Raw genomic sequence first — 288,358 nt, 5'->3', positions numbered from 1 at the left:
TTACAGTTTTTATGGGGAATGCTTTCAGTTTTTCACCATTTAGAATGATATTGGCCATGGGCTTAGCATAGATGGCCTTTACAATTTTAAGGAACGTTCCCACATTCCCTATTTTTTCTAGTGTTTTGAGCATGAAGGGGTGCTGTATTTTATCAAATGCTTTTTCTGCATCTCTTGAAATAATCATGTGATTCTTGACTTTAAGTCTGTTGATATGGTGAATTACATTTATTGATTTCCTGATGTTGAACCAACCTTGCATCCCTGGATGAAACCCACTTGATCATGGTGCACTATCTTTTTTACATGTTTTTGTATGCGATTTGCTAAAATTTTGTTGAGAATTTTTGCGTCAATGTTCATTAAGGATATTGGTCTAAAATTTACTTTCCTTGATGTGTCTCTGTCTGTTTAGGTATCAGGGTGATATTGACTTCGTAGAATGATTTTGGGAGAGGTTCCTACTCTTCTATTTCATGGAATACTTTGAGAAGTATTGGAATGAACTCTTCTTTAATGGTTTTGTGAACTCGACTGAGAACCCATCTGGTCCTGGACTTTTCTTTGTTGGTAACCTTTTAATGACTTCTTCTATTTCATTACTCGAAATTGTTCTATTAAAATTGTGTATGTCCTCCTCATTCAGTTTAGGCATTTCATATGTCTCTAGAAACCTGTTGTTGTGTTCGAAATTTTCTATTTTTTTAGAGTATAGATTTTCAAAATAGCTTCTAATTATGTTTTGTATTTCAATCGTGTCTGTTGTGATATTTCCTTGTTCATTCTGAATTTTAGTGATTTGGGTTTTCTCTCATCTTCTTTTTGTTAGTGTGGCTGAAGGTTTATCAATTTTGTTTATTTTTTTGAAGAACCAACTATTTATTTTGTCAATTTTTTGTATTGTTTCTTTTGTTTCAATTTCGTTGATTTCAGCTCTGAGTTTAACTATTTCCTGTCTTCTACTACTTTTGATGTTGGTCTGTTCTTTTTCTAGGACTTTGAGCTGTAGTGTTAGGTGGTTTATTTGTTGAGTTTTACTTCTTTTATTGAATGCGCTGCATGAAATATATTTTCCTCTAAGTGTTGCTTTCATAGTGTCCCAGAGATTTTGATATGATGTTTCTTTGTTCTCATTTACCTCTCAGAATTTTTTAATTTCCTTCCTAATATCTTCTGTTATCCATTCATCATATAATAGCATATTGTTTATTCTCCAGGTGTTGGAGTAGTTTCTGGTTTTTACTCTTTCATTTATTTCTAATTTCAATCCATTATGATCTGATAGAATATAAGGTAGTGTCTCTATCTTCTTGTATTTGCTAACATTAGCTTTGTTGATTAATATATGGTCTATTTTAGAGAAGGATCCATGTGCTGCTGAGAAGAAAGTGTATTCACTCTTTGTTGGATGGTATATTCTATAAATGTTTGTTAAGTCTAAACTATTGATTGTGTTATGGAGTTCTATGGTTTCTTTGTTCAATTTTTGTTTGGAGGATCTGTCCAGTGGTGAGAAAGGCGTGTTAAAATCACCTAGTATTATTGTATTGTGGTCTATTTGGTTTATGAGATTGAGAAGGATTTGTTTGACATACATGGGTGAGCCACTGTTTGGGGCATAGATATTTATGATTGTTATGTCTTGCTGATTTATGGTTCCCTTAAGCAGTATGAAATGTCCTTCTTTATCCCTTCTGACTAACTTTGGCTTGAAGTCCACATTATCTGAAATGAGGATGTATACCCCAGCATTTTTGCTGGGTCCATGTTCATGGTATGTTTTATCCCATCCTTTTACCTTTAGTCTATGGGTATCTCTTTCTATGAGATGAGTCTCTTGCAGGCAACATATTGTTGGATCTTTCTTTTTTATCCAATCTGCCAGTCTATGTCTTTTGATTGATGAATTCAGGCCATTAATATTCAGGGTTATTATTGAGATATGATTTGTATTCCCGGTCATTTGACTCATTTTATTCATTTATTTGTTTATTTTTGACACAACTTGGTTCCTCTTTATTTGAGAGTTCCTTTAGGATAGCTCCTCCCTTTGCTGATTTGCTTCTTTGTTTTTCATCTCTTATTCATGGAATATTTTGCTTAGAATGTTCTGTAATGCTGGCTTTCTTTTTGTATATTCTTTTAGCTTTTGTTTATCATGGAAGAATTTTATTTCATTGTCAAATCTGAAGGTAAGTTTTGCTGGGTATAAGATTCTTGGTTGGCATCCATTTTCTTTCAGAACTTGAAAAATGTTGTTCCAGGCCCTTCTAGCTTTTAGGGTCTGGATTGAAAAACCTGCTGATAACTGTATTGGTTTCCCCCAAATGTAATTTGGTTCTTTTCTCTCACAGCCTTTAAAATTCTGTCTTTATTTTGTATGTTAGGTATTTTCATTATAATGTGCCTTGGTGTGGTTCTGCTGTAATTTTGTGTATTTGGAGTCCTATAAGTCTCTTGAACTTGATTTTCCATTTCATTCTTCAGATTTGGGAAATTATCTGATATTATTTCATTGAATAGATTGTTCATTCCTTTGGTTTGTTTCTCTAAGCCTTCCTCAATCCAATAATTCTCAAATTTGGCCTTTTCATGATATCCCTTAGTTCTTGGAGATTCTGTTCATGATTTCTTATCATTTTCTCTGTTTGTTCAACTTTGTTTTCAAGGTTAAATATTTTTTCTTCAATATCTGAGGTTCTGTCTTCCAGGTGTTCTATCCTATTGGTTATGCTTTCTATGGAGTTCTTAATTTGGTTTATTGTTTCCTTCATTTCAAGGATTTCTGTTTGGTTTTTTTTTGCAATATCTCCAACACTTTATTGAAATGATCTTTTTCTTCCTGTATTTGCTCTTTTAACTGTTGATTGGTGCGATCATTCGATGCCTGCATTTGCTCTTTCATCTCATCGTTTGCTTCCCTGATAATTTTAATTATGTACATTCTGTACTCCCTTTCTGTCATTTCTTCTGCCATGCTGTCGTTGGATTTTATTGACGTAACATCTAGATTTGTTTGGGACATTTTCTTCCCTTGTTTTCTCATATGGTTCAAGAATCAGTGGTTCATTAAGATATTGCAAATTTTCTCTATTGACTTATAATGTCCCTGAAGATTGCTAGTATACCCCCTCTTATCCTTCAGTAGCCTGAAGTCTTGGAGGAAGTTGATAATGCGGAGCTCCATGAAGAAGCTGCCTCTCTAGGGTTGGTGACCTTCAGGTGGTGTATATTCCCTGCTAGTGGGCAGAGGTGCCTCCACTTGTTGACCAATGGTCCTCCAATGGGGAACTAGACTGTGGGCTGAGGCAAGGCCTGTCTGTGCCTGTGTCTCTGGTTTTACCGTCCCTGTGGGAAAACCTCCTCCGGCAGGGAAGACTCACTCAGTGGGGAGGTCTCACTGGTCAGTTCCCCTCCTAGAGGTTCCCCTCAATCTACAACTACCGCCTGGGCTGGGCTGTCTCCTCTGCAACGTTCCCAGGGGCCCAGACCTACCTCTTGGGCCTGGGAGCCTCACCCTTCACAGACAATTCTCCTTAGGCTGTCTCTTCTCAGAGAATGTGCCCACAGTCCTGGAAACTTCGCTCTGCCCCTAGGCGTGTCTCTGTGCGGCTCTTCCACCTAGAAGCCACCTAGGTCCTGGGACCCTGCTCTGCACCTAATCACCTGGCTATGCAGCCCCTCCTCTGAGCCAGTACCTGGAGCCCCATACAATAGCTCCGAGACACAGAAACCCACCACCCACCTCTTCCTCCGGACAGCTGTCCGGTGTTCTGACACAGTTACTAGGAGTCCAAGCAACTCACTTCACTTCTCCTGCTCCCGCCAACTGCCCATAGCCCTAGGTAGTCACTCCGAGTCCAAGTGTCCCGCCCTGTTTCTCCTCCTCCTTGGGGTCACCCCCCAGGTGTTCAGGAGCAGTCCCTTGGAGACCAAGCGATCCACCACGCTCCTCCTGCAGGCAGTCCACCAGTGTTCAAGAGTAGTTGCTTTGAATCCAAACAACTCACCACTCGCTTCCTACTCTGGCAACCGCCTGTAGCTCTGATGCAGTCACTCCTAGACCAAGCGACCCGCCACTTTCCTCCTCTTCCTCTGGGCAACCCCCCAGTGTTCAGAAGCAGTCACTCTGAGTCTAAACAGCTCACCACGCACCTCCTCCTCTGGCAACCTCCGGTAGCTGTGATGCAGTCACTCCTAGACCAAGCAACCTGCCACGCTTTTCCTCTTCCTCCCGGCAACTCCCCGGTGTTCAGAAGCGATCACTCTGAGTCCAAACAGCTCACCACACAGCTCCTCCTCAGGCAGCCGCCCAGAGCCCCAGTGGTTGCTCCGAGTCCAAGCGCTGTGCTGAGCCGCCTCCTCTACAATGTTCCCAGTGGTCCGTGTTTACTGCTCCAGCATTGGGAGGGGCATCTCACCGGGCAACTCTACTTCACAAAGTTCCCTGTGTTCCAGGACTACCGACCCATCTGGGATGCCTCCCCAATGGGAGAGACTCACTTGGCAGCTTTGAGTTGGTCCCAAGTCTCTCACTACCTCCTCTTTTGAATCCTGCATCCTGGAGCAACATGAAATGCAGCCACCCTCTAGTCTGCTATCTTGGAACCTCTATTTTGAGTTTTAATAGTAATCTATTATTTGTACTTGGACATGAAACTCAGCATAATTCAACATGTGCATACAGTGTTTTGTGATCAAATCAGGGTAATTTTTATCTTCTCAAATTTTATCATCTTTATGTTTGAAACCTGTAAACTCTCCTCTGGTTATTTTGAAATATAATAGTATATAAGTTTAAAGTTATATAACTTTGAAGTATATAACTGTATCACCCTATTGGGCTATAAAACCTGAGTTATTTTCCCCTCTTAAGATTTTGCCACTCCTTACCCACTGCCTATCTCATTTCCTTTCTTATAGATCTATGAAGATTTTCTGTTTTTAGCTTCTGTGTGATCAACTATTTTAGCTTCAATACATGAGAGACAACATTCAGTATTTGTGGAAAATGAAAACTCTCTATTACTACCAGGATGACACAAACTTTTCACTAAGTATTGATCAGGTAAAGTCAAACAATTTTCTTCTTTCACTCATTCAATGTTTTGGGGTCATCTCTCATGATAATTCCAGAAAAAAGAAAAGAAAGATACAGATCAAATTTTGACATGTGTCCAAACTTTCATGGGTCACATTTGATCACTAGCATACAGTTGTCTTATATTGTGATATTTATGTACAAATAAATGGCATATTCCCATTCTTACAAATTTATTTCATATAAATCAAATGTTTTATGTGTATTTTTACAGTATAAGTTAAGTGGATCCATATTTACATGTAATAAATAACCTTTGAAGATTGTATTAGGCCAAGCACAGTGGCACATGCCTGTAATTATGCTTACTGAGGATTCTGAGACAGCAGGATTAGAAGTTCAAAGCCAGCCTCCATAACTTAGCAAGGCCCTAAGAAATTAAGAGACATGTGACTCAAAATAAAATATAAAATGATCTGGAGATGTGGCTCAGTGGTTGAGAAATCCGGCATCAATACTTGGTACAATAAAAAGGTTTTAAAATTGCCTTTTCTGACCAAAAAGAAAAAAATGTATTTTATGAAACAAAACAAACAGTATTCATTCTATCATATTAATTTTGGAATATACATGACCTGCTTCAATACATTTTAAACATTTGACTCTTACAAAAACAAAGCATTTTAATGCTCATTGAATGATGGGTTTTCATCCCTTGTGTCTGAAGTCCCTTGGATTACATTAAATTCTGTGTGACCAAGGACTCTGCAGTCATACAAACAGGAGTAATGACAAGTGAAAATGTACAGATGCCATGAGTTTGCAATCTTAATCAGGAATTCATGGATTAGTTTGTCCATTGTCTAGAACCACTGGAAAATTATTTTCTGAAAGTAAATTTCTATATTAGTAACAGGAAAAACTTACTCTTTCTTGATAAATCCATGCAAGAAAGGGACATATGTAGTGACATATGTTTCTCTTATGTAGTGACAGGAGAAACCACAGAAAAATACATTCCTAGTCATACTTCTATCTCAAATTTTGAACCACAATCATATCACTAAATAATACACATAAAGTATATATGATTGAAATTATGTAAATAGATCAGAGTATTTTGGAAAAGAAAGGTCTATAATAATTTCCATGCTTATGTATCATTGTTGTTAGAAAGCATCCTAGGGAAGGGAAACCACTCATGAAAATAAACTAAGAGAAATCCTGTGGCACCTCATTTCCCAGCTGTACACCATTGTGATCAAGCCTGGGACACCACAGTCTAGGAGATCAGGGGAGAGAACACAAGTTCTCTGAAAACAGTGGGGTAATTTGAGAATCATTCCTCAAAAAAATGGTCTTAGAAGTGATGCTGCCAGCTTGGTTCCTGGATGCCCTTTTGTACAAGGCACTGATATGGCAGTTATATTACAGGAGAAATGAAGCTTCCCCCAGATTAGATATTCTGTGTGTAAGAACGTAGGAATCACAATGAATCTAGCATGAATTTCTGATACAGGTCACATTTGAAGAACTGACACCTGGTAAGAAGAAAATAAAAATTGAGCACAGAAAAAAGTTGATCACACATGAGAAAAAGAAAGGTAAAAATAAAAAAAATAAAAAAACTTTGGTTTTTTAGAGTTGAGTATAGTGAAGACTGGAGGAACCTCATGGATAAAACTTCCTTTATTATCTGAGTCAAGGAAGCAGTCATGCTAGATATTGTGCCATCCTACCATTGCCAAAATCCTGGGCAACTGTATGATACATGCATTATTATACATATTTCACAAACTAGTGAAAACAGCTCAGGCAGTGGACATGAGCTGCACTTTAGCAGAGAAGTAGGAAGAATTACAGGAGGAGAACACCCCTCTGCAGAACCCACTGCAAATTAGATTTTTAGGACCTCCTGGGTGGGATGATTCCAGGGTGAAAAAGTGAAGGGAGCACACATCTCTTATTTCTCTGCAGTGTGAGCATCATCCTGCCTCTCAGGGATGAGATAACAGACAAATCCTATTATGTATTCATAGTTATCTATGCAGGTACAGCCTCACATGCTTTGGATTGTCATTGCCACACAGCTCAGCTTCACCACTGTTGACAATTCTCCCATTCTCCTCTTCTATTCCCTAAGGTAATGATGGTCAAAGGCGATCTGGGAGGTGAGACTGGTTCTGCTTCAAGCAAGTGTGTGGGACTGAGGTTCATAAAGGGATCACTTTCTACCTTGTAGCACTATTTGTGTTGAAAATCTATGAAGAGTACTAGGGATCAATGGCTGGCACCTCAGAGAAGGCAAAACCAACACCGGCAAATATCAATCCTGCAGGCACATTGACATGAAATACACAAACTCGAGCAGCATGATTAGTAAAACCCTGGACAGTGCTTGGGCAAATGAATGGTAACTATGTGTGAGAAATAGATGTGAGTATTATAATTCACTGTTGTAAACTTTTAGGCTTGTACAATTCAACTCAGGGTTCATGCATAGAGCTATGATATTTATATTACAGCTACTTTAAATTCTTCTTGAGAAAAGCCACTAGAAGAGAAAGTGTTCAGTTTTAAAGTACTTTAGTTGTAGGTAGACACAACATCTAGGCAAGTGCTCTGCCACTGATCCAAACCCCAGGCTGAGAAAGTGTTCTTTTAAAGTAAAGAAACTGGAAGCCTGAGAAATGCTTATTTGCAGAATCCAAACTGTCATTACTAGGAATCTCAAGTAATCCTGACAAAGAATCTGTCTCCTGATAGATGTAGTGATGTAAGATTCAAGTCCTTCTTTCTTTCTCAAGAGGTTTGTATTTCCTGTCATCTTGTTCATTGTGTCTTAGTTTCAAAAAATGAGACAGGTTCCCATTTATCTGATCATGCTAAGAACAAAAAATCAAGTTTGGGAAAAAGCCTGAAAGTTAGGAACAGTGAGCAGAACAGGATGGTATTCAAGTGCTCTACATGTTACTCTAAGAAAACTCAGATTCAGATATTTCCATTGTTATAGATTTGTAAAGGTTACCTTTTTCAGTGACTAAATCTTTAAAGACTAATGAATACAAATATTCTTCCCCAAACTCTCAAAAACGTTATTCTTGGGTGTTTTCAATCAAGGAATGGGAAAGAACCAGCTTGTTCATTTGATTTTTAAAAATATTTAATGTATTCCACACTTTCTTCTCAAAGACATCTCATTTGAAATTTTGTAAGTGAGAGTAAAAGGAAAGTGAGTTTATAATTGGTGAAATTAAATTGGGTACAAAGACTTCATGAGAAAATACAAGTAGTTTATAGCAATGTGTAATTCCCTTCTATGAAATAAGGTTTTTTGTACATAGAATGTCATTTTCTTTTAAAGATTTAAAAACTTATAATTACTCAAACTATAGAAGTTGGTCACATCAATAATAGTTCTAGAGTTTTCAAGATGGTGGACTAGAGGGCGGCTGCATTTCATGTTGCTCCAGGACTCAGGATTCAAAAGAGGAGATAGTGAGTGACTTGGGACCAACTCAAAGTCACCGGGTGAGTTTCTCCCATTGGGGAGGCATCCCGGATGAGGCGGTAGCCCTGGAACGCAGGGAACTTTGTGAAGTAGAGTTGCCTGGTGAGACACCCCTCCCCCCGCTGGGAACCACTGGGCCACTGGGAACTTTGTAGAGGAGGCCGCGCAGCACAGCACTTGGTTTTGGAGCAAACTGCCGGGGCTCAGGCGGCTGCCACAGGAAGAGCTGGGCGGTGAGCTATTTGGATTCAGCAACCTCCTGAACAATGGGGGGGGCTGTCCTGAGGAGGTGGAGGTGCACAGTGAGTTGCTCGGTCTCCAAGCGCCCACACAGAACACCGGGTAGCTGCCTGGAGCAAGAGGCGAGCGGCGGGTCAATGGGGCTTGGAGCATATGTATGAGGCTCCAGGTGGCTGCTCAGAGGGGGGGTCGCATAGCCAGGCGATTAGGTGCAAAGCACGGTCTGGTCTGGGGACCTAGGTGCCCTTTGTTGAAAGAGCTACACAGAGACAAGCTGAGGGGAGGAGCGAAGGTTCCAGGACTGCGGGAAGCTTCTCTAAGGAGGGACAACCTAAGGAGACTCGCCTGCGAAGGGTGAGGCTCCCAGGCCCAGGAGGTAGGTCCGGGCCCCTGGGAATGTTGCCTGGGAAGGCTGCCCTGCCCAGGCGGCAAGATACCCTTCTCCCCGCTGGAGCATTGAACACGGACTTCGGGGAACTTTGCAGAGGAGGCCGCACAGCACAACGCTTGGTTTCATAGCAACCTGCCGGGGCTCCGGTGGCTGCCAGAGGAAGAGCTGGGCGGCGGGTCACTGGGGCTCAGAACATATGTACAAGGCTCCAGGTGGCTGCTCAGAGGAGGGGTCGCATACCCAGGGATTAGGTGCAAAGCACAGTCCGGTCCGGGGACCTAGGCACCTTTTGTTGAAAGAGCTACACAGAGACAAGCTGAGGGGCAGAGCAAAGGTTCCAGGACTGCAGGCAGCTTCTCTGAGGAGGGGCTACCTAAGGAGACTCATCTGCAAAGGGCAGGGCTCCCAGGCCCAGGAGGTAGGTCCGGGCCCCTAGGAATGTTGCCTGGGAAGGCTGCCCTGCCCAGGTGGTAGTTGTAGATTCAGGGGAACCTCTAGGAGGGGAACTGACCAGCGAGACCTCCCCATCGGGTGAGTCTTCCCCACCGGGTGAGGTTTTCCCACAAGGACGGTAAAACCAGAGACACAGGCACAAACAGGCCTTGCCTCAGCCCGCAGCCTAGTTCCACTTTGGATGACCATTGGTCAACAAGTAGAGGCACCTCTGCCCACTAGCAGGGAATATATCCCACCTGAAGACCACCACCCCTAGAGAGGCAGCTTCCTTGGGGAGCACCGCAGTATCAACTTCCTCTAAGACTTCAGGCTACTGAAGGATAAGAGGGGATACACTAGCAATATTCAGGGACATTATTAGTCAATAGAGAAAATCTGCAACATCTCAGCAGTCCACTGATACCTGAACGACATGAGAAAACAAGGGAAGAAAATGCCTCAAACGAATCTGGATGTTACATCAATAAAATCCAATGATGGCATGGCAAAAGAAATGTCAGAAAGGGAGTTCAGAAATGCTTTTCCTTTAATAAAAACCATATAATGGAATGACTCTGAATCCATTTAAATTGTGACTTTAATTACTACCTTAATTCCAGATGACCTAATAGAAAACAGAATTTATTTCTATTAATATTTGATAACTACAGTGGGCTCACTTAGGATAGGTATTCTGGTGGTGATAATAACAGAAATGTAGAGATGCATAGTTACACTGGTGATTCAAAAACAGTCCTAAAATACCACAAAAGATCTTTCAATATATATTTCTAAAATGTTCAAATATTTTGGGAATTTTGTGAGGCAATGCAGGTAGTCATTATTAAAAACAGAATTAGTTTTCCCAAGTCACATGTATGAGTATGCGCATAATGAAAACATAATGGCCACTATTTCTAAAGGTCATATTTTAGAAACATTTTATATTTGGTACTTCATCTTCTTTCACACATAATAATTCCAGAATACAGGTAATATTACTCCCCATATTTTACAGATGAGATGATCAGAATTTAGCATCACAGACTGCTCAAGGTCACACTTGAACTCAGTGGAAGATCACAGATACAAATTCAAACATATCTCTTAGAGTGTGTACTTCTCAATGTTGGTGCAGTCGATGTGTTAAAGTTGTAGGTCTGATAAAAAAATGAGAACAAAACCAGCAGTAAAATAACAAATCTATGTGTAAATCTACTTCACTAAGATTAATTTCTCAAGTAAGTTGGGGATATCCACTATTATGCAGTCTTTCCTGTTGAATTCACCAAAAATTGTTGAGTTTTCAATGTATACCTGGGGGTTAATCAAGAAGGGAAAGATGAAACCAAGTAAGACACTACTAAGAAAATCTCAAGGTGAGATTATAATAAAAAACTATTTTCAATAATGTATGGTAATTCTAAATGTATGCAAAAGCTGATGCACAGTGGGAGCCCAACAATCTTTACATAATCCATATGTGTGGTTGTAATAGAGGAATGGCATCTGGAGGGTACCAGACAGACTTGAGTACTGAAGGGGAAAAAGGGGTTATTGAGGTAAATCCACATTTTTCCTGATAGAAAGAGTTTAGGTCGAGATTGATGAAGGTGATTCTTTTTGAAATAAAGAATTTTTCTTTATTTTCTCCTAAGATATACACTATGTGATTTCTTGCCTGTAAAATGAAAATGACCAACCAACTAAATGATTTTATTAGTATGAGATATGCATTCTTCTCTGAAGTTGGCATTGGGATCTCAGCCAACACCATCCTTCTTCTCTTCCACATCTTCACATTTCTTCTCCAGCACAGGCTCAAGCCCACCAACCTCACACTGGTCTATTGGCCCTAATTCACTTAGGAATGCTGATAATTATGGGGTACACTGTTACAATTATTTATGTTGCTCAGGATTTTGGGGATGACATCAAATGCAAATCACTTATCTACTTGCACAGGTTTTTGAGGGTCTTCTCCATTTGTACCACCTGCCTGCTGAGTGTCCTCCAGGCCATCACCCTCAGTCCCAGAAGCTCCTGCTTGGCAAAGTTCAAATGTAAATCTCCACATCAAAGCATGTGTTCCTTTATGTTTTTGTGGGTCTTCTACATATTGTTAAATGCTCAGTTCTTATTCTCTTCTACTGTCATCCCCAATTTGACCTCACTTGGTCTTGTATTTATTGCTGAAACCTGCAAAATTGTATCAATGAGTTACTTCCTCAGGCATTTATCTTCCATTTTGGGTGTATTCTGGGATGTCTTTCTCATAGGGCTCATGGCCCTCTCAAGTGGTTACATGATAAACCTCCTATGCAGGCATAAGAGGCACTTCCAGCAACTTCACAGCACCAGTCTTTCTCCAAAATCCTCCCCTGTACAGAGGGCCACTAGGACCATCCTGCTGCTCATGAACTGTTTCATGTTCATGTACTGTTTGGACTGCCTTTTCTCCTCCTCAAGATCTATGTGGAATAATGATCCTGTTTGTCATTCAATAAAGTTGATGGTGTCCAATGGCTATGCTACAACTAGTCCTTTACTGCTAATCTGTACTGATAAACAAATTCTTAAATTCTAGAAATCCTTTTTGGGGAAGATAACACATGTTTAACTATTGAGGGATGGGTCAGTTCTTGGAATGTGCTGATACACTGATTTCTGAACAATTAATCATGGCATAGAATATATTATACTTTCTGAATTAAGTGGAGATATGCATGTTTTGTAAAATGTTTACTTTGATTCATATATCAAATATGTCATGGAAATGTCAATCATGTGCCTTTTTGAGACAACACAAGGGCCCAACATATCTGCTTGGTGTCAGAAAGTAATTCCTATGAAGTGTGTCTCACCTTCACAGCCTAGGTTACCATTTATGAACACAATGAGAGTGTACAGCACTTTCTCATAAGTGCTCCAATCAGTTTTATTTTGCACAACTAATTATGTCAATGTTTATTGGTGTTAACTAACACCTGATCTATCATAGTTTTTTTATTGATCTGGTAAAAAAAAATATTGAATGCAAGGACTCAAGTTATCATATGTACACCAGTGCTCATAGTAGCATTAGTAATCATAGCCCATAGTATAAACAACTCAATGTCTAAAAGTATAAAATATATATACCAAATGTGACTTGGACATATCACAAAATGTTATTTAGCTTGAAAAAAAACAGTAAATGACTGAGGGAGTAACTGGTGAACCTTGAAGTCATTATTGCAAGTGAACTGTTAGTCATAAAAGAAAAATTCTGTGGCTAGGTATATGGCTCAAAGCCTGGCATGTGTGAGGCACTGGTTTCCATTATCTGTACCACATAAAGACAAATAAATGAAATAAAGGTATTGTGTCTGTCTAAAAATAAAAATATTTTCTATAAAAAAAAAGAACCAACATTATAAGAATAATGTAGAAGGTGAAACGGAGAGTAGAAATTTATACAGACAGAAAATATAATGGCAGTTACCAGGGCTGAGGAAGGGGGTCAGTGAGGAGTTCTTATATGATAGCTGTACAGGGATAGTTTGGGAAGATGGAGATGGATGGTGATTGCTTTCACAATAGTATGATTCTGCTTACTGCCTCTGATGTGTACTATTAGAAAGAATCAAAATGGTAAATTTTCTGTTATATGCACTTTACCGTAATAAAAAGTGCCCAATGACCTTCATTAAGTTAAGTGAAATACACCAAATACAAAAGGATAAACACTATATTCTCATTCATTTATGGAAAATAATAAGTAAATCTAGTAGAAAAGAATGGAACAGTGGTCACACCAGAGAATGGGAAGAGTAGAGAGAGTTCAGTGAAGGGCACCAAGAACAGAGAGAAGGAATCATTCCTGTATTTCTTAGGTACTATAAGATAACTATTGGTTGAAAGAATATAAACTGTTTATTTATTTATTTTATTTTATTTTTTTAAATTTATTTTTCTTATAAACAAATGGGATACATGGTGTTTCTGTTTGTACATGGAGTAACAGCATACCATTTGCGTAATCATACATTTACATAGGATAATGAGGTTTGATTCATTTTGCTATTTTTTACATCACCCTACACCTCCCACCCCTCTTTTCCCTCTATACAGTCCCTCCTTCCTCCATTCTTGCCACTCCATCCCACATTATGTGTCATCATCTGCTTATCAGTGAGATCAATTGTCCTTTGGTATTTTGAAATTGGCTTATCTCACTTAGCATGATATTCTCCAATTTCATACATTTGCCTGCAAATGCCATAATTTTATTATTCTTTATAGCTGAGTAATATTCCATTGTATATATATATACCACAGTTTCTTTATCCATTCAACAATTGAAGGGCATCTAGCTTGGTTCAACATCTTGGTATGGTGAATTGGGCAGCTATGAACATTGATGTGGCTATATCTCTGTAGTATGCTGATTTTAAGTCCTTTGGGTATATGCCGAGGAGTGCAATAGCTGGGTCAAATGGTGGTTCCATTCCAAGTTTTCTAAGGAATCTCCACTCTGCTTTCCAGAGTGTTTGCACTAATTTGCAGTCCCACCAGCAATGTATGAGTGTACCTTTCCCTCACATCCTCTCTAACACCTATTGTTGCTTGTATTCTTGATAATCGCCATTCTAATTGGGGTGAGATGGAATCTTAGTGTAGGTTTGATTTGCATTCCTCTTATTACTAAAGATGGTGAACATTTTTTCATGTTTGTTGATTGCTCGTAGATCTTCTTATGTGAAGCATCTGTTCATATCCTTGGCCCATTTGTTGACTGGGTTATTTGTATTCTTAGTGTAGAATTGTTTGAGTTCTTTATACATTCTGGAAATCAGTGCTCTATCTGAAGTATGAGTGGCAAAGATATTCTCCCACTCTGTAGGCTCTCTCTTCGCATTGCTGATAGTTTCCTTTGCTGAGAGAAAGATTTTTAGTTTGAATCTGTCCCAGCTATTGATTTTTGCTTTTATTTCTTATGCTATGGGAGTCCTGTTAAGGAAGTCTGATCCTAAGCCAACAAGTTGAAGATTTGGACCTACTTTTTCTTCTATAAGATGCAGGGTCTCTGGTCTGATTTCAAGGTCCTTGATCCATTGTGAGTTGATTTTTGTGCAGGGTGAGAGATAGGGGTTTAATTTCATTCTGTTGCACATGGATTTCCAGTTTTCCCAGCACCATTTGTAGAAGAGGCTATCTCTTCTCCATTGCATATTTTTGGCCCCTTTGTCTAGTATGAGAAAATTGTATTTATCTGGGTTTTTGTCTAAAATGTATTTTAAAATGAAATTCCTGACACATACATGTAAATAACAGTCAAGAAGATGGAAATACTTATTACTGTGATCTCATTACTACAACTTATACACATTCAATGAGTTACCATAATGTACCCCATAAAATGCACATATAAAAATATGTCTTTGAAAAGTTTTCCAGTGACCTTATAAAGAACTGTGAAAATAATCCCTAAAATAAAAAAAAAGTTTACATATCATGATTCTAAACATTCCAATACATAATTTTTAAAGATATTTTAGTGAATTTGGTCCAAATCATTGTTTTTGGAGGGGGACAGGTTTTGAACCCAGCAGTTATTAACTACTGAGCAACAACCCCATCTCTTTTCATTTATTTGAGACTAGGTTTTAATAAGTTGCTTAGCCCCTTGCTTAGTTGTTTGAGACTGAACTCAAACCTCTGATCCTCCTGCCTCAACCTCCCAAGTCACTGTCATTTCAGGTTTAAAACACCTTGCAATCTGTCCAAAGAAGGAGGAAGAGTTCTCATTCTGCATTCAGTTAAGCAACAATCTGTGCTGCTCAGCCATTCAAGGGTATGTTGCTTCATGTATGAACAATCTCTTCATTTTTTGGATAAGTTGTTTAACATGAGTTCAAAATGTCAAATTCAAAGTGTAGAGAAAAACATAAAAAATTACTGTCCTTGATGATTCATGGCATGAAAATCATGGATTTGTAGTATTCTTTTAAGTAGTAAAAGGAAAAATATCAGAGTTGCACTTGTAAATAGGTGACAGCCTTTTATTTCATGGAATACTTCAAAAGATAAAACTTGTGAAATGTTACAATGTCATTTATCTTCTATTCTATTACCTCATAAGATCAGTGGTACTCTCTGCAATTTTGCCTTTAAAATTATGACCTAAACAAGTGAAAATTGAGTAAAGAGGAGGCAACTTGTAGAAAATCTGTACCATGTACAATTTCTCATTGACAAAATCATCAAAATATAAAATGGTTGTTTCTAAATGAACGATCATGTCCAACTAGTAGAAATTATAGAATACTGTGTACCAGGAGTTGCAGAATACACCAGAGGTGGCAGGGAAGAGGAGACACATAAAGTCCCTTCTGAAAACAAGCTCTATAAACAGTATGTAGACCTCTGAAAACATGCTTAACAGCACATGCCACTCGGAAATTAAAGGATTAGAAGATCCTACTTAGCAGTCATAAATGGCACACGCTCACAAAAATCCCAAAAGTAACAAATGCCAGATGGTTCCAGAGCACAGGGAGTCTCCTTCATTGTTCTTTGGATGCCAAATACAATGTTCTGATCAAGGAGCACTGTAGTTTTTATCCTTAATAAATTTACCATATGACCCAGTGATCGCACTTCCAGATTTTACTCAAATTATTTCTAAAGTGAAGCCCACAGAAATGGTGTGTTAGTTAATACTTGGCTTTTGTCCCTGCTGCCAATTTCATAAGAAGGACAGGATTTTCAGAAAAAGGAAAAAGCAGGTATATTGCTTGACTAGCAAAGGATAACTACAGGGAACCCCTGACCCAGAGGCTGTGATTCAGCCCATCAGAAGAAGCAAGGATTTTGTTTTTGTTTGTTTGTTTGTTTTTTAAGAAACTTTTCAAAGACTGTATACAAGGTGTTCCCTGTAGGAGATTGTAATTCACTTGTAACTTTGGGAGGTATCCATCCTTACATCAGTTGGCACCATCACTGAAGTCTGAATCACTTTGTTCCTGTGGTAGGTAGTTGCTCAAGACAGATAACTGGGTGTAGGATAGGGAAAAGAAAACTTATTTCCTGCTCCCAGGTGAAGGATTGAGAGAGGAGAAGAGAAAAAGAAAACACATTCATTTTAAAAGAAGTCTCAGTGGCAGAGCAGCAAGGGCTATATTTAGAGCATGAGGTGGACCACTGTTTCATATGCAAGTGTTAACACCAGCTTTATTCACTAACAATGTAAATTGGAAGGAATAAAGACATTCTTTGGCAAATTAATTGAAAAGCAATTATCATATTTGCAAGAAATTTTCATTCAACAAAAAAGAGTAGCCTATGGATTCCCTCACAAAAAAATTGAAGCTTAAATGCATTTTTCTAAGTGAAAGAACCTGGGATTAAAGGGTAATTATTTAAGTCCATTTTATATGACATTCCTGAGAAGGAGAAAATAAAGACTTGAGATGAGACTAGAGGTTTTTAGGTTTGGGCAAGATGGCAGCCACAAAGAAAGAGTGGATGTGGCCTGGTATCCTGTGCCTGCAGTCCTAGGTACTCAGGAAGCTGAGGCAGGATAACATAAATCCACAAGAGTGAGACCAACCTACATAGCAAGATTTTGTCTCAAAAGAAGATAAAAACAAAGACAATGATAACAACAATAAAAAACACCTAGATAACTTTTAAGGTGAAAGAATTTTTCTGTTCTGTCCTAGGATGAAATAAATGCTGGACAATTTTGAAAACCATGAAATTCATTTTACAAAAGTGTACTCTAATGTGGGTAAGTGAAAAACTTTAAAAAGGAAGTAAACTGAGTAACTGACAAATGGTGTTTCATCTGGAAATTATAAAATTGTAGATAACATCTGTGGCAATGTGTACCAACAGTGTATTCTAATAGGCAAATTAGTTTCTTACAGAGGTATGGATTTAAAATTCATACATTTTTCTTAAATGAAACAAATATACATATGGTAGGTAGTGGATAAATCCAAAACCAAATACGCAAGTGTCTAAATGCCACAATTAGTATACATACAGAAATGGCACCCAGTTCGGTTAAGAGGGTTCAGCGCAGTGGACCCTAGAGCCTGGATCTTGGTTTCTTTTTTTTTTTTTTCAGTACTGGGGATCAAACTCAGGGCCTTGTGCTTGCAAGGCAAGCACTCTACCAGCTGAGCTATCTCCCCAGCCCTGGATCTTGGTTTCTACCTAACAGAACTAGAGAATGGTAGTATGAAGAAGAGGAAGCCTCAGCCCACACTCCACACATAACACTGATGTAATGATTCCCAGACCAAGATATTTTCATGAGAAATCCACAATTAAGTTAAGTTTGAGTATCATGGAAGAACACAAACCAGAGAATATTTGTATTGAAGGGAATGAGAAGGGTAATGTTATTTTAACAGTGAGTCTCATCCCCCACTATAGGGTCATTAGGTACAGTATAGGTCAGTGTACAGTAGGTACACTGTAGGTCAGTGGTACAGTGTTTGTGAGGCCTGGGGTTTGATCCTCAGCACCACCTAAAAGATAAAAGGATTGCATCCACCTGTAACTTAAAAATATTTTTAAAAATTTTTACAAAAGGCAACTTTCTTCCGTTGGATATTTGATGGGCTGACAGATCTGACTCCATAAGAATGTTATAGATCAGACTCTAAGGGAAATAACTAAACAGACTCCATTTTATCCTGAGACTATATGGTATGTATGAAATAATTTTCATCCATGGGAACACCCTGCCTCTGTGCTCTCAGTTACTTAATGTGACATTTTTAACAATACAGAATGACAATTCCTATGTAAAGAAAAATTGCTCTCTTCTGATCCCTATTGCTCCAAAACAATGTACCATGTGAAGAGTGATTGTGTGGATGTTAGTAACCATTCTTTAGTTTGTACCTAAGTGAGGGCCATTTTGATGCACTTCTCCCTCTGTTGATGATCTCATGATGTTAGTTTGTAATTTTGAATCATAGCAACAGACACTTATGATTGTTGTGATTTTTGGTATAAGAACCCCTACAACCCTATGGTCAGGGCTGTTCTCTCAATAGCAATTTTGTTGGACATTGTATGAGACAGTCAGCCAGCTGGCTTCATAAAGACTCAAATTTGGACTTCTCAGTGGTAATTGGTCTGTTCTTAAGTTGTGCCCAATACAGATATTTCACAAAATGCTTTTCTGATATAAGATCACCCTGATATTATGATAAAAAATTTGTTTCAAAATAAATTTTTAAAAAATATTTTAAGATAGGGTTTGGCATGTGGTTCAGTGGTTAAACATCCTTGGGTTCAATTCTTGGTACAAAAAACAAAAGCAAAAAACAAATCATTCAGGTTCCTCACAGTGGTCTCCCAGCATGGGTTCTGCCTCAGCTCTGCCATGTTAAATCTGCCTGTGTGCACTTCAACCTGTGACCTGCAGCTCTGTGTCTAAGTTTCGGTTTTGCATTATCTTAGATTAATTTTATATTTTACTTATAGATTAAAACATGGAAATACAACTTTTAAAATGATGGCATACAGAACTAACACTACCAAGAAACCAAGTGCTGCCTATGCAAACAAACTAGGGAAGGAGCACTTCACACACAGGAGGAGGAGGACCCACAGAGCTACTGAGAAGCCATGGGTGGTGCCAGGAATCCCTCACCAAAGGGGAACTGTGGACTGAGTTTGGGCTAGTTTGACTTAAACTCAGGATAAAAATAAGTGAAATTGTCAATGGGCTTGGGACATGACCCTGATCAAGATTCATGTACAAGGAGAGAAACAAGATATACCCCCTTTGTTTACAATTAAAAAAAAAATCCAGTTCAGGTGGTGGACTAGAGGGAGGCTGTGTTCCTTGTTGCTCCGTAACTCTGGTTTCAAGTGGAGGATATCTGTTTTTTGGTGAGGCAGTTTTTGCTGCTTATCGATCCCCTGCTATTTACCCCATTTGTCTGCTGTAATCACCTGCAGTCTGCCAGCATATCAACGCCTTTTTTGAGTGCAGATTGCTCACTGTCAGGTGCCTATCATCCGCTATTTGCCTACCTCTCACTTGTCCATCACCTGCCTTACACTTATCCATCACCCAACGCATGAGGTTCACCTCCCGATCATTCGACAACAGTCAGCAAACTGATTGCCGACTGCCAGTGGAGCACCAGCTGCCTGCTGTTGCCTGGAGAGTCATTGTTACAGTACCTGCAGGTTTGATTACACGTGGCTGCCACCATTTTGAGACAACAGCCAGGCCCTATAGGACCCCTGGCCAGACTGAATGAGCCCCGTCTCCAGGATCCCTCAGCCTGACTGATCACTCCCTGCCTCCGGGGCCCTCACATTGACTGACTGCTCCCTGCCGCCAGGACCCCCAGAACAACTGTGCCCTATCACCAGGGCCCCAGACCAACTGATTGCACCTGGCCTCCAGGATCCCACAACCACACCAAACACACCAGACCTCCAGGACCCCTGCCTGACCAACCGCACCCCGCCTCCAGGACTTTCAGCTCACCACATCCACACCCTGAGCTGTAGCTCCCCATTTGCCAACATATTTGGAAGCCAGAGCAGCCATCTTGTATAATCCTGGAATCCATAGCTCTCATCTTTACATGGGGAAAATCCCATCCTGAGACACCTGCTGGAGACTTGAATCTCATTGTAAGGTAACCTCTCATGCATCAGGCTACTGAACACTGGGAGGTTTCATTACTATATGACTGTTATAGTGCAGATTTTCTTTTATCTCCTTATTGAAAAATTTTGTTTTTATTTCTTTATTTTTCTTGCTCTCTTTTCCTTCTTTTTACCTGTTCCCTAAGAGTCTCATTCTCCCTTTTTTTGCATGCCAACATCCAATTTCCTTGATTACACTCTCACAATTTCTACTATCTAGAATTTCTGTATATTTTTTCCTTATCCCATTAAGAGCCACATTCTACATACCTCTGCATCCTCTTTGTCCTCCATTTGAAACTGCAGACCTTATTGCAAACCTGTTTATTTTACTGAAGATACTTATTTGATCTCATTCTGTTTATTATGACAATATTGTTATTGTTCTCATAGGGGCTATTTGGTCTAGGATTGCATAGTGTCTGAATTGGGCACTGCTAATATTGATCTCCCCTTAAAGAAAGGGTTTAGGAAACCTATAGGGCCACTATAAGCCTATAGGGGGAAATCTACAATACCCCAGATCTGCACTTCTAGAGGGAAAGATACATGAACAACATGAAAAAACAAGGGAAGAAAATGATCCAAACAAATCTAGATTCTATATTAATAGAATCCAATGACAGTACGTTAGAAGAAATGTCAGAAAAGGACTTTAGATTATACGTGATTAAGATGATTCATGAAGCAAAGGGTGAGATAAGAGAGCAAATGCAGGCAATGAATGATAATACAAATAAGTCGAAAGAGCAACTACAGGAGGCAAAAGATCATTTCAACAAAGAGATAGAGATTCTCAAAAAAAAATGGAAATCCTTGAAATGAGGGAAACAAAAAAACATATAAAAAACTCAATGGAAAGCATCACTAAAACACTAGACCACTTGGAAGACAGAACCTCAGACAATGAAGACAAAATATTTAATCTTCAAAATAAAGTTACCCAAACAGAGAAGATGGTAAGAAATCATGAATAGAATCTCAAAGAATTATGGGACACCATGAAAAGCACAAATTTAAGAATTATTGAGTTTGAGGAAAGCACAGAGATACAAACCAAAGGAATGAACAACCTATTCAGTGAAATAATGCCAGAAAATTTTCCAAACCTGAAGAATGATATGGAAAAATCAAATACAAGAGGCTTACAGAACACCAAATTCACAAAATCACAAAAGATCTACACCAAGGCACATTATAATGAAAATGTCTAACATTCAAAATAAAGATAGTATTTTGAAGGCCACGAGAGAAAAGCATCAGATTACACATAGGGGAAGACCAATACCGATAGCAGCCGACTTCTCAACCCGGACTCTAAAAGCTAGAAAGGCATGGAACAACATATTTCAAGCTCTGAAAGAACATGGTTGCCAACCAAGAATCCTATACCCAGCAAAACTAACCTTCAGATTTGAAGATGAAATAAAATCCTTCCATGATAAACAAAAGTTTAAAAAATTTACAAATAGGAAGCCTGTGCCACAGAATGTTCTCAATGAAATATGCCATGAGGAGAAAATGAAAAACAACAATGTAGGTCAGCAAAGGGAGGAACTACCTTAAAGAAAAACCACTCAAAGGAGAAACCAAGCCAAATTAAAAACCAAATATAAACCCAAATGACTGGGAATACAAATCATATCTCATTAATAACTCTGAAGGTTAATGGCCTAAACTCATCAATCAAAAGGCACAGACTGGCAGAATGGATTAAAAAGAAAGACCCAACAATATGCTGACTGCAAGAGACTCATCTCATAGAATAAGACATCCACAGAGTAAGGTGAAAGGATGGAAAAAAACCTACCATGCACATAGACTCAGTAAAAAAGTGGTGGTTTCCATCCTTATATCAGATAAAGTGGACTTCAAGCCAAGTTAGTCAGAAGGGATAAAGAAGGACATTTCATACTGCTTAAGGGAACCATAAATCAGGAAGACATAACAATAGTAAATATTTATGCCCCATACAGTTGTGCATCCCTCTACATCAAACAAATCCTTCTCAATTTCAGGAATCTAATAGACCACAACACAATAATTCTGGGTGACTTTAATGCACTGCTGTCACCACTAGATAGATATTTGAAGCGAAAACCAACCAAAGAAACCATAGAACTCAACACAATCAATAACGTAGACTTAATAGACATATATAGAATATCCCATCCATCAATGAGCAGATTCAAGTTCTTCTCAGCAGCACATGGAACCTTCTCAAAAATAGACCATGTGTTATGCCACAAAGCAGCCCTTAGGAAATGCAAAAAAAATAGAGATACTGCCTTGTGTTCTCTCAGATCATATTGGACTGAGAGTAGAAATCAATGGCAAAATAAAAAACAGAAATTACTCCAACACCTGGAGACTAAATAATATGCTATTGAATGAAACATGGATAACAAAAAAAATCAGAGAGGAGATAAAAAATTCTTAGAGGTCAATGAGAACGATGACACAACATATCAAAATCTCTGGGACACTATGAAAGTGGTACTAAGAGGAAAATTCATTGCATGGAGTGCATTCCAGAAAAGAATGAAAAGTAAACAACTAAATGGCCTAGCATTATAGCTCAAAAGCCGAGAAAAAGAAGAACAAAAACAGCAAAAGTAGTAGAAGATAGGAAATAATTAAAATCAGAGATGAAATCAATGAAATTGAAACAAAAGAAAAAAATCAAAAAATTGACAAAACGAGAAGTTGGTTCTTTGAAAAAGTAAACAAAATAGACAAACCCTTAGCCACACTAACAAAGAGAAGGAGAGAGAAAACTCAAATTATTAAAATTTGTGATGAAAAAGGAAATATCACAACAGACACCACTGACATACATAACATAATGAAAAGCTACTTTGAAAATGTGTATTTGAGCAAAATAGGAAGGACTGAAGACTTTGACAAATTTCTAGAGACATATGCTCCTCCCAAACTGAACCAGGAGGACATACACAATTTAAACAGATCAATATCAAGCAATGAAATAGAAGAAGCCATTAAAAACCTACCATCCAAAAAGCCAAGGACCAGATGGATTCTCACCAAGTTCTACAAGACATTAAAAGAAGAACTCATTCCAATACTTCTCAAAGTATTCCAGGAAATAGGAAAGGAGGGTACCCTGCTAAACTCATTCTATGAAGCTAATATCACCCTCGTAACCAAACCAGGAAAAGACACATCAAGGAAAGAAAATTTTAGACCAATATCCTTGATGAATATAGATGTAAATATCCTCAACAAAATATTGGCAAACCGTATTCAAAAACATCTTAAGAAAATTGTGCACCACGATCAAGTGGGGTTCATCCCTGGAATGCAAGGATGGTTTAACTTCCATAAATCAATAAACATAATCCATCATGTCAATAGAGTTAAGGATAAGAATCATATGGTTATTTCCATTGATGCCAAAAAAGTGTTTGACAAATTACAACACCACTTCATGCTCAAAACACTAGAAAAATATAGGGATAGCAGGAACATACCTGAACATTGTAAAGGCTATTTATGCTAAGCCCCTGGCCAACACCATTCATAATGGAGAAAAACTGAAACCATTCCATTTAAAAATGGGAACAAGACAGGGATGTCCTCTTTCACCACTTCTATTCAACATTGTCCTCAAAACTCTAGCCAGAGCAATTAGACAGACTAAAGAATTTAAATGGATACAAATAGGAAAAGGGGAACTTAAGCTGTCACTATTTGCTGATGACATGATTCTATATATAGAGGATCCAAAAAACTCCTCCGGAAAACTTCTGGACCTCATCAATAAATTCAGCAAAATAGCAGGCTACAAAATCAATGCACATAAATCAAAAGCATTTTTATATGCAAGTGATGAAACATCTGAAAGGGAAATGAGGAACAACTCCATTTGCAATAGCCTCAAAAAAAATACTTGGGAATCAATCTAACCAAAGAGGTACAAGATCTCTACAATGAAAACTACAAAACACTGAATAAAGAAATTGAGGAAGACCTTAGAAGATGGAAAGATCTCTCATGGTCTTTGATAGGAAGAACTGATATTGTCAAAACGGCCATATTACCAAAAGTGCTATACAGATTCAATGCAATTCCAATTAAAATCCCAATGATGTACCTTACAGAAATAGACAAGCAATCACAAAATTCATCTGGAAGAATAAGAAACCCAGAATAACTAAAGAAATCCTTAGCAGGAAGAATGAAACAGGGGGTATCACAATACCAGAGCTTCAACTATACTACAAAGAAAGAATATCAAAAAAGGCAAGGTATTGCCACCAAAATAGACAGGTAGGTCAATGGTACAGAATAGAGGACACAGACAAAAACCCGAATAAATACAATTTTCTCATACTAGACAAAGGGGCCAAAAATATGCAATGGAGAAGAGATAGCCTCTTCTACAAATGGTGCTGGGAAAACTGGAAATCCATATGCCACAGAATGAAACTAAACCCCTATCTCTCACCCTGCACAAAAATCAACTCACAATGGATCAAGGACCTTGAAATCAGACCAGAGACCCTGCAACTTATAGAAGAAAAAGTAGGTCTAAATCTTCAACTTGTTGGCTTAGGATCAGACTTCCTTAACAGGACTCCCATAGCACAAGAAATAAACACATCAATCAATAACTGGGGTAGATTCAAACTAAGTAACTTTCTCCCAGCAAAGGAAACTCTCAGCAATGCAAAGAGAGAGGCTACAGAGTGGGAGAAAATCTCTGCCACTCATACTTCAGATACAGCCCTCATACTTCAGATAGAGCACTGATTTCCAGTATATATAAAGAACTCAAAAAACTTTACACCAAGAATACAAATAACCCAATCAACAAATGGGCTAAGGATATGAACAGATGCTTCACATAAGAAGATCTACAAGCAAACGACAAACATATGAAAAAATGTTCACCATCTTTAGTAATAAGAGAAATGCAAATAAAAACTACACTAAGATTCCATCTCACCCCAATTAGAATGGCGGCTATCAAGAATACAAGCAACAATAGGTGTTAGAGAGGATGTGAGGGAAAGGTACACTTATACATTGCTGGTGGGGCTGCAAATTAGTGCAGCCACTCTGGAAAGCAGTGTAGAGTTTCCTTAGAAAACTTGGAATGGACCTACCATTTGACCCAGCTATCCCACTCCTCGGCCTATACCTATACCCAAAGGACTTTAAATCAGCATAGTACAGAGATACAGACACATGAATGTTCATAGCTGCTCAATTCACAATAGCTAGATTGTGGAACCAACCTAGATGTCCTTCAATTGATGAATGGATAAAGAAACTGTGATATATATATACACACAATGGAATATTACTCCGCCATGAAGAATGATAAAATTATGGCATTTGCTGGCAAATGGATGAAATTGGAGAATATCATGCTAAGTGAGATAAGCCAATCTCAAAAAAGCAAAGAATGAATGATCTCACTGATAATTGGATGATGACACATAATTGGGGGTGGGAGGGGGGCAAGAATGGAGGAAGGAGGGACTATATAGAGGGAAAAGAGGGGTGGGATGGGTGGGGGAGGAAAAATAACAGAATGAATCAAACATCATTACCCTATATAAATGCATGATTATGCAAATGGTATGCTGTTACTCCATGTACAAACAAAAAAACATGTATCCCATTTGTTTACAATAAAAATAAATTGAAAAAAAACCCTCTCCAGCTGTTTCCAGGGAACTTAGAGAAATTTCTCTCACGATTGCTGTTATCCATCAGAGAAGAAAGTAAAATTAAGAGACCTGTGACATGTCCACTGGGGAAGCCACAGTCATGTATTCTCCAGGGAGACCTTGTCACCTTTCTACAGATATGAAAATTATAGACCTGGAGATATAGGACTTAAAAACATGCTTTCCTTAAAACTTACAACTGATTGATCTCTTCTCAGCAACCTGAAGTCCTCTCCTTTCTGAGACATCTGGGTAAGTGCCTCTGTGTCCTCAGATGCAGAATTAGAGTGCAGATGGGTACTAGAAAGCCTGTGGAAGGAGATAACTTGAGCCTACTAGTGAACTTTCTGGTAGCTACAGAGGAGATATCAGATCCAATAGGTCTGCTTTTCTCAGAGGACTGTGTTCTATATGGTGAAATGAGTATATTTTCTTGTACTTTAATTTACATCCTCATAAAACTAATATTTTTTTTCAAAGGGAATATAAATTAATTTAAATTTCCTTTTAATTTTAATTTAATAACTTCTAGTTAGACAACTTACATGTATTATCTATTCTTGAAACTTTACACATTACTTATTAGGATACATATTATCAGGAAAGTCATATGTTTTAATTGAATATTTTTATTATAATTTTTCTTCTGTCTTCTTCCTAAGGCAAATGAAGCTATTGTTTTTGTTAGGGATATTTATTGTTTGAATAATTGTAAGTTTTTAAACCTTTAGAAAGAAATTATGTTCTATGTTCAAAACTTCATTTCATGGAGGGGAAACTCACACTGGTATAAAATATCTACTTGCATTTTCTCATCAAGTCTTTGCATCCAATTTAATTTCACATATTAGAAATTGCTTTACCCTGTACTATATCACTTGAAAATGTCAAATGAGAGGATCATGATGATAAGGTTTGGAGTAAACATTTTAAAAATATCAAATGAACATGCTAATAGTTTCCCATTCCTGGCTCCAAAACACCCAGGAATATAATTCACAATAGGTTGGAGGAAAATTATATGTGTTCACTACTCCTTTATGTTTTAGTCCTTAAAAAATAACACCATTTTTATTTCTGTCACATGGAAAATGTTTGAATCTGATTTTTTTAGAGGAACATTTACACCAGTCAAACCCCATCCTGCCCTGGTTATAGTACCTATATTTCAGATTTTTCCTCAAACTCAATTTTTCATGTCTTTAGCATGAATAGATAAATGTATCTCATTTTCTTGTCACTAAGACACAAAAGAATACGATGACACAGGAAAGTCAAACCTGCTGACCAGGAAAGAGTCCTTGAATCTTCCATCACTACATTAGTCAGGAAGATAGACTCTCCTGTGGGACTGTTTGGTTTTCCCAGCAATGAGAGCTGAGGCTCTGTGAAGAAGAACCTCTGGGGAATCCTCTTTCTTTATTTTAAAGGAACACTTTCTCTTCTAATAGCTTTTCTCAGAAGAAATTTAAAATAGCAGTACTATGAATATTATAGCTGTGTGAATCCTGAGCTGAACTTCACAACCCTGATAATTTACAACAGCAACTGACAGTTCCCACCTCCATTTCCCTCAAATAGCTGCCATTCATTTGCCAAAAGTTTGTCCAGAGTTTTACTCATCGTATTGCTGGAAATTTTCACTGCAGATGTTCTAACAAGACTGACATCTGCTGGGTGATGGTTTCACCTTCCATGAGGTGCCAGTCATTTCTCATTTTGCACTTCAGAGATTTCCAACACAAGTAGTTCCACAAAGGGAGAAAGTGCTGCCTACATTGACCTCAACCCCAAGTCTGTTTGCTTGAAGGAAGACCTATCTCCCCTGCCAGATTTACTATGTCCATATTTATCTTAGTAAAGAGACGGGAAGGACAGGAGGATTGGCAAGCGTGGTGAAGTGTGATAATGACAGTACAAAGCATGTGAGTCTGTCCATGTGTAGCTCAGTGGTGAGTAATAGGATTTGTCTATCTCATCTCTGAGAGGCAGGATGATACTCACACTGCAAATGAAAGAACAGATGTGTGATCGCCACAGACCCTCAACCTGGAATCTGCCCACCCAGAAGGTCCTAAAAACCCAAACTTGCAGTGCAATCTACAGTACTTCTTTCCTGACCTCCAGCTTATTTCTACTTCCTGAGAAGTTCCTATTAATTTGGGGAAAATGTATGATGATGCATGAATCATGCAGCCACCCATTATATTGGTGATTGCCGGATAGCACACTGTCCAACATGACTGCTTCCTTGATCCAGATTTTAAAGGGAGTCTTCACCATGAGAGTCCCCCAGTATTCATGATGAGCTCTAACAAAGAAAAGTTCTGAAATTTTTGAACATTTCTCTTTTTCAATTGTGATCCGTTGCACTCATTTACTTACTTACGAGATGTGGATTCTTTAAATGAGCCTATTTCAGACATTTTTGTTAGATTCACTTTGATTTACATAACCTCACACACAGAATATCGAGCCTAGGGGAAGCTTGATTTCTCCAGTGCATAAAGGATAATATTAGTGCCTGGTACAAGAGGGCGCACAGGTACCGATTTGGCAGCCTCACTCCTAATGCCCCTATTTGAAGAGTGTTTCCCAGATCACCACATTGATGGAAAAGAGCTTGTGTTCTGTCCCCTGATCTTCTAGATTCTGAAATTCTGGGTGTGAGTGTAATGGACAGCTGGGAAGGGACATGCCACAGGATTTTGCTTAGTTCCTTCATATGAGTTGTTCCCATTCCCCAGGATGCTCTCTAGTAATAATGGTACATCAGCATGGACATTACTATAAAGCAATTTTACAGTACTACGATGATATATTTACATAATCGTAATCATATATCCTAGGTGTGCAGCTTTTACTGACAAGATTGTGTTTTCAAACAGGAGATAGGGTGACTAGAAAACTATTTTTCTGGGCTTTTTCTGGGCACTACATGGAGAAAGTATAGTTGTGCTTAGGACTAAATCAAATTGTGTCCCTTTCTTTAATGTTTACTTCAGGAAAGAATTAAAGTTTTTTCTTTACTAATACAGAAATTTACTTGCAGAAAACAATATTCCATCAGTTTTAAGACCATGAACAAACAAAGCCATGAATTCATAAATATTTTTGCACATTCATGGCATCTGTATGCTCCTACTATTCATTACTCTTGTTTGCAGGACTGCAGATTCTTCCATCACAGTGAACTTATTTTCATCCAAAGGCCATAGGACACAGGTGATTAAAACATTCCATTCAATGAGTGTTTTAAGGCTTTTTATAAGACTCAAATATTTTAAATGAATTAAAACAGATCCTGTATTTCACAGAAATGATAGGATACAATGCAATTTGTATTGTTTTGTTTCATAATACACTTTTTATTGTCCTTGAGAGAAGGCAATTTTAAAACTCTTTTTTTTTGGTACCAGCAATTGAACCCATATTTAGGGTTAAACACTGAACCACATACCCAACTATTTTTTTTTTTTTTGAGGCAGGGTATCACTAAGTTGCTTAGGACCTTGCCAAGTTACTGGGGCTTGGCTTTGAAATTGGAATCCTCCTGTCTCGACACATGTGCCTGACCTAAAACATTTTTTAATATTAATTTTTCACATGATAATATGGATCTATTTAAACTTATACTAAAAAAACACACATAAATATTTGACTTATGTGAAATAATTTTATAATAATGGGAATATGCCATTTATGTTTACATTCATGTCAATATAAGAGAATGAAGTACTAGTAATAAAATGTAATCCATAAAGTCTTGGACACATGGACATTTGATTTATATTTTTCAATCTTTTTTTGTTTCCTGAACTTATCATGGGAAACAATCCCAAAACCCTGAATGAGTGGATGGAGAAGATTGTGGCATTTTACCTGATCATCACTTGGGGAAAGACTGTCCTCTCCTAGTGGTGGTAGAGACTTCATTTTCCACAAATACCACATATTGGCAATCATGCATTGAACCTGAGATATTGATCACACAAAATTAAGAAGATAAAAACTTCCTAGATCTGTGATCAGGAAGAGAATGAGAAAGATTGTGGATAATGTGTGCCAAAGACTGTTACGAGGGGAAAGTACTCAGGAGGTATAGCACAATAGGGAGATTACAATTTATAATTAATATTATAAAACTTAAAACAATCTGAGAAGGGTTTGCAGGCTTCCAACATAAAAAGGATAACATTTAAGAAGATGAAAATTGACCTCATTTGATCACAACACATTGTATACACATGTTGACCTATGAAACTGGGTCTCATATCCAAGTACAAATAGATTACAAATAAAAATTAAAATAAACAAAAATCAACACTTCAGTGTTTTAACCAATAATCTACAGAATGTCAGATTTTTATATGGTATTCCATGTTTATCATGTTTATGAATACTTAAATTTTCTGGTTTCTCTTAGTATCTACTTTTTTGTATCAGGGATTGAACTTAGGGGCACTCTAAGGACATCTCTAGTCCTATTTTGTATTTTATTTAGAGACAGGGTCTCACTGAATTGCTTAGCACCTTCCTGTTGCTGAGACTGAATTTGGAATGGAAAGCCTCCTGTCTCAACCTTCCTAGTCACTGGGATTAGTCATTCACCACTGCATCTGACCTATGTATCTTCACTTGTAGATATACATGTTCTGAAGAGCCATGAAAATATTTACCCTCACATGCATGACTTTCTGATGATTTTTATTTTATAACATATGACTGAAAATGATTTAAAATACATTCCTACTATTTCAGATACTAGAATTAAAGCAAAACTTGCCTTCTATGGGAAATATTCCATTAGTAGATCAACATCAAATTATCTTTATCAAGTTGACACTTTTGCCTTTCAACTTAAAAATTGCTTACTTCCTGGAGATGACAATTGGGACTTTTTTGGAGGTTCATCCTTTAGATATGGATCAAATTCTTATTCTTTAATTAAATCCTTACAATGGGATGACTCACAATATATATTAACTGTAACTTCTATTACCACCCTGATTCCAGATGACTGAGTAGAAATCATTGGAATATGTTCCTACTAATATTTGATAACTGGACTTGGCTTACTAAGAACAGTTATTTTGCTGATAATAATAACATGTACACAAGATTAATAGCTATAGTTGAATTCAAAGAGAATCCTGAAATACCATCAAATAATACAGATAGTGATAAAATGTTCCAAAATTATGGAAATTTTTTGAGTAAACAATAGAGGTAGTTATTATTAAAAGAACTGAATTAATTCTCCCAGGTCACAAGTATGAGAAACTTCATAATTAAAAAATAATGGCCAATATTTTTCAAGGTCATTATATGCTAGAAAAACTTTCATATTTGGTACTTCAACTTCTTGCACACATAATAGCTCTAGAATTCAGGTAATATTACTTCCCATATTTTATAGATGAGATGATCAGGGGTTAGAATCTTATACTGCTTAAGATCACACTTGAACTTAATGGAAGATCACAGGTGCAAATTTAAACCAGGTGTCATAGAGTGTGTAATTCTCAATGATTACTCAGTTGATGTATTAAGGATATTAGATCTTGTAAAAAACCAGATTAAAGATAGCACAGAAATAATATACTCAGGTATAAGACTACTCCATTGAGTTTCCTTTCTTGAGAGAGTTGAAACTTTTCTCTTATGCAATTCTGCCATTTGAATTCCTCAAAAATTATAGAATTTTCAATATATACTTGAGACTTAAGAAGAGAAAGAAGAAAAACAAGTAATGCACTAGTCCAGAAAACCTCACAATGAGATTATAATCTACAATTATTTTCAATAGCATATGGTAATTCTGAATGGACAGGAATCCAATGTACAGTGGGAATCCCACAATTGTGATATAACCCAGACATATTTTGGTGATAATAAGAAAATGCCATCTGGAGGATGTCAGAGACACTTGAGTGCTGAACCATGCAAAGGGTGTATTTGGGTTGATCCACACATTTCCTGATGGTAATAGTATAGGCTAAAATTCATGAAGGTTATACTATTTGAAATAAAGTCTTTTTCTTCATTTTCTCCTAAAATAGACACTATATGATTGTTGCCCAAAAGATGAAAAAGACCAATCAACTGTATAATTATATTAGCATAAGAAATGCATTTTTTGTGAAGTGGACATTGGGATCTTAGCCAACACCATCCTTCTTCTCTTCCACGTCTTCATGTTCCTTCTCCGGCACAAGATCAAGCCCACTGACTTGAACATTGGTCTCTTGACTCTAATTCACCTAGGGTTGCTGATAATTTTGGTGTACATGGCTACAAATAACTTTTTGTCTCTGGACTTTTGGGATGACATCAAATGTAAATCAATCATCTACATGCACAGGTTTTTGAGGGGCTTCTCCATTTGTGCCACCTGCCTGCTGAGTGTCCTTCAGGCCACCACCCTCAGCCCCAGAACCTCCTGCTTGGCAAAGTTTAATCATAAATCTCCACATCAGATTCTGTGTTCCCTTGTTTTCTTGTGGGTCTTCTACATGTCCTTGAGTACTCTCTACTCAATCTCTGCTGCTGCCATCTTCAATGTGACCTCAAATGGCTTTGTATCTATCATTGAAACCTGCAAAATTGTACAAATGAGTTACTTCCTCAGGCATTTATTTTATGCACTGAGTGCATTCTGGGATGTCTTTCTTATAGGACTCATGGCCCTCTCAAGTGTGTATATGGTGGCTCTCTTTGCAGGCATAAGAGGCAATTCCAGTACCTTCCCAGCACCAGACATTCTTCAAGAGCATGCCCTGTACAGAGGGCCACCTCAACCATCCTGCTGCTCATGAGCTTCTTTGTGCTCATGTACTCTTTGGACCCCATCTTCTCCTCCTCAAGAACTATGTGAAAAGATGATCCTGTTTGTTTTTATATCCATATGATGGTGTTCAATGGCTATGCCACAACCAGTCCTTTGCTGCTGATCTGTACTGAAAAATGCATTTTTAGGTTCTTGAAATATTATTGGGTGAGGATAGCACATACTTAACTACTGATGATAGAAAAGTTCTCAATAAGCCAATACACTGGTTTCTGAACTGTGAATCATGGCATAGAATATATTCTGTCTGGAATAAATGAATATGGAGATATCCATGTTTCATTAAATCTGTTATTTTGAGGCATGTGAATAACAAATAGTTTACAAAAATGTCATTACTTTACCTTTCTGATATAACACAAGGGCCCAACCTATCTGCCTGATGTCAGCCAGCAGTTCCTATGAGGTGAGTTTCACCTTAATGGCCTGGGTTAGCCATTATAAATATGTGGAGAGTGTACAGCAATTTTTAATGATGGCATCAATGAGCTGTGTTTTTCCCCAACTAAATATGTCAATATTTATTGCCACAAATTATCACCTGATCCATCAATTTTCCTTTTAATAATCTGTTAAAAAGAACTGAAATGTAAGGACTCAAGTTACCATATATACACCAGTGTTCATGATAGCATTATTAATGAGAGCTCATGTTAGAAACATCTCAAAGTCTAAAAGCATATGAATGTATAAGCAAAATATTGCCTGGGCATACCATGGAATATTATTCAGCCTGGAACAAAAAAATAAATGCCTGAAGGAGTAATTCATAAATTTTGAAGACATTATTACAAGTGACCTGAAAGAAATTATCCAATGTTCTAAGATTCTAATGTATAAGGTGGAAATAAGAGTAGAAACACATACAGACAGAAAATATGTCAGCATGAGCTGAAGTGGTCAGTGAGAAGTTCTTATTGGATAGACACAGTGATAGTTTGGGAAGAAGAAAAAATGCTGGGGATGGATGGTGAATATTTTCACAATAGTATAAATGTGCTTACTGCCTGTGACCTGCACTGTTAGAAACATCAAAATATTCAACCAGAAGAATGGGGCCAAAATTGTAATGAGTTTTACTCCATGTATGTAAAATATGTCAAAATACACCTTAGTGTCAGGTATGTCTAAAAGCAACAAATAAAACAAAGCTGTTGGAATAAAAAGGAGAATCAAAATGATAATTTTTTTGTGTGTTTACCTTACCGTAACAAAAAGTGACCAATGACCTTCTTTATGTGAAATGAAATTTGCCTAAGACTGAAGGACAAGCACTCCATATTCCCATTCATTTGCAGAAAACAGTAAGTAAAACTAGTACAACAGAATGTAATAGTGGCCATCAGAGAATGGGAAGAGCAGGGAGAAGACAGATGGAAAGAATGCAATGAGGGACACCAGGAACAGAGGGGAGGAATCACTTTAGGGACTTCTTTAGCACAGTAGGGTAGCTACAGGTTAAATTGTGTTTCAAAATGAAATTCCCAATACATTAAAAAAATAACAGTTGAAGAAATGAAAACACTTATTACTATGTTCTGATTACTGTAACTTATATAAATGCACTCAGTTTACCATAAGGTACACCATAAAAATGCATATATAAAAATATATCTTTAAAAAGAGTTTCTAGCAACCTTTAAAGATCTGTGAAAAAATTTCTCTAAAATAAGAAGAATTTGACATGTCCTAATTGAAAAGTTGCAAAAATACAATTTTTAGAATTTCCTATCAGTTTTAAGGCATTTCAGTGAATTCAGTTCAAATCATTTTTTTGTTTGTTTGTTTGTTTTGTTCTGTTTGGCCAGGGGGGTGAACCCAGCAGTGATTAACCAGTGAGTCACATCCAAAACACTTTACAATTTTAGTTCGGGGCAGTCTCAATAAGTTGCTTAGGCCCTTGCTAAGTTATTCAAAACTGGCATTAAACTTGCAATCCTCCAGCCTCAACATTCCAAGTACCTTGGATTATAGGTGTTAGACACCTTGCAATTGCAAAGGAGGAGACATTCTTGTTATAGATTCAGTTAAGCAGCAGTTGTTGCTTCTCAGTCTTTCAAGGATATGTTGCCTTAGGTACCAACAGTTTCTGCATTTTCTATGTAATGTGTTTCACATGAGGTCAAAATTTCAATTCAAATTGTAGAGAACATGTGGAAAATTAGTGGCCTTGATAATTCATGCCATGGAAATTATGAATTCATAATATTGTTATAATCAGAAATAGGAAAGTATATTAGAGGTGGTTTTGTAAATAGATGCCAGAACTTTATATCACTGAATATTTCAAATAATAAACTGTGGTAAATGTTGAAATGTCACATATCTTCTATTCTACTGCCTCATAATATCATTGCTCCTATCTGGTAATTTTGCCTTTAAATGTATGACCTGAAAAGCAACTGAAAATTGAGGACTAATTTAGGTAACTTGTAGAAAGGTTGTACATGTATACCTCCTAAATAATGAAATAATCAAAATGCAGAACAGCAGTGCTGTAATTAATTATCATGTCCAACTAGTTCAAATGATGGATTGTTCTACCACGGGAATTGCAAAAAGTGACAAATGGAGGAGAAAAGGAGACCTGAGAACACCCTTCACAAAATAAATTCTCCAGACAACATGAAGACCTCTAAAATGATGCTTCACAGCACATATCATTGGGGAAATAAAATTAAAAGTACCAGAAGATCCTACTAAACATTCATCAATGGCTCAAACTCACACAGAACCCATCAGTGACAAACAGTGGTTTGTGCAGAGCCCAAGAAGTCTCACTGATTGTTGCTGGGATGAAAAATACAGTCTTCCAGGGAAGGAGCACTCTTTTTTTATCCAAAATAAAGTTACCCTTTGATCCAGCAATCACACTTTCAGATTTTGCCCACATTGTAAACTGATACCCACAGAAAAGGTGTATGGTGTATGTTACTGAAGGATCAGTACTTGTCCCTAGTGTCAATTTAATAAGGAGGACATTTTCAAAGTCTTTCAACATATACATATATAAATATGTATATATGTATTATATATATATATGTATATATGTATATATATATTATTTATGAATGATCCTTTATTGTTATTTGTCTCCATTTATGTGTTGCTGAGAATCAAACCCAGTGCCTCTCACATGCTGGGCAAGTCCTCTACCACTGAACCACACCCCAGTCATGAGAACATGGTTTTGAGAAAAAGGAAAAGCAGGTTTATCATTGGTTTACTAACAAAGGAGAAGCAGGTGTTTTTAACATGTTTGCTTCTTTGGTTTTTTGCTTTTTTGGTTTTGTTTGTTTTGGTTTTTGTACTGGCAATTGAACATAGGGAATTGAACACAACCACTGAGCTACATCCTCAGCCCTATTTTGCATTTTTGTTTAGAAATGGGGTCTGAGTTGCTTAGCACCATGCTTTTGCTAAGTCTGGTTTTGAACTCATTACCCTCCTGCCTCAGTTTCCCAAGTCTCTGGGATTACAGGCATGTGTCACTGCACATTGCAGAACAAGGGTTTTTGTAAGAAGTTATTCAAAGACTGCCTTCCAGATACCCCTTGTAAGGAAATTTTGACTCACTTGCTAATTTTGGAAACAGCCATCCATAGATCTTTTAGTGCTATCCCTGAAGTCTGATTTACTTTGTTCCTGTGGTGGGTGTGTGCTCAAAGCTGTCTGGATCCAGGATGGGAAAAGGTAATCTTGATCCCTGCCCACAGTAAAGGAGGTGCAGAGGGAGAAGAGGAAAAAATTGTCCATTTTATAAGAAGCCTCAGTGGCAGAGTGGCATGGGCTATATTCAAAACCTGAGGTGGACCACTGCTACATATGCTAGTGCTGACATCAACTTCATTCACTGACAGTGTATATTGTAAAGAATTCAGACATTCTTCTGGAAATTAATGGAGAAGCAAATGTACTTTTAGGAAAATTCCATTCAACAAAAAAGAGTAGTATATTCATTAGCTCAACAACAAAAATTAAACTAAAATTCATTTTACTAAGTGAAAGAACCCAGGATGCAAGAGATACTTCTTTCATTCCTTTTATGTGACTTTCCTGAGAAGACAATATAGAGTAGATGTGAGACTATTGGTTTTCAGGGTTGGACAGAACAGCAGATCTTGGATAAGAAGTGGATAAGACATGGCATTCTGTGACAGCAGTTCCAGCTGCTCTGGAAGCTGAGGCAGGAGGCATAAGTCCACAAGTGTGAGACCAGATTGGGTCTCTCAGCAAGATTCTTTCTCAAAAACAAACAAAAAACCCAGAAACACCAACAACCAAAAAATATACTGAGGTCACTTTTAATGTAAAGGAACTTTTGTGTACTGTTCTGGCATGACAAATAATGAATGCCTGCCATTTTTCAAAACCATGGAATTCATTGTACAACGACTGATCTCTAATGTGGGGAAATGAAAAAAAAAACTTTAAAAATGAAGTGATCTGAATAACTTTTTTTTTATTTAGCTTTTTTTTATTATTGTAAACAAATGGGATACATGTTGTTTCTCTGTAATTGGCGTAAAGGCATACCATTTGTGTAATAACTTTGACACTTTGACAAATGCCATTTGAATTGGAATAGATAACATATGCAGTAAAGCATACCAACACTGTTCTCTAATAGGTAAGCAAGTTTGTTAGAGAAATATTGATAAGTAATTCATAAACTGCTCTTAGAATGAAAGAAATATGGATAGGGTTAGTAGTGGGCACTGGGTTGTGTGCTGTTGGACAGCAAAGAAACCATCAAGAAAGGAGGTCTAGACAGCTTGTTGCATTGTGTCATGGTCAGACACAGCAACATGGAGTTGCATAGCTTGATAATGATACACATGGAAAAATCCAGAAACAAAGATGAAAGTGCCTAAATGCCATAGTTAGTATATATTCAGATATGACTCACAGTTCCATTAAGATTGTCCAGAGCAGTGACAACTACGGCTTTTATGATCCTGCATTATATGTCTTGAAAATTCTTTTAATGAAATTATATTTCAAGAATATTTTTCTTTTTATTTTCAAAATATTGATACATAGTGCCCTCTTTTCGCAAATATTTTAGCAGCCAGGTATGTGCCTGCCCTACCTATAATCCCAGGTACTTCAGAGGCTATAGCAGGAGAATTTCAAGTTAGAAACCATCATCCCAAATTTTGAGAGAATGCCTGAACTTAAAAAAAAAAATAGATGGGGATTAGCTCAATAGTAGAGTGCTGCTGGGTTCACATCTCTGTACCACTGTGAGTGTGTGTGTTTGTGTAGTAGTAGGTCTCAAGGGACCAGCACCAAGCTAAGCAAGTGTTTTGCCACTGAGCTACATTCTCAGTTCCCCAGGTAGCAATTTTTTTAAAAAATAAATAAAATGAGATTCCAGTTCAAGCCCAGTCAGAGAGCACAAATTAAAAAACTGAAAAAAAAAACAAGAAAAATAACAACAGTTGGTGACAAAGTAAAGAAATTGTCATTCCCATAAATTTCTGCTAGAAATAAAAAATGACATACAGATGTACATAAATTAAAAAATGACATACAGATGTACGGAAAACAGTTTGATGGTTTCTAAAATGTTCAACATAGAATTATCATATGACCCACCAATGATACTCCCAGCTCTATACCCAAATGACCTGAAAACAGACACTCAAACACTTGTATATGAATATTTATAGCAGCATCATTCATACTAGTAAAAAGGTGAGAACAACCCAAAGTCCATCAACAAATGAGTGCATGGACCAAATGTGCTGTGTGTGCACACACAACAGAAAATCAAAGCAATGCTGATACATGCTACAACATAGATAAATCTCAAAAATATTAAACTAAGTAAGCAAGACCAGAATAAAAAAATCATATTTAGTATAATTCTATTCATGTGTAACATTTAGGACATGTAAACTCAGCAACTGAAAGTAAAGTGGTGGTCGACAGGGCCTGAGAGGATGTGGAAGAAAGAGTTTGCTTCATGGATACTTGATTTCCTTTTGTAGTGACTAAAAGATTAGGAAGAAGATAAATTCAATTACACAGCAATATTGTCAGTGTCACTAGATTGTGCATTTTAAATGGTCACTATTATCGGAACGTAACCTAAAAATAATCACAAATATGAGCACACACAACACTGAAATCTACTTAATTGCAAAGGATACCACCTCATCATGGTGAATGACAGAAAGTGGGGAGTTAGAGATTTCCCCCATGTACTCTGAACTCCAGATTCAAACCTTGGCTGGTAACTCTGGCTTCTAGGAGTTTTGAGCCTATTATGTGTTGAGCCTGACTCCATGTTATTTATATATTTAATCCTTACATTTCCACAAGGTTTATACTCTGTGTGCAGGAATCCTGATTTTATTTATTTTTTTACATTTTATTTTGGTACCAGGGATGACCCAGGAGAATATAACCACAGAGACACATCCCAAGCCTTTTTACATTTTTTTTATTTTGAGACAGGATCTGCAAAGTTGCTTAGGGCCTCACTAAGTTGACAAGGCTGGTCTTGAACTTGCAATCCCACTGCCTCAGTCTCCAGGGATTACAGACCTGTGCCAACACAACTGATGAATCTGATTTTATAGATAACTAAATTAAGGCTCAAAGACAGACTGTTCCAAGCTCACTCATCATGCAGTTCAGGGGTATGACTACTCCTTGAATCCCAAATCATTCTTTTATCTATGACAATAATAAGTCTGTTAGTGGTCATGTCTAGGTGGAAGGGGAGGAAAGAAGCAGGAATTTAAAAGGGGTACCAGAACATGTTGGGTGTGATATCAGTGTTCATTGACTTGATTGTGGTGATGGTTTCACAGAGGTAAAAATATATCAAAACACAATGCATTGTTCATTCAATGTGCACACTTTATATTAACTGATTAAAGTTGTTTTCCTAAAATTAATGAATGATCTGAGGAGACAACTCAAACAAGGGAAAAAGAGATAAGAATAAAGCACAGGAAAATATGCTCAACATCATGGATCATAGTGAATCGCAACTAAGGCATCCATAATCATGGCTAGAATCCAAAAATCTGACAATACTAATTGCTGATAGTGGAATAGGAACAACAGGAACACTCACTCTTGGTAGTGGGATCACAAAATTGTGCAGCCCACTTGGGAAGAGCATTTGGAAATTTCTTATTCAGCTGTAGTCTCACCATATATCTACTGACCACATCCTAGTTATTCATGTAATGCATTTGAAAGCTGATCTCCACATTAAATCCTGCATGCAAATATTGATAACTTCTTGGACTGGGGTTTTGGCTCAGTGATAGAGCACTTGCCTAGCAAGCAGGAGGCTTCAATCCCCAGAATCACACACACAATACTCTTTCTAGCTTCTTTACCTATAATTACTGAGAACAGCAAACAATGAAGATATCCCATAATAAGTATTTGCATATTGTTAAACATAAAATAGACTCATCCATAAAATTGAGTGTCCCTCAGCTATAAAACAGTAGTGCCATAACAAACAAGAAACGACAAGGAAGCATCTTAAATGCTTCTTGCTTAGGGAAACTGCTGAGTTGAAATGCCCCATCTGTGTGATTCTCAGTATATGACACCATGGATAAGGGTAAACAAAAGGCAAGAACAAGATTACTGATTGCCAGGGATTTGGATGGAAAAAGAGGATGGAGAAGTATGATTTGGGGGTTTTTGAACACTGAATGTATTCCATATGATACCATAATGGTGACAATTTAAGACTGTGTTTTTTCTCAATACTTTAAACAACAGTGTAGCCAGGCATGGTGGTGCACACCTATAATCCCAGAAGCTTGGGAGGTTGAGAATGAAGATCACAATTTCAACACCAGCCTTGGCAATTTATTGAGGCCCTGAGCAACTAAGTGACACCATGTCTCTGAATTAAAATATAAAAAGGGCTGGGGATGTGACTCAGTGGTTAGGCATCTGATAGATTGATATATATTGCTATAATTATATTACTTTGGTAATTATATCAAATGCATTATAGAAATTCAGGATATAAAAACTAGAGGAAACTGCCTGGGGAGCAGGTATACAGGCTCATTATACAATAAGCTTCATTTTTCTGTATACCTGAAAATGTCCTATAAATCTCTATTAATTATGAAAAACACAACAGGCTTATGATCTTCATTCCTCCACCATACCCTAATATGGGACTGGTCCTTGACAATCAACAAATGTGTCTTTGTACTGAAAATTCATGGCCCACAGAAATCCTGTCTTCATTTGATTCTCTTTCCCTGTGAGGTTTGCTGGTCCTATCCTATCAGTTAGTCCATTTTACAATTTATATTCTCTTTAGAGAACAGTGAACAAAGGACTTCAGAAGGAAACTGGTACATTAGACACATAAGGTGTTCCTCCCACTTTCTGAAGTGTGTTTATTATACTTGTGATTGAAAGGGAAATGATTTTAGATGCTTTAAAATGTCCACCTCACTTCCACCATGTTACATATAAAATGAGAGTACTTTCCATTCCTTTCATAATCAAGGTTTGATGGGAAATGAAGATTACAGAGGTAAAGAGGTGTGCTGAAACACATTAAAGGACTAATAAATGGTGACTTATGTTATTATGAACAAAAAGTTGATGATCAGAGATTTGGCAGATATTTGGTATTATAGACAGTTCCATACTGTTTATTTTTATAATAAAATCACACCTTTCCTGTTTGGACAATCCATTCCTACACTTTGTGAGTGACACTAAACAACCAGAAGTCAGGATTGGGGCCTGTGAATTAATTCTAACCAGGTCAAGTTCCTCAACATCCTCACAACCATGTTTAGTAGATGTGGACATGACCAGAGCCAGTCAAGTATTTTCTTCACAATTCTTAACAAAAGTTAGCAAGACACAGGTTTTCATTTTGGTTGCTAGGGTGGAAAGGAGAGAGTCCTGCATGACTCACATCCAAGATTCTCACATTAACTGTGGCTAGGCTGGAATCTGCAGTAGCTGAACAAGTTACCTTTTAAACAGGTGTGACACATGCACCTTCCCTAATTGGTTTTGTCTTTAATGATGACATCATACTGCTGCATATTCAAGCATAAATTAGGAGAGAGTGGTGAAAAAATGGACTACAATGGGGTCTAGTTCAGAATCCATAGATTGTGATGGGAGCAAAAATCACCACAATGAAGAGAAAACTGGCTCCCTCAGGAAGAAGGCTTTTAACCTATCTTTATGCCCAACCTCAGTAACTCCATTAGTCATGATTTTTACTTCCCTCCACATTTCCTTTCCTCCTTCCTTCTTACCTCCCACCCTTGTTCCCTTTCTGGATTTCTGTCTTGGAAAACACGTCCCACACCATTCTCCATATTTTCTTCTCACAACCAAGGCATTTAAAAGTCAAAACTCACTGTTGGACATATTCACTGATGTTGGTGTGTCATTACTTGGAGCTCTTTCAGTAGGCAGATCTAGGATGTATATATAACATTAGTTTTGTCAGTTCATTTTATTTTATGCTAGGTCATTCCTAAATGGGGACAATAGGAGGGCCATTATATTTGTTTGCTAGGAATGCAATGCAAATAACATTCCAGGCTCCTCTGACCTTGGAAAATGAGCACTGCAAACAAAAAGTTTTCAACCAGATGCTCCTTGATTACAATTGTCTAAGAATGAAAGAAGTGTATTCTTGCCCCCTTCTGGGGATGCCTTTTCTACCTAGTGCAAGACAGAAACTGTCAGGCTTCAGATGCAAAACCAAGATTACCAGTCTATTGAGAGATGAGCTAAAGTTACCTATGACATATAACTTTATCTTTGAAACCTCAACACCAACTCTGAGTGGAAGATGAGGCAGAGGAGGCTCCTATGTAGGTTCTGGAGGAAGGCAATTTGAAATCTGACTCTCACTAACTCAAAACCAGGACACAGGTGTGTATTCCTAATGTGCTACAGGACTTCTTTGAACTTGTACTATGATTTTTGTAAATTTTCATTGTATCATTTTAAATTCATACTATTATTACAATATATAATTTTACAAATATTGTCTTACATGAGTGATTTTTCCAACATAAAGAATCACAAGTTATAATAATTAAAAAGGTCACTAATTTCTAGCTGTATATTATTTTCTGGAACTTAAAATATTTCAGAAGCGCATTTGGTAATTTACAAGCTTACAGGTTTACCTGATAAAAAAGTCTATCTAATATTATCTTACTTTTAATAGTAATTTCAGATAAAATGTGTTGTGTGTATTTTTACATAAAAGCAGAATCACTGCATTCTTTAAAATGGTCCTTGGTACACTACATCAGAATTACTTTATCTTTATCTTTACTATAGCATAGATGTTCAATGGAGGTGCATACATACTTTTAAAATATTCTATAGATGCCAGAAGATATTAAAGTAGTAGAATAAACTTCAGTTTTTGATTAAAAAATGCTATTTTTTCATGGGTTGGCATAGTGATATTAGGATACACAAACACAGGCTCATTTTTCTGGTTATGGTATATTACCCCTTATGTCAGAGAATAGTGTTTCTTGATATCTGATGGATATGGAATTTCAATATTCTTCTAGCTGATCTCCAAGCTTTAGATTTGTTCTTAATCATAATCATGAAGAATTCACATACAGCAAAATCCTACAATGAAAAAAACTGAGAATTCTAATTTGCATGTTCATCAAGGTAAATAAAGCAAATGCTCAGGAATTTGTGTGATTTAGAAGGAGAAGAAACTTGTAACTAGATCGTCATAGTGGAGATGTTTTGCATCATGGTTTGCAAATATTTAAATACAGTCATTGATAGGAGGATAACTGAAGTTTGGAAACAAGGGCAGGTTTTGTGAAAGAAACTCGAAGTTCTGAGTGTTTCAGGGCCTGAGTTTATATTACTGTAAGAAGAGTCATATAAGGCATGTTATATAAAGAATATTCCAATATCCTCCAAACAGAAGTCTTCCACTTGAAAGACTTGGTCTTTCAAGTCTTGGAACATTTTTTTCCCCTTGGTGATGGATAATTAGTTGCAGCATGGCAGGTTTTATTTGGCAGGTTCTGATAAAAAGAATTGGTTTTATGTTTTTGATTCTTAGTTAACCTTGAAGTTGAATGTTTCATTGCCTTTAATATGAGTGTGTGTGTAATCTATTCCCTTCAGTATCTCCTGAGAGGTCAAAGAACTGGTTAGTTTCTAGGTAAATATTCCACTTTGCTGCTTTCTACACAAATAACCCTAGGCTTCAAATCAGGTTTCCAGGTAATTTCAGCCTGTTATTTTGATAGCACCCCTCCTAGTTTCTCTTCTTCTATTCCTACAACATTGTTCTGTTCCCTTACTTGACAAAACACACAAAAACCTTGGGTAGTAAATATTCAAACAGCAAAAATAATGTAAGCTCCACCTGTGTTTGGATTCAACTTTTAAATGAAAAATATTTGAAGACAGACATCCTTATGATATTGGTACACTCCAAAATGGGCTATTTGGGTACCCATGACTAAATCTCTGGTGTTCCTCTGTATTTGTTTCTATGCTTTTTCCTTGATGCTATAAGGTTTATGTCAAATTTATGGACACTGTAATTCTGCCTTCCATTCAGAAAGATATTTAGATAAAATTGAGAGTTTAATAAACCATAAAATCATTTATTCTATCATTCTACCAATGAATGAGGAGATTCAGAAAGGAGTTACAACCACTTTCACAGTGTTTCACGTGTCAAAAAATGTAAGTTCTGAGTTAAAAGATTCAGTGAATTGTGAGAATTAGAGCAATGGTCCTGTAATCCAATGTCATGTTTACAATGTATATGCAGGACCCTGGGAATATATAAAAGAATAACTGAAAAAGATTTGATGTCTGTTCCCACTTCTGAGCAACTGATTCTCTTTCAGGATGTAACTGAATAATTCATATTGATCATCTTATGTAAGGTATACCTCATCACCAGTGGAATGAATGGACTAGTCTCACTAAAGCAAAAGACTTACAAAAGTGAAAACAAACTGTGTCATTTCTTACCAGAGATAAAAATTGATAAGAGGCCATACCAACTGTGTCCCTATATCCCTGGATTTGGAAAGTGGAAATGTAAATTTATCACATGTAGAAATTAGAAAATGAGAAGATAAATTAGAAAACAACAGAATCAAAGAATCAGTTTGCCAAAGAAAGTCAATCTTACATAGACACTTCTTATCTATACTAAGAAATACTTATTATATCACATTTACTTTCCCACACCAAGATTAGAAAAAAATGAATAAAACAATAATGAACATTTCTGTTGTGCTTCATATATGTGAAGCATGTATTTAATTACTCACTCCCACAATGCCAGAGGGAAAGTTACCTAATCCCTAGTTACTCATGATATAAACTGAGACCTAAGTAGTTAGGTGAGGTGAAAGTGTTCCACCAGCTAGTAAATGGTGGGACCAGAGTTAAATGAAGGTCATGTGGGTGGAAGAAAGAAATTACCAAACCCCTTACAATTCTGCATGTGAATAAAGAAATCATGGAAATGGGTATGTTGAGGTTATTTGCCTGAAAGATTCTTAATTCTTTTTCTAATATTTTCAGTTGTAAATGGACATGATATGTTTATATTATTTATTTATTTTTATGTGGTGCTGAGGATCAATCTCAGTACCTCACGTATACTACTCAAGCAATGACCACTGAGCAAGCTCATCATTAAATAGTATACCTTGGGCTGGGGAGATAGCTCAGTGGGTAGAGTGCTTGTCTTGCTAGCACAAGGCCCAGGGTTCAATCCCCAGCACCACAAAAAAAAGAAAGAAATAGTATACCTTATGCTACAGAGGAGAACATGTACAGATACAAGACAGAGGTAAGACCTGAGCACTTCCATGAGCTGTGTGGGAGTGTACAAAATCATTTCTCTGAAGAATGAGGGGTGTTTGAGATAAAATTGTTTAATTTATTTTTTATTTACATTTTTCTTTTTCAGCATTTGGGATGAAACAGTGCCTCACTCATGCTAGGCTGTTGAGGGCCGTCTTGGACAAGATGGCACCTGGCAGTGAGCCAAAGGGCACTGGTTACCAAAATTAGGAAGTACCCAAAATGTTGCTTGCTTACTAGTTCTTTGGAGACTTATGAAGTGTTAATGCCAGGTTCTAGGATTGGCTGTCTAATATCATGCTGGGTGTGGACAGTTCATGATTCATATAGTACTATGCTGACATTCCTCTGCATGCTCTCCTGCGTAAGAGAAAGCATTGCTATAATTGGCTGATAAGCTAAGAGCCTGGGGGAGGAGAGAGGGAGAGGGTAGGAGAAGGGAGATAGTGGGAGAACAAAGGAGGCAGAAAAACAGGGAGGACGCAATAAATCTCATCAACTAAAGATTGGTGGTGTCTCCTTTCTCCACACTGGTTCCGCTAGATGGAACAATAGGCGAGTGCTCTACCATGGAGGTACACACCAGCTCTTGACTCAAAATTAACATGAAAAATGAGACCCTGTCTGATTTACAAATACTTTTTTGTTTTGGTAATTGATGATTCAGGAGATTGTAAAGGGTAATAGACTGAAAGAATGTCAATAAAAACATTATTGCCATCAAATGATTCTGTTTTGCTTCCCAGGTTCCCCATGAAGATGAACCAACATTTCCATCTTACTACCATAAGAAATGCCTTCTATCCCCAAGCTGCTATTGGAATCTTAGCCAACACCTTTCTGCTTTGCCTCCACATTGCTGCTGTCTTTCTGTGTCACAACCCCAGGCTCACTGACCTGCACATCACCCACTTGGCTCTCATGCACATTCTCATACTCCTTACCATGGGCCTTTGGCATCAACAGACATTTGGGATGTGCAGGAACTTCCAGGAGACTTCAAATGCAAAGTGCTTATCTTCCTGAACAGGGTCATGAGAGGATTCTCCATCTGCACCACCTGTGTCCTGAGTGTGCTTTAGGCTGTCACCATCAGCCCCAGTGGCTCCTTGTTGGTCAACTTCAAATTCAAATCCACAAATCCCATTGTGTGGCTATTTCTGTTCTTATGGGTCCTCACCATGTGCATCTCTAGCAACCTGCTCCTCTTCACTGTGGCCACACCCAATAAGACCCATCCTGGTCTTCTCACCCTCACTGACCACTGTTCCTTCCTGCTCATGAGCTACAGAGACAGGAGTCTCTTTCTTGCCCTGATGGCATTCAGAGATGTCTTATTTCTGGATCTTATGGTTCTTTCCAGTGCATACATGATAATTCTCTTGCATAGACATAAACAACAATCTGTGTCTCTTCATAGCTCCAGGTGTTCTCCAAGAAGCTCCCCAGGACAAAGGGCCACTCACTCCATCCTGCTGCTCACCAGCTGCTATTAGACCCTGTATTCTTTGGACTCCATCATTTCACTATTCATAGGCATGGCCTGGACCAGGGACCCATCCTTCTGTGTCTCCAAATGCTTGTGACCAATGGCTATGGCACCATCAGTCCTTGGATACCGATCAGAGCTGATACTCAAATATCAAAAGTCATACAAACCAAATGGAAAAACAAAGGTCAATTTCTGAATTACCTAAAGAAACTATGTCGCTGTCATTAAAATTATTTTCTTCATTTTGTAAAATTTTCCCACTTAAAAAATTATTAAGATTTGACTGTTGGAACAAAGAAATCTAAATAGTTAGCAAATAGTTTTTGGAAATTTTTTCCTGTGTCTAAATCATTTTTTCAATATTTACATTAATTATCACAATATCTGACTTTATTTGCATATTATAAATTTTTAGAGTTTACATTTACTTTGTATCTCACACCTTTATAATGGGGCTATTTTCTTTCTTTCTGCATTATAGTTCTTAAACTCTATCAGTGAAATTCCATTAGAGGCATATTTGTGCTTTTCTCTTTTGTGTCTGATAATACATGCATGCTTATATCCAAGCTACTTAGGGGAATGAGGCAGTAGGACTACAAATTTGAGAATACCCTGGGTAACTTAGTGAAACTGTCTCTAAATAAAAATAAAAGGGTGGAAAAGGGGAGCAGCATCTTAGTGTGCTGATATGGCCAATTCCAAGAACCACAGCATGCACAACCAATCCCGAAAATGGCACAGAAATGGCATCAAGAAACCCCAATCAACAAGGATATGAATCTCTAAAGGAGGTGGACCCCATGTTCTGAGAAATATGTGTTTTGCCAAGAAGCACAAGAAGGACCTGAAAAAGATGCAGGCAAGCAATGCCATAAGTGCATGTGTTGAGGCTGTCAAGGTCCTGGTAAGGCCTCAGGAGATTAAGACCAAGGTGCTAACAGGTGCCAGCTGCAAGCTTAATCTCCTTGCCTTGTTTGCCATCCCAAGCACAGGAAGCATGCTCATGCCCACAAGGCCAGGAAGTGCAGGCTCAACTGGTCAAAAATCAAAGACAATCCCAAGGCCAAGCCCAAGCCAAGAACCAGTCTGCAACTCTAACTCCAGCACTGGTTCTGGCTCCTGCTCCTTCTCTCACTCCCAAGGGTGCCCAGGTCCTTGTTAAGGGTCCATAGTAAAATCATCTGTGAATGTGAGAACTGAAGGACTGGTGTGACCCCTGAACTTCTGTCTATGGAAACTGGTATAAATAAATCCACAAGCAGGAAAAAAAAGGGGGTAGGATATGTGGTCCTTTGTTGTTCAAAGGACACTGTGATTCACTTTCCTATACCAAAATTACTACTACGATAACCAGGGATACAAAATTCCATGAATAGCATGAGAAAGCAATTCATGAACAATACAATGGCTGCATTGTTTAAAAAAGGGAAGTAAGTGTTGTAAGTGCAAAGAAATTGGAGTCTGCACACACTCCCGGTGAGAATATAAAATAGTATAGTAGGTATAGAATAGAATTTGTTGGTTGCTAAAAATTTAAACATAGAATTACTATATGACCTACTAATTCCATTCCTTGTTAAATTCCCCCAAATACTGAAAACAGATATTCAAACATTTGTACTTGAATTTTAATGGCAGCACCATTCACATTAGGAAATGGATGACAATCCAAATGTCCATCAAGAGAAGAATGAATAAAGAAATGTCTGAATAAGCATTTGTATATATGTATTCATATAAACAAATACATATCTATACATAGCATCCATATGTATGTTTGAATATTAGTCTGCCATATATATGTTTCAATATTACTCTGCCACAATAAATGAAGTATTGATGCAGGCTACCAAATGAATAAATCTCAGAAATATTAAGTGAAGTAAACAAAGTCAGATATAAAATGTTACATATACTATAACTACATTCATATAAAACATCCAAAACTTGGAAATTTCAGAGTCAGAAAGGAGAAAGGGGGTTTCCAGAAACTCGGAGGGTATGAGTGTGTGTGTCTGCCTAACAGATACAAGGTTTTCTTCCAGTGATTAAAATTTTTGAAACAAGGTAAAGGTGGTAATTATACCACCTTTGAATTATAACACAACGTTGTAAATGTCACTACATCACATATTTTATAATGGGCACTCGTATGAGAATTCAAACTCACTAAAACCAATAAGAAAACAATCCCAAAAGCACTAAAGTCTATTCCATTATAGTTCAAGGTGATAGAATGGAACTGTGAATTGGACATAATTTTGCTATCCCTGTATTTGAAAACACAACCAGGGTAAATCCACATAATAAACAACCACAATAGGATCCTATATAGAATAACTGATACTCCATATATGTGTAATATACCTAAATATATTCTACTGTCATGTATATCTGAAAAGAACAAATAAAACAAAGAGAAAGAAACTATGGAGTTATAGTCTCCTACTTGTACTGTGCATCACAAAAACCTAAAGGATTGTTGGTTACAATGGATTCCAGAAATTGAGAGCCAACTCTGTCAGGCACTCTTCTTGGTTAATTATTTACTTTGTCCTTATCTTTCCAGTATCTTGAGTACTGGTTGGAAGAATATTGATCTTATGGATGAGTAAACTAAGTTGGAGAGAAGAACAATTTGTCCAAGGTCACCTGCCTTGTGGAATAGTGCTCTGAGGGCTAATTTGTGGAACTTCAATCTACTTATAATTTATCACAATTTAAAGTCATTCAGTGGTTGTTTCTGAAAGGAGGAGGAAGCAAGAGGGAGAAATTACAAAGGATACCAGGAACCTTTTTGGTGTGATACCAACATTAACTATCTTGATTGTGGTGATATTACATTGGTTAACACTTATGTCAAAACTTAACAAGTATGTGCTAAATATGAATAGTTTATTGCATTTTAGTTTTACCTAAATTTGTTAATCACACCACAAAAATGGCTAAAATTGAAAATCTGACAATACCAACTGATGGGTGTGGGAAGACATACAGAGAAACTCTCATTCATTGCTAGTAGGATCACAAAAACATACAGCCACATTGGAAGAGTTTGGCATTTTATTGAATAAGCACAGTCTCAGTGAATAAGGATGAAATAGAACAGATAGTAAATTGATCAGGCAATCAGACTAATGGACTCCTTTCAATCATGCCTGGAGACATATTCATGAGCACCTGGACACATATTCATGAGCACCTGCAAGACTTAATTCAAATGTAAAACACCTCAAGGCTCACTTATGGGAAGACCTCCTGCCAACTCATTTGTCCCAAAGTTGAAAAACCAAAGGTGGGGGTGAACCCAGATGGAGGTTACAGGAAGGAGGATGGAAATGAACTAGGCAACCAGGATGGCTTTTTCAATACCTATTTTACATAGATTTTGCTCCATGTTCTGCCCATAAACTTCTAAGCTGGCACACCTAAATGGATTTTCTGCTATAAGGCCACTTCCTGCATGGAGGGAGTTCTCTCTCCTCACTTAAGTAAATCCTGCTCCATTTACTCTTCCCTTCACTGACTGTCCCTTCAGTGACTGCCACATTAGATGCAACAATGGACTGTCTCCTGAGGACCACTTGATGGTCCATATATCCTCAGGGATGCAGAAAGTGAAGGGGAAGATGCCCTGAGGTGTATGCATCATGCACTTAAATAAATGATACCCTACCAAAGTAAGGACATCACTTTTACTACTGTATGAACTTTTATGTCTTCTCAAAATTTGTATGTTGAAATTCTAACCTGCACGGTGATGAGAGAAGGTGAGGCCTTGGAGGAAATTAAGTCAAGTGGGTAGAGCCAAATGAATGGAATTATTTTCCTTTAAGAAAAAAATAACTAAAGAGAATCCTCATCTTACCCTGTTAGGTCACAGAGAGATGGTGCGGTGCTTTAGTCTGATCATATCATGGAAAGGATACAAGTCCTATGGATGACACCTGGAGGATGGTGAGTTTTCAACTTAAGGCTAACTTCCTCCTCTCAGGCACAAAATTGTCATGGAATCCTGGGTCATAGAGACAGATTAGTAGTCAACACAGGAAATGAAGAACATTCTGGATGTGGCCAGGCTGCTCAATGGATGTACAAGCAGTCAAAGTTACAAAAGGGAGGCCCATATATGCTTCAGATAATATCTTCTCCTCCCTGGGTCTCTGTTTTCTGGTTCACATGACATCCACTTGGGAGTATACATGGGAGGTCTTGTGTGCTGATAGGTGACATTCCCAGGAAAAAGCACCTACACATCTCTTCACAAGTGTACTCATTCTACTCAGCCATAAAGAAGAATGGAATTAGGTCAATTGTGGGAAATGAATAAAACTGGAGGACATAATGCTAAGTGAAATAAGCCAGACGCAAAATGTCAAGGGTCAAGTGTTTTCACTCCTACATGTAACATACAAAGAAAAATGGAATTAAGAAAAGAGATGAGATATTACAAAAAACAGGAAAAGAGCACAATAGAGGCTTGCAGGGCAGGAGGGGGAGAGGGAAAACTCAGGCATTGAGGACTAAGATTGATCAAATGATGTTTTGCACATATGTAGATATGTCACAGTGAACACACTGTTGAGATAAATATAAAGCACTAGTAAAATGTTTTTTTTTAATACTTGGGATTGAAAACACAGGGGCTCTTAAACACTGAGCCACATCCCTAGCCCCCTTTAATATTTTACTTGAGACAGGACCTCTTTGAGTTGTTAAGGATGACTTTGAACCTGCCATCCTCCTGCCTCAGTTTCCAAAGCTCCTGGGATTACAGGTGTGCACCACTGGACTGAAGTAAAAATATATTTTTAAAAGTCATATAAAAAAAGTCATATAAATGGGAAAAGCAGAGGACCAGATGTAACCTCAGTGGAATTGTACCACACATTTACAAAACAAGAAATGTTACTGCTTCTCTAATTGCTCCATGAAACAGAAAGGGAAAGGAAATGCTTCAAAATTCATTTAATGGTGCTTGCGTAACATTGATACCAAAATCACATAAAGACAAACCACACAAAGAAAACTGTAGAGCTATATGCCTGCAATATAGTTGCAAAAACACCTCATAAAATATTAGCTAATCATATTCAAAAGCATGTTAAGAAGAATGTATATCATGATCCACTTGGTTTCATACCAGGATGAAAGGATGGTTCAATATGTGCAAATAAATAAACAAAATTTACCATATAATTTGAACTAAGAACAAAATTACATGATCATCTGAACAGATGCAGAAAAAGTTTTGTAAAATATTTAGTGCCAATTCATAATAAAAATGCTGAGGAAATTAGGCTCAGTAGGAACTTTATTCAACATTCTGAAGAGTATATATGACAAACCCAAAGCCAACATCATACCAAGCAGGGGGAAACTGAAAGCATTTCCTCTATATTAGGAACAAGACAATGATGACTGCTTTCTCCACTCCTACTTGGTAAAGTATATGAAATTTTAATCATAGCAACTAGGCAAGAGGAAAAAATAAAACAGATACAAATAGGAAAGAAAGAAGTCAAATTATCAGTTTGCAGGTGATATGATCCTCTATGCGAATGAAAACCCTCCACCAGAAGACTTCTGGAACTGACAAATTCAACAAACAGCAAGATACAAGATAAACATAAAACATTAATATCTTTTGTAGATATCAATAATGAATCTACTGAAAAAGAAAAGAAAAAATATCATTCATGATGACATAAAAAATTCTAAAAATTTATCTAATCAAAGAGGTTAAAGAGATTTATAATCAAACTTACAGAACATCAAAGAGAGAAATCACTACTAGAAGATGGAATGAACTCCAGAGCTTTTGGATAGGTACAATCAATATTGTTTAAATGGCCATATTATCAAAAGTGATATACAAAGCCAGTGTCATTCCCATCAAAATATCAGTCACATTCTTCACAAAACTGGAACAAAACAGTCCAGTCATACAGAAGAATAAAAGACCTAGATGAGCTAAAGCAACACTGAGCAATGAGAACAATGCTGGAGGCATCACGATATCTGACTTCAACTTATACTACAGGGCTCTAGTAACAAAACCAACATGGTACTGGCACCAAAAGAGACATGGAGACCAGTGAAAAGGAAAAGAAGGCAAAGAAAAATGCACATGCTTAGAGTCATCTGATCCTGGACAATGATGCCAAAGATATCTGCTGGAGAAAATAAATTTTTTTTAGCAAATAGTATCAGAAGAACTGGATATCCGTATGTAGAATGATCCCTATTTCTCACTATGCACACACATAATCATCTCAAAGTGCATTGAAGACCTAGAAAATAAACCAGAAATAGTGCAGCTGCAAGAAAAGGAAAATAGCATAAACTTCAGCAGACTGGCACAGGCAAAACTTCTTAGTAAGTTTTCTAACACTCAAGAAATAAAACTGGGAGATTTCAAGATGGCAGAATAGAGGGCGGCTGCATTTCATGTTTCTCCAGGACTCAGGATTCAAGAGACGAGATAGTGGGTGACTTGGGACCAACTCGGGGCCGCCGGGTGAGTCTCTCCCATTGGGGAGGCATCCCGGGATGGGGCGGTAGTCCCTGAATGCAGGGAACTTTGTGAAGTCGAGTTGCCGGGCAAGACACCCCTCCCCCTGCTGGAGCGGTAAACATGGACAACTGGGATCTTTGCAGAGGAAGCTGCTCAGCACAGTGCTTGGTTTCAGAGTAAACTGCTGGACTTCGGCGGCTGCCCAGAGGAGGGACTGCATAGGCAAGCCATTACATGCAGAGCAGGGTCCCAGGACCTAAGTGGTTTTTCAGCGGAAGAGCTGCAGAGACAAACTGAGGGACAGAGCGAAGGTTCCAGGACTGCGGGCAGATTCTCTGAGGAGAGGCAGCCTAAGGAGACTCGTCTGCGAAGGGTGAGGCTCCCAGGCCCAGGAGGTAGGTCTGGGCCCCTGGGAACTTTGCCTGGGAAGGCTGCCTGCCCAGGCGGCAAGATACCCTTCTCCCAGCTGAAGCAGTGAACACGGACAGCTGGGAACTTGGCAGAGGAGGCCGCACAGCACAACGCTTGGTTTCAGAGCAGCCCGCCGGGGCTCCGGCGGCTGCCAGAGGAAGAGCTGGGCAGTGAGCTGTTTGGACTCAGAGCAACCTCCTGAACAATGGGGGGGCTGTCCTGAGGAGGTGGGGGTGCGCAGAAAGTTGCTTGGTCTCAAAGCGACCACACAGAACACCGGGTGGCTGCCTGGAGGAAGAGGTGAGCGGCGGGTCCAGGGGCTCGGAGCATCTGTACGAGGCTCCAGGTGGCTGCTCAGGGGAGGGGTCACATAGCCAGGCGATTAGGTGCAAAGCACGGTCCGGGGTCCCAGGTGCCTTTTAGTGGAAGAGCTACACAGAGACAAGCTGAGGGGCGGAGTGAAGGTTCCAGGCCTGCGGGCAGCTTCTGTGAGGAGGGGCAAACTAAGGAGAGTCGTCTGCGAAGGTTGAGGCTCCCAGGCCCAGGAGGTAGGTGTGGGCCCCTAGGAACATTGCCTGGGAAGGCTGCCCTGCCCAGGCGGTAGTTGTGGACTGAGGGGAACCTCTAGGAGGGGAACTGACCAGCGAGACCTCCTCACTGGGTGAGTCTTCCCCGCTGGATGAGGTTTTCCCACAAGGACAGTAAAACCAGAGATACAGGCCCAAACAGGCCTTGCCTCAGCCCGCAGCCTAGTTCCCCATTGGATGACCACTGGTCAACAAGTGGAGGCACCTCTGCCCTCTAGCAGGGAATATACACCACCTGAAGGTCACCACCCCTAGAGAGGCAGCTTTCTTGGGGAGCACCGCATTATCAACTTCCTCCAAGACTTCAGGCTACTGAAGGATAAGAGGGGATACACTAGCAATCTTCAGGGATATTATTAGACAATAGAGGAAATCTGCAACATCTCATCAGTCCACTGATACCAGAACAACATGAGAAAACAAGAGAAGAAAATGCCTCAAACAAATCTAGATGTTACATCAATAAAATCCAATGACAGCATGGCAGAAAATTTCAGGAAGGGAGTTCAGAATGTACAAAATTAACATGATAAGGGAAGCAAACGATGAAATGAAAGAGCAAATGCAGGCATTGAATGATTGCACCACTCAACAGTTAAAAGAGCAAATACAGGAAGCAAAAGATCATTTCAATAAAGAGTTAGAGATATTGAAAAAAAAAAAAACAAACAGAAATCCTTGAAATGAAGGAAACAATAAACCAAATTAAGAACTCCATAGAAAGCGCAACCAATAGGATAGAACACCTGGGAGACAGAACCTCAGATATTGAAGACAAAATATTTAACCTTGAAAACAAAGTTGAACAAACAGAGAAGATGGTAAGAAATCATGAACAGAATCTCCAAAAACTATGGAATATCATTAAAAGGCCAAATTTGAGAATTATTGGGATTGAGGAAGGCTTAGAGAAACAAACCAAAGAAATGAACAATCTATTCAATAAAATAATTTCAGAAAATTTCCCAAATCTGAAGAATGAAATGGAAAATCAAGTTCAAGAGGCTTATAGGACTCGAAATACACAAAATTACAACAGACCCACACCAAGGCATATTATAATGAAAATACCCAACATACAAAATAAAGACAGAATTTTAAAGGCTGTGAGAGAAAAGAACCAAATTACATTCAGGGGGAAACCAATAGAGATATCAGCAGATTTTTCAATCCAGACCTTAAAAACTAGAAGGGCCTGGAACAACATTTTTCAAGCCCTAAAAGAAAATGAATGCCAAACAAGAATCTTATACCCAGCAAAACTTACCTTCAGATTTGACGATGAAATAAAATCCTTCCTTGATAAACAAAAGCTAAAAGAATATACAAAATAAAGCCAGCAATACACAATATTCTCAGGAAAATATTCAATGAGGAAGAGATGAAAAACAAAGAAGCAAATCAGCAAAGGGAGAAGCTATCCTAAAGGAACTCTCAAATAAAGAGGAACCAAGTTGTGTCAAAAATAAACAAATAAATGAATAAAATGAGTCAAATGACCCGGAATACAAATCATATCTCAATAATAACCCTGAATATTAATGGCCTGAATTCATCAATCAAAAGACATAGACTGGCAGATTGGATAAAAAAGAAAGATCCAACAATATGCTGCCTACAAGAGACTCATCTCATAGAAAGAGATACCCATAGACTAAAGGTGAAAAGATGGGAAAAAACATACCATGCACTTGGACTCAGCAAAAAAGCTGGGATATCCATCCTCATTTAAGATAATGTGGACTTCAAGCCAAAGTTAGTCAGAAGGGATAAAGAAGGACATTACATGGTGCTTAAGGGAACCATAAGTCAGCAAGACATAATAATCATAAATATCTATGCCCCAAACAGTGGCTCACCCATGTATGTCAAACAAATCCTTCTCAATCTCAGAAACCAAATATATCATAACACAATAATACTAGGTGATTTTAACACACCTTTCTCACCACTGGACAGATCTTCCAAACAAAAATTGAACAAAGAAACCATAGATCTCAAGAACACAATCAATAATTTAGACTTAACAGACATTTATAGAATATACCACCCAACGAAGAGTGAATGCACTTTCTTCTCAGCAGTACATGGACCCTTCTCCAAAATAGACCATATATTATGCCACAAAGCTAATGTTAGTAAATACAAGAAGATAGAGACACTACCTTGTATTCTATCAGATCATAATGGATAGAAATTAGAAATAAATGAAAGAGTAAAAAAGAGAAATTACTCCAACACCTGCAGATTAAACAATATGCTATTATATGATGAATGGATAACAGAAGATATTAGGAAGGAAATTTAAAAAATTCTTAGAGGTAAATAAGAACAAAGAAACATCATATTAAAATCTCTGGGACATATGAAAGCAAGACTTAGAGGAAAATTTATTTCATGGAGTGCATTCAATAAAAGAAGTAAAACTCAACAAATAAACGACCTAACAATAAAGCTCAAAGCCCTAGAAAAAGAAAAGAGCAACACCAAAAGTAGTAGAAGACAGGAATTAGTTAAACTCAGAGTTGAAATCAACAAAATTGAAACAGAAGAAACAATACAAAAAATTGACAAAATAAATAGTTGGTTCTTCGAAAAAATAAACAAAATTGATAAACCTTTAGCCACACTAACAAAGAGAAGACAAGAGAAAACCCAAATCACCAAAATTCGGAATGAAGAAGGAAATATCACAACAGACGCAATTGAAATACAAAACATAATTAGAAGATATTTTGAAAAATCTATACTCCAATAAAATAGAAAATTTCGAAGATACCAACAAGTTTCTAGAGATATATGAATTGTCTAAACTAAACGAGGAGGACATACACAATTTAAATAGATCAATTTCAAGAAATGGAATAGAAGAAGTCATCAAAAGCCTACCAACAAAGAAAAGTCCAGGACCTGATGGGTTCTCAGCCGAGTTCTACAAAACCTTTAAAGAAGAGCTCATTCCAATACTTTTCAAAGTATTCCATGAAATAGAAGAGGAGGAAACTCTCCCAAACTCATTCTAAGAAGCCAATATCACCCTGATACCTAAACTAGACCGAGACACATCGAGGACAGAAAATTTTAGACCAATATCCTTAATGAACATCGACGCAAAAATTCTCAACAAAATTTTAGCAAATCGCATACAAAAACATATTAAAAAGATAGTGCACCATGATCAAGTAGGTTTCATCCCATGGATGCAAGGTTGGTTCAACATCAGGTAATCATTAAATCTAATTCACCATATCAACAGACTTAAAGTCAAGAATCACATGATTATTTCAATAGATGCAGAAAAAGCATTTGATAAAATACAGCACCCCTTCATGCACAAAACACTAGAAAAAGTAGGAATAGTGGGAACATTCCTTAACATTGTAAAGGCCATCTATGCTATGCGCATTGCTAATATCATTCTAAATGGTGAAGAACTGAAAACATTCCCTCTAAAATCTGGAACAAGGCAGGGATGCCCTCTTTCAACACTCCTATTGAATATCATCCTTGAAACTCTAGCCAGACCAATTAGACAGACCAAAGAAATTAAAGGGATACGAATAGGAAAAGAAGAACTCAAACTATCCCTATTTGCTGATGATATGATTATAAACTTAGAGGAACCTGGATATTCCACCAGAAAACTCTTAGAACTCATAAGTGAATTTAGTAAAGTAGCGGGATATAAGATCAATGCTCATAAATCTAATGTTTTTTTATACATAAGTGATGAATCCTCAGAAAGAGAAGTTAGGAAAACTACCCCATTCAAAATAGCCTTGAAAAAAATAAAATACTTGGGAATCAATCTCACAAAAGAGGTGAAAGACCTCTACAATGAGAATGACAGAACACTAAAGAAAGAAATTAAAGAACACCTTAGAAAATGGAAAGATCTCCCATGTTCCTGGATAGGCAGAATTAATATTGTCAAAATGGCCATACTACCAAAAGTGCTATACAGATTCAATGCAATTCCAATTAAAATTCCAATGACGTACCTTACAGAAATAGAACAAGCAATCATGAAATTCATCTGGAAGAATAAGAAAACCAGAATAGCTAAAGCAATCCTTCGCAGGAAAAATGAAGTTGGGAGTATTGCAGTACCAGAACTTCAACTCTATTACAGAGCAATAGTAACAAAAATGGCATGGTATTGGTACCAAAATAGACAGGTAGATCAATGGTACAGAATAGAGGATATGGACACAAACCCAAATAAATACAATTTTCTCATACTAGACAAAGGTGCCAAAAATATGAATTGGAGAAAAGATAGCCCCTTCAACAAATGGTGCTGGGAAAATTGAAAATCCATATGCAATAGAATAAAACTAAACCCATATATCTCACCGTGCACGAAACTAAACTCAAAATGGATCAAGGACCTCGGAATCAGACCAGAGACCTTGCATCTTATAGAAGAAAAAGTAGGTCCAGATCTTCAACATGTTGGTTTAGGATCAGACTTCCTCAACAGGACTCCCACAGCACAAGAAATAAAAGCAAGAATCAACAACTGGGATAGATTCAAACTGAAAAACGTTCTCTCAGCAAAGGAAACTATCAGCAATGCGAAGAAAGAGCCTACAGAGTGGGAGAAAATCTTTGCCAAACATACTTCAGATAGAGCACTAATCTCCAGAATCTGTAAAGAATTCAAAAAACTCAACACCAAGACTACAAATAACCCTATCGAAAAATGGTATAAGGAAATGAACAGACACTTCACAGAAGAAGACCTACAAGCAACCAACAAACATATGGAAAAATGTTCAACATCTCTAGTAATAAGAGAAATGCAAATCAAAACTACCCTAAGATTTCATCTCACCCCAATTAGACTGGCGATTATCAAGAATACAAGCACCAACAGGTGTTGGTGAGGATGTGGGGAAAAAGGTACACTCATACATTGCTGGTGGGGTTGCAAATTAGTGCAGCCAGTCTGGAAAGCAGTATGGAAATTCCTTAGAAAACTTGGAATGGAACTACCATTTGACCCAGCTATCCCACTCCTTGGCCTATACCCAAAGGACTTACAATTAGCATACTACAGAGATACAGCCACATCAATGTTGATTGCTGCTCAATTCACCATAGCCAAATTGTGGAACCAAACTAGATGTCCTTCAATTGATGAATGGATAAAGAAACTGTGGCATATATATGCAATGGAATATTACTCAGTCATAAAGAATGATAAAATTATGGCATTTGCTGGAAAATGGATGAAATTAGAGAATATCATGCTAAGTGAGATAAGCCAATATCAAAAAACTAAAGGGAGAATGATCTTTCTGATAAGTGGATGATGACACATAATGGGGTGTGGGAGGGGTTAGTTTTAGGGTTAGAGTTAGGGTTAGGGAGGGGGGCAAGAATGGGCGAAGGAGGGACTGTATAGAGGGAAAAGAGGGATGGGAGAGGTGGGGGAAAGGGAAAAAAAATAACAGAATGAATCAACCAACATCACCCTATGTAAATTTATGATTACACAAATGGTATGTCTTACTCCATGTACAAACAGAGAAACAACATGTATCCCATTTGTTTACAATAAAAAAAAGAAAGAAAACCAAGGATAATAAGTGGGTGCCTTTGAATAAAAAATTTTCTGCACAGCAAAATGTATAATTATGACTTTGATAAGAGCCTACAAAATGGGAGAAAAGATTTCTAGGTAGTTTTCCAGCAGAGAATTAATATCCAGAACACATGAAGAACTGAAAAACCATAACAATCCCCCATACCCAGTCAATAAATGGGCCAATGAACTTAAAAGGTATTGCTAAGAAAAAGAGGAAGAAGAAGAAGAAGAAGAAGAAGAAGAAGAAGAAGAAGAAGAGGAAGAAGAAGAAGAAGAAGAAGAAGAAGAAGAAATAGTCAACAAATATGTGAAAAACTTTCAACATCTTTAGCACTCAGGGAAATTGAAATCAAAACTACACTGAGATTTTACCTCCTATTACAATGTCAATCATTATTAATATAAACCATAATACTGACAAAGATGCAGATAAAAGGAAATATTCTACACTCTGTTGGATGGTTCATTAGTATGATCACTGTGTAAATCACTATAGTGTGTTCTCAAAAGTCTATGAATAGAATTACCACGTGGCCCCACAACATCCCTGGTACCCATCCAAAAGATCTAAAGTCAGCATATTATAGCAGTACGTGCATAACCATTTTTGTAGTACTATAAAAATGTGTTCATCAACTTAATGAACAGATAAAGAAATGTGACATACATACATAACAAAATTTTACATGGCCATAAAAAAAATTGTGTCATTTGCAGGAAAATCGATGGAAGTGGAGAATATAATGTTAGGTGAAAAACTCAGACTCATAAAATCAAGAGTCAAATGTTTTCTATCAAATATCAAAGATAGGGAAAAAAGGGAAAAATAAAAGTATCTCTTGAAAACAGTAAGGGAAAAAAGTAGAGAAGAAATTAGTTTGGGGAGGAAGGAAGACAAAGAAATGAAAAGTATTGGAAAACTAAATTGAGCAAATTGTGTTATGTGCACAAAACATATTAAAATGAATCCCACATGAATAATTATAATTCACCAATTCACTTTTTTTAATGGAAGCCAAAATTAAAGACCAGTGAGATATGGCTTCCATGTAAGTATTATTGGTCAGAATATAATCACGGCTAGAAATACTTGCAAAGGAGGATGAGAAATGTAGTTTTTTTAAAAAAAATCTATTAATTTTTTACCGACTGCATTTTGATTCATTGTACAAAAATGGTGTATATCTTTTAATTTCTATGACTATGCATAAAGTAGACTGATACCATTCATGCAATCATACAAATACATAGGGTAATGATGTCTGTCTCATTCCACCATTTTTCATACCCCTCCTTCTTATGTCCCTCTAAGTGAAATAAGCCAAGTCCAAAAAACCAAAGGCTGAATGTTTTCCCTGATAAGTGGATAAATGTAATTGTTAATGACATAAAAGAGAAAGGAATTTTATTCTTAATAACTGGTATTATTACCTCATGCTTGTATCTAAACAAATAGCAGTTTAACTTACAGATATCCATTTGAAGTGCCAATTCTGGGGCAGACACAGAGCTACCACTGCATATTCTGCCAATTAAATAAAAATAAAATAAAAATAAAAAAAGCCTGTCCTTCCCTGGTTTAGGAACACTGTGCACCAAGTACCTAATATCTATGTATTCAGTCCCATCATGCAGATGAGTTTATACAACCTTTGAGAGGTTAAAAATCTCTTCAAGTCTCTATACATGTATAAATACTCAGAATTCTAATGCATGCTTATCCACGCCAGAGCTTGGTCCACTAACATTTACTCTAGACTAGACACTACATCTGAGAACCTCCATGAAATCTATTATAAATTCAAAGACTGAGTCCTAACCCCTATGGATTCTTGTTTAACTGATTGTAGCTACAGCACAGGTAATCAGTGTATCTATCTCTAGTCCTCACAATTAGGGATGGAATCATTTTTCTATTAAAAATTACGGGAGCTCAGTTAGAGATTGGGCTCACTTCCCCAAAGTCACACAGGCAGTCCACAGTAGAAGAAAGGTGTTTGTCTATACTTCTCTACCTCTCCAAAGAGCTCTTCATGGTTCTACAAAAGAGGAGACTCCAAAAACTTTGGAGGAAACAGGCCATTTCTTTGCATAGCTCACTCCAGAAACCTTCCAGGGAATGAGTGTACATGAGGGACAAAGGGACAGGATTCCAGGAGGTACTGATGGTCAATGGCACATACCATGCCATGGAGAAGGGTAGAGTCCAGGTCACCAAAGGCAGAGGTGAGGCTGGGCCAGGATTGGGGCTGCATGTGAGGAAAAACTTTTTTGCAGCACATCATGCCCTGAGCTGCCTCCTCCCCAGGTGAGACTTGCCTTATTGTACATATGCTGGAGTGCTTGTTCAACTGCTTGTGCTCTTCTGCCATTTTTATATTTTCCCCTCATGTGACTTTGGAAATATCATACCTTGGCATTTGTAGTAATGTTCTTCTGCAGTTTTCAAGCCTCCCCAGGCCCATCCATGTGAAATTTTAGCCTATAGATGTTACAGTCTTCATTGTATGTATTTCCACTTAATTCAAGTTTCCCATTATCTCTAGAAGTAACTAATTTTTCATTTGTTATCATACCTGTTTTAACCCTTCTCATATTGATATTGGTGGTTATAAAGACCTATCTTCTGAGTCCAACAACTGAAACATCAGTGGGTCTGCTTGAAATGAAGGTACTTTCTTTTGACTCCAAGTCTCAGGACTTTATTTGGTTTTTAATGTTTTATAAGTCTTCATGTAAATTACACAGGAGACTGATTCTAATTTTACATGGTTTCTCACAGAGAAAATATAGGCCTTCTCCTACCTCCATTAATAAAGATGAAAGGGGTTTTTCAAGATGGCGGACTAGAGGGCGCCTGCATTTCACGTTGCTCCAGGATGCAAGATTCAAAAGAGGAGATAGTGAGAGACTTGGGACCAACTCAAAGCCGCCGGGTGAGTCTCTCCCATTGGGGAGGCGTCCTGGATGGGACTGTAGCCCCGGAAGGCAGGGAACTTTGTGAAGTAGAGTTGCTCGGTGAGACACCCCTCCCCCCGCTGGAGCAGTAAACTCGGACAACTGGGATCATCTTAGAGGAGGCGGCTCAGCACAGCGCTTGGACTCGGAGCAACCACTGGGACTCCAGGTGGCTGCCTGAGGAGGAGCTGCGTGGTGAGCTGCTTGGACTCAGAACGACCGCTTCTGAACACTGGGGACTTGCCTGGAGGAAGAGGAGGAGTGCGGCGAGCGCTTGGTCTAGGAGTGACTGCATCAGAGCCACAGGCAGTTGCCAGAGGAGGAGCTGTGTGGCGAGCTGTTTGAACTCAGAGCGAGCGCTCCAGAACACCAGTGGCCTGCCTGGAGGAGGAGAGCAGTGGGTCGCTTGACCTAAGAGTGACTGCATCAGAGCTACAGGCAGTTGCCAGAGGAGGAGGCGAGTGGTGAGTTGATTGGACTAAAAGCAACCTCTCCTGAACACCGGCGGCCTGCCTGGAGGAGGAGCGCAGTGGGTCACTTGGTCTCGGAGCCACCGCTCCTGAACACCCAGGGGGGTACCCAGAGGAGGAGGAGGAGGAAAAGGACGGGTCACTTGGACTTGGAGTGACTGCCTAGGGCTATGGGCAGTTGGCAGGAGGAGGAGACGTGAAGTTAGTTGCTTGGACTCCTAGTGACTGTGTCGGAAACCGGGCGGCTGTCTGGAGGAGGAGGTGTGTGGTGGGTCTCTGGGTCTCTGAGCTATTGTACGGGGCTCCAGGTGGCGGCTCAGAGGAGGGGCCACATAGCCAGGTGATTAGGTGCAGAGCAGGGTCACAGGAGCTAGGTGGCTTCTTGCTGGAAGAGCAGCACAGAGACACGCCTAGGGGTGGAGTGAAGTTTCCAGGGCTGCGGGCACATTCTCTGGGAGAGGCAGCCTAAGGGGACTCGCCTGTGGAGGGTGAGGCTCCCAGGCCCAGGACGTAGGTCCAGGTCCCTGGAACATTGCAGAGGAAGACAGCCCAGCCCAGGTGGTAGTTGTAGATTGAGGGGAATCTCTAGGAGGGGAACTGACCAGCAAGACCTCCCCACTGAGTGAGTCTTCCCTGCCGGAGGAGGTTTTCCCACAGGGATGGTAAAACCAGAGACACAGGCACAGACAGGCCTTGCCTCAGCCCGCAGTCTAGTTCCCCATTGGAGGACCATTGGTCAACAAGTGGAGGCACCTCTGCCCACTAGCAGGGAATATACACCACCTGAGGGTCACCAACCCTAGAGAGGCAGCTTCTTCGTGGAGCTCCGCATTATCAACTTCCTCCAAGACTTCAGGCTACTGAAGGATAAGAGGGGGTATACTAGCAATCTTCAGGGACATTATAAGTCAATAGAGAAAATTTGCAATATCTTAATGACCTACTGATTCCTGAACAATATGAGAAAACAAGGGAAGAAAATGCCCCAAACAAATCTAGATGTTACATCAATAAAATCCAATGACAGCATGGCAGAAGAAATGACAGAAAGGGAGTTCAGAATGTACATAATTAAAATGATTAGGGAAGCAAATGATGAGATGAAAGAGCAAATGCAGGCATTGAATGATTGCACCAATCGACAGTTAACAGAGCAAATTTAGGAAGCAAAAGATCACTTCAATTAAGAGTTAGAGATATTGGAAAAAAACCAAACAGAAATCCTTGAAATGAAGGAAACAATAAACCAAATTAAGAACTCCATAGAAAGCATAACCAATAGGATAGAACACCTGGAAGACAGAACTTCAGATATGGAAGACAAAATACTTAACCTCGAAAACAAAGTTGAACAAACAGAGAAGATGGTAAGAAATCATGAACAGAATCTCCAAGAACTATGGGATATCATGAAAAGGCCAAATGTAAGAATTATTGGGATTGAGGAAGGCTTAGAGAAACAAAGCAAAGGAATGAACAATCCATTCGATGAAATAATATCAGAAAATTTCCCAAATCTGAAGAATGAAATGGAAAATCAAGTTCAAGAGGCTTATAGGTCTCCAAATAAACAAAATTACAACAGACTCACACCAAGGCACATTATAATGAAAATACCTAACATACAAAATAAAGACAGAATTTTAAAGGCTGTGAGAGAAAAGAACCAAATTACATTCAGGGGGAAACCAATATGGATATCAGCAGACTTTTCAATCCAGACCCTAAAAGATAGAAGGGACTGGAACAACATTTTTCAAGCTCTGAAAGAAAATGGATGCCAACCAAGAATCTTATACCCAGCAAAACTTACCTTCAAATTTGACGATGAAATAAAATCATTCCATGATAAACAAAAGCTAAAAGAATTTACAAGAAGAAAGCCAGCATTACAGAACATTCTCAGCAAAATATTTCATGAGGAAGAGATAAAAAACAAAGAACAAAATCAGCAAAGGGAGGAATTATCCTAAAGGAACTGTCAAATAAAGGAGGAACCAAGATGTGTCAAAAATTTTAAATATGAACCAAATGACCAGGAATACAAATCATATCTCAATAATAACCCTGAATATTAATGGCCTGAATTCATCAATCAAAATACATAGACTGACAGATTGGATCAAAAAGAAAGATCCAACAATATGTTGCCTGCAAGAGACTCACCTCATAGAAAGAGATACCCATATACTAAAGGTGAAAGGTTGGAGAAAAACATACCATGCACATGGACTCAGCAAAAAAGCTGGAGTATCCATCCTCATTTCAGATAATGTGGACTTCAAGCCAAAGTTAGTCAGAAGGGATAAAGAAGGACATATCATACTGCTTAAGGGAAGCATAAATCAGCAAGATATAACAATCATAAACATCTATGTCCCAAACAGTGGCTCATCCATGTATGTTAAACAAATCCTTCTCAATTTTAGAAACCAAATAGACCATAACACAATAATACTAGGTGATTTTAACACGCCTCTCTCACCACTGGACAGATCTTCCAAACAAAAATTGAACAAAGAAACCATAGATCTCAAGAATACAATCAATAATTTAGACTTAACAGACATTTATAGAATATACCATCCAACCAAGAGCAAATATACTTTCTTCTCAGCAGCACATGGATCCTTCTCTAAAATAGACCATATATTATGCCACAAAGCTAATGTCAGCAAATACAAGAAGATTGAGACACTACCTTGTATCCTATCAGATCACAATGGATTGAAGTTAGAAATAAATGACCGAATAAAAAACAGAAACTACTCCAACACCTGGAGATTAAACAATATGCTATTATATGATGAATGGATAACAGAAGATATTAGGAAGGAAATTAAAAAATTCTTAGGGTAAACGAGAACAAAGAAACATCATATCAAAATCTCTGGGACACTATGAAAGCAGCACTAGAGGAAGATTTATTTCATGGAGTGCATTCAATAAAAGATGTAAGACTCAAAAAATAAATGACCTAACACTACAGCTCAAAGCCCTAGAAAAAGAAGAACAAACCAACACCAAAAGTAGTAGAAGACAGGAAATAGTTAAACTGAGAGCTGAAATCAACGAAATTGAAACAAAAGAAACAATACAAAAAATTGACAAAATAAATAGTTGGTTCTTTGAAAAAATAAACAAAATTGATAAACCTTCAACCACACTAACAAAGAGAAGACGAGAGAAAACCCAAATCACTAAATATTGGAATGAACAAGGAAATATCACAACAGACATGACTGAAATACAAAACATAATTACAAGCTATTTTGAAAACCTATACTCCAAAAAATAGAAAATTTCAAAGACATCAACAGGTTTCTAGAGACATAAGAATTGCCTAAACTGAACGAGGAGAACATACACAATTTAAATAGACCAATTTCAAGTAATGAAATAGAAGAAGTCATCAAAAGCCTACCAAAAAAGAAAAGTCCAGGACCAGATGGATTCTCAGCCGAGTTCTACAAAACCTTTAAAGAAGAGCTCATTCCAATACTTCTCAAAGTATTCCAGAAAATAGAAGAGGAGGGAATCCTCCCAAACTCATTCTAAGAAGCCAATATTACCCTGATTCCTAAACCAGACAGAGACACATCAAGGAAAAAAAACTTCAGACCAATATCCTTAATGAACATTGACAAAAAAATTCTAAACAAAATTTTAGCAAATTGCATACAAAAACATATTAAAAAGATAGTGCACCATGATCAAGTGGGTTTCATCCCAGGGATGCAAGGTTGGTTCAACATCAGGAAATCAATAAATGTAATTCACCATATCAATAGACTTAAAGTCAAGAATCACATGATTATTTCGATAGATGCAGAAAAAGCATTTGATAAAATACAGCACCCCTTCATGCTCAAAACACTAGAAAAAACAGGGATAGTGGAAACATTCCTTAACATTGTAAAGTCCGTCTATGCTAAGCCCATGGCTAATATCATTCTAAATGGTGAAAAACTGAAAACATTTCCTCTAAAAACTGGAACAAGGCAGGGATGCACTCTTTCACCACTACTATTCAATATCATCTTTGAAACTCTAGCCAGAGCAATTAGACAGACCAAAGAAATTAAAGGGATACAAATAGGAAAAGAAGAACTCAAACTATCCCTATTTGCTGATGATATGATTGTATACTTAGAGGAACCAGGAAATTCCACCAGAAAACTTTTAGATCTCATAAGTGAATTCAGTAAAGTAGCAGGATATAAGATCAATGCACATAAATCTAAGGCATTTTTATACATAAGTGATGCATCTTCAGAAAGAGAAATTAGGAAAACTACCCCATTCACAATAACTTCGAAAAAAATAAAATATTTGGGAATCAATCTCACAAAAGAGGTGAAAGACATCTACAATGAGAACTACAGAACACTACAGAAAGAAATTAAAGAAAATCTTAGAAGATGGAAAGATCTCCCATGTTCTTGGATAGGAAGAATTAATATTGTCAAAATGGCCATACTACCAAAAGTGCTATACAGATTCAATGCAATTCCAATTAAAATCCCAATGATGTACCTTACAGAAATAGAGCAAGCAATTATGAAATTCATCTGGAAGAATAAAAAACCCAGAATAGCTAAAGCAATCCGTGGCAGAAAGAGTGAAGCAGGGGGTATTGCAATACCAGATCTTCAACTCTACTACAAAGCAATAGTAACAAAAACGGCATGGTATTGGTACCAAAATAGAAAGGTGGATCAATGGTACAGAATAGAGGACACGGACACAAACCCAAATAAATACAATTTTCTCATACTAGACAAAGGGGCCAAAATATGCAATGGAGAAAAGATAGCCTCTTCAACAAATGGTGCTGGGAGAATTGGAAATCCATATGCAACAGAATGAATCTAAACCCATATCTCTCACCATGCATGAAACTAAACTCAAAATGGATTAAGGATCTCGGAATCAGACGAGAGACCTTGCATCTTATAGAAGAAAAAGTAGGTCCAGAGCTTCAACATGTCGGCTTAGGACCAGACTTCCTCAACAGGACTCGTATAGCACAAGAAATAAAAGCAAGAATTAATAACTGGGATAGATTCAAACTAAAAAGTTTTCTCTCAGCAAAGGAAACTACCAGCAACGTGAAGAAAGAGCCTACAGAGTGGGAGAAAATCTTTGCCAATCATACTTCAGATAAAGCACTAATCTCCAGAATCTATAACGAACTCAAAAATCTCTACACCAAGAATGCAAATCATCCAATCGACAAATGGGCTAAGGAAATGAATAGACAATTCACAGAAGAAGATCTACAAGCAATCAGCAAACATATGGAAAAATGTTCAACATCTCTAGTTATAAGAGAAATGCAGATCAAAACCACCCTAAGATTCCATCTCACCCCAATTAGAATGGCGATTATCAAGAATACAAGCAACAACAGGTGTTGGCGAGGATGTGGGGAGAAAGGTACACTCATACATTGCTGGTGGGGTTGCAAATTAGTGCAGCCACTCTGGAAAGCAGTATGGAGACTCCTTAGAAAACTTGGAATGGAACCACCATTTGACCCAGCTATCCCACTCCTTGGCCTATACCCAAAGGACTTAAAATCAGCATATTACAGAGATACCGCCACATCAATGTTCATAGCTGCTCAGTTCACAATAGCCAGATTGTGGAACCAACCTAGATGTCCTTCAATTGATGAATGCATAAAGAAACTGTGGTATATATATACAATGGAATATTACTCAACCATAAAGAATGATAAAATTATGGCATTTGCAGGCAAATGGATGAAACTGGAGAATATCATGCTAAGTGAGATAAGCCAATCTCAAAAAACCAAAGGAAGAATGATATCGCTAATAAGTGGATGATGACACATAATGGGGGGTGGGAGGTTTTAGTGTTGGGGTTGGAGTTGGGTTTAGGGAGGGGGGCAGAAATGGAGGAAGGAAGGACTGTATAGAGGGAGGGGTGGGAGTGGTGGGGGGGAAGAAAAAAATGGCAGAATGAATCAAACAACATTACCCTATGTAAATTTATGATTACACAAATGGTATGCATTTACGCCATGTAGAGACAGAGAAACAACATGTATCCCATTTGTTTACAATAATAAAAAAAATTAAAAAAAAATAAAGATGAGAGCTGATCATGCAGATTTCTTAGAGCAGACACCCACCTTGGGCCCTGCTTCAGCTCTATGTTTCATCTGCCTGGGATCTCCTCAACCTGTGATATTAGCACTGAATCTATTCTTTTATTTTCCATTTTATATTACATTAATTTTAATATATTACTCAAAGCTTGAAACACATAACAAGTAGTTTGAAAATTGTGTCATACACAACCAACACTACCCAGAGCCCAGGTGCTCCATGGTAGAGCAAACTAGGGAAGATGGGTCCATCACTCACTGTAGGAAAAGGACTGTCAGAGCCACTTGGATACCATGGGAGGTGCTGGGAATCCCTCAACCCTAAGTAGAGGTTATATAAATTGTGGAGTATATTTGGTCTAATTTGACTGTAGGATAAAAATGAGACTAAATAGAGTTGACAACATGACTGGAACATAATACGAAATGAGATCCCTCTCCAGATGTGTTCAGGGAACTTAGAGAAAAGTTTAGAGTCCAGCTTTGTCAAGATTGCTTTTATCCACAAGAGAATAAATTAAAATCAAGAGAGGGGTAACATATTCCACTTGGGAAGCCACAGTTCTGTGTTCTCCAGTGGGTTTGTGTCACCTTTCTACAGACATTAAAATTACAGGTTTTTATATACAGGACTTTAAAGCACCCTGTTCTTAAATGTTACAACTGTTTTTCTTCTTCTTACCTGCATGGAGTCCTTCCCTGGCTCAGCCATCTTGGTAAGTGTCTCTCTATCCTCAGATGCAGAATTAGTGTGCAGATGGGTCCTGGAAAGACTGTAGAAGGCTGGAATTTGAGGCTATAGTGAAGATTTCAGTAACTGCAGAGGAGACATCAGATCCAACAGTCCTACTGAGTCCAGAGGACTTTATTCTGTATGGCACAATGAGGATATTTTCTTCAAAGAACATTAGCTTCTTAATTTAGATTCACCTAAAATTAGCAAAGTTTTTACACAGAAATATCAATTAATTTTAATTTTTTATTTATTTTTAATATAATGACTTCTGGTGACAAAACTTACATATATTATCTCTTCTAGAGACATTATACATTACTTACTTGGATACATATCACCAAGAAAACTAAGTTTTAATTTAATATTCATCAATTGCAATTTTTCTTCTGTCATCTTTATAAATCAGAGTTATTATTGATGTTGGTGACTTCTATAGTTTGAAAGATTGTAAGCTTTGAATTCTTTTAAAGAAAATGAGGTTCTAGGTTCAAAAACTCATTTCATAGAGGGGAACTCACACCAGGATAAAATATATATTTAAATTTTCTGATAAAGTCTTTGTATCCCATTTGATTTTACAAATTAAAACTTCTCTTACCCTGTACTCTATCAGTTAGGAAATGTCAAGTATGAGAACCATGATGATAAGTTTTGAACATATATTAAACCTTAAAAAAATTAAATTAACATGCTGGTGGTTTCCCATTCCTGACTCTAAAACACCCAGGAACATAATCCACAATTTGATAAAAAATATTTGTGTTCATTAGTCCTTTATGATTTAGTCAAAAAATAAGTACCCTTTGTAATTTCTGTCACAATGTAAATATCTGAATTCAATTTTGCTTACAGAAATATTTCAGTCACTCAAATCTCATTCTGCCCTGGTCACTGTACTTAGCTTTCAGATTTTATCCCAAGCTTGATTTTTCATGTCATCAGCGTAAGCAGATAAATGTGAACATAGCTGCTTTTCTTGTCACTAAGACACAAAGTACAAGATGAGACACGAAAGGGAAAGCTGCCGAGCAGGAAAGCAGTACTCACATCTTATATCATCACATCAATCAGATAGACTGACTTTCCTGCAGGACTGCTTGGGTTTTCCAGTAGTGACAGTTTGGGGTCTGCAAAGAGGCACCTCAGGGACTTCCTGTCTCTTTACTTGAAAAGAACACTTTTTCTTCTAGTGGTTTTTCTCAGATAAAATTTAAAATAGTGGTAATGTAAATATCATACCTGTGAGTGTGAACCCTGAGCTGTACTGTACAACCCTGACAATTTAAAAAATCAACCAATAATTCTCACTTTGATTTGTCACAAATAGCTTTCATTCATGTGCCCAAATATTTTCCAGGGTTTTGCTCCTTATATTGATGGACTTTGTATATTTCTGAGCAGATGTGCCTGCAGGACTCACACCTGCTTAGTGATGGTTTTGACTTCCCTGAGGTGCCAATCACTTCTCTTTAGTGCTCACCATAGATTTTCACCACAAGTGGTGCCAAAATGCAGAGGGTCCTGCCCACATTCACCTCAGTCACAAACCCACTTGCTTGAAACAGGACCAGTCAGCACCCAAATCTATTTTGTCCACTTTTTCCTTAGTGAATAGAAGTGGGGAATGGGAAAGTGGCAACAGTGGTGAAGCTCAGCTTTGTGATAATGATAGTCCAAAGCATGTGAGGCTGCAAATGCAAAACTAAATGGTGAATAAATAATAGGATTTATCTGTCATCTCATTCCTGAGATAGAGGTAGGATGATGCTCACACTGCAGATGATAGAACAGATGTGTGTTCCCTTCACTCCTTCACCCTGGAGTGAATCTGCTCACCCAGAAGGTCCTAAGAACCCAGACTCACATTGGGGACTGCAAAGGGGTGTCTTCTTCCTGTAATTCTCTCTACTTCCGTACTGGCCTCCAGCTCATGTCCACTGCCTGAGAAGTTCTCACTGGTTTGGGGGAACAGGTATGATGATGTATGTGTCATATGGCTGCCCATGATGCTGGTGACAGCAGGATGGCACAATGTCTAACATAAATATTTCCTTGATGTAGATATAAAGGGAGTCTTAACCATGAGGACACCCCAATCTTCAATATCAACTCTAATAAAAGAATTCTGAATTTTTTTGGACATTTCTCTTTTTAATATATGATCTGTTTTACTCATCTGCTGACGTAGATTTTCCTTCTTGTTACCAGATGTGGATTCTGCAAATGAGAACTATTTTAGAAATTTATATTAAACTCCGTGTGATTTACACATACTTATACACAGAATATCCAGTCTGGTGGCAGCTTCATTTCTTCATTGTGTAAGGTACAACATTTGCACCTGGTACAAGAGGACATCCAGGTACTACACTGGTGGCAACACTCCCGAGACCCTAACTTGAGGAGTGTTTCTGACATCACCCCACTGATGGCAGAGAGCTTGTGTTCTGTCCCCTGATTTCCTAGACTATATTGTGCCAGGTGTGATCACAATGAGGCACAGCTGGGAAGAGACATGCCTCAGGATTTCTCTAGACTTATCTTTATGAATGGTTCCCATTTTCCAGGATGCTTTAAAACAATAATATTACATCAGCATGGACATTAAAATAGACCTTTATTTACAATACTGCCATGATATATTTAAATAATTTTAATCATATATACATTTTTTTGGTGCTGGGGATTGAACCCAGGGTTTTATGCATGCAAGGGAAGCACTCTACCAACTGAGATATATCCCGAGAACCAATCATATATATTTGATATGCATCATTTAGTGGTATGATTGGTTGTGGTTCAAAATTGGAGATAGCACAATGATCAGAGTGTTTCTCTGGGGTTTCTCCTGGCACTATATGAAGAAATATTAGTTGTGCTTAGAATTATATGAAACTGTGTCCCTTCCTTTGAAGCATACTGTCAGGAAAGTGTCTACAATTTTTCTGCTACTGATACAAAAATTTACTCTCAAACAATTTTACAATGGTTTTAAGGCAATGAACAAAAACTATCAATAAATTCCTGATTATTTTTTCAAATTCATGGCACCCATACACTCCTGCTTCTCATTACTCCAGGTTGTAGGCCTGCAGACTCCTCAATGAAAGTGAAGTTAATGTCGTCCAGTAGCCTTAGGACACAGGTAATTAAAGCATGTCTTTCAATGAGTGCTAGAAAACTTTGTTTTGATAAGGCTCAAATGTTTAAATGAATTAAATAAGATCCTGCGTGTCACATAAATGATGTGAAATTGTAATTTTTTCTGTTTTGTTTCATAATACACATTTTGTTGTTGAGAAAAGGTAATATTAAAACTTTTTTTTTTTTTTTTTTTTTTGGTACCAGGGATTTAGCTCAGGGTACTTAACCATTGAGCCATATCCTCAGGACTTTTTCTTTTTTATATTGAGGTAGAGTCTGGCTAAGTTTCTTAGGGTCTTGCTATATTACTGAGGCTGGTTTTGAATTTGCAGTTCTTCTGTCTCAGACTCATAAGCCAGTGGTATTACAGAAATATGCGACTGCACCTGACCTAAAACAATTTTTTAAAGTCAGTTATTACATGCTAATATGGATTATTTCAACTTACACCATAGAAATATCCATATTATATTTTGCTTTGTGAAATAAATTTATTAGAATTGACACATGACATTTATATGTAGATAGGTCTCACAAAAAAAAGAACAAAATCCTACTGATCAAATGTGACCCATAAAATCATGGACACATATGGACATTTGATTTATATCTTTGTTTTCTTCTTCCTAGACATCATAGGAGACAACCCCAAAACATTGAATGAGTGAATGGAGAAAATTGTGTCAGTTTACCTGATCATTGCTTGGGGGAAAGATCATCTTTTCCTAGTGATGGCAGAAAGTTTTTATTTTCCACTAATACTGCATGTTGGCTCTCATGCATTGAACCTGAAACAGTTGATAACAAAAAGACCAAAGTCAGAAAACTTCCTAGACCTACTATAAGAAAGAAAATGAGATAGATGATGGGTGAGGAGTGCCAAAAACAGTTAAGAGGGGAAAATAACTCTTGGGCTCAATAGTACAATAGCATGATGAAAGTGTATAATAACTACTTATACAATTCAAAATAACCAGAGAAGTGTTGGCAGGTTTGAAATATAAAAATGACAATATGAGAAGATGGGAAGTACACTGATTAGATCAGTACACACTGTATACACATACTGAATTATAATGTTGATTTCCATATCCAAATACAAATAGTAGACTCCAATTAAAAATTGAAATAAACAAAAATCAACTCTTCAATGTTTTAACCAAGTTTCTACATCACCTTAGATTTTAAATAGTACTCCAGGCTCACCAATATTTAACTTTTCTGGTTTTTTGTAGTATCTTACCTTTTAGATCGACATTTCTACAGCATCATGAAATGATTTAGTCTCACACACATGATTTACTTATGACTGTTTTTTTTCAGTATGTGACTGTAAATGATTTAAAATACATATGTATTTTAGACACTTGAGTTATAGCACAAATATGCCATTTATAGAAAATATTCCATCATTCCAGTAGTTCAATATAAAATTATCAGTACCACTTTTGTGCTTCAGTCTCTGAACTGAAAAATTGCTTCCTTCATGGAAAAGAACATTGGAACTCTGTAGGAGGTCCATTCAGGCTTGGGTGACATGCTTTCTTTTTAATGAAAACCTTATAATGGAATGACTCTGAATCTACTTTAACTGTGACTTTAATTAACACCCTAAGTACAGATGACTGAGTAGAAAATATTAAAATGTATTCCTACTAATATTGGATAACTGGACTTGGCTCACTTAGGATAGTTATTCTGGTGATAATAATAACAATTTAAGACAGATAATTACATTAGGATTCAAAGACAATACTAAACATACTGCTAAAATGTTCTAATATCATGGAAATTTTAGAAAACAATATAAGTGGCCATTATAAAAAGAAATGAATTAAACCTCCTATGTCACATACATGAGGAATGGCATAATTAAATCATAAAGACCAATATTTCTTGAGGTGATTATATTTCTGTAACATTTCTGCAGCTAGTACTTCATCTTCTTTAACACATACTTCTAGAATAAGTGTCATCTGACTGTCCATATTTTATAGATGAGATGATCAGTGTTTACCATTGTGGACTGCTCAAGGTCATTCTTGAACTCAATGGAAGATCACAGATGCAAATTCAATGTGTCTTACAGTGTATTTTCCTCAATGTTGACTCAGTTAATATTTTAAAGATATAGGTCTGGTACTAAACCAGAACAAAGACAACGCTGAAATGATATATTTAATTGTAAACCTATTCCATTGACATTTAATTCTTTACCAAGTTTGAATTCTCTATTATGCATTCCTCTCCATTGATTTCAACACATATTGTAGAGCTTTTCATATGTACCTGGGGCTTTATCAAGATGAGAAAGACAAAAATGGGATGAGGACAAAGCTCAGTTGGTAGAGTACTTGCCTTGAAAACACAAAGCCCTGGGTTCAATCCCCAGCACCTCAAAAAAATATGAAAATCAAGCAATTCCCCAGAAAAAAATGAAATTATTACCTAGAACTATTTTCAATAGTATATGTTAATTGTGAATGGATGCAAAAGCTGATGTACTGTTGGAAACCAACAATTTTTATGTAATCCAGACCTGATTTGATAATAACAGGAGAATGACACCTGGAGGGTGTCAGAGAGACTTGAGTATTGCAGGGGAAAAGTGTGTGTTGGAATGATTAAACACATTTCCTAATGATAAGAGTGAAGGCTGAGGTTGATGATGATGTTACTATTTGAAATAAAGACTTTCTCTTCCTTTTCTTCTAAGATATAATGTGATTCTTTGCCCGAAAGATGAAAAAGACCAACCAACTGTATGATCTTATTAGTATGAGTAATGCACTTTTCTCTGAAGTTGTTATTGGAATCTCAGTCAACACTGTCCTTCTCTTCCACATCGTCAGGTTCCTTTTACAGCACAAGCTCAAGCCCACTGACTTGATCATTGGGCTCTTGGCCCTAATCCACATAGGGATGCTGATAATTATTGGGTGCACTGGTACAAATATTTTTGTGCCTCAGGTCTTTTGGGATGACAACAAATGTAAATCATTGACCTACTTGTACAGGTTTTGAGGGGCTTCTCCATTTGTGCTGCCTGCCTGCTGAGTGTCTTCCAGGCCATCACCCTCAGTCCCAGAAGCTCCTGCTTGGCAAAGTTCAAACATAGATCACCCCATCAGAGCCTGTGCTCCCTTGTGTTCCTGTGGGTGTTCTACATATCCCTAAGTGCTCACTTCTCAATCTCTTCGACTGCCATCCCCAATGTGACCTCACATTGTCTTGTAATTATTACTGAACCCTTTACAATTTTACCAATGAGTTACTTCCTCAGTCATTTATTGTCCATATTAGGTGTATTCTGGGATGGCTTCCTTATAGGGCTCATGACCGTCTCAAGTGGGTACATGGTGACCCTCTTGTGCAGGCATAAGAAGCACTTCCAGCACCTTCATACCACCAGTCATTCACCCAGAGAAAACCCTGTACAGAGGGCCACTAGGATATTCTGCTGCTCATGAGTTTCTTCAAGCTCATGTACTATTTGGACTGCATCTTTTCTTCCTTAAGACCTATGTGGAACAATGATCTTGTTTGTCAATTTATCCAGATGATGGTGATTAATGGTTATGCCACAACCAGTCCTTTGTTGCTAATCAGTTCTGAAAGACAAATTATTAACTTCTTGAAATCCTTTTTGGGAAAGACAAAACATGTTTCACTAGAGTGATAGGTAATTTCTCTGAATGTACTCAAACACTGGCTTCTGAACAGTAAATCACAGCATAGACTATATGATCCCTGGGTTAAGTGAATATGAATACATGCATGTTTTGTTAAATCTGTTTACTTTGAGAAAAGAGGATAAAAAGATGTAACAGAAACAGCAATCATTTACTCTTTTTAAATCACATAAGGGCCCAATCTGTCTGCTTTGGGTCAGCAAGTGATATTTATGAGGTAGGTCTCATGTTCATGTCCTTGGTTAGCCACTTGTAAGATATTACGAATGTATAGCACTTTTCAAAAAGTGCTTCAGTGACTTGTATTTTGTCCAACCAAATATATCAATATTTATTTCCCTGAATTACCACCTGATCCATCAATTGTCTTTTTAATTTTATATATTCATTTTGGGGGGCACCAGGGACTGAACTCTGGGGACTTAGCCACTGAGCCACATCCCCAGCCCTATTTTGTATTTTATTTAAGAACAGGGTATCACCGAGTTACTTAGTGGCTCACTTTTGCTGAGATTGTCTTTCAATTCATGATCCTCCTGTCTCAGCCTCCCAAGCCACTGGGGTTACAGGTGTTCACCACCACAATTGTCCTTTGATTGATCTGTTTGAACGAATTCAATGTAGGAACTCAAGTTATCACATGTACACCAGTGCTCTTAGTAGCATTTTTCATGATAGCCCAATGTAGAAACAGCTCAATGTCCAAAAGCATCTGAATATACAAAGAAAACATAGCTTGGCCATACCAAGGATTATTATTCAGCATGGAACAGAAGAACAAATTCTCAAGCAAGTAGTTTGTGAACTTTGATGACATTATAGCAAGTGAATTGTCAGTCACAAAAGAACAAATGCTGGGGCTGAAATTATAGTTCATTAGTAGAGTACTTGCCTGGCATGTTTGAGGGTCTGGGTTGTAACTTCATCACCACATAAAAATTAATTAATCAATTAAAGATATTGTGTCCATCTATAGCTAAATATAATTTTTAAAAAAAGAGCCAGTGCTATAATGTAGAAGGCAGAAATAAAAGTAGAAACTTACATAGACAGAAAAATAGAATGGCACTTACCAGGCGCTGAGGGAGGGAATCAGTGAGGAATTCCTATTTGATACATACACAGGGATAGTTTGGGAAGAAGAAAAAGTGCTGAGGATGGATGGTAATTGTTTTCAATTGTTTTCACAGTAGTGTAAATGTGCTGACTCCCTCTAACCTGCACTATTATAAAGCATCAAAGTTGTACATTTTCTGTTATGTGCATTTTACCATAATGAAAAATGCCCAATGACCTTCATTATTTCACTTGTAATATGCCAGATACAGAAGAACAAACACTACATGTTCTCATTTATTTGCAAAAAGCAATAAATAAATCTAGTAGAAGAGAAAGGAATATTTATTCCCTGATGTCTACTTTTGTTATTGCATCATTCAATAGCATATTATTTAGTCTCCAGGTGTAGGAGTAGTTTTTGTTCATTATTTTATCATTCATTTCTAATTGTATTCCTTTATGGTCTGATAGGATACAGGGTAGGGCCTCTTGTTTTTTGTATTTACTAATGGCATTTTTGTGGCATAGCATATGGTCTATTTTTGAGAAGGATCCATGAGCTGCTGAGAAGAAATATATTCACTCAATGGTGAATGAAATACTCTGTAAATATCAATTAAGTCTATAATATTGATTGTATTATTTAGTTCTATAGTTTCTTTGTTCAGTTTTTGTTTGGATGACCTATCCAATGGTGAGAGCAGTGTCTTAAAGTCTCCCACTATTAATGTGTTTTGGTCTATTTTATTCTTAAAATTGAGAAGGGTTTGTTTGATATACATAGATGCTCCATTTTTTGGTGCATAAATATTTAAAATTATTATATCTTGCTCCACTAGATAACTTCTATAACTAATAAATGAATTCAGCAAAGTAGCAGGATATAAAATCAGTATGCATAAATCTAATGCATTTTTATTCATAAGTGATGAATCCTCTGAAAGAGAAATTAGGAAAACCAATCCATTCACAGTAGCCTAAAAAAAAATACTAATTATCTAACAAAAGAGATGAAAGACCTCTACTATGAAAATTACAGAACATTAAAGAAAGAAATTGAAGAAAACCTTCAAAGATGAAAAGATCTCCCATGTTCTCGGATAGGCAGAACTGACATTGTCAGGATGGCCATTGTATCAAAGACACTATAAAGATTCAATGCAATTCCAAGTAAAATACCAATGACATTCCTCACAGAAATAGAGAAAGCAATCATGAACTTCTTCTGTGCGGGGGCACCCGGAATTCCATCCAGTGCTTGACAAAGATCCTCTGGAGGATGATTGCAAAGGCTCATCCTAAAAGGAATTGCCGGATGTTTTGCTCCAAAGCATGGTGTTTTTCTGCTGTGTTTCTCTGATAATATATTACTCATTTCAGTCTGAATGGATTGTTTAAGGGGACAACAAAAATTCCAGAAAATATTACTTACAATCTGAAAAACAATGGGTCTTTACCACTAACAAAATTAAAAATAATTTTGCAACCATGCAATGAGTCCCTGAAAGCCTCTGGAGAAAATAGTTATAGATCTGCCTTTGTCTCCAATAGGCTGGTTAAATTCTAACAATGTGGGGTAAAAGAATAAGGTTTCACAACATTCCTTCCTTCCTATAAAGAATATGTCACCCCTATAATAAATGTTGGTACACAATTACAATTGGGACCACTCCCCTACTGTAACCCTTAACTCAGCAATTTAGATATTAACCAGATGGACCTAGTAGAGATGGTCACATGAGATTACTTGTCTATTGTTTTAACCGTGAGAATAATAACCACAAGAATAATAAGAATAGTCTTAGGTCACATAGAGTTTAGATATTAAGGAAGTAAATATTGTATTAGTTCATCGACGTAGTTAGATAATCTTAAAACAATTGTGATTAGGTAAGGATAATCTGTAAGGTTACTGTTTTCTCATAATTTTTCTGTTCCTTGTTAAAAACAATTTCTGCCTATGCTTTGGAAACTTCTTTAATATTAACCACAAGACTACCATTATAGCTTGAAAAAAATGTATATAAACCCAGCCTTCCCCAGAATAAAGTGGGATTGATTGCACCAGAACTAGAGTCTGTGTCTTTCGTTCTCCATCCATCGCTGACGCTGTCTCCCTGTTCCCCGTTTACTGGTGTGGAACCCATGGACTCCTGCTAGGACTGGACCCTGGCAAGTGGCACCCAATGTGGGGCACTCTGGTAAACCCCCCATTTATTAATATTAATTTCTTTCCTTTTCGAGACAGCTAGGATCCTGCCTGGGGTGCTGCGGACCCCTCGGTAGAGAAGGCTGAGAAAGGAGAGGCAGGCATAGACAGAACAGCTACCATGGGAGGTAGTGAAAGCAAAGAAAGAGCATTATTTATTGATATTGCTAAGCACTTATTAACTAAAAGAAGAACATATGTAGGAACAGCTCAATTAAAAAGATTTTTTCATTTTGTGCAAGAATGTGCCCCTTGGTTTCCTGAACAAGGTACTTTAGATGTTAAAACCTGGAAAAAGGTAGGTGATGCTATGCATGCGCATCATAGATTATATGGCAATGAAAGAGTCCCCGCCAATGCTTTTGCATTGTGGAATCTTTTTAGGGACTGTTTAGACCCTAGACATGAAAGTGAGCAGCTAAGTAAAAGGGTAAGATCACCAGACAAAATGTCAGAAAAGGAGCCTTTGCTGACAGCCTCGGTTAAAAAGTATACAGAGGAAACTCAGAGTGAAAGTGAAAGTGAATCAGATGATGATGAAGATGGGCAAAAGGAGAAAGGTCTGCCTGATCAGCTCTCCCCATCTGATGAGGAGGACTTGGAAGAAGCCGCTTTCAGATATCATAATGAGGATCCACCTTGGTGGCTCCTGTTGTGCCGCCCCTTCCTAAACCCTCAGATAAAATAAAAAGGAAAGTCCAAAAGGTAGGATTTCTAGGTGCTATTCATGAGGCACAAACACAGGGAGATGTTAGTATTTGTTGCCCTATTGTATGGGCTATAGATGAGGAAGGAGAGCCTCATTGGGAGCTTCTCTCTTTTAAAATGTTAAAAGAACTAAAAGCAGCTGTAAAAGATTTAGGACCTACTTCCCCTTATACTCTGTAGTTAGTAGAGAATGCCTTTCTCCTGTGGCTGTCCCTAAAGGGACATTGATTTACAAGATTGCTTCTTTACTATCCCTTTAGCTAAACTAGACAGACGGTGTTTTGCTTTTAGCTTACCATCACCTAACTTACAATGGCCTTATCAAAGATTTTAATGGAAAGTATTACCTCAAGGAATGAAAAATAGTCCTACATTATGTCAAAAATTTGTAGATCAAGCTTTAATTAATTGTAGACAAAAGTATCCAGACTGCTATATGATTCACTATATGGATGATATATTGATTGCACATTTTCAAAACCATTTGTTACAAATAATATTACAGGATTTGATTAAAGATTTACAGAGGTGGGGTCTGATAGTGGCTCCTGAAAAAATTCAACAGGAACCTCCTTATAATTATCTAGGAAGAACTATAAAAACAGATTGTGTCAGCTCTCAAAAGTTACAAATTAATTCAAAAAGACAAACTATTAATGTTAAATGATTTTCAAAAATTATTGGGAGATATAAATTGGATTAGACCTTATTTAAAACTCTCAACTAATGATTCAAAACCTTTGTTTGAAATACTAAAGGGTGATTCAGATCCTAACTCAAGTAGAATATTAACTAAAGAAGGAGAACAAGCCTTACAAGTTGTTGAAACTGCAATTCAAAAACATTACTTACAACAAATTAATTATAACTTGCCTTGGGTTCTTATTGTGCTAAAAATGAAACATACTCCAACAGGATGTTTATGGCAAAATGATCCAATTGAATGGATACACTTACCAGTATCAGAAAAAAGTATTAATGTCTTATCCTACTATGGTAGCTTCTTTGGTATTAAAGGCCAGATTTAGAAGTAAAGAATTGTTTACTTGTGAAATGCATGAAATAATTATTCCTTACACAAGAAAACAATTTGACCAATTATTACAAATTGATGATCAATGGGATATTGCATTTCTAAATTTTACAGGAAAAATTTCTTTCTACTTGCCCAATAATCCTTTACTACATTTTTTACTTCAAACAGAAATAATATTTCCTAAATGGTGCTCCTCAACTCCAATTAACAATGCTATGTTAATATTTACAGATGGGTCATCAAATGGAAAAGCAGTTACAATAATTAATTCTCAACCCACAGTTCCATGGACACAAGAAACTTCTGCACAAAGAACTGAATTAGAAACAGTCATCTATGCTTTAAAGACTGTTGCTCAACCCTTTAACTTGTACACAGACTCACTATACATTGTTAAACTGTTTCCAACCATAGAAACAGCAATGCTCTCCTTTTCATCTAAAATTATACATAGGTTACAAAACCTTCAATATCTAATTCATAACAGAACTTCACATTTCTTTATAGGTCATATTTGGGGACATTCCGGATTACCTGGTCCCCTTGCTCAGGGGAATACCCATGCTGATCACTTAAATAAAAATTTTATTTTAACAGCTATAGAAGAAGCTATTATATCACACAAAAATCATAATCAAAATTCATCTACCTTACAAAAACAATTTCATATTTCTAGAGAAGAAGCTAGAACTATTGTTAAAAATTGTCATATTTGTCCTAAATTTATTCCTTCTCCACAGATGGGAGTTAATCCTCGAGGACTTTTACCTAATGTCTTATGGCAAATGGATGTAACTCATATATCAGAATTTGGAAAATTGTCTTATGTTCATGTTACAGTTGATACCTTTTCTCATGTTATTGTGGCCTCAGCCAGAACTGGGGAAGCCTACAAGAACCTGATTCAACATTTATTCCTTTGTTTTTCTGTTTTAGGAATGCCTAAAAAATTAAAAACTGATAATGCTCCTGCTTATACATCAAAACCATTTAAAGATTTCTGTTCCAGGTTTAATATTTCTCATTCTACAGGAATTCCTTATAACCCACAAGGACAAGCAATAGTAGAAAGGAACCATCAAAGATTAAAAATACAAATAAATAAGTTAAAAGAGGGAGAACTTAAATACTCTTCCCCACATCATATTTTACAACATGCTTTATTTGTTTTAAATCATCTAAATACTGACAAAGAGGGAAATGCTGCAATGATGAGACATTGGGAAAGTAAAAGGTCAAAACAAAGTTTAGTAAAATGGAAAGATTTATTATCTGGTAAATGGAGAGGACCTGATGTCTTGCTGACATCCGGTCGAGGCTATGCTTGTGTATTTCCACAAGATGCAGAAACACCTTTGTGGATTCCAGACAGATTGATACATCACTACAATGAGACCTATTCGAAGGAGGAAGAACAAAGAGTATTGGATCCCTTACCAACCCAATCAGACAGACAAAAATGGGCTAGTATTTAAGATGAGACGGTTGCATCTTGCACAATCATCCGCAACTCGCAACTCAGACCTGCCAACTTGGGGACAAGTGAAATGCCTGACTGCCGCTGCTGAACACTGGTGAACAGCTCTGGAAAACCTAAAACCCCAGAGGCTTTGTTTTTTGCATTGATTGCTCTCATTTTGACTCAGGTACTGCCTATTCATGCTTATGATAATGAAGGGAAAGCTTACTGGACCTATTTTCCAAATCCTCCCTTACTGTATCCAACTACTTGGAGCAGATCTAATATTAAAGTATTTACTAATGAGCCTCAATTACTTGGAGGGATTTCAGATTCTTTAATACCATATAAAATAGCATTTACAATTACATTTCATGGAATTACTGAAGAGACACCAATGTGCTTTAGTACAGATAATCTACATGTGCCATTGGGATGTCTCCCTTTAAGTTATAGGACTTACATTACTGATTCTCCAGGAGAAGAAGACAACGAAAGAGATATATGGTCCCTAGAGATAACCTCACTTGGATATGCTAATTATAATGATACAAATATTTCAGTGGCTTTACCGCCTCCTTTTAAATTGTGTGATGACTTTAACAGTCGTAAAGACAGTTCTTGGAATCTTCTCAATTTAGAAACAGATTTCCCAAAATGGTTTGAATGTGGTTTTCATCATACTGCACTACAGTTTAAGCCACAAGGCTCTGCTACTACTATTACAGATTTTTCTGTGTCTTCTCCTGATTTTGATTATAAACTTTGGTTAAAGATAAGATGGAATAAAACGGTACATTTTAATTTTAACCCTTTTCTTACCAATGAGCCTATTCATAGATGGTTTACTCCTGGATGGGTAACACCCATCTATAGGAGTGACCTTATAAATGGTAAATTCTCTTACTTTCCTGACTTGTATAAACTATTAGCAGCTACTAATATAGTATTACTACAAAGACCTAAGTTAAGTAAATCTAATGACTTTGCAGTACGTGCTTGTATAAATGCTCCTCATGCTTTTCTTATGTCTACGAAAAATAATTTCAATATCACTAAAAATAAGGAAGCTTATAACATTTATTGCCATGATTGTGTTCTTACTAATTGTATTAATTCAACCACGTCTAAAGATTTAAAGGTGTTTTTAATTGTACATCAGCCTAATTATGTTATATTGCCAGTAAATCTTACAGAATCTTGGTATGGTGACCCAGGTGTTGAAATTTTAAAAAGAGTTAATAAACTTTTAAGACCAAAAAAGATTTGGTGCAGCTTTGATCCTAGGAATAACAGCTTTAATCAGTATAATCTCTTCCTTAGCTCTCTCGACCACAGCGCTTGTACAGGAAATTCATACTGCTTCACACATAAATGATTTATCTCATAATGTCTCTGTGACTTTAGCGGCACAAGAACAAATTGATAAAAAATTAGAAACTAGAATTAATGCTCTTGAAGAAGCTATTCTCTTTATGGAAAATGAGATTCAAAATATTCAAACTAGAATGACCACTAGATGTCAAGCTAACTATAAATGGATTTGTATTACTCCTTTAAAGGTTGATAATAATACTAATTGGGAATAAGTTAAAACTCACATTAGAGGAGTTTGGAATAATACTAATATAGCACCAGATATCAATGCTTTACAACTACAAATAAAAATGTTGAGTCAGGCTCATCTCTTGGTTGTTCCAGCAGATAGTTTGGCCTCCCAAATGTTTCATAATATACAAACAACTATATTTAATAGTACATTCCTAAATACAATATTACAATATGGCTTGATTGGAGTATGTATTTTAATTTTAATTCTTTGTCTTCCAGTCGTCCTCTGAGTAATCCTCAGACTAGTCAAGAAAATAAAAATTCAAGAAGGCATTTTCACTTTACAAAATAAAAAAGGGGGAATTGTGGGGGCATCTGGAATTCCATCCAGTGCTTGAAAAATATTCTCTGGAGGATGATTGCAAAGGCTCATCCTAAAAGGAATTGCCGGATGTTTTGCTCCAAAGCATGGTGTTTTTTCTGCTGTGTTTCTCTGATAATATATTACTCATTTCAGTCTGAACGGATTGCTTAAGGGGATGAGGGGAGTACAACAAAAATTCCAGAAAATATTACTTACAATCTGAAAAACAATGGGTCTTTACCACTAACAAAATTAAAAATAATTTTGCAACCATGCAATGAGTCCCTGAAAGCCTCTGGAGAAAATAGTTATAGATCTGCTTTTGTCTCCAATAGGCTGGTTAAATTCTAACAATGGTGGTGGGGTAGAAGAATGTTTCACAACATTCCTTCCTTCCTACAAAGAATATGTCACCCCTATAATAAATGTTGGTACACAATTACAATTGGAACCACTCCCCTACTGTAACCCTTAACTCAGCAATTTAGATATTAACCAGATGGACCTAGTAGAGATGGTCACATGAGATTACTTGTCTATTGTTTTAACCATGAGAATAATAACTGTGAGAATAATAAGAATAGTCTTAGGTCACATAGAGTTTAGATATTAAGGAAGAAAATATTGTATTAGTTCATTGACGTAGTTAGATATTCTTAAAACAATTGTGATTAGGTAAGGATAATCTGTTAGGTTACTGTTTTCTCATAATTTTTCTGTTCCTTGTTAAAAACAATTTCTGCCTATACTTTGGAAACTTCTTTAATATTAAACACAAGACTGCCATTACAGCTTGAAAAAAAATGTATATAAACCCAGCCTTCCCCAGAATAAAGTGGGATTGATTGCACCAGAACTAGAGTCTGTGTCTTTCATTCTCCATCCATCGCCGACGCTGTCTCCCTGTGCCCCGTTTACCGGTGTGGAACCCATGGACTCCTGCTAGGGCTGGACCCCGGCACTTCTGGAAGAACAAGAGACCTTGAATAGTCAAAACAATCCTGAATAGAAAAAGTGAAACAGAAGGCATCACAATACCAAACATTACATTATACTACAGAGCAAAATACAGTTACCTCATAGTAGACAAAAGAGCCAAAAACATACAATGGAGAAAAGATAGCCTGTTCAACAAATGGTGCAGGCAAAACTGGAAATCCATATGCAGTAAAATGACATTTAACCTCTATCTCTCACCCTCCTGCACAAAACTCAACTCAAAATGGGTCAAAGACATAGGAATTAGACCAGAGACCTTGCACCTAATTGAAGACAAAGCAGGCCCAAATCTTCATCCTGTTGGCTTAGGATTAGACTTCCTCAATGAGACTCCCAAAGCACAAGAAATCAAAGCAAGAATCAATAAATGGGATGGACTCAAACTAAAAAGATTTTTCTCAGCAAAGGAAACAATCAAAAATGTGATGAGAGAGCCTACAGAGGGGGAGAAAATCTTTTCCACATTCACTACTGATAGAGCACTTATCTCCAAAATTTATAAAGAACTTAAAAAACTTTACACCAAAAATACAAAGAGCCCAATCAATAAATGGACCAAGGAACTGGACAGACACTTTACAGAAGAAGATACACAGGCATTTAATAGACATATGAAAAAGTGTTCAACATCTCTAGTAATTAGTGAAATGCAAATTAAAACAACTCTAAGATTTCATCTTACTCCAATTAGATTGACTATTATCAAGAACACAAACAATAATACATGTTGGTGTGGATGTGGGGAAAAACACAAACTTTTACATTGCTGGTGGAGTTGCAATTTGGTGCAGCCATTCTGTAAAAAAGTATGGAGAATCCTAAGAATACTTGGAATTGATCTGCCTTTTGACCCAGTTATTCCACTCCTTGGTTTGTACCCAAAGGACCTACAATCAGCAAACCACAGTAACACAGCCACATCAATGTTTATAGCAGCTCAGTTCACAATTGGTAGACTGTGGAACCAACCTAGGTGCCCTTCAACAGATGAATGGATAAAGAAACTCTGGCATATATATATGATGGAATACTATTCAGCCATAAAGAAGAATACTATTATGGCATTTGCAAGTAAATGGATGGAATTGGAGAATATCATGCTAAGTGAAATAAGCCAAGCCCAAGAAACCAAAGACCGAATGTTTTTCCTCATAAGTGGAGAATAATATATAATGGGGGTGGGGGGATGGGGAAGGAGAGAATAATGGGGGAACTTCAGAATATGTAGAAGGAAATGAGAGGAAGGGGGTATGAAAAATGATGGAATGAGAGACATCATTACCCTATGTACATGTATGATTACACAAGTGATATGAATCTACATTGTGTACAACCATAGAAACAAAATGATGTAACCCATTTGTGTACAATGAATCAAAATGCAGTCTGCAAAAAATTAAAAGCTAAATAAAAATAAATAAAAATAATAAATAAATAAATAAATAAAGAGAAAGGAATAGTGGTCACCAGAGAATGGGAAGAACAGGGAGAGGACAGATGGAAAGAGATCAGTGAGGGGCACCAGGAGAAAGGTGGGGGAATCCCTTCTGGTACTTCTTTGATACAGCACGGTAAGTATTGGTTAAAACAATCTAAAGTGTGTTTCAAAATTCAATTCCCAACACATAATAATAATTAATAGTTGAAGAGTTGGAAATGCTTATTAGTATAATCTGATTACTGCAACTTATACACTTGTACTGCATTACCATAAGATACCCCATAAAAATGCATGTGTACAAATATCTTTAAAAATAGTTTCCAGTGCTTTTATAAACAGATATGAAAAAATCACAAAAATAAAAGCAATTTGATGGTATGATTCTCAAAATGCCAAAATACAATTTTCTAAAGGTTTCATTGCATTTTAGTGAATTGGATCCAAATCTTTTTGTTGCCGTCATTGTTTTGGGTCAGGGATTGAACACAGCATTGACTAATTACTGAGACATGTCCCCAACCCTTTTTATTTTGAGACAGTTTATCAAAATTTGCTTAGACCCTTTCTAGGTTTTCCAAGCCTAACCTCAAACTTGCAATCCTCCTGGATCAGTCTTCTAAGTGCCTGGGATTATAGGTTTTGTCCAACTTGCAAGGTATCTGAAAAGGAAGAAAAATTCTTGTTATGGATTCAGTTAAGCAGCAGCTACAAAATGTATGTTTCCTTAGATAGCAAGAGTTTTTTCATTTTCTGGGAAAGTGTTTCACATGAGTTTAAAATGTCAAATTCAAATTGTAGAGGAATACATGGAAAATCGCTGGCCTTGATAATTCATGCCATGGAGAGTATACCACAATACAATACTACAATATTATACTACAATTGTATACTACAATACTACAATATTTGTAGTACTGTTTCAATTAGAAAAAGGAAAATACAGAGTTGTATTTCTAAATAGAGGACAGCATTATATGTCAGTAAATATTTTAACAGATACGCTGTGGAAAATGTTACAATGTCATATATCTTCTATTCTACTGACTTATATCACTGCTCCTGTCTGGTAATTTTGCCTTCAAAATTATGATGTAGAGAAAGAGCCAAAATTAGAAGTAAGTTGTAAAAAAGGTTGCATCATATATACCTACTAAATAATAAAATAATCAAAATGCACAATAGCAGTGCATAGATTCATGGTCATGTCCTACTAGTTGAAATGATAAGATACTGTGCCACAGGACTGCAGAAAGTGACAGGTTTGGAGAGAAAATGGAGACATGAAAAAACCCTTCACCAAAGAAGCTCTATAGACATCATGTCAACATCTGAAAAGATGCTTAACAGCACATGTCACTGGGGAAATAAAATTAAAAGTCCTAGAAGATCCCACTAACCACTCATAAGAGGAGATTACATAAAACCCAAGAATAACAAATAGTGGTTGATTGCAGAGCACAGGAATTCTCTTCAATTGTTGCTGGAAAGTCAAATATGGACTTCTAAAGAAGGAGTACTGAGTTTTTATCATTAATAAAGTTACCCTATGAGACAGTGATTACACTTCCAGATTCTACCCAAATTATTTGTAAATTGATGCCCACAGAAATAGTGTATGTTACTGAAGGCTCATCCCTGAATGCAAATTTAACACGGTGGTCATGGTTTTGAGAAAATAAAGAATGTAGATTTAGTGCTTTGCTAGCAAAGGATAAGCACAGAGGACTCCAGACACAGAAACTGTGATTCTGCTCATTGAAGGGAACTGGTATTTTTTTTGGAAGCTATTCAGAGAGTACCTGCCAGGTAATCCCTGTGGGGGAATTGGTATTCTCATATTACTTTGGGAGACAGCCATTCTTGAGATATTGTGGTGCTATCCTTGAAGTCTTAATTACTTGGTTCCATTGGTGGGTGGGCACTCAAAGACAGATAATTGGTATTAGAATAGGAAAAATTTAATCTTGTTCCCTGCCCCCAAGTGAAGGAGGAGGAGAGGGAGAAAAGGAAAAGAAAATATGTTCATTTTAAAAGAAGCCTCAGTGGCAAAGTGGCATGGACTATATTCAAAGCACTATGTGGACCACAACTGCATATCCAAGTGTTGACAGCAGCTTCATTCGGTGGCATGGTAAGTTGAAAGCAATGCAGACATTCTTTTGCAAATTCATGAAGAAGCAAGTGAACTTCCAAGAAATTTCTATACATCAAAAAAGAGTAACCTACTGATTAGCGCAACAAGAAGAATGAAACTCAAATGCATTTTGCTAAGTCAAAGAAAAGAGGATGCAAAGAATACTTATTTCACTCCATTTACATGACATTCCTGAAAAGGAGACAATTTAGAGTAGACTGGAAACTACTGGGCTTTAGGGTCAGACAAAAATACAGCCTTTAGATAAAAAGTAGATGTGACCTGGCATTCTGTGTCTGCAGTCCCAGCTGCTTAGGAAGCTGAGGCAGGACAGCATGAACCCAAAAGAGTGAGTACAACCCGGGCATCCCAAGAAGACTCTTTCCCAAAAAAAGCAAAAACAAAGAAAACAATAACACACACACACACACACACACACACACACACACACACACAAACACACACCCCACCTAGGTTATTTTAAAGGTGAAGAAATTTTCTGTACACTGCTGGGTTGAAATATAAATAAATGTGTGCCATTTTTCAAAACAATAGAATTCATTTTACAAAGAGTGACTTTAAAATGGAAATGAGAGTATAACAGGTCCACTGTGACTTTTAAACAAAGTCTTTGCTTCTTATTTTAAAAGTGAATTGTTTGAACATTTCTCTTCTCCCTCTCCATAACCTGGGGACAGGGAACAAGATTCCCTTGAGTTATATGTTCTCTACAGGGAGGAGATGTCACCAGAAGAACTAGGAAGGGACTGAATCCCAAATTACAAGTGGATTTTAATACACCATCAGGATGCACCTGAGACCACCCTGCCAGGACCCACTTGGAATGCAGTCTTTGTATAGCTTCTTTAAATAGCTCTGTTTTCCCTGAAGGGCAAAACTACTGCCTCTGGGTCAGGGGTCCCTGTGCTTCTCTTTTTCTCATAAATAAATAGAACTTCAAAATCATGTTCTTATTATTGGATTGACATCCTGTACAAGAGCCAAGGAACAGAAACAGTTTATGTCCATGACACATGAATAATTAAAAGAGTACATTATTTAGTCCTGAAAAAAAATGAATCCTGGCATTTGTGACAATATTAAAAAGTCTAGAATTGTGTTAAGTGAAGAACAAATACTGTATGATACTACTTAGCTGAGGTATTTATAATAGTCAAATTCAGTGAAACATCCCAGAGGCCCGGGAAGCTAAGCAGGACAATAGTGTGTTCAAAGACAACCTCAGAACCTTAGAAAGACCCAAAGAAACTTTGTCTCTAAATAAAACACAAAAAAGGACTGGGGATATGACCCAGTGGTTAAGTTCCTCTGGGTTCAACTCCTGGTACCAAGAAATACACACACACACACACACACACACACACACACACACACACACACACACAGAGAGAGAGAGAGAGAGAGAGAGAGAGAAAGTAACATATTATTTACCAAGGAATGAGGTTAGAATTAAGTGAGGCGCACTTATTCAGTGGATAAACAAATTCTACTATTTTTGCCCAATTCTGTACTTATTGTTTACAATACTATAATACAGAGTTATAAAAATTTTAAGATTAAAGATATCCTACTTAGCATTCTCATGAATATGGAAGAAAGAAAGGGATGGGAAAGAGAAATGGAGAAAGGGAGGGAGAGAGAAAGTGAGAAAGTATTTATGAGAGTGAAAGAGAGACAGAGACAGAGAGACAAAAGAAGAAGAAGGAGGAGGAAGAGGAGGCAGGCAGGCCAAAAAGGAATAGTTTTATGATTGTTCCTCCAACACAGTTCAGATCCCTGCTCAAAGTAGCCCTATTTGTGCTAGAATACTGTCCTCTGGCTATTATAAATTTTTATCAATTGTATCTTAGTACTTACATTTCCTAGGTGAATTTCAAAAAGAATATGGACCACATGTATGAACACAGCATATATATGAAACCTGCATGTATACTGCATATGACCACCTCATGCACAATGAGGAATTTTAATTCCTAACAGCACAGAATTGTGGGGGGTGATGAAATATAGGAGCTGAGAGAGAGTTGGTAGAAGGTAAGTGTGTTCTATCCATATATAAGTACACAGAGGGAGGGCACTGAAGCCCAGGAAGGTCACCCTTTGGAGTCTGATCATCAGAATTGCATTCAAGTACAGAAAGAAGAAGTAATTTTTTTCCCTAAGACCAAGAACACCTCCCTTATCCTTTGTCACTCATGGTACTTCACTGTGTTAGCCCACTTCTCCAACTAAGGATGTGAAGAGAAAGGAAAACCAGGGAAATCTACAGTGGTCTTCCTTTCAGTTCTTTCTAACTGACTAACAAACCAATGGAAAAATATGTTAGTACTTATTGAGGTATAGTGAAAAAAATCATATTGGTTTTGTGTAACATTTTCACTGCTCTAGTATGAATGAACTCAACATGGGTGTGCAAGGTGAAAACTATGACTTGCTTTTAAGTTTTCATTTAGAATTGACATTGCATAATTAAAGATAATGTTAAAAATCTTGCTAACAATTTAAAAATCTTGGTTTTTCTATAATGAGAAGGACACTAAAGGACAAATGAAATGCACATGAAATATGAAGACAGCAAAGAGAAAATACATTTCTGTTGCATGATGTTATTGGCACAGGTTACCTGCTTTTTGAACAAGTACTCTATATTTTCATTTTGTGTTGGACCTGTCAATTACACAGCTGGCCCTGATAACTACTAGTAACAAGGACTCTATTTCCCTGGAGAAATGCCTGATTCTAGGATCTGGTGAGGAAATACAAAATGAACCTGAACATAGCAGAATGAGGAGGCAGAGGACAGGGAGGAGGAGGAGGAGGAAAATGTCCCAAATGTGGACAACTGACAAATGACCTGAGAACTAAGGTATAAGACATTTCAAGAGTCAAACATCAAAGAATAAGATTAGTAAAATAAATATCTTTATTACTGAAATAAAACTGAAAGTAACAATTGAATATGTGTTTACTGACATAAATAAGCAAATGGCTACATAGATAATAAATGAAGGGAACAGAAAAATCTAATGGAAGAGTTGAAAACCATGCAGGTGGACAGCACCCCTCCTTCAGGCAGAGCTTACTCTCCTTCTCTGTTTCAGGGTGGCCAGATTCAGTGGCTTGATCACAAAGAATAGTATAGAAAAAAATGGAAGAGAAGGAAGTTATCAAATGCAAAATCTGGCAAAAACCACCTTGACCATGGGTGGATGGTAGCATCTCAAGGATTTCAGTGAACATCAGGTAACGCTGTCATGCTGTAACAAAAAGGCACCTCATCTCTGTCCTATTCCTTCCTAAATTATTTAATCACCACCACAACAAAATACCACATAAGATAAATAATATGTGACCAGCATTTGCCATTATTTTGAAGATCCTGATAAATAAGAAAAGACTGATACAGTTCTCTTTACAGGTGACTGACAGTGACCACTTTCATAAGAAGGAGTTAAAGCATGAGGATAAAAATTTCTTCCCTTAGTGTTGAGGTTCTACCACTCAGTGATAGAAGAGAATCATTAGTCCCATGTCTTCTTAAATTCATGCATATTAATTACACATGTTAATGGGATCAAGCTTGATATTTCCAAATGCATGGCACACAGTAATTACATCTAATTACCCATCTTCCACTCTCAACACATACCCTGTCCCAGCAGCAATCTCAGACTCCAGTATTCACACCTGTGCTTCCAAATTTTAAAGGAAAAAACCTCTAGTATATAGTTGGTAAAATAGTAACAGAAAGAGATTTCTGCAGCCACAAACAAGTGAAAAATTCACTTTCTGGAATTGCCTCCTCCCCACATCTCAGAGAACACCAATGCTAATGCCAGGCTGGGTCTTCCTTCAGCTCATGTCCAAAATCAGAAAACTGTTTTCCAGCTGTGGCCTTCACTGTGCCACCTTCTATTCTTCCATAAGTCATCCAGTTGGCTTTAGTTCCCACCACCTGTGGACACTGGTGCCACTGAGAGCATCAGAAACATCTATGGCACCAAATCTAATGGTCCCTCCTTGGTCGCCCTCTAGTTCATTTTTGAGTGGGCTTCAGTACAAGAGGCCCTGCCTTTGTTTTTACAATTCTCTCTTCCCAGAAATCCATGTTGTTCCATTTCCCTTGTTTTCCATCCCCCTAAATGGTTACCACTGCTCTCTGTCTCCTGCATGGTCTTCTTCTCCTTTGCTCAATATAGGCGTGTCCCCAGTTCAGAGAGAGGTTCCTGTGCTTCTCCATCTTCACCTCACACTAGGTCACCTCAATATCATGGCAGGAAGTATTTCCACATCCCCTGCCTCTCAAGTGTTCATCTTCTTCCCAGCCCTCTGCTCTCACCTGCAGACCTTTCCACGTGGTTATTTTGCAGGTATTGCAAACACCAATACGAAGACCTTCCTCAAAACCAGCACTATTTTTCCTGCTCCTGGCATCTTTTAGACCCATGCTGTACTGGAAGTTAATAACCCCCTAGGTTGCATGAGAAAAAAATTTCAGAAATTGTCATTGTTGTTCTGACTCTTTCCCCCACCACAACCCATCATCACTCGTTGCTTGTTCTAGAGACAAAATTATAAGCCCGTGTGTGTGTGTGTACAAAATTATAAACACATAAATTATGTAATTACATATAGTTTTATGTATATGAAATATCTGTACTTATAAATAAATCAGATTCAACCACTTTTATTCCCTTACCTAGTTATGCCATCATGATATATAGTATATATTTGAGGGGCTGAAGAAATAACTCATTTTGGAGAGTGTTCACCTAGCATACCCAAGGGCCATAATTTGAATCCACTATGCCTCAGAGTGAAAAACAAAATATATACATGTATATTTGATTGATACACATGCCCATTGTGGCAAGTTCTGCTAAATGCCACAAATTATTCTAATATCAAAGGAACTTAAAGACTGCTTTTGTCAAAAACCACTGATTCTTCACTGGGGTCTACAGATGCCCAATGGGTAAATGAAAGCAAAATAACTTGGCATCTCTGATATATATACATACATATGTATGTAAATATATGTACATATACATATATACACATAAATATGCATTCTATGCATTCTCTTATAATAATCAAAGCTTAGAAAAGAACACAACATGCCTCCAACATTAGCAAAGATTCCTGCAGCATCCAAGAAACAGCAGCTGTGGAAGAGGCCATGACTGAATTGAGACCCGGACCTCACTTCTCAATAAAATTCTGAGAAAAAAATACACGAATATCTATCTATTTATCTATCTGTCATCTATCTGCATTGTCTTCTCCTGAAGACAATGAACACTGCACTGAGTATTGAGTGTAATAATACTCCCTTTCATAGCTGGACAGTTAATTCCATACATAAAACTCATTAAGAGTTGTACCCCCCCCAAAATGAAAGACTTTGTAAGACAGCAGCTTTGAAGGGCTTTCTCAAACTTCCAGTAACCAAGCCAATAAATAGGCAGATGCTCTAGTGGAATCTAGAAAGTCTTATGTGCAGTTCTGGTGCCATCTAGTGTCTAATCAGAAGTTAGTCCTTCTAACAAAGGAAAAACCCATCTCAACCAGAGAGGTCTGTACTGGTAGGGTTGAGATAAGTAGGTGCTCTTGCAACCTAGGGGATGGAAAGGAAGCAAATACGGGTTAGATCCTTAATTTTTATTGTAAACAAATGGGATACATGTAGTTTCTCTATTTGTACATGGAGACAAGGCATACCATTTGTGAAATCATACATTTACATAGGGTAATGTTGTTTGACTCATTCTCTTATTTTTCCCTTCCCACCACCCCTCCAACCCCTCTTTTCCCTCTACACAGTCCTTCCTTCCTCCATTCTTACCACCGTCCTTATCCCTAACCCTAAACCTAACCCTAATGCTAACCCCTCTCACCCCCCATTATATGTCCTCATTCACTTATCAGCAAGATCATTCATCCTTTAGTTTTTGAGATTGACTTATCTCACCTAGCATGATATTCTCCAATTTCATCCATTTGCCTGCAAATGCCATGATTTTATCATTCTTCATGGTGGAGTAATATTTCATTGTACATATATGCCACAGTTTCTTTATCCATTCATCAACTGAAGGGCATCTAGGTTGGTTCCACAATCTGGCTATGGTGAATTGAGCAGCAATGAACATTGATGTGGCTGTATCTCTGTAGTATGCTGATTTTAAGACCTTTGGGTATAAGCCAAGGAGTGGGATAGCTGGGTCAAATGGTGGTTCCATTCCAAGCTTTCTGAGGAATCTCCATACTGCTTTCCAGAGTGGCTGCAATAATTTGCAACCCCACCAGCAATGTATGAGTGTACCTTTTTCCCCACATCCTCGCCAACACCTATTGTTGCTTGTGTTCTTGATAATCACCATTCTAATTGGGGTGAGATGAAATCTTAGGGTAGTTTTGATTTGCATTTCTCTTATTACTAGAGATGTTGAACATTTTTTTCATATAGCTGTTGATTGGTTGTACATCTTCTTCTGTGAATTTTCTGTTCATTTCCGTAGCCCATTTGTTGATTGGATTATTTGTATTCTTGGTGTAGAGTTTTTTGAGTTCTTTATAGATTCTGGAAATTAGCACTCTATCTGAAGTATGAGTGGCAAAGATATTCTCCCACTCTGTAGGCTCTCTCTTCACATTACTGATAGGTTCCTTTGCTGAGAGAAAGCTTTTTAGTTTGAATCTACCCCAGTTATTGATTCTTGCTTTTATTTCTTGTGCTATGGGAGTTCTGTTAAGGAAGTCTGATCCTAAGCCAACATGTTGAAGATTTGAACCTACTTTTTCTTCTATAAGAATCAAGGTCTCTGGTCTGATTCTGAGGTTCTTGATACATTTTGAGTTGAGTATTGTGCACTGTGAGAGATAGGGGTTTAATTTCATTCTGTTGCATATGGTTTTCCAGTTTTCCCAGCACCATTGTTGAAGAGGCTATTTTTTCTCCATTGCATATTTTTGGCCCCTTTGTCTAGTATGAGAAAATTGTATTTATTTGGGTTTGTGTCCATGTCCTCTATTCTGTACCATTGATCTACCTGTCTATTTTGGTACCAATACCATGCTGTTTTTGTTACTATTGCTTTGTAGTAGAGTTGAAAATCTGGTATTGCGATACCCCCTGCTTCGCTCTTTCTACTGAGGATTGCTTTAGCTATTCTGGGTTTTTTATTCTTCCAGATGAACTTCATAATTGCTTGTTCTATTTCTGTAAGGTACATCATTGAGATTTTAGTTGGAATTGCATTGAATCTGTATAGCACTTTAGGTAGTATGGACATTTTGACAATATTAATTCTTCCTATCCAAGAACATGAGAGATCTTTCCATCTTCTAAGGTTTTCTTTAATTTCTTTCTTTAGTGTTCTGTAGTTCTCATTGTAGAGGTCTTTCACCTCTTTTGTGAGATTGATTCCCAAGTATTTTATTTTTTTCGATGCTATTGTGAATGGAATAGTTTTCCTAACTTCTCTTTCTGAGGATTCATCACTTATGTATAAAAATGCATTGGATTTATGAGCATTGATCTTGTAACCTGCTACCCTACTGAATTCACTAATGAATTCTAAGTTTTCTGGTGGCATTTCCAGGTTCCTCTAAATATATAATCATGTCATCAACAAATAGGTATAGTTTGAGTTCTTCTTTTCCAATTCATATCCCTTTAATTTCTTTGATTTGTCTAATGCTCTGGCTAGAGTCTCAAGGATGATGTTAAATAGAAGTGGTGAAAGAGGGCATCCCTGCCTTTTTCCAGTTTTTATGGGGAATGCTTTCAGTTTTTCACCATTTAGAATGATATTGGCCATGGGCTTAGCATAGATGGCCTTTACAATGTTAAGGAATGTTCCCACTACCCCGATTTTTTCTAGTGTTTTGAGCATGAAGGGATGCTGTATTTTATCAAATGTTTTTTCTGCTACTATTGAAATAATCATGTGGTTCTTAACTTTAAGTCTGTTGATATGGTGAATGACATTTATTGATTTCCAGATGTTGAACCAACCTTGCATCTCTGGGATAAAACCCACTTGATCGTGGTGCACTATCTTTTTAATATATTTTTGTATGATAATTGCTAAAATTTTGTTGAGAATTATGGTGTCGATGTTCATTAAGGATATTAGTCTGAAACTTTCTTTCTTTGAAGTGTCTCTCTCTGGTTTAGGTATCAGGGTGATATTGACTTCAAATGAGTTTGGGAGGGTTCCCTCCTCTTCTATTTCATGGAATACTTTGAGGAGTATTGGAATGAGCTCTTCTTTAAAGGTTTTGTAGAACTCGACTGAGAACCTATCTGGTCCCGGACTTTTCTTTGTTGGTAGGCTTTTGATGACCCCTTCTATTTCATTGCTTGAAATTAATTTTTTTAAGTTGTGTACATCCTCCTTGTTCAGTTTAGGTACTACATATGTCTCTAGAAACTTGTTGATGTCTTTGAGGTTTTCTGTTTTGTTGGAGTATGGATTTTCAAAATAGTTTCTAATTATGTTTTGTATTTCACTCGTGTCTGTTGTGATATTTCCTTGTTCATTCTGAATTTTAGTAATTTGAGTTTTCTCCCTCTCTCTTTGTTAGTGTGGCTAAGGGTTTATCAATTTTGTTTATTTTTTCAAAGAACTAACTATTTATTTTGTCAATTTTTCCGATTGTTTCTTTTGTTTCCATTTCATTGATTTTGGCTCTGATTTTACCTATTTCCTGTCTTCTACTATTTTTGGTGTTGGTCTGCTCTTCTTTTTCTAGGGCTTTGAGCTATAGTGTTTGCCAGGGTCCAGCCCTAGCAGGAGTCCATGGTTTCCACACTGGTAAACGGGGCACCGGGAGACAGCATCGGTGATGGGTGGAGAATGAAAGACACAGACTCTAGTTCTAAAGCAATCAATCCCACTTTATTCTGGGGAAGACTGGGTTTATATACATTTTTCTTCAGGCTATAATGGCAGTCTTGTGTTTAATATTAAAGAAGTTTCCAACACATAGGCAGAAAACAGCAACCTTACAGTTCATCCATTCCTAATCACAATTGTTTTAAGAATATCTAACTATGTCGATGAGCTAATACAATATTTATTTCCTTAATATCTAAACTCTATGTGACCTAAGACTATTCTTATTATTCTTGAAGTTAAAGCAATAGACAAGCAATCTCATGTGATCATTTCTATTAGGCCCCTCTGGTTAATATCTAAATTGCTGAGTTAAGGGTAACAGGAGGGCAGCAGTCCCAATGGTTATTGTGTACCAACGTTTATTATAGGTGTGACATATTCTTTGTAGGAAGGAAGGAATGTTTTGGAACCTTATTCTTTTACCTCACCACCACACATAAACAAAACCATTGTTTAAATATAACCAGTCTGTTGGAGACAAAGGCAGATCTATAACTATTTTCTCCAGAGGCTTTCAGGGACTCATTGCATGGTTGCAAAATTATTTTTAATTTTGTTAGTGGTAAAGACACATTGTTTTTCAGATTGTAGGAAATATTTTCTGGAATTTTTGTTGTATTCCCCTCAACCCCTTAAGCAATCCGTTCAGACTGAAATGAGTAATATATTATCAGAAAAACACAGCAGAAAAAACACCATGCTTCAGAGCAAAACATCCGGCAATTTCTTTTAGGATGAGCCTTTGAAATCATCCTCCAGAGGATCTTTGTCAAGCACTGGATGGAATTCCAGATGCCCCCACAAGTGTTAAGTCATTTATTTGTTGATTTCTACTTCTTTTGTTGAATGCACCCCATGAAATAAATCTTCCTCTATGTACTGCTTTCATAGTGTCCCAGAGATTTTGGTATGATGTGTCTTTGTTCTCGTTTACTTCTAAGAAATTTTTATTTCCCTCCTTATGTCTTCTGTTATGCATTCATCATATAATAGCGTATTATTTCATCTCCAGGTATTGGAGAAGTTTCTATTTTTTTCTGTCATTTATTTCTAATTTCAATCAATTATGATCTGATAGAGTACAAGGTAGTATCTCTATCTTCTTGTATTTGCTAACAGTAGCTTTGTGGCATAAAATATGGTCTATTTTAGAGAAGGATCCATGTGATGCTGAGAAGAAAGTGTATTCGTTCTTTGTTGGATGGTATATTCTATATGTGTCTGCTAAGTCTAAACTGTTGATTGTGTTATTGAGATCTATGGTTTCTTTATTCAATTTGTGTTTGGAAGATCTATCCAGTGGTGAGAGAGGTGTGTTAAAATTGCCTAGTAGTATTGTCATGTGGTCAATTTGATTTGTGTAATTGAAAACGATTTATTTGGTGTACAAGGATGAGCCAATGTTCGGGGCATAGATATTTATGATTATTATGTCTTGCTGATTTATGCTTCCCTTAAGCAGCATGTAATGTCCTTCTTTATCCCTTCTGACTAGTTTTGGCTTGAAGTCCACATTATCTGAAATGAGGATGGATACTCCAGCTTTTTTGCTGAGTCCATGTGCATGGTATGTTTTTCTCCAACCTTTCACCTTTAGTCTATGGGTATCTCTTTCTATGAGGTGAGTCTCTTGCAGGCAACATATTGTTGGATCTTTCTTTTTAATCCAATCTGCCAGTCTATGTCTTTTGATTGATGATTTCAGGCCATTAACATTCAGGGTTATTATTGTGATATGATTTGTATTCCCAGGCATTTGACTCATTTTTGTTTTTTGACATGATTTGGTTTCTCCTTTATTTGGCTATTCCTTTAGGCTTGTTCCTCCTGTTGTTGATTTGCATCGTTGTTTTTCATCTCTTCCTCATGGAATATTTTGCTGAGAATGTTCTGTAATGTTGGCTTTCTTTTTGTAAATTCCTTTACCTTTTGTTTATCATGGAAGGATCTTATTTTGTCATCAAAACTGAAGGTAAGTTTTCCTGGGTGTAAGATTCTTGGTTGGCATCTGTTTTCTTTCAGGACTTGGTAAATGTTTTTCCAGGCCCTTCTAGATTTTAGGATCTGGATTGAAAAATCTGCTGATATTCTTATTGGTTTCCCCCTGAATGTAATTTGATTCTTTTCTCTTGCGGCCTTTAAAATTCTGTCTTTATTTTGTATGTTAGGTATTTTCATAATATTGTGCCTTGGTGTGGTCTGTTGTAATTTTGTATATTTGGCATCATACAAGCCTCTTGTACTTGGTTTTCCATTTCATTCTTCAGATTTGGGAAATTTTCTGATATTATTTCATTTAATAGATTGTCCATTCCTTTGGTTTGTTTCTCTAAGCCTTCCTCAATCCCAATAATTCCTAAATTTGGCCTTTTCATGATATCCCATAATTCTTGTAGTTTCTGTTCATGATTTCTTACCATCTTCTCTGTTTGGTCAACTTTGTTTTCAAGATTTAATATGTTTTCTTCAATGTCTGAGGTTCTGAGAACCAATAGGTGTTCTATCCTATTGGTTATGCTTTCTATGGAGTTTTTAACTTGGTTTATTGTTTCCTTCATTTCAAGGATTTCTGTTTGTTTGTTTTTTTTCAGTATCTCTAACTCTTTATTGAAATGATCTCTTGCTTCCTGTATTTTGTCTTTTAGCTGTTGATTGGTGTGATTATTTAATGCTTGCATTTTCTCTTTCATTTACTCCTTCAATGCCCGCATGTGCTCTTTTATCTCCTTGTTTGCTTCTCTGATTGTTTTAATTATGTACATTCTGAACTCCCTTTCTGACATTTTCTCTGCTGTGCTGTCATTGGGCTTTATTGATATAGTATCTAGGTTTGTTTGGGACATTTTCTTCCCTTGTTTTTTCATATCAGTCAAATGTCAGTGGGACTCTGAGATATTGCAGTTTCTCTCTATTGACTTATATTGTCCCTGTAGATTTCCAGTGTATCACCTCCCAGCCTTCAGTAGCCTGATGTCTTGGAGGAAGTTGATAATGTAGTTCTTCTGAAAAAAGTTGCCATTAGCCCGCTACTCGTTCCAGGGCTTGGAGATGGCTCTGTGTCGAAAGGCTCTCACTGGGGTGCCTGCTCCGAGAAGCTGGCCGTGTGGGAGGAGTCCACCCCCAGAGTGAGCAGGGCTACCTGGGGAAGACTCTAGCTGCCCTGTCCTGCTCTAATAAGCCGCCCCTATCCTGGCCTGTCGCCCAGGCCAAGCATCACCCGGTGGGGGAGACTCACCCCATGGCTGCATTTCAGTCTGAGTCTGTTGAGTCTCTCAATGCCTCCCCTTCTTGAATCCTGGGTTCTGGAGCAACAGGAGATGCAGTCACCCTCTAGTCCGCCATCTAGATTGCCCCATGGAAAGAGCCTGCGGCCAGAGGGGGCAGGGACACCTGGAGATGTCTTTGGCTGCCCTGCCCTGTTTCCAGAGGCTGCCTGCAGGTCAGAGCTCTCCACTGGCTCGGGGACTTGTGGCTGGCTCTGTGTAGAAAGGCTCTCACTGGGCAGTCTGCTCCGAGAAGCTAGCCTTGAGAGGCACCTCCCTCCAGAGGGAGCCAGGCTGCTTGGGGAAGTCCCCGGCTGCCCTATCCTGGTTCCTGAAGCTGCCTGCGGGCCGGAGCTCGCCACACTGCTGGCTCCAGGACTTGGAGCTGGTTCTGTGCAGAAATGCTCTCACTGTTGGGCCTGCTCTGAGAAGTTGGAGAAGTTGGTCATATGGGAGGAGTCCACCGCCAGAGTGAGCAGGGCTACCTGGGGAAGACTCTAGCAGTCCTGCCCTGCTCTGATAGGCTGTCCCTATCCAGACCTGCCACCCAGACCAAGCTTCACCCAGTGGGGGAGACTCACCCTGTGGCTCTATTTTAATCCAAGTCTCTCAATGACTCCCCTTTTTGATTCCTGGGTTCTGGAGTGACAGAAGATGCAGTCCCCCTCTAGTCCACCATCTTGGATCACCCCCTGTATAGCTCTTTAAAGAGGCCTTCATCTACAAGTAGGAAATCATTGGTGGGAGCTAAGTGACATGAGGGGTGTACTTTAGAATAAAGAAGCAGGTGAAACTTTACTGTGGATTGTAACATTAGATCAGATGCCTAAAGGAGTCAGTGCCCCATGTTATTTTAGTGTCTGAATTCTTGGGCTAGACCAGTGGAACATCAGCCCACACCAGAGTGGGGGCAGAGATTCCTTACTGTTTTGCTCACGTCTACGTCCTCTCACCTAGAGCAGAGCTTCATACAAAAGAGTTGTATTTTTAAAAACTACAAGGGGTTTATATTTCTATACATAAAACTAAATGATAGCAAATCCCCACCCCATCCAGGCCAAACTGCCTTTTAGAGAATCATGAATTTGGGACTTGGCTTCACAACAACCTGAGAGGCAGATCTCTTCCTTTGCCCTACTTTACAGATGCAGTGAGTTCCATAAGGTAGCCCCTGGCAGGGCCAAGGCTTCCTTCCCCATCTGTGCTTCTCTCACTGCCCAGGTGCCAGGAAGCCCCTGCCAGTGGCTGAGTGAGGTGCAATGTGGGCTCCAGATGAGACTCCAGCAAGTGACAGCTGCTCCACAGGCTTACCCTATCTGGACTTCTGGGTCTTACCGTCTACACAGCAGGTACCTGGAGAAGTGTCTCTGAACACACTGGGACAATTGTTGTTCCCCAAAAACAGTGTCTAAGGTGACATCCCCAGAACCCCTTCCAGGACCCCCACAGACCCCAAAGCACCTGAGCATCCCATGAGAGGGAGGCACTAAAGAAGGCTGCACCTCAAAGTCTCAAGCTCCACTCCATTGCCTAATTGTATAAGTGGGGAAAGTGAGGCCCCAATGGAACAGCATGAAATAACATTTCCGGCACAAGATCCCAAAGCCTGCTTCCTCACTGGGTTCACAGTGACTTCTGACAGTATTTCCAGATATATGTGACTCTCCCAAATCCCTTCACCTCCTGTGGATGCACCCACAATGCCCTCCACTCACCTGTGGGACTCCTGGTCCCAGTGCAGGGCTCATCTGAGAAGCTCTGGGTGGTGCACACCTCCCAAGTGCTTACCCTAGCTCAACACCACTCTCTGCTTGTAAGGATTTGGTTCCATTTGCTCAGCTCCTCTCTTCCCTCCCACCTCAGGTCCCCACTGTGGCTCCACTGGGCCCTCTCGACTTCCTCTCATAGGCTCTGCCCTACATCTGGGCTCCTCTCTGCACTGCTCTGCTCTGCAGCACCACGCCCACTCCACCCACTCTCTCCCCTGTATTCCACCCACATGGCTCATCTTCTTCTGACCTATTTTACTCACTGGGATTGCAAGTTTTCCCCTCTAGTCCTGGAATCTTTTGTGGACTGGTTGGTCCAAATCCACCAATATCCAGCAACATCCCAAATGGCTCTGCACTTCATGATCAGCCATGGATTTTAATCAAGCTCATGCCTACACCTGCCACTGCTCATTGTCTGGCTACTCTGTCACTCTACTGCTCCTTGAGAACTCCCTCCAAAATAAATGAAAGTCATCCTACAGTGTTGCTTGTGGCTGCAAATAACTCTCAGTCTGGGGAAAAACTAATCTTTGGGTCTGGTCATGTTGAGACCCCACAGCCCAAGGGAAGACCTTGGGCAACTCTGTTCACCTGAGCCATGGCCTCTCCATTTACACAATGCAACTGATTATAATTCTTGATTATCATGAGAGCAAGGACCTTTTCAGCACCATCTGTGTGTCAAGCAGATACTGGAAGCAGAGAAGACTGCTGAGCAAGAGAGCAAGGTCCCTGCCTTGCATGTGGAGAAGTTCAGCAGGACTAAAGGAGCATGTTTACACAGGATCTGCCTTCTGCTTTTCTCTAGCTATGTGGCCTTCATCATCTTCTCAGCCTTTGAGCATGAGAAGGGCACAGCTCCTTGGGAAACAAGAGCCATCTGTACTCTCTGGACCAGCCAATCCCAGGCATCTCAGAATGAGGAAGCCCAGGTGTCTGATCATGGCCATCTTTCTCAAGCCTGGGTACTGGAAGGAGATTTCTTTATAACTCTGTGTAAATATCTTTTATTCTGACTGCTTGACTCAATGCTGTGGAGATGAGACAGCATTTGGGGACTTGGGTCACAAGCTGCAGAAAATAAATTGGGTTCTTTAAATGAAAACAATAAGTTAGAGGACACTGGAGAGGTCAAGGGAACCTGATGGCAAAGTTCAATGAGCAGCTGGCCTGTGCAAGGTGATCACAGTACCCAAAACCCTGCATAGCCCTCCCTGGATGCTGCTGCAATATGAGCACACTGTAAGAATTTCCATTGTCCCTTTATCATTGCTCAGATTCATAGTCTCCAGAAAAAGGCCTGATTGACTGGGTGTAGGTATCTGAAATTCTTCCCATCCAATTTGGTATCGAAGGATGAGCAAGAAACTTGATAAAAGGTCAAAGGAAGGATATTCCAGATAAGAACAACATGTATGTCCCCACAAAGAATTTGGGGCCTCTCAGAATCCTGCAGTCACACTATGCCAGGTGCTTTCCTCATCATGTTCTTCAATGCCCCAAATGCTTCAAAAACAGTGCTAATTTTTGGAAAACCGATTGCACTGTTTTATAAAATGCTAAGGATTCCTATAAAAATTCAAAATATACAGCAGAATACTGCAAAGCTGGGCAGGGGACAGAAAGTAAAAAAAAAAAAAACCCTAGTTTTCCAGACACTAGTAAGCCTTTAGTAAGTATGGGCATTCAAGTTTCTCCCCAGGGAAGCCTGGTTCCTCTGCCACACCTGGCTTATCTACTTCTGCCTTGTTTTGTAAAACCAGGGACACTTAACCACTGAGTCACATCCCCAGTTTTTTATAATTTTTATTTTGAGTCAGAGTCCAGTTAAGATGCTTAGAGACTTGCTAAATTAATGAGGCTCTCTTTAAACTCAATCCTCCTGCCTCAGGCTCCTGAGTTGCTGGGATTACTAATGTGCACCACTGTGCCCAGCCTAACACAATATTTATGTTATTTATTCCATGCTAATATAGATCTACTTAAAATATTAAAATATCCACATAATATTTTGACTTATGTGAAATAAATTTATAAGTAAGGGCATATGCCATTTATATGTACATAGATGTCACAAAATGAGACAACTCTGTCCCAGTGATCAAATGTGACCCATAAAAGCTTGGACATATATGAACATTTGATTTCTATCTTTGTATTATTTTTTTCTGGATTGATCATGGGAGACAAGAACAAAACACTTAATGAGTGAATGAACAAAGTTTTGTCACTTCACCTGATCATTATTTGGGGAAAAATTGTCTTTTTCTGGTGTTGGTGGAGTTTTAATTGTCCACAAACACTGCATGTTGGCACTCATGCATTGAAGCTGAAAAGTTGATCACACAGGATACCAAAACAGAAAGTCTTCATAGGTATATGAGAAGAAAGAGAATGTGATAGATGGTGGTTGAGGAGTGCTGAAAAGAGTAAAGAGGGGAAAGTACCTCTTAGGTTTTACAGCACAACTGGGTGATTTCAGTCTAAAATATTTACTTACAAAATTCAAAATAACCAGGCAAGTGTTTGCAGGTTTCCAACATAAAAGTGATAACATATGAGAAGAATGGAAATTGACCTGATCTGATTGCTACACACTGGATACACATGTAGAATTAAAATGCTGGGTCCTATATACAAGTTCACATGCTAGGTTCCAAATAAATATTGCAATAAACCAAAATCAAGAGTTAAATATTTTAGCCAAGTATCTACATCACTTCATATTTTTAAATGGTGTCCCATGAGATAACTGTATTATGCGGGTTTATCTCTGTGTCCTTTATTCTTTATCTGTCTATTTTGGTGCCAATACCATGCCATATTTGTTACTATTGCTCTGTAGTACAGTTGAATGTCTGGTACTGTGATACCACCTGCTTCACCCTTCTTCCTAAGGATTGCTTTGGCTATTCTGGGTCTCTTATTCTTCCAAATGAATTTCATGGTTGCTTCCTCTTTTTTTATGAAGTACATCATTGGAATTTTTATTGAAATTACATCAAATTTGTATAGAACTTTTGGTAGAATGGTCATTTTCACAATATTAATTCTGCCTATCCAAGAACACGGGAGATATATCCATATTCTACAGTTTTCTTCAATCTCTTTCTTTAGTGTTCTGTAGTTCTCATTGTACACATATTTCACCTCTTTTGCTAGATTGATTCCCAAGTACTTTACTTTTTTGAGGCTAGTGTGAATGGAGTAGTTTTACTAAATTCTCTTTTGGAGGATTCATTACTTATAAATAAAAATGCATTAGATTTATAAGCATTGATTTTATATCCTGCTACTTTACTGAATTCATTTATGAGTTCTAGAAGTTTTCTGGTGGATTTTTTTGGGTCCTCTAAATAAATAGAACATGTCATCAGCAAATACTGATAGTTTGATTTATTCTTTTCCTCTTTGTATCCCTTTAATTTCTTTGGTCTGTCTAATTGCTCTTGCTAGAGTTTAAAGGACAATGTTGAATAGAAGTGGTGAAAGAGGGCATCTCTGCCTTGTTCCAGTTTTGAGGGAGAAAGCTTTCAGGCTTTTTTCTATTTAGAATTATGTTGGCCATGGACTTAGCATAGATAGCATTTACAGTGCTGAGGAATGTTCCTACTATACCTATTTTTTTCTAGTGTTTTGAGCATGAAGTATTGCTGTATTTTATCAAGTGCTTTTTCTGCATCTATTGAAATAATCACATAATTCTTAATTTTAAGCTTGTTGATGTGGTGAATTACATTAATCAATTTCCATATGTTAAACCAATCTTTCATCTCTGAGATGAAACCCACCTGATCATTGTACATTACCATTAGACAATGGTGCCAAAAACAAACAGTGGGGAAAAGATAGCCTCTTCAAAAATTGTTGCTGGGAAAACTGAAAATCCATATGCAGCAAAATGAAACTGAATCCCTGTCTCTCACCCTGCACAAAACTCAACTGAAAATAAATCAAGGACCTAGGAATTAGACCAGAGATACTGCACCTAATAAAAGAAAATGTGGGCCCTAATCTTCATTATGTTGGCTTAGGAGAAGTCTTCCTTAACAAAACTCCCAAAGCACAATAAATAAAAGCAATAATCAATAAATGAGAAAGATTTAAAGTAAAAAGATTTTTCTCAGCACAGTAAACAATACTTTACATAATAAAAATATTTAGGTTAGTCATAAATATAATTTGTGATTTTCCTATGATTAGTCTAATTTTTTGAGAATCAGAATAAGATTATAGTCCACCATTAAATGAAATAGAATAGACTAAAGATTAACTATAAGTTGATTTCTTTGCCCATTGTTAATAATAGTAAAAACTTTTCACTGTTAAACACTGGAGTTCATGGTGCGGGTGGTTTCTCAGAAAATCTAGTAATGTGTTTGTTCTGAAGGTTAAAGACTAGCAGACCATGGTGTCCTCAGTTTAGCTGGGAGACAAGTTTGTTTTAGTTTAGCTGGGAGACAAGGTTGTTTTAATCTAGCTGGAAAATAAGGTTGTTTTGGTCTGGGCTGTCATACAGAGAAAATGTGTACTTTGAGAAGAAGCCTAGATTGTACTTTTCAAGGTTTTTCTTATTTTAAACTAACCATAAAATAATATAATCATTACTAAAGAAAAATATCTATAAAATGGCTGACAGAAAAAATAAAGAGATTCAGCCTCAGAACACTTGGTATCTCTGTATGCTATATCTCCACTGTGCTGATGCCTCCAATCCACCTAGGAAACCCAACCCCTGCTAGGGCTGGACCCCAGCAGGTTAGTAGTCAAAACACACAATGAAGTCCACTCTAGAGTTGGCCAGGCTGCATGGGGGGGTGTGAAATAACTCAAAGATGGGGGGTCTCCACATACTTCAGACCAGACCTTCTCCCTGTGCCTCCATTCTCTGGTTTACATAATATCAAGCTGGACCTGCACATGGGAGGTCCTGTGTTCTGGCAGTTGACACTCCCAGGAAATAGCATCTACACATCTCTTCATGGGTGTACTCATTCTAGTCAGACAGAAAGAAGAGTGGAATTATGTCATTTGTCAGAAACAAATAAAATTGGAGATCAGAATTCTAAGTGAAATAAGCCACTCTGAAAGTCAAGTCAAGTGTTTTCCCTCATACCTGAAAGCTAGAAAGAAAAGTGAAATTAAAAAAAAAAGATAGAGGGTCTCACAAAAATAGAAGGATAAACAGTGAAATAGAGATTCATAGAGAAGGAGAAGGAGAGGGAATTGTGAGGCATTAAGGAATGAGACTGATCAAACAATGTTCTGCACATATATGAATATGCCATGATGGACATACTATTAATATAATTATAATGCACTGATAAAATACATAATTTTTGGTACCAAGAATTGAACCCAGGGATGTTTAACCACTGTGCCACATTGTCAGTTCCCACTTTTTCAAAGGGTTCCTCAGACTCTTTTAAAAAAATTAATCTTTAGTTAATTTATTTATTATTTTATGTGGTGCTGAGGATTGAACCCTGACCCATGCAAGTGCCTGACCCATGCAAGTCAAGTATTGTACCACTTAGTTTAAACCCCAGGCTCTTCCCAGTTAATTTTTGCATTTTGTTTTAGACAGGGTCAAGCTAACTTGCTCAGGGCCTTGCCAAGTTGCTGACGCTGGATTTGAATTGGTGATCCTTCTGCCTTAGCATTCTGAGCCACTAGAATTTCAGACCACTGTGCCCAGCAAAAAATATTTTTTAAAAAGTCTTCTAAAAGAGAGAAACCCAGGACCAGATGTAGCCTTGATTCAATTCTACCACACCTTTAAATAACTAATGTCACTGATTCTCAAATAATTCCATGAAACAGAAAGGGAAGAGAAATGCTTCAAAAATATTTAATGCAGTTGGGATTACATTGCTACCAAAACCAGGTACTGACAGGTCATCAAATGTAAACTACAAAGCAATGTGCCTGAAAAGGTAGTTGCACAAATTCTTGATAAAATATTAGCAAATAATATTCAAAAACATATAACAAAGACTGTAGATCATGATTAAGCTGGTTTCATTCCAGGATGCAAGGATGGGTCAACATATGCAAATAAATATAATTCACCATATAAGCAGAATTAAGAACAAAATCAGGTCATCATCTCAATAAAAGAAGCCTTGAAAAATTTAGCAGCAATTCATAATGACACTCTGAAGTAACTGGGCTTAATAGGAACTTACCCCAACATCAAATAAACCTATACAGGACAAACCCAAAGGCAATATCATATTTGAAATCATTTCCTCTAAATTTGGAACAAGAGAAGGATAACTACCCCATCAAAATACCAGTGACATTACTCAAAGACCTCAAAAAGTAGTACAAAATTTCCATGGAAGAGTAAAAGACCTAGAATAGCTAAAGCAGTGGAGCAATGAGCCCAATGTTGGAGGCATCACAATTTCGGATATCAAATTATTCTGCAGAGTTCTATTTAAAAAATCATGGATTGGCAGCAAGACAAACATGAAGACCAATGCAACAGAATAGAGGGCACAGAGAAAAATGCTTACATTATTTGACCTTGGGTGAAGATGCCAAAAACATACACTGGACAAAGGATTGCCTTTTTAACAAATGATGCTGGGAAAACTGTATGTCCATATGTGGAAGACTTAAACTTGGTCCCTGTTTCTCAACCTGCATGCAAAAAATTAACTCAAGGTAGATCAAAGACCTAGGAATTAGACCAGCAGCACTGCAGCTGCTGGAAAAATTATAGGATCATCACTCCAAAAGGTGCCACAGGCACAGATTTCTTAGAAATATTAGTAGAGCTTAAGAATTAAAACCAAGAATCAGTGATGGGATGACTTCAAATTAAAAAGTTTATTCACAGCAATAAAAAAAAATGGGGATTGTAAAAAGAGCCTAGAGAATGAGAGAAAAAAATTTTCAACTGCTCTCCCAGCAGATGATAATATCCAGAATATATGAGCTAAAAATAATTAACAGAACCCCCCACATAATCCAATTGATAAATGAGCCAATGAACTAAATAGATATTCCTTAAAAATTTTTAAATAAAAAAAGAAATATAAATGGTTCACAAATATGTAAAAAAAGAAAAATTCACCTTTTTCAGGACTCAGGGAAATTCAAGTGAAACCTCACTGAAATTTTATCTCCAATCACAATGTCAAACTTCATTAATATAAGTAATAATTAGTCAATACTCGCAAAGATGCATATAAAAGGGAGCATTAAAAACTGTTGGTTGAATTGTCAATAAGTACAATTTACATTAGTTTCTCAAAAGACTTGGAATGGAATTATCATATGATCCCACAACATCCCTACTGTTACTTATCATAAAGATCTGAAGTCAGCATAGCAGAGTGATACATGTGTAACCATTTTTATATCTCTGTAATTGACAATAGCCTAGATATGCAATCCACCGTATTGTTTATCAACAGGAGAACAGATAAGAAATTGTGGTATGTGGTATGTATATACAATAATATGTATTTACATAGCCATAAAGAAGAACAAAATTATGTCATTTGCAGAAAAATAATGGAACTGAGAATATCAGGTTAAGTGAATGAACCAGACTCAGACATCCAACAATCAAATGTTTGCTCTCACATATGAAGGATTTAGATTTTTAAAAAAAGGAAACATTAAAGGATTTCACACATACAGAAGGGAGAAAGTAAGAGTAGAAAAAAGGAATTGGGGAAAGTAGGAGGAGAAAAAAATGGAAAGTACTGGGGAATTACATGGACCAAATAGTATTATGTGTACTTAATGAATATATCACAATGAATCTTACATGAATAATTATAATTTGCCAATTACACTTTTTGAAAAAATTTGGGAACCAATGAGCTAAAGACCAAGGAGATGTGGCTTCCACCTATGTCTTGTTTGACAGAACATAATCATGGCTGTTCCTAGTTGCAATGATGGAAAGTATAGTTTTTAAAAGTTGTACAGAAGATAGAAAGTAATTTTATTCACAATAGCTGATATTGTATCACTACATTTATGTCTACAACAATAACAGCTCCACTCATTATCTTACAGATATCTCTATGAAGTGCCAACTCTGGTACAAGCATGGTGCTACTGCTGGTGTTCACCAGTAAAGCAAAAACAGAAAGCCCAGTCCTCTCTGGCTTAGGGATCACTCACTGTGCACCATGTACTTACTATCTATGACTTCCTTTCATTTTTATAGCCTTGGGAAGTAAGTGGCATCAGCCCATCTTAGAGATGAGTAAACAGATTCTCTGAGAGGTTAAAAATCTATGCCAGTCTTTATAAGTACATAAAAAGACAAAATTCAAATGCATACTGATCCATTCCAGACCTTGGTCTGTTAACATTTATTCTGTACTAGTCACTACACAAGAGAATCTTCATGGAAGCTTTTATATAATCAATGTCTGCAACCTACTCCACAGAGAATCTTACTTAACTGGTTGGAGCTACAGCCCATGAATCAGTTTATTAGTGCCTAATTCTGACTATTGGACATGCAGTCATGTTTTCTGCTAAAAATCAGGAAAACTTAGACAAAGAGATTGGACTCACCTGTCCACAGTCATATGGCAAGTTCACAGTAGAACAATGGTGTGTGCCTACACCTCACTATATCACCAAAGAGCTATTCCTGGATCCACAAAGAAATAAACTCAACACAGTTAGGAGTACACTGGCCAACACTCTCCCATGGCTTACCCAAGAAGATTCCCCAGGAGTGAGAGGGACAGGATTCCAGGAGGCACCTTGGCAATCAAGGGATCAGGCCATGCCAGATAGTAGGGCAGAACCCAGGCCACCAATGGCAGAGGTGCGTCTGGGCTAGGATGGAGGCTGCATGTGGGAATAAAATTTCCACAGCACATGAAGCCCTGGGCTTCCTCCTTCACAGAAGAGTCTTGCCTAATTGAGCACATGCTGAAATGCTTGTTCAAGTATTGATGCTCTTCTCCTATTTCATATCTTCCTCTTATATGACTTTGGAAGTCTCATGCTTTGGCATTTGGTTTTAAATTTCTTCTGCAGTTTTCAAAGTACCCCAGGTCCAACCATGTGAAATTTCAGTCTGTAGAGATTACACTATTGAATGCATTTATTGAAATTCAGTTTGAGTTTCCCATTCATTTTAGAAATAACTAATTTTTCATTTGTTAACATACCTGTTAACCCTTCACATATCCATACTGCTGGTGATAGGGAAGTATCTTCTGATTTCAACACCTGAGACATTAGTGGATCTGCTTGAAATGGTTGTACTCTGGTTTGACTCTGGGACACAGGGATCCATTTTGTATTTAACATTTTATAAAACTTCATATACAGTACACAAAAAAAACTGGGCCTAATTTTACATTCTTTCTCTCAGAGAAAAAATAGGAGAGTTGATCCCACAGGATTCTTAGAGTGGACTCATGCTTGGGCTCTGCCTCAACTCTATGTTCCATCTGCCTATAATCTCAACCTGTGACCTTCAGCTCTGCTGGCTTTTTGATTTTCCATTTTATTTCTGATTGATTTGACTGTTTTACTCGGAGCTTAAAACTAAAAACTGCCAGTTTAGAACTGATGACATACCTAACCCAAACCACCTACAAACCAGGTGCTCAATGTGAGAACAAATTAGGGAAACGGGTCCCATCACAAACTGTAGGAAGATGACACTCAGAGTCAAGAAACCATGGGTATGCCAAGAATCCCTCACCCCAAAGTAGAGGCATTGCAAATTTTGGAATGGTTTTGGACTAATTTGATCTTCGGATCATAATGAGATTAATTGGAGTTGTCACATGATGGGGATATGATTGCAATCAAGATCCATCTCCAGATGTATCCAGGGAACTCAGAGAAAAGTTTGGACCCAGTTTTCCCTAGATTGCTGTGATGCCACAGGGAATAAAGTAAAATTGATTAAGAGACAGGGGACATATTCCACTAGGGAAGCCACAGTTCTGTGTTCTCCAGTGGGATCTTGTCACCGTTCTACAGACATTGAAATTATAGTCTAACAGACATAGGGCTTAAAGACATCTTCTTCCTAAAACTTACATTGATGTGGGCTCTTCTCATCTGCCCAGAGTCCTCCCTGCTTCAGACATTTGGGTAAGTACCTGTGTGTCCTCAGATGCAGAATTTGTGTGTTGGTAGGTCCAAGAGAGGCTGTGATAGGAAAGGATTTGAGCTTACTAGCGCAGCTTCTGGTAGCTGCAGAGAAGATGTCAGCTCCAACAGTCCTACTCAGCCCAGAGGACAGTGTTCTGTAGGATGCAGTGAGGATACTTTCTTCTAAGAATATTTGCTTTTTTAATTTACATCCTCCTAAATGTAGTCAATTTTTTTCATAGGGAATATCTGTAATTTTAGCTTTTCATTTATTTTAATTTAATGAGTTCTAGTGACACAACTTACAAGCAATATGTCACCTAGAGATATTAATTATTACTTATTTGTATACATAGTATCAGGGAAACCATTGGCTTTAAATTAACATTTTTATTACTTATAATATTTCTACTGTCATCTCAATTCAAATAGAAATATTATTGATGTGAGTTCTATAATTGGAGTAATTATAAATTTTAAAATCTTTAGAAGGAAATGAGGTTATATGTTCCAAATCTTATTTCAAAAAAGGGTATCTCACATTGCTATAAACTATTTATATGTATTTTCTCACTAAGTCTTTGAATCCAGTTCAATTTCACCAATTAAAAATTTCCTTACACTGTACTATATCAGTAAGAAAGTGTCAAATCAGAGAACCATGATTATGAGGTTTGGAAGTACATTAAACATTTTAAAATATCAAATCAATGTGCTGGTGATTTCCCATTCTTGGCTCCAAAACACACAGGAATAAAATTCTCAATAGTTTTGAGGAAGAATAGTTGTGTTTGTGTTTCTTAGTCTTCTATGTTTTAGTTACTAAAAATAAAGTACCCTTTTCAATTTCTGTCACTTTGAAAATGTCTGAATCTAATTTTGTTTTGAGGAACATTTAAGTCAGTCAAATCATATCCTGCCCTAGTAACGGTACCTAATTTTCAAATGTTTTCCTAAACTCAATTTTTTTATGTTTTTACCATGAATAGATAAATTTGAAACTGTATTATTTTCTTGTCACTAAAACAGAAAGAACAAAATGATACAAAGCTGTTGAACAGGAAAGCAGGGCTTGAATATTCCATCACTATATCAATCAGGGAGATGGACTCTACTGTAGGACTCTTTAGGTTTCCCAGCAATATCAGCTTGTGGGTCTGCAAAGAAATGCCCCTGGGGCTTCTTGTTTCTTTACTATTAAAAACACTTTCATTTCCAGTGACTTTTCTCAGGAGAAGTTTACAATAGTGTTAATATGAATATCATAGCTCTTAGTGTGGATCCTGAGTTGTACTTTACAAACTGACAACTCACAAAAGCAATCAATGATTCTCACCTCTATTTCTCACAAATAGGTACCATTCATTTTCCAAAAGCTTGTCCATGGTTTTGCTCATCATATTGCTGAAGTGTGTATTTCACAGCAGATTTTCCCACAGGACTGATATGGGCTGGGTGATGGTTTTGCCTTGCCTGAGGTCCCAGTCATTTCTAATTGTGTTTTCCATGGATTTCCAGCCCAGGTAATTCCCCAAGGTGGAAAGTGCTGCCTGCATAAACCTCAGTCCCAAACCCACTTGCTTGAACCTGCCAGATCCCCTTGATCCATTTTTATCTTAGTGAATAGAAGGGAGGATGGGAGGATTGACCCTGTTGCAAAGTTGAGCTGTGTGATAATCAAAATTTAAAGCATGTGAGGTTGCACATGTATAGCTAAGTGGTGAGTAAATAATAGGATTTATCTGTTGTGTCATTCCTAAGAGAGAGGCAGAATGATACTCACACTCCAGATGAGAATAGATGTGTGTTCCGTTCATCACTTCACCCTGAAATATGCCCACCTAGAAGGTCCTAAAACCCTCAACCTTGCAGTGGAGCCTGCAGAGGACTTTTCCCCCCCTGTGATTCTACTTCTATCCACTTTCTCACATCCACTGTCCAAGCAGATTTTACTACTATGGGGAACATATGTGATGCATGTATCAAGCAGCCGCCAATGATTTTGGTGATTACAGGATGGCACACTGCTTAACATGACTGCCTCCTTGATCCAGATATTAAAGGGAGACACCTCCTGTCATCACTATGAGCTGTAACAAATGAAAATTTTGAAATTTTTGACTTTTCATTTTTTCATGTGTGATCTGTTTTACTCATCTACTCACGTTCCTTTCCTTCCTCTTACCAGATGTGGATTCTTCAAATGTGACCTATTTCAGAAATTCATGTTAGATTCACCATGATTTATACATCCCTACATGCAGAATGTTGAATCTGGGGGTAGCTTGATTCCTCCAGTGCATAAAGTACCATATTGGTGCCTGGTACAAGAGGACACCCAGGTACCAAGTTGGCGGCATCACTCCTAAGACTCTTATTTGAGGAGTGTTTCTCAGATAACCTGACTGATGGCAGAGAGTTTGTGTTCTATCCCCTGATCTCTTGGACTGTAATGTGCCAGCCTTGAGTGTGACGGATCACACCTAGGAAGGGACATGTCACGGGATTTCTCTCAGCTCATATTTTTTATTGGCTTCCAGTCCCCACGAGCTTTCTAATGACAATGGTACATCATCATGGACATTACCATAGAACTTCATTTCAATATCACTATAATATATTTACATAATTTTTATCATACAGACTCAGTGTGCAGCATTTACTGACATAATTGTGGTTCAAAACTGGAGCTAGCAGGGTAAGTAGAAAAGTATTTTTCTGGGGTTTCTCCTGGCACTACATAGAGAAAGAATAATGGTGCTTAGGATTGCATCAGATTGTGTCCTTTTCTTTCATGTTTATGTCAGGAAAGAGTCTTAAGATTATTCTGCTACTCATACAAAAATTAACTTTCAGAAAACAAATTTCTAAATACTTGGGAATCAATCTCACAAAAGAGGTGAAAGACCTCTATAATAAGAACTACAGAAAACAAAAGAAAGCAATTAAAGAAAACCTTACAAGATGGAAAGATCTCCAATGTTCTTGCATATGAAGAATTAATATTGTCAAAATGGCCATACTACCTAAAGTGCTATACAGATTCAATGCAATTCCAATTAAAATCCCAATGAGGTACCTTACAGAAATAGAGCAAGAAATTATGAAATTCATCTGGAAGAATAAAAAACCCAGAATAGCTAAAGCAATCCTTGGCAGAAAGAGTGAAGCAGGTGGTATCGCAATACCAGATCTTCAACTCTACTACAAAGCAATTGTAACAAAAATGGTATGGTATTGGTACCAAAATAACTGGAAAATCAAATACAAGAGGCCTACAGAACACCAAATGTACAAAATTACAAAAGGACCACACCAAGGCATATTAAAATGAAAATACCTAACATTCAAAATAAAGATAGAATCTTAAAAAACTGTGAGATAAAAGCACCAGATTACATTTAGGAGGAATCAAATAAAGAAATCAGCAGATTTCTCTATCTAGACTCTAAAAGCAATAATGGCCTGGGACATCATTTTTCAAGCTCTGAAAGAAAATGAATGCTAACCAAGAATCTTATATTCAGCAAACCTACCTTCAGTTTTATATTTTACTTATAGATTGAAACATGGAAATTCAAGTTTTGAAATGATGGCATACAGAACTAACAGAACAAAGAAACCAAGTACTGCAAATGAAAACAAAATAGGGAAGGAGCCCAGCACGCACAGTAGGAAGAGGACCCTCAGAGCTATGGGAAAGCCATGGATGGTGCCAAGAGTCCCTCACAAAGGGGAACTGTGGACTGTGTTTGGACTAGTTTGACTTAGGGTCAGGATGAAAGTAACTGGAATTGTCAACAGGATTGGGACATGACCACAATCAAGATCCCTCTCCAGATGTGTCCACAAAACTTAGAGAAAAGTTTAGAGCCCAGATCTCCCAGGATTGCTATTGTCCACCAGAGAAGAAAGTAAAATTAGGAGACGGGGGACCTGTTCCAGTGGGGATGTCACAGTCCTGTGCTCTCCAGGGGGATCTTGTCACATTTCTATAGACATTAAAATTAGAGGTCTAGAGATATAGGATTTAAAAACATCCTTTCCTTAAAACTTACAACTGTTTGACCTCTTCTCAGCTGCCTGGAATCCTCTACTGTCTCAATCATCTGGGTAAGTGCCTCTGTGTCCTCAGATGCAGAATTAGAGTGCAGGTTGGTACTAGAAGGCTCTGGAAGGAGAGAATTTGAGCTGCTAGTGAAGGGTGTGGTAGGTACAGAGGCGATATCAGATTCAAAATTCCTGCTGAGCTCAGGGGACTGTATTCTGCATGGTGAAATGAGGATATTTTCTTCTACTTTAATAAAGATCTTCTGAAAATTAATAATTATTTTCATAGGAAATATCAATTAATTTTTATTTTCCATTGATTTTTTAAAATTTAGTAACTTCTAGTTACAGAACTTACATATGGTAACTATTCTAGAGATGTTATACCTTACTTATTTGGATACATATTATCAGAAAAGTCATATATTTTAATTGACTATTTTTATTATTTATAAGTATTTTGCTTCTCTCATCATCATAAATCAAAGTTATCTTTCATGTAAGTGACTTGTATACTTTGAATAATTGTAAGTTTTCCAACTTTTAGAAGTACATGACATTTTATGTTCAAAACATCATTTCCTAGAAGGTAAACTCACACTTGTAAAAATATCTACTTGCATTTCCTCAAGAAGACTTTGTACCCAATTTAATTTTACAAATAAAAATTCCCTTACCCTGGACTATATCACTCGGGAAATGGGAAATGAAAGAACCAAGATGATAAGGTTTGGAAGTACATTAAACATTTTTAAAAAAATCAAATGAACTTGCTGGTAGTTTTCCATTCATGACTCCAAAACACCCAGGAATATAATTCACCCAGGAAGGAGAATATTTATGTTCACTAGTCCTTTATATTTTAGTCCCTAAAAAGAAATACTTGTTTTGATTTCTGTCGGCTGGGAAATTTTTGAATCTGATTTTTTCACAGGAGTAATTAGGTCAGTCAAACCCCATCCTGCCCTTGTAATCATACCTGAATTTCAGATTTTTCTTCAAACTCTATTTTACATATCTTTAACATGAATAGATAAATGTCAACATCTCCCCTTTTCTTGTCACTAAGACACAAAAAACAAGATGGCACAGGAAAGCCAAACCTACTGAGCAGGAAAGCAGGACTTGTATCTTTCATCACTATCTCAGTCAGAGAGACAGACTCTCCTGAAGGACTGTTTGCATTCCCCAGTAATAAAAGCTGATGGTCTGTGAAGAACATCTGGGGCTTCCTATTTCTGTTTTTAAAGGAACATTGTCTCTTCTAATAACTTTTCTCAGGAGAAATTTAAAATAGTGGAAATATGAATATTATAGTGGTAAGTGTGACTGCTGAGCTGTAGTTTATAACCCTGACAATTTACAAAAGCAACCCATAATTCTCATTTCCATTTCTCACAAATAACTGCCATTCATTTGCCAACAAACTTTCCAGGGTTTTGCTCATTGTGTTGCTGGAATTTTTCACAGCAGATGTGCTAACAGGACTGACATCTGCTGGGTGATGGTTTTACCTGCCTGTCATTTCTCATTGTGTTCCTCATAGATTTCCAACACAAGTAGTTCCACAAGGTAGAAAATGCTGCCTACATTGACCTCAATCCCAAGCCCACTCACTTGAATCCAGACCTGTCTCCCCTGCCAGATGCCTTTTGTCCATTTTTACCTTAGTGAATAGAAAGGGAGGACAGGTGGGCTGGCACAAGTGGTGAAGCTGAACTGTGATAATGACAATCCAAAGTATGTGAGTCTGCCCATGCATGGCTCAGTGGTGAGTAAGTAACATGGTTCATCTGTCATCTCATCTCTCAGAGGTAGATTGATGCTCACAGTATAGATGACAGAACAGATGTGTAGTTCCTACAGTCCTTCACCCTGGAATCTGCCCACATGTAAGGTCCTAAGAACACAAACTTGCAGAAGAATCTGCAGAGGGGTGTCCTCCTGTAACTCTTTGTTCTTCTGACCTGACCTCCAGCTCATGTCCACTTCCTCAGCACTTCTCACTAGTTTGGGAAAAATGTATGATGATGCATGTGTGATCCAGCCACCCATGATTTTGGTGATTGCAGGATGGCACACTGTCTAACATGATGGCTTCCTTGATCCAGATTTTAAAGGGAGTCTTAACCATGAGGATCCCCCAGGTTTCACTATGAGCTCTAAACAATGAAAGCTCTGAAATTTTTGTACATTTTCTTTTTTTCATGTGTGATATGTTACACTCTTCTACTTACTTACCAGGAGAGGATTTTCAAAAATGACCTATTTCAGAAATTCATGTTAAATTCACTTTGATTTAGACATCCTTATGCACAGAATGACGACGAGTCTGGAGGCAGCTTAATTTCACCAGTTCATAAAGGAAAATATTAGTGCCTGGTACAAGAGGGCATCCAGGTACCAATTTGGCAGATCACCCCTAAGGACCTAATTTGAGGAGTGTTTCCCAGATCACCCAATTGATGGCAAAGAGCTTGTGTTCTGTCCCCTGATATTCTAGACTCTGCAATGCTAGGTGTGAGTGTAATGGGCAGCTGGGAAGGGACATACCACAGGATATCACTTAGTTCCTTTATGAGTGGTTCCCATTCCCCAGGATGCTTTCTAAAAACAATGGTATATATGCATGGATATTAGTATAGAACATTTTTTACAGTATCACTGTGATATGTTTACATAATGTAATCATATATACTAGGTGTGCAGCATTTACTGACAAGAAAATTATTTTCCTGGGCTATCTCTGGGCACTACATGGAGAAAGAATAGTTTTACTTAGGATTAAATCAAATTGTTTCCCTTTCTTTCATGTTTGCATCAGGAAATAGTTTGTTTTTACTCTTACTAATACAAAAATTCACTTGCAGAAAACAATTTTCCACCAGTTTTAAGGCCATGACCAAATGACTCCATGATTTCCTAATTATTGCAAATCCATGACATCTATACACTCCTACTTTTCATTATTCCTATTTCCAGGACTGCAGATTCTTCCACCACAGTGAACTTATTGTCATTCAATGGCCTTTGGACACAGGTGATTAAAACATTTCATTCAATGAGTGTTTTAATGCTTGTTTTTGTAAGACTCAAATATTAAAAATAAATTAAAGCAGATTGTGTATTTCACAGAAATGATGTATTATAATGCAAATGCTTTTGTTTTGTTTCATAATGCAATTTTTGTTGTTGAGAGAAGGCAATTTTAATTATTTTTTTTGTTACCAGGAACTGAACCCAGTGTTAGGGTTCAACACTGAGTCACATACTCAAATATCTTTGTTTTTAATTTTGAGGAGGAGTTTCACTAAGTTGCTTAGAGACTTGTTAAGTTACTGAGAATTGCTTTTGAAATTGGAATCCTCCTGTCTCAGACTCCTGTGCCTAAAGGAATAGAATTTTTAAAATGTATTTAACACATGATAATATCAGTCTGTTTAAAATTATACTATAAAAATACACATAAATATTTGATTTATGTCAAATAACTTTATAATGATGGGCATATGCCATTTATATGTATGCTGATGTCACAAAATAAGATAACTAAGTATTAGTAGTAAAATATATTCCATAAAGTCTTGGACACATGGATATTTGATTTATATCTTTCTAATTTTTTTCTGAACTTATCATGAGTAACAACCCCAAAACACTGAATGAGTGAATGGAGAAGATTGTGGCATTTTATCTGATCATCACTTGGGGAAATGATGGTCCTTTTTTAGTGGTGGTAGAGACTTTTCATTTTCCACAAAAACTGTATGTTAGCACTCATGCATTAAACCTGAAATATTGATCACACACAAACTGAGAAGATAAAAATCTCCTAGATCTATGATCAGGAAAATAATGAGAAAGTTATAGGCAATGAGTTCTAAAAAGATCTAAAAGATATTCAATGGAAAAAAGATAGCCTCTTCAACGAATGCTGCTGGGAAAACTGGAAATCCATATGGAGCAAAATGAAACTAAACCCCAATTTCTCACCCTGCACAAAACTCAAATCAAAATGGATCAAGAACCTTGGAATCAGACCAAAGGCCCTGCACCTTATAGAAGAAAAAGTAGGTCCAAATCCTCATCACATTGGTTTAGGGCCAGACTTCCTTAACATGACTTCCAAAGCACAAGATATAAAAGCAAGATCAATAATTGGCATAGATTCAAATGAAAAAAGCATTTTGTCAGCAAAGGAAACCACAAGCAATGTGAAGAGAGAGCCTACAGAGTGGGAGAAAATCTTTGCCATACATACTTCAGATAGAGCAATAATCTCAGAATCCATAAATAACTCAAAAAACATTACACCAAGAATACAAATAACCCAATCAATAAATGAGTGAAGAAAATGAGCAGACAATTCACAGAAGAAAATCTACAAGCAGTCAACAGATATATGAAACAATGTTCAACATCTGTAGTAATGAGAGAAATGCAAATCAGAACTACCCTAAGATTCAATCTCACCCCAATTAGAATAGCTATTGTCAAGAATACAAGCAATAATAGTTGTTGGCAAGGATGTGGGGGAAAAGGTACACTCATACATTGCTGGTAGTGTTTCATATTAGTGCAGCCACTGTGGAAAGCAAGGTGGAGATTCCTTAGAAAACTTGGAATGGAACCAGCACTTGACCCAGCTATCCGACTCCTTTGCCTATACCCTAAGGACTTCAAATCAGCATACTACAGTGATGCAGCCACATCAATGTTCATAGTTGCTCAATTCATAATAGGCAGATTGTGGAACCAACCTAGATGTCCTTCAATTGATGAATGGATAAAGAAACTGTGGTATATATTCACAATGGAATATTATTCAGCCTTAAAGAAGAATAAAATTATGGTATTTGCAGGTAAATGAATGCAGTTTCAGAATATCATGCTAAGTGACACAAGCCAATACCAAAAAACCAAAGGCTGAATGAATTCTTTGATAAGCAGATGCTGATATATAAGGGGGGTGTGAGCGAGGTAAGAATGGAGGAAGGATGGATTTTGTAGAGGAAAAAGAGGGGTAGGGCAGGGGTGGGGAAACAAAAAATAGCAGAAGGAGACATTACCTTATGTACATGTATGATTACACAAATAGTGTGACTCCACTTCAAGTACAACCAGAAACACAACAGTTGTACTCCATTGGTGTACAATGAATCAAAATAAATTTTAAAAAAGGACCCTACCCTACCTTTCTATCCTTAACCTTGCCCATATCTCTCTTGATTAAAATAACTTTATACAAACAACCAAAAAAAAGAGTAAAAGTTGAAAGTAAATCAGGATTTATAGCAAATTAGGGAGATTATGCTCTATAATGATTAGGTATAAATTTAAAATAACCCAAGAAGGGTTTGTAGGTTTTCAACATAAAAGTGATAACGTTTGAGAAGATGGAAATTGATCTCATTTGATCAAAATGCATTGTATGCACATGTTGAATTATAATACTAGATTCCATAGCCAAGGACAAATAGATTAGAAATAAAAACCAAAAAAACAAAACAAAACAAAAATCAACACTTCAATGTTTTAACCAAGTATCTACATAACATCAGATTTTTACATGGTATTCCATTTTCATGAATACTCAACTTTTCTGGTTTCACTTAATATCTTTTTTTTATACCAGGGATTGAACTCAGGACCACTCAACCACTGAGCTACATCTCCACCCCTATTTTGTAATTTATTTAGAGACAGTGTCTCGCTGAGTTGCTTAGCACCTTCCTGTTGCTAAGGCTGAATTTGTACCTGAAATCTTGTCTCAGCCTTTTCAGTCACTGGGATTAGAGTCATGCATCACTGTGCCTGGTCCTTGAATCATAACTTGTAGATATACATGCTCTTAAGAGCCATAGAAAGATTTAGCCTCACATGCATGATTTTCTGATGACTTTTATTTTTCAATGTATGGCTGGAAATGACTTAAAATACACATCTACAATTTTAGAGACTTGAATTAAAGCAAAGCATGACTTGTACAGGAAATAGTCCATTAGCATACCAACATCAAATTTTCTGTATCAAGTATACACTTGTGCCTCAGAGCTGAAAAATTGATTGCTTCCTGGAGATGACAATTGGAACTCTTTTGGAGGTACACCCTTCAGATGTGGGTCAAATTCTTGTTCTGTATTTATATCCTTACAATAAAAAACTCAGGTTATATATTAACTGTGACTTATATTACTTCCAGATGACTGAGTAGAAAACATTGGAATATATTCTTACTAATATATAATAATTGGATTTGGCTCAGGACAGTTATTCTGGTGATGATAATAACATGTACACAAGATGAATAGCTACACTTGGGATTCAAAAATAGTACTAAAATACCACCAAAGATCTTAGTAGAGATAGTGACAAATGTTCCAAAATTATAGAAATATTTTTGAGGCAACAACAGAGGTAGTTATTATTTAAAATATATTGAATTAAATCTCCCAGGTCACATGTGTGAGGAACTGCATAATTAAACAAATAATTGCCAATATTTCCCAATGTCATTATGTGTTAGAAGCATGTTCATATATGGTATTTCTTTTTCTTGCACACATAATAACTCGAGAATTCAGGTAATATTACTGAACATACTTTATAGATGAGATGATGAGAGGTTAGAATCTTAGACTGATTAGGATCACACTTGAACTCAATGGGAAATCACAGATACAAATTCAAACAATGTGTCTTAGAGTGTGTAATTCTCAATGTTGGCTCATTTAGTGTATTAAAGATATTATGTTTGTTAATAAACCAGAACAAGGATACCAGGGAAATAATACACCCAGATATAAAACTACTCCATCAAGATTCATTTCTTGAGAGAGAATTCCCTATCATGCAATACTGCCATTTGAATTCCTCAAAAATTGCAGAATTTTCAGTGTGTACTTGAGGCTGATGTGAGAGAAAGATGAAAAGCAAGAAAGGCACCAGTCCAGAAAACCTCACAATGAGATTATAATCAACAACTATTTTCAATAGCATTGGGTAATTCTGAATGGACAGGAATCCAATATACAGTGGGAGTCCCACAACTGTTCTGTAATCCAGATGTGATGTGGTGATGATAGGAAAATTCTATCTGGAGGATGTCAGAGACACTTGAGTGGGGAAGTGGGAAAGGGGTGTTGGGGTGAATTCACACATTTCCTGATGGTAATAGTATAGGCTGAAATTCAAAGGTGGTACTATTTGAAATAAAGTCTTTTTCTTCATTTTCTCCTAAGATATTGACTATTTGATCCTTGCATAAAAGATGAAAAAGAACGACCAACTATATGATTATACTAGCGTAAAAAATGCATTTTTCTTTGAAATTGGCATTGGGATCCCAGCCAACACCATCCTTTTTTTCTTCCACGTCTTCATGTTCCTTCTCCAGCACAAGCTCAATCCCATTGACTTGATCATTGGTCTCTTGGCTCTAATACACCTAGGAATGCTGACAATTTTGCTATACATCATTACAAATAAGATGTTGTCTCAGTATTTTTGGGATGACATCAAATGTAAATCAATCATCTACTTGAACAGGTTTTTGAGGGGCTTCTCCATTTGTGCCACCTGCCTGCTGAGTGTCCTCCAGGCCATTACCCTCAGCCCCAGAACCTCCAGCTTGGCAAAGTTCAAACAAAGCTCCACATCAGATCCTGTGTTCCCTTGCTTTCTTGTGGGTCTTCTATATGTCCTTCAGTACTCATTACTCATTCTCTGCTACTGCTATCTCCAATGTGACCTCAGATTGCATTGTACCTATTACTGAACCCTGTAAAATTGTAAAAATGACTTACTTCCTCAGACATTTATTTTCTGTGTTAGGTGCACTCAGGGATGTCTTTCTTATAGGACTCATGGCCCTCTCAAGTGTGTATATGGTGACTCTCTTGTGCAGACATAAGAGGCATTTCCAGCACCTTCACAGTTCCAAACTTTCTCCAAAAGCATCCCCTCTACAAAAGGCCACCTCAAACATCCTGCTGCTCATGAGCTTCTTCGTGCTCATGTACTGTTTGGACAGCATCTTCTCCTCCTCAAGAACTATGTGGAACAATGACCCTGTTTGTCACTATATTCATTTAATTGTTTCAAATGGCTATGCCACAATCAATCCTTTGCTACTGATCTGTACTGACAAACACATTATTAACTTTTTCAAATATTATTTGGTGAAGATACCACAAACTTAACTACTGATGATAGATAAGTTCTCAATGTGCCAATACACTGGCTTCTGAACAGTAAATCATGGCATAGAATATATGCTGCCTGCATTAAGTGAATATGGAGATATCCATGTTTGGTTAAATCAGCTGCTTTGGGACATGAACAGCAAATAGTTTATAAAATGGTCAATCCTTTTCATTTTGGACATAACGCAAAGGCCCAACATATCTTCTTGGTGCCTGCAACAAGTTTCTATGAGGTGGGTTTCAACTTCATGGCCTGGGTTAGCCATTAGAAACATGTGGAGAGTGTACAGTACTTTTAAATGAGTATTTCAATGAGGCGTATTTTTCCTTAAATAAATACATCAATATTTAATGCCATGAATTACCACCTGATCCATCAATTGACCTTTTAACGATCTGTTAAAAAGAACTGAATGTAAGAACTCAAGTTACCATATGTAATGCTCATAGTAGCATTATTAGCAAGAGCCCATGTTGGAAACATATCAATGTCCAAAAGCATAAGAATGTATAAGCAAAACATTGCCTGGGCATACCATGGAATATTATTCAGCCTGGAACAAAACAATTAATGCCTACAGAAGTAATTTGTAAATTTTGAAAACATTCTTACAAATGACCAGTCAGAAATTATCCAATGTTCTAAGATTCTAATGTATAAGGTAAAAATGAGAGTAGAAACTGATACAAACAGAATATAGAACAGTTAGCATGAACTGAGGAAGAGGGTCAGTGAGTTCTTATTGGATAGCCACACAGTGATAGTTTGGGAAAAGGAAAAATGCTGGAGATTGATGGTGAATGTTTTCACAATAGTATAAATGTGCTTACTGCCTCTGACTGAACTCTTAGCATCAAACTGTTCAACCAGAAGAATGGGAACTGAATTGTAATGGGTTGCACCCCATGTACTTACAACATGTGAAAATACACTCTGGTGCCAGGTGTATCTAAAAACAACACATAAAACAGACTGATGGAATGAAAAGACAAAGGATCAAAATGATAAATTTCTGTTATGTGTACCTTACCATAGCAAAAAGTGACAAATTACCTTCTTTATGTTAAGTGAAATATGCCTGATACCAAAGGACAAACACCACATATTCTCATTCATTTGTAGAAAGTACTAAGTGAAACCAATAGAAGAGATTGGAATGGTGGTCACCAGAGAATGGGAAAAGCAGGGAGAAGAGAGGTGGAAAGAGTGTGGAGAGAGGCACCAGGAATAGTATGGAGGAATCACTTTAGAGACATCTTTAGCACAGTTGGATACGTATAGGTTAAAATGACCGAAATTGTGTTTCAAAATAAAATTCCCAATACATTGAAAAATTAACAGTTGAAGAGATGAAAATGCTTATTAAGATGATCTGATTACTGCAACCTGTAAATGTACTCAGTTACCTAAGATACAGCATAAAAATGCATGTATAAAAATATCTCTTTAAAAAGAGTTTCCAGTAACCTTATAAAAAACTGTGAAAAAAACTCTGTAAAATAAAAGGAATTTCATATGTCATGATTCTCAAGATGCAAAAAATACAATTGATGAATGGATAAAGAAACTGTGATATATATATATATATATATATATATATATATATTCCATTAATACAATGGAATATTTCTCAGCCAAAAAGAATAATGAAATTATGACATTTGCAGCCAAATGGATGAAATTGGAGAATATCATGCTAAGTGAGATAGGCCAATCTCAAAAAACCAAACGATGAATGATCTCACTGATAAGCAGATGATTACATGTAATGGGGGTGGGAGGGGGCAAAAATGCAGGAAGGAGGGACTGTATGAAAGGAAAAGTGGGGTGGCAGGGGTGGCAGGAAGGAAAAAAATAACAGAATGATTCAAGAACTACTACCCTATGTAAATGTATGATTGCACAAATGGTATGCCTTTACTTCATGGACAGAGAAACAACATGTATCTCATTTGTTTATGATAAAAACAAGTTTAAAAAATAAATATATAAAAAATAAAAAAGATGATTCTTAGAGTTTTCTGATAGTTTAAAGGCACTTTAGTGAATTGGGTCCAAATCTTTTTTTTTTTTTATTTTTTGTTTGGTTGGTTTTTGGTTTGGCCAGGAAGTGAACCCAGCAGTGAGTTAACACTGAGCCATATCACCAGAACCTTTTATCTTTTTTTAAAGTGTCTCAATAAGTTGCTTAGACCCTTGTTAATTTATTCAAGACTGGCCTCAAACTTGTGATCCTCCTGCCTCAACTTCCCTAGTACCTGGAATTACAGGTGTGTGACATCTTGCAATTTATCCAAAGAAGGAGGCATATTGTTTTGGATTCAGTTCAGGAGCTATCTGTGCTGTTCAATCTTTCAAGGGTACATTGCCTTAGGTAGCAATAGTTTCTTCATATTCTAGGTAACGTGTCTCCTATGAGGTCAAAATGTCAGATCCAAATTGTATAGGAACATGTGGAAAATGACTGGCCTTGCTAATTCATGCCATGAAAATCATGGATTTGTTGTATTGTTTAATCAGAAAAAGGAAAAAAATATTAGTGGTAATTTTCTAAATAGATGTCAGTATTTTATGTCACTGAATATTTCAAACAATGAACTGTGGGAAATGCTGCAATGTCACATATCTTTTATTCTACTGCCTCATACTATCATTGCTCTTGGTAATTTTGCCCTTAAAATTATGACCTAAGAAACAATTGAAAATTGAGGACTGGTTCAGGTAACTTGTAGACAGGTTGTACATGTATACCTTCTAAATAATGAAGTAATCAAAATGCACATTAGCAGTGCCTTAATTAATGGTCATATCCAACTAGTTAAAATAATGGAATATAATAAAGGGAATTAACAAAGATGGCAGACTAGAGGGAGACTTCATTCCTTTTCCCTCCACAATTTGGGAAGCAGAGGATAACTTTCTCAGTGAGGTAGTCTTTGCTGCTTATCAATCCCATGCTGTTTGCCCCATTTTTTCTAGTGTGAGCACCTGCAGTCTACCAGCATATCTACTATTTTTTGAGTGCAGATTACTCACTAACTGGTGCCTATCATCTGCCATCTTGCTGCTTGCCTCTTGCCTGTCTCTTGCTACCTTTCACCTACTCATCACCCACTGCCCAAGTTTCACCTGCCCATCATCCAACAGAAGCTGGTAGACCAACCACAGATGGCCGGTGGAGTGCCAGCTGCCTGCTGTTGCCTGGAAGTCCATTGACACAGTGCCTGCAGGTTTGGTTACACAAGGCTGCCACCATTTTGAGACAATAGCCAGGACCTGTAGGACCCCTGGCCAGACTGACCAAGCCCCATCTCCAGGACCCCACAGCCTGACTAACCACTCCCTGCCTCCAGGACCTCCAAACAGACTGACTGCTCCCCACCACCAGGAACCCTAGACTGACTGTACCCCACCTCCAGAATCCCGCAACCAGACCCACCACACCCCATCTCCAGGACCACTGCCTGACTAACCAAACTCTGACTCCAGGACCTTGAGCCAATCATGACCACACTGAGCTGCTGCTCCCCATTTGCCAAGATATTTAGAAGCCAGAGTGGCCATCTTGGATTATCCTGGAAGTCATAGCTCCCATCTTTAGGTGGGGCAACTCTCATCCTGAGATACCTGCTGGAGCCTGAAAGCACACTATCAGAAAAGGTTTTAGAAACCTGCAGGGTCACTACATGCCTATAGGGGGATCTGCAATACCCCAGATCTGCAATGCTAGCAGAGAAGATATGTGAACAACACACACACATACACGAAGGGAATAAAATGATCCAAACAAAACTCAATTCAATATTAATAGAATCCAGTGACAGCATGGTAGAAGAAATGTCAGAAAAGGAGTTCAGAATATACATAATTAAAATGATTTGTGAAGCAAAGGATGAGATAAGAGAGCAAATGCAGCAATGAAAGATCACTCCAATAAACAGTTTAAAGAGCAACTGCAGGAAACAAAAGATCATTTCAACAAAGAGACAGAGATTCTCAAATTATACAAAAGGAAATCCTTAAAATGAAGAAAACAATAAACCAAATACAAAACTCAATGGAAAGTATCACCAACAGACTTGACCTCTTGGAAGACAGAACCTCAGACAATGAAGACAAAATATTTAAACTTGAAAATAAAGTTTCCCAAACAGAGAAGATAATAAGAAATCATGAAAAGAACCTCCAAGAACTATGGGACATCATGAAAAGACCAAATTTGAGAATTATTGGGATTGAGGATGGCACAGAGTTACAAACCAAAGTAATGAACAACTTATTCCATGAAATAAAATCAGAAAATTTCCCAAATCTGAAGAATGAAATGAAAAGTCAAATACAAGAATCGTACAGAACACAAAATGCCCAAATCACAACAGATCCACACCAAGGCATATTGTAAGGAAAATGCCTAATATACAAACTAAAGATAGAATCTTAAAGGTTGTCAGAGAAAAGCATCAAATTACAAATAGGGGGAAAACAATACAGATATCAGCAGATTTTTCAGCCCAGACTCTAAAAGCTAGAAGGCCCTGGAAAAACATATTTCAAGCTCTGTAAGAACATGGTTGCCAACCAAGAATCCTATGCCCAGAGAAACTAACCTTCAGGTTTGAGGATGAAATAAAATCCTTCCATGATAAACAAAATTTAAAGAATTTACTAATAGAAAGCCTGCACTTCAGAATATTCTCAACAAAACATTCCATGAGGAGGAAATGAAAAACAACAATGTAGTTCAGAAAAGGGAAGGACAACCTTAAAGGTAAAACCAAAGGAGAAACCAAGTCAAGTTAAAAACCAAAAATAATCCCAAATGACTGGGAATACAAATCATATCTCAATAATAACCTTGAACATTAATGGTCTAAACTCATCAATCAAAAGACATAGTAGACTGGCAGAATGGATTAAAAAGAAAGACCCAACTATATGCTGCCTTCAAGAGACTCATCTCATAGATAAGGACATCCACAGACTAAAGGTGAAAGGATGGGGGAAAAACCTACTAACCACACAAACTCAGTAAAAAGCAGGGGTTTCAATCCTTATTTCACATGAAGTGGACTTCAAGCCAAAGTTAGTCAGAAGGGATAAAGAAAGACACTTCATACCGCTTAAGGGAACCATAAATCAGGAAGACATAATGATCATAAATATTTATGCCCCAAACATGGTACATCCATGTACATCAAATAAATTCTTCTCAATTCCAGTAATCAAATAGACCACAAAACAATTATTGGGTGACCGCTGTCACCACTGATTAAAACTTTCAAATAAAAACTAAGCAAAGAAATCATAGAACTCAATAACACAATCAATAACTTAGACTTAATAGACATATATACAATATTCCATCCATCAATGAGCAAATACAATTTCTTCTCAGCAGCACATGGAACCTTCTTGAAAATGGACCATATGTTATGCCACAAAGCAGCCCTTAGGAAATACAGAAAAATAGAAATACTGCCTTGTGTTCTATCAGATCATCATGGACTGAGAGTAGAAATCAATGAAAAAATAAAAAACAGAAATTACTCAAACACCTGGAGACTAAATAATATGCTATTGAATGAAGTATAGATAATAGAAAACATCAGGGTGGAAATAAAAAAATTTAGAGGTAAATGAGAACAATGATACAACATATCAAAATCTCTGGGACACTCTGAAAGCAGTACTAAGAGGAAAATTCATTGCATGGAGTGCATTCCAGAAAAGAATAAAAAGTCAACAACTATATGACCTAATATTACAGCTCAAATTCCAAGAAAAAGAAGAATAGAACAACACAAAAATAGTAGAAGACAGGAAATAATTAAAATCAGAGCTGAATCAATGAAATTGAAACAAAAGTAACGATTTAAAAAACTGACAAAACAAAAAGTTGGTTCTTTGAAAAACTAAACCAAATAGACAAACCCTTAGCCACAGTAACAAAGAGAAGGAGAGAGAAAATTCAAATTACTAGAATTCATGATAAAAAAGGAACTATCATGACAGACAACACTGAAATACATAACAAAATGAGAAGCTACTTTGAATACTTATACTCCAACAAAATAGAAAATACCAAGTACATCAACAAATTTCTAGAGACATGATCCTCCCAAACTGAACCAGGAAGACATACACAATTTAAATAGATCAATATCAAGCAATGAAAGAAAGTAGCCATCAAAAGTCTACCAACCAAGAAAACCCAGGACCAGATTCTCAACCAAGTTCTACAAGAACTTCAAAGAAGGACTTGTTCCAATACTTCTCAAAGAATTCCAGGAAATAGAAAAGGAGGGAACACTACCAAACTCATTCTATGAAGCTAAAATCACCCTCACACCCCAACTAGCCAAAGACACACCAAGGAAAGAAAATTTTAGACTAATATCTTTGATTAATATACATGCAAAAATCCTTAAAAATCCTGGCAAACCACATCCAAAAATATTGAGAAGATAGTACACCACGATCAAGTGGGGTTCATTCCAGGAATGCAAGGTTGGCACAACATTCAGAAATCTATAAATGTAATTCATCACATCAATAGACTTAAGGTTAAGAATCATATGGTTATCTCAATTGATGCAGAAAAAAGTATTTGACAAAATACAACAGCACTTCATGCTCAAAACAATAGAAAAAATAGGATTGGTAGGAACATACCTCAACATTTTAAAGGCTATTTATGCTAATCCCACAGCCAACATCATTCTTAATGGAGAAAAACAGAACACATTCCCTTTAAAAGCTGAAACAAGACAGGGATGCCCTCTTTCATCACTTCCATTCAGCATCGACCTTGAAATAATAGCCAGAGAAAATAGACAGAAAGGAAATTAAAGGGTTACCAATAGGAAAAGTGGAACTCAAGTTGTCACTATTTGCTGATGACAGGATTCTCTATTTAGAGGATCCAAAAAACTCCACCAGAAAGTTTCTAGATCTCATAAATGAATTCAGCAAACTAGTAGGATATAAAATAAACATGCATAAATCTAAAGCATTTTTACACATAAGTGATGAAACATCTGAAAGCATAAGCCAATCCCAAAAAAACAAAGAATGAATGATCTCACTGATAAGCAGATGATGATACATAATGTGGGGTGGGAGGGAGATAAAAATGGAGGAAGGAGTGATGATATAGAGGCAAAAGAGGGGTGGGAGGGGTGGGAGGGGTAGGAGGGGTGGGGGAAAGAAAAATAACAGAATGAATCAAACATCATTACCCTATGTAAATGTGTGTTTACACAAATGGTATGCCTCTACTTCATGTGCAACCAGAGAAACAAGTTGCATACCATTTGTCTAAAATAAAAATATAAAATAAAATAAAATACTTGGAAATCAATCAAACCAAAGAGGTGAAAGATCTCTACAATGAAAACTATAGAACATTAAAGAAAGAAATTGCAGAAGACCTTAGAAGATGGAAAGATCCCCCATGTTCTTGGATAGGCAGAATTAACATTATCAAAATGGCCATACTTCCAAAGGCACTATACAGATTTAATGCAATTCCAATTACAATCCTTATAACATTTCTCATAGAAACAGAAAAAGCAATCATGAACTTTATCTGCAAAAGCAAAAGATCCTCAATAGTCAAAGCAATCCAGGGCAAGAAGAGTGATGGAGGATGTATCATAATACCAGACCTTAAACTCTACTATAGAGCAATAGTTAAAAAAAAAACAGCATGGTATTGGCACCAAAATAGACAGGTAGACCAAAGGTACAGGATAGAAGACAAGGAGACATACCCACAAAAGTACAGTTATCTCATACTAGACAAATGTGCCAAAAACTTGCAATGGAGAAAAGATATCATCTTCAAAAAAAGGTGCTGGCAAAACTGGAAATCCATATGTAGTAAAATGAAATTAAACCCCTATCTCTCACCCTGTACAAAACTCAACTCAATAGGATTTATGCCTGAGATGCTTCACCAAATACAGGAAAATGTAGGCCCAAATCCCCATCATGTTGACTTAAGAAGAGATGTCATTAACAAGACCACATAGTGCAATAAATAAAAGCAAGAATCAATAAATGGGATAGATTCAAACTAAAAAGTTTTCTCTCAGCACAGGAAACAATCATGTGAAAAGAGAGCCTACAGAGTGGGAGAAAATCTTTTCCACACACACTTCAGAGAGAGCACTCATCTCCAAAGTTTATAAAAAACTTTAAAAACTTTACACCCAAAATACAAAGAACCCAAACACAAAATGCACTAAGGAAAGGGGCAGACACTTCATAGAACAAGATAAACAGGTGATCAACAAATATAAAAAAAAATTGCTCATCATCCCTAGTAATTAGAGAAATGCAAATTAAAACCACCCTAAGATTTCATCTAACTTCACTTAGAATGACTATTATCAAGAATACAAGCAATAATAAGTGTTGGCATGAATGTGGGAAAAAAGTCACTCTCATACATTGCTGATGGAGCTGCAAATTGGTGCAGCCACTCTGGAAAGCAACATGGAGATTCCTCAGAAAGCTTGGAAAGGATGCACCATTTGACCCAGCTATCCCACTCCTCAATTTATACCTAAAGGATTTTATTGCTTACTGAGCACTTAAAATCAGCATACTACACTGATGCAGCCACATCAATGTTCATAGCAACTCAAATCACAATAGCTAGGTTGAGGAACCAAACTAGATGCCCTTCAATTGATGAATGTATAAAGAAACTGATATATATATATATATACATATATATATATGTATACATATATATATGTATATATATATATATATACATATATATATATATACACACAATGGAATATTGCTCAGTCATAAAGAAGGATAAAATTTTGGCATTTGCCTCTAAATGGATGAAGTTGGAAAATATCATGCTAAGTGAAATAGGCCAAGCACAAACAACCAAAGGCCAAATTTTTTTTCTGATAAGTGGATGATGAACATAATGAGGGGTGGTGGCAGGTGGCAGGGGGAAGAGAAGAATGAAGGAAATTTGAATGGTATAGAGGAAAATGGGCCAGAGGGGGTAGGGGAAGGAAAGATAATAGAATGAAACAGACAGGATTACACTATGTATATGTATGATTGCACGAATCATGTTTATCTACATTGTGTACAACCATGAAAATGAAAAGTTGTACCCCATTTGTGTACAATGAATCAAAATGCAGTCTGTAAAAATAAAAAGAATTTTTTAAAAAAAATGATGGGTGTTCAGTTCTAGGATTCACTCTCACTTTTTGGAGTACTTAGTTGCTCTGCTGTGCAGTTGCTGAAGATCCCCAGGGAGCAGGCCTGCCTCCTGTGCACCAAGAAATGGACTCAGAATTGAAGAAGAGGAGGTACTGAGAGACTCGGGAACAACTCAGCCACTGGGCAAGTCTCTCCCACTGGGCAAGGCTCCCAGATGGGGCAGTAGTCACGGAATGCAGGGAATTTTGTCGAGTAGAGTTGCCCAGGGAGACTCCTTTGGAAGCAGTGAACCAAACAACCAGGAGCATTGTAGAGGAGGGCCACCCAGCGAGAGGCTTCAGTGCAGAGTGAGAGTCCCAGGTCTGGGTGGCAGGACCAGACTGCAGGCTGCCTCTTGGCGGAATGCCACCCAGGGAGAGGCTTCAATGCAGGGTGAGGCTCTCTGGCCCAGGTGGTAGGTCCGGTCACCAGGGGGCGTTGCAGAGGAGGGCCACTCAGTGAGAGAGTCCCTTGCAGGGTGAGGCTCCCCAGCACAGGCAGTAGTTCCAGACCCCAGGGAACATCACAGAGGAGGGTTGCCCAGTGAGAGACTCACTCACAGGATGAGGCTCCCTGGCCCAAAATGTAGGTTCTGACCCCTGGGAATATCACAGAGGAGGGCTGCGCAGCCCAGGCAGTAGTTCTGGACCAAAGGGAACATCTCCGAGGAGGGCTGCCCAGCAAGACTACCCCACAGGGTGATTCTTCCTTGCTGGGTGAGACTTTCCCACCAGGGCAGTAGAAGGAGACAGGCCCAGACCAGCCATGCCCCAGCCTGCAGTCTAGTCCCCCTTTGATTGACCATCAGTCAACAAGTGGAGGTGCCTCTGCCCACTAGCAGGGAATATACCCCACTTGAAGGCCACCACACCTAGAGGGACAGTTTCCTTGTGGAGCACTGCATTATCAAGTTCTGTCAAGACTTCAAGCTACAGAAGCCTAGGAGGTGAGTAATTGGAAATCTACAGAGACAAAAGGAACAATCTATTCAATGAAATAATATCAGAAAATCTCCCACATTTAAAGAATGAAATGGAAAAATCTAGTACAAGAGGCTTATAGAACTCCAAATATACAAAATTACAATAGACCCATACCAAGGCACATTAAAATATAAATAATTAACATACAAAATAAATACAGAATATTAAAGGCTGTGAGAGAAAAAAATTAAATAACATTCAGGGGGAAACCAATACAGATATCAGCAGATTTTTCAACCCAGACCCTAAAAGCTAGAAGCACCTGGAACAACATTTGTCAAGCTCTGAAAGAAAATGGATGCCAACCAAGAATCTTATACCCCGCAAAACTTAACTTCAGATTTGACAATGAAATAAAATCCTTCCATGATAAACAAAAGCTAAAAGAATTTACAAAATGAAAGCCTGCACTACAGAACATTCTCAGCAAAATATTTCATGAGGGAGAGATGAAAAACAACAATGTAAATCAGAAAAGGGAGGAATACTCTAAAGGAAGAGCCAAATAAAGGAGAAACCAAGTTGTGTCAAAAAAGCAAATAAGCCAAATGACAGGGAATACAAACCAGATACAAAACACAAAATACAGAGCTCTCCCTTCACAACTCAAGCCCTTCCCACATACTTTAAGGAAACCTGCCTACACAACTTAGGTAGACCCTCTACTCACAAGTGCCCTTCCTACACACCTCTAAAAGCCCCCCCCCCACTCACATCAAGCACTCTTCCTCAGAGGGTCTTAAAAAATACACCACAGACAGACTTTCTTTACAACTCATTGAGCAATTCTAAACATCTTGAATTGCCCACCGAATATACACCAGCAAGTCCTTCCTTCATAATCTCAGAGAGCCTTCCACAAAACCTCAGAATGTTCTTCCTACAAAACTAAGAAAACACCAACTACATATCTCAGATAGACACCACTTCACACCACAAATCCCTTCATGCACACCACCAAGGCACTTACCGACACCGACCAGAGAGTGATTGCAATACTCCTTTGAGTGTCCTCCCTGTGCACCTTAGAGATTCCTTCTACTCTCTTCAAAGAACCCTCCTGTCACACCAGAGTGTAATTTCCCTACTAAACTCAGAGAGATCTCACAACTGTATTCAGGGGCTCTTTCTACACAACTGACATGGCACTCTTATTTAGTAAAAACACCCTTCTACACCCCTCATAGGTTTCTCCTGCACTCCTCATAGAGACCTTCATGAGTACCTCTGAGAACCTACACTACACAACTCACAGTGCTCACCCTAACTTATCTTGGAGAATCCTACTATACACCATAGAGACACCTCCATTCAACATCTATGTGTCTTCCCTACTCATGTCAGAGAAGTGTCACTACTCACCTCAGAAGTCTCTCATTATACAACTAACTGAACCCTTTCTTTTTACCTTAAAGAACCCTCACTATACACCTCAGTGAGCACTCCCTAATCACAAAAGCCCACCTACACACATCATAGAGCCCTCCCTACACAGCTCAGAGGCTCCTCACTACAAACCTCAGAAATCCTTCACTACTCATCCAAGGAGCAGTCTATAAACACCTCAGTGAGTTCTAATTTTACTCCTTTGCCTGTCCTTGGAACACCTCATAGTGCCCTTCTCACCTCAGAGAACACACACTACACCTCAGAGAGTCACAGAGGCCTGCCTTATGCACCTCAAATCCCTCTTTACTCACCTTTCAGAACACTCCTACTCACCTTATAAAGTGGTGAAAATCCTCAGAACACACCACGTACAGCTTCTCTACACACCTCAGAAAACTCTCCTATTGCACTACAGAGCACCATGCTGCACAACTTATAGAGCCCTCCTTTCATCCCTTAGTGTGTTCTCCCTACTTATTCTTTCTACTCACCTGGGACTGTCCACCTTACATACCAGAGACATCCCTGCACATCCCAGAGTCCTCCCTTCACATCAGAGGGAGCCTTCCATACAAACCTCAGAATGCCCTTTTTATAAACCTCAGAAAACCCTACAAACATATCTCAGAAAGCCCTCTTTACTCAACAAAAATCCCACCCTGCACCCCACCAACACGATACCTACACACTTCAGAGAGTCCTCACAATACTTCAATGAGTGCCCTTATTGAACAGCTCAGAGATTCCTTCTACTCCAATCACACTTCACTGTGTTCTCCCTACTCATCTCAGAGATCTCTCAATTCTCACTTCAGAGGGCCTTTTCTACACAACTGAGATATCACTGTGACTTAGGAAAAAACCCCTCATGCATCCCTTATAGATCCATCTTGCACACCTCATAGAGAACTTCTAAATACCTCAGAGCCAACACTACCCACCTCAGAGAACTACACTTCAAATCTCAGAGTGCTCTTCCTACTAACCTCATAGTCCTACCTATTCACCAGAGACCCTTCATTTCAACATTTTTATGTCCTCCTGGCTCATCTTAGAGAACTCTACTACTCACTTCAGAAGTTCCTTTATACACAACTTGCTGTGCTCATTCTATTGAAAAAGCCATCCATGGACACATCAGGGGGCCCTCCCACTCACTTGAAGAAGTCCTCCAGCACACCTTATAGAGCCCTTGTAAACACATCATTCAGCCCTTCCTACATGACTCAGAGGTTCCTCCCTACAAACACCAGAGAGCCACCACTATTCATATCCAGAAGTTCCTGTGCACCTCAGATAAATGACCCTCCACAGCTCAGAGAGTGTTTCTTCACACTGCAGAGAGCCTTCTCTACCCAACTCATTGACCCTGCACTACAAAGCTCAGAGAGCTCTCTATATTCAACCCAAAGACTCCCAACTATTCACCACAGAGCCCCCTTCACACATTAGGGAGCCCTTCCTATGCACTTCACAGGGCCATCCACATACACCGTAGAGTGACTTTCTTTGTACCTCATTCAACAATCCCAACACATTTCAGAAAGTCCTTCACAAGCACCTCAAAAACACCTCCCTACATATCTCAGAAAGCCCTGACTACTCACAGGAGTCACTATTCCTACACACATCTGGAGACCTCATTTCATACCTTAGAGAGCCCTTTTGTCTCACCACACAGGGCTTCCCTATATATTACAAAAACCCTCCTTACTCACTTTAGGGAGCACTCCCAGAGACTTCAAGAATTTCTCCTATACACTTTATAATGCCCTGCAGCACACTTCAAAGTATCCTCCCCACAGGCCTCAGAGAGCCCCACTACACACCTAAGAAAACTATGCCCTACACACCTCAAATAGTGCTTCCTATGCACCTCAAAGACATCACCCTACATACTTAAGTAAACCCTCCATACTCACTAAGAGAACTTCCTATGCATCTCAAAGTGCCATCCATGTACACCATAGATACTCTTCTTCCACACCTCATTGAGCAAACCTAAATAAATGGGCAATTCCACTGTATATGCCCCAGGTAGTCCTCCCTAAACACCCAACAGTGTCCTCCTCTCACTTTTGAGAGCCTTCCATACAAACTTCAGAATGCCCTTCCTACACACCTCATAAAACCCTAAATACACATCTCAGATATCCCTACTCAGCACAAATCCCTCTCTGCACCTCACAAGAGCTGTAGCACAGTTTAGAGAACCCTGGTGATACTTCTTTGATTGTCTTCCCTGAACACCCCAAGATTTCTTGTACTCTCCACAAAAAACCCTCTCATCACAACTCAGTATATTCTCCCTACTCATCTCAGAGTGACCTCACTAATCACATCAGTGGGCACTTTCTACACAACTGAGACAGCACTTTTAGTCAAAAAATGCTGACACCACAAAACATCCCTCCTACACACCTCAGAGAACCTACACTACAAAGCTCAGTCAGCCTTCCCTACTCAACCCAGAGATTCCTAACCACACAAAACAGTGCCCTCCCTTCACACATCAGAGAGCCCATCTTATACACCATGCACATCCATATACATTCTAGGGATGCTTCCTACACACCTCATTGAGCAATCCTTGCAGTCCTTATAAGGTTATTCCTACACACCTCAGATAGCCCTCACTGCAAATCACACACAACATCTGTACAACCTCACAAAGTCTTCCCTTTGCACTTCAGATATCCCTGCTACACACCTCATACAGCACTTTTTTACATATGTTTAATCATCTCATAATTCTCTCACCACTCACTTTATAGGGCAGTACCTACTTATGGGGATGAGCCCTTTCTACTCTTCAAAATGTTCTCCCTACACAAGTGAGAGAGCCCTTTCTACTCACCACTGAGGTCTTCCCAGTACACCTCAAATATCACTCACCTAAAAGTGCACTCTCACTTACATCAATGAGTCCTCTACACACCTCATAAAGCCCTCCTAAACACTTCAGTGGGCCCTCCCTACCTACTCAGTGAGCCCTAACTTTACACCTCATAGAGTCATTCCTACACACCTCAGTCACCTCTGTACACACCTCAGAAAGCCCTCCCTACTCACATAAAACACCTTCATACATACTGCAGAATGCCATCCATACACACCTTAGAGACAATTCATCCACACCACAACCATCCCTCTAACCTCACAAAGCCCTCCCTACACACCTCAGAGAATCCTCAGTACACATCACACACAACCCCTCAACACAACTCAAAAGACCCTCACTTCACACTTCAGAAATTCCCTGTTATGTACCTCATAGAGTCCTCCTTTTACCCTGAAGTGTGTCATCCTTACTTATCTCAAAGTTCTCTCAGTCTTCACATTAGAGGGTTGTCCCTACACACCTTTTGTGTCCTTTATAGTCATCTGATTGCCCACACTATACAACCCAGAGAGTTCCCCTTCACAACTCATATATCCTTCAATACAAATCTCAGAATGTCCTTTCTACACACCTCAGAAAAAAACTAAGTACACATTTAAGATAGCCCTCACTACTCCCCAAAAACACCACTCTGCCTATCACTGAGAGCTGTATCTATACTTCTCTGAGAGCACTTGTGATAGTCTTTTGAATGCCCTTCTTGAACATCTAAAAGATTTTCTCTACTCTCCTCAAAGTGTCCTCCCATCACACTTCAGGGTGTTTTTCATACTCAGAGATATCTCTCTACTCACTTCAGAGGGCCCTTTCTATACAACAGAGTCAGCACTCTCACTTCCTCAAAAATCCTCTGACAGTCTTCATAGGTGCTCCTGCACACCTCATTCAGAACTCCATACACACCTCAGAGAGCCAACCCTACCCAACTCAGAGAACCTACACCACAAATCTCAGGGGCCCTTCCTTACTCAGTTAAGAGGGGTTTACCTACACACACAGAAAGACCTCCCTCCACATCTCAGAGAGCTCCCATCAGTGTCTAAATGTCCTCACTACTCATCTCAGAGAACTCACTACTCACCACAAAAGTCCCTACATAAACAATTCACTGAGTCTTTTCTACACTCCTAAGAGAGCCATTCACATACACCTCAGTGAGTCCTCCATAATAACACCAGGTGACCCTGCCACACACATCAAGTAGCCCTCTCACATACCTCATAAAGCCCTCTGACCCATGTCATAGAGGTCTCCCTACACAGTTCAGAGGCCCATCCCTAGTATTCTGAGAGATCCCTCCTGACACACCTCAGATTACCCTCTCTAAATTCCTAAGACAGTCCTCACTGCTTATTCTAGAACAGTCCCTAAATATCTCATACCACAGTGAGTTCTCACTCTTCTCTTTTACAAGCCTTCCTAAAAACCTCAGAGTACTGTACAAACTCTTAATCTAAGAGAACCCTCACTACACCTCAGAGAGCCCTTTCTATTTATCAGGGGCCTTTCCTATATACCTCAAATACCCCTCCTTTCTCAACTTAGGGAGCACACCCACTCACATCAGGGAGCCCTCTACACACCTCATACAGTATTCCTACACACTTCATGGGGCTCTCCCTACATAACTGAGCAAGCCATCCATACATGCTTAAGGAAATTCTCCCTTCATACCTCAGAAAGTCCTTCCTAGACACCCAAAAACATCTCCCTACACACCTCAGAAATACCTCACTAGTCACATTAATTACTATTTCTGCATACCTCTGAAACTATCCCTGCACACCTAAGAGAACCATCCCAACCCATCTCAGAGATCCTATACTACATGTCAGAGAGAGACAACCTGTTAATCACACAGAGTCCTCCCCCAACACCTCAGAAAGCACCTTCTTCAAAATCAGTATGTCCTCCCTACTGGCATCCAGAGACCTTCCTACACACAGAGGACCTTCCATATAATCTGAGATGCTTCCTCTGCACCATATTGATCAATATACACCTAAGAAAGCCTTTTCTAGTGATCTCTGAGAATCCTAGGCACCCATCACACAGAACCTCTCTACACACCTAAAAAACCTTCCCTTCAGACTCAGAAAACACTGTAACACACCCTGTAGGGACTTTCTTGCAAACCTATGTGTGTTATCCATACACATCTCAGTTCTCTCACCCTTAACATGAGCAGCTGATTCCTATGCAGCTCATTCTTCCTTTCTACCCCCCTAAATGCCCTGGTGAAATCTTTCTGCTCACTTCATGGTGTCCTCCCTATTTACCTCAGAGAGTCCTCCCTATGTGAAACAAAGTTCAACATCTTCAAAAGTGTTCAACACTCAGAAAAATTCAAATCAAAACACCACTAAGATTTCATCACCAATTACAATTCAATATCATTAATATAAATAATAATCAATAAGGGAATATTATTCAGAGTTCTCTAAAGGAACAGAATCAACAGAAAGTATGATTATAAAAAGGGTATTTATAAGAATGGCTTACAGAACCAGAAGAAAGTCCACAATGACTGTCTTCAGGCTAGATAGCTGGAAGGACCAGTAGCTGTGCAGTCTAAGAGGCAGAAGTCCCAGACCAAGAAGGATCAGCAGAGTTACCCTAGTCCAAGACCAAAGCTTCTGGAAACTCCCTGAATAACCACTGACAGAGTCTGCTTTGGAAGAGTGAAGAAGCAAGAGTCCAAGATCCTCAGGTGATTGAAGCAGGGTTGAGCTTGCATCAGCATCTGCTTCCTTGTTCTTCCAACTTATATTCCATCCAAGCCACCATCCCTTTGGGCAGTGCTGCTGGTGCTTAGGGAGGGTCTCCACTTTAGTTCACTATTCCACATTCCAGTCATTTCTAGACACACCCTCATTGACATACCCAGAAGCTTTTTAATCATTGACACCACTTAATCCAATCATGTTGACAATTCAAATTAACCATTAGAGAGGGCAAAGATGCAGATAAAATGGAATATAATACACTGTTGTCAATAAGTATGTTCACTATGGAAATCAGTATAGTGATTTCTTAAAAGACTAGGAATGGAATTACCACATGACCCCACTACATCCCTACTGGTATTTGTCCAAAAAATCTAAAGTCAGCATACTCTAGCAATACATATACATAACCAGTTTCATAACAATGTTATTGACAATAGCCCAGTTATGGAATCAACCTAAGTGTTCACCAAGAAGTGAAAAGATAAAGAAATGTGGCAAATATATGAAATGGAGATTTACACAGCCATAAAAAAAAACAAAATTGTCATTTGCAGGAAAATGTATGAAACTGGAGAATAACATGTTAAGTAAATAAGCCAGACTCAGAAAACCAATAGTTAAATGTTTTCTCTCATAGATGGAAAATAGTGAGGAACAAAGAAAAATAATAAAATGAACTCATGAAAACAGGAGGAAATTAAAGTTAGAAAAACAGTTTGGGGGAAGAAGGAGAAAAAAGAAATGGAAAGTACTGGGAAATTAAATTGACCGAATATGTTATGTGCATGTAACAGATATATCACAATGAATCCTACATGGAAAACTATAATGTACTGGTTAACATTTTTTTAGTGGAAGCCAAAAGCTAAAGACCAATAAGATGTGGTTTCCATGTAAGTATTTTTGCTCAGAATATAATGGCTATATCTACCTGCAAAGAAGATGGGAAATGCAGTTTTTAAAGTCATACAAAGGACAAAAAGTAGATTTACTCACAATAACTAATATTAATTTATCACATTTATGTATACAACAATAATAGCTTCACTTGTTCACATAAAGATATCTCTGAAATGCTAATTCTGGGGTAGATATTAAGCTGCCACTGTATGTTCCACCAGGGAAGTGAAAAAAGGGAGAACTCACTGTGCATCAAATACCTACTATCTATGACATCAGCCTCACCTTAAAGAAGAATAAACAGAGATTCTGAGAGGTTAAAAATCTATTCAAGGCTCTATAAATATATAAAAAGCAAGAATTCAAGCATTTTGATCCACTCCAGATCTTAGCCCACTAACATTTATTCTATATTAGTCACTACATCTGATAACCTCCATGAAGGTTTTTATAAAGTCAATAACTGAGACCTACTCCCCAGAGATTCTTGTTGAACTTAATGGATCTATAGCCTGGGTATCAGTGTATCTGTCACTAATCTTTAAAATTAGAGATGACATCATTTTTAATTAAAAATTAGGGAAAGTTAAAGAGAGATTGGACTCACCGACCAAAAGTCACACACACAGTCCACATTAGATCAAGGGTGTTGGTCTACACCACTGTATCTCTCTAAAGAGCTCTTCATGTCTCCACAAAATAATGGACTCCAAAAATTTGAGGGGAAACTAGCTAACCCTCTGTTATGATTCAATCCACAAGCTTCTCATGGAATAAGTGTCCATGAGGGTCAGGATTCCAGGAGGTACCTTGGTGATCAATGGGACATGCCATGCCAAGGAGTAAGGCAGAGTCCAGGTCACCAAAGGCAGAGGTGTGACTGGGCCAGGATGGGGACTGCTTATGGGGACAAATTTTCAATAGCACATGAAGCCCTAATCTTCCTCCTCCTCAGTTGAGTCTTGCCTAATTTTTCCTATGCTGGAATGCTTGTTCAACTACTTAGGCTCCTCTCCTACTTTACATTTTTCTCTCACATGCCTTAAAGGCCTCATGCTTTGGCATTTGTTTTAAACTTCTGTGGTTTTTAAACCTCCCCAGGTCCCTTCATGTGGAATTTTAGCATGTAGAGGTTTCACTTTCCATTGTAAAATTTCCACTTAGTTCAACTTCTTAATTGCCTCTAGAAAATCTATTTTTTCATTGATCACATCTGTATTAACCCTTCACATATTGCAAATGATTTTGATAAAGAAATACCTTGTAATATAAACACCCAGAACATCAGTGGGTCTTCTTGAAATGATTGTACTTTCTTTTCATTTCAGGGTACAGGGCTCCATTTGGTCTTTAATGCCTTATAAAACTTTATATGAAGTGCACAGTAATCTGGGTCTAATTTTACATGGATTCTCTCAGAGAAGGTGCAGGTCTCCCCCTACCTACATTCATGAGGAGGAGGGCTGATTATGCAGGTTCCTTATAACAGACTCCCAGCTTGGGTTCTGTCTCAGCTCTAAGTCCAATCTGCCTGTGATTTCCTCAACCTGTGAACTTCAGCTCTGCCCCTACTTTTTATTTTTGATTTTATATTAGATTAATTTTAATATTTTACTCAAGGCTTGAAACATGAATCTACCAGTTTGGAATCGGTGGCATATGGAACAAGCACTACCCAGAAACCAAGTGCTCCATATGAGAAAATTTTTGTAAGTAGGACCCCACACACTGTGTAGCAAGGATTCACAAAGACACAGGGAAAACATGGGGGCAGTGTGCCAGGAACCCCTCATCCCAAAGTAGAGGCAAAGAGTTGTGCAATGGGTTTGGATGAATTTGATCTGAGGATCAGAATGAGGGTAACTGGAGCTGTCAACCTGATGGGGACCTGATCCCAGTCAAGATTCCTCTCCAGATGTGTTCAGGGAACTTAGAGAGAAGTTTGGAGCCCAGCTCTCCCAGGACTGCTCTTATCCACCAGAGAAGAAAGTAAAATTAAGAGTCAAGTGATGTGCTCCACTGGGGAACTAGAGTTCTCTGTTGTACAGTGGGATCTTGTCATCTTTTCACAGACATTATAATTACAGGGCTGTAGAGACAGAACTTAAAGACATCCTTTCCTTAAAACTTATAGCTGCTTGGATTCCTCTAGCTGCACACAATCCTCCCTTGCCTCAGTCATCTGGGTAAGTGTCTCTGTGTTCACAGATGCAGAATTAGTGTGTGGGTGGGTCCTACAAAGGCTATGGAAGTAGACATTTTGAGGATACTAGTAAGGTGGAAGAGACATCAGCTCCAACAGTCCTCCTCAGTCCAGAGGACTGTACTCTGCACAGTACAATGAGGATATTTTCATCTAAGAATGTCTGCTTCTTTAATTCAGATCCTCCTAAAATGAGTCAATTTTTTCATAGCAAAAATCAATTTTATTTTTCCATTTCTTTTAAATGTAATGACTTCTACTGACATAACTTACATATGAAATGTCACCCAGAGGTTTTAAACAATATGTATTTGGATATATATTATCAGGGAAGACATCAGTTTTAACATTACCTAGAACTTTTCTTCTGTCAAATTCATAACACTAATGGAACTATACAGTGACTTCTATACTTTGAGTAATTATAAGTTTTAAAGTCTTTAGAAGGAAATGAAGTTCTATGTTCAAAACCTCATTTCATGGAAGAGAATATCACTTTGCTATGAACTATCTACTTACCTTTTTTCATGAATTCTTAGGATTCAGCTTAATTTCACAAATTAAAAATTCCCTGATCCTGCACTCTATCAGTTAGAAAATATCAAATGAGAGGATCATGATGACAGGGTTTTGAAGTACATTAATCACTTTAAAAATCAAAATAACTTTCGGGTTGTCTCTGATTCCTGGATCTAAAACACCCAGGAATATAATTCCCAAGTTTGGAGAACTTGTTCATTAGTCCTTTATGTTTTAGTCTCTAAAATAAATATATATACCCTTTCCAATTTCTGTCACAATGCCTGAATCTGATTTTGTTTACAAAAACATTTATGTCAGTAGAATCCCTTCCTGCGCTGGTCATTGGACTTAACTTTCACATTTTTTCCCAACCTTGAATTTTCATGTCTTCAGCATGAACAGATATATTTGAATCTATCTCCTTTTCTTGTCACTAAATCACAAAGAACAAGATGATACAGAAAAGCCAAAACTGTTCAGCAGAAAAGCAGGACTTGAATTGTACATCACTATATCAATCAGCGAAATGAACCTCCCTGCAGGACTGTTTGGGTTTCCCAGTAATGACAGCTTGGGGTCTCCAAAGAAGCCACTCTGAGGTTTCCTGATTCTTTACTTTAAAAGAACACTTTCACTTCTAGTAGCTTTTCTCAGGAGAAATTTTAAATAGTGGTAATATATCATAGCTGTAAGTATGAACCCTGAAATGTACCTCACAGCCCCGAAAATTTACAAGCACAACTGATAGTCCTCACCTCTATTTCTCACACATGGCTGCCATTCATTTGGCCAACTATTTCCAGGGTTTTCCTCATGACATTGCTGGAGGTTTTGTACTTCACAGCAGATGTCCCTGCAAGACTGAGAGCTGCGGGGTGATGGCTTTGCCTTCCCTGAGGTGCCAGCCATCTCTCCCTAAAGCTCTCCATAGGGTCCCAGCATAAGTAGTGCCACAAGGTAGAGGGTGCTGCCTCCATGAACCTCAGCCCCAAACTCATTTGTGTGAACCTTGAACCTTGCATAAGGACTCACAAGTTATAATAATTTAAAAGGCCAGCAATTTCTAGTTTTACATTACTTTCCAAAGCTTAGAAGGTTTCAATGCTTGTTTTGGAATTCCTAAGCTCACAGATTCACCCAATAAAAATTCTACCTAATATTACCTTATTTTAAGTAGTAACTTCAAATATAATGTGTAGTGTGTATTTATATGAAAGTAAAGATATTGCATTCTTTCAAACAATCCTTGGCACACTATATCAAATTTACATTATCTTCCTCTTTACTACAACATAGATATTCAATGGAGATGCATTTATGCTTTCTAAAATATCCTACAGATGCAGGGAGACCAGAAACTAGTAGAACAAACTTAAGTTTGCAATAAAATAAAACGTACTACTTTTCATGGGTTGGCATGGTGATATTAGAATATACAACCACAGGCTCATTTTTCTGGTAATGGTTTATTACTCCTTATGTCAGAACACATTGTTTCTTGATATCTGATGGATATGAAATTTCAATATTCTCCTACCTGAATTTGTACCTTTAGAATTCTTTCATCATAATGATTGATAAAGCACATATAATTTAGCACTACAGCAGTAGAATTTTCCAAAACTAGTTTCTTCTTCTATGTAGATTCAATGTTTTGCAATTTTAAAAATATATAACTGATGCAAAGAGACAGTGAAGAAGTAGAATAAGTTTAAATTTGTGATCAAGTAAAAAATACTTTTTTTATGACATGGCTGAGTCCTATTATACACAAGTATAGACTCATTTAAATGAATACAGCTCACATCCTCCTCTGTTATACAACTTTGTTCTTTGATTCCTAAAAATTCTCTAGAACTCTACTCTCAGCTATTCTATGAGCATTACAATTATTTTTTACTAATGCATAATCATAGGGAAATTGCATAGAATTGGAGAAGTTTCAATGAGTAGAATGACTCTGACATAACATTCCTCATACATATATGAAAACACCACAATAAATCTCACCATTGAGTATGTCCAAAATAATTGGGTCCTAATTAGAATAAGTTATATTCCATGCTTGAATAGCTATATCAAAATGGATTCTACTGCTCTGTATATCTTTAAAGAATAATAAAAATTTTTGCTTAAATATATTAATGCTTCTAAAGTGACAAGTTCCTTTGTTATAAGTTCACTGAATTTTCTGCAGTAAAGAAGAGCAGTTTGCAATAGTCTAGAGAAAAATGTGTTTGTGTTTTCATAAGAAATATATTCTAAAATATTTTCAACCACTCCTTCCACCCAAATCTTGAGTGGTAATTTATGAGTTGAAAACATCTATCACAAACACATTTTGCAAGTAGTTTCAATCCCATCAATGGATGATCACAGAGTTCACATTTGCATGTTTATTAAGGTAAATAAAGCAATGTCTTCAGGAATCTGTGTGATTTAGAAGGAGGAGAAACTGGTAATTAGATCATAATAGTGGAATGTTTTGTGCCCTGGTTTGCAAATATCTAAATACAGCCATTGACGGGAAGATGACTTTAAGATTGGAAACATGACAATTTTTCCTACAGGAGACTCAAAGACCTGGTTGTTTCCAGTCTGCGTGTATATACTGTAGGAGAAGTCACATAAGAAATGTTATATGAAGACTATTCCAACATCTCCCAAACAGAAGTCCTCCACTTTTTCTTAATCCTGTTCATGGGGGACAAGCCTTTTCCCCCTGGGTCATGGATATTTAGTTGCAGTGTGGCTGGTTGTATTTGACAGGTCCTGATACAAAAGCATCGATTATAGGCTTTTAATACTGAGTTAACCTCAAAGTAAATGTCATTGCATTTAACATAAGTGTGTTGTGTGTGTGTGTGTGTGTGTGTGTGTGTGTGTGTGTGATCTTTTCCTTTGTTTGTCCCCTAAGAGGTCAAATAACTGGTTAGTTTTTAGGGTAAAGTCCCACTTTCCTGCTTTCTGCATGAATTGACCTAGATTTCACATTGGTTTTCCAGCTAATTTCGACCTGGTGTTTTCACAATTCCCTTCCTAGTTTCTCATCTTCTAACCCTTCAACACATTTTTTTGCCTCATGATTCATGATTTTCTGATCAATATTATTTGCTCCACAAAACACACAAGCTCCTAGGGTAGTAAATATCCAAATAGCAAAAAATAATGTTAGTTCCACCTATCTTTGGATTTAACTTTTCAATGAAAAGTATCTGAAGACCTCATCCTCAAGGATGGATGAACATCCTTGTGGATATAAGAAACTTGTTTCCTTCCTAAGAACATTTCTTCATGTTTCTCTATTAAAAAGTGTGAAAATAGAAAAAAAAATTAATGTGTTTGACCTACTGAAAGAAAAGGGCCACCAAAACCTCAAAGGAAAATTCAGTAAAAATTAGACTGATTCATTCTGCACCATTATCAGTACAAAGGCATCTGTGTTCTTTGGGTGAGGGCTCATTCTGCAGAGGGAAAGGTTGAGGTTGTGAAAATTCTTGAGAATATTCTGCTTGTTTCAGATACACATTTTTTTTTTATATCAGAGTCACATGGACAGAAAAATGAGGATATAATACAGAGTTCCCATGTGCCTATTACCAGAGTTTTCTCTATTGTTTATATCTTCCATGTCTGTAACATTTATTATAATTATTGATATTTAATTATTAATTTGTAATTCTATAAATATTGACAAAGTCATACTACTGAGTAGCCACCATCATAGTGACTTACAGTTTACATTCACCACACCAAGGATCCCCTTCTTCAGATGTTCAGTCTTCCCATTTTCCCTGAATCTCCAGCAACCTTTAATGTTTCCATGGCCTATTATTTCACATTTTTTCCTGTATTCAGAGATGTGGCATTTTACATCCCTAGCAAAATGTTTGTGTGCTTTACATGTTTATTAGTCACTTTCCCTTTATTGCTGGCCTTCATCCTGTCCCTCTTCCCCCAGAGCTGAGGACAGAACCCAAAAAGGCAATGCCATGGTGAGGGGCTGCCCACTATTTCTGTGGTGCACCTCACTGTGAATATATCTATTCACAGATTGGTGGACACCTCGTTGCTCACCAGCGGATTCTGGTACCTACCTCCCTCCCATGAGATCTCTCTCCTCGGTGATTGGAGATCCAGGAGCTCCATAATGCCCAGGCCACCAAGACATGACCATGTATTCCAGACTCCCCTGAACAACCCAGCCAAGAATTCTAACAACAAATTGCCATACACTGCCTATTTAATCTGAACAGACACCTTGAGATTTTTCTTAAAAAGCCATGTCAATAAACAGAACAGGAACTCAGAATTTTCCCTCTGTAATAATGACCATTTATTGTAACTGCTGTTATTTTCCATTTTAATTTTCATTTGGTCCTTTTAAATATACATGACAGTAGAATATATTTTGATATAGCATACATATATGGACTATAACTCTCCATTCTTGTGGTTGTACATCTTTTGAAGTTTCACTGGTCATGTATTCATATAAAACATAGTAAGTTATTTCCCATTCATTCTATTGTCTTTTTGTTTTCCATTCCCCTCCTTTCCCTTCATTTTCCTTTGTCTAATCCAATGAACTTATATCTCCCCACACCCATTAGCTACTTTAAAAAGTGCTACTCTTCCTAGTGACTTGACAAAGTCAACAAGTCCAGAGGTGAACTTTCTCCTCATAGCCTAAAGTAACCCATGGTACCTCTAAAGCAACAGAGATCAGAGAGCTCAAAGTAAAAGAGAAAAGCTTGAGACCTGAGGTGAATCCACCCAAGACTCCAGGATTCTTCAAAGAAGAAAAAGAACACATCAAAAGGGGTACTTGTGCCTTCCTGTGTTTCTCCAGGATGTCCAGTGTTGCTAGAAGTTTCCCTTCAGTCTCTTCCTGTGATAGCCAGAACTCTGATGTTTCCTCTTATTTTTTGTTTTCCCTTCATTGACCTCAAAGTCTTGAGGTGAAATTTTACATTATTGTCAGCAAGTGATGTCTCACCAGGAAGGAAGCAGACAGGGATCAAAGATTATTTTAGCTGAACACAAATTCATGACTTTTATTACATATGAACCAAGATTTTCATTCAAAGTCAGATGTGTGTGCATGTGTATCTCTGTGTATGTGTGTTTTAGATAGGGTTTGGTACATTTTCTGGGATTCAAGTGATTCTCTCACCTTAACCTCCTGAGAAATGTATAGGTGTGTGCCATTATGCCTGACTATCCAGAGTCACATTTAACAAGTGACTCAATACTAAGTAAGTTCTGTTAGTCAATTTTGTGTCTGTATAACAAATAACAGAGATAAACAACTTACAGATATGCAAAGGTTTCTTTTGGTTCACAACTTTGGAGGTTTCAGTTTATCAATGGTTTATCATGTTGTTTTGGGGTGGTGGGAGTGCATGATGGAACAAAATTTCAGAGAGTAACAGAGATAAAAGGGTGGGACTCTAATGATCCCACTACAAGTATGCTCCCAATGATGTACTGGGTTTCATCTCTCCCCTTCTCTGTTTTTCTTTCTATGGTAGTCAGGATAGAATCCAGGTCCTTGACATGCTAGATAAGTACTCTACCACTGAACCAATCCTCAGGTTCTAAGTCTCACCACTTAGAAGATACCCCACATCCCAAGTGCTCCATTTTGGAAATGAAGCCTTGATCATATGGATGTTTGGGGTTGATGTAGATCCAAATTATCAACAACTTTTTTTATAGATTTAGCCAAGGACAACAAAAGGGGGAAAAAATACCCAAATTCTAGACCACTTCCATGGGCCAACCGAAAAGGCTCTATGTATATTGAGAAATTACAGGAGTTAAATTGAGCAATTCCTTCAAACTGTAGGAGCATATTTGGTAGTTTTGTATACAAAGTATATGCAACAGCATCATGTGAAAAGGGAAGCACAGATTACTTCAAATATACAAAGAATATGAACTATTACCATTCACAGTTTGCATTAAAAATTTAAAAAGTAAATTCTGAAGTATTTTTTCAACAAGAAAAAACATTTGTGATATACATCTTTTCAGCTTTTGTGTAAGTTCATGAAAGTATATGTAAGTTCACTACTTGGATGTAGTGCAGAATCAGCTTCTAGGTGATAGAACAAACCACCACCTGTGGTCACTGTGTGATGTCATCCTGTGGGACTAGGTGTCTGCAGAGCTGACAATATTCTTCTGTTTGCTGCTTGTGATGGTAAATAAAGTGTCAGAATCCATTTAGGCTTGTTGTATCCTTCACAGCAGTGGCAAAGCTGCAATTGTGAACTTTATGGCCCTGTCAGTGAACATATTGCAGCTTGCGAACTGCTTGACAGTGACTTGTAGATAATGGCAGATAATTGTGAACAATAAGGGGTGATTTTATTTGTACCAGCAATTGCATGCACCTGGAATGTTTCTTACTAATATCTCAAATACATTTCTATACCCCTTGGTAATCAGATTAAAACTAGTTTTTATTTTATGACAGGGACTAGAATTGCTTTGACCATCTTACCCTCATGCTATTCCAATTATCTTATACTTTATAATGATAAATTATCTCAGTAGACTGGTAATTTTGTTATTGTATCTAATGTTTGACAATACCTGTCTTACTGTAGACAGAAAGGAATTACCCATTGGAAAAGAGGAAATTTTTCCATTTTCAGACTACAATAAACAAGCATCATCTGGGGGAAAAAAAAAAAAAACACTTTGTCATTATACCTCTCATTTTCCAAGGGAATGACCCTGGGGTTTTAAATGGGTACCCATCAAAACAAATGAAATGATGGCCTCACATGTGTCCCAATGAGTAGGACCTATCATAAAGTGTACTAAGAACATTATTTAATGTTTTTTGATTGTAAATACATTTAGATGATATATTTGTGAGATGTATCTGCTGAAAACAGAGAAGAGTAATGGCACCCATGAACAATTTATGCAGCTCACAGTAAGATTTTAGTTCTAAATACCTTGGTTGAGAGAACAAATATGGAGAAAGAACTGGAAAATCTAGTTCTAGAATGAAAGATAGGGAGTGAACAGGGTGGGAGAAAAGACAGAAAGGGGAAAGGAAATCAGGAAGTAAAGAAATAATTCATGACTAATAGGATTTCTATAATTGGGCATGAGACACATTAAAGAGGCCTCCTTCATGAGTGAGCCACATTTCTGGGCATTTAGATTATTGTAACTTCCCTCAATAACAGTGGGTCCTCAGTTAATCTCACATTTTAGTCCATTCTTCCATTTCTCTCATTCAAGTCAAGCTTGAATTTGCAGATCTGTTTTCATTATTGAACACAAATCCACCAAGGAAGTTTTATGGGCCATGACTCTTCATAGAAGTATTTTCTGCAACTTCTGTAGATTGTAGCTTAGCCATGAGTAGGTGCTGTAAGAACCACGAATGCCATCCCCTCTCTCGTTTCCAATTTACTACCTGAAAAATGAAACATTTTTGCTGTTAAATTTGAGTAGTCCTGGTTGTGTCCACCTATGGTGAAGACACAGAGGAGCTGAGCTAGCCAGAACTGATTCACAGGCCCTGATTTCTGTCTCTTACTGATACTGTCAGTCACCACCAAAATTCAGAAATGGAAATTGACAGGGAGAAGGGTCATATTATTAGAAAAATAGAGAAAAAGGTGGGACTACCCCAAAAGCCAAATACTAGTTACTCTTAATATCAACAAATGTTTATGGTATCAGACACAATTATTTGCTTTTAATTTGTTCCTCAGTTACATGAATTGTCCTGTTGAATTACCATAAATTTTGTCTGATATCTACAAAATTATTTTTATTTTATTTTTTACATGGTGTAATTGAAATGGATTTTTTTCTGTGTTTGTGTGTGTGTTTCAGGAATTTAACCCAGGGGTGCTTAACATCTTTCAACCAGTGTTTAAAATGTATTTAGCAACTGGGTTTGGCTAAGTAGGTTAGGTCCTCTTTAAATTGCTGAGATTGGTCTGGACCCACAATCCTCCTGCCTTAGCCTCAAAAGCCACTGGAATTAGAGGCATGTACCACCACACCCTGCTCTGAAAAAAAAATTTGCCACTTTATAGTATCTTTTTATAGTATCCTCTATGTAGTTATACATGACAGAAGAATAAATTTTGATACATTGTACACAAATGGAGTAGAACTGTTCATTTCTCTGGTTGTACACAATGTAGAGTCACACCATTCATATAATCATACATGTACATAGGGTAATAATGTTTGTCTCATTCCAACATCTTTCCTTTCCACTGCCCCTCCTCTCCCCCCATGTCCCCCTACACAACCCATTATTCCTCCATTCTTCCCTTGACCTTCCCCATTATGCATCAGGAGTCATTTATCAGAGAAAAAAAATTGGCCTTTGCTTTCTGGTATTGGCTTATTTCACTTAGCATGATGTTCTCCAACTCCATTCAATTACCCACAAATGCCATAATTTTATTCTTCTTTATGGCTGAGTAACGTTTCATTGTGTATGCATACCACAGTTTCTTTATCCATTCACCAAGGTTGGTTCCATAGCTTACCTATTGGAAATTGAACTGGTATAAACACTGATTGACTGCATCTCTGAGGTGTGCTGATTTTAAGTCCATTGGGATAGGTCAAGAATTGGGACAGGAGGGTAAAATTGTGCTTTCATTCCAAGTTTTCTGAGGAACCTTCATACTGCTTTCCATAGTGGTTGCACCAATTTGCAATCCTACCAGAAATGTATGAGTATACCTTTTTCCCCATCTCCTCGCCAACACTTATTTTTGCTTGTATTCTTGATAATAGCCATTCTAATTAGAGAGAGAGAAAATCTTAGGGTAGTTTTGATTTGCATTTCTCTAATTATTGGAGAAGTTGAATATTTATTTCATGTTCATTGATCAGTTGTATATCTTATTCTGGAAAGTTTTTGCTCAGTTCCTTACCCATTTACAGATTGGGATATAATAAAATTTTGGTGTTAAGATTTTTGAGTTCTTTATAGATTCTGGAAATTAGTGCTCTATCTGAAGTGTGTGTGCTGAAGATTTTCTCCCACTGTGTAGGCTCTTTTCACTCTATTGCTTCCTTTGCTGAGAAAAATAATTTTAGTTTGAATCCATCATATTTATTGATTCTTGTTTTTTCTTTGTTGCACGTTGGGAACATTGTTAAGTAGTACTGGTGCTAAGCTAACATGATGAAGATTTGAGCCTTTCTCTTCTGTTTGGTGCAGGGTCTCTGGTCTAATTCCTCAGTCCTTCATCCACTTTGAGTTTTGTGCAGGATGAGAGTAGTTAAATTTTAAGTTGCTGTATATTGATTTACAGTTTTCCCAGCACCAATTGTTGAAAAGTCTATCTTTTCTCCAATGCATGTTTTTGGTGCTTTTTTCTAGTATGAGAGAATTGTATTTATGTGAGTTTGTTTCTGTGTTCTCTATTCTGTACTATTGGTCTACCTGCTGATTTTGGTGCCCAAACCATGTAATCTTTATTACTCTTGTTTTGAGGGCAGACTTGGACAAGATGGCATCTGTCAGTGAGCCAAAGGGTGATGGCTACCAAAATTAGGTAGTACTCAAAAAAGGCAGCTTGCTGTTACTAGTTCCTTGGAGACTTATGATGTGTTAATTCCAGGCTCAAGGATTGACTGTCTAATATCATGCTGTGCATGGACATCTCGTGATTTACATAGTGTTATGCTGGCATTCCTCTGCATGCTCTCCTGTGTGAGAGAAAGCTTTGCTATAATTGGCTGATAAGCTAGGAGCCTGAGGGAGGAGAGAGGGAGAGAGAAGAAGGAGGAGAGGGGGAAAAAAAGGAGACAGGGAGAAAAAAGGAGACAGATAAACAGGAAGGACCCAATAAATCTCATCAAACTAAAGATTAGTGGTGTCTCCTTTCTCTGCGCTGGTTCCGCTGGACGGAACAAGTGGTGGCCCATACGGGGAACTTCTTTCTCCTTCTGTGTCCTCCCAGGTAAGTAACTTAAAGTAAGCTATAGGAAAACAAAGTAACTTAAGGTAAGCTATAGGAAAACTGTAGAATAACCTCCTGGAAATCACTGGCCAGAGTGTATAAGGGGGAGGCCATATAGCCCCAGTAAAGGAGGCCACATAGCCACAGTAAAGGAGGCCACATCACCCCGGTAAAGGAGGCCACATAATCTCAGGAAAGGGGTCACATAACCCCGGTGGAGGGGTCACATAACTCCAGAATGGGGTCACAAGCGTCAAGAAATCAAATGATAAGAATCATACAAGATGTGCTTAAGGTAATGGGACTGCCATAAAACAATCTACTGTAACAGCATATGTAACCACACTGGCCAAGGTTAGTCCTTGGTTTTAGGAAGAGGGAGTCCTAAATATTCCACAATGGGGACATCAGAAAGAGGATCTTTTCAAAGCAGAAAAATAATCCCCGTTACCTAGAGGTACATTTCCCATGTTGCAGTCCATTAAGGAATGTCTACATCTGAGAAAGGTAAAATAAAAAATTTGGTAGAAGAAGAAAATATGTGTCTGGAAGAGATAAAGGAACAACTAAGTGTAACTTCTCATAAAGAGGAAGAAGAGGAGGAGGGACCTACCAGGGAGGAATTAGAAAGAGAATCAGGGACACAGTCACCCCCAGCAGTTATGTCAGGAAGGAACACCAATCCCTTCCTGGAGGCAGCAGCTCCCCCCAAGGCAGCCCGCCCCTATATTCCCCAAGGTACACTTGGGAGGAGTTATCTCATGCTATAAATCAGATGGGTTTTTCACCATGGGGAGAAGAAACCCCCATTAAGAAAACCTCAGCTGTCCCACAATTCTTCCCTGTGCTAGAGGACCTAAATAGACAAAGATTCCACCAACCTCTGGGATTTCAAAACAGTAAAAAATTTTAAGGAAGCTGTAGCTACATATGATCCACAGACTCCATTTACAATTAGTAGGTTGAAATCAGTATCGGAACTAAATCTAGTGCGGGAAGATTGGAAAAGGAGTAGGCAAAAATTTACAAGGTGTTACCTGCCCCATTCAAGCTGAAGGACAAACAGGGACTAAAGGGCTGGGTTTTCTGGAGGGGCCACTGAACCATTAAAGATAACATGGAAATCCAATAATCCTATCTGGGTCCCCCAGAGGCCCCTTTCTAAAGAAAAAATAGAGGTGGCCCAGGAAATAGTTAGTCAATAATTAAAGGAAAACCATATCATTCCTTCCACTTCCCCTTGGAATACACCCATTTTTGTCATAAAAAGAAGTCTGGGAAATGGCAACTCTTACAAGATCTGAGAGCCATAAATTCCAGTATGCAGATTATGGGCCCAGTGCAACTGGGTCTCCCCTCATTAGCTGCTATTCCAAAACATTATCATATCATCTCTATAGACATAAAAGATTGTTTCTTTTCCATTCCAGTTCATCCTGAGGACAGCCCTTGATTTGCATTTTCCATTCCTTCTTTAAATAATGAAGGGCCTAATACTAGATACCAATGGGTGGTCCTTCCTCAGGGAATGGCAAATAGTCCCACTATGTGTCAAATATATGTTGGCTAGGCTATATCACAGATTAGACAAAATTGTAAAGAACTTTATTGTCTCCATTATATGGATGATATTCTTTTGGCTCATAGGGAACAGGAGACTTTATTAAGGGTATTTGACAATATTATGAAAACCCTACAAAAATGGGGATTACATGTGACCCCAGAGAATGTGCAAACCCGCAGCCGTATTACCTTTCTAGGACATCAAATATTAGATACCTGTGTTAGGCCACAAAAAATTCAAATAGCCATGGAAAAGTTTAAGACTCTAAATGATTTCCAAAAATTATTAGGTGATATAAATAGGATAAGGCCACATTTGGGAATCACCACTGGTCAACTCAAGCCTTTGTTTGTTGTCCCCCAAAAATATTGTTTCCCTGTATCCTGTGATGGTGGCAAATCTAGTTGCAATAGGACTTAAGATGGCCCTTCGAGTTTTTGTAGTTCATCCTCAGACAGTTACTGTCCCATATATGGCAAAACAGATTGAAATACTAGTTAACAATAATGAAGATTGGGCAGTTGTATATCGTTCAACCATGGCCACATTAGATAATCAATTGCCAAGTTTACCTATTGTCAGCTTCTTCAAAAGACATCCTGTTATTTTCCCTCAGGTTGTTAAGACTCAACCTATCCCAGCAGCAAAAACAATCTTTACAGATGGCTCCTCCTCTGGTACAGCTATAATAGTTCCTGAAAAAGTACCAACTATTATTACTTCTCTTAAGTATATTACATGCAAAGATGATAAAAAGAAATCAGAGATGACAATAAGTATGTGAAAACAATTAAGCAAAAAGTTATGTGAAATAAAAGGTTTTCTAAGTAAAAATATTTTGAAAAGAGACAAACTAGAGTATTATAAAAGATAGAAGACACCACTCTCTAAAACCTTAAAATACTAGTAAATACATGTTTAACTCATATCATACTTCCAAATATAGAGAGGCCACCTTGAAAGAATTGAAAGAAATAGTGACACAGTAATATTTGGAGACACCAATCCCCAATGACTGAAACAGAAAATAAAACCAGGCAGAATGTTAAAAAGAGACTAGAAGACTTCAGGAAGTAGTATAAATCAACTAGACTTATAGACCCAACCTTCTCAATAACTCATGAAGCATTCTGGATTGAACAGCTTAAAAGCAGAAAATACCTTAAAAAATGACAATATTTAAATGACTTTATACACATAATAAGGAAATTAGAAATCAAAAAGGGAATTGATGTGGGGGTGGGCTCAGTAAATTACAGTAACACAGCCACATCAATGTTAAAGCAGCTCAGTTCACAATAGCTTGATTGTGGAACCAATTCAGATGCCCTTCAACTGATGAATGGATAAAGAAACTCATATATATACACAATGGAATACTATTCAGCCATACAGAAGAATAATATTATGGCATTTGCAAATAAATGGATGGAATTGCAGAATATCATGCTAAGTGAAATAAGCCAAGCCCAAAAAACCAAAGGCTGAATGTTTTCCTCATAAGTGGAGAATGATATCTAGTGGGTGTGGGAAGTGGGGAATGAGAGCATAATGGGGGAACTTTAGAATATGTAGAAGGAAATGAGAGGGAGGGGGTATGATAAATGGTGGAAAGAGACAAACATCATTACCTATGCACATGTATGATTACACGAATGGTATGAATCTACATTGTGTACAACCATAGAAATGAAATTATGTACCCCATTTGTGTACAATGAAGGAAATTGCAGTCTGTAAAAAAATAAAATCTAAATAAAAATAATAATAATAAAAAATGGGAAGTGACATTTAAAACTCCAAAAATGTGTGGCAATGCTGCACTCTTAAACATGGGCTCATTCAAGAAATGAAAGATAAAATTAGATATTGTCTATACTACCCAAATGATCTAGAGAGTCCTGGTATAAGCTATCAAAATTCCAATATTATTTTTTTTCAAACACAGAAAAACTGTGTTTAAAATTCTGTGCAATTACAAGAGCTTATAAATGATTCAAAATTATTCAAAACAGAAACAAATTTGAATAATGCTTTCTGATTTAACAGGGAATAAAAGCTACAGTTTTCCATAGATTAATATGGAAATGGACTCAGAAAAGTAGCCATATGGAACACAACAGAGTAAATCCTCACTTATATGTGTGATTTAAAGCACAGTTACATACTTGCAATTATTAAATAATTCAAGAGGGCCAACAGGGGTAGCAAAAAATAAATGTCCTTTCATATGCGTGAATGAGGGCAATTTGGAAAAAAAATACTATAAAATGTTTTTCAACATTACATAGATGAGAAACTGCGTACCATCTATCATAAAGGTTCATCTTAAAGACATTATGCTTACTGAAATAACGATTCATCAAAAGCCAAGTCTTGTGTGATTCTACTGATATGAGAGATCTAAAGAAATCAAACCCTTTGCACAGAAGGAATGGTGTTTGTGATGGGAAACAAAGGAGCACTTGATTTTTGAGAAAATCCAACTTTGTTTTAGAAGATGTAAATTTCTAAGAAAGATGTTGCAAAACAACTTGAATTAAAACTAATAAACAGTACTAGAAATATTGAAACAGTAGGTTTAATTTTATGTGGTTTTATTGCATTTAAATTTTCAAAATACATAAAAGATAAACAGAAAAGTAAAAATATTTGAAAGTCCTACTTTAAAATGCTAAAATCTTTATTTTGGACAAAGGAAGAGTTTTATCAATAAACAGATGATAGGCATGCTAGTAATTCTGACTGGGAAAAAGGCAGAGGAAGAATTGCAAATTTGAAGCCAGTTTGAACACCTTAGCAAGAATCTATTTCAAAATAAAAATAAACTGGGGTTACAGATGTAACTAAGGATTAGAGCACCCCTGGGTACAAACCTCAGTATATGTACATATATCCACATATTTTAATTAGATAAATTCTACAAATACCTAGACAGAGAAAAGAAACAAGACACAATATGCAATCATAAACAAAACAGGAGCAATATTTATAAAACCATGTAAAACATGTAATTCTAAGGGAACAGGCACAGAGTTCATGCATATTTCAACTTACATTGTTCAAAAATGTGAAGTAAAGGCAGTTTACTTTCAATCATAATGTATACATTATAAAAATAAACACATTATTCATGTGTTTATGAATAAAACACATGGGAGGAAACCCATCTATGTCTCAAAAGGGAAGATATTCTAAACAATGAAACACACATGGGCATGAGAATGATAGAAAATTCAATCCAAAAAATCATCAATAACCATATTATTAGAAAAATCCTGTTTACAATAATAATTTTCAGTCATAACTATGCACTCACAAAGAACTGGAATTGTAAGGAACATTCATTACATGGCAGAGAATATTAACAGAAAACCCAGATCAATAAAGAGCCCTGAGGAGAAAATTTAAATGAATAAATATTTAAATAATATTAGAGAAACTGTTTCAGGATACTAATATATTGCAATGATTTAACCTAGAGAAGTCACAAATGTAAACAGGTATTCTAGTGGCCTTCAAAATGATTAAAGTGATGTCAGCTGATGCAGATCCTAATAGACAAACGGGAGTACTTTGAATATACTCAGGGATCACTAAGGGGAAGAAGAACCCTAAAAGGATTTGAAATTATGATAAGCATACAGAAGTGTATGCCCTTTTATGACTGTGAGACAGATAAAACTAGGTTTCTGAAAATTCATTTCTGTTGGATTAGAGCTTCTCGATTAGCATATTTAAGTGTGGGGTTTCCTCCTTCACTTTGGGACCTATCTTCAGTAATCTTTGGTTTTATTCATATCTACCTACCTGTATATATGGCTGTTCTTGTATTTTGGAGGTAAAGTATCCCCAAAAGCCCATGTGTGAGATGATGTGAAAAGGTTTGGGGTGAAGTGATTGGGTTATGAGAGCATTTACCCAATCAGAGAACTGGTCCTTGGATAAAATTAACTGAGCTGTAGGTAGCTGTGGTCTGGTAGGTTTGGATGGAGGAGGTGGGTCATTGGAGGCACACCTCAAGGGCATATCTGTACCTGGTCTCTGGAGTCTGTACCTCTCAGTTTTCTGATCATGTGATCATGCTTGTGTTATAGAGAACTTTTATGTCGAAGGGTCACAAGAATCTATAGCTTCTAGTTTGAGAAACAATGTAGAACAGAACTTAATAATATTAAAATATTAATACCACGTTACACACACACCTCCTCCACCAAACCCTTTTAGCATAATGTTCAACCTCCTGTCAAGCCCCAAGAAATGGAGCTGGCTATTTATAGACAAGGACCTTTGAAACCATGAACCACAAATAAACTTTTCTTCCTTAAAATGATCTTGTCAGATCTTTTGGTCACAGCAGAAAAAAAAAAAAAAAACTCGTTAAAACAACTAGTGTCTCCTGTCTCTTTAGATACCATGGATCTTTCCTTTGGTCCATAAATGTAACTAGGAATGACTTGTAGACAGTGAGGATTGTTTACTGGTAAGTGGAATGACTGTTGGGAATCCTCCATGTAATTACTGATGTTTATGTCCTACTACTGTGTTCATTAGAGTAAGACCAGATTCTGGAAAATTGTTTCCCCAAATATTGTTTCCTGACAGACCCATTAGAATATATAAAAAACATTTCACTCTTCTAATACTGAGCACAATGTCCAATTATCAACAGTAAAGAGAATGAATCAAAGATAAGGAAATACATTTAAGGGGTAGGTCACAATATATGATTCTGTTGAATTTTGTTGACAAATCTGAAGTGAGGGGTGCACATCATATCGAGAAAGAATGAGGTTAAACATAAAAAGAAATATAATTAATATTTTCCTGTCTATATAAACAATTTCCCAATATATTCCCAGGAAAGTAAGCATCTGAAACTCATTCATGCACAGTGGAACCTACCAAGAGATACTCTACAAAGGAAGGACATTCAGTACTGAGAGTGAATCAAGATTCTGAAGGGTACCTCACTCACCCAGAAAGACCAGGTTTCTGTAGTTCTCCAACATCACATCTCTGTATAATTTCTGCTGAGCAGGGTCCAGGCATTCCCATTCCTCTTGAGAGAAATCAATGGCCACATCCATGAATGTCAATGGTTCCTGAAATAAGAATATGTGTATAAATGACACTTTGACCACATGATCATTCACAGAGATTTTAAATTGACCCAATGAGAATTAAGAGAACTGGTTCTGACAAAGATGAGGAACCTCAATGATTCAGTATGATACTTTATAACAAAGCATGCTTGTCTAATGTATTATGTAACTCTGAGGAAAGAGGAAGACATAAGTTCAAAATATGTGTATATTCTACACATTTGTGAAATAAAATGCAAAATTAAAATAAACATAAGATTATATTTGAGCACTACATTTTTAATTTATTAAATGAATTTTGTATATTTCTCAGATGAGACACTTATACTGAGTTAGATGATTGCTTCCCAAATTGTAATGAGCACAGACAAGGATTGGATGTGTTGCTAATGCATAGATGAAGTCAACAGTCCTGTGATAGGATCTGGGTTTCTGAGTATGTAGCAAGCTCTCTATTAATGCCAGTGGCACTGGTCCAAGAAAAACAGTGAGGTAGAACACTAAAGAAGAGTTCATTAATGAATCTGAATTCAAATATTTTAATCAGTTTGTGCATTTTGCTACAATAGCAAATAGCAACAAGAATCCTTTTTGATCGTTTCAAATATATACCTATCACTCAAAGAGTTTCTCATATCTTAATGCAAACACCCAAAATAATCTATTGACAGTGGTAATACTTTTCTTTTCTTTTTTGTAATCTTTGAGGACATGTTGTCAAACATCCAATGAATGTTTTCCTGGGTTTTTGCAAGTCCACTTGGTCTACAATTCATAAAAAGGTACATAAATATCAAAATAAAGTCAAATTAAAGAATTTTCAGAGCAATTATTGATAGTTATTATAACTGAGAAAAGTAATGCAAACATATTAAGAGTGCAATAAAATCAAATTAATTACATTTTCATTTTAGGTCATATGCAAAAAGAGCAACTTTTTAATGCACTAAAACCACAGACAACCTTTAATGTAAATGAAAGTAAAAGCATTCACTTTTTTAAAATTATAATTCAACTTGGGATTGATGCTCTGTTTTTTTATGACATTACTGAGATATAACATTGAAGAACAGAATATAAAGAGTTAAAATTTCTGAGTCTTTTATTCTTTTTGATATTTTTCACTTATAATTTATGAACTACATTTTTGAATATTAATGTACTGAGAAATAGGCTTTTTTTAACTGTTTCTTCTATTGAAAATGCAAGGAGATTAGAATGTGTATGTCTTTGAACTTGAGGTGGAATAAAATGAAGACATACAAAGCTATGGTTTCCTTCAAGCCTCCAATTACAAAGCCAATGTCTAATAAACAAATGTGAGAGTTTTTTTCTCCAAAGCAAGTCACACATAAAGAGAAATTTAAAAAAAAAAATTCTGTATAAAACAAGATGGTTTACACAGAATATTTAAAAAAATTCTAAAGAGATACTTAATAAAGAGAAATACATTATCATTATTGGGAAGAATCTGGCAGATAGATTTTATGTAAAGTATCAATGCATGTAAAAGGACAGCATCATGATTTTGATATGGGTGGCCACAATGAAGCAAAATAAAATAAAAAGTAGAGCAAAATGTCAATCTTCTTTTTTTAAAAGTTTTACTTGATATTTTATCATTGCATGTGTTCCATGCTATAGAAGTGCTAAAGTGTAGTTGAATAGACACTTTAATACTCTAGAGCATGAGTCTCTTCTTTTCCTGGTTTTCTTTAGTATAATGACCATCTTTCTAATATGAACTATGAGAAAGCAATTCTGGTTTAATGGAAAGGATGCCAAAAGATTCAAGATTAATGTCATCATCCATTATAAGCACGTAAAACTAAGGGGAAGATCACTGAATTGGGCTCAAAGAATTTTGTCCCTAGGGGAGATGTAAGGGTCAAGTCTACAGACATTGATGGGAAAGATGAAGAAAGATGGACACTCAGAACATGGGTTTCCAGCTGGAATCTGTTCCTTGCTCCCTAAGTCAACTTTTTCTCCCAATTCTCTCAGGCTGATTCCCAAGGTTAATATGGTGCACATCATGCTTGTCATAGTAAAGGAAGTGATGGGTTGAACCCAGTGGCAGTGTTGGAAATCTTCCCATGTCACACTTGGCCAGAGCTCCTCCAAGGCAGATGGACAGAGGAAAGAGGTTGTGGCACCAAGTGAGGGCTTGGAGCAGGATGCTGGGAAGTTCAGAGGAACTAGAGGCCCAGGTGGCAGGACACGCCTGGAGGGCAAGAAACTCCTATGGCCATGACAGAATGCAATGCCCACACAAGGGACAGCAGTCCAAACTTCATCATGCCTAAGCCAGTGGAAGCACAAAGAAAAGGACATGCCTAATCTGTCACCCATGTGGGATTGACACAGTCCATTAAGCACATGCTGGGCAGTTAGGGAGAGTGTGGACAGGTTAGCCCAGTTTTGTTCAGGACAGCATGACAAACAGGACCCACCTAGTTTCTGAGGTAAGCTGGTTCATCTCCATCCCTCAAAGTCTTCAGACATGCACAGAGCTACAGGTTGACTTTCTGGTTGAGAAATCTTTGGAAATTATTGGAATCTTTGGGAAATCTATGGAAATCTTCATTGAGACTGGGCAGTTGTGGCAGGTTGGGGTGGTTTCCTTGAGAAAGAAGCTCAGGAGTGAATGGATAGGGATTTCCAGAAATTTCAGAGCCCATGCCTGGTCTGATATGAACCATGATTCAATGCTCCAAATTTGGACTAATTTCCCAAATGAGGTAGTTCCATCCTGACTCTTCTAGGCAGGGAAGACCAAAAGCAATGAATGGAATCCTCTTTTAATGTGCACTTTGTTAATTCTTGAAATTGATGGAGCATCCAGATGCAATGTAAACAACGCTACATATGGTTTACTTCCTTAGCAATATCTAATGATTCTACAATAGGAAATGCAAATCTATGGTGCTAAAACTTTCAAATATCAAAAAGAAATATGTTCAACACTGCAGGTCATAAATCCATCACATGAATAATACTGAAGTGTGCACATTGAGGAGATGCTCCTATTATAAAGGGCTACAAATTAACTTCTGTAAAGGAAATAAAGTAGTTTAAGACATGTTACCTAAAAAAAATAAATAGTAGGGAAGGAAGTTTACAAATTTAAACTACATGATATTTTGGAAGGTAAATGCAGCCCCAGGCCTGGAACACACCTGAAAACCAGTTACATCTGCTTTCTTCTCCTTCCCCGGTCTTCTTTCTCAGGAGTGATTACCTACAATTCAAATCTATCTCTTAACAATCTGTCTCTACATGCATCAGTACACATGGACCTTTCTAGAACTCCTTTTGTAGTCTCAAGCCTAGTTTTACCAGGAAGTCACGGAGCTCAGGTCATCCCTGTACCTCATTGTACTGATACAGTATGCATGAGAAACTGCCCACTGTGATATGAGTAAAAAAATTCAAATTCAGTGGGCTTTTGCTTATGTTATTTTGTACTAGGTATTGAACTCAGGGAAAATTCATTTATCACTGACAGTGACAGCTCTCCTTATTTTGTTGCTTTTTATTCTGACACTGGGTCTCACTAAATTGTGAAGGCTGATGTCAAACTTTAATTCTCCTGCATTAGTCTCCTGTGTAGGTGGGATTACAGGTGTGCATGATCATGTCTGCCCAAACTCAATGTTTATGTGTACAAGAGGAAAAATATGTGTATGTTGCTTACAATATATTTCTCAAGAGAAAAAGCACAAGCACCAACATTTTTCAGAAAAAGTATATGTAATTTTGTTGCTATCTCCATAGTAATAATTACTTAGTAGACTATAAATTTTATGTCATAAATTCAGAATTTGCAAAGCACTTTGATATATATGATAGTTTTAGTCACTTATTTTGCTGCTGTGACTAAAGATCTAACCATAAAATTGTAGAGGAAGAATAGTTTCTTTAAGGGCTGATGGTTTCAGAGGTCTTATTCCATAGAAGGCTGGCTCCATTCCTCAGGGATTGAGGTGAGCCTGAACATCACAGTGGAAGTGTGTGGCAGAGGGAAACAACTCAAGCTATCACTATTTGTCATTGACATGATTCTGTATTTAGAAGATATAAAAAATTTCACCAGAAAACTTCCAGAACTAATAAATAAATTCAGTAAAGTAGCAGGATATAAAATTAGCACACATAATTCAAATGCATTCCTATATATAAGTGATGAATCCACTGAAAGAGAAACTGGGAAAGATATTCTAGTCATGAAAGCCTAAAAAAATGAAATATTTGGGAGTTAACCTAGCAAAACAGGTGAAAGACCTCTATAATGAGAACTACAGAACAGTAAAGAAAGAAATTGAAACAAAACATTAGAAGATGGAAAGATCTCTCATGTGCTTGGACAGGCAGAATTAACATCGTCAAAATGGACATACTACAAAAACATTACACAGATTTAATGCAATCCCTAGTAAAATCCTGATGACATTCTTTATTGAAACAGAAAAACAATCATGGAATTCATTTGGAAAAATAAGAGAACCAGAATAGCTGAAGCAATTCTTAGCAAGGGAAGTAAAACAGAAGTCATCACTGTACCAGAACTTAAAATATACTACAGAGTCACAGTAGCAAAAATGGTATGGTGTTGACACCACATTAGACAAATAGACCAATGGTTCAGAACAGAACACATAGAGACAAGCCCATATAAATACAATTATCTTATACTATAGAAAATGCCAAGAAGATACAATGTAGAAAAGATAGCCTCTTTAACAAATGGTGCTGAGCAAACTGGAAAAATGTATCTAGGTACTAGAACAGAGAGTCTGCATCTAATGGTAGGAAAATTAGACCCAATCTCCACAATGTTGACTTAGGAACTGACTTAATTAGCAAGACTCTCAAAGCACAAGAAGTAAAATCATAAATCAGTAAATGGGATATAATCGAACAAATGCTTCTTCACAGCAACAGAAAGAAGAGCATGGAGAGAGAGCTTAGAGAATGGATGAAAATCTTTACCACACACACTTCAAATTGACCATTAACTTCCAGAATATATAAAGAACTAAAAAATCTAAACGCCAAAAACCAAATAACCCAATCAATAAATGGGTTAAGAAAATAAAGACACTTCACAAAAGAAGAAATATAATTGAGGAGCAAATGCATGAAAAAATTTTTAGCATCTTTAGCAATTAGAGAAATGTAAATCAAAACTACATCAAGATTCCATCTCACTCCAGTCAAACACAATTAACAGGAATATGAGCAACAATAAATGTTGGCGAGGAGGGGGGAAAAGACACACTCATCCAATTTTCTGGTGGGGTTGCAAATTCGTGCAACCACCCTGGAAAGCAGTGTGGAGATTCCTCAGAAATCTTGGGATGGAACCTCCATTTGACCCAGCTATCCCTCTCCTCAGTTTATACCCACAGGACTTAAAATCAGCATACTACAGTGATGCAGTCACATCAGTGTTCATAGCAGCTCAATTCACAATAGATAAGCTATTTAATCAAAGTAGGTACCCTTCAACAGATAAATGTATTGATTGCATCTTAGTACTTATGTTTTCTAATGAATTCCAAGGAGAGAATGGATACATGTATGAACACAGCACGTACATGCAACCTGCATGTATACTGCATCCGACCACCTCATGCACATTGAGGAGTTTTGATTCCCATCTTTACCAGAAGGACACTGTGTCAGGAAATATTGGAGCTGAGAGGGAGTCAGGTAAAAGGTACCTATTTTCTATCTACAAATAAGTACACAGAAGGAGGGTGCTGAAGCCCAGGGAAGCCACACTTTGGTTATAAACCAGTACTAGATCCAAATGCAGAAAGAAGGCAGTGTGTCCTTCGCCAAGACTAAGGATACCTGTCTTGTCTTTTGTCACTGTGTTATCACACCTCTTCAGTTACGGATGTGAAGGAAAAGGAAAACCAGGGCCATCTACAGTCACTTTCCTTTCAGGTCTAACTTATTAACAAACAAATCTGAGAAAATGTAAAATGCCCAGGTGTAGTGAAAAAACTTGAGTTGTTGTTGTGTAATATTTTCACTGCTCAGGTAAGAATGAACTCAACGTTGATATGCAGGGTATAGAATATGACTTGCTTGTAAGGTAAAAGATCTTCAAAGAGGGAAAGCTGGAAGAATATGAGCAGTAAAACAAAAGACTTGAATAGTGAAATAAAACTGAAAGCAACAAATGTATATATGTTTATACTGACATAAATGACTATGGAGATAATATATAAAGGGAACAGACAAAACTTTCTAACAGAAGAGTTGAAAACAATGCAGATGGACAATATCCCCTCCTGCAAATGGTGCTTACTACCCCTCTTCTTTTCAGAATGGGTAGATTCAGTGACTTGATCACAAAGAATAGTGCTGGAAAAGGAAGAACTTCCCAAAGCTTGAACCTAGCAAAAATTACCTGGACCATAGATGGATTTTATCCCTTAAGGTTTTGAGACCATCAGTTCACCTCACGATGTTGTGACAATAAGGCACTTTACCTCTGTCATGTTTATTTCAAAATTATGTAACCTCCAGTCTCAACATACACATGACACCAAACATTGTGTTAGATACATTCTACAAAATGTGGCCAGTATTTGCCACTATTGTGAAGAACATGATGCATAAGAAAAGACTAAGGTACAGTTCTTTTTACAGGTGACTGACAATGAACATTTTCACAAGCAAGAAATAAAATATAAGGATATCAACTTCCTCCTCAAGTGTTGAGGGCCTACTCCTTAGTGGTCAAAGAGAATGATTAGCTCTATGTGTTTTTCAAATTAACACATATTTACTGCACGTATTAATGGGATCAAGTGTGATATTTCCAGAGCCAGCGACCCTATCTAATTACCCATCTTCCATTCTCATCCCACACCCTGCACCAGCACCATTTCCAGTCCCCAGAAATCAGTATTATAATTCCAGACTTAAAAAAAATAAACTCTAGTGTAGAGCTGAAAATAAGAGTAATAGAAGAGAGATTTCTGCAGCCACAAACAAGAGGAAAATGCACTTTCTGGAATGGTCTCTCCCCACCTCTCAGAGACCACCAATATTAGTGCCTGACTAATTAGTCCCTTCACCTCATTGTTCACAATCAGAAAAATGATCCCAGCTGTTGCCTTCACTGTGCCAACTTCTATTCTTCCACACATCATCTAGGTGTCTTCAACTCCCACCGTCTGAAGACAGTGGTTTCACGGAGAGCATCAGAAACATCAGTGACACCATATCTAATGGTCCCTCCTTGGTCATCCTCTAGGTCACTTCTGAGTGGCCTTCAGGACAAGAGGACCTTCCTGTTTCAAAAATCATCTCTTCCCAGAAATCCATGCCATTCCATTTCCCTGGATTCCCATTTCCCTAACTGGGTACCCTGCTCTGTCTCCATAGAATTCTGTTTTCTCCTTTGTTAAATATAGGCAGGTCTCCAGCTCAGAGCAAGACTCCCTGTGCTTCTCTGCTGTCACCCTCACTGTAGTTTGCCCACAGACTCATGGCAGTAAATATTTTCCACATTATTCTGCCTCCCAAACATCCATCCTCTTTCCTGCCCTCTCCTCTCACCTTCAGATCTACCCCGATAGATATGGAGATATGTACTTTACAAGCACCAACACAAAGGCATTCTTTCAAACAAATGCTCTTTTCCTTCCCCATGTGGCTATTCTGCCACATCCAATATTGGGTTTCAGTATCCCCTAGGTGTCCAAGCCAAAAACTTAGCAATTGCCATTGATCTTTTGGCCCTCACCTGTATAGGAATCCATCACCATTTCCTGCTTATTCTAGAGACAAAATTATAAATACATATTTGTGTATATATAAACAAAATTATAAATGCATGATATGTATAAAATACAAAATAATTAAAAATAAATCAGAATTGACCACTTTCCTTTTCTTTTTACCTAGTCATGCCATCATGTTTTATATTAGGTATTCTATTGATACATATGCACATGGGGCAAGTTCTGCTAAATGGCAAAAATTCCTCCTTATACCACTGGGAATTAAAGCTGCTTTTGCTAAAAAACATGGATGCTTCACTAAAACCTTCAGATACCCAATGGGGTGTGGGCTTATAATAATCAGAGCCCAGCAAAGAACACAAAATGCCTCCAACACTAACAGGTTCCTGAAGTATCCCAAGAACAACAGCTGTAGGAAGGGGCCATGACTAATGAACTCAGACCCTTACACCACTTCTTAATAATATTCTGAGAATACATATTCCTATATTCATAAATATATATATATATTTTTTTTCTGTGTATATATGTATCTCTCTCTCTCTCTCTCTCTCTCTCTCTCTCTCTGTGTGTGTGTGTGCGTGTGTGTGTGTGTCTCCATTTTCTCCACCACTAGGACAATGAACACTTTGGGTAGTGAGTGTTATAATACTCCTTTTCATAGTTGGAGAATTAATGCCATACATAAAATTCATTAAGAGTTTCAAAGAGACCAGGCATGGTGGCACATGCCTATAATCCCAGCAGTTCAGGATGCAGAGGAAAGAGGATGGCAAATTCAAAGTCAGCCTCAGCAATGGTGAGATGCTAAGCAACTCAGTGAGACCCTGTCTCTTTATAAAATATGGCAAGGGATGTGGCTCATTGGTTGAGTGTCCCTCAGTTCAATCCTGGTACCCCCTACAAAAAAGTTTTACAAGGAAAATACAGGTTGCTTATAGACAAGTACCGAAGGGCTTTCTAAAACTTCCAGTAACCAAGCCAGCCAATAAGTTGGGAGAAACTATGGTGGACTCTAGACAAAGTCTTAAGTACAGTTCTGGCACTATCTGGTGCCTAACCAGGAGTTCAGCACTTCTAAGAATCAAAAACACACACACATCAAGCAGAGAGGTATGAACTGGTAGGGGTGAGAGTGTTCATGAAGCCTTGGGGAGGGATGGGGAGGTACAACAGTAGAACTAGGTGAGGGAGAGTTCCTGAAGGAGGGTTTTATCTCACAGGTGGGAGAGCATTGGGGGCAGCTAAGTGACAGGATGAGGGGTGAGTATTAGAATAATTAAGCAGGTGAAACATCACCACAGATGGTAGCATTAGATCAGATGCCTAAAGGTGTCAGGACTCCATGTCTGTTTAGTACCTGAATTCTTGGACCAGACCAGTGAAACACCAGCACCGACAAGAATGGAGGTAGGGATTCCTGGCTGGCTAGTTTATGTCTCTGTCCTTTCTGCTTAGAACAGAGTGTGGCACATAATACATTTTAAAATATAAGGGGGACATATTTCCATGTATAAAATTAAATGATTACCCTATCAAAACCCAGACTTCCTGCTCCATTCATGCAATACTCTCTTTTAGAGAAACACAAAGCTGAGACTTGGCCTCACACCAGCCTGAGAGGTAGATGTCACATCCATGTCCTGTTTTACAGATGCAGTGTGTCCCCCAAGGTAGCCCCTGGCATAGTTCAAAGCCACCTCTATAATGTATGCTTCCTTCTTTGCCCAGGCACTAGGAAAATACTGCATGTGAGTGACATGGGACTTTGCAGTTCAGACCAGGTTCCAGAGAGTGACAGCTGCACCACCCTCTTAACCTCTCTGGACCTCCAGGTCACACAGCAGGCACCATAAATCTCTGAACAACTCTGGGACAGTGGTCACTCACAAAAACAAGGTCTCTAAAGTCACATTCCCCAGGACACCTCCCAGAAAGCCCACAGATTCCAACCACCCTGAATACACTGAAGTCCACATCATCCAGTGAGAGAGAAGGATTAAGGAGGGTTGTGCCTTGGCATCTGCAGACTCCCTCCATTGCCTCCTTGTATAAGTTGGGAAACTAAGGTCCCAGCAGGAACAGATTCTGAGGTCACATCTCCCATAGGGGAGGCCAAGGACCTTCCTTCCTGGAGCGGTCCACAGTGACCTCTGACAAGATTTCCAGGGCATAGATCCCTCTCCATGGTCCCTTCACCTCTTCAGTTTGCAGCCACCAAGCCCTCTAGTCACCAGCTGAGCTCTTGTTCCCTGCAAGAACACATGAGGAGTCCTGAGCAGGGTGTTCCTCCCACATGCTTCATCTGGCCCCACCCCTCCAGCTTTTCCATCCCCACTCAGCTCCACCCCTGCTCCTTCCATTCCCCATGTTCCACTTGACCCCAGTGGGCACCATGGGAATCGCTTGGCCCCACACTTCTGCTCTACTTGAACCCTCTCAACTTCTCAGTCTCTGCCCAACATTTGGACTCCACTTTGCACACCTCTACAGCACCATGCCAACTCCACCAACTTGTTCCACTACTTTCTGCCTACCTACCTCCTCCTCATATGGAAAGTTTAACATACTGGAATTGCATGCTTTCCCTTCTGGTTCTGGAAACTTTTTTGACCTGGTTGGCCCAATTCCACTGACATCCAGTGAAATCCCAAATAGATCTGCTCTTCTCCTTCAGCCTGGTTCTTCAGTCAAGTTCATGGGGACACCTGCCACTCCCTCAGTCCCCTTGTGGATGCACTAAATTTGAGAACTTTGTTGGAAATGAATGGAATGGGTCTTGTGGAACCTGTGGTCCTGGACACCACTCAGGCTGAGGGACAATTGGTCTTGGGGTCTGTTAGCATCAACTCCCCACATAAAAAGTAGATGACTTTGGACCACTCTGCTCACCTCTGAATCAACTCCGTTTACACAGTGCAGATGATGATAATAATTTTTAGCATGCCACCAAGCATGTTTTGAGCATCATCTGTTTGTCAAGACTATCATGGAAGCAGAAAGACTGATGACCAAGAGAGCAAGGTCCCTGCCCTGCATGTGGAGGAGCCCAGCCAAGATTAAAGGAGCACATGTTTGGACAGGACCTGGCCCTCTGCTTTTCTCTAGCTCTGTAGCCTTCTGCACCTTCTCTGAGTCTTTGAATGCAGATGTGCACAGCGCCTGGCAAACAAGAACCATCTGTGCTGTCCTCGCCAGTCCCAGGCACCTCACAATGAGGTAGCACAGGTGTCTGACCATCGGCCACCTTTCTGAAGGTTGGATCTTGGGAGGAGATCCTCTTTATAATTACCTCTGTAAATATCATTCATTCTGACAACCTGACTTATTGCTGGGGAGACAGGACAGCAGCTGGGGACTTTGGCTACAACCTGCAGAAACAGATCTGGGTGTTTTAAATAAAAACATGTGTTAGAGGACATGGGAGAGGGTCAAGGGAACCTGACAGCAAAGTTCAATAGAGGAAGAGATGGGCTCTGCCAGGTGATCTTAGCACCCCAAACCCCTGCACAATCCTCCCTGGACACTGCTTCTAGGTGAGCACACAATAAACCTTTCTGCTGTCCCTTTGTCACTGCTCTGATTCAAAGTCTCTAGAAAAAGGATCAGATTGGTTGGGTGTAGATACCTGAAAATTCTTCACATTCAAGTAGGTATTGAGGGATGAATAGAAATTCATTAAAGGGAAAAGGGAAGGACATTCTAGTTAAGAACAGCATGTATGTCCCCACAAAGGAATTGGGGGGTCTCTCAGAATCATGCAGCCACACTATGACAGGAGCTTTCTTAGTCATGTCAATCAATGCCCCCAAACTCTGCAAAAATAGTGCTGATTTTTTTGGAAAACTTATTGCATTGTCTTATAAAAATGTTAAAGTCTCTTATAATGAATTGAAAGTATACAGCAGAATACTGCAAAACTGGAAAGGGGATGGGAATCACAATACACCTGCTGCCCAGACACCAGCATTAGCATTAGGCCACATCATCCCAGATGCCTCTCTCATCACCTAGATGGGAGGGAGGGAGGTATAAAGGGAGGGAAGAGTGTTAGAAAGAAGGAAAAGGATTTGATTAAAATGAAATCAAATGTATATGGTAACTTTTTTAAAATACAGCCATTCTACTTGAATTTAAGAAAAGAAAAACAAATTCAGGTGAAAGAGAAATGCTTACTAACTTTACATATTTCTTTTGTGAACAAAATGCCTATTTAATATAAGATCACTTTGATATTGTGATTAATTTTTTTTCCTCAAAATATATTCTAAAAATATTTTTTATAAAGGACTGAGATTGTGACTCAGTGGTTAAGCACCCCTGGGCTCAATCCCTGGTAAATAAATAAATGAATGAATAAATAAAGAAACAAAGAAATAAAATGTACATCATTTTTCTTTAATTCCATATTTCAACTTTAGCATTTACCTTCCTCTGCTGTGGCTGCTGCGAAAAGCAAGTCTCTCACATTCATCCATGCCAACACCAAAAGTGTGCTGTCAGCCTACTACTGTTTTATGCCAAGGCCTATAAATTACCTGCCTGCCACCTCACTTCCCTTGGATATTTTATCCACATCCTAGATTTGTCAGGAGCCATCATTCACCTCCAGTCATGGTACCCTGGCTTCTTCCTTTCTTTCTTAGATTTAAGTTTTTAATTGGTGTAGCCTCACTTTACTGATGAGAGCAAGCCTTGCTCAAAGTCCTTTTCTCCAAGACCAATCAGTACATGAATTGAGATTCTGACCAGTGTTTGTCTGTTGTAGAAACAGTGCTCAGGAGATTCATGGGGGCTCTGAGATTTTGGACTAGAGTTTTGACATCAAAAGAATAGAGATTCACTCTCTGTGAAACTTCTGGGGAGGGTGAGGGTTAACTCTGCCCCAAGGGCTCAGATTAAGGACTGGACAGTTTTCCTCTGGTACTTCCATAACACCCCCAGAAATCTGATAAAGGAATGGGTGACAAAGTTTGCTGGTGCTCTTGGCCTCAATAATCTCCAGACCTGAGGACTCTGTACAAAAAGAAGAACAAGGTGGAAATTCAATGCATGTCCTCCTCTACTAGAGAAAATACACCTTTCACATACTGAAAAAGTTTCCTGTCACTTGGTTGCCAGGGAACAGGGTTAGGCTAAAATGGGGTGTTGTTCTTTGATGGATAGAGACTTTCTCTTAATTAAGATATATAACTTCTAGGCATTTGCAAAATAATTTGCTCTTAGTTTACAATACTATATTGCACAGTTGCTCTTAGTTTACAATACTATATTGAGCACTTATACTTTTTTTTAACAATATAAATATCTTACTGTTCTTGCTACCAAGAACAGAAGGGAGGGAGGGAAGGAAATCGAGAGAGAGAAGAGGAAGAGGAGGAGGTAGCCAGCAGGCAAAGGAGGTCTAGCCCTATAATGTTCCTCCTACACAGTCAGGACCCCTACTCAAAGTGGCCTTGTCAATGCTGGAATACTATGCTGTTGCCATTGTAAATTTTATTAATTGTATCTTAGTGCTTAAGTTTCATAAGTGGATTCTAAAAAGACAATGGACCACATGTATGAACACAGCACATACATCTAACTACATGTATACTGTGTCTGGCCACTTCATGCATATTAAGGAGTCTTAATATTCGTCAGCACAGAAGTCCACTGGGTCAACAAACTGTGGAATATTGGAGGGGCTATGGCATAAAGTGAGTGTGTCCTGTCTATGAAAAAACACACAGAGGGAGGGTGCTGAAGCCAGAAAGGCCACACTGTGGGGTCCAATGAGAACTCAATTCAAATGCAGAAAGAAGTCAGTGAATTCCTCACCAATACCAAGGACCCCTGTTTTCTCCTTTGTCACTCATGGTACTTCACTGTGTTAGCCCACCTCCCCAACTGAGGATGTGAAGGGAAAGGGAAACCAGGGCCATCTACAGTCACTTTCTTTACAGTTTTAAGTCATTAACAAACCAATGGGAGAAAGTGTTACTGGTTTTCAAGGTGTAACAAAAACAATTGCATTGGTTGGTTGTGTGTAACATTTTCATTTCTCTGGTATGGATGAACTCAATGTGGGAGTGCAGGCTACAAAATATGACTTTCTTGTAAGTTTGGATTTAGAATTGACATTGCATAAATAAAGATGAATGTTAAAAGTCTTGGAAATAATTTACAATACTGGTTTTTAGGTAATGAAAAGGACACTAAAGGACAAAGTGCACAAGACACATGACTTGAACACAGAGAAAGAAATTGATTACTGTTGCATGATGTTAATGTCACAGTTTACCTGCTATTTGTGCAAGGACTCTCTTTTCATTTAGCCTTGGACCTGAAAAATTACATAGCTGACCCTAATAACTACCCATGAAAAGGAGTCTATTTCCTTCCAAAAATGGCTGATTATAGGATCTCATAATGTAAATGAAAATTGGGCCTGGAATACTAAGAAGGAGAAAAAGGAAGAAGAGTAGAAGAAAGAGGAGAAAATGGAAGAGGAAGAAGAAGGAAGACCATCATTAATAAGAAAAGACTCAGATACAGTTCTGCTCACAGGTGACTGACAATGACCATTTTCACAAGCAGGAAGCAAACCAGAAGGAGGAGGAGAATGAAGAGAAAGAGGATGAGAAGTAGAAGGTGTGAAGGAGAAGAAGAGGAGGGGAAGAGGAGGAGGAAATTCTCTCAATTATGGACAGATGACAAAGGACTTAGGAACAAAGGTACAAGATCTTCAATGAGCTAAAGCTTTAAGAATATGAGTAGGAAAATAAATAGCTTTTATAATAAAATATAATCTAAAGAAAAAAATGAATGTTTACTAACATGAATAATTACTTCCCTAGATAATAAGTAAAGGGAACAGACAGATATTCCTTACAGAAGAGTTCAAAAAATGCAGGTGGACAGCATCCCCACCAGCAGGTGGAACTTGTTACTCTTCTCATTTTCAGGGAGTGCTGATTCCTTTATCCTACACAGATGAAGGGGAAAGCAGTAACTTCCCAATGATGAGCCTGGCAAAAACAACATTGACGATGGATGGTAACATCTCAAGGATTTCAGTGAACATCGTTTAACTCTGTCATGCTGTGACAAGAAAGCATTTTATCTCTGTCCTATCTCTCACTAAATTATTTAACCACCTGTCTGAAAACACACACACTCACACACCCAAATACCACAAAAAGAACACGTAAGGCACATGCTACAAAATGTGTGGCCAGTATTTGCCATTATTGTGAATACCATGATAAATAAGGAAAGACTGAGATACAGTTCTCCTCACATGACTGGCCATGACCATTTTCACAAAGCAGGAAGCAAACAAGAAGAATATAATCTCCCTCCCCCACTTTTGAGGTCATGCCTCTCAGTGATCAAATAGAATGACTAATTTTACGTGTTTTTAATAAATACATATTAATTGCACGTGTCAATGGGATTGAGTGTGATATTTCCAAGTGCATAGTAAGCAGTGAACATTTCTAATGACCTGTCTTTCACTCCCTCCCCATCATCTGCCCCAGCACCCTTCCCAGTCCCCAGTAATCATGATTGTGCTTCCAGATTTAAAAAAAAATTCAATTCTAGTGTATAGGTGGCAAACATGGTAATAGACCAGATATTTCTGAAGTCACAAACAAGGACTTTCTGGAAAGACTGCCTCACCACTTCTCAGGCCCACCAATATTAATTCCTGGCTGGGTCTCTCCTCATCACATCATCTGTAATCAGAAAAATGTTCACCAGTTGCCTTCACTGTGCCAACTTCTATTCTAGGGCACCAAATCTAATGGTCCCTCCTTGGTCACCCGCTGGTTTACTTCTGAGTGTTCTTCAGGATAAGAGGTCTTGCCATTCTTTTAAAGATCATCTCTTCCAGAAATCCAGGTCATTCCTTTTCCATTATTGTCCCATATCCCTAATTGGATGTTCTTGCTCCCTGTCTCCATCAATAAACATGTGTGTCCCCAGATCTATCTTCACCCTCACCCTAGGTCATCTTCAGTATCAGGACATCTTTTGCACATCCCCCTGCCTCCCAAATGTCCATCATCTTTGCAGCCCTCTTTCCTCACCTTCAGACCTAGTAAGCATCACAAACAACAATGAAAACCATTCCTCCAAACCAGTGCTCTTTTTTCTGCCTCATGTGGTCTTCTGCCCCATCAAGTACTGGATATCAATAAACCCCTAGGTTGCTCAAGTCAAAAATCCAGCAATTGTCACTGGTGTTTTGGCACTTACCTCCACCTGAATCTGTGTCCCATGATGCTAATTCCAGAGACAAAATTATAAACATACACGTGTGTGTACATATACAGATATAAAATTACAAATATATAAATTATATAATTACACATACGATTATGTATATAAAATATCTATAATAATAAGTAAATAAATAAATGAACCATATTCAATCACTTTTATCCTCATTATCTTGTCATGCCATTATGTTATATGATATTCTATGCATGCCCTTGCTGGCAAGTTATGCTAAATGGTCACGAGTCTTCTTCATACCAATGGAACATAAAGACTGCTTTTGACAAAAAGCACTGATTCTTCACCAAGTTCTACAGATATCCAATGGGAAAATACAAGCAAAACAACTCCTGGCATCTCTGATATATATTTACACACACATATACTCTATTTATAGGTTTATAGTAATCAAAGCCTAGCAAAGAACACAAAATGCTTTCAATGGAAAGATTCCTGCAGCATCCCAGGAACAACAGCTCTAGAAGAGGTCATAACCAAATTGAAACACTTACCCCACTTCTGAACAAAATTTTGAGAAAAAATGTGTATGAATATCCATCCATCTATCTGCCTGCCTGTGTGATTGTTGGTCTATCTATCTACTATCTTTATCATCTTCTCCAAGATGACTATGAACACTGGGTAGTGAGTGAAATACTGCCTTCCACAGCTGGACAATTAACTCTCTATATAAATTTCATTAAGAGATGTACAAAATAAGACTGCTTGTAAAACAGCAGCTTTGAAGATATTTCTATATCATCCAGTAACCAAGCTAATGAATCAATACGCACATACTCTGATAGACTCTAGAAAATAATCTGTCACCACCTAGCATCTAATGAGGAGTGAGCATTATAACAAGGGAAAAACCCACATCAAGGAGAGAGTGATGTTCTGGTAGGGGTGAGACAGGTGTTCTCAAAACCTTTAGGAGAGATGGCAAAAAACAACTGGAGAAGCAAGCAAGGGACTGCTCCTAAGGAGGCCTTTCTCTTATAAGTATGAAAGGACTGGGGACAGATAAATGACATAATGAGGGGTGTGTTTTAGAATAACTGGACAGATGAAACATTGCTGTAGATGGTGACATTAGATTGGATGTCTAAAGGGGTGAGCACTCCATGTCTGTTTAGTGCCTGGAACTTGGGCCAGACCAGGGGAACAGAAGCCCCCATCAGAATGGGAGCAGGGACTCCTGACTGTTGTTCATGCCTATGCCCTTTCTGCCCAGAACAGAGCCTTGTACAAACTAGTTCTATTTTAAAATACAAGGGCTTTAAGTTTCCATATATAAAACTAAATAGCACTGTTCAAACCCAGATCGCCTACTCCTTCCATGACAAACTACCTTTTAGAGAATCACAAAGTTGTGACTTAACTTCACAACAGCCGGAAAGGCAGGTGTCTCTCTTTGTCCTGATTTACAGATGTAGTGAGTCCCCTAAGGTTGCTTCTGACAAGGGTCAATCTGCCTCTCCATCTAGGCTTCTTTCACTGCCAAGGTGCCAGGAAGTCCCTGCCCGAGGGCAAGTGTGATAGACTGGGATCCGGAAAAGGCTCCAATGAGTCACAGCTGCACCACATGCTTACCATCTATGGACCTGCAGGTCTATCTATGCAGCAACACCAGGAGAAGTCTCTGTGAACATGACAGGACAATGGTTGCACCCAGAAAACAAGTCCTCTAAGGTGATACCCCAGGCCCCTTCCCATAAACCCCATGGGCCCCAAACCACCTGAATACACAGAGAGCCCACAGAATCCCATGAGATGGAGGGAGTGAGGGAGGCTACACCCTGGAAACATCATCCTCATTCTGTTGCCTAATTGTATAAGGGAGAAACTGAGGCCCCAATGGAACAGCCTGAGGTAACATTCAGACATATGGGCCCTACTTCCCCACTAGGTCCTCTGTGACTTCTGACAGGATTTCCAGATATACTCTCCTCCTTTCCCGTGGACACATGCAAATTACCTGTGGGACTTCTGGTTCCTGCACTGAATTCATTACTAAATACCATTAAATATCATTAAAACCACTCTTAAGAATACTCAAACAGGTCACATAGCAATGTTTTATCAACTTCAAATGAGTTAAAGTCATATATTGTATTGCATGAAAACAAAAAAGCAGAAAAGAGAAAAGACATGAGAATTTTAAGAAGGAATCACACTTTTTGGAAAAATATAAATTCAGTATACCTAAAATAGATATTTTTATACATTTGTAGCTCATGCACAATATTGAAATTCTCTTTAAGTAAGTGAACACATTCTCCCTCTTACACATACATGCACACTATTAATGCTTCCATGATTCTCTTACTACTAAAATCAACCATGAGATTGTAACACTTGTATATTTAAGTCAATTTAAATCAAAACCAATGTGTGAATGTGTTGATGACACAGGGAAGGCACATGGAAAGATACTGTATCATAAAACTTTTAAGTATTTACAAGGGACAGAAGTCTGAATTTACTCTCATATTTCTATGTCTTTGGCTGTCTTCATTTACATATGATTACAACAAGGAGAAATAGTGAAAATATCATTTATATGACTAATTATCTCTAAATTACTTGAAGATCATTACACTGCCTGAAATGACTGAGAGTTGTCTATACACTCTTTACCCAATGGTACCATTTTATTTTATGCTAACTACAAATTTTAATATGATTAAATACATGACTTTGTTAAAATGTGAGAAACATTCACTTTTATTTAATAAAATATATTCATGATACAAATAAAACATTTCAAATTCCATTGTAAATCACTGGAAAAATACAAAATAAAAATGCTCATTGATGAGACTTTTCCTCTCCTATAATGATTGGCAAATAATAGTTTCTCCAACTTTTAAGACTGAACATATTTAGTAATTTTGACTTATAATAAATCAGCAGCATTTCAGAAATGAACTATCTGCACTACATTGATATTGGAGGATTTCTTTATTTATATCACATAAACTTATGATGTCCAGAACATTTTAATTAACAGTTAAAGGCAATGTCACATTCTCTATATTCATAGGATTTCTCACTGATAATTGTTATACATATCAAGATAGGTGGTGTAAATTTTTTGCTATACATTTCTCATTTGTGAATATTGACTCTCAATTGAAACTATTTTGCTGTTACCAAAAGCATGTATTTTTGACCAGGGATTTCTGCATTTATAACATGTATGAGAATCTGACAAGAATGTTCTGATGTTGAAGATACTTTGAAATTAGAATAAAGATTTGACAAATTATATTTTTAGAGTTTGTCTCTTCAATGAATTCTCTGGAGTTTCATAATGTGTGAGCAATTACTAAATGTTCTGCCACATTCTTCATATTTATAGAATCTTTCATAGGAATTCTCTAGAATTTAATAAGGGGTGAAGAACTGTTAGAGATTTTGTCACATTCCTACCTTTGTATGGTCTTTCTCCAGGATGAATCCTCTAATGCTGAGTAAGAGTTGGGTTCAATTGTAAGCTTTTTGAAATTCTTTACATTTGTATGGCTTCTCTCCATATGAATCCTGTGGTAACAAGTAAGAATTGGAGAATAATCAGAGACTTTGTGACTTTCTAGGGGTTCTCTCCATTGTAAATTCTCTGGTGCTTAATAAGAGATAAACTCTCATTAAGAGCTTTGCTTCATTGTTTACATTCATATGACTTGTCTAAATATGAATTCTCTGGCATTGAGTAAGTGTTGAAGTGAAAATCTTTGCCACATTCTATACATTTGTATGATCTCTCATCACTACAAACCTTGTGATGTTTAATAAGGTTTGGATGATCCTTAAAGTCTTTGCCACATTCCTTACATTTGTAGTGTCTATCACAATGAATTCTCTGACAGTGCATAGGTGTGAGATTTGGATAAATGTTTTTCCACACTATTTACATTTATAGGGCTTCCCTACAGTATGAATAGTTTGGTGTTGAGTAAGAGTTGAGATGAGTTTTAAAGCTTTGCCTCATTCCTTAGGTTTATATAGTCTCTGATCACTATGAATCCTCTGGTGTCTAATAAGGGTGGTAATATACTTAAAGCCTTTGCCACATTCCTTACATTCATATGGTCTCTCATCCCTATGAATCCTCTGATGTTGAGTAAGATTTGAGATGTGATTAAATGCTTTTCCACTTTCTTTACATGTGTAGGGCTTCTCTCCAGTTTGAATCTTCTGGTGTTGAGTGAGGATTGACATATATTTAAAATCCCTTTCACATTCCTTACATTTCTATGGTCTCACATCACTATGAATCCTCTGGTGTTTATAAAGGATTGAAGGATCCTTAAAGCCTTTGCCACATTCCTTACATTCATGTGGTCTCTCATCACTATGAATCCTCTGGTGTTGGGAAAGGTATGAATTTCTCATAAATGCTTTCCCACATTCTGTCTATTCATAGGCTTCTCTCCAGTGTGAATCTTCCTATGTTGAATAAGAACTGAGATGTATTTAAAATCTCTTCCACATTCTGTACATTTGTATGGTCTATCATCACTATGACTCCTCTGGTGTCTAATAAAGAATGCACTACCCTTAAAGCCTTTGCCACATTCTTTACATTCATATGGTCTCTCATCCCTATGAATCCTCTGGTATTGAATACAGGCTGTACTACACTTAAAGCCTTTGCCACACTCCTTATATTCACATGGCCTCTTATCCCTATGAATCCTCTGATGTCAAATAAGGACTGTACTAGACTTAAAACCTTTGCAACATTCCTTACATTCATATGGTCTCTCATTCCTATGAATCCTCTTGTGTCTAGTAAGAGCTGTACTGTACTTAAAGCCTTTGCCACACTCCTTACAGTCATGCGGTCTCTCATCTCTATGAAACCTCTGGTGTTGTCTCTTATCATTATAAACCCTCTGATGATGAGTAAAGTGTGAAAATTGAATAAATGTTTTCCCACACTCTGTGCTTTTGTAGGGTTTTTCTCCAGAATGAATCTTCTTGTGTTTAGAAAGTGCTGACATTTGATTAAAAACTTTACCACAATCTTCACATCTATATGGTTTATCACTACTGTGATAAAGAATTAAGAATTCCTTAAATGCTTTAACAGATTTCTTAAATTTGAAGGGCATTCTTCCCATATGAATTTTCTTGCACTGAATAATGCTTGTGATTTTATTTAAAGCTCTTCAACATTGTTTATATTTGCAATTCTTTCCTTGAATGTGGATGCTTGGAATGATAAGTTTTGAGCACTGATGAAATGCTTTTTTGCATTTGTTACATTTGTAAAGCTTCTTTGTAAAAAAAAAAGCACTGATATTTTCCAGGATTTGAAAAAAGGATTAAATATTTCTGAGTTTCACAACATTTGTTACATTTTTCTCCAATAAAAATAAACTCATAATTATTTATGGTAGAGACTTGGCTAAAGGTCTTGAAAGTTTTATTAAAAATATAGAATTCTCACCAAATAACTATGGCTGGTTTTTGATTAAGTAGCAATCAGTAAGTACAAGTTTTCCTATATTCATTAAAAAGTTATGTTTTCCACAAGGGAGAACTGTTTGTTAAATGCAGAACAGACTTTTTATTAAGTACAACAAACCTGATCTTATTTAGTAATTTATTGGTTTTTTTCTTCTCCATACAAATTTAACCAAATACTACATCTCAAATCTTTCTTGTTATTGGCTTTAGCATATAATAGATTCCATTTTACATTTTATAAATTTCCTTTCAGAGGAGTTATATTATCAAAAATTCTGTGGGAATGCATTTTCTTTATTTTTATTTTTAATTTTATTTTTTTATTATTGTATACAAATGGGATACATGTTGTTTCTCTATTTGTACATGGAGTCAAGGGATAACATTTGTGTAATCATAAATTTACATAGGACAATGATGTTGGATTCATTAGTTTTTCCCTTCCCCCCATGCCTCCCACCCCTCTTTTCCCTCTATACAATCCTTCTTTCCTCCATTCTTACCACCCTCCTTATCCCTAACCCTAAACCTAACCCTAACCCTAACGTTGACCCCTCCCACCCACATTATGTGTCATCATTCACTTATCAGTGAGATCATTCGTCCTTTAGTTTTTGAGATTGTCTTACCTCACTTAGCATGATATTCTCCAGTTTCATCCATTTGCCTACAAATGCCATAATTTTATCATTCTTCATTGCGGAATAATATTCCATTGTACATATATGCCACAATTTCTTTATCCATTCATCAACTGAAGGGCATCTAGGTTGGTTCCAAAATCTGGCTATGGTGAATTGAGCAGCAATGAACATTGATGTGGCTGTACCTCTGTAGCATGCTGATTTTAAGTCCTTTGGGGATAGGCCACAGAGTGGGATAGCTGGGTCAAATGGTGGTTCCATTCCAAGCTTTCTGAAGAATCTCCATACTGCTTTCCAGAGTGCCTGCAATAATTTGCAACCCCACCAGCAATGTATGAGTGTACCTTTTTCCCCACATCCTCGCCAACACCTATTGTTGCTTGTGTTCTTGATAATCGCCATTATAATTGGGGTGAGATGAAATCTTAGGGTAGTTTTGATTTGCATTTCTCTTATTACTAGAGATGGTGAACATTTTTTCATATATCTGTTGAGGGTTTGTACATCTTCTTCTGTGAAGTGAATGTTCATTTCCTTAACCCATTTGTTGATTGGATTATTTGTATTTTTGGTGTAGACTTTTTTGAGTTCTTTATAGATTCTGGAAATTAGCACTCTATCTGAAGTATGAGTGGCAAAGATATTCTCCCACTCTGCAGGCTCTCTCTTCACATTACTGATAGTTTCCTTTGCTGAGAGAAAGATTTTTAGTTTGAATCTATCCCAGTTGTTGACTCTTGCTTTTATTTCTTGTTCTATGGGAGTCCTGTTGAGGAAGTCTGGTCCTAAGCCAACAAGTTGAAGGTTTGGACCTACTTTTTCTTCTATAAGATGCAGGGTCTCTGGTCTGATTTCAAGGTCCTTGATCCATTTTGAGTTGAGTTTTGTGCAGGGTGAGAGATAGGGGTTTAATTTCATTCTGTTGCATATGGTTTTCCAATTTTACCAGCACCATTTGTTGAAGAGGCTATCTTTTCTCCATTGCATATTTTTGTCCCCTTTGTCTAGTATGAGAAAATTGTATTTATTTGGGTTTGTGTCCATGTCCTCTATTCTGTACCATTGATCTACTTGTCTATTTTGGTACCAATACCATGCCGTTTTTTTTTTTACTATTGCTTTGTAATAGAGTTGAAGATCTGGTATTGTGATACCCCCTGCTTCACTCTTTCTCCCAAGGATTGCTTTAGCAATTATGGGATTTTTATTCTTCCAGATGAATTTCATACTTGCTTGCTCTATTTCTGTAAGGTACATCATTGGGATTTTAATTGGAATTGCATTGAATCTGTATAGCACTTTAGGTAGTATGGCCATTTTGACAATATTAATTCTTCCTATCCAAGAACATGGGAGATCTTTCCATCTTGTAAGGTTTTCTTTAATTTCTGTCTTTAGTGTTCTGTAGTTCTCATTGTAGAGGTCTTTCACCTCTTTGTGAGATTGATTACCAAGTATTTTATTTCTTTCGATGCTATTGTGAACGGGGTAGTTTTCCTAATTTCTCTTTCTGAAGATGCATCACTTATGTATAAAAATGCATTGGATTTATGAGCATTGATCTTGTAACCTGCCACTTTAATGAATTCACTTATTATTTCTAAAAGTTTTCTGGTGGAATGCATTTTCAAGACATCCAAAACCCTCTCAAAAGTGACTGGCATAGACTGAGAAGTTTTCTGAGATTGTATATATCTTTATATCTATTTATGTTAAAATAACTATTGTATCGTCATCTCATGTTTATTATAATTATCATGACAAACTTTCTGATCTTTACTCTTCCCACAATCCCACTTTTTCCTTTAGTCTAAAATTTCAATGCCACAGTTTCCATACCTTCCCTTTATCACCTTTTGGAATGAACATTTTACTGCTGGCTCTGATGGAAATTCTTGGGTATGATGAGAATACTTAACTTAAAGAAATCAAAGGAACAAATTATTTCTTTGGCTACACTCTTGTAAATATACTTTGCACAAAAAGATGAAGTTATTACCAAGGTGAAGATGTCAGAAGGGCAGCAAAGCAAATCCAAGATCCTCATTACTCTGTAGATAAACAAGAAAAAAAAAGAAAAAAACTAACCAAAAAATTGGCAAAGGACCTTAACAGATCCTTCTCAAAAGAAATAGGAAAAATCAACAAACATATTAAAAATGTGTTCAACATCTTTAGCAATTGGAATAACACAAATTAAAACTGTATGAAGAATCCACCTCATTCCAGTCAGAATGGCAATAATCAAAAATATGTGTAACAACAAATGTTGGCCAAAATTGGATAAAAGGGGATTCCCATACATTGTGAAACTGCAAATTAGTACAAAACCACTGGAAATAAGTATGGTGATTCCTCAAAAACTAGGAATCAGCTTGGGAGTCTGAGACAGGACGCTTGTGAGTTCAAAGCCAGTCTCTGCTACTTAGTGAGGTCCTAAGCAACTCAGTGAGATCCTGTCCCTAAATAAAACATAAAAAGGGCTGAGAATGTGACTCAGTGATTAAGTGCTCTGGATTCAATTCACAATATAAAAAAAATTAATAATGGAACCACTATTTGACCCAGTTATCACACAACAGCATACATCTAAAGTATTTAATATAAGCACAGTACAGTGACATGGCCTCATTAACATTTACAGTAGCACAATTCACAATAGCTAAGACATGGAACCAACCTAGAAGCCAAACAACAGATGAATAAATAAAGAAATCATGGAACAGAAAGAGGAGGAATGGGAAAGGCAGTAGAATAAGTCCAACATAATTTTCCTATGTACACATACTAAAATTTCTAGGTGAATCCTGACAGCAGGTTCACCCACAAGGATTGGGTTTAAATTAGAATAAAATATATCCCCTGCTTGTAGAATTTGCATTGACAGAAGAAGAGATATTCATCAGGGATGTAACAAACTGTGCATTCTTAAGAAGAGATATGGACAAACATTTACAGTGGGAGAAACATATACACACATCTAAAAGATACAGCATAAAAGCAGGTTTGAGAGGTAGCAAGTCTATCACAGCTGATGTCAGTATTGCCTGAATGAAGTCAAACCATAGAGCGAACAAAACGGACTCACTTTTTAATGTTCATAGAGAATAGTGAACAAAAGACAGAAGGAAACTGGAACAGTAGATCAACAAAGTGTTCAGATTCCTTTTCATCAAACAACAGTGACTACGTATTCCTCTGTTCCATAAAGCACAATTCCTTCAACACTAAGGAACATTTGCTCCCAAGTGACATTTTTACACTCATGAATAACAAGGAAATGATCTGGGAGACCTTTTTCTTAATAACATCTACTTCACTTCTACAATAATACCTATAGAATGACAGTACTGTTCATTCTATATATGGTCAAGGTTTGATGGGAATTCAATATAATAGAGGTAAAGAGGTGTTCTGAGACACATTAAAGGACAAATAAATGTTGGCTTATGTTATTATGAACACACAATTGTTGATCAGAAGTTTAGAAGATACTTGGTGCTTTGGACAGCTCCACACCATTTCTTCATTTTTCTAACAACATAACACTTTTCCCATGTGGATGATCCATTTCTTGGCTTTGTGAATGACACTAACCTACCAGAAGCAGGGATCAGGACCTATAAATCAATTCTAACCAGCTCAAGTTCCTCAATGTCCTCACAACTGTGCTTGGGGACACAACCCAGGCCAGCCAGTTGCTTCCCTGACATTTCTTTACCAGAGTTAGCAGGAAAAGTTCTCATTTTTGATTCTATGGTGAAAAGGAGAGAATTCTTGGTGACTGAAATCCAAGGTTCTCAGACTAACTGTGGCTAAATTGGAATCTGCAGTAGCTGAAAATGTTACCTTTAAACAGGTGTGACTCATACACCTCTCTGATGGGCTTTGTGTTTAATAATGACAATATACCTGCTGCATATTTAAGCATGACTTAAGTGAGATATGAGGAGACATGGACAATAATGGGGGACTAGTTGAAGACCCACAGACATTGATGAGAAAAAATGATCAAAATGAAGAGAAAACTGGCTCCCTCAGTAAGGAGGCCTTTAATTTGTCTTCATGCCCAGTTGAAGAAACTATTAGCCATGGATTCTTTCTTCCCTCCTGATTTCCTTCCTTCCTATCTTCTTACCCCCCACCATTGTATTCTTCCTAGATTTCATTCTAGGAATAAAGGTCCCACATTAATCTCCATAGTTTCTTCTAACAACTGAGGAATTTACAATTTTAAACTAAGTGTAAGGCATATTCATTGATATAGGGCTGTCATTAATCAGAGCTGCTTCAGTAGACAGATGTAAACATTAGTTTTCTTAGGTCACTTTCAGTTTTGCTACGCCATAACTTATCAGGATCAATAGAAGGGTACTTTGATTTGTTGCTCTGAGTGATATGCAGTCAGGTGCCTTTGATGTTGGAAAATGAGAGCTACACACAAAAAGTTTTCATCCAGATGGGGCTTCTTTACCATTGTCTGAGAAGGGGAAAAGTACTTTTCTTTTCCTCTTGGGACATTTTTCTTGACTATTGAAAGATAGGTGCTGTCAGACTTCAGATACATCACCAAGATTGCCAGCCTACTGAGAGATGAGCTAAACTGTTGGTCCAATATAAATTTACCTTGGTGGCCTAAACTCCAAATCTGAGTGGAAGAGGAGACTCCTGTGTAGGCATTGGAGGAAGGCATTTTGAAGTCTGACTCTTGCTACCTCAAAACAAGGACACAGGTATTTATCTCTAATGTGCTACAGGACTTCTTGGAAATTATCCTAGAAATATGTGAATTTTTATCCTATTATTTTAAATTTATAATGTCATTATAAATTATAATATTACAAATATTATCTTATAGGAGTGAGTTTTCCAGCATAATGATTAACAAGTTATAATAATTAAAAAAGCCCAGCTGATCTTCCAAACAAAAATTGAACAAAGAAACCATAGATCTCAATAACACAATCAATAATTTAGACTTAACAGATATTTATAGAATATACCATCCAACCAAGAGTGAATACACTTTCTTCTCAGCAACACATGGATCCTTCTCTAAAATAGACCATATATTAATCAACAAAGCTAATGTTAGCAAACACAAGAAGATAGAGACACTACCTTGTATTCTATCAGATCATAGTGGAATGAAATTAGAAATAAATGAAAGAGTAAAAAAACAGAAATTACTCCAATACCTGGAGATTAAACAATATACTATTATATGATGAATGGATAACAGAAGATATTAGGGAGGAAATTAAAAAATTCTTAGAGGTAAATGAGAACAAAGAAACATCATATCAAAATCTCTGGGACACTATGAAAGCAGTACTTAGAGGAAAATTTATTTCATGTAGTGCATTCAATAAAAGAAGTAAAACTCAACAAATAAACAACCTAACACTACAGTTCAAAGCCCTAGAAAAAGAAGTACAGACCAACACCAAAAGTAGTAGAAGACAGGAAATAGTTAAACTCAGAGCTTAAATCAATGAAATTGAAACAAAAGAAACAATACAAAAAATTGACAAAATAAATAGTTGGTTTTTCAAAAAAATAAACAAAATTGATAAACCTTTAGCCACATTAACAAAGAGAAGACGAGAGAAAACCCAAATCACTAAAATTCAGAATGAACAGGAAAATATCACAACAGACACGACTGAAATACAAAACATAATTAGAAGCTATTTTGAAAATCTATATTCCAACAAAACAGAAAACCTCGAAGACATCAACAGGTTTCTAGAGACATATGAATTGCATAAACTGAACTAGGAGGACATACACAATTTAAATAGGCCAATTTCAAGTAATGAAATAGAAGAAGTCATCAAAAGCCTACCAACAAAGAAAAGTCCAGGACCAGATGGGTTCTCAGTCGAGTTCTACATAACCTTTAAAGAAGAGCTCATTCCAATACTCCTCAAAGTATTCCATAAAATAGAAGAGGAGGGAACCCTCCCAAACTCATTCTATGAAGCCAATATCACCCTGATACCTAAACCAGAAAGAGACACATCGAGGAAAGTAAATTTCAGACCAATATCCTTAATGAACATCGACCCAAAAATTCTCAACAAAATTTTAGCAAATCACATTGAAAAACATATTAAAAAGATAGTGCACCATGATCAAGTGGGTTTCATCCCAGGGATGCAAGGTTGTTTCAACATCAGGAAATCAATAAATGTAATTCACCATATCAATAGACTTAAAGTCAAGAATCACATGATTATTTCAATAGATGCAGAAAAAGCATTTGATAAAATACAGCACCCCTTCATGCTCTAAACACTAGAAAAAAAGAGGGATAGTGGGAACATTTCTTAACATTGTAAAGGCAATCTATGCTAAGCCCATGGCTAATATCATTCTAAATGGTAAAAAATTGAAAGCATTCCCCCTAAAATCTGGAACAAGGCAGGAATGCCCTAGTTCACCACTTCTATTCAATATCGTTCTTGAAATTCTACCCAGAGCAATTAGACAGACCAAAGAAATTAAAGGGATATGAATAGGAAAAGAAGAACTCAAACTATCCCTATTTGCTGATGATATGATGGTATACTTAGAGGAACCAGGAAATTCCACCAGAAAACTTTTAGAACTCATTAGTGAGTTCAGTAAAGTAGCAGGATATAAGATCAATGCTCATAAATCTAATGCATTTTTATACATAAGTGATGCATCTTCAGAAAGAGAAATTAGGAAAACTACCCCATTCACAATAGCATCGAAAAAAATAAAATACTTGGGAATCAATCTCACAAAGAGGTGAAAGACCTCTACAATGAGAACTACAGAACACTAAAGACAGAAATTAAAGAAAACCTTACAAGATGGAAAGATCTCCCATGTTCTTGGATAGGAAGAATTAATATTGTCAAAATGGCCATACTACCTAAAGTGCTATACAGATTCAATGCAATTCCAATTAAAATCCCAATGATGTACCTTACAGAAATAGAGCAAGCAAGTATGAAATTCATCTGGAAGAATAAAAAACCCATAATAGCTAAAGCAACCCTTGGCAGAAAGAGTGAAGCAGGGAGTATCACAATACCAGATCTCCAACTCTACTACAAAGCAATAGTAACAAAAACGGCATGGTATTGGTACCAAAATAGAAAGGTGGATCAATGGTACAGAATAGAGGACACGGACACAAACCCAAATAAATACAATTTTCTCATACTAGACAAAGGGGCCAAAAATATGCAATGGAGAAAAGATAGCCTCTTCAACAAATGGTGCTGGGAGAATTGGAAATCCATATGCAACAGAATGAAACTAAACCCATATCTCTCACCGTGCACGAAACTAAACTCAAAATGGTTAAGGATCTCAGAATCAGACCAGAGACCTTGCATCTTATAGAAGAAAAAGTAGGTCCAGAGCTTCAATATGTCGGCTTAGGACCAGACTTCCTCAACAGGACTCCCATAGCAGAAAAAATAAAAGCACGAATCAATAACTGCGATAGATTCAAACTAAAAAGATTTCTCTCAGCAAAGAAAACTATCAGCAATGTGAAGAAAGAGCCTACAGAGTGGGAGAAAATCTTTGCCAATCATACTTCAGATAAAGCACTAATCTCCAGAATATATAAAGAACTCAAAATACTCTACACCAGGAATGCAAATAATCCAAACGACAAATGGGCTAAGGAATTGAATAGACACTTCACAGAAGATCTACAAGCAATAAACAAACATATGGAAAAATGTTCACCATCTCTAGTAATAAGAGAAACGCAAATCAAAACTACCCTGAGATTCCATCTCACCCCAATTAGCCTGGCGATTATCAAGAATACAAGCAACAATAGGTGTTGGCGAGGATGTGGGGAGAAACGTACACTCATACATTGCTGGTGGAGCTGCAAATTAGTGCAGCCACTCTGGAAAGCAGTGTGGAGACTCCTTAGAAAACTTGGAATGGAACCACCATTTGACCCAACTATCCCACTCCATGGCCTATACCCAAAGGACGTTAAATCAGCATACTACAGAGATACAGCCACATGAATGTTCATAACTGCTCAATTCACAATAGCCAGATTGTGGGACCAACCTAGATGTCCTATAATTGATGAATGGATAAAGAAACAGTGGTATTTATATACAATGGAATATTACTCAGCCAAAAAGAATGATAAAATTATGTCATTTGCAGGCAAATAGATGAAATTGGAGAATATCATGGTAAGTGAGATAAGCGAATCTGAAAAAACCAAAGGACAAATGATATCGCTAATAAGTGGATGATGACACATAATGGGGGGTGGGGGTGTTAGTGTTAGGGTTAGAGTTAGGGTTGGGGAGGGAGCAAGAATGGAGGAAAGAAGAACTGTTTAGAGGAAAAGGAGGGGTGGGAGGGTTGGGGTGGAAGGGAAAAAATTACAGAATGAATCAAACAACATTACCCTATGTAAATTTATGATTACACAAATGGTATGCCTTTACGCCATGTGCAAACAGAGAAACAACATGTATCCCATTTGTTTACACTAAAAAAAAAAAGAAACAACAAATAAATATAAGGGTGACCAACAGAGTAAAGTGAAGGGATCAGGCCATGGGGAGGAGGGAAAGAGAAAGTATGAAAGATTGAAATGGAGTAAAATGTGTTATATGCATTCATGAAAGTTTCAAAATGAATCCCACTATTATGCATAACCATAATGCACTAATGAAACATTCTTAAAACAATAAAAAAATTTTAAAAAGCGATGTTCTGACTTAAACTGGATTCATGAATAAAGAATGGACGTTAGTGGAAAAACCACTGAAATCTGAATAGTCTCAAGTTTAGTTAATAATTATATACTACTGTTACTTTCCATAACTTTGACAAATACACTATGGTTATGCATGTTATTAACAACTGGAGAAAATAAATGGTGGGTGGGGTCCTCTGTATTATCCTTGTTCATATACTCTAAAATTATTTCAAATATTTAAGTTGACTTAAATTAACAAATTAAAATATTACATGCCAATTTTGATCTATTAAAAAAAAGTAAAGGAGAATAGTGATAAAACATGTCAAAATCTATGGGACATTATCAAGTCAGTTTTTTAACTTTTCTTATCTATTCATGACTTATTATTAGAAAGCAAAAAAAAAAAAAAAACTTGCCAAAATTTGTTTACAAATGTAATGAAATCAGTAATCAATATCCCAATGGGACTTACCCTCCTAGCATTCAACTAGTGAAATGTAGAAGCACACTTCTAGAATACAAGAAAAATAAAGGCTTCAACTTGCTATAAATTGATAGGAAGTATTATGAGAAACTCTTTAAAACCAGCAATACAATGGTGTCCATCATATATTTTTTAAATTTGGTGAAAATAGTAAGTACTCCTGGGACTCAGGAATTCTGTCATGGGGAGTCAAAATTGGAGAGTGACCATGATGTCCTTTTGTGATGAAACTCATTGTTTCAGCCTTTGAGTGAGGGCTGAAGTGAGTGTAAGATGACCTTTTATAAAATCATAAAATTATTCATGACAGAAGCATGGTCCTCCAATGACTTATGCAGGAACCTAGAGATCACCAAACACAATTCCATGGGGGCAAAGATAGAGGTTTTCTATTACTTCATCTTTATTCCCATTGGAATGTCTAGAATATAGTAAGCACTCAATAAATATTTGGAAAGCAAAAGAATGAATCAACTGATCATCTGAAGTAGTGCAAAGGGTTCTGTAACTTGAGGGAAAAACTTTCTCTCTCCATTGTTTGCCCATAATTTTGGATTTTGAGGTATCTAAGCTTGACTGGCGATGCTTTCAGGTATTGAAGTTTGCTTTGGCTGCCTGGGGTCAGACAGGGGTCAGGATAAAGCAAAGCAATCCTGGCTACTTCCTGCATGTTAGGGGGCATTGTGGGGAGAAAAAGGTTCGTATTCTAGGTTGGTAGGGAGGCAGCTATAAGAGTGTAGGAGCATCTGGTTTTATGTCACCCTGGCAACCCCACTCATGCAGTTCCAGGCAAACCTGAGAAGATAGGGAGCAATCATTAGCAGAAATCTTATCACAAATAGGGGAGTAAGAATAGGGGTTAGCACGGTGACAAAAGAGGATTTCAGCCATCCTGGCCAGCGGTCACTTAATTGAAGTTGTTTCAGTCTTTCACTCAGATGTCTGAGAGTTTCAACATTCTTTTTGACCAGTCCAGTTTCACTGATGTAATAGCAGCATTCTTCCCTTAAGAATAGACATGTTCCCCCTTTGTCTACTGTCAGAAGATCTAGTGCTAAATGGTTCTGTAAAGAGACTTGAGCAATAGATGTCATTTGTCTTTGTAAGGATGCCAGGGAGGCAGCAGATGCCTCTACTGCTTCTTGGAATTGCTGTTCTAGCTTTTGGCTGACACTGACTGCATAACCAAGTCCTCCTGCTCCCAACCCAGAGGCCACAAGTGAGGAGGCTAGGGAGAATCCAACCACAACTGGTAGAAAAATGGCCCATTTTACCCTAGGGATGGGATTTTGAGAAAGCCAGATTAATTCAGCTTCACTATATAGTGTCAGTTGAGGAACTAAAATAGAGGGCACACAGAAAGCAAAGGGCATATTGGTACTTAATTCCTTTGTCAGAGTGCCATTACACCAGAAAAAGAATCCTGGAGGAGCAAACATTGGAGAAGAGACTTGTGTGCTTCAGTTACAAGGCACCGAGTTAGAGGAAGCATAGCAGTAAGCAAAGTTTTCTGAAGAATTGTGATAAAGGGGAACTCCCTCCAAAATGAAGAGGGGATTCCTTGAGATTTTGAGAAAGTGTTAAGGAGGACACTCTTAGGAACGGCTGTTGGGGGGGTCCAGTCCAAACCTGCACAGAGAAAGAAATGTGAAAAGTTATTGACTCTGGAGAGATTGAGATGTTGGAGGCCTTGACATATCAAAGTAAGCCATGAGAAAGGGTTAGCTTGAGGCTCTGTAGCTGCATTGAGCTGGCATTGGATCTCCTTTTCCTGTTCCTGAATGGTTAGGTGAACCTGAGGAATTACCTGAGTATAAACTCTCCAGATTTTAAGTGAAGTCATGGGACAGTTGGCTGTTGTCCCGTGTAAACTTTACCATAAACTCCTGAGGCCCAACTTGGGGTCCGGGGGTCTTTGATGTTGATTCTTATTGCATTCCCCCAGTGGGACTCTGGGAAATGTCTCTTACAGGCATTGTAGGGGCACCCTCCATATATGGCAGTCTCTGTCTTGCAGTATAGCTAGTATTGGTCAAATAGGAAGCAAACCATACAGGCATAGCAAGAAGAGACAGATATAGGTTTAAAATCCTTCAGGTCGAGGGTGATTTCCTGGTCACATCCTGTGGGGGAACAGTCCTTTTCTGCCATGTTCTTGGAGAAGGAGGCTCCGCCCAACTGCCCCATTTCCTGGGCATAGAAATGCCACCTGTAGGCTGGGACACAGGCTTGAGAGAAATTAATGAGTAGTAACAGTAATAGGGGGCTGGCGAGAGATTTTAAGTTTGGTCGGTCCCAGCGCAGTGGAAGTCCAGGACTGGGTATCCCAGAAGGGTGCTCTTTTAAGGGGGGAGACATGTTACCAAGGGGAGTCACCCAGAAATCTGGCCGCTGTTGGGGTGGTGAGTATAAATGTATGAGGTCCAGTCCAGTGAGGCTGTAAGCGATTGAGAATGTAATTCTCAAAGCAAAACTGTGTCACCCAGTTGGAGAGAAATGATGACTGATTTGGTTTGCAGTCCAGCTGGAGACGAGGCTGTAAATGGAAAAATAGGAAAAATCCTCATGAAATTTATTTGGAAAAATAAGAGGCCCAGAATAGCCAAAACATTTCTTAGAACAGTGACACTGGAGGCATCACAATATCAGGCCTTAAATTATATTACAGAGCTATGAGAACAATAATGGTTTGGTATTGGCACAAAAACAGACATGAAGACCAATGGAAGAGAACAGAAGGCAAAGAGACAAAAACATAAATACAGTTATCTCATACTAGGCAAGGATGTTAAAGCATACACTGTAGAAAAGATAGCCTCTTCAAAAAATGGTGCTGGAAAAACTGGAAATTCATATGTGATGCAAGGAAATCAAACCCCTATTTCTCTCCCTACACAAAAATCAACTTAAAGTGGATGAATGACCTAGAAATTAGATCAGAAACCCTGCCCATAGAAGAAGAAAATATTGGTCCAACACTTCAACATATTCACTTAGGAACTGACTTTCTTAAAAAGACTCCTAAAGTGCAAGTGAAAAATCAATAAATGGGTGGCATCAAACTAAAAAAGGTTCTTCTCAGCAAGGGAAACAATCAAGAGTATGAAGAGAGGGTCTGCCAAATGGGAGAAAATCTTTCCCACCTCAGATACAGCATTGATTTCCAGGATATACCAAGATGTCAAGAATAATTCAATCAATAAATAGGTAAAGGAAATGAACAGACTCATCTCAAAAGAAAAAAATGCAAACAGTCAAAAGTATATGACAAAATGTTCAACATTTCTAGCAATTAGAGAAGTGCAATTAAACTGCACTGTCAGAATGGCAACTAGTAGGAATAAAAGCAAGAATAAATGTTGGCAAAAATGTGGGGAAAACGGTACACTCATACATGACTAGTGGAACTGTAAATTGGTGCAACTACTCTGGAAAGCAGTATAGAGATTTCTCCAAAACTTTGAATGGAACCACCATTTGACCCAATTACCCCAGTCCTCTGAATATATCAAAAAAAATGTAAAATCAGCATTCTACAGTGATGCCATCACATCAGTGTTTATAGCAGCACAATTAACAATACCCACACTATGAAGTTAACCTAGTGCTCTACAACAGATGAATGGATTAGAAAATTGTAATATATACACAATGGAATATTACTTAGCCACAAAGAAGAATGACTTCATGGCATTTTCCAGTAATTGGATGGATCTGAAGACTACCATGCTAAGTGAAATCAACCAATACCAGAAAAGCAAAAGTAAAATGTTTTTACTGAAGCTAAACCACATTGGGGTTGGGTTACACAGAAGTTCAGTAGATTTGACAAAAAGAAATCAAGGGAAAGGATTGGGCATAGGAATAGAAAATAGTGGAAAAAATCTGAGATGATTTTACTATGTTCAGGTATGAAAACACCTAAGTGAATCCTGCCACTGTGTACATACTGAAATATGGAATCACAATTAGAAAAATATATTGTGTAATTTTATCAAAGTGAACACTACTGTCATGTACAGCTACAAAAAAAAACAAATAACTTTCCACCTAATGTTTATCATGTTCCACTAAAATGAGAATACTATACTTCTACTTAATTGACAAAGTGTTGGTGGATATTTAGCAAGATATTTCATGTATAGTGGTGTGCTGTTCACATGAGAGTCAAATGTGACTAATATTGTGAAACAGAGTTCTTCATCCAAGAAATACCAGCTATTTGGAAAGCCAAGGTTGACATAAAGGGGTTTTATCTTTTGCTCTTACAAAGATGGGAAAAAGAAAATCCTGAGTGACTGACATCTGAGGTTCTCACACCACCTGCTCATGGCTAAGCTGCAATCTATAGAAGCTGGAGGAATTACCTCCAATATCAACCATGACTTTTGGAGGTTCCATGATATAATTATCTTTAATAATGAGAATAGACTTTCCAGAAAATTCCATGACTTGTGCAAGAAAGGTGGTGGAGTGGACTATCACGAGGGATTTGTTGAGGACCCACAGGTATTGATGGGAGTAATAAGGATGACAATCAATAGAATACTGGCTTACTCTGGAAGGAAGATCATACAACTTCTTTATACCCATGTGAAGCAATCACATTCATCTTTGAATCCTCCCTTCATTAATTCTCTCTTTTCCAACACTATTCCACCTTCCTTTCCAGCACTAGATGTCTCACATCACTCTCCATAATTTCTTGTCAAAACCAAGCCACTTAGAAAACAAAGGTCAGTGAAAGCATATTCATTGATATTGGATGTCGCTACTCTGAATGGTTTCCAAAACACAGTCCTGAGAAATAGATTTTTAAAACTTGTTTCCATTCACACATAACATTGAAGAGATTTATATTTCATTTTATTTTACCCCAGACTGTAACTATTGTGAGTCCATATGAGAGGCCTTAGACTTTTTTGTCATTAATAGAACTCAAAAACAACCAAGACTCAACTCACCTTGGAAGATGAGTGTAACACACAGAAAGTTTTCATTCAGATGCTCCTTCTTTACCATAGTCAGAGGATGGAAGAAAGATTTGTCTTGGGGACTCGCTCCTTGCCTGCTGCAGGATGGGTGCTCTTAGTCTTCATATGCAATACCAACATTGCCAGTCTACTACAGGTGATCTGAAGTTGTCTGTCCCATATAACTTCATTTAAGCCTCAGTTCCAAATATGAGAGGAAGAAGAAGCAGAGGAGGCTACTATGTAGTCACCAGAAGGCACTTAGAAGTCTGACCTTACTACCTCACAACCAGGACACATGTATTCATAGAATTGCTATTTACTTAAAATTTTATAGTATTACTTTTATTTCATAGTATTTGTATAATTTATAATATTACAAGTATTATTGTACATGAGTGAATTTTTCAATAAAATAATCACAAGGAAAAATAATTCAAAAGACTAACAGTTCTAGATTTACACTGCTTTCTAGCACTTAAAATGTTTCCAATTCTCATATGGCAATTCATAACCTCAGGGACACACATACTAAAAACCCTAGATAGTAATATATGAATAGTACAAATAATTTCAAATAAAATGTGTACTGTGTGGTTATCAAAATTAATAACATTTTTTATGTTAAAATGTTCACAGTTTTATTACATATGCATGATTATTTTCTTCTTCAAGACCACATAGATATTATTTTAAACTTGGAAAATGTTAATGCCTTTTGAAAATACCCTAGGGAGAAAAGGAAGAGGACTTTCAATCAAAATTGAGAAAAAGATCAGAAGAGTAGATAAAGTGTATTGAGGAGGAGGAAGGAGAGATTGGAAAAGGGAAGAACAATGGAAGGAATCTGGACAAACTTTCTGAAGTACCTAAATGAATACACAACAGTGAATCCCAACATCAAGTACATCCACCAGACAGTAAATTTAAAACAAATATATATATATATATATATATATATACATATATATATATATATATATATATATATATATATAAGTTGCAGAGGAATCAATAGAGTAGAGGGAGAACAGGGGAAGATATGGAGGAAGGGGAGTGCTGGGAACAAATTTATAGTCCATGCTTTCATGACTATGTCAAAATGCATCCTAATGATAACTATAACTAAAAAGTGAAGAGAAATCTGGCTCAGTCCAGAAGGAGACCCATTTATTTTATTTATTCCCACATGAAACAATACCATTCATTTTTGAATCCTTCCTTCTGTCTTCATTTCCTTTTTCCCATTTTTTCTCCCTCCCTTCTCACCTTTCTATCCAGCAGTAGAGGTCCCCATTCATTCTCCATAATTTCTTCTCATAATCAAACCATTTGGAAATCAAAGGCTGCTAGGGAGTATATTCATTAATATTGGGTGTCACTACTCTTGAGTTGTTTTCATTACACAGACCTGAGAAATATATTTCCTAAATGTGTTTCCATTCACACAAAATATTAAATATGTTTATATTTCATTTTATTTTATGCAGACTGTAACTCCTATGGGTCAATGTAAGAGACATTAGATTTCTTCATTATTGCTGGGACTCAAAGAACAATTCAGGTCACTGTCCTTGAAAAATGAGAGCTACATGCAAAAAGTTTTCATCCAGATGCTGGTATTTCACCAATGTCTCTTCCTCTGCCCTCTCTGCCTAATGCAAGATAGGTCCTGTCAAATGTGAGATGAAACACTAAGATTCTCAGTATTATCACAGATGACCTAAGCCAACTGCACTGTAGAACTTCATTTGGAAGCCTCACTTCCAAAAGTGAATGGAAACACAGGCAGAAAAGGCAGAGGAGTCTCTTAAGTAAACTGTAGAGGAAGGAATTGTAAAGTCTGACTCTTACTATACCATATCCCAGACACAGGCATTTATAGAATGGTTATTTACTAGAAATTTTATAGTACTACTTTTATTTCATAGTATTAGTATAATGTTACAAGTATTATCATACATGAATTATTTAGTATAAATGTGCACAAAGAATAATAGTTCAAAATACTGACCATTCTAGTTTTACAAAAAATTCTAGGACATAAATTTTTAAAATCCCATTATTGCAGTTCTTAAACTCAGACACACTGATACTAAAAGTCCTAGCAATATTAGTTGTAGTAGAGACTTCAAATAAAATGTGTAGAGTGTGCTTACCAAAAATTGATAAAATTCTATTTTTAAAAAAGTTTCCAATTTTTTTTGCATGTGAATTATTATTTTCTTCTTTACTAATGCATATATATTATTTTAAATGTGGACAGTTTTAATACCTTTTGAAAATATCCTAGACCTTAAAAGGGGAAAAGAAATTTTAACAAAATTAAGGAAAAGACCAGTAGAGTAGATGAAGTATATTGAGGGTGAGGAAGAAGAGACAGGGAAACGGAAGAACAGTGGAATGCACCTGACTGAACTTTGTAAGTCCATACATGGATACACCTCAAACAGCTGGCACTACTCAAATTCTTCTCTGCACACCACCAAGAGCTATCCTGATATTCCTTTGTGTGCCCTTTCTACCCACCTCAGAGATTCCTTATTCTCTACTCAAAGAACACTCCCACAGCACTTAGTGTGTTCTCCCCACTCATCTAAGATATTTCACTACTCACTTAGTAGGGCCCATTCTATACAACTAAAATAACACACTCACTTGGTCAAAAAACCCTCCTACATGACTGATTGATCTCTCCTACACACCTCAGAGAGACTTCCCTAAAAACCTCAGAGAGCCAAGCTTACACACCTCAGAACGTAGAATCATAATTAGAGTAACTACAGCTGTCAACATGATAGGGACATGCTCCCAATCAATATCCCTCTCTGGATGTGTTTAGGTCCCTTAGAGAAAAGTTTGGAGCCCTGCTCTCCCAGGATTGCCATTATCCAAAAGGGAATATAGTAAAATTAAGAGATAGGTGACATGTTCATCTGGGGAAGCCAGAGTTCTTTGTTCTCCATTGAGATCTTCTCAAATTTCTATAGATATTAAAATTACAGGCCTGCAGAGACAGAACTTAAAGAAATCCTTTCCATAAAAAATACAAATGCTTGGGCTCTTCTCAGGTGCATGAAGTCCTCCCCTGCTTCAGCCATCTGGGTGTCTCTTGTCCTCAGGTGCAGACTTACTGTGTAGGTGGGTCCTAGAAAGACTGCGAAAGGAGGGGAATTGAGCCTACTAGTAAGATTTTCAATACCTGCAGTGTAGACATCAGCTCTGACAGTTCTACTCAGGCCAGAGTACTGTGTTCTCTATGATGCAATGAGGATATTTTCTTCCATGAATATTTGATTCCTTTTTTGTTTTTGCACTTGCTTTTTCAAAAATTACTTTATTTTGATTCATTGTACACAAATGGGATGCAACTGTTTTGTTTTTCTGGTTTTACACAAAGTAGAGTCACACCATTTGTGTAATCATACATGTACATAGGGTAGTAATATTTGTCTCATTCTGTTACTTTTATTTCCCCCCCACTTCCTTCCCACCGCTCTTTTTCCTCTTTATAATCCATCATTATTCCATTCTTGCATCCCTCTCAACCCCTGTTATGAATTGTCAGCCGCTTATCAGAGAGTCATTCGGCCTTTGGTTTTTGGGATTGGCTTATCTCACATAGCATTTACCTGCAAATGCCATGATTTTATTCTTCTGTAAGGCTGAGTAATATTCCATTGTGTAGGTATACCACATTTTCTTATCCATTCATCAATTGAAGGGCATCTAGGTTGGTTCCACAATCCAGCTATTATGAATTCAGCAGTTATGAATATCAAAGTGACTGCATCACTGTAGCATGCTGATTTTAAGTATAGACCAAGGAGTAGGATATCTGGGTCAAATGGTGGTTCCATTCCAAGTTTTCTAAGGAATTTCCACACTGCTTTCCAGAGTGGCTACACTAATTTGCAACCCCACCAGCAATGTATGAGTGTACCTTTTTCCTCATATCCTTGATAACACCAATTGTTGCTTGTATTCTTGATAATAACTATAAACTGGATCATTATTAACCTTAAATTGTAGACAATAGCCTAGAATTGTACAAATATTTAAACCATACAAAGTGGTTTAATAAAATAAATATTTCTATTTGACCAGGAAGATTAATAAAACGTTACCTATCATTAAAGTCCATGTTGTGTTGAAAAGAGCATTACAGTAAAAGAAGCAAGACCCGGTTTCCACCAAATACATGATCTGATTTTGTCTCTAATAGTGGACTGAGTTATAGAGCTATAAAATGGACTCACTACAGACATTGAAAATTATTCTGATGACCTGTTTTATGGGTAACAGCCTTATTATTCTAAATTAACTTAAGCATTATATTAGAATTGGTAGTACCAGTCAGAATAATAATTCAATAAATTATTTAAAAATCTTAAAATTTATGTCATTGATCTAGCAATTGTATTTTTAGGAATCCATGGAAAGACAATATCTATGTATAAAGATATAGTTGTATGAATATCTTTAATAACCTTGTTTTTAAAGCAGAAAAACTAATCCAAGTGTCCAACATAGGATTTTGGATAAATAAACTATATGACAAAAATATGGCATTGAAAGTAATATTACAAAACAATACAAATTATGTGTGATCTAAAACAATGTTATAAGCTTTAAACTGAACAATATAATTGTACATGTACAAAATATGTATGTCTTTATACTTATGTATGGAAAGCAGTTTAGAATATTTAGCAAATGTTAATAATAGTCATCAGAACCTCAAAAAATTTTTTTATGTATACTTAATTTTTCCCAAGTGGTTCTCTTAACAAAATCTAGGGAAGTTACCTTGATCTTGCAACCATGTTTAACCTCTTTATCTGAATATTATTTTATAAAAATTTCATATATAATTTTTCAGATTAATATAAATTAAGTAGCATAATCTAATATCACATCTGAAACATGAAACAGACACACCAAGAACTTCCATCCCTCCTGGTGGAACATGTCAAAATACTTTCATATCCTATACTTTTAGCCTTTAAATAAGCCATTATCTCCTGAATGTCCTCTAAACATAGAGCTAAGTTTACTTCCTAGTGTAGAGAGTAATATAGAAATGTACAACTTAATATTTATTTAATTTTAAAATACTAAATGGTATAATTATTTTTAATCAAGCTGTTTTTATTATATAAGTTTGTAATAGACAATTATAAAAAAAGTTTTAGTTTGGGGAGCATCAACTTAATAACATGTCCCTGCAAATCTAATATTTTAAAGACTTCTTTATCTGAAAAACAAGAACATAATTAACATAAGTACTAATTACCAAGGTTAATTAAAATATAGAAATTGGTGTTTTTATATTAATCAAATTTTACGTTTAAAGAGAAATTTGAAATGCTAGGTGGTATTTTAAATAAGGTATTGTTTGGCCAAATTATACAAACCACACTGTCTTTGAAATTAGTTTTTTTAATAATAATAGAAACTCAACTAGCCTAAGAACTTACTATATTGGAATGAGAGGTTAATGTTTTAAGTATATTTTTCTTCTATCCATTAGTTAGAAAATTCAATTAATAGGGGTTTGTAAAAAGATCTTTTCTGTATTTGTAAATAACCTTTATGATAGAAACTTAGAATTTAAATAAAAAACTTTTAATAACCTTAGATGATTGTGTTAGATATATATAGCCAATTTAATTATATATAGAGTTAATTATATATAGCCAATTTAATTACTCATAAATCTTTTGAAAATTATTTTGTACAAATTTTGCTTTAATTCATTCAATACTTTATAGTCTTCTATGTATTAGGTAAAAAAAAACATTTTTAGACATTTACATATCACACTTGATAATGTGTTAGTAACTTGGCTCTCAATGAGAACATAGAGAATAAAGGAATTTTAGACATTCTTTATATTAACCAAATTACAAATATGTCTAATGTTTAAATGTATTTTAGTTAAGAGTATCTGATGTTTTCATATTTAGTACATGATGTTCCAATCAATGATCTTTTAGCATTCATCCATGTAAATCAACTAAATATCTCCTGTAATGAAAGTTTAATTAATTTTATTTACCTCAAATAATTTTATTCTTAATTGCAAAAGGCAAGATATCAAACAAATGTAGACAATAATATTATTTTCATTTAAAAAATTAGAAACAAGGTATATACATCTTAAATATTATAGAAATTAGCAATTTTATTATTTATTTGATCATGTGGAAAAATGTGAATTAATTAAGAAGCCTTTTTTACCTCAAAAAATGTGTGTTAATAAGTATGAAGAAGACATTTTTTATTTTTAGTTTTTTACCCAATATATGTTAATTTTATTAATTCATGTGAATTAAAGTTATATGGATCCACTTTATTTTTTTAATTTCATTTTATTTATTTATTTATTTATTTATTTATGCAGTGCTGGGGATTGAACCCAGGGCTTTTGCTTGCAAGACAAGCACTCTACCAACTGACCTATCTCCCCAGCCCCTCCATTTTTATTTTAATTTTAAAATGTGTACATACTCCTTGAACTGTAAGTAAATTTTGGAATTATGTAAATACAGTAATTGTGTACACACATTTGTAGATCAGTCAGAAAAATGAAATTTTTGTAATCTACTGTAAGTGAACCTACATAGCAATAAACAAACATGTAAGTGAAGCTCCATAGCAATAAAAAAATTCATTGAACATTGATTTAATTTCTCTAAGAATTTAAGATATAAAAAGAAAAACTTCAGAATAATTCAGGTTTCCAACTTTTGTCCTGATGATTGTTATTCAACTTTAAAATCATCCCTAAAAAAGAAAAAGATTGATCCAGCACAAAGCACAATTAGAACATCTTTTATTAAGTTCAGAAAATCATTTTCCCCTTTTATTTATTTATTCATTTATTTTTGTTGAGTCAGAGTGGTCTCCTAGTGAGCGTGCAAGCTTCTTTATTTACATATCAATATAAGCCTTTAGTGAGACCTGTAACTAAAAGAAAGATTAGTGGTTCCAGGAAAAACATGATGCCAAGGGCATTTTAACTATTTCTTGTTTTTAGGACAGGTTTGGATATCAAAGAATAAAATGCTTTATCTCTGAATTTGTTAAGTCCTTAGCTAGGTTTTGTCCACACAGGTGACGGCTATCTCCAAATAATTAAGGCAACACTGTCCACATTAATAGTTACAAAGTCTGAAAAATTCTCCTCTGGCCCCTGCTGAATTTGACTGGAGTTTACAGTTTTCTCTCCCTGGGCAGGTAATTCTCTCCATGATATTTGGGCATATGCACTTATTTGAGAATACATTTGTAAATCATAAGTCAATTGTTGTCCCAAATCAGCAAATTGTCCTGAGCTGATAAGCATATCCAAGGTAATCTGAACTCCATTCAATCTGAACTCCATTAAATCAATTAATTTCTGCCTGATCTGAACAATGATCTATCCAATCTGATTTACATGTTAAATACTTGCCTTCAGAAAGGCAGGAACTACCTAGTAGGAGTGGTATGGCCTCATTACATATTAATTGTAAAAGGCTTAGTATGAATGGCATATTTGTTCCATATGGAGAGCAGACAGATTTTAATTTCCTTAATGTTGTAAAAGGAATAGGCATATGAGTTCTTTTTGTCCCTTTAGAACTTTGAGAATCATTTTGCTCAAAAATAGGGTATAGCCCAAATTTTTTAAATTCCTTCTCTGCCATATTAAAAGCAGTCAGAATTCTTGGTCTCCTAATTTCACCAGTGGCAGGACCTTTCAAATGTACATTACAGAAGTTCCATGCTTGCTGCATCTATTTCCTGCCACTCCAACACTTGACAGTCTGTTGGAATAAAGGATTCAACACTTGACAGTTCTGTTGATAGTCCTCCCTCTTCGGGGCCATAGACATGGCATGTCTCCATGTGTATCTGCTTTTTAATATTTATAATCAATAGAAACTTATTGGAAACTCATTAGAAACTTATTGAAAAAATGTTGGGAAGGTTTTACTGTATTGGGACACAAAATAGTGCACAATGAAAATTTAGCAGTAATACATTGATAAATATATGAAAATAAAAAATTGTAGCTGTGCTTGAGTTAAAAGGAGCCTGTGATTTCTTTAGTATAATAATACATGGATAAAGAGGCATCCTCTGAGCTTGGATGTGGTGCTTAGCCTTTGTTGCTTTCTTAGTTTCAATAGTTGATTCTAGAGATACTTTACATAATAAAAACATTTATGTTAGTCATAAATATAATTTGTTCTTTTCCTATGTTTAGTCTAATTCTTTGAGAATCAGAATGAGATTGTAGCCTGCCATTATATGAAATTAAAATAGACTAAATATTAATTACAAGTTGATTTCTCTGCCCTTTAATAATAGTGAAAGCTTTTCACTGTTAAACCCTGGAGTTCATGGTGGGGGTGGTTTCTCAGAAAATCTAGTGATGTGTTTGTTCTAAAGGTTGAAGACTGGCAGATCAAGGTGCCCTCAATTTAGCTGGGAGACAAGGTTTTTTTAATCTACCTGGGAAATAAGACTGTCATACAGATAGAATGTGTACATTGAGAAGAATCATAAATTGTACTTTTGAAGGTTTTTCTTGTTTTAAATTAACCAAACATGATATAATCATTACTAAAGAAAAATACCTATAAAAAGGCTGGCAGAAAAAATAAAGACAGATTCAGTCTCAGAACACTTAGTGTCTCTCTGTGCTGTTTCTCCACTGGGTCAATGCCTCCCATCCACCTTTGACACCAAACCTCTGCTAGGGCTGGACCCCAGCACATGCTAACTCATCCTCCTCTACATATGAGTGCCTTATAGTCCTCTGAATAGAAATTTTGCCCAAACTATCAGGTGTCCTTCTATCCACAAAAACATGCTTGGGGCTAGTTTCTGAATTCTCTCTCTTTTTTTTTTTTTTAAATTAACCAACAATTACCCAGAAGACAAAGAGGTCCCAGAGGACAAGCATTTCCGACCCTTAGATTTGAAGCTCTTAACAGCATTTCTAAGACTGTGCTCAAATTTTCCAAGAACCACAAATTGACATCTTGGTCCAAATGAAAGCATGTTTTCTTTACAGTCCAAACTAAATTCCCATAGCCTGTAGGCTTCCATCATCACCTCCCCAGGGAGCAGAAACCATACTGTTTCTGGACAGTCAGAAGCAGTGGTGGGAACACACATATTGAAACTAGGAAAGATGCTGAGGTACTTCCCCTTTTTAAATTAGATAATTTCTCTGAATTCCCAATTAGGATATTTTCTTTTCAGGATTCTAAACTTTTGCACCTATCTACTCAAGTTAATTTTCAGTCTGATACAGTCACAGAGATGTAGGCGGACTTGCCTGATTGAATCTGCAATATTCAATGTGACCAGGTCTCTATTTACATTTCAAGAACTTAGGAGTTGCCTTATAGCCACTGAATTTAGACTCTGGCTAAGTTCTGAATATAGTTGAACAGATATATTTTTATCTGTCTCTGTAGAGAGCACATTTCCCAGGCTTAACATCACACAATTAAATTCCCTTTCCTTTCTTACTACTGAACTTATTCACATGTGTGTGCTTCTCACTGGAAAGGAGCTGACATCTGTACCTTTAGTATTTCTTCTCTGACAGTCCCTGTTCAGGTGCCAAATGTGAAGGTCCTCTCTGCCATGTCCCATGTGGAAAAGAAAAGTGTGAACTGCCAGAGGATAACCTTGGAGATTTTCCTATTAGCCAAAAATCTTATCTACTCAATAAACACAAAAGAGCCAATACTCTTTTCATGTGAGAAAAAGCATAACAGGTCTGGTCATACCCCTGTGGCCTTTTACAACAACATGGAGTCACCCAACTCTCCTTTATTTATAATATACAGGTAAGGAGGGCCAGGACCTGGAGGAGTTCCTGTGATGGACAGGAGAGGGTGGAGTTAGGGAAGTCATTCTTTTAGGGAGAAAAATCCAGAAAGAGACAGGAAACCATTCCCATGCAGCTCCACATGCTTCCCAGCAGTTCCTAGAAGCCAGGCCTCTGAGTCCCATGGCTTAAACTAGTCTGATTCTGCTAAATAAACAGTTTCTCACAGTGACACAAACAGCACATTATATATCAATTGCTGAATCTGTCAAAATGATACAATAGTGATAAATACATATGTATGTGTAACCACAGATTCTCAGAGTATATGAAGAGAAAACTACCAGAATTTAAGGAAGAAAGCACCACAATAAAGACTAGAGGGCATAATACTTGACATTCAGCGTGGATTCAATGAGTAGAGATCAATATTTTTGATTTTTTATATATACATACACCTACACACACATGAGAGTACAGTGTCTTTTCACATATTACACATACATTGAGTAAAATTTCCCATTCTTTTGGTTATACATGATGTGAAGATAAGCTAGTCATATATTCATACATGAACACAGGAAAGTTGTCTTCTCATTTATTCTTTCATATGCTTATGCCCTCCTTTCCCTTCATTCTCCTACATTAAACCAATAAACTTCTGTTCTTCCCTCTCCCCCTTATTGTGTGTTATCATTTGCATATCAGAGAGAACATTCAGCCTTTGTTTTCCTGAGTCTGGCTTATTGCACTTACCATGATATCCTCCAGTTCCACTCATATACTACAAAGGCCAGGGCTGGGGAGATAGCTCAGTTGGTAGAGTGCTTGTCTTGCAAGGCAAGAGGTAGCATGCCTAGCTTTCAGCTATGTAGTTTTAACAATTTTTTATTTTTTTGCTTTTTAGTTATACATACAACTTCCCATTTTTGTGGTTGTACATATTGTAGAGTTCTACCGTATTCAGAGGCATACATTGAAAGTGAGGTCTGATTCATTGTGTCCTATTTCCATTCCCTCTCCCTTCCCTTTATTATCTTTTGTCTAATCCAAAGTATTTGTCCTTCTTTCCTGTCCCCCAATGTGTGTTATCATCCAGATATCAGAGAGAACATATAGCCTTTGGCATTTGGAACTGACATATGCACTTAGTATGATATCCTTGAGTTCTATCCATTTACCAGCAAGTGCTAATTTCAATTATCTTTATGGCTGAGTAATATTCCATCCTGTACACAATTTCTTTATCCATTCATCTGTTGAAGGTCACCTAGGCTGGTTCAATAGCATAGTTGTTGTGAATTGAGCTACTATAAACAATGATGTAGCTGAATTACTGTAGTATGCTGATTTTAAGTTTTTTGGGTATATGCAACAAGTGCAATAACTGGGTTGAATGGAGATACTATTACAAATTTTCTTAGGCAACTTCATGCTGCTTTCCAGAGTGGTTGCACCAATTTGAATTCCCACTGGCAAGGTATAAGTGTACCTTTCCCCCCTACAATCTTCCCAACATTTATTGCTACTTGTATTCATGATAATTGCCATTCTGACTGAAGGGAGATAAAATCTTGGTGCAGTTTTAATTTGCATTTATCTAATTTTTGGAGATAAACATTTTTCATGTTTCTTAACTGATTATATTTTTCTTTCTATGAAGTGCCTGTTCATTTCCTTTGCCCATTTATTGTTTGTTTTTTTTTTTTTTTCTTTTGGGGGGCTTACGATTTTTATGTTCAGAAGGTCAATTGTTTGAAAGAAAAATTTAGAAACAATAGAAGCCATCTGCCCTAAGGGATGTATACAGAATACTATGCCCAAAAAGGCATCACACATTTTTTTTCAAGTGTTTAAGGAAAACTCTCCAGGACAGGTCATATTTGGGTCATAAAGGAAGTATCAATATGTTTAAAAGACTGAAATGAAGCCAATCATCATCTGGGATCACAATAAGTGAAACTAGAAAACAATAACTAGAGGAAAACTAGAATACTCACAAATGTGAGAACTAAAAAGCATGCATTTAAGAAGAAATAAAAATTAGAAAATACTACCGAGTGCAAAAGTAAAGAATGTATGAAAATTTGTGAGATGTAGTAAAAACAATTATCAGAGGGATAATCAGAGGTATAAAACCCTAATTAAAGAAGGTTCTAAATGAATAACCTAACTTTACAATTTAAGTGAAAAAAAATGAAGGAGGTAAACTCAAAATTAGCAGAAGGAAGTAAATATAACAAAAACCAGGTAGGGGTAAAATAGAGAATAGAAAATAGATTGAAGAACACCAGAAGTTGATTGCATATGAAGATTGAAAACATTGTTAAAACTAACAAGAACAAAAGAGGAAAGACTTAAATTAACACAATCAGAAGTAAAACTAGGATTATCGATAAGGAATTTATGAAAAGAAAGAAATTAAGAAAATTTTATGAATAATTGTGTGTCAAGAAATAAGATGCATTAGATGACATGGAAAAATCCCTAGAAACAAACTTAGCAAAACTGTTTTGAAAGGTAGTGAAAATGCTAAAGATACCTATAAGAAGTAGAGATTGACTCAGCAAAGATGTCACATATGGCATCTAAATGAGAATTTCAAAATAAATCTACATTAACAGATAGTTTGGCTGTGTGTATGGAAAATCCTAAGTCATCTATAAAAGAATGATTAGAATTAAAAATGCAGAATTGTTGCAGGTCATAAGTCCAATATATAAAAGATAAATTTGAGCTGTGTGTGGTGGCACACACCTGTGACCTCAACAACCCAGGAGACAGGGGCAGGAGGGCCTTAAGTCCCATGTCAGCCTCAGCAACTTAGTGAGACTCTAAGCAACTTAGTGAGACTCAAAGTTTAAAAAAGGAAAAAATAAAGAACTGGGGAAGTAGCTCAGTGGTAAGGTCCTGAGTTCAATCCCAGACACTAATAACTTAATTCTTTCTCTCTTTTCTTTCTTTCTTCCTGTCATCATTTTCTGTACATAAGCAATAAACATTAAAAAGTGAAATTAAGGAAAAAAATTCCATGTATAGAAGGATCAAAGAATTAAGTATCTGAACTGGGACTGGGGCTCAGTGGTAGAGTACTTGCCTTGGAAGTGCAAGGCACTGGGTTTGACCCTCAGCACCACATAACAAAACAAAGATATTGTATTCAACTACAACCAAAAATATTTAAAAAAAAATATTTAGCAATACATTTTCAAATAAATTCCAAGTATGTATGAAAATATTACTAAAAATATTTTTAAAAAACTAAATAAACAGGAATTCCACATAGAGTAGAAAACACTGTTAAAATGACAAATATCAATGTGATGTACACTTCAATGCAAACATATCACATTCCCATCCTGCCCTTTTCACAAAATTTAAAGGTGATAATAGAATATGGAAGTTCAGGGAAGTGTGTTTACTTAACACAATATTTAATGAAAGTACAAAATTGGAAGACTCATATTTTCCAATATTTAATCTTGGTTTATACTTTCAGTAATCTAAATAAGTGGACCTCTACATTTCACCCCCACAAAATCAACTCAAAACCAATGAAAGACCCCAACGTATGACTTGAATCATTGAAAATAAAACATGGGAAAAGTAATTTCAAATTTTGGTTTTGGCAAATGGTTTTTGAATATAACCTCCAAAATGCAAAAGAAAAACAAAGAATAAATAAATGGGATTACAGCAAACAAAAGAGCTGATGGACAGCAAAGAAAACAACTAAGAGTGAAGAGACAATTTTTGAAATGTGAGAAAAGCTTTGCCAGTTTTTCTTATGATGCTAGATCAATACCCAGAAAAAGAAAAGAAAAAAGAATGAAATTCAAAAATCTAAGGATCCAATTCAAAAATGGACAAAATATTTGAATAGACACTTCTCAAAATAAGAAATATAAGTGGCCAATAAATTTATGAACAAATGCTCAATATATTAGCTTTCAATAAAAGGCAAGTCAAAACTATACTGAGATATCATGTCATCTCAATTAGAATGGCCATTTTCAAAAAAGCAGTAAATTACAAATATTGAATAATGTGGAGAAAAGACAACATACTATTGCTGAACATTCAAATTATTGAAACCACTATGTAAACGTGCATAGTTTCTGCAAAAAATAGTAACCAGTTATGGTGGCACACAAGTGTAATAATGGTGACTTGAAAGGTTGAGGCAGGATTGCACATAAAGCAATTCAACCACTTGGCAAGGCTATCAGAAACTCAGTGAGAACCTGCCCCTGAATAAAATATTTTAAAAGGCTGGAGATGTGACTCAGTGCTTAAGGTCAAGCACCCCCTGATACTAAAGGAAAAAAAGAATAAAACAACTACAAATGGCTGAACATGGTGGCTAATGTATTAGGAGTCTGTGGCAAGAGGATTGCAAGGTTGAGCCTAGCCTGGACAATTTACCCAGACACTGTCTCAAAGCAAAATAGAGCAGTAAGGGAGACTTGGCATGATGACACAGAGTATAAACACAGTGATGTAAGAGGATGATTCAGGAGGATCAAAAAATAACATCTGAGAAAATTTGATAACAACTGAGAAAAAGTAGTGAGACCCTGTGTCAAAAATATTTTAAAATAAGTCTGGGCAAGTAACTCAGTTGTAGAGTGCTTCGCAGGTGTATGCCTGGCCTTGGATCCAATCACTAGTACCTCAAAAACTGACAACAGAATTACCTTGTTATTCAGCTATTCTATTTCTGGGTACATTTCCAAAGGGAATTAAATTTGCACACAAAAGACATAACTGCATGTCCATGCTTCTGGATGCCTTATTCACAATTGCTAATATCTGGGATCATGCTGGTGCTAATCAAGAGAAGGATGAATTTTAAAATATGACATGCATATATATTCACACAAAAAAATGCAGTACAATATAGCCATAAGAGAACTAAAATCTGTCAATTTTGGTAAGGTGGGTGAAATTAAAAATATCATGTTACAATGAATATGCCAGACACAAATAGGGCATGTTCTCTCTAATACATGAAAGCCCCAAATAATCAGCCTGAATGTACAATGGCATTGGAAAGGGGTTGGGAGGATAAATGGAAGCTTAATTTGATTAGTGCATGTGATATACATGTGTTAAAATATGCTGATCTCTGTTCATATATAAAATTATGACTTCAATGGAAACTAAATATGATTTACTACTAGGATTTTAACACAGGGCTGCTTTTCCACTGAGTTACATACTCAATCATTTCAATTTTTTTAAAGTTTGAGATAGTGTATCGCTAAACTACTAGATGTAGATTCAACTTGTAATACTCCTACACCAGCATCCAAATGCACTGGAATTATGTACATGCACCACCAGGCTGGATAAAACTAAAATAGTTTTAAAAGTTGCAGTAATCAGGACTGAGTGGTATTTACATAAGAATTAACCTAAATTAATGGAAAAAGTCAAACTCAGTTGTTCATTTGTATAATGACAATATTTTGGGAAGGCTGATGTAGGAGGATTTGCAGTTTGATGCCAACTTCAATTATTTACAAACACCTGTATCAAAATTGAAAATAATTAAGACTGTGGATGTATCTCAGTGGTAGAATGCCACTGGCTGGATATCAAAGGGTATCAAAGAAATGCAAGAAAAATTAATGTTTTCCAATGGTCTGAACAAATGAATATTCCTATGTATAATTGTACAACTAACTCATACCAAAAACAAAAGTGAACTAAAAATGGATAACAGATGGAAATGCCAGAACTGAAACTGTAAAACCTTAAGCAGAAAAAAAGTGTAAATCTTGTGAGACAAATTTCTTAGAAATTATACTTATGCAAGCAAGAGAAGGTGAACTTTATCAAATGTAAAATGTTTATCTGATTTAAAGGATATAGCTAATAAAGGGAATAGGAGAAAATAAATGTAAATCATACATCTTAGAAAGTTCTAATATCAAAACATATTTAATGATGCTTTTATTCATGAATGAAAAGAAAAATAGCTCAACTTTTAAAAAGAAAGCAAAGGATTTAAATAGACATTTCTCAAAAAAGAGAAAAAATAGCTAATAAGCAAATGAAAGGGCATTCAATTTTACCATAAAATAATTTAAATTCTATTACTTGCAGAAACAGATTAAGTTGTAAAACATTAAATAAGGTGAAATAACTGAATAGGAAATAACAAACACTGCATGTTCTCAAGTGTAAAATTTTAAAAAAAAGTTCATAACATAAAAGCAGAAGAATAAAATCAGGTTACCAAAATGTGGGGAGGGGAGAAGTAAAATTCAGAGAGGTTAATATACACAGGAAAAAAGAAGTTCTATGGTTCTAGAGCATAGTAGGATAACTTCAGCTATTCCAAGATAACTAGAATAAAGGATTCTTCATGTTTTCATGATAGCAATAAAAATTTGAGGTGAAAGATGTTAAGTACTGACTAGTTTATGTAAGATATACATGTTTTGAAATTTTACTGTGAATGTCATAAAATTTATATGTTGTTATACATAAAATTTAAAATGAAGGAACTACCCCCAAACCAACAAAATAAAATATACACTTTTACAAAACACAATATACTTCCATTAGAAAAAAATTTGAACTACACATCAAAACTAAATAAAGTTCCTGTAAGATGGTATGAATTACAGACATAAAGTGAGAAAGGTAAAACCACAGGATTGGCCATTAAGGAGAACAGCTGTAATGTTTATGTAGCTGAAAATTAAAGATTCAGTGAGAAATGGAAGATTATTAACAACAGAAGTAGAAAACATCTTAAATTCAGAGTCATTTGTGCAGCATTGAAAAATTCCTCACTCCTCATGCAGAATTAGTGTTATTTCTTCTCTCAGGATATCTCATTTTCCTACATGGATATATGAACTCATCATCTTATAAAGTCAATTTTTTCTCCCTCTTAAGGAGTATCTATTATAACTCATCATTTTTTTTTGTGTGATTTTTATTCATAGAAACATCGGAAACAACCTCAGACATAAGAAACCTACTCAGTTTTCACTTGAATAAACTGACTTGGTGAACTCAACATAGTTTATGTTGTAGTATAGCTTGAAATGATAAATTTCACATGATTTAAAGTTCTGCCATTCAAAAAGAAATAATGGAGCATTATTAATAAAATAAAATATATGTTAACATCCTCACTGTGAAACTATATCTTCAAATTCATTACTAAATATTACTAAACATCATTAAAACCATTCTTAAAAATCTCTAAAACAGCTCATATATCAATGTTTCATAAACTTCAAATAAGTAAAAGTTAGATGTTGTGCTGCTTGAATAACAAGAAAGCAGAAAAAATGGAATTGACACTGGGAGATTTTTCAAGAAGAAACCACACTATTTGGAAAAAATAAATTGAGTATACCTAAAACAGATATTTCCCAGATATTTGAGCTTTCTAGTTTACTTGTAACTTAAGAACAACACTGAAATTTCCTTTTAGCTCAATAAGTCTTTTCTTCTAAAGAAAAGTATAAGCAAACACATTCTCTCTTTCTCTCTCTCTCTCTCTTTCTCTCTGTTACAAAAGCACTCACACTATTATACTTCCATGATTCTCTTACTACTAAAATTAACCAATAGACTGCAACATTTGCATATTCAAGTCAATTTAAATCAAAGTCAATATGTGGATTTGTTTTTGACACAAAGGACTGGCACATGAAAAAATACAGCATCATAAAATTTTTAAGTATTTACAAGGGACAGAAACCTAGATTTACTATCATTTTCTATACATTTCCTAGCTGCCTTAATTTCCACAAAACTTCAAAAAGGAGAAATAATGGAAATATTTATGAGACTAATAATCCCTGAAATATTTGAAGATCACTACACTGCCTAAAAAGATTGAGAGATGTCAATATACTATTTACTGAGAAGGATCATTTTAATATATCTTTCCTACAAATTTAAGTACACTATGACTAAATATGTGATTGTTACAAATTTAGAAACATTCACTATTATTTAATAACAAAATTTATGCATAATATGAATAAAAGCATTTCAATTCCATTGTAAATCCTCAGAAATATACCAAGTAAAAGTCCTCATTAATGGGACTTTTCCTCTACTATAACGATTGTAGAATTATATTTTCTGCATCTTTCAAGACTGAACATATTTAGTAATTTTGATTTCTAGTAAATGAATGTAATTTCAGGAATGTGCAATCTAAGTTGTATTGATATGAGGGTATCTGTACTTCTATCATATAAACTTATGATGTCTAGAACATTCTAAGTAACATTTAAGTGCAATGCCACAATCTACATATTCATAGGATTTCTCACTGATAATTGTTATACACATCAAGATAGGTGATGTAAATTTCTTGCTATATTTTCCTCATTTATAAATTTTTTCTCAATTAAAAATATTTTGCTGGTATCAAAAGCATATGTTTCTGATATGTGATTTCTGCATTTATAACATGCATGAGAATTTGATAATAATGTTCTGCTGTTGAGGATAGATTAATTAGAATAAAGATTTGACAAATTATATTTTTAGGTTTTGTCTCTTCAATGAATTCTCTGGGGTTTAGTAATTTGTGAGCAATTGCTAAAGTCTTTGCCACATTCTTTATATTTGCAAGACCTTTTCTATGATTTCTCCACAATTTATTAAGAAGTGAACAACTCTGAGAAACACATTACTTCATTTGTATGGTCTCTCTCCAGTATGAATCCTGCAGTGTTGAGTAAGAGTTGGGTTTCAATTGTAACCTTTGCCACATTCTTTATATTTGTACAGCTTCTCTCCATTATGTGGTGGCAAGTAAGAGTTGAACAATACTCAAAGACATTGCCACATTCTATGAGTTCTCTCCAGTATAAATTCTCTGGTGCTTAAGTAGGTATGAGCTCCTATTAAGAGCTTTGCCTCATTCTTTGCATTCATTGACTTGTCTCCAATATGAATTCTCTGGCACTGAGTAGGGTTGAAATAAAAATCTTTGCCACCTTTTATACATTTGTATGATCTCTCATCACTATAAACCTTGTGATGTTTAATAAGTGTTGGACAATTCTTAAAGCCTTTGCCACATTCCTTACATTCATATAATCTCTCTTCAGTATGACTCCTCAGGTGTTGAACAAGGTATGAGATCTGAATAAAGGCTTTTCCACATTATTTACACATATAGGACTTCCCTCCAGTATTAAGAGTCTGGTGTTAAGAGATGAGATGAGTTTAAAAACTTTGCCACATTTCTTTTATTTGTATGATCTCTCATCACTATGAATCCTCTGGTGCTGAGTAAGTTCTGAGATTTGAATAAATGTTTTTCCACATTCTTTACATGTGTAGGGCTTCTCTCCACTATGAATCCTCTGGTGTTTAGGCTTGAGATGTATTTAAAATCTCTTCCACATTCTATAATTTTATGGTCTGTCATTACTATGAATGCTCTGATATACTGCACTTAAAGCCTCTGCCTTCCTCACATTCCCTAAAATTATATTGTCTCTCATCAATATTAACCAACTTGTGCTGAGTAACGCTTGAAATTCGAATAAATGCTTTCCCACATTCTTTACATGTGTAGGGCTTCTCTCTTCTCTGAAGCTTCTGGTGTCGAGTAAGGGTTGAAATGTATTTAAACACTGTTCCACATTCCTTGCATTTGTGTGGTCTCTTATCACTATGAACCATATGGTGCAAAGTAAGATTAGAGAGTTGAATAAATGCTTTCCCACATTCTTTACATGTGTAGGGCTTCCCTCCACTGTGAATTTTCTGGTGTTGACTAAGGCTTGAGATGTATTTAAAATCTCTTCCACATTGTATACATTTGTATGGTCTCTCATCACTATGAATACTCTCATGTTGAGTAAGGGATTTATGATACTTAAGGTCTTTGCCACATTTCTTACATTCATATGGTCTCTCATCACTATGAATTCTCTGGTGTTCAGTAAGGTTTGAAAATCAAATAAATGCATTCCCACATTCTTTACAGATGTAGGGCTTCTCTCCTGTATGTATCTTCTGGTGTTGAGTAAGGAGTGAGGTGTATTTAAACTCTCTTCCACATTCCTTACATTTGTATGGTCTCTCATCATTATGAATCCTCTGGTGTTGAGTAAGGTTTGAAAATTGAATAAATGGTTTCCCACATTCTTTACAGATGTAGGGCTTCTCTCCTGTATGTATCTTCTGGTGTTGAGTAAGGAGTGAGGTGTATTTAAACTCTCTTCCACCTTCCTTACATTTGTATGATCTCTCATCACTATGACTCTTCTGGTGTTGAGTATGTTGTGAATTTTGAATAAATGCTTTCCCACATTCTGTACAATTGTACAGCTTCTCTCCAGTATGTATCTTCTGGTGTTGAGTAAGGGCTGCATTATACTTAAAGCCTTTGCCACATTCCTTACATTCATATGGTCTCTCATCACTATGACTCTTCTGGTGTTTAGTAAGGTTTGAAAATTGAATAAATGCTTTCCCACATTCTGTGCATTTGTAGTGTTTTTCTCCAGCACAAACCTTCTTGTGTTTAGTAAGGGCTGACCTCTGATTAAAAGCATTGCCACAATCTTTATATCTGTAGCTATTCTTGCTGCTGTGATAAATGGATGAGAAATTTTTAATTGCTTTAATGCATTTCTTAAATTTTAGGGCATTCTTTTCATATGAATATTTTTGCACTGAACAATGGTTGAGATTTTATTTAAAGCTCCTCCTAATTCTGATTATTTGCAATTCTTTCCTTGAATATGGATGCTTGGAATGATACATTTTGAGCACTGATGAAATACTTTTTTGCATTTATTACCTTTGTAAAGCTTATTTATAAAATGAGCACTCTGATATTTTCTAGGATTTGAGAAAAGAATTAAGTATTTATGAGTTTAAAGTCTTTGTTACATTTTTTGCCAATAAGAATGCATTTAATTTATTTGTGCACAGACCTGACTAAAAGGTTTTAACATTTTTAATATAAATGTAAAATTCTCATCAAATATCTCCACCTGATTTTTGATTAAGTAAAAATGAGTAAGTGCAGATCTTCCTACATTCAATAAAATGTTATGTTTTGGCACAAGGAAGAACTATTTGTTGAATTGAGAACAACAGAATTTCATTAGTTAAAATCAATCTTATAATATTTAGTAATTTATTCTTTATTTTTAAATCTCTTGTCCGTACAAATGTTTGAGTGAAAATTTAACTAACGCTACATTTAAAATTTTTCTTCTTATGAACATAAGCATGTAATAGATTCCATTTTATATTTTCCTAATTTTCTTTTAGAGGAAAGTAATGTTACCAAAATTTGGTGGAGATACATTTCAAGATACACAAAACACTCCTCAAAACTGACTGGCACAACTTGATGTTTATTTGAGATTTTGTATGTTCTTGATATCTATTTATGGTAAAATTTTTATTGCATAGACATCTCACATTAATACACTCATCATTGCAAATTTTCTGACCTTTACTTCTCTCTACATATTCCCATTCTTTCCTTAAATGTAAATTTTCAGTCCCATAGTTTCCATACCTCCCCTTTATTATTTCTGGAATGAACATTCTATTCCCTCCTTTGATGAAAATTCTTGGGTTCGATGAGAATGCATAACTAAAAGAAATCAAAGAAACAAGATATTTTACTTGCTAGACACTTCTGCATTTATATTCCAAAATAATGAAGTTATCATCAAAGTGAGGATGTCAGAAGGGGAGCAGCAAAGCAAACGTAAGATCCCCATTACTCCATAGACAAACAAAAACAAATAACCTAACCAATAAATGGGCAAAGATTTTAACCAGCAATTCTCAAAAGAAGGAACAAGAAGGATCATCAAATATAAAAATGTTTTCAACACATTAGCAATTAGAGAAATGAAGATTAAAACTGCACTGAGATTCCACCTCACTCCAGTCAGAATGGCAATAATCAAGGATACATGTAACAACAGATGATGGCAAGGATGTGGGGAAAAGGGATACCCATACATTGTAGGACTGCAGATTGGGGCAACACCTCTGGAAAGCAGTATGGCATTTCCTCAAAAACTATGAATGGACTTGGGTGGCTGAGGTAGAAGAATTGTGTATTCAAAGCCAACCTCAGCAACTTAGTGAGGCCCTATGCAACTCAATGAGTACATGTCTCTAAATAAAACATAAAAAAAGCTGGGGATGTGGCTAAGTGGTTAAGCACCACTAGGCTCAATTCCTAGTACAAATAAAACCTCCCAAGCTAGGAATGGAACCACCATTTGACCGATTATCCTACTTCAGCATATACCCAAAATATTTAAAATGAGCATAGTACAGTGGCACAGTGACATTAATGATTACTGTAGCATGATTCACAATAGCAAAGGTATGAAACCAACTAGATACCCACTGACACATGAATGAATAAAGAAATTATCATGTAGGGAGTGTAGGAATGGTAAAGATAGAATAAATCCAACATAATTTTCCTATGGACACATATGAGAACACCTAAGTGAATCGTAACAGCATGACCACCACAAAAATTTGGTCTCAATTAGAGTAAGATATAGCCCATGGTTATATAATTTCATCAAAATGAATTCAAATGTCATGTAACACTGAGAACCAATAAAAAATTAGAAAATAAACTTCACAACAATGTGTGAAAAAAATTGGCTTGTGAGATCTTCCAAAACCATCTTAGATTTTACTGAATCACAAATGAGCACTAGAGAGTATCACATAAAAGAGGGAAGAAAAATATGTCATTTTTATAAACACAGTCATTTCTACTCCACAGTAGGACACTGATAAATAAGGAAACACTATCAACCTCTTTATTCTCTTTCACTAGGAAAAGGGAAAATTGAAACATGCAAACATTTATGGCTTTCTTGAAAACTTTATAAAAACTAGTTTTTGTCTCCACAGTGACCTTAGATAATAGATTTTGGATGACAATACCAAAGATATTAATCAGGGGTTTAAAAAATGATTGGTTCTTAAAAGAAATATGGATAAACACTTACATTGGGGAAAGGTACACACACATCTAGAGAAGGTACAGCATAAAGACACGTTTGAGAGGCAACAAAAGTCTATCACAGCTTATGTAAGTATAATCTTAATGAAGTCAAATAGTAGAGATCAATGAAAAGGACTCATTTTAATGTTCATAATTTTTCTATTTATTGATTAACTTTATATACATCATGATGTCTTAAAGCATACAAATGAGTAAATCTAATAAATGAATACATGAATTATTTTACATAACTAGCAAGTTTTTTTAACAAATTTTACATACATTCTAGTAGCACTCACTAAGGATACAATACACTAGTCTGACATGATGGCAAAGATCAAGAAACCAGTGACTCAGGAGTTTGGGAGAGAAGGAGTGCCAGTTCAAGACCAGCCTCAGCAATTTAGCAAGACACTAAGAAACAAAAAAGGTTTAAAAGTGTTGGTGATATTGACCAGTTGTAAAATCCAGTGGACTCAATTCTCAGTACAAAATAAAAAGAATAATATAATACATTATGCCCACCATGACTTACAGAAATGTGACTTTTGCTCATCAAAATATAAATTTGGCAGGCCCAGCCAACATGCTATGGATCTCTAGAATCACCCAGTCCCAAACTGTGGATCTCCAGTGTTGCACCCCATGCAGTCTGACTGCATCACCCTACAAGGTACCAGTGCCACAATGTGACTTTTTATCTACCAACAAATGGGGTTGACTCTGCCCACTATCATGGATAATTCCACACCTGGACACCACCATCTTTAGTTTGTGCAGTTCTCATCCTGGGACAGCACATTATCAAGTATCTCTCATGTATCAGGCTAATGAAGACTGGGTGGTTTGAATAGAATATTGTAGTTTAATTGTAGAATTTTTAAATAAATAGTACTATTAATATGATTTCTAATTTTCTAATTTTTATCTTTCTCACTCTATGCATTCCTCTTATCTGTTTCATTGGAGTCTCTTTCTCACTTTTCTCATGCTAACAACCAATCTCTTTTGATACATTTAACTAAAGTTAGAATTTTAAAGACTGTGAGAGATGAGCATCAGATTACTCATAAGGGAAAACCAATATGGATATCACCAGATTTCTCAGCCCAGACCCTAAAAACTAGAAGGATGTTGAACAACATATATCAAGTTCTAAAAGAACATGGTTGGCAACAAAACTAACCTTCAGATTTGATGACCAAATAAAATATTTCCACGAAATACAAAAGTTAAAAAAATTGCAAATTAAAAGAATACACTACAGAACATTCTCAGCAAAATATTCCATGAGGAAGAAATGAAAATCAACAATGTAAGTCAGCAAAGGGAGGAACTACCCTAAAGGAAAAGTCAATTAAATGAGAAACCATGTCAAGTTGAAAACCAAAAATAAGCCAAAATCACTGGGAATATGAACCACAATTCAATAATAACCCTGACTGTTAATGGCCTAAATTTGTCAACCAAAAGACAGGCTAGCAGAATGAGTTTTAAGAAAAAGGACCCAAAAATATGGTGCCTGCAGGAGATTCATCACATAGAAAAAGGCACCCATAGACTAAAGATGAAAAGATGAAGAGAAACATCCTTCACACACTTACTCAGTAAAAAAATTGGGGGTTTCCATTCTCATATTAGATAAAGTGGACTTCAAGTCAATTTAGTCAGAAGAGATGAAGGAGAACATTTCATACTGCTTAAGGGAAGCATAAATCAGCAAGATATAACAATCATAAATATTTATGCCCCAAACAATGGCACATCCATGTACGTCAAACATATCCTTCCAATTCCAAGAAACTAATAGACCACAGCACAATAATAATAGGAGACTTTAACACACCTGTCACCACTGGATAGATCTTCCAAACAAAAATTGAATAAGGTAACCATAGAACTCAATAACACGATCAATAATTTAGACTTAACAGACATACATAGAACATTCCATCCATGAACATGCAAATACATGTTATATTCAGCAGCACATGGAACCTTCTCTAAAATATATCATATGCAATGCTACAAAGCTACTCTTAGGAAATACAAAAAATAGAGATACTACCCTGTAGTTTATCAAATCATAATGGGATTAAATTAGAAATCAATGAGAAATTAAAAAAACAAAAGGTATATCACACCTGCAGACTAAATAATACACTATCAAATTATGCATGAATAGCTGAAGTTGTCAGGGAGGAGAAAACAAAATTCTTAGAGGCAAATTAGAACATTGATACAAAATATCAGAACCTCTGGGATGCTAAGAGGAAAATGCATTGTATGGAGCCATTCAATAAAAGAAGAGAAAGTCAACAAATAAATGACCTAAAATTACATCTCAAGGTCCTATAAAAATAACATAACAAAAAATTAGTAGAAGACAGAAAATAATTAAAATCAGAGCCATGAGTCAATGAAACAAAAGAAACAGTTTAAAAAAATCAACAAAATTGAAAATATTGAAAAGTAAACAAAATAGATAAATCTTTAGTCACAATTATGAAGAGAAAGATAGAAAATGCAAATTTCTAAAAAACATGATAAAGGAAATATCAAGACAGACACTACTGAAATACAAAACATAAATTAGAAGCTATTTTGAAAATCTATACTCCATAAAAATATAAAATATCAAAAATATCAACAGACTTCTGGACACATATGATACATTGAAACTGAATCAGGAGGCAAACACAATTTGAAAAGATCAATTTCAAGCAATGAAATAGAAAAAATCATCAAAATGCTACCAACCCATTAAACCTGGGACCAGATAGATTCTCAGTCTACTTCTACAAGACCATCAAAGAAGAATCAATTCCAATACTCCTCAAACTTTTCCATGAAATAGAAAAGAAGGAAACCCTTCCAAACTTATTTTATAAAGCTACTGTCATCTTCATACCAAAACCAGAAAAAGACACATCAAGGAAAGAAAATTTCAGATCAATATCCCTGATGAACATAAATGCAAAAATTCTTAACAAAATTTGAACATGCTGCATATAAAAACATATTAAAAAGATAGTGCACCATGATCAAGTGGGTTTCATTCCAGGAATGCAAGGTTGGTTCAAAATCCAGAAATCAATATATGTAATTCACCACATGAGCAGACTTAAAGTTAAGAATCTCATAATTATTTCAATAGATGTAGATAAAGCATTTGATATAATAGAGCACCCATTCATGATTAGAACACTAGAAAAAATAGGATGGTAAAAAAAAAAACCTCAATATTGTAAAGGCTATCTATTCTAAGCCAAAGGGCAACATCATTCTAAATGAAGCAAAATTGAAAGCTTTCCTTCTAAAAACTGGGGCAAGGCAGGGATGCCCACATTCACCACTTCTATTCAACATCATCCTTGAAATTCTTGCAATTGGACATACCAAAGAAATTAAAGGGATATAAATAGAAAAAGAAAAAAAATCAACCTATCAGTATTTGCCCATGATAAGATTCCATATTTAGAGGATCCAATAAATTTAACCAGAAAACTTCTAGAATGTACAAATGAATTCAGTAAACTAGCAGGATATAAAATCAACATAGAAAAATCCAATGCATTTCTATTCAAAGGTGATGAATTCTCTGAAAAAGAAGTTAGGAAAACTACCCCATTTACAATAGCCACAAAACAATAAAATATTTGGGAATTGATTGAACAAAAGATGTGAAAGACCTCTACAATAAAAACTACAGGACACTAAAGAAATTAGTGAAGAAAACCTTTTAATATGGAAAGATTTCTACTGTTCTTGGATAGGCAGAATTAATATTGTCAAAATGGCCATACTACCAAAAGTGCTATACAGATTCAATGCAATTCCAATTAAAATCCCAATGACTTACCACATAGAAAGAGAGAAAACATCATTAGATTCATTTTGAAGAATAAGAGACCCAGAGTAGCCAAAGAAATTTTTAGAAGGATGAGTAAAGCAGGAGGTATCACAATACCAGACCTTCAACTGTACTACAGAGCAAAAAGAACAAAAATGGCATGGTATTGACATAAAAATATATAAATAGACCAAAGGTACAAAATAGGGGACACAGAGACAGACAAACCCACGTAAATAGTTATCTCACACTATACAAAGGTGCCAAAAAATACAATGAAAAATATAGCCTCTTCAACAAATGGTGCTGGGAACCTGGAAATTTGTATGCAGCAAAATGAAACCAATCTCCTATCCCTCACCCTGTACAAAACTCAACTCAAAATGAATCAAGGACCTCCTAAGTAGACCAGAGTCTCTGCACCAAATAGAAGAATATTTAGGCCCAAATTGTCATCATGATCATGTCAGTTTAGGACCAGACTTTCTTAACAAGACTCCCAAAGCACAAGAAATAAAAGAAGGAATCAATAAATCAGCCACTTTCAAAATAAAAAACTTTTTCTTAGTAAAGGAAACAATCAAAAATGTGAAGAGAGAGTCTATAGAGTGGGAGAAAATCTTTGCCACACACACTTCAAATAGAGCATTAATCTCCAGAATTTATAAAGAACTCAAAAACCTTTACACCAAGAATACAAATAATCTAATCAAAAATGGGCTACGGAAATGAACAAAGACTTCACAGAAGATCTGCAAGCAATCAACAGATACATGAAAAAAATTCAACGTCTCTAATAATAATAGAAATGCAAATCAAAAAGTATAGTTAATATTTAGTCTATTCAAATTCATATAATGGCAGACTACAATCTTATTTTGATTCTCAAAGAATAGATTAACACAGGAAAAACATAAATTATATTTTTGAGTAACCTGAATATTTGTATTATGTAAAGTATCTCTGGAATCAACTATTAAAACTAGAAAAGCAACAAAGGCTCAACATCACATCCAAGCTCAGAGGAATGCCTCTTTATCCATCTATATTTAGAAATTATTATACTAAATCAATCACAGATTCCTTTAAACTTGAGCATATCTACAATTGTTTATTTATATTTTAATCTATGTATTACTACTAAGTTTATATTGTGTACTATTTTGTGTCCCAATTCAGTTAAACCTTTCCAAAGTTTTCCAGTAAGTTTCTAATGATATATTGATTATTAATATTAAAAAGCAACCACACATGGAGACATGCCATGCCTATCACTCCAAGAGGGAGGATGATCAACAGAACCATGTCAAGTTTTGAGTCCTCTACTCCAACAGAACCCGTGTCAAGTTTTGGAGTGGTAGGAAATAGATATGGCAACCACTTTCTAAAACACTACAATGATAGTAAATACATGTGTAACTTAGTCATACTTCCAAATATAGAAAGGCAATACTAAGAGAGTTGATAGAAATAGTAACACAGTAATATTGGAGACACCAATCCCCAATGAATGTAACAGAAAATAAAACTAGGCAGAATGGTAAACAGTGAATGGAAGACTTTCAAAACTATTATAAACCAACTAGACTTATAGACTCAGTCTTAATAGTACATGAAGTATTCTTTATTAACCAGCTTAAAAGCAAAATAATCTTAAGAAATGGCAATATTTAAATGGTTTTCTGAACATAACCATAGTAAGAAGAAACATTCAAAACTCCAAATAAATGTGGTAATGGTATACTCAACATGGTCTTCTTCAAGAAATGAATGATAAAATTATAAGTTGTCTATACTACACAAATGATCTAGACACTCCTGTTAGTATCTATCAAATCCCCAATACTGTATTTTTTTCAAACACAGAAAAGAGTATTTTAAAATTCCATGGAATTCCAAGTCCTTATAAATAATTTTAAAATATCCAAAATTGAAATAAATTTGAATACTGCTTTCTGATTTTAGAACATAACAAAAGCTACAGTGTTCAATACATTAATACTGACAGAACTTAGATAAGAAGAGATATGGAACAGAACAGAGAGTAAATCCTCACTTATATGGGTGACTCAAGACATAGTTAAACACTTGTAATCATTTAATCATTCAAAGGGCCAGCAGGGGAAGGAAAATATAATGTTCTTTCATATGCCAAGATAAAAGGCAATTTGTAAAAAACTGTTTAATTTTTTTCAACTATAAAAGATGAGAAATTGCATAATATCTATAATATGCATTCATTTGAAGACATTATGCTTACTGAAATAAGCAATCATAACAAATCAAATCTTGTGTGATTCTACTTATAGGAGACATCTAAAATGAGCACTTGTTTTTCATGAAAATCTAAGTTTAATTCTGTGAGATGTAAACTTCCTAGACAAATTGTGCAAGATAATTTGAATTAACACTACTAAACAATACTTAAAATATTAAAATAAGTTTAATTTTATGTGATCTGATTGCATTTAAATTTTAAAACTACATTAAACAGAATTGTAAAATATTTAAAAGTTTCTTTAAAATGCTAAAGTCTTTATCTTAGACAAAAGAAGAGTTCTATCAATAAATAGATGATAAACATGCTAGTAATTCTAACTGCCAGTAGGGCTGAGGAAGGGGAATCACAAATTTGAAGGTTTTTTGAATACCTCAGCAAGAACTTATTTCAAAATAAAAAAAAGGAAACTAGGAATGTAGCTCAGTACTATAGCATCACTGAGTTCAAACCCTAGTATGTGTACATAGATCTACATATATTTAATTAGATGAATTACACAAATACCCACATGGAGTAAAGAAACAACACACAATATACAATCATAAACAAGATGGGAAATATTTATAAAAGGAAGTGAAACATAATTTTATTGACCATAGGTACATGATTCATGCATATTTTAACATACATTGTCCCAAAATATAAAGACAATCAAAATTAAATAATGTATAGATTACAAAAATAAAAACATTATTTATTGTTGGGCGGAAACCTACTCCTGAATATAGAACATATTCTAAACAATAGAACACCCAAGTGGGCAAAATAATGATAAAAACCTTGATCCATAAAATCATCAATAGCCATATTATCTTAAAAATCCTTCCTTATAATAATTTTCAGTCATGACTATACACTCACAAAGAACAGGAATTGTGAGTATGGAACATTCAATACATGGTATAAAATATTAACTGAAAACCCAGCACAATCATTCATTAAAAGCCCTGAAGAGATAATTTGAATGAATAAATATTTAAATAATATTAGAGAAACTATTTTAGAAAATTAATATATTGTAATGAATTAAACTAGAAATGTTCACAAATGTGAGCAGGATTTCTTGAGATCTTCAAAATCGATATGTAAGGTCAGGTCATGTAGACCCAAAAAGGCTAAGGGGAGTACTTTGTTACTTTGAATATACTGGGGGATTACTAAGAGGAAGAAGGAGACTAAAAGGGTTTGTAATCATGATAAGCATAGGGAAGGGCAGGCCCTTCTATCACTGCAAAATAAATAATACTAGGTTTCTGAAAATTCATTTCCATTGGTTTAGATGTTCTCAATTAACATTTTAAAATATGTTTTTCTCCTTGACATTGGGGCATACCATCAGTAATCTTTGGTTTTCTTCATTTTTACCCACCTGTCTATATGGCTAGTCTCATGGTTTGGATATGCAGTATCCCAAAAGTTTATGTGTGAGATGATGTGAAACTGTTTAGGGGTGAAATGATTGGGTTAGGAGAACACCAACATAATCAGTGAATTTATCCTTTCATAGAATTAACTGAGCTATAGGTAAATGAATTCCTTCTACAAATGAAACACATTCAATATTAATAGTAAATCAAGAATTCTGTAGATGGGTTATTAGAGGCACACCTCTAGGGTATACATTTTGTATCTGTATCTGGCCTATGGAATGTGCATCCTTCAGCTTTCTGATCATCACATGAGCCACTTCCCTCCACCAAACCCTTCCAGCATGATCTTCAGCCTCATGTCAAGCCCCAAGAAATGGAGCTGGCTCTCTAAAAACTGAAACCTCTGACACCATGAGCCCCAAATAACCTTTTTCTCCTTAAAATTGTCTTGTCAGGTCTTTGGGTCCCAGTGGCAAAAAAAATGAATAAAACAACTACTGTCCCTGGTATCTTTAGTTTCCATGGCTCTTTCCTTAGGTCCAGAATGGTGACAAGGGATGTTTTAGGGAGAGTGAGGATTGTTTTTTGGAAAATGGAATGACTTTGGGAACCCTCCCTTTAATTATTGGTGTTTATGGCCTAGTACTGTGTTCATTAGAGTAATACCAGATTCTGAGAAATTATTTCTCCAAGTATTACTTCCTGAAAGACCAATTACAATATATAAGAAGCATTTAATTCTTCAAATCCTGAGCATAGCTCCCAACTATCAAGTGTAAAGGGAAAAAATTAAGGAGAAGGAAATATGTTGGCCTTTAAGGTGTAGTTCACAATATATTATACTATTGAATTATATGACAAGTCTGAAGTGAAGGGTATACATCATATCAAGAAAGAATGACAGTAAACATAAAAAGAAATATAATTAATATTTTCTTGTCTAAACCAACAATTTCCTAATCTATTTCCATGAAAGTATCTAAAACTCATTCAGCACAGTAGAAACTACCAAAAGACATTCTACAAAGGAAAGACATTCAATATTGATAGAAAATCAAGAATTCTGAAGGGAAGCTCCTTCACCCAGAAAGACCAGGTTTCTGTAGTTCTCCAACATCACATCTCTGTATAAATTCTGCTGAGTCGGGTCCAGGCACTCCCATTTCTCTTGAGAGAAATCAATGGCCACATCTCTGAATGTCAACGTTTCCTGATATAAGTGTATAAATGGCACACGAACCATGTAATCATTGAGGGTGTTTTTAATTTGACCCAATGAAAGTTAGGAGAACTGGCTTTCACCAAGGTGAGAAACCTCAATTATTCAATAAGATAATTTTTAACAAAGCATAGTTGTCTAATGTATTATATAACTCTGAGGAAAGAGAATGACATAAGTACAAAATAAGTGTATATGCTACACTTCTGTGAAATAAATAGTAAAATTAAGATGAATATAAGAATATATATTCAGGGACAATATTTATATTTTATAAAGTAAATTATATTTCTCAGATGAGAAAGTTATAGTGAGTTAGAAGATTGCTTCCTAAATTTTAATGAGCACAAACATGGATTGGTCATGTTGCTAAAATTTAGATGAATTCAGTAGTCCTGGAATGGGATCTATGTTTTTCAATATAGCAAACTCTCTAGTCATGCCAATTCCACTGGTCCAAGAAATCCTCTTGAATAGCAGTGAGGTTGAACACTAAGGGAAGAGTTCATTGATGAATTTTAATTCAAATATTTTAAGTGACCAGTGCATTTGCTGTAAGAGTAAGTAGCAAGAACCATTTTTGATCATTTCACTCCAAGAATTTTTAATATCTTAATGCATATTCCCAAAATAATCTACTGAAATTGGTAATAGTTTTTTTTTTTTAATCTTTGAGGGCTTTTTATCAAATATCCAATTAATGCTATACCCGAGTTTTTTGTCAGTCTATCTGGTCTATAACTCATAAAAAGGAACATAAAGGTGAAAATAAAGTATGAAATTAAAAGAATTTTCAAAACATTTATTGACAGTTATTATAACTGAGGAGAGTAATGAAACAAGTTGAGAAGACAGTGAAATAAATTTGATCGAATGATACATTTTAGCACATATGTTAAAATTGCAACTGTTTATACATTAAAACAACAGAAAACTTTTCATGTAAATGTAAGAAAATATGTTCAATTGTGTAAAATTATAAATAAACTTGGGGTTGATCCTGTGTTTTTTATGACAGTACCAAGAGACACACATTGAAGAGCAAAATATAAAGAACTACAATTTCTGAGCCTTGTATTTTACTTGGTATTTTTCACTTTCATCTCTGATCTATATTTTAGAATTTTATGCACTTAGAAATGGAACTTTTAACTATTTATTTTACTGAAAATATAGAGGTTGGAATGCTTACACTTTTGAACTTGATGTGGAATAAAATGAAAACATACAAAAATATGATTTGCTTCTAACCTACAATTACAAAGACAGTACGTCTAGTAAACAAAAATGAGATTTTGACCTCAAAACCAACTTACAAGTAAAGAGAAATTCAAAAGAAAGAAGAATTTCTATATAATGTACGGTAACTTATACAGGTTATTTAGAAACCTTCTGAGGAGATACTTAATGATAAAGAGAAATTTGCTAACTTTATTGGGAAGAATCTGGCAAATAGATTTGGTAGAAATTGTCAATGCATAAAAAGGACACCATCATTGCTGTGATATGAGTGGAAATGACAAGGCAAAATGAAAGAAAAAGTAAAGCATAATGTCAACCTTCTTTGGATAATACTTTTACTTGAACCTTGATTTGTGTATGTGTTCCATGCTATGTAAGTGCTAAAAGGGTAGATCAATAGGTACTTTACTCTTCTAGACAGTGATTCTCTTCTTTTTTCTGGATTGCTTTAGTATATTGGATATCTTTCTAATATAAACTATGAGAAAGCAATTCTAAATTAATGAAAGAGATGTTGGAAGAATCAAGATTAATGTCATTAATTAGTAGCATGTAAACTGAGGGAAAGATCAGTGAAATGTGTTCACAGAATTTTGTCCCCATGGGAGATGTAGGGGTCAAGTCCAAAGCCATTGATGGGAAAAATGAAGAAAGGTGGACTTTCAGAGCATGGATTTTTGGTTAGAATCTGTTCCTTGCTCACTATGTCAATTTTTTCTCCCAGTTCCCTCAGGCAGATTCTCTAGGTTAACATGGTGGAGAGCATGTTTTTCACAGTAAATGAAATGATAGGCTGAACCCAGTGGCAGTGTTGAAAATCTCCCCAAGTTACACTTGACCCAGACATTTCCCAGGAAGATGGACAGAGGAAAAAGTGCTGGTACCAAGTGAGGGCTTGGCACAAGACTCCAGAAAGTTCAGAGGAACCAGAGGCCCATATGGCAGGATATGACTGGATAGCAACAAACTCCTAAGACCATGAGAGTCTACAATGCCTATATAAGGGACAACAGTTCAAGTCCACCATGCATGAGCCCAAGAAGCCATATGGGGAATAAAAAACACTTGCCCCAACCTGTCCCCCATGTGAGACTGACTCAGCCCCATTAAGCACATGGTGAGCAATCTGGGAAAGTGATGGTCAGGGTAGCACAGAGTTGGACAGGACACCATGGCAGACAAAACCCATCTGGTTTCTGAGGTGAGCTGTTTAATCCCCATCCCTCAAAGTCTTTGGACATGTGCAGAGATGAATAACTTATTGCTGACTGAGAACTTTGGAAAACTTCCTCCAGTGAGAATGGGCAGAGGTGGCAGGAGGTGGGTGGTGACTGCCTTGAGAAAGCAGCTGTGGAATAGATTGATCAGTATTTCCAGAAACATGAGAGTTGATGCCTGGTCTGATATGACCCATAATTCATTGCTCCAACTTTTGGCTAATTTGCCAAATGAGGTAGTTTCATCCTTTCCTCTCTAGTCAGGAGAGTGAGAAAACAAACCTTCCCAAGATTTGTGGAGATGAAAAGTGACCAAGAAAGGCAAGATATGAGCTCCCAGAATGCAATGGAGAATAAGTCTCTTCTAATTATTCTCTTTCAAATCTTTATGTTACCATAGACAATGAATGGAATCCTCTTTTAATGTGCACTTTATTAATTCTTGAAGTTGTCGGAGCATCCAGATGAAATGTAGAAAAATAAGTATGGTTTACTTCTTTAGCAATATCTAATGACTCAACAATAGCACCAATACAAATATAGTGTACCAACACATTTACATGTCAAAAAAAATATGTTCAACACTACAGGTGAGGAATCTATCACATTGAAAAAACTGAAGTGTAAAAATTGAGAGGAAGATTCTAATATAAAGGGCTACAAATTATTCTGAAAAGAAAATAACATAGTATAAGATATGTTAATATAAAAATAAAAAGTACAGAATTAAAAGTTTACAAGTTAAAAATGCATGGTATTAAATGGAATCTTAGGAGAGTTTTGATTTGCATCTCTCTTATTACTAGAGATGTTGAACAATTTTTTCACACATCTGTTGATTGCTTGAAGATCTTCTTCTGTGAAGTGTCTGCTCATTTCTTTAGCACATTTATTGATTGGGCTATTAGAAAGGCTATTATCAAGAATACAAGCAACAATAGGTATTGGCGAGGATGTGGGGATAAAGGTACACTCATACATTGCTGGTGGGGTTGAAAATTAGAGCAGTCACTCTGGAAAGCAGTGTAGGGATTTCTTAGAAAACTTGGAAAGGACCCACCAGTTGACAGAGCTATCCCACTCCTTGGCCTATATCCAAATGACTTGAAATCAGCATACTACAGTGATGCAGCCACTTCAATGTTCATAACTCCTCAATTCACCATAGCTAAATTGTGGAACCAACCTAGATGCCCTTCAATTGATGAGTATATAAAGAAACTGTGGAATATATACACAATGGAATATTACTCAGTCATAAAAAAGAATAAAATTATGGCATTTGCAGGTAAATGGATGGAGACATAGAATATCATGTTAAGTGAGATAATCCAATATCAAAAAACCAAAGGCAGAATAATCTCTCTGATAAGCGGATGCCGATACATAATGCGAGGTGGGTTGGAGGCAAGAATAGAGGAAGGATGGATTGTATAGAGAAAAAATAGGGGTGGGAGGAAGGAAAAACAACTGAATGAGACAAACATCATTACCCTATACATATGTATGATTACACAAATTGTGCGACTCTACTTCATATACAACTAGAGAAACAACAATTGTACCCCATTTGTGTACAATGAATAAAAATTCAAAAATTAAAAATAAATAAATAAATAAAAATGCATGAGATTTTGGAAGGAAAATGCAACCCCTGACATGGAACACACTTGAAAACCAGCTACATCTGCTTTCTCCTTCTCTGGACTTCTTTCTTAGGAGTGATTATCTACAATTGAAATCTACCTCTTGAAAATATGTCTCTAAATGCATCAGAACATCAGAACACATGAACCTTCATGGATCTCCTTTTGGCTCAAGATTTATTTCAGCTTGAAATCCTGGAGCTCAGGTATTTCTTCTACCCAATTTTATTGATACCATTAAAATGAGAAAGTACCCACTATGAGATAAGTAAAAGTGTTCAAATTCAGTCAGTGGGTTTTTGTTTACATGGTTTTGTACTAGGTATTGAACCCACAAACAATTTAGTTATTTACCACTGAGCTACATCAACAGCATTTCTTATTTCTTTGTTTTTTGTTTTGTTTTGTTTTGTTTTGTTTTGGTGGTGCTGGGGATTGAACCCAGGGTCCTGTGCTTGCAAGGCAAGCACTTTACCAACTGAGCTATCTCCCCAGCCCTATTTTTTGTTTTTTATTGTGAGGCAGGGTTTCACTAAATTGCCTATGCTAATCTCAAATGTTTAATTCTTAAATGTTTAATGTTTAATGTTGCATTAGCCTCCTGAGTAGCTAGGATTAGAATTGTGCATGACCATGCCTGCCCAAACTTGGTGTTTATATCTTTAAGAGGAAACTAATATTAGGGCACTTACAATCTATACCAAGAGGAAAAGCACAAGTATCTACCTTTTTCAGAAAACATGTGTATCATTTTATTGCTATTTACCCAGTAAACATTTACTTAGTAAATAGTAAATCTTATGTGAGCAATTCTAGGATTTGCCAAGTACTACAATATATATGATTGTTTTGGTCAGCTGTTTTGCTGCTGTGAATAAAAGATTTGGCCAGAACAATCATAGAGGAGGAAAAGATTATTTGAGCGCTCATGCTTTCAGAGGTCTTAGTCCATAGAAGGCTGGCTCCATTCCTCAATGTTTGAGGTAAGGCTGAACATCACGGTGGAAGAATGTGGCAGAGGGAAACAACTCACATTGCTATCAGGAAGCAGAGAGAATCTCCACTCTGCTGATAAAGAATATATTCCAAAACCGTACCCCAATGCCATATCCCAATTCCACTCTCCTCCAACCATACCCTATGACTTTAGTTACCACTAAATTTATCCCTATCAGTGGATTAAATCACAGATTAAGACTCTCACCTCTCCAATCATTTCTCCACTAAACCTTCTTGCATTCTTTCTCATGTAAGCTTTAGGGGTATATCTCACATCCTCAAAATTTCACAGCTATCTGACAATCAATGCAAAATATATTTAGTTCATTTCCAAGGGCCCCCATAGTCTCAAGAGTTCCAAGATTACTCAAATTCAAGTTCAGAGTGTTTGAGACTCAAGACAATCTTGCACTGTGAGCTCCTGTAAAATTAAAAGAAATTTACAAATATCTACCAAAAAAATGTACAGAGTAAACATTTCCATTTACAAAAATGGGGGCATAGAAAGAAAGGATATGATGAAAGCAAGTCTGAAAGCCAGTTAAACAAACAGGTCCTTTAGCTCCATGTCCAGAATCTTTGCAACATGGCATTGTGATGTTTTCTCCAAAGGGCTTCTGTAGCTCTACCTCTGTGGCCTTGTTTTACAAAGCTCTTGACCTTTCTGTTGACTTCTCTCTGATCTATTCCTGCAGGTTTTCTATGACAATATTTCATTTTACTGACATTTCTTAATCTCAGGGATCTCCACTACAGCTTCTACAGTCTCCTCACATATCCACATTTTGACTTCTCAGGGGATGCCTACAGGGACTCCAACCCTGTTGCACTTTGTCTGACCTCTCAGATCTTCCTTTGAAATCTTGGTGGAAGATTTTCTGATTCCCTAACTCCAGTATCCTGCATTCCTGCTGAACCAGCAATATGTGGTTGATTCCAAAGTCTTCTGCCATCTTGAACAGTAGCCTGGCCTCCAGGGGCCTTTGCTGCAGAAGCCTCTGAGGGTCTAAGTGGCTGAGAACATTGAAAAAAAATTTCTAAGCCCCCTTGTGCAAGAAGGGTGCCCCACTGGTCCCTTCTCAAGAGAATTTCACTTTTTCTCCCTTGAGCTTGAGATGGATGTGGTCTTGCCTACTCTTGAGAGGCCCTCAAGTCACCTTTCTCTTCATCTTTAGGCATAGTATTTAGCATTGATTTAGTGGCAGTAATGTCTAACAGCTGCTACTTCTTTAGGCCTAATTTTAATCCTGCCTTTCAAATCCATGTTTTTAAAATCTTTCTGTTCTGCTTCCTGCTCCTGATTATCACAATAAATTTGGCTAAAAGCCACCAAAATATCCATGCCACTTCCTAAATGCTGTGCTGCCTACACATTTCTTCCACCAGAATAAGAAGTCCACTGCTTCCAAAATCAGCCTCATAGAAAGTCTCCAGACACAGGCAAACTGCAGACAATTTCTCAGCCAGAACATAACACAAATGGACTCTACTCCAACTTCCAATGGAGTCCTCCTTTTCTGAATCCTCTTGAGCCCTGTCTTCACTGATCACGGTCCTTTATCAAACCTGATATTATGAACTCTCACCAGAATTGGCCATTAGTCTTTGCTTACAACAATCTAAAGAATTTCTAGCTTATCTTAAATATTCTTATTTTTTTAGCCTTAATGTTTTGTGTGGATTATGTAACATCATTGATAAAATGACAGAAATAGCCCCACTTGTCAGCAATTTATTATTATGTAATTTAATGGTAAAATTATACTGCCTCACCCAGAACACTGGGGTGTGAAGAAAGTAAGCCCCACTTCCCTTAGGCTGAGGTGGCCCCTCCTGATTTGGCCAAGTTCCAATGATTAGATATTTATTCCTCTCAGGGGTCTAGGGTGCAGTTGACCCTCTGAATCTGCAGGTTCCACAACCTCATGGTAAATACTCACAAAGGATTCCATGTGTCCTAAATAAGCATATACAATTTTTTTGGTCAACTGCCTACATTTTCCAGAGTCTTTATGTTGTACCAGGAATTATAGGCAATCTAGAGATGGTCTAAAGTGCACAGAAAGGTGTGCATAGATTACATGTAAATACAATACCATTTCCTATAAAGAACATTTGCATCTCTGGGTTTTGATATCTATGGGTATCATGGAACCCATACAATCCAGAAATTAAAAGCCAGGTTCCTAGTGATGATGACCATCTGCACAATTTTATGGATTCACTGGTCCCAAATACACACTCCAGCATTGCATTCTATCCAGACTCACATTGGATATTGAAGGAAGTGAGAGGGGCAGGATTTGAACCCACCTATAGTGCCTGGGAGAGGCAGAGTTAGGGAGAAAATTTGGTTATACAAACAGGAGTGGGTGAAGTTCCTATGACTGGAGTGAGATTCTCACATTGTGAACCTTGGAATTTTGTGAATGAATAAAGAACCAAACTGCCTTTGGGTCCCTTACTGTCTAACCTTTATAAATACTCCACCTGCCATTGAGGGGCACAGACCCTTCCCTTCATTCCACAAGCCTGGGGACTTCACATCCTCCCACAACTTCTCTGTGTTGCCAGGGTATTTCTGCAGGACTGGAGGTCCCTCACTCTACACAAGGGACCACTGTCTTAGGGTCACGTGACACACATGTCCTCAAGCAGCAAGAGTGTGTGCACAGGCAAGGGTGATTGCCACCTCCTAAATCCGTTCTTACCTCCAACTTTGGGCTCAGTTTGGTCCAAACTGGTTGCCTAGAAGCAAGCTGGGTGCTGCTCTCTGGATGACTGAGGAAATAAACTACCTCCCCCAGAGTAATTCATGGTGCTGTATGAATGCAGGCATGTGTAGGTGGGTGCAGTCAATAGGAGAATCCATGACAGGTGGGGACAAGTGCATTCTGCACATTTCCCCCAGCTGGTCTTCCTGGAAGCTCAACTAGGTTCAAAGTTTGTATTGCTTATTTATTGTGAGAGTGAATTTTCAGTGCCTGGGACTATAGTTACCACAGAGGAGCAAGCTGCACAGCAAGCAAGAACTTAAAATTGCCTCTGAACCCTCTGTCCCTTTCCCTTCCTCTTGTGCCTTCAGAGTCAATTCTATCAGTCCAGATCCACAGTGTTGGCAGTGGCCCCGAGTTCAACAGATTTAAAGATTTGGGGAAAGTAATATAGGCAGTATGTTCCCTGGTAACTAACCTGAAGAAGTTGTTGGTCGGTTGTAATGAATGACTGCATTAAGGGAACAGTAACCCCTAAAGTCAAATGAATTTACTTATTAGCTCTATCCCAAACATGGAGTTAGGTGGTGGGCCTAAAGAAAATTAGTCCCAGTGGACCCTAATTTGCTACCTGTGCAGGTTATCTTGCCTTCCCAATTCACAGTGAACACTGAAATGTAGTGAGAAATGAGGGTCAGAACATCAAGATATTCTTTTTTTTTTTACTGTAAACAAATGGGATACATGTTTTTTTCTCTGTCTGTACATGGCGTAAAGGCATACCATTTGTGTAATCATAAATTTACATAGGGTAATGTTGTTTGATTCATTCTGCCATTTTTTCCTTCCCCCCCTCCCCTCCCACCCTTCCCCTCCATCTATACAGTCCTTCCTTCCTCCATTCCTGCCCCCCTCCCTAAACCCAACTCCAACCCCAACACTAACCCTTCCCACCCCCCATTATGTGTCATCATCCACTTATTAGCGATATCATTCTTCCTTTGGTTTTTTGAGATTGGCTTATCTCACTTAGCATGATATTCTTGATAAGAAAGTTTATTATTGGTGCCAGGACTCAGAAAGGTAATTTCCACAGACTGAACCTTATGAACAGCAAGGCTTTTAGTGCTATAGATAAGCAAGTTTGGGGTACACCAAGGCAAGGGAGATGGCAGAGTTCTCCTGGTGGGTGCATTTTACATTCCTTATCTGGGTACCAGCTTATCAACAGCCTATGGAATTCAGTTCATATACCTCAGGAACTTTCACTGTACTAAGCCTAAAGGGGGATGGTTCTGACCCTTCTATTTGGCTCCTGCTTCTTCTACTGTGAATATCTTGCTACAAGTACGTGCATTCACTGCAAGCCTTTATGGTCAAATGTGCATAAGCAGCACTGCTGTGTGTCAGCCTGCAAAAACCACAGCCTGTCAGCTCTTATAATGCTCAATCTGTTCTGTCTCAAAACAACAGCCAAATTCACGTGTAACACTGCAGTTCCAAATTCAAAGACATCTTCCCATCTCCCTCAGAGGGGATGAGTGATGGTTTCCTGCCCAGCTGATGCTGCCCCTGTGCATAGATCCTAGTAGTTGGAAATCTCTGTTCACAACCATACCTGCACCTCAGCACAGGAATTTTGTGCCTTCACTCCTCACTGCTCATCCAGTTCATCTTCACAGTCTCCCTATGCCTCAGCCCCTCCTGTTCTGCTGCTTTCTTCTCTGCTTCAAGATCCACATGATTCCTGTTCACTCTGTCTTCTCAGACCCCTCTCACTAAAACTTAGCTTGTTCTCTGACCATAGTTGTATTCACCACATCACCAGTGACACCCATTTCACCAGTTCTAGGGATTAAAATTTATGCTTGTTTGTGTCTTACTGCTGTGAGGTCACTGTTGGTCACTGGCTCTTTCTTAAAATGTGTTCCTCATAGCTTGAGAAATTCAAACTGCATGCTTCTTTCTTTTACCTCTGTACTTTTTGTGTGAGACTTATGCCTTTATCCCAACCAAGAGGGTGATTTTCCACTAAATTTCTATTCCTGGGGCAAATTATGAATGCCAGTCCTGCTTATATGGCTGAGGGATGACACCTATTTTGCCTCCCAGTTCACACAAACTCACCATATCCAGAACTACGCCCTTCTCCATCAATCTACTCTTCACCCCACACCTGCTCAGAAAATCATACTCCAGCAATTCAGTTGCACAGGGAGAAATGTGGAAATTATCTATGTGCCCCTGTCACACACAACCCCATGTCTGACACTCACCAGACATAAATGCCTTGAGTATGCATATCCCACACACCTCCTTGAGGCTGAGTGTGCCCCACTGCTGACAGCCATCTGACCCTCACCAGCCATGCCTGCCCTGGCTCTGTACTCCTCACCAACCACCTTGTGGCTGAGCACGGCTCATCTCTGACAGCCAAGTGGGAGTTCACCTCTGTGCCAGCTGTGTGCTTGGATCATTCATCTCTGGATAATTCAATAACTATCACCATGTGAGTGGGGTTATCTTCCTTTGTCCTGGAGCCTGATGCACATTAAAAGAATTAAATGTTTTATATTGAGTTAATGGAGATGTACATCAAGTCAGAAATGGTGAGAGACCCATGTGCCCTTTACCCAACATTCCTTGTCTTGAAAACCTGTGTTGTGGACTTATCAGGTGCTGACAGCATCACAGTCAGGAGGCAGAAGTCCTCCAGTGCTGAGATACTCTGCTGTGTCCCTCTTGTCACCTCTTCCCCCTGCCAGCCCTGCCACATCCTTAACTCCAGATAGACTTAAAACTGTTCTCCCTTGTTTTGACCTGATCACCTCACCAGTGTTGCTTGAGTGGACTCTAGCAGTGTGTAAGCTTTTGGTTATTTAGTGTTAATTTCTAGGGATTCATCCAAGCTGCTGTGTGTCAATAATTTCTGTGTGTCCTGGGCCTTGGATGTACCAGTCTCTTGGTTTGCCCATTTGCTCACCATCTCATTTCTCAAATCCCTATGACTAAGGACACTGGTTGACATCCCTTTGATTATATTTTCTTTGAACAAATTTGCCTGGAGTCTTTTGCCATTTTCTCTAAGAATTTTCTGTTTTTGTTACTGTCATATTTTGAGAATACTTTACCCATAAAAGATAGTTCTTTGCTCAAAGTGTGGTTTACATTTTTCATAATGGGGGAATGGATACTGGACTTTGAATCCAAAATGTGTCTTTTTCATAGGGCTCAGGGTCCTCACAAGTGGGTACATGGTGTTTAACTTGTTCTGGCATATGAGGCACCTTCAAAACACCAGTCTATCTATAGAATCATCCCCAGGACAGAGGGTCACCAGGACCATACTGCTGCTCATGGGTATTTTGTCACCATGTACCTTATGGATTGCATTATGTTCCTCTTAAAAATTATGTGGAAATGTGAGTCAATTCATCATTGTGCCTAGATGTTTGTGGCCAATGGCTATGCCACAACCAGTCCTTTGGTCTTCTTCAGTAATGAAAAACCTATCATTAACATTTTGAAATCTGTGTTGGGGAGGAGAGAAAATATGTAATTATTCTGTGATGCCTAAGTACACTTAACATGAGACAATGCACACATGGTAATTTGTACCAAGGCACACTTGCTTTCTGGATCACATGAATACATGTTTTCTCTGTTAAACCTTCTTATTTGGTATGTGTATGTGAGGGTTTATGTGGATTGTCAGCTTGATTGAGAGCTACCTAGGAAATGCCTAGGATTGAGAGACTTTGGGGTATAACTGTGAGGGTATTTCCAAAGATACTTGCATGTGAGACAGCAGACTGAAGGAGGAGACACACCCTGAATATGGGTAGCACTGCCTGGTAGGCTGAGGAACTAAGAAGAAAAAGTGGAAGCAGGAAGAAGTCACAGCAAATGCAAGATGCATTCCTCTTGAGTCTGTGTGTATCTTGCTGCAGCAAGAAGGTCCTAACCGGATGATGGCAACACTTTTGATGCTTTCACTTTATGCTTCTATTTGTTATTTTTAGATGTACATGGCAGTAGAGTGTATTTTGACATTTTTGACAAACGTGTACTGGAACCTAACCTAATTAGAATTCCATTCTTGTGGTTGAACATGATGTGGATTTACAATGGTTGTGTATTCATATATGATCATAGGAAAGTTATGTCTTATTCATTCCCTCTCTTTCCTATACCCACCTCAGACCCTTCCCTTCAGTCCCCTTTGTCTAATCCAATGATCTTCTATTCTTCCACTCCTCACTGTCTCTCATTTGTGTTAGCATTTGAATGTCAGAGGGGACATTCAACCTTGGGCCTGATTAGTTTATTTAGCATCATAGTCTCCACCTCCATACATTTACCAGTAAAAGTCACATTCTTATGACTGAGTAATATTCCATTGTATATGTATGTCACATTTTCTTTATCCATTCATGTGTTGAAGGACACCTAGGTTAGTTTCATAGCTTAGTTATTATGAATTGTGCTGCTATAAATATTGGTGTGGCTGCATCAATGTAGTAAGCACATGTTAAGTCATTTGTGTATATATCTAAGCATGGGATAACTATGTTACATGATGGTTCCATTTCAAGTTTTCTAAGAAATCTTACTACTACATTCCTGAGTGGTTGCACCAATTTGCAGTCCCACCAGCAATATATGAGTGTGCCTTTTATCTGACATCCTTTATTCTGACATCCTTGCCAAAATTACATGTCACTTGTATTCTCAATAATTGGATAATGGTGCCATGATTTTTAATTCCTAGTCCCAAGAACACTGAGAAAAATATATTTGTATTCTGTAAAAATTACCTGATCTCTGATCTACAGGTAGAGCAGCACAAGTGGACTAAGACGGGCCCTGAACCGTCAAAGCAGACTTGAAAGCATCACACTTCCTGATTTCAAAATATATTACAATGCTATAGTAATAAAAACACTATGGCTCTGAGATACAAGGCAGCAAACAGACCACTGCACATCAAAGAGAACATGGATAAGCCCAGACATATGCTGTCAGCTCCTCTTTGACAAGGGGGGACTAATATACAATAGAGAAAAGATAATCTGTTTAAGAAATGATGCTGAGGACACTGAAAATCTATGTGGGGAAGAAAGAAATCTGAACATTTTCTTACAGCATACCAAAACATCAACACTAAGTGCCTAAAAATGTAAACATGAAACTTGAATCTAAAAAATTCCTAGGAGAAAATATTGGAGCCCAATTTTCCACTCTCTCCCCATCCTCCTAGGAAGACAAATATGATCTTCACTGATTTGATCACTACACAGTTACATGTATCAAAATACTCTGTATTCTATAAGCATATGAAGTTAGTATGTTTCAATCTAAAATAAAAGAAAAAAATAATAAGCTTGTGAGGAAAATATACAGAGGAAAAGAGAAGAAAACCTTCATAACATTGCTTTAGGAATGTATTCTTGGCTATGACACCAAAAGAACAGGGGACTAAAGCATAAATAGGTGTAATTTTATTAAACCGAAATATTCTACACAGAAAATAAAGCATGAACCAAAAGATTCAACCAAAAAATAGGAGAAATTTTTTGAACATCGTTTCAGAAGAGCAAAATGTCCAAAATGCATAAATAATCCCTAGAATTCTATAATAATAAATAACCTAATTAAAAACCAGAAAAGGAGCTGGGCACAGTAGCACTTGCCTGTAATTCCAGTGCTTCTGGAGGCTGGGCCTCAGAAGATTCACTGACATCCTCAGCAACTTAGTGATACTATCAGCAACCTATTTAAACCCTGTCTCAAAATTAAAAATAAACAGGAATGTGGCTCAGTGTTTAAAAACCCTTAGTTCAAGATCTGGTTACAGAAATAAACAAACAAAAACAGCAAATGATCCCAAGAGACATTTCTCCAATGAAGACATACAAATGGTCCACAGGCAGGGACAGATACTCATTTTCAACTAATCATCTAGTAATGCATATTAAAAATACAATGAATAGAGATATTGATTAAATTGATTCATTAAAATCACATTGTATTTGAAAATTAACTCATGGCTTCTGATGAATAGGACACTTGTAATTTGTCAATGAAAAATAGGAAAAAGAAAACCACCTCACACCTGTTAGAATGGTGATTATCAACAAAAGAGAAAAAAGAACTGCTACAGAAGATATGGAGGAACTGGCATGCTTGAATATTATTGGTGGGAATATAAAATGGTACAGCATTTATGGAAACCAGCATGGAATTTGCACCAAAATTTAAAAGCAGAATGACCATATGTTATCACCATCCCTCTTCAGGTTATATATCTACATAAATTGACATCAGGATTTCTAGGAGATATCGCCACTTGCATGTTAATAACAGAGCACAAGAGCAAAGGGATAGAAACAATTTATGTTCACAACAGATGAACAAAGAGTGTATTATTTGGCCCTTGGAAAGATTTAAATCTTGGCATTTGAGACAATATTAAGAAGACTGGAATTATGGTAAGTGAAGGACAGATACTGTATAAAGCCATTTACATTAGGTATTTAAAACTATCAAATTTATGAAACACCTAAGCTTGGGAGACTGAAGCAGAAGGATTATGAATTTGAGGCTAGTCTCAACAACTTAACAAGTCCCTAAGTTACTCAGTGAGACTCTCTCTCTCTAAAATACAAAAAATAATGGGGATGTGGCTCAGTGGTTAAGTGCCCCCAGGTCCTTTCCCTGCTACCAAAAAAAAAAAAAAATCATGGAAACAGAAAGCAACCACATTAGTTGCCATGGTACTGCATTAGGGTGAAGTGGGGTGCTACTCTTCAATGGTTATGCAGATTTAATTAGATAAGAAAAATAACCTCTAGATATTTGCTGTAAAATTCATTGCTTAGTTTGCAATATGGTAACATGCACTTATAATTTTTTTTAGTAAAGATATCATCATTAGTGTGCTTAATACTATAGAAGGGAAGGAGGGGAAGAAGCATAGAGAGAAGGAGAATGTAGGAAGAGGAGATAGAAGATAGTTAAAGGAGGATTAGCCCCATGGTCCTCCTCCTACACAGTCAGTATCACTGCTCAAAGTGACCCTGCCCTTGCTTGAATACCCTTCTGCTGCTATCATAAATATTTATTGATTTTATCCTAGTTCTTATGTTTTATAAGTGAATTCCAAGAAGACAATGGGCCACATGTATGAACACAACACACACATGTAAACTGCATGTATACTGCATCTGGCCACCTCATGCATATTAAGGAGTTTTAATATCCATCAGCGCAGAAGTCCAGTAGGCTAAGAATATATGGAAACTGAGAGGAAAAGGTCACAAGAGAAGTGTGTCCTATCTACAAATAAATACACAGAGGGAGGACACCAAAACCCAGAAAGGCCACACTGTGAGGTTCATTGAGAACTAGATTCAAAAACAGATATAAGGCAATATATTCTTCAGCAAGACCAAGGACTCCTGACTTCTTTGTCATTTATGGTACTTTACTGTGTTAGCCCACCTCCGCAGCTGAGGATGAGAAGGGAAAGGAAAACCATGACAAACTACAGTTGGGTTAATCTCCATTCTTTCCAACTCACTAACAAATCAATGGTAGATTGTTAGCAGTCACCAAAGTGCAGTGAAAGCTATTATATTGGTTCTGTGTATCATCTTCACTGCTCTGGTATAAATGAACTCAACATGGGTGTGCAAGCTATAAAATATGCTTTCTTGAAATTTTCCATTTAAATTTGCCATTGCATAATTAAAAATGTTAAAATCTTACTAATTACTTAATATGCTGGTTTTTCTGTAATAATGTCAATAAAGGAAAATAAAATTTACCATGACATGTGAAGAAATCATGAAAGAAAGAAATGGACTTTGGTTGTGTGATGTTACAGGCATTCTTCATTTTACTGTGGGACTGATAAATTATGGAGCTGTCCCTAATAATTACCAGTAAAAAAGAATGTTTCCCTGGAAAAAATAGTATATTCTAGGATCTGGTAAGGTAAATACAAAATGAGCCTGAACTTAGAAGGGTGTAGGCAATCAATAGAAACAGGAGGAAGAGGAAGAGGAGAACAATTTTCCAAATGTGAATATCTGAAAATTGACTAGGAACTATGGTAAGAGATTTTTAAAGATAAAAAACTGGAAGAATATGAGCAGGAAAATAAATAGTTTTAATAGTGAAATAACTAAAAGCAACCAAGGAATATGTTTGCAGTCATAAATCAATGAATAAATAGGTAATAAGTTATGGAAAGAGACAAGTCTTTCTTATAGAAAAACTGAAAACAAAGCAGGTGGACAACATCCCCTCTTGCAGGTGGAGATTACTATGCTTCTTCTTTTAGGGTGGGAAGATTCAGTGACTTTGTCATGAAGAACAGTGTAGGAAAAATAGAAAAGAAACAACTTCCCAGAAGATGGACCTGGCAAAAAGTAACTTTGACCACGGATGGATAGTAGAACCTGAAGGATTTCAGTAATCACTAGGTCACCCCATCATGTGAGACAAAAAGTTATTTCATCACTGTCCTATTCCTTCCAAAATTATCTAACCACCACAATCTGAAAACACACAGAAAAACATACACATACACCTCACACAAAAATACCACCAAACACTGTGTAAGGGCACGTTTCTGCAAAATGTGTGACCAATATTTGCCATTATTTTGAAGATTATGAAAAATAAGAAAATAAAGAGAAACCATCCTCTTCACAGGTGACTAACAATGATCATTTTCACAAGTAAGAAATAAAGCATAAGAATACAAATTTTCTACCCCACTCTTGAGGACCTATCTCTCAGAGTTCAGACAATGATGAGTTCTATGTGTTTTTTTTAATTAATACATATTATTGCACTTGTGAATGGGAGCGAGCTTGACATTTGCAAATGTGTGATACTCAGTAATTATATCTACTTATCCATCTTTTAGTCTCACCTGTGCCCTGTCCCAGGACCCTTCCCAGTATCCAGTAAATGCTATTATGCTTCCAGATTTGAAAACTAACCAACTGTAGTGTATAGCTGGCAAATAGAGTAATAGAACAGATTTCTGCAGCCACAAACAAGAGAAAAGTGCATTTTCTGAAATGACCTCCTCCCCACCTCTCAGGGACCACCAATGTTAACATGTTCCTTCATCTCATTATCCAAAATCAGAAAAATGATCCCTACCAGTTGCCTTCACTATGCCAAGATTTATTCTAACATAGATTAATGCCTTCAGAGACGTTCCCCCACCTTTACCAAGATAATCTGATCCTTCTCTACCTGTTGCTAAAGTAACCTGTCTCAAGAATTTTCCCGATCTTCATGGAATTGTAAACCTTGCTAAGTAATTACTCCTGGGATTTTACTGCCAGGATTACTCCATCTTGGTCCTAGGCCTACACAGGAAGGAGAGAGATAAGGGGGAAAAGGGCAGGAGAACACAGAACAACTAAAATGTATAAAAGTGGCAAGATGCTCTCATCTCTTGGGATACCAGTACACCAGCTAAGGCTCATTTCTCCCTCTCAGGTGAAGTCTGTTACTATTATTTAAATAAAACTTTCTTATACACTTTCTTCAATGAGCTTCTCTAATGTTCAAACTTCAACAGTTAAGGAAGGAGAATTGCTCACTGATAACAGAGACTTCATCAATGCTCAATGTAATTTTAGTGCCTTAGTTTTGGGACCACACCAGTGGAACAGGAGCACTCACAAGAATGGAAGCAGGGATTCCTGGCAGTTTTGTTCCTGTCTATGTACTCTACTCCTTAAACAGAGTATCATCCATAATAGTTTTGTTTTACAGCACAAAAAAGTATGTTTCCAAATGTAAAACTAAGTGATAACAGTCATAACTCAGGTCCTCTACCCACCCATTACAAACTGTCTTTTAGAGACTCACAAAATTGGTGCATGGACTTACACCAGCCTGAGAGGTAGGCATTACTCCTTGTCCTGCTTTACAGATGCAGTGAGTTCCCCAAGATTACCCCTGGCAAGGGTCATGTCACCTCTGTAAGCTCATGGCCCACTGATAACTGAGGCAGGAGATGGGAAGCAAACCTCAGATCAGTAAGATTTTCTTTATGATGCAGCCAGGTCCATGGGTCAGGCACAGAAGGGCCCATTTTCTGAGTATGGAGTTATAGAAGGAGACTGAGATTTATAGTTTCATTGGAGACTGCAGACATGCAGTTTTTATAGTCAGGGGCTAGTTGTACAGGTTAGAATACTAACATAGGAAGGTAACTTGCAATGGGGGAAGGTCAAATTTCAGAGCCCAGCATTTTAGTATTTGACTCCTTCCTTCAATATTCACTGGGGTTGGGATGGGGTAAATGTTTGCTGTTGGTGGAGATGCTGGAGAAGAACCTGGGAAGGGATGAAAGTTTGCTTTATCCCCTTAAGGCCCATTGTTAATTGGGAAAGGTTGCACTGGGAGAGGCCAAATATTTGGCTAATTTCCCTTTCCTCCTCTTCAGCCACACTTTCCCTTCATTTTTCTTGGGGATTTGTCTTGTAGGAATATTATTTTTGATAACCCTTCAACCTCCCCCAGCTATGCTTATCTCAAAGCCCAGGCACCAGGAAGCCCCTGCAACATGCTTGAGTGAGGTGGACTGTGGCATCCAAACTAGGCTCCAGTGACACTTATTCCACATGCTTACCCTCTTTGGACATTCAGGTTACACCATCTACACAGCATACACCAGGAGAAGTCTTTGTGAACATGCCTCAGAAAATGGTTGCTCCTCAAAAACAAAGTCTCTATGGAGATATTCCCCAAGAGCCCTCCTAGAAACTCAAAGGACCCCCAACCCACCTGAATACATGAAAAGTCCACAGCATCCAGTGAGAGGAAAGAATTAAGTAACACTTCACCAGCGAATCCTCTTCCTTGCTCCTTGCCTAATTGTAAAAGTGAGAAACTGAAGCTCCAACAGAAAAGACTCTAAGCTCACATCAAGGGCCCTGCTTTCCCCTTTGGCTCACAGCGACATTCAAAATGATTTCCAAAGCATATGTACTTCTCTGGGCTCCCTGAGTTTTCTTTGCCTGCTGCAAAAGAACCCAGCACACCTCTGCTCACCTGCTGGAATCCTGGATCTCAGACTGAGCTCACCTGTAGAGCCCTGAACCAGGTGCTCCTCCCACTTACTTCCTTGAGGTCCTTCCCTGCCCACTGCTGCAAGGGATTGGGATTTAGGGCTACATATAACTCTGACCTGCCAGCTCAAACCATCCACTGGGTCCCACAAGAATACATAAGACTCTGGCCATCCATCTCTTTAGCTCCAGTCAACTTTCTCTCTTAGGCTCTGCCGTTGGCTCTACTCTGGAACACCATGCCCATACCACACACTTGCTTCACTGCATTCTGGCCACTTGGTTCATCCTCTTCTGGCCTATTTAACATATAGGAATCGCATGTTTTCCTTCTAGCCCTGAAATGTTTTTCAACCCAGCTTGGTCCAATTCCACCTATCTTCAATAACATCTCAAATGATTTTGCTCTTTTTGATAAGCCTGACACTTCAGTCAAACTCACTTGTACATTTGCCACTGCTCCCTCACCTGGCTGCTCCAGCTCTCCTGGAGAACTCCATTTTAAGAAATAAAATGGGTCTTGCAGAGTTACCCAGTGGTCTTGGACACTGCTTAGGCTAAGGGATATCTCAACTGATGTCATGTTGGGAATCCACATTGCCAATGAATGACCTTGAACCACTGTTTGCCTCTGAGTCAGTCTCACCATTTAAAAATTGCAGCTGGTGATGATTGTTTATTAGCATAAAGGTGAGAAAGTTTGGAGCACCATCTGTGTGTCAGGCAGAGTATAGAAGTAGAGAAGACACAGGTGAGCAAATAACAAATTCCCTGCCCTGCTTACAGAGGACCCTAGCCAGAATTAAATGTGTGTGTGTTTGCACAGGACTTGTGCTTCGCTTTTCTCTAGCTCTGTGGCATTCAGAACCTTCACAGTTTTACAGCAGAGGATGAGCACAGCTCCTTGTCAAACAAGGTTCATCTGTGCTATCCTCACCAGCCAGCACAGGGTTTATCAAAATGAGGCAGGATAGTTGTGTAACCATGACCTTCTTAAGGTTTAGGCTCAGAAGGACAGCCTCTCTACTGTTCATTCTGACAGACTGACTCCTTGCTTGGGAGACAGGACAGAAGCTGGGGACTTGGGCTACAAGTTGCAGAAAGAAATATGGGTGTTTTTCATAAAAACAATGTGTTAGAGAATACTGGAGAGGTCACAGAAACCTGAGGTAAGAAGAAGGTGGACAGTGCCAGGTGATCTTATAGCCCAAAACCCCACCATGGAAACTGCTGCTACAAGACCCCACTATAATTCTTTCTGCTATCACTTTATCAGGACCTAGGTTCCAAATTTCCAGAGGAAATTCTGATGGGCTGCGTGTAAGTATTCAAAAATTTTTAACAATCAGCTAGGTATTGATGGATGAATAGAAGTTTGCTAAAGGGCAAAGGGAAGGACATTGCAGGTAAGAACAGCATGTAAATCCCTACAGAGGAATTAGGGGCAAATCAGAATCACTCAGTCACACTATGACTGGTTCTTTCCTCATCATGTCATTCAATGTCCAAATCCTTCAAAAATAGTGCTAATCTTTGGAAAACTGATTGCATTATATTATAAAAAATGCTGAAGGCTCTTTAAAAGAATTCAAATTATAGAACAGAATACTGGAAAACTCGGCAGCGTACAGGAACCACAACAAAATCAAGTGCCCCAGACACCAGAATTAGCATTAGGTGATATCATTACAGATGCCTTTCTAGTCATGTAGATGAGAGCAATGAAAGAGGGAGGAGGGGTAAAAGAAAGGAAAAAATTTGATTTAAGTAAGATCAAATATTTACAGTAATTTTTTTTTTTTTGTAAACAGAGTCATTCACAAATTCAGGTGAAAGAAAAGCAGTTGCTAACTTGACAAATTATTTTGTGACCAAATTTTCTATGTGAAATAAGATGACCTCAATGGTGTGATCAAATTTTGTTCTTAAGATAAATTTTAATGAAAGCATTTTTAAAAAGGGTCATCTCAAAAGTGCAATCCTCCTGCCTCAGTCTCCTGAGATTACAGGCATGTGCCAGTGTACCTGAATATTTTATTTTTTTATTCATTTAGCTGCTGTGGATGGAACCCAGAGCCACACACCTGTTAAGCACTTGCTCATCTACTGACCTGCACCTCCAGCCCTAAATCTGTCCTTTTGAAGTGCTACAATGCATTTTTATTAATGTAAGGATCCCATGGAACAAATGAGTATCATCTGAAGCTAGGTCAGAGCAACCAGGTGTTCTGGGGTGGTTGTATAGCAGAACCAGTGCAGGGCTTTAGTGGGGCATGGCAGGAAGGGCAGAAAGTGAGGATAGACCCAGGATGCTAATCTGAATGTGCCCTGATGGACTGTTAAAGGAGGTGGGGCAACAATGTCCAGGTTGAGACATTGTTCTGTCATGTGTGCAAAGGATGAGTGCATCTGGGAGCTTAAGCACTGAGCCACATCCAAGTCCCTTTTATTATTTACTTTAAGAAAGGGTCCAACTAAGTTGTTTAGGGCCTTGTTAAATTACTGAGGCTGACTTTGAACTGCCACTTCTCCTCCTCAACCTCCCAAGTCATTGGAAACACAGGTATGCACCACTGTGCCAAGCCTAAAACAATTTTTAAATACTTCTTTAAATATTTATTCCATGCCAAAATTGATCTATTTAAACTTATGCTATAAAAATATACACATAATACTTTGGCTAATGTAAAATAAATTTAAAAGAATGAGCATATGTCATTTATATGTGCATAGACATCACAAAATAGGAGAACTGTGTCCTAGTGATCAAATGTGACCCATGAAAGCTTGAACACTTTTGAATATTTGATTTTTATTTTTCCATTTTCTTTTCCTGTGGATTTATCATGGGAGAAAACCCCAAAACACGAACTGAGTGAATGGAGAGAATTGAGTCATTGACCTGATCATTAATGGGGGATGAGATTACCTTTCCTATTGGTGGTAGAGAGTTTACATTCTCCAAAAGGACTGCATGTTGGCACTCAGGTATTAAACAAGAAAAAGATGATCAAGCAGAAACCAAAAAGAGAAAAATCTTTCTAGATGTATAAGAATGGAAATGAAAGAGATGGTGGGCAAATGAAGTACTCCAAAGAGTTAACAGGGGAAAGAAACTCTTAGGTTTTATAGCACAATATGGTGATTAAAGTCTATAGTAAATGCTTTTACAATTCAAATAACCAGAGAAGAGTTCTCAGGTTTCAAACATAAAAATGATGATACTTAAGAAGATGAAATTTACCCTGATTTGATTACTTCATACTCTATACACCTGTAGAATTATAATGCTGTGTGCCATATCCAAGTACAAACACTAGATTCCAATTAAAACATAATAAATAAATCAACACGTCAATGTTTTAACCAAGTAGTTCTGATTTTAAGTGGTATTTCATATTCATGAATATTTAAATGTTCTTGTTTCCCTTAGTTTCTTGCCTTATAAGTCTACATGTTGTAAAGAATCATAAAATGATTTAGCCTCACACACATGATTTTCTATGACTCTTACCTTTATTATGTGGCTGGAAATTATTAAAATACATATATTTTAGACACTTGAATTAAAGAACAAATATGCTTTGCATTGAAAATATTTTATCAGTAGATGAAAATCAAATTTTCTTTATCAAGTTTATGCTTGGGTCTCTGAACTGGAGATATATATTTGCTTACTTCATGAAGATAAACCTGGGACTCTTTTGGAGGTCCATTTTAAAGGCAAGGGTCAAATTGTTCTTTCCTAAGAAAAACTTTAAATAGAATGCCTTTGAATCTAGCTCAACTGTGACTTCAAGTACCACCCTCATTTCAGATGACTGAAGAGAAAACAATTAGAATATGTTCATACTAATATTTGATAACTGAACCTGGCTCACGTAGGATATTTATTCTGGTTATGATAATAACAGATGTGTAAAATGGATACTTAAATTGGGGATTCAAAGACATCCTAAAGTACAAAGATCTTTCTACAGATATTGATAAATTGTTCTCACAGTATGGAAATTGCTTGAGGCAGCAAAACTGGTAGTCATTATTAAAAGAACCGAATTAAATCTCCCAAGTCACATGTATAAGGAACTGCAAAATTAATACATAAAGGCCAACATTTCTGTAGACATCATTATAATTCAGAAACACTTCCTTATGTGATACTTCATCTTCTTTCACACATTATAGCTCTAAGATATAGGTAATATGACTGCCTATATCTTATAGATGAAATGATCATATTTAACATCAAGGTCACAATTGAACTCAATGTAAGGTCACAGATTCAAATTCAAACAATGAACCTTAGAGTGCATAATTCTCAATGTTGACTCAGTTAATTAATTAAAAATATTAGGTCTGGTAATATACCTGAGCAAAGCAGAACTGAAATAATATACCTATGTGTACACCTGCTCAGTGAGATTTGTTTTTTTAGAGGGTTGGACTTTCCTAAGATTATGCAATCTCCCACTTGAATTCACAAAAAAATTGTGGTTTCAATATGTACCTGGTGCTTAGTGAAGGTGAGAAAGATGAAAATCAAGTAAGACATTGCCCCAGAAAACCTCAAGATGATATTATGATTGAGAACTATTCTTAATAATATGTGGTAATTCTGAATGTATAGGGAATCTGATAAATAGTAGGAGTCCAACAATTGTTACATTATCCAGACATGATTTGGTCATAATAGGGGAATTGCACTTGGAGAGTGTCAGAGAAACTTGAGAACTGAAGTGAGAAAAGGGTGTACTAGGTTGAATCCACACATTTTTCTCATAACACTATAGGCTGAGATTAATGCACGAGCTAGTATTTGAAAGAAAATTTTTATTCTTCCTGTTCTCCTAAGATACAAACTATGTGATTCCTTGTCCAAATGGTGAAAAAGATCAACCAACTATATGATTTTATCATTATAAGAAAAGCATTTTTTTTCTGAGGTTGAACTTGTGATCTCAACCAACACCAACTTTCTTCTCTTCCACAAATTCACAGTTTTAAGCCCACTGACTTGACAGTTTGTCTCTTGGCCCTAATCCACCTAGAGATGCTGATGTCATGGGGCTTATAGCTACAATATTTTTGTGTCTCAGGATTTTGGTGAAGCTGCATGGAGATCTATGCATGAGGCAATTACAGGATACACTGAGCAAAGAAAGGGCATCACTGTTTACTACGGTCTGGATGTTTGTCCTCCATAACTTGTATTTTCAAATCCTAAACCTCCCTCACCTCACAGTAGGTGAGGTCTTGGAGTTTATTTGTTGAAGGAGTGAAGCTCCACAGATGGAATTATTGTCCTTTTATAAAAAAGGTCCTCTAATTTTACTCTGTTGTAACAGAGTACAACAGTGAGTACACAGTGTTGTACACAGTGAGAGAGTGCACTCCCTTAGTCTGATCAAGGTGCTATTTTAAATTATAGAAGACTGTTGTTTATAAGTCACTCACACTTATTTTTCACAGTGTGGGAGATCAAATTACCTGAAGATTCAATGTCTGATGAAGACATTCCTAAGTGACGGGAGTTTCTGGCTGTGTCCTCACATGGTGGAAGGAGCCAGCTCACCTGTTGCACCTTGTTCATAAGGATAAAAATTCCACTGATGAAGGCACCAGCCTCATGACCATATCAAGTCCCCAAGAACCCACCTTTTAACCATATAATCATGGTGAAGGAGGGGTTCAACTAATGTATTTGAGTGGCCACAACCCTTCAAATTACAGCTGCCTATGAGGATAGAGTTCCTCACCAAAGGATCTAAATATGCCAGAGGTTTGATCCTGAATATCTTAGCTTCCAGAAGTGTCCAAAAAAATTTTTTACCATTTATAAAATACATGATAGATTCTTATATTTCATTAGAGCAGCCCAAACAGATTAAAATACATTTCAAATGAGAATTCTATCCCTTCCATATTTTTCTACAACTATGACCACTTCTATGAGTTTTACACAGGTGATTGACTCTGGGCATCCTTCCCAGCATACACATATGCACACACACATCCAAAAGGAAGGATCTCAGGTCACTCGGCTAATCCCATCCCAATCTACTACCTTCCCACACATCAAATTTGGAAAAGACCTACAGAGCTCCATCCCCAAATGCTAATGGTCAGGCAACCCAAGTCACCTGTGCTGCTCCTCTCTGAGTTTCATCTTTTGAACTGGAGTAAAGACTGTGATAGGCAGACAGATTTGACTCCATGGAAATATTATAGATCAGGCTACATAGGCAATAATTAAATGGATTCCATTTTGCTTTGATACTCCACATTATGTAGGAAATGATTCTTCCATGAGAACACCCCACCTCTGTACCCATCAATAATTACTTAGCATGACATGTTTGGCAATACAAAATGACAATTCTTACATAATGAAAAATTGCTCTTCTTTATTCCTATTTTTCCTAAACAATGTACCGTGTTAACAGTGATGTCAACAGTGATTGTCTAGATGTTAGTACCCATTCTTTAACTTGTACCCAACTGAGGTCATTTGACCCACTTCTCCTTTTGCTTATGGTTTCAGATCACATGATGTTAGTTTGTACTTTTGAATTATAGCAACAGACACTTATGATTGATGTACTGACTTATAGTATAAAAACCCCTGCAACCCTGTAGTCAGGGCTGTTCTCCCAGAAGCCATTTTTGGGGCATTGTGTAAGACAATCAGTTGGTCAGCTAATAAAATCTCTCTGATTTGGACTTCTCAGTGGTGATTGGTTTGTTCTTAAATTGTGCTTCACAGCACAAGTTCCTTCTCTCCTGTACTATGGCCTCTGTTCTCACCTCCTCAGAGGTCCACTGACCAGCAGTTACAGCAGAAAATCCCAATACCCTGCACCTCCTTTTAATGCTCTAAGACTCTGATTATTACCTGACATTATTTTACTGTGCTCACTTATTTGTTCTTGTGTCACCACAAGTTTAATGAAGCTTCCATTTGTGAGCTGTGTGACCATGAGTGAGTTATCTTCTACATGGCTCAGCATCCCTGTCCTGCAAGTAGAGTATAAATGTGGCCCCTGCTCATGGTGTTTCTTTTGTGAATGAAGGAAGCAGGGATAGAAGTTGTAAACACATGAAACAAGCACATGCTGATCAATGGCCCCTGCTGTAATTAAATGTCACCATTATTAACTATCAATCCCATTTCACAACATGGGAAACATGGATCCCAGAAGAGTGAAGGAATTTAACCTAGTTCACCTGGTTAGTGGGCTCAGGCCTTCTCTGACCCCAGATTTCCTGTCTTCAAGCACAGCTGAGGACCAGAAAGGAAAAACTGCTACATGAAGAGCCAGCCACTGTAAAGCTGCTGAAGAGAGTTTCACAAATGGACAAAAGAGAAATAATTTTTCAAAGGAGCTGAGTCCTACAGCTGACACCTGGAGGACTGTAACATTTCACTTTCAGGCTGACTCCCTTCACTCAGGTGCAAAACTCTCAAGGAAACCTGTGCCAAAGAGTCAAGTTAGTAGTCAACACAGACAAAGAAGGATGCTCTGGAGGTGGTCAGACTGAATGGTGGGTGTATAAGCACTAAAATTCACAGATGGTAGTGTCACTTTTGTTTTAGATAAGACCATCTCTTCCCTGGGTCTCCATTCCCTGGTTACCACAACGGCAGCCTGGGTCCATACATGGGAAATCCTGTGTGCTGCAGGTAACATCCCCAGGAAATAGCATTTACACATCTCTTCACAGCTGTACAGATTCTACTCAGCCATAAAGAAGAATTGAATTATGTAATTTGTTGGTAATAAAAGAACCTGGAAAACATCATGCTAAGTGAAACAAGCCAGATTCAGATAATCAAGGATCAAGTGTTTTATATGTGAAAAGTAGAAAGAAAAATGGAATGAAGAAAAGAAAGATTTCAAAAAAGAGGAAAGGAAGAAGAGCAAAGTAGAGTCTCATGAGGATAGAAGAGGGGAGGGATAATTGAGGCATTGAGGAAAGAGACACTTCAAATTTTATTATGTATGTACATGAATATGTCAGAATATGTCAGAATGAATATACTACTAAGATAATTATAATATACTAACAAACATATATGTAATTATCTTACTAGTATGTTAGAACATAATAGTATTTGTTAGTACAAATATATATGTATATACATTTGTCACCACATTATAATTGTACAGTATATTGGTACCAGGGATTGAACCCAGGGGTTTTAAACAACTAAGCCATACTCCTAGTCTTTTGTTATATTTTATTTTGAGACAGAGTCTTGCTAAGTTGTTCAGGTTCTTAGAAAATTGCTGAGATTAGCTTTGAATCTGTGATCCTATTTCCTCAGAGTTCTGAGCAACTGGGAGTTAAAACATGCACCATTATGCCCACCTAAAGATATATTTTGAAAATCCATCTAAAAGAGAAAAGCACCTGACAAATTATAACCATAACTGAATTCTGCCAGATATTTTTACAACAACTGATGAGGGTTGATTTTGTAGCTCTGTTTGAGAGCACTTGCCCAGAATATGTGAGGCACTGAGTTCAACCCTCAGTACCACAAAAAAAAAAAAAAAAAAAAATTAAAAAATTAAAAAATTGTCATTCTACAACTAAAAAAAAATTTAAAAATTACTTATGATGCCAAGGTCAGATGCTATCTGGCAGAACAAGCTGGCCCACCTGACCCCCACATTGAGGTCAGACGCCATTGCTGAGTCTGTCTGCCTGCCCCCCTACTGCTGAGGGACACTGCACTTGCCTCTGTGCTGCCTCAGTGCACCCTCACTGGGGTTCCCCAGCTTCTTTGGAGTTTGCTGTATGCATTTTGAATTATTCCTGAGGGCATGGCCATCATCATTGGAAGGATAGCTCCCTTTCTGAGACACCTACAGGAGACTGGAGCCCCTTTGATAGGACTTAGGATTCAAGAAGAGGAGGTATTGAGAGACTCAGGACCAACTCAGAGCAGCTGGATAAGTTTCTCCCACTGGGCGAGTCTCTCTGGATGGGTCAGGAGTCCTGGAATGCAGGAAAATTTGTGGAGTAGAATTGCCCAGAGAGACTCCCCCACTGCAGTCATGAACCCAGATAACTGGGAACATTGTACAGGAGGACCACCCAACAAGAGGCTTTGGCACAGAGTGAGGGTCCTAGGCCTGGGCAGTAGATCCAGTCCCCAGGAAATGTAGAGGAGGGCTGCTCAAAGAGAGAGTCCCTCACAAGGCCAGGCCCCCCAGACCAGGTAGTAGTTCTGGGCCCAAGGAAATGTCGCAGAGGAGGGCTGCTCACGGACAGTCTCAATTGCAGGGCTATGCTACCTGGCCCAGGAGGTAGGTCCAGATCCCTGGGAACATTGCAGAGAAGGGTTGCCCAACCCAGGTGGTAGTTCTGGAAAAAAGGGAACTTCTTGGAGGAGAATTGCCCAGGAAGATGTCCCCACCCAGTGAGTCTTCCACACTGGTTGAGGCTTTCCTGTTGAGGGCCATCTTGGACAAGATGGCACCTGGCAGTGAGCCAAAGGGCACTGGCTACCGAAATAAGGAAGTACCCAAAATGGCTGCTTGCTTACTAGTTCCTTGGAGACTTATGACGTGTTAATGCCAGGCTCAAGGATTAGGTATCTAATATCATGCCATGCATGGACAGTTCATGATTTATATAGTGTTATGCTGGCATTCCTCTGCATGCTCTCCTGCACAAGAGAAAGCTTTGCTATAATTGGTTGATAAGCTAGGAGCCTGGGGGAGGAGAGAGGGAGAGAGACGAAGAAGGAAGATAGTGAGAACAAAGTAGACAGAGAAACAGGGAGAGCGCAATAAATCTTGTCAAACTAAAGATTAGTGGTGTCTCCTTTCTCCGCACCAGTTCCACTGGACAGAACAAGTGGTGGCCTGTATGGGAACTTCTTTCTCCTTCTGCATCCTCCCAGGTAAGTAACTTAAGGTAATCTATAGAAAAACTAAGTAACTTAAGGTAAGCTATAGGAAAACTAAGTAACTTAAGGTAAGCTAAAGGAAAACTGTAGGATAGCCTCCCGGAAATCTCTGGCCAGAGTGTATAAGGGGGAGGCCACATAGCCCCAGTAAAGGAGGCCACATAACCCTGGGAAAGGGGCCACATAACTCCAGAATGGGTTCAAGGATGTCAAAAAATCAAATGATAAGATCATACAAGGATGTACTTAAGGCTAATGGGACTGCCGTAAAACGATCTACTGTAACAGCATATGTAACCACATTGGCCAAGGTTAGTCCTTGGTTTTTGGAAGAGGGAGTCCTAAATACTCCACAATGGAAACATCATAAAGAGGATCTTATCAAAGCAGAAAAGCAATCCCCATTACCTAGAGGTACTTTTCCCATGTGGCAGCTCATTAAAGAATGTCTAACATCTGAGAAAGGCAGAATAAAAACTTTAGTAGAAGGAAATATGTGTCTGGAAGAGATAAAGGAGCAACTAAGTATAACTTCTCATAAAGAGGAAGAAGAGCAGGAGGGGTTTACCGGGGAGGAATTAGAAAGAGCATCAAGGACACGGTCACCCCCATCAGTTATGTCAGGAAGGAACACTAATCCCTTCCTGGAGGCAGCAGCCCCCCCCCAAGCAGCCTACCCCCTATATCCCCCAAAGTACCCTTGAGAGGAGTTAGTTCATGCTATAAATCAGATGGGTCTTTCACCCCAGGGAGAAGAAATCCCCATTAAAGAAAGCTCAGCAGTCCCACAAATTTTCCCTGTGCTAGAGGATCAAAATAGACAAAGATTCCACCAACCTCTAGATTTCAAAACAGTAAAAAATTTTAAGAAAGCAGTAGCTACATATGGTCCTCAGATCCCATTTACAATTAGTATGTTGGAATCAGTGGCGGGGCTAAATCTAGTGCTGGAAGATTGGAAAAGGCTATGTAAAACTGTACTATCGGGGGGGGGGCAGTACCTAGTGTGGAAAATTGCATGGCAGGAAGCCTCATTAGAAACAGCACACTGTAACGCTGCTGCAGGCTTTTCCCAAAGAAATGTAGAAATGCTAACAGGAGAAGAAAACTATGAAAGTATTCAACAGCAGATTATTTATGATCCTGGGGTGTACGCACAAATTGCGGCTGCTGCCACTAAGGCCTAGAAATTAATTTAAAGGACAGGAGATTTACAGGGACAGTTGTCCAAGGTGATTCAGATTTTGCAGATTTTGTTGATAGATTAATCCAAACTGCTGCTAGAGTATTTGGGGATTCAGAATGAGCAATGCCCTTAATAAAACAATTAGCTTATAAGCAAGCAAATAAATGGTGTAAAGAAACTATAAGACCATGGAAAAATAAAGATTTAAGTACCTATATAAAGGTCTGCAGGGATATCAATGATGCAGTCATAATAGGACAAGTAATAGCAGCTGCTCTTCATGGGCCAAATTGGGGGTCACTGAACCATTAAAGATAACATGGAAATCCAATAATCCTATCTGGGTCCCCCAGTGGCCACTTTCTAAAGAAAAAATAGAGGCGACCCAGGAAATAGTTAGTCAACAATTAAAGGAAAACCATATTATTTCTTCCACTTCCCCTTGGAATACACCCATTTCTGTCATAAAAAAGAAGTCTGGAAAATGGAAACTCTTACAAGATCTGAGAGCCATAAATTCCAGTATGCAGATTATGGGCCTGGTACAACTGGGTCTTTCCTCATTAGCTACTATTACAAAACATTGTCATATCATCTCTGTAGACATAAAAGATTGTTTCTTTTCCATTCCTGTGCATTCTGAGGATAGCCCTCAATTTGCCTTTTCCATTCCTTCTTTAAATAATGAAGGACCTAATACTAGATACCAATGGGTGGTCCTTCCCCAGGGAATGGCAAATAGTCCCACTATGTGTCAAATATATGTTGGCCAGGCTATATCACAGATTAGACAGAATTATAAACAACTTTATTGTCTCCATTATATGGATGATATTCTTTTAGCTCATAGGGAACAGGAGACTTTATTGAGGGTATTTGACAATATTATGAAAACCCTACAAAAATGGGGATTACATGTGGCCCCAGAAACGGTGCAAACCTGCAACTCTATTACCTTTCTAGGACATCAAATATTAGATACCTGTGTTAGGCCACAAAAAATTCAATTAGCCACAGAAAAGCTTAAGACTCTAAATAATTTCCAAAAATTATTAGGTGATATAAATTGGATAAGGCCAAATTTGGGAATCACCACTGGTCAACTTAAGCTTCTGTTTGATATTCTCCAAGGATATTCAGACCCTATATTTCCCAGAAATTTAACTCCTGAAGGTAGAAAAGCCTTGAGGTTAGTAGAACAAGCTTTAGAAAATGCTCATAGTGATAGAGTTGATCTATCCTTGCCTTTTATTCTCATAGTATTAGATTCTGAATATACTCCTACAGGTCTATAGTGGCAAACTGGACCCCTGATATGGATCCATTTGCCACTGTCCCCCAAAAATGTTGTTTCCCCATATCCTGTGATGGTGGCAAATCTAGTTGCATTAGGACTTAAGACAGCCCTTCCGAGTTTTTGGAGTTCATCCTCAGACAGTTATTGTCCTACACATGGCAAAACAGATAGAAATACTAGTTTACAATAATGAAGATTGGGCAATTGTCTATTGTTCCACCATGGTCACATTTGATAATCACTTGCCAAGTTCACCTATTGTCAGCTTCTTCAAAAGACATCCTGTTATTTTCCCTCAGGTTGTTAAGGCTGAACCTAACCCAGCAGCAAAACAATCTTTACAGATGGTTCCTCCTCCGGTACAACTATAGTAGTTTCTGATAAAGTACAGACTATTATTACTTCTCATAAGTCTGCTCAAAAACCTGAAATAGAAGCAATAATAACTGCCTTACAAACATTTCCTGAGAAACCTTTAAATATTTATACTGACAGTCTCTATATTGCCCAGCTTGTGCCCCAACTTGAGACAGCTGGACCGATTAGTCCTCAATCTACCTTACAACAATGCTTTTATCAAGTACAAACTCTTCTGTGGGCTCACAAAGAACCTTTATATATACACTTTCAGAGCACATTCAGGCTTACCTGGGCCTTTAGCTCAAGAAAATTCTACTACAGACTCAGCTACAGAAGATCCTCATGTGTTTAATATTGTATAAGAAGCAATTAATTCCCATAAAGATTTTCATGTTAATGCTACTACTCTCAAAATAAAATATAACCTTACAAAAGAACAAGCCAGAAATATAGTAAAACAGGGTTCTGCCTGTGCACCTCATTTATGTGTTCCTCATTTTGGAGTCAATCCTACGGGACTCCTTCCAAATTATCTATGGCAGATGGATGTCACCCATATCCCTGAATTTGGTACTTTAAGATTTGTACATGTAACTGTAGATACCTACTCAGTATATATATTTGCTACTGCCCATATAAGGGAAAAGACAAAAGATGTAATCAGTCATTGCCTTCAAACCTTTGCTACTATGGGAAGGCCAAAATCATTTAAAACAGATAATGGGCCTGCATATACTTCTTCTTCATTTCAACAGTTTTGCTCAAAGTTTAATATCTATCATTCTACAGGATTGCCCTACAATCCACAAGGACAAGCTATTGTGGAAAGTGCTAATCAAACTTTGAAAGTCTGCTTAACTAAACAAAAAGGGGGAATAGGGGCATTAGCCCTTCCCGAGAACAGACTTAACCTTGCTTTATTCACCCTCAATTTTTTAAATTTGGATGCTATGGGCTGTACTGCAGCTGATAGACATTTTAGTGGAAAGTTTGATGGTCATCCACAAGCAATGTGGAAAGACATCTTGACTGGGTCCTGGAAAGGACCTGACCCAGTATTAATTCAGAGGAAAGGATCTGTTTGTGTTTTTCCTCAGGACCAACAACAACCTATCTGGGTCCCAGCGTGCTTGGTAAGAACTATCCATAAGAAAGAAAATGGCACTGAAACACAAAATGATGGTGATGGTGGTAAGCCTGCTGTTGTTAGCTCTTCCAAAAACTTTTGGGGATATATCACTCATGACGCACAAGTTTTCCCTCAATTATTTCCTAGTACAGAACTTCTAGGTATCCCTTATCTACCAGCTAATTCCACTGTAAAACCACTGAATACTAGTCTAAATTTCAAGGGGTAGTCTTTGCTTCTTCTGGTTAGCCACCTCAGAAACCACCAATGGTATCTTGCCCTGTGTGCAGCTTGCTTCCAATTGGAATCTTTCTTATGGGTATTATCAAGGAGAGTAATATTAAGGCCTGGCTTTAAATAAAACCAAGGCCATTGGTAGTGTAAATTATACACAACAGCCTAGATGGGGTCCCACTTGTACAACAATTTCTAATGGCAATGTTGGATCTATTAAATGGGATAGGTGTCAAGGGGATGTTATGGCTTACAAGGTGACTCCTTACTTTTCCTTTGGGCCATTTGCCATAGATTGGGAAACTGTTAATGAAATATTGGAAAATGCAAATGCATCATATAGATATGCTGCTATAGATACTGATTTTGCTACCAATGACTATTCTCCTCTTTCCATGTGGTCTCTTTGTGGTGTGTCTGCTTGTATGGACATTAGTCTGATTAGTATGATACAGGGAGGCAGTCTTTCTATCTCTCCACAAAGGTGCAGAATAATGCAAGCCTATATAAAGGGAGTTGATACCCCTGTTTACAGTTATACAGGGTGCATGGCCAATTACTCTTCCTTTTATCAATCTTTCCCCCCTACTCTCATATGTGTCACATCTCTGTTTGTGTTCATTCTGTCTAACATTTCTAAGTTTAATATTAACATTACTAATAACAATGATAATGATACTGAGGTCATTAACTACACTAACCAAGAGTGTTATGTATCTAGTTGTTGGGATGCTTCATTATTTCCTCTGGCTGTGATTGCCAGAATTCCTAAATTTATTCAAGTCCCAGTGACCTTAAATCATAGTGAGTGAAATTTCCTACCTGTGAGAGCAAAAAGAGATTTTGGTATCTCAGCTATTATAGCCATCGCTGTTGCTGTGGTGGCTGCTGTGGCTGCTGCCACTGCTGCTGGACTTGCCATAGGAGCTGCTATTCCTACTGCTCATGTGCTCAACAATCTGTCATGAGCCACTGCTGAAGCATTGACAGCCAGGAAAACATCAATACACATCTCTCCACAGGAATCCTGATTCTAAACCAAAGAGTGGACTCATTACAAGAACAAGTGGACATGTTGACTGTTACCACACAGACAGGCTGTCTAGTGCATGCCCAAACATTATGTGTTACCCCTATACCCTATTCTAATATTACTGCTGCTGCAAATCTGTCCAAACAGCTTGGAAGCATGCTTAATGGGACATGGACTAAAGAGTTTACTAATTTGACTACCTTATTAAGGAATTCTATATTTGTGATAAATAGTACTCAGGTCAAGGTCCCTGGTATACCAGAAGTTATTAGTTTCTTACATTCAGCATTATAATTTGGTAAACAATGGATGGAAATTTTGCTATGATGGGATTGTTGTTCTTGCTTTTATTATTACTACTCAGATATCTGCTGTCTTTAAGGAGTCATCAAAGACAGCAAGTCTTAGTGGTATGGCAAGCCCTTTGGCCATGGATCAGGGCTCTTATTCACAGATTTGGCTCTCCCAATTTCAGGACTGGTAGTCAAAGATGGGTAAACACAGGGTGGACTTTATATCAACCTAAGACAGGGATCAAATCATGCCAACAGCTCTTTGACTCCCAATGATGTGTAAGGATAAAGTGTGACTCTGGTACCTAAGACAGGCACAGTCGCTGTTCTTTTCTTTTAATAAAATAAAGGGGGAGCTGTTTAGGGCCATCTTGGACAAGATGGCACCTGGTAGTGAGCCAAAGGGCACTGGATGCCAAAATAAGGAAGTACCTAAAAGGCTGGTTTTGCTGTTACTAGTTCCTTGGAGACTTTTGACGTGTTAACACCAGGCTCAAGGATTGGCTATCTAAAATCATGCCACATGTGGACAGCTCGTGATTTAGATAGTTTTATACTGGGCATTTCCATGAATGCTCTCCTGTGTGAGAGAAAGCTTTGTTATGACTGGCTGATAAGCTAGGAGTGGGGGAGAGGAGAGGAGAGGAAGGGGAGAGAAAAGAAGAAGAAAGCAGGAGACAGAGAAATAGGGAGGATGCAATAAATCTCATCAAACTAAAGATTAGTGGTGTCTCCTTTCTCCATGCCAGTTCCGCTGGACAGAACACCCAGTGATTATTAAATCTCCACTGGAGCTATTATTTCATGAATATTAATGCAAATTTATGGCATCTGGTACACTTCTGACAGTACTAAAACATTTAGTTTGATAGAACTTAGTTTCTAAAAGAATGCTGCAATTAATACCATAAAGATCTCTGTTTGACAGGTTATTGAAATATACTTGTTGAAGAGCTCTGTAATGTCAAGTATTTCTACAGCTGAGGTTTTTTTAATTTATTTATTTGTTGAATTATTTGCTTTATTTTGTTTTTATTTTAATTTTTATTGGTGCATTATAATGATACAGAACTTTGGAATTCACCATTATGTATTCATACATGCACACAATAGAAATCGATGACAGCTCAAGTTTTAAAAATGATTTAAATTGAATTAAAGTAAAATTGTATTTCACAGAAATCACGTGAGTGAAGGTAGTTTGAGAGCTATTTTTAAATGTTAGTTATTAAGTGATAATTTGTGTCTACTTAATATTGTTTGACCCACCATCTCAGCAGGCTGAGGCAAGTTCGAAGCCAGTGACAGCAACATAGTGTGGTTCCAGTGAGCTTAGTCAGATGGTGTCTCAAAATAAAAAATAAAAAGAATTGGGAATGTGGCTAAGTGATTAAAAACAACTGTATTCAATTCCTGGCACCAAAAATAAAACAAAATTTTATTCTTTGTAATCTTTCACACTGGAAAGCTTATTTTTAGAGGAAGAAACAAACAAAAACAGACTTATACTGTTATCAGTACATATCAGTCTCATGTTACCCTTTTTTTGTGAACCATAAAGCTCAAAGATGAGTGTGACTTTGGTATTTTACTATGTGTTCCTGGGATTACTGTGGGACCAACTGAAAAGTGTTGGATGAATGGAGAATTTTTTGAACTTCAATATTTTTCATCTTGATCATTGTTTTTCTTTATGATTTATTTTTACTGAGACTGAGAATAGGAAAACAAGGCCATATTTTATACAAGAACTTTACAGATCAATGGGAATATTACAGTAAATTTCACTTAACCAGGAATTTATTACATCTATCATATTACAGTTACCTTTTTCTAATAATGCTATATAATATTGTTTCAGAAAATTCCAATTTCAAAAGTTTTACCTAAATACCTGTGTCAAGTCCGAATTCTTAAATGGTGCAGAATTTGTGAGTGATTGACATTTTTGCTTTCCCTTAGAATCTTACATTACAGAACTTCTGCCATAAAAGAAATTATACTCATATGCTTGATTTTCACATGAAAATTCCTTTTTACTATGTGACTGCAAAGATTTTAGAATACCATGTAATTTACATGGATGACATTTAAATAAATGCACCACACTCTCCAAGAAATATTGTCCCAGCAGAACACTGACCATATTTTCCAGCATAAAATTCAGAGTTTGTCCTCTTGAGTCTGGAGAAATGTTATATTTGATTTATAATGCATATAACATCTTAGAGACCATGTTTCATTGGGTTGGATACTTGTTCTTTAATTAAAACCTTAACATGGAGCAAGAAGGTCTACTTTAATTGAACTTCTATTTACTATTCTGAATATAATGAATTAAAAATAGAAAAAAGTGATCTATGCTCTTGGTATCATTTCTGGAATATTCTAGCAGAGGCTAGTTATTCTTACTTGAGGATTAAAACAATTTGATATATATAGGCACATCACAGCATTCAATGGGCAGAAGTAAATATATTTAGTTTTTTTCTGAATGTAAACATTCTACGATGTTGAAAATTTCTTTTTTTTTTTTTTTTTGGTATCAGAGATTGAATCCACAGGTACTTAAACAGTGAGCCACATCACCAGTCCTACTTAATATTTTATTTCTAGTCATGGTCTTGCCAAATTATATAGAACCTAGCTAAATTTCTGAGGCTGGTCTTGAAGTTTTGATCATCCTGCTTCAGGATCCTGGGATGCATGGATTACAGACATGCACCACCACACCCTGCAGTAATTTCAAATTTATATCCTCTCTTTTCAGGCAAAAATGGAGGAGATCTGTTATTAAAAAGGTTGAATTGATTCTCCCAAATCCCATGCATGAAGAAGTATATGATATGAAAAATAGAAGCCACCATTTTTAGAGTTCATTATGTGCCACAAACATTTCCAAGGTTTGTGTGCATAATTTATTTTCTTCACACAAAATATCTCTAGGATATACATACCATGACTATTTATGTTGATAGCTGGGATGATTAGTCCTCAGCACCAAAGAGTGCTTAAACCTAAACTATTGGAAATGACAGCTCATATACATATTCAATCCCTCTGCCTTCAGGCTTCACACCAACATTTTCTTGTTTATATATTATAAATATTTGGTCTGACACTAAATAAGAAAGAATTAACATGGTATTAACATGAAATAACTCTCTGCATGTCTCATCTGTGGACACTCTGTGTTTTGGAGGGACTCATTTCTAGTTTCCTTCAATCAGCCAAGCTCACATTCGTCCAAAACTGTGGGCCTACTATTATGTACCTGAAAAAAAGAAGCACAGAAAAATCAAGTGATACTCTGCCTTGCCCCAGAAAATCTCAGGCATGAGGTAACAGGAAGGAATCATATTCTCAAATATATGGCAATGCTTTACTGTTTTTCATTTTTCTTTTGTTACCAGGTATTGAACACAGGAGTGCTCAACACAGAGTCACATCACCAGTTCATTTTATTATTCAATTTGAGAAAGGGTATCTCTAAGTTGCTTAGGACCAGACTAAATTGCTGAGACTGGTCTACAACTTACAATTCTCCCATGTCAGACAACCAATTCACTGAGATTAACAGAGTCTACCACGTTCTTGACTGATAATTCCTAATGTACAAGAAAATGGAAGTACCATTATGTATACCATTGTGGAGGCCTCAGTGGCAGATAGAAGTCAGTAAAGACTGGGAGGTTTGGGGACAAGGGAGAGTATGGGGATGGGTTCTGACTGGTGTGAGGTGGAACTCATATTTTATTTGTTTTTTGGATTTTGTGCTAAGGCATGCTTGGTGGTAAAGTGCACCAGCACCAAGTGACCTCCAGGACTTTTTACTGTGTACTTAGAGACAGGCTCCTACTGAGATGCCCACACTGACTTCAATCTTGTGGTCTTCCTGCCTCAGCCTCTCATGTCACTGGGATTTCAGGCACCACTGTGCCCAGCACCAGAATTGAGATTTCACATAGAATTAAGATACATTTGGATGAATACTTTTTATTTTCCTGATGACAGGAAACAGACATTTTTTCTAATTTGTCTCCTAAGGTGTTCACAGTAGTATTTTCCCTCATAACATAAGCAAAAACAACAACCTGTACAGTGATACTCACCTAAGAAACACTGTATATTCTGAAATTGGCATTGGGATTGTGTCCAATATCATTCTTCTTTTCTTCCATATATCTTTGTGCTTCACAAGGCACAGACCTAAGCCCACTGACCTGTCCATTGGTCTCTTAGCACTAATTCACCTGGTAATGCTGCTCATCAATGGGTTCATAGCTGCTGACATTTTTACACCTCAAGGGGGAAGATGGGGTGACCTGACACGTAAATTACTTATCTACCTGTACAGGTTGCTTAGGGTTTTCTCCATGTGTACCACCTGCCTACTGAGTGTCCTCCAGGCCATCACCCTCAGCCCTAGAAACTCATGTTTGGCAAAGTTCAAACATAAATCCTCACATAGAAACCTGTTTTTCCTTCTTTTCCTGTGTGTCATCAATTCATTCTTTGGTAGCCACCTCTTAATCTCCATTATTGCTACCCCCCATTTGACCTCAGACAACTTAATTTATATCACAGAATCCTGCTCTCTTTTGCCCATAAGCTTCTTTCTGGGACACATGTTTGCCACCATGTTGACCTTCAGGGAAGCCACACTTATAGGAATAATGACCATCTCAAATGGATACATGGTGGCTCTCTTGTGCAGGCATAAGAGACTGTCCCAGCATCTTCACAGCACCAGACTCTCTCCAATATTATCCCCAGAACTGAGGGCTACATAGACAATCCTTCTGCTCTTGAGTTGCTTTGTGGTCATGTCCATTATGGACAGCATTATCAACTATGAGAGAATTACACTGAATGATGATCCAATTTTCTACTGTATCCAGGTTCTTGTGACCCATAGCTATGCCTCATTCAGTCCTTTGGTGTTTATTGTCACTGAAAAACATATAATTAGTGTTTTGAGATATGTGTGGGGGAATACATGAAATATTTGATTAGCCAGTGAGAGATAATTTCTTTTAAATTAGAAAAAGTGCTTTCTTTGGAATGGTTTATCAAGGCAGTTTTGGTATAACTGCAATATCAAGTTGTGCTTCTTCTGTTAAACCCATCTAGTTTTATATGTGTTGATGGCATGTCCATAAAATAAAATTAAACCACAGGCCTCTTTGAGACATGACCAGGGTTTGATTTCTCTTACTGGGTTCTAAAGTGGGTCTTGTGGGGTGGATGTCAATTTTCTTGATTGGGTATTCTGAAACTATTTTCAGATACAATATTACCAATGGTTTTCCATAATTGCATTTTCTTAGTTATCTGTAATTTTCCAAACTAGATATGTAAACATTTTACCATAACATACCACATGATCCAACACACACGCACACTTGCATACTACATTCAGGGTGTTAAAATGGCATTTCTGTACCATTGCTCATGTAATCAAGTTTTAAATATTCAAAGGTGGAAACAACTCAGTGTGAAAAACCATAAGAATATAAAGACAACGCATGGCTTCTGCACACTCTGGAATATTATTACCTCTTCAAATGAAGAAAATTCTTGCCACGGTGTCACATAGTCGAGCCCTAGAGTTATTCTACTCAGTGAAGTGAGTCAGGCACAAAAGAACAAATACTGTATAAATGTACTTAAATGTGGCAGAAGTTGGAATAGGTAAATTGATAGACATAGAAAAAGAATGGGATTCTAGAGACCCAAAAAAGTGAGCAGTGGGAGACTTTCATTTGTTACATGCAGAATTTCTATTCAGAAAGAAGAAAAGTGCTTAAAATTGATGGTGTTAAAAGTTGTGCAAAATGGGAATAGATTCAATGCCACTTAATACTACACTGAATAAATGGTCACAATGTTTATGTTATAGATATTTTATCACAATAAAAGGATTTTCAATGATTTTAACCTAGTTGTGGAATATATTCTTTCCAAAATTAAAAAGTAAGTGATAAGATTGTAAATATGCCACACTGTAATTTGGTGAACTTTAAAACATAGAGCTAATGTGACCCAATGATTTGAAAATGGGTTTGAAAATTTCAAATCTTATTCTCAATTTCAACCAAGAATGATGTTCTTCAAATGAATTCTGTTAAGTACATCTCTGTGCTACTCAGACTTTGAAAGAATTTAAGAATGGCAGTAGATCATTCTAATGTTATGGTTTCTTCAATGAAATGTAGATGAGGTCAAAACATCAAATTTAAGCATGAAGTCAGACATGAAAATTTTCCTAATCATGACATCAGTGTTCTAATAATTATACACTTGGAATACATTCTATTTAAATTAGAAGAATTAGTCAAATATAAATTACTCTCAAATGAAATGCCTATAGAAAAAATGTAAGAGGTGATGGAAGCAAAGTATAAAAATATAAAAACTAAAAAAACAACTGAAAAGGAACACAGAAAACAGGAGAAAAGGGACCAAAGAATTTCAGTACTAAAAACAATGAACAAAATGTCCATCTAAGTCTTTATCAATAACTATTATGAATAAATGTAGCTACCCATGAATTGATACAGGGTGGTTAAATAAACACACCTAATAAAATACCAGTATGAACTCTGTAAAATATGAACACTCTAGGTGGAAGGACATAGACAGGATGACAGTACAGGAAATGTTGCACCTTGCAGAGGAAAAGCAAGATAGCATGAGCACCTGAAAATGAGAGCTTTGACTTTAGATCACAAATGGTCAGAGATGAAGGCCATCACCTACTGACAAGGACATCAACCCATCAAGAAGGTTTCACGGTTACAAATGTCTAATATAATTTCAATCTTCAAAATCAATAAAAAATTAACAGAATTCAAGATGAATGAACAACAATATAACAAAGAAATCAATTTTATACTTCACATCAAGGTGTAGCTCTAAACAGTACTAGGACAAAAGTACCTAAGAGATAAATAAACATCCCACCAACAACAGATTACACTATTCTGATGTGCTTAGGGCAGTGCTCAGAAGAGGACACATACCAGGTCACAAACAAGACTCCTTAATCTTAGAAACACTGAGATCACATCAAGTACATGTACAAGCATAATAGAATGAAAAGAAAATCAATGAAAGACAAAATTGTAAATAATAAAAGTGTGGAAATTATACAACACCTTTTACCCAATCATGCGAAAAAAAATCAACAGTGAAATCAGATAATTTCTTGAGAAAAACAGGAATCAATGTACAACATACTAGATTTTGGGGGATGAATCAAGGGGAGTATCAAGTATTGTAGAACTGCACATTTCCATATTACAAAAAATGAGATGAAATATTTTATTTTCAATGTCTGAGATTCTGTCTTCCAGGTGTTCTAGCCTATTGGTTATGCTTTCTATTGAGTTTTTAATTTGGTTTATTGTTTCCTTCATTTCAAGAATTTGTTGGTTTTTTTTCTTTTTCAGAATCTCCATCTCTTTATTGAAATGATCCTTTGCTTCCTGCTTTTGCTCTTTTAACTGTTGATTGGTGCAATCATTCAATACCTGCATTTGTTCTACCATCTCATGATTTGCTTCGCTGATCATTTTAATTATGTACATTCTGAACTCCCTTTATGACATTTCTTCTGCCATGCTGTCACTGGATTTTATTGATGTAACATCTAGGTTTGTTTGGCACACTTTCTTCCCTTGTTTTCTCATATTGTTCATGTATCTTCCCCTCTAGGAGTGCAAATCTGAGATATTGCAGTTTTCCTCCTATAGACTTATAGTGTCCCTGTATGTTTCCAATAACTCACCTTGAAGTGAGAGATGAATATTAGCAGCACACCATACAAACAATATGCATCCTTAACTCAGATATTTTCTTTTAAGATATAACCATATTATCATAATAAACAGATTATTTGTTTGATTAATATCTACAGCTTAGCCAATACGTTTGCAATAAGGACCATGGTTTCTAACATTGAACAAAAAGGATTGGGGAGCATGTAGGATATAATGTTAATGAGATAAGAAGTGTGTCTATAGAGGTACTACATCATAGGAGTAGTGGAAGCAGAATTCAAAGAAATTGGTTGTTAGCATGTGAAAAGGGACAAAAAGTCTCCAAGGAGACAGATAGATAAGAGGAAAATAGGATGAGAAAATATTAATAAAAGAAAAAAATGTAGGTATAATACAAATAATCATAATATTACTACTAATAAAAAATTCTACAATAAAACTATACAATACTGTTTAACCTCCTAGTCTTCAGTAGCCTGATGTCTTGGAGGAACTTGATAATGTAGTGACCCAAGATGGGTGCTGCCCCTCTAGGAATGGTGGCCTGCAGGAGGGGTATAATTCCTGCTAGTGGACAGAGGTGCCTCCATATGTTGAGAGATGGTCAGCTGCAGCATGGGCACTAGACTGTGGGCTGGGTCCTGACTGATCTGGGCCTGGGTATCTGGGCTGGAACTCCTGGATGTGGAAGTCTCTGGGTCTCTGGGCCTCCCTCCCTGGAGCCTCTACATTCTCTTACTAAAGAGTGGTAGAGCATGTGCATAGCATGTGCAAGGCTCAGGGTTCCTTGATTCTTAATGCAATGATTCCAGGGCATAGGCCAAGAAGTACAGGCAGGTAAGAATCTGATGGTTCAGAATATGCTCCACTCAACTAGTCCATAATTTCATAAAACTACTTTCTCCTGTGCTGATGACCCTTTTAAACTCCAGTCAAGAATGATGGCATGTCAGGGACCAAGAAGAAGTTCTCATTCTGAGAACATTCTGACCTTTATGATAAGCAGCAGCCCAGGGAACATTTTGCGGTTGCCTCCCCTGCGCAAACACCCTGCAGCTGACTCAGGCACCCTGCAGCTGATGCACGCTCCTCCCCCCTCCCGGCTGATAGTTCTGCCTATGGCGCCACCCCCACTTCTCTTCTGGGATTTCACCTTCCCGCCGGTGTGAACTTGCACCTTATCAGGAGCCCAAAAGAAAAACACAGCCAACCAGCCTGCGTCTCATCATACCCCTCATTCCCTCAGCATAAATACCCGTGATAACAATAAAAATTTGCAGCTTGATCAGAATTCCTGTCTTGCTGTCACTCCCTGTGTCTCTTGTCCCTTTCATTCCTTCTGTCTTAGGTTCGCTGTCCTCCATTGATGTCCCGTGGGTAGGGACAGAAATGGGTAAACAAAACCTTTGTACAGCTGCTGATAAGAATATAAATTTGGAAATATTTTTTCAAAAATAGTTTGCAAAGTCATTTAAAAAAAATTAAAACTAATATGTGATTCAGTAATAACTGTGAGTATACATCTAAAAGAGTTGGAATCATTCTGTCAAAGAAATAGCTAAACTTCATTTTCATTGCAGCACTATTCATGGTAGCAAAAATTTAAAAAAAAAAAGTCGTTTAGAAGAATATTGTTTTCTTGGTACAGAGGAATAAACCCAGGGGCATTTAGACACTGAACCACATCCCCAGCACATTTTTGTGTTTCATTTAGAGACAGGGTCTTGCTGAGTTGCTAACTGCCTGGATAAATTGATGCAGCTGGCTTTGAATTGTGTTCCTCCTGCCTCAGCCTCCTGGTCACTGCAATGATATTTAGAGTTATTTAAAATCAAGACATTCCTCACAGATTTAGGGCATCCAGCTACTCTCTTGAGACTCCACCCAATAATTCAAACTGCTCTCCAAGAGGACAAGACCCAGAGGCTGATATTCACTACATACTTCATGGACAGAGCAGATGTGGGCATCTGATATGGGTCAGTTCTGAAGTACAGTACTGGGAAGACATGAGAGGTTGAGATGAGGAAGCATCACACAGTAAATTCTTCACTGATGAATCTAACACAAAATATTGTGACAATGTGTCTGTGCCTTGGAAGACAGAGGGACAAAAGGCACACACAGTTTGTTCAAATGCTCAAGTAATACTTCCCTACTTCCCTCCCACATAAATTGTTCATAAACATGAAACAAAAAGTTCAACATGTGCCATCCAGTATTTGAAGAAGTAACAAAATATTTCATCCAATTGAAACTAGCATGGGAAACAAATTGATAATGTTGAAAGGGAAAATTGGCATTGGGAATGTGAACTGGAGCTGAAAATTTAGAAAATTTTTCTTACTATATTCACAAATAAACCATACAGTATTTCACAATCATGAAAATCTACAAGAAATGGCAACTCATAGGAGATATATTCCATGCTTGAATAATTATACCAAAATGAATTGTCATGTGCAACTAAAAAGAACCAAATAAAAAAATAAAATTTAGTAATTCACTCATAGACCAACGAATAGCTGGGATGGGAGCCCAGAGTTCTGGATTTGAGATGCTGCTTCCTGAATATTCAGCTAGCTCAGCAGGAAGGAGGAACTGAGGCCTCTAGGGACCACAGCTCCTTTCATGCAGGAACACCATGGAGTCGGGTTCCACCTTTCACCATCTTCTCTGTCTTCAGCACACAGCCTGTGGAGATGCTGGGCTGCCAGCACAAGGACACTCTTATCCTCCTCTAAAGACCCTCACATTCTGCTCTCAACCCCAGGAGATGCTGGACTGCCAGCACCCTGATGTCCTCATGGGGCTTCAGGCAGAGTCTGAGGACACTGTGCACTCATGTGATAAGATGCACAGGGTCCAGCTACCGAACTCACTAGATGTAGACGTGGGGACTGAGGGCTGAGCCCCACAGAGGAAGACGATGGCGGCAGACTGAGAGGACCAGGAGCAGCCCCACCGCCATTTCCACTCCCGCCACTGCCAGTCCCAAGGGCTTGGGCTTCGCCCCATCTCCAGCTGCCTGAAGCACACTCACCATTTCCTGGTCTTCACTCTGCCCCATGTTCTCCCTCAGAGTCTCTCCTTCCCTGTGTTGCACAGAAACCTGGGGCTTCTGAGAACAGGAGGAAAAGCCAGAAGTGGATCCAGAGAATGGTGGCTCCAAGACAAAGGCCAACTTTAGGTTTCAGAAGCCCGCCCTCCTAGCTGGTTGCATGTGGGTTGGACAGTTCTCACTCCCGGGCCTCTGATTGGACAGGTGCTCAGGCCTCGCCCCCTGACTCTGAGCCTAGTGAACCATCTCTGAGTGACAGTTGAATGTGGCCAATCCAGGAATTACTGAGAACAGATCACAGACTTTGGGCTATTGCTTTTGGTTTTTGGGATACTAGAGACTCAACCCAAGGGCACTTTACACTGAAGCTAATTCCCACTCCTTTCTAATGTTTAGACAGGGTCTCATGAATTTGCCTGGGCTGGCCTCAAGATCAGAGGCATGTGCCACCACACCTGGCTTTAGTTTTTGTGTTTTGACTTGCTGTGAATTGAACCTAGAGCTTCAGCTTGCAGCTACTTTAAGGCAGGGTTTCCTTGCAGTAGTGCAGCCTAACCTAGAGAGGAGGAAATTTATATTTATCATTGTATATATGGTCATAATGACTTAAGAATTATGTACGTACATATGGTTCATGAATGCAAATGATATAATGGAATTTATTTTAAGATCCAAATAATGTTTCTGTTATCTGGTCTTATGTGAATGCTGGTGTTGTTTTATTGGGGAGGCCAGGGAGCGGCACTCAGTGAGTGGTCCCAGGGGTCACAAACCACTAAGTCACATTCCCTATTCTTTTTATATTTTATTTAGAGACAAGGTGTTGGCTAAGTTGCTGAAGGCCTTGCTCAGTTGCTGAGACTGGCTTTGAACTTGCAATTCTCCTACCTCAGCTTCCCAAGTGACTGGAATTACAGGAGTGCATCTCTCCAGTCACTGAGAGAGCAGGCACATCCCACAACACCTGGCTATTATTTCATTGTTTGTTTTACTTTGGCATTGCTAAGAATTGAACCCAGAGCTTCAGGCTGCACCTATTTTAATGTTGGGTTTCCTTGCAGTAGTAGAATCTAGACTAGCCAGCATGATATTTGCATTTAATGTGGATTATAAGGCCATGTTAATTTATTGTGTGTGATATTCATGAATAAAAGTTAATAAAATTACTTTAAATGTACATTGAAATTTGTTGCTCTCTTCTGTGTCCATGTATATGAGCAGTAGGATCCCGACTCCCATGCATCTTAGAATCTGTCACACATTGGGATAGTGCTGCTGAGAACATTTTTAATCCATAATTTATTATATGTAATGCCAGTACAGGAAAATCTATAGAAAGTGAGAGCAACTGATTTTCATGGTGCATACTGTTAGGGGAACATGAATGAAGGATGTGTTTTTTTCAAATAATAAAATAATTCATAAATTGATATGTGATGGTTTCAAAAATCTGTGAATATACAAGTTGAACTAGACAACTTTAACTCTTGAATTTTAGAATAATTGAATTATGTCACAATGAAGCTGTTTAAGATATTTACATTCAGTCAAATTCTGTATGTAATATTTTAGATTCTGTGTTCAAATCCCTTGTCTACATACAATGTGACTTTCCTCATGCATGATGCAATCAAAATATGCATATATGGATATAAAAGGACAGAAATGTCTGAAGCATATTAACTGGATGAATAAGGGTAGTTAACTCACAGGTTTGGACTTCAGATGACAATGGAAAAAGGTGAAAATGAAATTATCTAGATATCTATTGAAGGCTCTTCAATAAATACAAAATCATTAGATATCACAATACTCAATTATATATTTTATTTTATTGAGTAGAATACTAACCTAAGTCTTAAAACTTGCAGAATTCTAAACTTGAATTTCTTTTCATCTTTGTCTTTATATTTACCACAGGGACTATTACTACATGTGTTAAAAACAAGTTAATATTTGGGACCCCTGTCACTGAATAGGTGCTCAAAATTATGATCAGTCCATGCTCAGAATATATAACTAAGACTCAGGGAGAGAAAATGAGTTGTTTAAGGTGATCCAAAAATCAACTTGTATGATATTCCCACTGCCTATGCTCAGGAGTATCCTCCTCATAAAATCAATGTCTCCAATCTCAGTATGAATATTTCCTGTTCATAGAGTTATGTATACTTTCCTCCCAGTGATAATCAGTACAATAACAACAATTTGTGGAAAAGATATTAGAATTGGTTACAAGAGTGTATCAACCTAGTTCCTTTATTTTTGCAATGGCTTTTTTTTATTTCAGAGAATATGATCTGGAGCTCTATATATTAAGAACACAATTTCTTCTGTGTCCTGGGATGGAGGAACTGATTGAAGATCCAGGTTGAGTTTCCTTGATTGGCAAAAGAATTTAACTCAGTGGCAACTGCAGGTTTCAGGAAACTGAAATGGGCAGATCATGCCTTAGGCAGAAAGAAAACCAGGGATAGATAATGGGGTAAGGATCACTGCCACTATGTGGTCACTACTCAAGCCCATATCAACTCTGGTCACAAGGAAATGTATGATTCTCAATTTTAGAGCAGCCTTGATTGAAAGCAAGAATTCAGTGAATTCATTGCACCTAATTTATTGTCAATTAGGAGAAACAAAGAAGAAAAGTGTACAATTCTAATACAGCTCAGGAAAAAATAATGAATTCTTAAAAGAACAGATGCATAGATGGACTGGTGGAAATATGGAAACACTACTCCATCTGAAGATGTGTTTCTTCATAAGAAGCTGCCAGATGATGGAACATTTAAATTTGCACCATGGTTATGCATGTGGAAATTGAATTCCATGGTTCTCTACCACTGAGCAACACACCTAGTCATTTTCATTTTAAGATATGGTCTCAATAAGTTGTCAAAACTGACCTCCAATTTGAGATTATTTTGCCTCAGCCTCCAAGACCTTGAAATTGCACATATGTACCACTGTGTCTGCCTGAACTATCATTTTGAATTGCACAAACCCTATGTACCAGATATTTTATCCTAGTGTATAAAAAGAAAGATTTTTCCAATGGTTGCACACACTATATTTATGGGTCACAAATTAATACATGGAATTAAGAATCTTTTTAATGGTCTAAGGGTCAGTACCACTGACTTGCAATACTCATTTCTTCTTTAAGCAGTTGAAAGTAAGAGTCATTGTGAATTTTACATCCTTTAGGAAATATCTGTGGTAAGTAAAGGTATGACTTAACCATGACAGCATAATTATAATTAACAGGTAAATCTTTTATCAAATATCACCAGATGCTCTACTCACATGTAACAAGTTTCTAAAGACAAGAATTGAAAATGAAGTCAAATTATGTGTGGTGGTCAGATGGATACAGACTAGTTGTTATATATCCAGCTTGGTCTCAGGATAGCTATTGTGACCACTCAGTGAATGTATAACTAACATTAACAACTCTTAAACTGGTACCTAATCCTCCCTTACACAGACTCTTATGAAATATATTTATGGCTTCTGCAATGTCACAAGAAATGGGTCCTGGGAACAGCTCTTACAGGTTTCCTCTTCTCATGTGCTGCTCCAACCACAGTGACAAAGTTCAGAAATTCTGGATTCTGCTGTTGTTCTGCCACATATTTGAAGGTAGTGGGATTTAATTCTTGGTAACTAAACATTGATAACAATGTGAAAATAGGAACCTGCAAGACATAGGGAGTTCTGTGGGTAGGGCAGGCAGTATATTTCCTGGTAATTAACCTGAAGAAATTCTGGCTGGTTGTAATGAATGACTACATTAAGTGCACAGTAACCCCTGAAGTCAAATGAGTGTACTTGCTATCTGTGTCCCATGCATGGGGTTAGTTGGTGTGTATAGAGGAAACTATTCCTAGTGGACCTTGCTCTGCTTCCTGTGCAGGTCATTTTGCCTCCCCATTCACAATGAACACTGAAGTATGAAAATGTCATGAGAAATGAGGATCAGAACACCAAGATCTGGAAGCAAGTTTATTAGTGGTGCCAGGGCTCAGAGAGGTAATTTCCACAGCATGAGCCCCATGCATGACAGGGCTTTCAGTGTTATAATAAACAAGTTTGGGGTACACCAAGGCAAGGGACATGGTGGTGTTCAGTTGGAGGGTACAATTTCTATTCCTTATACAGGTAGAAGTCTGTCATCAGCCTAGGAAATTCAGCTCATTTACAGCAGGGACTTTTACTGCACTAAGCCTAAAGAGGCATGACTCTGTCCCTTCTATTTGGCTCCTGCTTCTACTGTGATTCACTTCCTACATGTACCTACATCCTCTGCAAATCTCTATGCTCAATAGCCATAAAAAGCACTGCTGTGTGTCAGCCTGCAAAACCACAGCCTGTCAGCTCTTAAACTGCTCAAATTTACATTCTGATCACCCCAAAACAACAGTCAAATTTATCCATCACACTGAAGTTCCAAATTCAAAGATATCTGTGTGGCTCTTCCCATCATTCTCAGAGTGGATGAATGCCACCTTGCTATCGAGCTGTTTCTGCTTCCTGTGCATAGATCCTAGTAGGTGGACCGTACTGTCCTTAACCCTGCTTGCCCCTCTGGCCAGGATTCTCCAGGCCTCAAGGACAAAGGAGTTGCAGAGTGTTTCTAAGTTATGCAAATAGAAAGCCCTAATTGTCCTGAGGAGTTTACTCACTCAAAAGACTTAGGTTCCTCTGTACTTTGACTGACCTGAACATCTACAACTCCCCTTTTTTGTTTTGTATGACCTTTTGAATAGACATGACTTGTCTTTTGTGTAAGGAAGGTAGAGGAAGAAAGCAAGGCAGATATTGGCAAAAATAAGCACAACACAATAAGGCAAGTATCAATAAACATCCTCCATTGAAAAGCTGTTTTATCCATATGGAATTTGGTAATCATGAGTTTAATCAATCTAATAAATCCGAACCTCCATCATCTTGTTGTACCTTCTTTATAGTGTCTTTAAATGATCCAATTTCTTTAGAATTGGATTGCCATTATCAGTTAAATTACAACAATACACATTATTAAATTCATGGCACCCCTTATGATATAACAACAGCAAACAATCAATAGCACCCCTATTATCAAGAATATTTTGAGGAAATCAAATTTTCAGAAGAATTAACAATTTCCACTGAGCAGACCCAAATATTATAATGAGTGCAGGAAGCCAAAGATGGAACAGATTTTTGTACAGGGTCACCTCCAAGAGGGATACAACACAATAGTAGCCAGCATAGTTGTGGAATTTTGGGCAAATTTTGCCAACAGAGATGTAACCAAATTTTCTGGGGTAATTCTAAATCTACCTGCACTAGCAATTATTGGGAAGATGTTGTTTAATTCTTTATATCCCTCCAAACCAATATATGATTCAAAGATCAGGGGTCTCTTGAACATCTTGTTCTTGTCAGAGGTTCCTTCTTGGAATCATGGACCTCTTCATCTAGGATCAAATGGAATTTGGGAGTCAAATGCTGAAGTCTTTGATGCCAACACATGATGATTGATGGGTCTTACACACCTGGCAGGAATCCAGACAGAACCTGTAGTAGTATAAACAGCAGGATATCCCCTCACCCATGTATTGAAATATACCAGATCCTGCCATATCAGATCTGGTGGAACTCAATATTTTATATAAATCTTTCATAGTGGTACCTTAGGGGTAAAGTGTCTGTCCAAGGCAGAGGACCAGCAATGAGTATTACCTTCATATTGTATATTAAGGTCATTTATTGTGAACAAGTCAATACTGAGAGCATTAATAATAAAGAGTAAGTCTGGTCCACCCATTTTATGCACATTTTAAATGTGTGATATGCATGTTTAACTAAAGACTGTCCAGTAAGATTTTGAAGAATTCCATGGGTTAGAATTATATCCCATTGATTACAGAACTGAGCAAAGGCACTAGACATATAAGCAGGGGCACTATCAGTTTTTAAATGATGAAATTTACCCATAGTAGGAATTCAAAGGAACAAGTGATAGATACAGGCTGAGAACCTCTCTGAAATATGGACACTGGCCCATATAAGGACTGAGGATATATCAATGGTAACATGGAAGAAAGATTAGGTGTGTAAGGGATGAAGATGAGTTACATCCATCTGCCAAAGGGCATTAGAATATAAACCTTGAGGGTTCATGTTTTCCCAAGTAGAGGAATGAAAGAATGTACAATAAGAGCAATTATTAATGATGAAACAGGCCTGTTGAGAGGAAATAGAAAAGGTATTTATAAAAGAGTGAATATTTTGATGAAAAAATTGTGGGATTCCATGGCATCTGAAAAGAGGATAAAGTGATTTTATAGCAGTATCAGCATGAGTATTCCTTCAGTGAACAGTCCAGGAATTTTAGTGTGACTATATATGTGAGCAAGAAATATTGGATCCATATGATCCTATAAAGGAGATTAAGGAGTGATAAACAGAGATACAAATGAGGTGACAAAATTGCAGAGGAAATATGTGGCCTCAGTTTGGCTATTTACTGTGAATCTGCAATGATGTCTAAGGTGTTGGGAAATATACAAAGAGTGAAAATAATTGCAGTTAATTCTGCTCACTGAGGAGAAGATTGAGGTGATGTGTAATAAGTCAATTTTTTATCAGTGAATATAGACATCACACCCCAATGTTTTCCTCCATCAGTATATACAATAATCCCATTGGAAAGTGGAATGGAGAATATAGAAAAAGGATCATGAAAGATTTGACACAATAAGGAAAGACATTCATCCAGGGTTGCATTGAAAGCAATAGGAAGTAAAAATGTCAGTTAAGACACTTTAATAAAATGAACAATATTCCAGGGTTATATACAGTTACATTACATTAGGTTACATTAGTGCAGTTAACTTTCTGTATGTGCAGATTATATAACTAGCTTGCTACTCAGAGTTCACTAGTACCAAATATTTTTTGAGTAAGAAAATGACTCTAGGTCTCAAAGAGAGAGAAGTTGCAGAGGATTTCTAAGCCATTCCAACAGAAGATCTTTATTGTCCTGAGAACTTTGCTCACTCTTCTGTTCTTTGACTGTCCTGAACCTCTACAAAGGCCTTATAGTATTTTGCAAATTGGCCTCTGAACAATGCAGAGTGTAAAAAAAAACACCTTTATAGTTGGTAAAACAGTTCTGATCAAAAAAATACATTAACCTATGTGTGCCAGATTCAAATCAATATATACGTATATGTGTGTGTGTGTGTGTGTGTGTGTGTATGTGTACACAAATTAACACAAATCATACAGAAAAAATGGCATGGCCATTACTCATTTTAGTAAAATCACATGAAAGAATGAGAGAGGAGAAAAAGGGAGAGAAAGAGCGGAAGAGAGAAGCTAGAGAGAAGTTAAACTGACATTTTTATTCCTTCAGTCTCAGATCAGTCTCTTGTTGAGCCTGCAGGCTGCTGCAGTTTACATTCCAATGCAAACTTCAGCATGGTCTGGCTAGGGAAATTGATGCCTATGGCTTTTCAACACTTTTGTCCTTGATTGGTAATCAGGCTGGCCAGATTTGGGTTCAGATAATTATGAAACATCTCCCATTACTTTTGAGGATGAGGCTGCTGTGTAAGCTGAGGGTAGGGGATTGTATACGGCTCCTTTTTACATGACTTGAAGCTGAGACCTCACTCAGAATGTAAGATACTAATTACACTTTTGATAATTATTTTACATAAGGGAGAACATTTGCCAGATAATTCTGCCCTTAAAATCTCTTCAGAAGGGTAATATTAACCTGGTGTTTGGTTCTTCACCATTCCTATAACTTGGAGCTCCCCAGATATATTATGGGACTTGGAAATTAAGCTGCACTGAGGGAAGGGTTGTTTTCCCCCAGGGAAGGTCTGCTTTCCAGCATCCCCATTGCCAGCATTGGGGATGTATCTTCAAGGGGGGTTTTGAGTTATAACAAGATTTTGCCCAAAGTGCAGTCCACCCATATCAGAAACAGGGGTCAGGGGGTGTATTAGAGGGACTGTGGGGACAGGAATAGCAGTGTTGAGTACTGTTGAGTAGCCACCATCACAGTGACTTACAGATTAAGTTCACCACACCAAGGATCCCCTTCTTCAGATGTTCAGTCTTCCCATTTTCCCTGAATCTCCAGCAACCTTTAATGTTTTCATTGCCTATTATTTCACATTTTTTCCTGGATTCAGAGTGATGTGGCATTTAGACCAGCTGTTTCCCATAGCAACATAATTACGTGCTTATATGTTTATTAGCCACTTTCCTTTTATTGCTGAACTTAATCCTGTCCCTCTTCCCCCAGAACTGAGGCCCAAATGGGCAATGCAATGATGATGGACTACCCATTATTCCTATGGTACACATCATTGTGAATATATCTATTCACAGATTGGTTGACACCTCATTGCTAACCAGCAGATTCTGGTACCTACCTACCTCCCATGAGATCTCCGTCCTCAATGATTGAGCTCCAATAACTCCCTAATTCCCAGATCACCTAGACATGGCCATGCATACCAGATTTCCCTGAGAAATCTAGCCAACAATTTTAGACAACAAATTGCCATGTGCTGACTATTTGATCTGAACAGCCATCTTGAGATTTTTCTTAACAAACCACACCATGAAACAATAGGAAGTCAGAATTTTCCCTCTATAGTAATGACAGTGTATTGCAACTGCTTTTGCTTTCCATTTTAATTTCCATTTGTTCCTTTTAGATATACATGACAGTAGAATCTATTTTGACATGTCATACATACAAGGACTATAATTTTCTATTCTTGTGGTTGTACATGTTGTGAAGATTATCTGGTCAGGGATTCAAATATGAACATAGGAAGTTATTTCCCATACATTCTATTGTATTTTTGTTTTCCATTCACCTCTTTTCCCTTCATTTTCCTTTGTCTAGTCCAATGTACTTATATCTCCCCTCCCCCAGAAGAAGTGCTACTCTTCCTAGTGAATTGATAAAGTCAAAAAGTCCAGAGGTAAAGTTTCTCCTCATAGCATAAAGGAACCCACGGTACCTCAAAATCAAAAGATATCAGGGAGGGCTGGGGATATAGCTCAGTTGATAGAGTGCATGCCTTGCAAGCACAAGGCCTGGAGTTCAATCCCCAGCACCATAAAAAAAAAAAAATATCAGGGAGCTCAAAGAAAAGAGTAAATCTTCAGACAAGAAGGGAATCCACCCAAGACTCCAGGGCTCTGCAAGGAAGACAAAGGACACCCCAAAGGGGAGAATTAGTGCCTTACTGTGTTCCTCCAGGATGTCCAGTGTTGCTAGAAGTTTCCCTTCAGTCTTTTCCTGTGACAGCCAGAACTCTGATGTTTCCTCTTAGTTTTCTTTTTATTCATTGACCTCAAGGACTTGAGGTGAAATTTCACATTATCCTTAGCAATTGATGTCACCAAGAAAGGAAGCAGACAGGGATCAGAGATCATTTTAGCTTAACACAAATTAATGACTTTTATTAAATATGAACCATGATTTTAAATCAGTTGTGTGTGTGCATGTGTGTACCTGTGTATGTTTGTGTTTTAGATAGGGTTTTGGTACATTTTCTGGGATTCAAGTGATTCTCTCACCTTAGCCTCCTGAAAAATTAGACATATCAGTGTGTGCCATCATGCCAGAGCCTAACCAGAGCCACATTTAACAAGTGATCAATACTAAATAAGTCCTGTTAGTCAGTTTTGTGTCTGTATAACAAATAACTGAGATAAACAACTCACAGATATGTAAAGGTTCCTTTTGTTTCACAACTTTGGATGTTTTGTTTTATCAATGATTGATCATGTTGTTTTGGGGTGGTGGAAGTGTATGATGGAACAAAATTTCAGAGAATAGCAGATAGAAGTGTGGGACTCTAATGATCCCACTGGAGTATGCTCCCAGTGATCTACTGGGTTTCATCTCTCCCCTTTTCTCTGCTTTTCTTTCTATGGTAGTCAGTATAGAATCCAGGTCCATGAACATGCTAGGCAAGCACTCCACCACTGAGGCACATCCTCTGGTCCTAGGTCACGCCACTTACAAGCTCCCCCAAATCCCAATAGCTCAATTTTGGAAACCAAGACTTAACCATATAAATGTTTGGGGTTGATGAAGATCCAAATTATGAGCAACTTCTTTAGACCTTTATTCAAGGACAACAAAGAGGGAAAAAGAACACACAAATTCCAGACCACTCCCATGGGGCAGCCAAAAGGCTCTGATGTATATTGAGAAATTACAAGAAATAAATTCAGTAATACCTCCAAACTGTAGGAACTTATTTGATAGTTTTCAATAGAACGTATATGCAACAGAATCATGTGAAAAGGAAGCACAGGTTACTTCCATATAAAAACAATATGAACTATTACCATTTACAGTTTGCACTAACAATTTAAAAACTAAATTCAGAAGAATTTTTTCAACAAGAAAAAACATTTGGGATGGGAGATAGCTCAGTCGTAGAGTGCTTGCCTTGCAAGCACAAGACCCTGGGTTTGATCCCTAGCACTGCAAAAAAAAAAAAAAAAAAAAAAAAAAAAAAAAAAAAAAAAAAAGAAAAGAAAGAAAGAAAAATGTTTGTGATAAACATAAGTTTATAAAAGTTTATGTAAGTTCACTACTTGGCTGTAAAGCAGAATCATCTTCTAGGTGGCAGAATAAACCATCACCTGTGACCACTGGGTGAAGTCATTCTGTGGGACTAGGTGTCTGTAGAGCTGACCTCATGCTTATCTTTGCTGCTCATGATGGTAATAAACTGTAGAATCCACTTAGACTTGTTGTATCCTCTACAGCAGTGGGAAAGCTGTAATTGTAAACTTTATGGTCCTGTCAGTGAACATATTGAAGCTTGGGGACTGCTTGACAATGACTTGTAGATAATGGCAAATAATTCTGAATAATCATGGGTAATATTATTTGTAGCAGCAATTTCATGCACCTGGAATGTTACTTACTAATGTCTCAAATACATTTCTATACCCTGTTGGGACTAA

At 37.3% G+C, this 288,358-nt stretch overlaps 1 protein-coding gene and 1 pseudogene across 1 annotated transcript; both read left to right on the top strand.

Moving 5' to 3' along the window:
* The first annotated feature begins 125,784 nt into the window (after window positions 1–125,784).
* Window positions 125,785–126,715, top strand: LOC124971149 (vomeronasal type-1 receptor 90-like). The gene is made up of 2 exons (XM_047534936.1): window positions 125,785–126,259; window positions 126,348–126,715. The coding sequence occupies exons 1-2, from the start codon at window positions 125,785–125,787 to the stop codon at window positions 126,713–126,715; spliced, it is 843 nt and encodes a 280-aa protein (XP_047390892.1).
* Window positions 126,716–136,153: 9,438 nt separating this feature from the next.
* LOC124971148 (vomeronasal type-1 receptor 48-like) lies at window positions 136,154–271,509 on the top strand (annotated as a pseudogene).
* The last annotated feature ends 16,849 nt before the right edge of the window (window positions 271,510–288,358 follow it).

The sequence above is a fragment of the Sciurus carolinensis genome, chromosome 19, assembly GCF_902686445.1.
Source record: "Sciurus carolinensis chromosome 19, mSciCar1.2, whole genome shotgun sequence".
Taxonomy (NCBI): domain Eukaryota; kingdom Metazoa; phylum Chordata; class Mammalia; order Rodentia; family Sciuridae; genus Sciurus; species Sciurus carolinensis.
The sequence above is the reverse complement of the archived record's forward strand: the minus strand, read 5'-3'. Positions and strand labels throughout refer to the sequence as shown.

Coding starts and splice junctions, on each gene's coding strand:
- LOC124971149 (XM_047534936.1), top strand. CDS start 125,785: ATGAAAAAGAACGACCAACTATATGATTATACTAGCGTAAAAAATGCA. Junction 126,260..126,347: donor CTGCTACTGCTATCTCCAAT/GTGACCTCAGAT, acceptor TTTCTGTGTTAG/GTGCACTCAGGGATGTCTTT.